We start from the raw sequence: 229,369 nt of genomic DNA, 5'->3' as shown, positions 1-229,369 counted from the left end.
CAATTAACTGCAAAATAGCACGGTGGCGCAGTGGTTAGCGCGTGTGCGGCACAGTTCTGAGGTCATGAGATCGAACCTCCTGTGTAGAGTTTGCATGTTCTCCCCGTGCTTGTGAGGGTTTCCCCCAGGCACTCCGGTTTCCTCCCACATTCCAAACACATGCATGTCAGGTTAATTGGCCGGTCCAAATTGTCTCTAGGTGTGAATGAGCGAGCGAATTGTCTGTCCGTGTGTGCCCTGCGACTGGCTGGCAACCAGTTCAGGGTGTCCGCTGCCCGAAGATAGCTGGGATGGGCTCCGGCACCCCTGCGACCCTACTGAGGATAAGCAGTGCAGATAATGGATGGATGGATGGATGGATGGAATTAACTGCAAATTACAAAAAGAAGATAATGCGCCAAAATCTCTAAATGTTCATGCCGAATACTTACTCTAAAGCAGCCTCACGAAAGGACAGAGAAACAGAAAAGTGCTTTTGCCTGCAACACATTCTGGCAAACGCCTTGGTCTCTCTCTCTCTCTCTCTCTCTCTCTCTCTCTCTCTCTCTGTCTCTCTCTCTCTCTCTCTCTCTCTCTCTCTCTCTCTCTCTCTCTCTCTCTCGTGTAACTGATTGAAATTATGACACAATTAGTCTATCGGCTTTTTATGTAAACAAAATGAATACAGATTTTAATCCTACAAAGTAATCCCTATTTTAACTAAATGTACTCGTAATTCGATTTCATGGCTTTTTTATGTAACTGTAACAGAATACAATTACGTTTTTTTACATAAAGCCTTCTGTTACTCCCCAAACCTGACGATGAGTTCTCTTTTTTTCTTCTTTGATTCTTTTTCATAGCTGTTTACTCATTTGATGTTTTTTTTTTTTTTGGGTTTATTTTTTTTAAAGATTTTTACTTTTTATGGCTATTTTTTCTCAAGCATTTTACCACCCCTTCCTGCTTTATTCTTCTTTTGTATGTCTTTCATGCCCTTTTTCTTCTTTCATTAATTTTTTTCATGGCGTACTGTTTGGTGCTTTTTTTCCTTTTTCTCCATTTTTTGTATGTTTTCCTTTGGTTTATTTTTTTCCCTAAATTTTTACATTTTTTTCTTGTTTTTTTTGTTCTTTTCTGATCATTTCAATTTTTTCTTTTATATTTTTCTTCTCACTTTTCTTCATAGCTGTTAACTTTTTCTTGCTTTTTTCTTCTTTCTTCTTTTTTCTTTGTTTCTTTTTTCCTAGCTGTTTACCTTTTAATTGTTTTTTTTCTGTTTTTCTCTCCATTTTTTTCTCTCTTTTCTTCTTTTGTTTTCTTTTCCCTAGATCTTTAGTTTTTATTGCTTTACTGTACTTCTTTTCTCTCTTTTTCTTTTTCTCTCCTATTTTTTTTTGTTTTTTTTCACAGCTTTATACTTTTAATGGCTGTTTTCCTCCTTTTTTCTTTTTTTGGTTCTTTTTTCTTCATTTTTACCTTTTTTCCTGATGTGTTGCTTCTTTATTCTGCCCTTTCCTCTAATGTCTTCCCTTATCTTCTTTACTTTTTCATTTTTTCGTTCTTTTTTTTCTTTTTGTCGAGCTTTTTTAAATCTTGCTTTTTGTCTTTTTGTTTTATTAGATTGTTCTTCTATTTGTTTGAGTCTTTTTTGTTGCTTTAAATAACCATTTATAAGTAATTTTCTGCGTAATTGCACACGATAATTGGTAATATACGGATTAAAGTAACAAAAGCATACTGAAGAGATGTGTGTGAGCCAAGGAGCCGACTCTTAAGCCAAGCTGAAAAAGCCGGCTCTCTAAAAAAAGAGCCGGAATTCCCTCCACTATTTGCATGCTCTGCCCACCAGCAAAACTCGAGTGGAGGCACCGTCCTCAAAAAGCAAAAGCCACCAAAACGTAAAACAACCTACGAAACATTATTGTGTGCTTTCTTATTTTCTATCTACCTACAGGTCATCGTTATTAACACTTGTTCCTTATTTTCTACCACGAATGTATTTATTTGTTTGTTTTAAGTGTACATATCCTAAAACACAAAATTTGACTGTAAAAAACACGAGACGCTCTCTGAAATGCCGGTCAATGACTTTTTTGTTTATACTGCCACCTTCCGTTTGCGAAACGAATCAACATACACTGAGAGAAAAAAAGGACCTTTAAAGCAGAAATCTCACACTCAATATACGTGGGGGCAACCACGGAGTTAAGGTGCGGGCAGTGGTGGGTTGTACGGACATGCTCGGCCTTGTCTGCTGGCCTAAAAATATGTGAATCATGTGATGATAATTATATATTGTGCATCGATACCTTATTCCAAAATGACTCTGAGCTTCCTTTCATTGCTTTTCCCCTGTTTGCGTGGGTTCCAAATGTGTGCTTTTAAATTTACGTGTTTAACCAATCACATTCCAGACGTTAGTTGTTGCTAGGCTCAGAAATCTACCTGGAGGCCTTCAGAAAAAATTCTGAAGACCCTGTCCTGTAATATCAGTCTTTGAGGAAGCTGTTAACCAATCGGATTCCGGGATGGCGTCTGAACGACAGCTAGCTGGCGTTGAAAAACGTCACTGGTTTCACAAGCTATGATTGACTGGAGGGAAGTAATCCACCAAAGTGAATGCACCAACAGCCTTTAAACTCGAATACACCTAACAGGACAAGTAAATATATTGTGTTGATTCAAAAGTAAAAGCTTGGACAACTCCCAAGCGAGCAAGCCTTTAATAAGCAGGATAAGGTTTAGTCCGCCACTTTCAGCCTAGAGGTAAGATCTTAAGCCCGATCCGGATGTCGGGATGGGTCGGTATTTTGGGTCGTGCCAAGATTCTCTCTCGACATCTTCCTTAAAGGCATTCCAAAATCCTCACCTCAAGATATTTCTTCACCCCAAGACCCCCTCTTTCTTTTTAGTTTATCTCTCTCACATTGGACATGCACCTACTATAAAAATTTCAGAATGCTCCATTATTTTTAAGTGGGAGAAATAGCAAAATAGCAGGGTGTTCAAATACTTGTTTTCTTGACTGTATCATATTATTGCCACATTACCCACTCTTGTTGTGTACTGTCCGAAAATAGGAAAACTACAACCAGCTTTTGCAAAAATTTAAACAACAATAAATAAAACAACACAACAAACAATTGAAAAGTGGCTTTTTGTTTCAAGTGTTTTTTTTAAACCAAGTACAATTACCGTTCATTCTTTAAGATTGAAATGTACAATTCTAAAATACAAACTCATACATTGCAGGAACAATCATTCTTCTCTGAAGGAAACCATCGAATATTTCCATGGATTTTCCATCTCATTTTCCGAGAGTTTTAGCGACGTCTTTGTAGGCTAACTCGATTTCCAGGTCGGCCGCACACGTGTTGGTGAATTCATCTCTGCTGTAGGCGTTGCCAAGGTAACGCCACACTCCTCTGTACTGGGACGGGATATCGTAACTGCGGTATTTCTTAGTCACCACCTGCAAGTTCGATAGATAAAACAAAACCGACAGTCAGTGGGGCCAAGGCGAAGTCGGATCGGTGAAAATTACCTTGACAACGTGAAGTTTGGGAAGGAGGTTGCAGTCAGCCAAAGTCAGCTCGTCACCGTCTAAATATTTGCGTGTGGATTCTCCATTCACAAGGTTAACCTCATAAGGTAACGGGCTCAATAGATACTCGTCCAGTTTTGCGAGAGTCTTGTTGAGACTCTGCTCCAGTCCTTAAAAAAATCACGAGTGTGATATGTTTAAAAGGTATTCACAGGGAAGAGATGGAAATTATGATGGGCGCGTGGATACAGATATTGATATCCAGCATGTACCATATTTTCACGACTATAAGGCACACCTAAAAGCCTTTATTTTTTCCAAAAGCTGACCATTATAATACAAAGCGCCTTATATATAAGGATCAATATTGACTCACAAGGTCTCGCAACTAAGGCAAGCAGCCGCCGACTAGATTTTCCCCTGTAGGTAGTAGGAAGTAGTCCGCGGTGTATGCTAGGATAAATATACCGGCGTTTCATTTCCCAATAAATTTATCAATTTGAATCACTATTGGCTAAGTTTATTCAGGGGTAAAGGAGGTGGGACCTTTTTAGCATTTACAGGCTCACATAGGCTAAAGCGGGGTAAAACAAAGTCTGCAATTGGCCGAAAAAGATGAATGTGAATCAAACGTTAGGTTGCTCTACGGCCTGGAGAAAACATTTTTTTCTTGTCTGTATTTGTAAACAGGAATTATGGGGCTAAACAGACAGCTAGCAACAAGCAACGTTCGTCGATGCAGATGCTTCTTGGCGGATTTTTTATTTTATTTGTCGGCATTATTGCGTGTTTCGGAGTGTGTAAATATTTTACACAGTTGAATTTACTACACTCACGGATGTAAGTGGACCATGGTTGCGTATTATTATTGAACGTGATGGCTGCAAGACGACTTTGGTGAGCTACGGTATATTTTCCTAGTATCTTGTTTCAGACTGATCTTGATGTTTCTGTGATGGGTCTATTATTACATTCAATTCAATTCAGTGTTTATTGTGATATGCACAGTAAAGAGCCACCTTTCTCTGCACAATGAAATTCGTACTTTGCTGTCCACACAGTTGCCAGCGAAAAATAATATTGAAACTAAGAAATGGTTGGCATTTCTTGAATCCCAAGAGTTTAACCTTCCTAATGATATGTGGAATGACGCATTTGAGCGATTGATGACATCGTACAGACACCGTGTCCGAGACACGTATTTGCTTCGTTGCGAGCCGTCGGAATGTTAAAGGGTTATTAAGTTTGACTGAACCATCTGACTGTTTTGTTGAAGTTCCCACTGTAGCCCCTTATAGTCCGGTGCGCCTTATGTATGGAAAATATATGACAAAGAATACTTTTGGAGGGTGCGCCTTATAACCCAGTGCGCCTTATAGTCGTAAAAATACGGAATGGATTGAGACTTTTGTCTTGAGATCGATATACAGTAGTTCCCCCTTTTAACTACGTATTTTCCGCACTATAAGGCACACCAGGTTATAGGGAGCACCCCCAAAAAAATAGTTTTTGGTCCTATATTTTCCATATATAAGGCGCACCGGATTATAAGGCGCTACAATGAGAAGGTCGAAAAAACAGTCAGTTAGTTCAGTCAAACTTATTACCCCCTTAACATTCCGAAAGCTTGCAAAGAAGCAAATACGTGTCTCAGACATGTATGGAAACAGTGTCTGTACGATGTCATCAATCACTCAAATGCATCGTTCCAAAAATAATTCGGAGGGTTAAAGTTTTGGGATTCAAGAAATGCCAAACATTTCTTAGTTTCCATTTTATTTTTTGCTGGCAACTGTGTGGACAGCAAAGTAAGAATTTTATTGTGCAGGGAAATGGGGTTCTTTACTGTGCATATGACAATAAACACTTTGAATTGAATTTACCGGTAGTTTAAAAATAGACTCATCACAGAAACATCAAGATCGTTCTAAAACAAGATACCGGGAAAATATAAAGCCGCATAGCTCACCTAAGTTCTCTTGCAGCCTTCACGTTCATTAATGATACGTAACCATGGTCTTCTTACAACTGTGAGTGTAGTAAATCCAGGAGAGTAAAATATTTACAAATACAGAATAGTAAAAATTGTTTTCTCTATGCCGTAGTGCAACCCAACCTGTGATTCACATTCATCTTTTTCGGCCAATTGCAGGCTTTGTTTCACCCCTTTACCCAATGCGAGCCTGTAAATCAGGGGTCGGGAACCATTTTGACTCAAAGAGCCATAAATGCAAAAAATATTAATTTTCTTTGGGAAAGAGCCACACCATATATTATGAGACAAATTTACTAAATTGCTAAACCGGCGCCCCAGACAAAAGCTTTGTCTTCAGCACATTTATTTTTGATGATTTGATAAAAATTATGAAAAGAGAATAATGCCAGAGCCTCTGTCCCAAATTCAACAAACAGACCACTTTAAACTTGTCTCTTTCTTGCAATTACTCAAGATCGGTTAAACTCCTTTTGACCTTTTTTTCATACATATTGGTTTTAAAACCAGATGCAAGCATTTATTTTGTAAAAACGTCACAACATTCTGAGAATAGGGAGCCTTATGTGCTTACCTTTGGCGGGATATGGGAGGGAATGCTTGTACTTTTTGCATAGCTCCACCCATCCCTCCCACTCACCCAATCAAATGACTAAGTTCTCTTCCGGTGTTTTGGCGTATTTACAGTTCTGTGGATTCATCATAAAGTATCTGAACACTGAACACAGATTATATAGTGAACTTTTAAATAAAGGATTCTTTAGCGTTGTACAGCCAAAACGAGTTTTTTTTCCCCCTTTTTTTGTGTGACACCTTGACTGTAAATCGTAGTGAAAAACGTGCCCTATATTTACTGCTAAGTGTTACTTCTTCACTTAGCTTTGGTTTGGCTTTACTTGTACCTGAATAAGATAGACAACTCTGGTTTTGAACAATATGGAGAAATTTTGCATGCAATCAAATTGGTCTCTGAGCCACAGATACTCATAGAAAGAGCCATATATGGCTCGCGAGCCATAGGTTCCCGACCCCTGCTGTAAATGATAAAAAGGATCCGCCCCCTTTAGGTCCGACTAACTTTAGCCAACAGTGACTGATTCAAATAATGATTGACACATTGGTTATGAAATGAAACGCTGGTATATAAACCCCAGCATACACCGCGGACGACTTCGCCTTTCGGGGGAAAATCTAGTCGGCTGCTTGCTTTAGTTGCAAGACTTTGCGACTTAATTATGATCCATATATAAGGCGCACTGTATTATAAGGCACATGGTCAGCTTTTGAAAAAAATAAAGGCTTTTAGGTGCGCCTTATAGTGCGGAAAATACGGTATCTCTATAATAATGTTGTTAGGGGTTGTGAGACAATACATCCATCATAAGTTTAAAATTGGATCCAATTGTGTTTAGACTCTATTAGCAATATTGAATTTATTTCCAAAATAATGTGCAATGGTTGGGATTTTAGTTGACTTGTTGATATTGTTATACAATACTCTAATTTTTGTTACATTGTTGATTTTTTGGTCAACTTTTGTTCAAAAACAGTTGTTGTAGTAGAAGTATTGTATGTTATTTATTTTCTAGGTTTTTCGTTCGTTCGTTGGGGTTGTCCATCGATTCGATGATGACCATCTTCTTTTATTTGTGAGTCTGCTGATGTTTGAACAGTCCGATCCTGGATTGTTGTCGGAGACTCAGGTAAAAGAGGATACCTGCGCAATGACGGTTTTTAAAGTGGCGTAAGGGGTGCGCTTTCCCCAACGCCACTATCTTGATTGTAAAGAAGATGGTTCCAGTGGCAAGGGAGACCCTAGACGACCGGCATCTTTCTACAACTGCAGGCGGCTAACGGGATCCAGGTCTGTAGGAAACCGCCTCAAAGCGTGCCGCCACCAGCTTTTGGGATCACTCTTAGTCTGGACTCTACCCTTCGACCTGTTCGGCTTGGGTAACCCTACCAGGAGTACGAGACTCCCGCCGACATAGCTCTAGGGGTCATGGAGACGCGCAAAGTGCCCCACCACGATAAGGTGGTGATCCGTCGGGACACCTAGGTTTTTACATTGTGATGTGTGCCCTACATGCACTTTGACCTTTTTTTCAGAAAAAAATTGCAAGGTAAGGTGTTCTGCCTATCTTGTTGACACTGTTAAAAAGTATTGTTACATTTCTGCTTTGTTTTGTGGTTTGACTCTTTTGACTTTTGTTTTGAAACAGTTGTTGAAGTAAAAGTATTTTATCTTTTATGCTGTTAATTTTTTTTACATTTTATTGTTTACACTATGGTCAGCATGGCGGCGCAGTGGTCAACGCGTGTACAGCACAGTTCTGAGGTCGAAACTCCTGTGTGGAGTTTGCATGTTCTCCCCGTGCTTGCGTGGGTTTCCTCCGGCCACTCTGGTTCCCTCCCACATTCCAAAAACATGCATGTCAGTTTAATTGGCTGGTCAAAATTGTCTCTAGGTGTGAATGAGCGAACGGATTGTCTGTCCCTGTGTGCCCTGCGACTGGCTGGCAACCAGTTCAGGGTGTCCCCTGCCCACTGCCAGAAGAGGGTTGGGATGGGCTCCGGCACCCCCGCGACCCTACTGAGGATAAGCGATGCAGATAATGGATGGATGGATGGATGGATGGGAGTTTACACTATTTGCACTTTGACTTCACTTTTTGTGCAATAGAAGATGATTTAGATGTTTTGCTGACATTTATGTTACAGTGCTGCTTTTTTTGGACTCTCTTAACTTTTGTCCTGGAACATTCATATTTTTATCCTGTTAAAGTTTGCATTGTAGTTTTTTTGATTTTAAAAAAGAACATTTTAGTGCCTAAAATCTTTGGGCAGTATTTATCAAAATGTTAAACTAACTCAAAGGGGGGAGGGGAGGGGGGTCTTCAATCATTCAATGATCATGACATTTCCAAGCTGAAAGTATCAAATCGGTATCGATCGATCATTACTGCCATGTATTTAATTGGATAGGATTGATACCAAAAATCCAAGTTTTCAAAGAGGTTGGCTTTGACTTACCTTTATTCTTACCCGGGCTTGTGTTTTTGATGTAAGCTGAGAATTTGGCAAATACATCATTTCCTGCTGTGTTGGACTGTCTGTTCCTTACTGCAAGTTTGGGATACCTGATGAAAAGTCCATATGAATTTAGCTTTTTTTTAAACTCCTTAACATTACTGTAAAATTGTCTTATAATCCCAATCCAAGACATACCCAAAGTAAATTTGATGTTTTTCTTGAACTGTTTGGAAAATATGAACAGTTTTGGTCTATTTTGAAAGATAAAACTCTGAAGTTTTGTCCCAAATTGAAATGATCACTGCAAGTACTACTAACATTGAGTCATCTGAGTTGGAACACACAAAAATAGGTTGTTATTCTCGATAAATAAAATGGCTGCAGAAGAGTTTATCATGGGCCTCTTAGATGGAAAACAGGTGAGACAATAGCTTGCAGCCTTACCTTGTACCTTGTCAAAAACTAAACATTGTATTTTGCACATCTTTCTAAAAGTAGGTTTGGACGATTCCAAAAGTGGACATTCATAGACGACCAGTTTACAACACTAAAACCTTTGTAAATTAGTATTTCACTTTGACCAATTTTTAGACATTGTGAGAGAGTTGTAAATAGTTGACTTCTCTTTTCAGAGGTCAATCAATGATTGTGCACACTTGCTTGTAATAATGGTGTGTACAATTGGATCAAGAATTGCGTTGTGCGTGTTTATTTTTGGCTTTTTTTTTTCCGAATAAAGCCCAGGACAATGGCATAAAATTGTGTTCGGAATTTCAGCCCTTTGGGACTTCTTGTTATTAAGGGCGTCACTAATAAACGTGACTTAACTTAAAATGAGCAAATTAAAAAAGAATTACCAATGTGACAATCATCTTTTCGATTTGGTTACGACAGGAGGTTATCAGACAGGCCCATATACAGTAGGCTAATTGCGGGCTGTAGACCATTTTAAAAAGCCTGTTATTGGCCGAGATTGGTGTCAATCAAAAAAATCAAAGGCTGACGAGCATATTGGTATTTATTTTATGAGTTTGTTTATTTTTAAAGGGGTGTTTTGGAGAGAAACGAAGGGATTACTACGGGGAACGACCAACGAAGCAGATATGAATTTAGACGGATTTCTTTTTAATCCGTCAGCCCTATTGTGTGTTTTGGAGTAGATATTTAAAAGGCCTCATGGTGAATGTGACATATGTTTTGTGATTGGATACTCACTTGAGTTAAGTAAAGCAATGCTATGCAGATCAACCAAGTTAAGTGATAGGTTTTTTTTAAATCAAAAATGCCAAACATTTTAACGGATTCTGACTGACGGAGATTACAACAAAGATTTGGTCGCAGATATACTTGCAAAGCCATTTCCAAGATGGACCTTTCAAGGGAAGCAAGATCCCGTAGGGTGGAACTTTGAATACAATACATTTTGAATGATCTGGTTTTCAAATGTTTTCTTTATTATGTATACTGATACACTCTGGTTTGTTGATATTTAAATGCCCCGGAAAATAGCCTGCGTTGTGAACAATTGAGGCAACTCCCAGTCATGCACACTAGATAGATAGATAGATAGATAGATAGATAGATAGATAGATAGATAGATAGATAGATAGATAGATAGATAGATAGATAGATAGATAGATAGATAGATAGATAGATAGATAGATAGATAGATAGATAGATAGATAGATAGATAGATAGATAGATAGATAGATAGATAGATAGATAGATAGATAGATAGATAGATAGATAGATAGATAGATAGATAGATAGATAGATAGATAGATAGATAGATAGATAGATAGATAGATAGATAGATAGATAGATAGATAGATAGATAGATAGATGGATAGATAGATAGATAGATACTTTATTCATTGTTGTGTTGAATGCACAGCTTGCCACTGGGGTCTGTGTGTGTGAGTGTGTGTGTGGGGGGGGGGACTTACTTGGGTGGGGCCAGCATTTCTTCCAAGTACTCTTCTATTTTATTGACATCGGTCAGCACCTCTCCCTGGAATGTAAGGAAGGGTGGGTGTGTCCCCGGGGCCAAGTTATGAAGGTCTGCTGGTTTCCTAATCAGGAAGAAGAAACTTCCTACAGACTGTGTTCCTAATGATGAGTTTTTTTGCAGTTTTAATAAAGTTATTTTCTGGATTGTGTCGATTAAAAGAAACTTGTATATTATGTAGAGTCTCATAATGGTAAAAAAAAGAAAATGTAATTCATTGAAAAACAATAGTGATTGAAATGATCGCTCGATATTGATGGCGACATGTCGCCTCTGTCAAATTACGCCCTTGCAGATGGCGACATCTTGTGGTGAACTATTGCCAGGTTTGTGAGGGTTACTGAAGAATGTATTCCAATACAATTAATACATGTTGAAAAATGTACCGGTAATCAGGAACCTAATCCAATAACCATAATACAGTGTTGCAGTAATGTGACTTGATTACTTTCAATTACCTTTGGATAAAGCCTACTCAAATACCAAATACAAAATAAAAAAGACAAAATTAACAAAATATCAATAAAATACTTCATGTATTTCTTTATTTTTTTAAGATAAATGAACATTGTAACCTTGAAAATGGATAAAAATGGATACTTTGAAATGTATAAAAAAAACAAAATAGAGTTTTAGCAGCGAATGGGCAATCAGATGCAACTAACAGGCTAGACACAACCACGCTGAATGAACTCATGACAATTTTCTATTTAACATGAAACCAGATCAATCTTATTTTTAATAATCCATACAACCAATGTCATAGAATAAAACCTGTTTTCCCTCGCTATCATTGCAATCCTGCAGTCTACTTGCTGGTGCTGTATCCTGAAACTTGGCATCGTTTTGCCTTTGAAAGTGTATCAATATTAAGTGTCAAATCCCGAGTAGCAGCACATTTGAAAATGTAATTCAAGTGTTTGTTTGTTGACCTTGAGTACTGCTTTGTTCTTGTTATTATTCATCATAGAAAACATCTGTTCCCCATGGTAGGTAGTCCCAAACATGAAAGTTCGTTTGCTGGAAGTCGGGTCTTTTACACATTTACTGCCCTCTAGCGGCGAGAAGATGCATTTGGTTTGCATTTATTAAAAAAAAAATCATAACCTTTGATAGAAATGACCTAAAGACGCTTCTTTTTTTTGATATCTAAGAAAATCATGGCGGGCCGGATTAAACCACCCAACAGGTCGGGTCCAGCCCTTGGGCGGTGTGTTTGACATGCCCGATGTAAAAGTATTCGGCTGTAACATATACTACCTTTTGAGGTCCACTGTGGTGACATTGAAGACCACACCCTTCAGCCACAGGACCATGAAAAGGCGTTGTGAGAATGGACAATTACCAATACTCTCCCCATCACTGCCAGCCTGTGCAGATACAAACACACACACACATTTAAAATTTTTCAAGGCAACTTTGGTTGGCAGGGCAGCACGGCGGCGCAGTGGTTAGCGCTTGTGCGGCACAGTTCATGTCATGGGAACCTGTCGTGGGTTCAAATCCAGCTCCAGACTTTCTGTGCGGAGTTTGTATGTTCTCCCCGTGCTTGCGTGGGTTTTCTCCGGGCACTCCGGTTTCCTCCCACATTCCAAAGACATGCATTTCAGGTGAATTGGCCGGTCCAAATTGTCCCTAGGTGTGAATGAGCGAATGAGTTGTCTGTCCCTGTGTGCCCTGCGATTGGCTGGCAACCAGTTCAGGGTGTACCCTGCCCACTGCCCGATGATTGCTGGGATGGGCTCCAGCCCCCCCGCGACCCTACTGAGGATAAGCGGTACGGCTAATGAGATGAGATGAGATGAGAACTTTGGTTGGAAAGAAAAAAATCAATTATTATCTTTTTTTAATAAAAAATGATTATAACAGATAATTCTTTAGGACATTTTGCAAAAGAATCAGTGCCCTTTTTTGCAGAAGGAAAATTGGACCGTGTTTGTGGTGGAGTGAGTGTAACAAGACACGAAACAGGAGCCTAAACCTAGCATAAATAATCAACATTGCCTCTATTAGTCGACTGGCTGCTTGTAGGTCATGAGTTACCACTTTTTCTTGTCGTTTTCTATTCATGAAAGTTTGCTACTTTTGCTTCAACTTAACCACATCATTTTCTTTATTTTATGTACTGGGTACTTAGAATAATAACTTCAATGTACTCTGTTAAATAAAATAAGAATGATATTTAAAATATTCAAGATAAAAGAGTTAGGCGGGAAAAAAAAATCACAGCATGAGTATCCCTTTTCACAGCAAAATTTTCAACTTCAATGTCCCAGTAATTTAATACTTTTTAAATTAGACGTTTTTTACAGTTACCTAATGTTTCTCAAAGACACTACAGTGTTGAAGATTTAGAATGTGAAATATATGAAAAAGTAAAAAGAAAAAAGTGTTTAAATTAACATTAAAATATGTCAATCAGTACTTGCTGGTGTGGACAGATGCCTACATTCACAGTGTTAAAGTAAAAATGTTCATTTATAAAAAATACATGTTTTAGTTAATGTATCACAGTTTTTTTAAATTGCTAATTTTCTCAATCATTCCTCAACGGATTTTTGAAGATGTATTTATAGGTTCTGTCCGGAATTTGAAAATGTGTTGCTTTCTGCCGCCATCTGCTGGTATAAAGTAATGATTGCGGCTCAAGTTTGTGCATTTCATAGACACACTCGAATAAAATCTTGCTATCTCTTTGGGGTTTTGGGTGGGTTACCTTTTGTCCCCAGCAGGTTTGCCCCAAGCCTTCATGGGGCCCTAAGCAAAATTAGATTTGGGGACAATTTCTCCTTGTCACTCTTCCCTAATATGCCCTATTATGTGATCATTTCTATCCCCTACTAGAACTGATTCCATGTTCTACTCCAGGGGTGGGCAACTATTTGGTGTCCGGGGCCACATGTAAAATGTTATACTTCTTTTTAAATAAATCGTGGAACTGAGCAAGCGTGTTGATAAGAGAGTACTCGATTGGTTTGGACACATCGAGAGGATGGATGAGGAGCGAATGTTGAAGAGGATCTACAGAGCAGAAGTCAATGGAAGTAGACCAAGAGGAAGGCCGCGATTGACGTGGATGGATGGTGTTATGAGTGCACTGCAGGAAAGAGGTCTAAATACAATGGAAGCTAGAGCTCTTGTTGGTGATAGGAAGGAGTGGAGAGGTGTTGTGAAAGGATAGTGGGATTGTGGACGCGTTCTTAAGGATGGGCTCAGCACCCGTATGATGCTGCAGGGGTAAACCAGTGAAAGCTGTCGGGCCCTGCTGTTGAACAAAATAGTGTGTTGTGTCACCCTGACCCAATTGACATGGCCGCTTTCTGGTGTCCCATTTCATCTGGAGGGAGGAAAGCATGACCAACTTAGGTGCCGAGGTGCCAACTTGTTTGGGTGTTTGGGCAATTGGGTTGGCCATGGTCCAAAATATTTTGTGTGAGTTTTTTGCTTATTTATTTTTATTTTATCCCCCCCCCCCCCCCTTTTTATTTTTTTGTGTTTTTCTTGCTGTCGGTCACCCCTCTTAAGGGATATGACCAAGATAGATAGATAGATAGATAGATAGATAGATAGATAGATAGATAGATAGATAGATAGATAGATAGATAGATAGATAGATAGATAGATAGATAGATAGATAGATAGATAGATAGATAGATAGATAGATAGATAGATAGATAGATAGATAGATAGATAGATAGATAGATAGATAGATAGATAGTTTCATCAAATTGGTTTTGAAGAGCAAAATATTATATTAATATTATATTAAGTCCCTGTTTCAAGTACTTAATTTTTTTATTTAGTTTTGAAGTGTTACTTTAGGGTTTTTTTTAAGTTATTTTTTTAGTATGTCTGAAGTCTGATTTTTTTTTGAAGTTCTCTAGTTTTTGTAGTGTTACTGTAGTTTTTTTTTAACTTTTTTTGGACTATTTTGAAGTAATTGTGATGTAGTATTTCCATAGTAGTATTTTTTAGTATTTTTTTAGTACTTTTGTTGTATTTCGAAAGTCGATTTTTTGTTGTATGTCTTTAGTATTTTCGTAGTGTTTTTGTATTATTACAGTAGATTTATGATTGTAGTATTTTTGAGTATTACTGTATTATTTTTTCTAGTATTTTTGTACTATTTTTGTAGTGTTTCCATATTGGAATGTTTATTGTATATCTGTAATAATTTTGTAGTATTTTTGTAGTACAGTGGTACTGTAGTTTTATTTATGCATTGTATTGTTTTAGTATTTCAGTAGAAGTATAATTGATGTATTTTCAAAGCAGTATTTTGGTCATATTTTTTGTAGAACATTTGTAGTATTTTCATAATAGTATTTCGTCAAATGTCTTTAGGATTTTTGTAATATCACTGTAGTTGTCTTGTAGTATTTTTGGAGAAAATAATTCTGCAGTAGTATTTTAGAATACAATAGTATTCCTGTAGTAGTATTTTTGTAGTAATTCTATACCACTTTGTTATTTTCAGAAGAAAAGCAAAATCCATATGAGGCTCCCGTTTAAGCACTATATTTGAGATTTAGTTTTGTAGTTATTGTGTAATATTTTTGTTGTATTTCTGCATAAGTATTTTTGAGTGGACACACAAAGTGACAATGGGGACAATGTTGGCACCAAAAAAATGTAACCACTCTTGGGGGCCCCCTTGTGGTTGCGGGTCTCTAAGCAACTGCTTAGCTCACTTATGCCTTGGGCGTGCTCTGGTCCCCAGCATAGCTAAAAGGGACAGTGTGTATTGTTTTACCATTCCATGTTGCTATATGTTGTAGTGCAGGGGCGCTCACTCTTTTACTGCATACGAGCTACTTATAAATGAGAAAATCAAAACTATCTACCCATCACGAAAAATGCAAAACATCTATATATTTCGGAATGCTCTGAGGATTCTTTTGATAATTTTTGATTCAACTAAAAACTAACCAAAACAATTGAAGATTAACCAGGAGTCTGAAGAATTAATTTCTAATTTGTGTAACTGAATGTTGACAATATTTTTCAACGCAAGCCTAAAAAAAATCAAAAGTCTTTACTCAAAATAAGGCAACGGTCTAACAGGATAAATTATCATTGTATTTCGTACATGCTCCATTTGACCGCTAAATGGCAGCGTGTCTCTACATATACAAAGCACTGAATACAGTTTCCCGTGATCTACCAGTTTCAGGGATCCACAAGTAGATCGCGATCTACATGCATAGTACCCCTGGTGTAGTGCAACCAAAAAACAAGTGCAAAAAAACAAGGAAGCATACAAACTCCGGAGATTCAAAGTGACCAAAATTCACCATTTCACCTCAATTTTTCTTGTCAAGTCCGTTTGAGGTTTTTGGCTTACGTGTACCAGCAATACGGAGGACAATTTTGTTAGCTTTCTTGAGTCCTGCTCATATTTTGTAAAATAAATACTAATTTCTCAACATTCGATGTATGTTTGCTTATTACTTCTCATTATTACTTTTTTTTATGAACTGCATTTTTTACCACTAGGAGGCAGTAAATAACCCACGCTGTCTAATAACGTGTTAAAAGTTTATATTCTATTCCCAAAAGTCTGTTGGGGCTGCTACTGTATTTTGTTACCAGTGTTTAGGGTGCATCTTTTTTGGGGGGCCAAAATAAATAATCCCTGAAATAAATGGGGTTTCTGATGGTCAATCGAGAAACAAACAAACAAATAAATAAATAGATAAAACACAAAAATTGAAAATAAATTAAAGCTGCAGTTCCCTACAAAGAAAGTACTCTGCTTATCGTTTAGTGAGAAGGGTAAGAGAGTGACTGTCCATGCATGTTGGTGTCAGGTTCACACAGGGGAAAGCAGCACAACAACAACATGCCCATTACAGAGTGGACAATTATTTTGTATTTGCAGTGTTGCACACACATTTGTCACCCCACCTTGACGAACAATTCGATGTCTGGGTCCTTATCTTCTTCTGTAGCAATATCTGTCATAGTCAAGGAAGCACACAGAAATGCTGTTTGTACGTCTCCGCTCCACAAATATTTGTTTTGGCAAATTCGATTCGGGGTCCATTCAGTGGAGCTCGTTCGCTTCAAGGTACTTGTGTCACAGTCAGCTGATGACCAACGGGATAGGTGTGTAAAAGATTTAAAAAGAACTGCCGGTGTGTTTGTGTGTTAAAGGGAGAGAGCAGTTCCACTTGTACCCATGTGTGTGACGTATCGGTCCAAAATAACCGACACCATGAGTAGGGGGCAGGGTGGGGCTCAAACAGCACACGGAAAGCAAAGAAACTTTGATTGAATAAATCCTCATCTACTGTATGAAAAACCCATGGTCATGACTTTGCTCCAAAATGCTTTGACTTCAGAAAATTTGCAGGACAATGACATCACTTTGCACTCTTGCAAAATCAAATCTGTTATGACTTTAACACTAGTGTTCAAAGTGTGGGATTCATAAGCTGTTATATTGAAGTGCATTTGGACATGAGTGAGCAAAATGCTGAAACTACTGTGAGAGGAATTAGTTCTTGAGTAAGGCTCTCCTGGCTGCTGTTCAGGAACTTACCTACACTGAGGCAGAACATTTTTGCCAGGTCAAGTAATATATGGACTCGTAGTAACAGCCTATGCCAGGGGTCGTAACCAGCAGCTCGGGAGCTGCATGCGTCTCTTTAGCGCTACCTTCTGGCTCCCTTATGTTTTTTCCAAAATGTTTGAAAATGAAGCATGTTGAGGAAGTGAAATATATCCATCCATTATCTGCACTGTTTATTTTCAGTAGAGTCGCTGGGGTGCTGGAGCCCTTCCTAGCTGTTTTCGGGCAGTGGGCAGGGGACACCCTGAACTGGTTCCCAGCCAATCGCAGGGCACACAAAGACCGACAACTCACTCGCTCATTCACAATTTGAACCGAGCCAATTAACCTGACATGCATGTTTTTGTAATTTGTGAGGAAACCGGAGTTCCCTAGGGAAACCGATGCAATGAAAGTGAGAACATCCAAACTTCGCACATGGTAGCTGGATTTAATCCCATGATTTTAGAACTAGTCACGACCGGAACAAGCAGTGGACCCAAATGCGTAACGTTTCACACAATGCTTTATTGGGGAATCGAGGAAGTCAGGCGAGGGGAAAAAAAACAACAGCGACCCGGTGCTCGCTGGGAAGGAGGAGCAGGAAGCCCTCGCGAACGCAGCGTGGTCAGAGATCGGAAGCAAGTCCGGCAGCTGGGACGGGAGACGGAGCGTGGTCGGAGATCGGAAGATGTCGGGTATTCGGGACGGGAGACGGAGCGTGGTCGGAGATCAGAGGCAGTCGGGTAGCCGGGACGGGAGACGGAGCGTGGTCGGAGATCGGAGGCCAAGGACGGGAGACGGAGCGTGATCGGAGATCAGGATGAGTCAGGTAACCGGAGACGATCGGGAAGCCAGGGACAGACAAGCAGGAGACAGGAACAAGGCGGGATAGAAGGGAGCCAGAGTGAAAAAGTGCATGCCTTCCGTGTGTGGAGGTTCGCTGATGGACTGAAAAGGAGTGAATGAGAATGACGTATTTAAATAGTAGGAGAAATAATTAGGACACGAGTGGCAGCTAGGGCTAAACGAGTGAGTGCAGGTGAGAGCAATTGGCAAGCCGCTCACAGAATCGGAGCGTGTTCCGAATGCGGAAGTGGATCTTCCGGAGCAGGAGATCGTAGCGCAGTTAGACGGATAAACAGGTCGTATCAGGAGACAAACAGGGAAATCAGGAACGGAAGCGTTGAAAATGGTTGACAAAACGGGACAGACAAGAGTCAGAGTCAAAAATGCTTGCCTCGTGGAAAAAGAAGTTCGCTGACGGACTGATAACAGGCGAGTGAAAGGACTGAGCTTAAATAGGACGGGGAACCAATCAGGTAACCAGCAGCAGCTGGCCCCAAACAAGCGGGCACAGGTGAGTGTAATGAATAATCAAAAAAAGAAGAACAAAAAGTTGGATTTGGGCAAAGAAAATTTGGATTAAAAAGGAAATGACTGCGGCATGTTCCAATACGACAGTATTTATCAACCAGTGTGCAATGGCCCACATTTATCTTTGCTAAAAAAAAAAAAAATGGCATTGTATAGTATCAATGCTTTCGTTCAGTGATCAGCTGTGTAACTAACATTCATCTATATTAATAGGTGAGCAGAAAATTACTTTTTTGTTTTCTTTTTATATCCTAATTACATTCTATCAAAATATATGCTCATGTGCTAGTACAGAGAAGTTTATTTAATAACTCATTATGTTTGGTATAACAGTGTTTATGATTGCACTGTAAAAATAATAAAATATTTCAAAGTATTAAGTCTGCACACAATGCTGCTGAATTATTATTCTTTTGTATTATTTTTGAAAAAGAGAGACGTAGTAAAATATTTTTTTCGCCCCATCGGTGGATACTGTTCTGAGTATTTAAAGTGATTTTTGTTATTTATTCCTAGTAAATAAAGATACAAATATCACAACCTGAAACACAAGTTTAAAATAAAGTATAATTTAAATTTACAGCAACATTTTTACCCAAAATCAATAACCTGTTTTACGTCATGATCCACGGTGACCACAATTCAACACGATCATTTAAACTTAAAAATCGTCATGAAATTATTTTTTAAACATATTTGACGGACAGTTTGCCTCGAGATCTGTGTTTTTGTGTGTGTTTTTTTTTGGGAGGGGGGGGGGGTGTTGTGAAAAACGCGTAGTATTATTAGTATAGTGATATGTTTAAAGAATACCAAACATTACTTGATTGTCCTTTAGTTTTAACCTTTACCCATTTTGACTAGCATACCAGTTAATATTATCTCTAATCTTCCTGCTTGGCGGCAATCATCTTTTTCTCCAAATAATACAATTAAAACATGTTTAGAAAAAAAATAAAATCGAAGGAGCGATTTATTTTGAAAGAAGTTACCGGAAGTGGTTGCGCGTTATCTTCGCTTCCTTAAATGTACGGTATCGTTTCAAGAAAAGCTTGGGTCATAGCCGGATGATACACGTCAGACCGCCAAATATTAAGTGCATCGTTTTGGAGGATTACATTTTACTTAAAGGTAAACTTGTGTCTAAAAATTGTATAAAGAAATCGAGTCTAATACTGACGAGCCATTGCCAACAACCTATACCGAGATTGAATTGGCATTAATGTTTTGGTATACAATGTTCGTCACCTTTAAGCTTTTAAATGTGCGCGCAGGCTTGCGTTAATTCGTAATTAAGTGCAGTTTGTTGGAAAATTTTTTTGTGTCAGTCACACACGTTCGACTGCTTTCCGGTCGAGTTCATGCGTCTCTATTTTGCCTAAATTTAATTGACATGAAATTTAATATCCAGGAAGATTTCAACATATCACATTTCTATTTGGAGCTTGCGATTTTATGATTTTCTTAAAGAGACAGTGTGTAATATTTAGTGCCTCCTAGTGGCACAAAAAACTCATTCAGTAAAAAACAACAACAGCATTGATTTGAATACTAGGCAAAAATCATAGGTTTAGAAATTGGTATTTCTTTTACATAGCGGAATCCATACCTAACTTTCTGCTACGCTGTGCTCTGAGACACTGGTTTTCGTTTGCATCAGACAATACAGTGCCATCTAGTGGTCGAATAGTACACAGTGGGTCTTTCAGGGAGAGGTGCATCTTTTCTGGTGTCCTCAAAAAACTTGAAAGTTAAATATTTTCCCATAAGTATGTGTAAATCGAAGAGCCCTAATTCTTTATTTTGCACCTCACATACCTGCTTTTGTCTTACCTTTAGCAAAGCAGTTCAGTGTTGAATTCATTAGGTAGGAGGAATATGGGTTGGTGGTAGTGCTGGAGAGTGATGTCGTGCTCGTCTCTGCGGTTGTTCTTTTGTTTGTATTTGTCAGTGTAGCATAAAATTGGTGAAAAGTAATAGAGTAGTACAGTCTAAACCAGGGATGTCAAACTCTGTTTGACTCTGGGGGGCCTGGTCCAGAATTTCTCTTCTCAGGTTGGCCGGATGAGTGAAAGAATGTCAACCGCAAAGTTTTAGCTTTATTTTTCGGTATTTTGCTTTATCATTCAGGCTACATTAGACACCTACCCTACATCTTGTAATGAAGAATGAAAAAGTATTATTTGTAAACACATTTATCAATGGGGACAAATACATTTTCATTTTTGGCATCAAATGTGTTAACTGGTTCATTTTAACTGTTGATTGAATGCTGTTTAATGCCTGGTCCTACATGCCACGCTACAGAAACTCAACACTGTCCACAAGTGGCCGGAAAAAGTATTTGTTTTGCATTAAAAATAAAACTCATAACTTTTCATTGAAATGACCTAGAGCAGGGGTCTTCAACCTGTTGCCCTTAGGCACCCAGGTGCCCTCTGAGGACAGCTCAGGTGCCCGTGGACCTGTTATGAAAATACCCCAACAGTGTTGGGCTATTGATTTTTTTTTCTCCTGTGATTAGCAGAGTCCAATTAAGCCTATATCTACTTATCTCTTTTCTTTTTTCTATATTCTTTCTTTCTTTCTCTTGCTTTCTTACTTTCTTTTTTTGCTCTCTTTTCCCCTCTCTTTCTTTCTCTCTGTTTATCTTTAATTTTGTTATTTTTCACTCTCTCTCTCTCTTTTTACCTCTCATTTCTTTTTCTCTTTTGTCATCCCTCCTTTTTTCTCTTTCTATCTCTTCACTCTGCTTTTATCTTTCTCTCTGTATTTCTCTTTTACTTTTTCTATTCTTTCACTCTTTCTTTCTGTCTTATTTCCTTCTTTCTTTGTTCTACTTAACCTGGTAATAACATAGTAAAAACATAGAAGTAATTTTAGAAATTCATATCAAACTAGGCCCTTGGCACTAATTAGTAACCAAAATCAGCTCTCAGCTTGAAAAAGGTTCGAGGACCCTGAGCTTGAAACCAGCTGTTGTTTTTTTTTTAAATACTCAGACATTTTTAGTGGGTTAAATTAAATCATCCGACCCGCAGCCTGTATGTTTGACATACTAAGTTCAAACCCAAACCCAAAGATGAAAAAATAAGAGTTTATTCGTACTTGGCCGCGTATCATAAATGAGTGGACAGAGGTTGCGAGTAAAAAGAAGATCCAAATTCCATACAGCTACTTTAATTGTTTATATTTTGTGCTGTAGTAAAAACGGTCGATTCATGTTCAATATTACAGCAGTGTCCAACCACAAATATTTAGAAAGAATAGTAACCTCAACAAAAAAAATAGTTTTAACTCCGTCGTGAATTTTAATCGTCCTAATTGACGTTGGCAAAGTTGGGTCCCTCCCCCCGTTACTAGTTTTAAATAATATAACTACCCTGGCAATTAAACTAATGTCAGCATTGTTTATTTTCTGTTTTCAGCATGTTCCCAAGAATATTTCTTCAGTTGGGCCTCTCGCATCATCTTTGGACTCTGATCTCTGGAAACACAGCCTGCAAGCAGCGACATCCTCCGCTCCTGCTTGTTTCGTTTGATGGCTTCCGAGCTGACTACCTGCAGAAGTACCCGATGCCCAACCTGACCCTCCTCTACAGCCAAGGGGTCCTGGTGGAGCAGCTCACCAACGTCTTCATCACAAAGACATTTCCCAACCATTACAGCCTGGTGAGCCAATCCCAGTGTGAACTAATAGAGTGAAACGTTACCTCTTCAATTGAGCTGAATTCGTTCCAGGAACACGCTTGTAACTCGAATTGCTCGTGATATGAGTGAATTTTTCCGATATGAAATAATTCAAAAATAATTGGTTCTTCCCGACCTCACAACACATTCAAATAGTAATTAACCATAAGAAATACAGTAATAAGATGATATAAACACAATTAAATGCCAGTTTATTATGAGAGTGTCGCTGTAACGCAGGTGTGTTTTGCATGGGATTTGTGGTTGGGGTGACAAGTTCGAGACTCTTGATAATACTTAACCACCAACAATTAGAATTACCACACCTTTAAATGAACGTAAGCACAAAATGTTTTACCACACCTTTTTGTTTCTCTACGTGTTCCTGCACACGTTTGTTGATATCCCCCATATCTAACTCCAACTCCATGGATTTTGTAAAGTGGAAACAATCTTGTCCAACACCACATTGGACTGGAAATGGCAATGGAACCCCTTCAACGTCACACGTACGCCACGCTCATGTTTTTCTATTGTTTATTGCTTCGTTTCATTTATCAGAATCAGCCCTTTCTCAGAGACCTCACCATTTCCTGTCTGAAATTCAAGATTCAAAGTGTCATATGCACAGTAAAGAACCATGGTTCCCTGCACAATGTACTGTAATTCTTACTTTGCTGTCCACGCAGTTGCTAGCGCGATAAAACTAAGAAACTATATACACGGATATATAAAAGAATATGACGACTTGTTAATCTTGTATTAACTCAAAAAGAGTTAAAGCAATAAGATACAAATAAAATAAAACACAGTTAAAAGTGAGTGTAGTGGAAGAATAGTCCAAGAATGGTCCAGTTTAAAGTGTCTTCGGTGTGCTGAACGTGTCTGCTATGTACTGTTCGATCAGCAGGCATTTAAGAGTCTGATAGCAGAGGGGTAAAAAGAGTGCTTTAGACGGGCTATCCTGCATTTCACACTCCTGTGCCTCCCTCCTGAGGGTAGAAGTGCAAACAGTCTGTGTTGTGGGTGGGTGGGGTGCGTTTCCAGTTTCCTCCCACATTCCAAAAACATGCATGTCAGGCTAATTGGCCGGTCCAAATTGTCCCTAGGTGTGAATGAGCGAGCGAATTGTCGGTCCCTGTGTGCCCGGCGACTGGCTGGCAACCAGTTCAGGGTGTCCACTGCCCACTGCCCGAAGATGGCTAGGATGGGCTCCAGCATCCCCGCGACCTACAGTGGTGCAGATAATGGATGGATGGAAAAAGAGTCTCAAAGGGCTGCACAGATCAAAGACTATTGCAAACTATTATTACAGACTATTATGACACCATCCCCTTATCTAAAACCTACATGAGGGCAAATAATACACATATTATCAACATAAAATATAGATTATTCATATGCTATATAGTAGAAGTGTGTTTTAAGCTTAGATTTAAACATTTCCACTGAGGTTGCAGATCGAATCTCAGGGGTAAGAGCATTCCACAGCACTGGGGCCCAGATGGAGAACGCACTCGAACCTGCGGATCTCCTCTTGGCTCTTGGGATCACTAGTAGACCAGCGTTTTCAGAGCGAAGGCTCCAGACTGGAACATAGGGGGACATTCAATTTGAAAGATATGAGGGAGCAAGTCCATGCATGATTTTGTATACCAACAGAACCTTAAAATCACATCTTAAGCTAAAAGGGAGCCAATGCAGGTTAGTTAAAATTGGGGTAATGTGATCAAACTTTCTTGTCTTAGTTAAAAGCCTCGCTGCAGCATTTTGTACCAGCTGAAGGCTCTTGATTTTGGACTTCGGGAGACCGGAGAGTAGTGCATTACAGTAATCGAGACGGGAAGTAACAAACGCGTGAATTATAATCTCCGCATCTGACTGAGACGGCATAGGACGAATTTTAGCAATGTTGCAAAGATGGAAGAAAGCTGTTCTAGTAATATTCTTCACGTGTGTTTGAAAGGACAGATCGGGGTCAAATATGACACCTACATTTTTAACTGAGTCACCCTGGGTGATATTACATTTGTCAATGTTCAGAGCAGTTTTTGAGAACAAGTCACGGCATTTAGATGGACCAATAACTAACATTTCGGTCATTTCAGAGTTAAGGCGCAAGAAGTTGAGTGGCTTCCTTCTTTTCTAGGATATGTTTTGATCCTCAAGATGACTATGTTGCCCAGGTATTTCCAAAGTCTGGCCTGGGGGCCAGTTCTGGCCCATGATCCAATTTTTACTGGTTCGCGGCCTCTGTTATAAAATTGATATTATGTGGCCCGGCAGCAATGTTGACCGCAGCATTAATTACATTATCCCCCCCCCCAAAAAAAGAAAAAAAAAAACATTTAATTAATTGATGGCAATAGTCTTTTGGCCACCATGTCATTGGCTGTCTGTGAGAATTTTAGCCCCATTTCCGATATGGCGACTGTAAAAAATAAAAGGAAATTTGACAGTGAGGGTTGCCGCTTCCAGGACAAGTGGAAATTGGAGAATGTTTTTACAGATATCTGAAACAACTGCATTTACCTAATCTGCCTAGACACTGGCTGTTTTCAAAGAATATTAAATGAAGAGGCACCGTCATACGAAACAGGTTTTTGTAGTCAGCATAACTGGAAAAAAACGCTGTAAAAAGGGGCAAGCAACTGTTTTAACTGCATAGTTGCGCTTTTTTACCACACGCTGCAAGTCAAATGAAAATGCTCCAAAGGTAAGCTACAAGGTTGCGACACTGATCACCAAGCACTGCAAATTTTTCACATGGGGAGAATTTATCAAAGATTGCTCAAATAATGCCAGGTCTTATAGTTGGCCCTCTCACATTTTCAGCTTACCAAATCTGGCCTGCATTCTGAAATTTGGACACCCCAGATTTAGCCGTTTCACAATAAGTTTTATTAAATTTGACTTAAAAGACAGAAACTTTAGAACAAGTCCCTAGAAGTCTACAAACTGGACTTTGGAAGATTGGGAAAGACAATTGTCAATGGGGGAGTGAAAATGCAATACTGAATTCACAATGGTGTTAACGGTTTTACAAAACAACATCAGTAGCTCAGGAGGTAGAGTGCTCGTCTTGGGAAACCCGGCTCGTCCGTGTTACATGTCGAAGTGTCCTTGGGGCAGGATAAAGACTAGGAACCTTCCCGTGGTGTCCTGCGAAGGGCTCTCTCCCGGGGGAGCCTTACGAATCCAACTCAATCCACTCAGACTCGTGCCGTGGGAGGCGCCCTTTTCCATGATCAGAGCTGCATCGCCCGTCCTGCATCTCCGGTCACTTCTTCTTAGGGCGGGTGACATCGAGAGCAACCCTGGCCCCCAGTCCAAATGCCTCGAACCATTCGCTGCGACCACACCCCAATCACCTGTACTACCTGCCCACGGGGCTTCCATAAATCATGCACCGGCCTGTCCGAACATACTAAGGACTTCAGAGGCTTCGTATGCTTGGTTTGCTTGGGTCAGGCCTGGCGGCACAGGACAGTCGCAGCCCCCTCTCCTTTGGAGAACTACGGAGCCTCCCACAAGCGAGTCTAGCGCTACTAAGGATTACCTTAGGCGCCTTGAGTGACTCAAGAACAACATCAGCATGTCGAGTATCTGTCATCAGACTTATATTCATTGTTTTTTCACTTAAAGCTTCTCTGTCTGAGAAATTAAATGATGAAACTCTACTGCAACATCTGGCCAAAACGTAATACTGCAGGGTCCTTCCTCCCTTCACACACGCAGACGCTTAACCACCTGGGTCGTGCAACAGCTCTCTTTAAAGACACTTTTATAACGCATTTCTGTAACACGCTTTTGTTGCGGTGACTTGAGTCTCTATGGTAAGTACTTATAATAAACTCCCCATTTTATTTCGTTAATAGTAATACCATCTTATTTATCTCATTAATGTATTTCTTTGTTTAATTACTGTTTGAATGTGCTTTTAGTGCTCAAGATGCGTTTTATAGATTTTTAAGATTAATTTTGATGCTTTGGAGGTCGGCAACGGGCCAATTCAGTTTTAATTAGTTCATATCTGGGGAATTTGTTCATTACAGGAGCAATTAGAGTTACAAGCACAATCTTGGAACGAAATAACCGCGTTAGTAGATGTACCATGTTGTGGAAAATAGACTTGCATTTGTAGAATAGAGTTGCATACATTTAGAAATGTAGAAAGACTTGCTTACATTGCTTAGAGTAGTGAGGGAATGTTGACATCATTCGAGAAGATCCTTGGCAAGACAAGGACAAGGACTCTCTGAGCAAACTGAGGCGAACAACATGTCCTAATAAGGGTACGACAGCGTCCTCCTTGTTGATTACTGAGGACTAGGGCCGCCTTTTGGGTTGTACTCAAACTGAAGCTATAAAAGCATTGTTATGTCTGGAGTTCTCTGAGTTCTTTTGGGATGACGAAATAAAAGGCTCCCCCTCATGGCTGTTTCCCGATGTACTTAATTCAATCACGAAAGAAGACTTAAAAGATTATCGAACCTACATTTTCTCCTACAACCACAGTATTCAACCAACATGGCACAAAGTGACACATTCCAAGAGTCTTGATATAAAGCTATAACAATTCCCAATGTAGTATTGGATGTACAAGAAGAGTTCTGCCAGTGTCCTCTCCCACAGGTGACGGGACTGTATGCAGAGTCTCATGGTATCCTGGCCGCCTCGATGTACGACCCGGTCAGCCGCAAGCACTTTCACGTGAGCAACAGCAGTGACCCTATGTGGTGGAACCAGGCCACACCAATCTGGCTGACCGCACATCAGGCGGGCTACAAAACAGGCGTGGCTATGTGGCCTGGCTCCGAGGTAGCCATCCACAACCAGACCCCAACGTACTTTCTCCCTTACAACCCGCAAGTCAGCTTCCGTGAGCGTTTGGCAAACGTCACCAACTGGTTGCTGGGAAATGAGAAGGTAACTTGCGGCATGTCAAAGCTGCTTAGGGAATGTCACACAATTGTTTATTGGGAGTTGCAGGGCACATTGAATTAAAACAATTTAGCAGAGGCGCTTGTGTTTTGCCGAAACATCCTACCCTCTCGAGACTTCCTACCATAGGCTATTTTGACAGCAATTTTGTTTTCTTTATAATCAAGTAAAATCAGGAACTCTGAAAACAGAATTTTGGCAAACAGAACATTTACTGATGATATACAACAAGGGTTGGTATGCACACATACTGCTTGATTACCGCAGTCAACAAACACCATGCTGAAATTCTACCACATCAAACACGCCAGGCTTTAAAGCTACGTTAGATAGCGGTATTTGGAAACAGTTAAAGATTCAAATCAAAATAAATAAGAACGAAAAAGCTGCCCTACTTACAAACGAGATGTTCGTAAGTTTCTTCAGTGCTATATTTTATATGGAATGTATGTTTAAGGTTTACGTAAGTATGTTTAAGGCTTGTATAAGTAACCTGTATTGTTTTGGACTAATAATAAACATTTCATAAAACAATATGCTCTATAAAAATAAATGAAGTAAAGTTAATTTACTTTTGGAAGATGAGCTGAAAAAAAGCGATTCAACCATTTTCTCAACAGCATCAAGCTTCCTTATTCCACTTTCATTTCAAATGAATAATAGTAATAGTGTTTTGCGCATGCACAGTGGACATTGGTTAGGCCATATCGCTGGGTAGGAAGGAATTTCAGAACACCGGACAAGGAGGTAAAAACCAGCTGAAGGCTTTTGATTTTGGACTTCGGGAGGCTGGAGAGTAGTGCATTACAGTAAAGGTAAAATATTGATACATATGATTTTGTTTATCTGCAGATCAAGAGTCCCAAATCTTTTCCTTTAGAAATACATGAGAAAAAATATATAATGTAGACCAATACAATTGCTCTCATGTGGGTTAATGTATAAATATATATATGCAGACATTGATATCCAAAAGCCATATTTTATTTTATGTTTTATAAACCATTTTCATAAAATTGGGTTTTGAACCCTCATAATTTAAGCTAGGCTATTTTGTCCCTTTTTTAAGCACTACATTTAAGTATATGTGCTGAAAAACTTAAAATGCAATAGGGCTACCTCAGCCTTTGTTTTGCAGTTTCTTTTTTTTTTGTAACTACAAAACTACAAATATTTTGTTTTATGTTTTCAGTCTCTCTTAGGGATAATGTGTTTTACATAAAAAAAGTGTGTTTTAAAAAAGGTTTGCTGTTACACTGAAAAGCCAATAATTTTAACGTATGTATAGGAATGTATAAGAGGATGTATAGTCCTATTTTGTTTCTCCTAGTTTTGGCACAGTTTTACTGCTAATTCCATTTATTTTTTTGGGGATCTAACAAATTGCCAATCCTAGTATTCTTACTTTTTTATCATATTACTTTTATTAAAGACTTTTATTACATGTTTATCCTGAAGTGCCTATGTATAATCTGGTAAACATTATACACTCCAATCAATGACAATAAATTCAATTCTGTTTTAATTTAGGATGATGGGGTGATGTTTGCAGCGCTCTATTGGGAGGAACCAGACCGATCTGGACACCTCTTTGGACCTGAAAATTCTTCGGAAATTGGCAAAGTGCTCAAGCAAGTAGGAATTTTTACTAATTCGCTCACTCCAAAGGATCCGATATGTTTCGGATTTAGGAATACATATGAAAGTGGCAGATATGTGCCGTTCAGACGGACTTGAACAGATCGGATAAAGGTCGCGTCTGTGCAAACAAACAGATTGCCCTGCTGTGTGAACCCAGCCTAAAATACAATAGTAATTCCAATTCTGGCGTTGTTGAGATGCCGGCTTGGCAGGGGTGGCTTACGAGAGCTGTTTCGTAGCCTAGCCTCACTATTGCGTTATCTCCTCACGCCGCCTCAGCCTCTGCCCGGACCCGATAACAATCCACAAAGCACCCGGTGGTCATCAGCATTTCTTTGCATTCACCTGACTTCCCTCAGGGTTCGATTTAATTGATGATATTCTTTTGAATGTTAACGAGCTAAAATACTAGTGTTGGCATGCTTTGCAGTTTGTTTTGGTGGACACATAGGTTTGTGCGCTCGCCCCGCAGTTTGACTGCCTTTCACACTTGGGTCACGTCCACCCAAAACATACACAAAGCCCTCTCCAGCCTGCCCCGCGATTGCATTTGCTGTATGCTGTCTGCTCTTCAACATGAAGCAAGATACAATGATATCAAGGACTATAAAGACAATTCAATTCAAAATCCACAAAGTATCCAAACCATGAAAAGTAAACCGATACAACGTGGGATTCCTCTAGGTCTCATACTATGTGCCTTATGGTCCAGTGCGCCTTATGTATAAAATAAATATATCATTACTGAATATGTTAAGGGTGCGTCTTACAATTGGTGTTCAGTATTGTCTGGAAAATGCAAAACTCTTTGTACCTTTTTTCTGTAATTATTTTGTAATTTTAATTTTGACATTTGTGGTCCTCGACACTCTGCTTCCCACAGGTGGACGACGACATCGGCTTGCTGAAGTCGGAACTGAACCGAACGGGCCTTTGGGGTCGCGTTAACGTCGTGGTGACCAGTGACCACGGCATGGCTCAATGCTCGGCCGATCGCCTCATCCGATTGGACGACTGCTTGCATCCAGACAACTACACACTTGTGGACCTCACACCCATCGCCGCCCTCATCCCCAACGGCGGTATGAGGCCGATCAGAGGGTCTGGCGATCAGTATTGGCCTGTTACTGAAAAACTGTAACGAGTTAGAGTGTATCATTAAAAAAGTAGTTATTCAGTTTTCCCCCCGTTTGACGACACCCAAAAAAGAGCTCGTTATTTTGAAAGGAACTTTCTAGTTACAAATTACCGACCCCCTAAAACTGCTTTAAATTAGCTACTTAATCAAATAAATTGAAAAAAAACCAAACCCCAAAATGTGTACATCAACCCATGAAAGCAGTGAACCGTTAATTGTTCTTGCACAATCTTGAAAGCTTAACACTTAACAGAGACCCTACGTATCCATTTTTTCCCGGCATCAAACTCAAAAAATCCAGCTCGACCCAACCCAGGACTGCTGGTATTAAAGCCCAACCCAGCCCGATCATGACCAATTAACTTGTTTTGCAGGATAGAGCCCGAAGCACACCTGAAATTTTACATTTTATTTGTGAAAAGTAGAAGGTGATTTATCACAAACTAAAGCCTGAATTTTGTAATGATATCCAAAGTAAGCAAGACTGTATAAACATTTATATTTCTGTGTCTGCAGAGGTTACATGAACCACGAATATTCCATCATTGACAGATTTTTTAAAGAGTTGACGGGAGAATTTTGACTGGCAACAAATTGGTCCACATACAACAGCAGCAGTACGTCCTCAAAAATATAGCACGGCAATTTAAAAGAGAAAGAGAGAGAGGTAAAGAGACAAGAAGAACAAAGAACATAATTTTTTTTTTTTTTTTAGTATCCATACATTGTTTTAGTGATTTATAGTCAAGTAAAGTCAAGTCATGTTTATTTGTATAGCCCTTAATCACAAAGATACTCAATGGGCTGCACAGACCACAAACTATTTCAAACCACAGACTATTATGACACCATCCCCTGATCTAAAACCTACATGAGGGCAAATAATACACAGATATTGTCAACATAAAATATAGGTAATTCATATGCTACAGAATAGAGGTGTGTTTTAAGCTTAGATTTAAACATTTCCACTGAGGTTGCAGATCGAATCTAAACATTTTTATCAACATATTTACTGAAACAAAAGTCAGCAATAGAGGGGTCTGGCTCGACTCTAATGATTTACAATTTAGGCCCAACCTGACCCCAAAATTTTGGGTTGGGCTTGGGTGTACCTTTACTTCAAACCACTCGAAGATCTTCTCGGTTTCTGGGTACCGTCCAAGCTGTTTTATTTTCTGCTCCAGTCATGGAATATTGCGCAAATAATTGCACAGATTAATAAAACAAAATTCAGCACACTTTTTCCGTAAACTCTGTAACTCACGTTTGCGTCATTGATTTACACTATATATATTGTTCCTGAATAAGCCACGCCCCCTTCCATTGTCTACTGGTGACACACAACTAAATAATATAAACTGATCTCCTTATTTCGAAGTTTTATTTTTGTTGTAGATATGTTAGGGGAAACATCTTGTGAAGAAATTCAGCGTACTCATACCCTGTATGCACTGCAACAACTGATCTCAGTTGTTCTTTGTAAGGGGCCGGTCACACAGACATTTGCGGCTGAATCACGGCCAGAAATTTCTGCCTTTGAGGCGGACGCTATTGGACGCATTGAGATCGCCATCAGACGAGATACAGCGGTGCTTAACACGAGGTCGGCAATTCGTGCGCGGGTGGCAGCGCGAACCTGTTTGGCACTGCTCAATTCTTCAGAGCGCGGGTACACAGCCTTTCACGAGCGTATCAAGGCTGAATCACGGCCAGAAATTTCTGGCCGTGAAGCAGATGCTGTTGGGCGCTGTTGGACGTTTTGAGACCGCCATATAGACGAGATAGAGCAGTGCTTTACTCGCGGTCGGAAATTTTCACGTGGTTGGCCGCGCTCAAAACTTTTGAGCTGCTCAAAAGTTTGAGCACGTGTTAAACCGCGTGCCGCACACGTGGTCAACACGAGGAAATGACGCGGAAATGACGCGGAACGACGTGCTCTGGCCGCGGCCAGGGCGTGCTTACACATGGGTAGGACGGGAAATTTCAGCGGGTAATCGTGGGTGGAGCATGGTAATAGCATGTTCTGCGCCTGTATCGCGGTGTTATTACGTGAAATTAGCGTGTTACGCGTGTGACAGTCAAACGCCTTTCTCCGCGTATAAACAGCGCGAATGCCGAGCACACGTCAGTTGTGCTCGTGACGTCAAGGGGGTGAACATGGATTCCCGTCAGCGTAGTTTCTCTTCATTTCGAATAAATCTTTCGGTGCATTCGCAATGGTCGCAGCAAGGCTTTAATGCTAGGACCTTAGCTTGGCCTTTTGGCTGAGAATAAGAATCCCGGCTCCTAAGCTTTGTAGCGTATTATGAACCAATCGATAATGGATAATGAATAAAGAAGATAGACCAATAACACTTAAACCCCCCCCTCGTCAGCGTAGTGACCTCGTCTTAATCAATTTTTATTTCTTGACATTTCTTTTCAAGATAATAAAATAAAAATGATGCCATAGCTTGAAATCTTGATCCTCACGGGACTGTGTCTTGTGCGGTTATGCCTTGTACAGCCCGGTGCCGAGATTTGCATCCCCTCGCTACTACAATCTCTTTTACCTCGTTTCATCTCACTTTTAGGGAATTTAATGTCGAATATATAACCAAAACCACTTTGTCTTGCATTTGTTGGAAATATAATACAACTTAAACCATTCCGTCTTTGTTTTTGTTGTGAACGTAATCGAACGGTAAATCCTCCCCCCCTCGCGTGAACGCGCATTCTGCTGCGCTTCCAACGAAAGCGATCGTATTCTATATTAAACGCTTATTAAAACTATAAAGCGAGCTAATTATAACAATTGGGAGATCCTAGTCTATATAACGCGTTTATTTAAACAATAAAGTGCGATCGTATTCTACAAAATGCGTTTGTTAACGTGGATGAAAAAGTCACGCGAGGGGGTGGGGCGGTGTGGGTGTTGCGTAGGAGTCGGATTTGGGCACAACACGGGCTCGGGAGCTTTTATACCCGTGGTCCACACGAGAAAATGGCGCAGAAATGACGCGATGAGGAAGCGGAACAGTCGCCGGCGTCTGTTTTGCGGGCATACCACCGATGAACAGCGGGTTGGCCAATTTTGCGCATTTTCCATCCCGGGCAACCACGGGCAAAAAAAAAACGCAAAATTTTAGCCGTGATTCAGCCGCAAACGGCTGTGTGACCGGCCCCTAAGTACATATTAACATTCTAAACCTACAGAGAATGTTGCTAGCAAGAGTTGTACATTACAGTGTGTGATGCCGAAGTGTACAGCAAATCATAAACACTGCAATCTATGATCTATAAGTTAGGTAAGTAAAAAAGTGTCTCACTCCACAAACAGACTGACCTAGAGCTATCAAGTCCATCAGTACAAATCTTTTTTAAACATTGTACGTCGGGGTGTCAAATAAAATTTAATTAGCATTTACACCAACGTTCAGAAATTTGGGGTCGCCTGGACATGAAAAAGTCAAATTAATTGTCGAATGTCTGTTTTCTTTTCTCATATTATTCTTTCTATTGTTGGCCAGTCCCGGATGGCTTTTTCTTCGTCACACTGCTTGAAGGACAGCATCTCGGAGTCGCATTCTTCATTGTAGATGTTGACACTAGTGTGTTTTGAGGCTGTTATTTAACCAAATTGCAACCAAGGAATGCCTGTTTGGTTGTTCTCCCAAGTCTCTTTCTACTCTAGTTAGAGCCTTTTTGTGTTGTATGGAGTAGTACATCTTGTTGTATTGCATAAAAAACAAACATTTAAAGCTAAAATAGTTATTTACTGCAATGTATTGGGTGTATTTCTGATTACTCTAATGTTATTTTAATTGAAAAAAAAACAGTGCTTTTCTTTCAAAAATGGGAACATTTCTAAGCGACCCTAAACTTTTGAACGTTAATGACAAATAAACAATCTTTATTAATGCATTAACGCCTCATTAAATGGAAGTAAAAATACAAAATATTATTGATAACCCCTTACAGTACTCGTCACAGAGAAAAGTAATTGTGTTCCTTCGTAACGCCTAAGTCCCAACATTGGTGGTGACGTATAGCCAAGCTGTTTTTGCTGTTCTAGAGCCTGCAGCTGTCTTTGCCCTACTTGAGAAGTGCCATCCCAACATGACGGCCTATCTAAAGGCGGCCATCCCGGACAGTTTGCACTACCGCAACAATGACCGCATCCAGCCCATCTTACTGATTGCTGATGAAGGCTGGACCATTTTACAGCGTGGAAATAAACTTCCTAGATGTACGGACGGCGTGATTCCGAATGGATCGCAACATCTCTTGTGTGGGCCCTGCTGATATTTTTGTTCTTTCCCTCAGTGGGCGACCACGGCTACGACAACTCCCTCCCCAGCATGCACCCCTTCATGGCAGCTTGGGGGCCCAGCTTCCAGAGTGGCTACCGATTAAAGAGCTTGCAGAGCGTAGACATTTACCCGCTCATGTGTCATTTGCTGGCCGTGCATCCAGAGCCTAACAACGGCACCCTCGCCCAGGCCCGATGCTTGTTGCTGGGGGAATGTGGGCGAGACATGCTCGTGATCCTCGGCTTGACCATTGCAATCTTAATCGTGCTGGTGATGTTACCTGGTAAGTGCAGGAGGTGACGTTAGTATGCAGCGTCAGGCACATTCCTGAAGAACAAAGATTAGTTACAGTGACTAGTTACTTCATTTACAATTTAATACAGTTACCCGCCCGGATTACTGACCCCAAAAAGTAGTGCGTTACTCTAAAAGTAAGTATCTTAATACGAAATACCATATACACATAGAAGCCAACCCTCTAAAATGCTTCAAAACAGCCACTTCATAAAACTAGAATGGTTCTTTGATGTTTCTGCATGTTAATTAACCTCTAGCGTGACCTTTTTGATTGCTTGTAAAAGATGGTGATCCTGGCCAAACTTGTTCCGGCCTGAAAAAGTAGAATGTCTTTCTGTGTAAGCTGCTGACTCAGCAAAACAAAACATGCAGAGTCAGCTTTTTTGGTCATTTTTCACATCTAGGGTAACCTACCTGTTTGCCTTTGTAAGATGCTGGCTATATCTAATCTCCTTTCCATATTTCTTGGGTGGCCAGACAAACAAACACAAAAACATACTTAGATCCCAAACAAAACCATTATCACCACCCTCGCTTTGTTCACAGGTGTTGATAAATAGAATACAATGTGTACACATTTGGAGCGGTGAACCTTTCACGTTTCTTGGCTTGTGCAGTCTTGAGAGCTCGCAAGAGAACAATTAGCCGAGGCACTCTATATCCATTTTGTCTCTGGGCATCGAACCCCTTGAAGATCTCCTCCATTTCTGGGTACTGTCTAAGATGTCTTCCTTTTTTTCTCTCAGTATGGTGTATTGGATTAATTATTTCATACAGTAGTTGTAAATTTGGCCTAGATGGAAGTATATGAGGAGAATATCGGGATGAGGAGAAATTCTGAGTCCTTCCGCTTGAGACGGCACCACGATAACTATATTTTGTTGTACTTTGTAGGTATTAAACACCAGCACCCACTATTTTTTACTGTCTGATCAAAAGGTTGTATGTGACGATGTTAGTCATGCAATGCATTATCTGCATTTAATTAGTAACGTAGTAAAAAGTTACTAAATTCTATTAATAACAAGTTGCAGGACTCGTTACAGAGAAAAGTATCACGTTCCAGGACATGTTCCCTTGTTTCACCTTAGTCTCTTACATGATTTGTATACGCACACATATATAGGAAATTAAAATATTCTGCTGTTTTGTGTTTGCCACAGTTCTGTCCAAGCTCTTGGTCCGCTGTTTTCAGCCATCCGTTCCTCAAACCTTTCAGAGACTTCAAGACGATGCCAACAATGACGAAGAGGAATCCCTTATGGGGTAAATTTTCCTCCAAACTGCTTACTTTTGCACTTCACTAAAGTGAACCAAACAAGACTTTAACATCAATAGTTTACTGGAGTTGTCCACTGTTACTTGAAAAACCCAAATGAAGAGACCTGTTGAAGGAGTCAAATGAATTATTTGCCTCGACTGTTTGAAACTAGTTTGAAACCAGTCTGTCTTCATATTTTTAGTTGTGTTTCTCATTTACATATAACTTAATTACCCTGGTCATTACCTACACTTCGGGAACAAAATCTTGCCAAACCAGCTATTGGACTAAATGCATGAACGGTGAAATTAGTAATCAGCCAAAGAAAGATTGTTTATTTGGACATTTTTGATAATGATGGTTAATCAATCACTGTACTTTTTTTCGTACTTGTTATATTGTTAATTTCATACTACTTTTAGTCAGGCAAAGGGGTCTTTAAATTATTTGCTCAAGGCAGGAGAAATTGGATTTATTGCTTTCTTAACATAGGGAAATGACTGTAGGACATGTTGCGCAATTTTGCACAATAGAAAGAGGCAGTAGCACCGAAAGGGAAATTCCACATTTGAAGAACCTTATTTTTCTATGCAATCCTTCAGGCTTGTTTTCAACGTGAAAAAATATTCAGCGATCTGTACAAAATGCTTGTAATGAATGTTTATTTCCGTGTCAATAAAGTTTTTTTTTAATTTGGCCTCGGTTCAAGCAAAAAGGAAACATATCACACACCTTTTAAAAATTCATAATTCTTTATTATATATATATTTTTTTCTCCATTTGAGTCACGACATACAATACAGTGTAACAAAAGGTAAGTACTGTATAGAAAACAATAGTAACATAATTTTCTTAAAATCCAAGTGAACTGTTTCTGTACATTTTACATTATCAACATGTAATAGTTTTCTATATTTTAAATCTTTGAAGATAAATAGACTTTTATTTTCAGGAGGTATTGTTGGAAAAATAACACAACTTCTAACACTGGCCAAAGTTGGGTCATTTGTGAAAAATAGTTAACTCTTTTTCAGAATGAATGACGCTATAGTAGACACTAAGTATACAAAGAAACTAGCGGCACAGAATGCATGCTTTGTGGCTTTCCACTGAGACATTTGGTGTGTTTTCGGGGATTTCTTCCCAAAACCAGGTTGCTTCCTGGATAACTGAAGTACTCTTTATTAGAAGGTGATCACCCACTTAACTTGCTCGGCTTTTTGTCAGAACCTCAACCTTACACATTTTGTTTACATTATATGCTAAGCAGCTTATGGTGATGGAGCTATATTAATAAAAAAAATGAAAATGTTTTTATTTTTTAAAAATTTTCTAACACAGAGTACAATTTACGTGTATGTCTTTTTTTGCTTATAAATGAATAAGCCAATTGCCACTTTGGTAAGGAGGACCGATCCTGCCATAAGTAGAAATTAAAAGTATAAATAAATACCTACAAGTAAATGAGCACATAAATACATCACATAAATACCTGAATATAAGCCAAAAATGCAATGTATTCATTTTCATATGCATTTTGTCATTTAGTCATTTATTTCGCTATTTTGTCATGACTTCTATCTCTGTATATTGTCGTTGGATTTTATCTTTGTTTTTGGTCGTGGTATTTTGCCACAACAAAGATGACTACAAAATGCATTAATAGATGAATAAGTTGTACTTAGGTATAAGTCATTTGTTTATGTGTTAAATTTATTTATATGGCATATATTGGTAGGAAATTTTTTACACATTCATCTGAATTGGTCCTCCATACTTTGGCATAACGTAATCATGTGCACAAACACTTGTATCGAGCTATCATTGAGCTTTTACTTAGGACGACACGTTGCACAAACTCCTACAAATACACCTGCATTTTTACCTTTTCTCACCGTACATTCTGGATACTTATAGAGAACATTGACAAGCCTCAAAATAAGCAATTCATACGTTAACTAAACAGATGAGTTTTCACACACAAAGAAACTATTTACAGTAAAATAGCCACAAGAAACCAAAACTTTAGCACAGTTTCTACAGCTAATTGTCTAAGCTAAAGACCAGAGGGGAGTGAAAAACAGTAAGCATGAGGCACCCCTAACCCCTTAAAAATCACATCATTTTACCTGATATAATAATTTGATTATACTTTCACAACTATGGAACAATCGTTTCATTTTGAAATCATCCATCACCTCGCATCATATGCTTCGCAGACCCTGATAGTGGAATATTTAAAGTATTTCAAAACACAAAGAAAGTTTTATTTTTTTATTATGGTATGCACATTCGGCTGTTCGTAATCCTGTCAATCCCAAGGAACTGTTAGACTATTTCAATTCTTTTCAACTAAATTAGAAACATTCAGAATTCCAAAAAGTGCAAAATAAAAACATCATTCCATCCATTATCTAGTGCTTATTTGAGGTCTGGTCGCGAGGGTAGCAGCCTCAGCAGGAAAACCCTGACCTCCCCATCGCCTTCGTCCAGATTGTCTGAGGTGTTCCCAGGCCAGCCTAGTGTTTCCAGCGTGTCTGAGGTCGTCCCTGGGACCTCCTTCCGGTCAGACATGCCCGGAACAACTCCCAAGGAAGCGTCCAAAAGGCATCCTTATCAGATGCCCGAGCCACCTCTGCTGGCTCCTCTCTTTACGAAGGAAAAGCGGCTCTACACGGAGTCCCTCTTGGATGACCAAACTTCTCATCCTATCTCTAAGAGAGAGCCCAGCCAACCTGCGAGGAAACTCATTATCTGGGATCTTGTTCTTTTAGTCATGACCAACAGTTTGTGACCATTGGGGAGGGTACGAACGTAAACTGACCAGTAAAACAAGACTTTTGCTCTTCGGCTTAGTCCCTTATTCACGAGGACGGACCGGTACGGGGTCTACATGACTGCAGATGCTGCAACGATCTGTCTATCTCCCATTCCATCCTTCGTCACTCGTGAACCAGACGCTAAGATACTTAAACCTCTCCATTTGTGGCAGGATCTCATCCCCGACCCGGAAAGGGCTTGCAATACTTTTCCTGTTCAGAACCATGGTGTTGGACTTGGAGGTGCTGACCTTCTTCCCAGCCTCTTCGCAGTCGGCTGCGAATCGCCTCCGTGAGAGCTGAAGATCTCAGCTTGAGGAAGCCAACAGCACCACATCCACTGCAAAAAGCAGAAATGCAATGCTAAGGCTCCCAAACCTGACAGCTTCTTTGCCACTCCTCCGCCCAGAAATTCTTTCCATAAAACTTATGTACAAAATCGGTGACAAAAGGCAGCCATGGTGGAGTCCAACTCCCACAGGAAACAGATCCGACTTAAGACTGGCAATAGAGACAAAACGCTGGCCTCAGTATTATAGGGACAGAACAGCCCTAAAGAGACAGTCTGAAGCACCCTTCACAGGGCTCCCCGCAGAACAGGGTCAAATATCTTCCCCAAGTCCACATAACACATGTACAGTGGTGTAACTGCACCCTAATGTGTCCCCCTATGCACCATGAGACTGAAATCCCCCCAAAAGGCATACAAATGTGAAGATTATTTTAAGTGATGGTGCCCAAAACCATTTGTGCGTCTTGCATAGCTGAGAATGAGAAGCAATAAAACCGAGAAGAAACGGTGCAAGGAAACAAAAAATGACCGATGCACGTACAGAGAAGCAGTTGCCTGTAGCAAGACCAAAGCAAGAAGGAGATACCTGAGGCTACAATCAAAACTGAACACTACACATGCAAAGAGGGATTGACAATTCTGGCGGTTATTGCCTTTTATAGAATTTTTCCTCACTATTTTTTTTACCCTTTCAGAATTACACGATATTGTTTATGGATTTTAGTGAACGTACAAGGAAGAAATTATGTGCATCAGTAGTTGTAGATTGATCTATTCAATCAAGAGATCCGTTAGTTATTAACGTGAATACCATCCATCCATCTGTGCCGCTTATCCTCTCTAAGGTCATCCCAGCTTTCTTCGGACTGAGGGCACGGGACACCCTGAACCTGTCGCTAGCCAGTCGCTGGTCACATAGACAGACAACTCACTCGCTCATTCACACCAGGATAATTAATCTGACATGCATGTTTTTGAAATGTGGGTGAAAACTGGCATAGCTGGAGGAAACCCACACAGGAAGAACATGTAAACTCCGCACAGGGAGGCCGCAGTAGCTGGAACTGAACCCTGGACCTCCGTACCTTAGGGTTGGGCGCTAAACACCAAGCCGTCGTACCGCTAGTTTGAATACATCTGATCAATATCAGATCTTTTTTCAAACAAATCACCTAAAATTGTATTTTTTGGGCAGATGTTTGCATGTATACCATAGTTGCCATTGAATGTAAGTACTGGTGTTCACTAATCATGTGCAAACGTCTATGCACCATAGACGAAGTGCTTTACACTAGATATAAATTGTTATACTGTGGATGTATTTCAGAGGTTTTAAATTTCTCACAAATGTAATATTTTCTGTTCAAAATAAACGTAGTTTGTTTTTAGTACGATATAAATTTGGGAGTAAAAGATTTAAAGGGACAGTGTGGATTATATAGGGCTTCCTATTGATGAAACAAACTTAATTCATCCCAAAAACATTATATATTTGTAGGTCAAGAAATATGCATTTTTTACGTAACATGAGGCTCTCCAAGGGGGAGCTGACAATTGTCCATGTTTTTGGTTATGGGTACCCCATAACCAAAAACATGGCGAATAAAGATCATAAAATTGGTGTGGATTGGTCACATTGAGTCTCGGTGGTTTGTATTCTTCCCAGGGCTTTTTGTCAAAGTAATTTTCTGTTGCACAACACAATAAGGTGACATCTAATGGTCAAATAATGCACGCTGTCTTTTTGAATCAATTAATGACAGTATGTCTTAGTTGTGTTTGAGCTGATTCGGCTGTGAAACCTGATTGGCTGCATTTTGCAGAGTGCTTTTTAGCACATTGGTCACAAGATTCCCAAAAAATGCTTCCAAATAAGCAATTTTCACACTTTTGAGCAAGTTGCACATATATGTGTGTAGCACCAACATTCCCTGGATTTTTCCTTTGTAAAAGTTGCTACCTAATTGTGGAGCACCAGACACATATTTGGCTTAATTGTACAGTTCTCTGAAATGCCCCTCACCCCTTTTTTTCTACTTGATAGCACCAATATCATCATTCCCGAAATATAAAGGGTGTCAGAGGATTACAGTAGCCATTTGTGCTTTCAAGTAGCGTGGCTGGGATGTCATACGTCATGGTATTTTTTACTTCGTGAGCACAAATTTGCACCGTGGTGTACAGGATAAAACGTTAACTAAGCACATCTCCCTGCAGAGAGAGTTGCATAGCTGTGGTCCATGCAGCTGAACTGAAGGCGTTACTCAAGTTGCAACATGGAATGTAAAACGACAGTCTGCCCTTTTGCACCTTGATGAAGCACGGATGTGTGTGTATGTTTACAATAACTGATGTCCTCCTCTTTTGGCACCTGATACAGTCAAATCAACTCTCTGGTTTGTGTCTGTGGACACTAAATCGTGTGATAACTTCTCCCCTTAAAGGACACAACAATTTTTGGCAACATAATACAAGGCAATGAAAAAAGGTTAAATGAAATAAAGTGCTCTACATGTATAAAGTTAACATCAGAGATATTACAAAAATAAATCACACTTTTGGAGAAATAAACTTAGAAGAGATTATAATTGGCTTTTTACTCACTGTAAACAAAAATAAGCTTTAGGTTTTCTACTACCATCTGATCTCATTTGCATGCATTCAGTCAAAGGTTTTTGTGCGTTCAATGTCTATTGCAAACCCCGTCGACCCTGTTTGATGCAGAAAGTGAAGCGCTCTTCCACCAGGTTTAAGATTCACTGTTTGCGGTCATCCCCATGTGTTCACAGTGACCATAATCGCTCCATTGATGACAAATATTTTCATTTTGTGTGCATGATTTGCTTTCTACCAATGGGACAGCTTGGGTGACAGGGAAAAACAAAATAGAATGCAGATCACAGCTTTGCTATTGGTGGCTTTGCATGAGTGGGTATTCAGATGTGTCAATAGAAAAAAAAATTGCTCATGAAAAAATATTTTTCCCTTTTATCACTGTCTATCATAGGGGTTTTTGAGTTGCGGGCCACATTGGTTTAGCAACATTTTTCAGATGGGCCAGGAAGAAAAAAAAAAAGATTGACACTGTATTGGCAGATGCAAAAAATGCAACCCGATACCTCGGTAATACATGAGGATGCAAATCCATACAAAAAGGATGGTAGCAGGAATTGGACCCGGGACCTCCAACCAATTTGATTATCCACGACTAAGATTTGCTTTCCTCAAATTAAGTATTGGCTCAAGTTAAGAGTCCAATTCAGGGGTCAGGAACCCATGGCTCACGAGCCAATTATGGCTCTTTTTACGAGTACATCTGGCTCTGAGATTAAAGGAGACCCTTGCTATTTTCCTGAATTGATTCAAATGTGACCTAGGTAATGACTACTGTGGACCATGCAACAATGATGTTGCAGATGGTTCGGTCCAGTATGAATAGGGCTCTACTAGAGTCTCAACTACAGTTTATAATTACGGTGTAACACCAACATAATCTGTTTTGGCTACATCACTTAGGAATCTTTTATATAGAAGCTCATTAAGCAATATATGTTCACTGTTAAGACATTTTGAAAACCCACAGAATAAACTGTAAAAACATATTGCCATAAACCCAGCAAAGCACCCAGCACAATTTGAGTGGGTAAAATGTAGAAATGGGCTGAGCTGTTTACACATAGAACAAGCACTCGCTTCTCTCTAAATACGTTGGTAGCCTTCTCATTTGCAGTATTTTGTGACATGTTAAGAAAAGAACTCTGCTCGCACCTGAATTTGAAACCATTTTTTATGACAAAAATACCAGTTAAAATGAGCCCCAACACTCTTAAGTTACCACGCGAGAGAGACAAATTTAACGGTGGTATATTTACATTGATGTGGGACTAATGCATTATTATTTTAGCAGTGTTATCACATCAAATGTATCAGAGTGAAATAAAATGCGCTGAATATTTAGCTTTTGTATGAAGACCGGGTTTTGTAAATAGGTTGAATTTTGTCTTAAAATATATGGTGTGGCTCTCTCAAACAAAAAAATCAAAATATTTTGCTTTTACGGCTCTTTGGGTCAAAAAAGTTCCCGATCCCTGCTCTAATCCATAAAACTTTACTACTTTTCCATTTGATGATTGTATTTACACACCCCGTTTTGTAACCACTATAGCTGCCTGAATCCCTTCATCCACATGACCAGCAATCTGATGATTCTTTTTCAATGTGTCATCAAAGTAGAGGTGCCAGTGAATGTATGTTTGTGTGTGTGTCAGAGATAATATAAACAGTGAGTGAGAAATCAATCTGGTGTAAAATTGCTCAGGGTTCTGAAAGTGACACAGATTAACGGCGGTAGTTGCAAAAAAAGCTGAGCTGCTTTCAATGAACTCCCACTGAGGCAGTTTGTTGAGTCATAGTCAAGAGACTTACAGGTTGAAAGTGCATGCAAGGAATGTATGTTTTTTTGTGAGTGCGTGTGCGTTGAAATGTGCCGGACTGCTTAAGTGTCTCTGTGCTTATACCGAGTCAGATGTGTTTCTTATTCCTCTCTATCTGTCCATCTACATCAGTGGTCCCCAAACTACAACCCGCTGGCCGAATACAGCCCGCCTCCACATTTAGTCCGGTGCTCAATATCAATAATATCGGAGCATTTTGACGCACCATGTTTTTACCTAAAAAAGGACACACAAACATTTTTGATTGGAACTAGATTGCAGCAGTAAGAGTACTGTACTTTAACCACTGGACTACTAGTTAAAAAGGTGATATCTGTAAAGGCATTGGGTTTTATATCATTATTATAATACTTTTGGTCACGCTACCAAAGACAAACGTTGTGCATTTCACATGTTACAATGAATTTGTCACTTTCAATGCTTAAAATATAATACAAGTATTTAATAGGATTTATTTTCATTGTAACATGTGAAATGAACAAAAAAATACAAATTTTCTCTGGTGCTGTGACTAAAAATAGTGTGATGTTTAGATAAAATCGCCTGCCTTCCACAAATCATCTACACAAGTGGTTCCACATTAGAGAAGGGAAAGGTTTTTCAGCCCTTGCAGGAAAAAGTTTGGGGACCTCCGACTTACACGAGCCTCTCGCAATGTGTTCCTATTTGTATGTGAGTGTGTGTGTCAAAGTGAGGACTCGTACTGTAGAAGTTCATACAACAGGGGCCCGTCCCGGTAGCGAATGCCCACCGCAGCCGGCGTGATGTACTGCAAGATGTTTATAGTCCTTCGCAGGCGCCTGTCCACGTAGTGTGCGTCCCACGCCGGGTAGCGCTTCCTGGGCATGTCGATCTTTATCAGCGGGCCCTCGGGCTTGGAAGTGGGGGGCGCTGACCTCACCTGGAAGACGGGAAGACAGCTTTCAGCCACATCCTCTTCGGTCTGGGACTTGGTCATGTGCGCCGGGGTCGGAGGGGCGGTCGGCGGTGCGGAAGGGGGAAGGGGAAGACCCCAAAGCAGCTGTGCGCAGCAGGAGGACGCTGGGCTCGGCTGCAGGTGGGCAGTGGCAGGGTGCAGGAAGCCGTAGTACAAGAGCATCACAAGAACGCCGGCGGCAAACGTCAGGTAGACGCCGCACAATGCTGGCACGGCATACGAGTCAGTCAGCACCGGGTCCCTGTAGGCGTACCTGCATGTGGAACGCAATTTGGTTAGTACCAATGTGATGGGAGTAACCTGTTACAAAGGAACATTCTTAAAACACAATTACAATTTTCTTGGTAACGAGTAATGTAACGCGCAATTGATTAAAGCTAGTGACTTAAACTAGTTCCTCCTTTGGTCATGATGTAATATACAATTCTCAGTCCAACCGTGCAAGGTGGGCAGATTTATATCTACTGTTAGATTATTATAGAAGGTTACTGAGTATGTTGTCACGATAACATGAGTTTTCTAGCTCTATTAAGTTTATTATTAAATCATTACAGCATTACTTTGATGATCACATTATTCAATGTAGTTGTTATAAATAGTTATTTTTATGCGCACATTTTAGTGAAATATTTACTTGCTGTGTCCTTTTGTATCAGTACTTTCCCAGCGATGGTCTTGCACGCTTATCCGATCATACAATCTTTAAAATCCAGCTCTGTGCAGTTTTAACTAAAGTCTCTTATTTATTTTGTATTGTAATGCGAGATCCCAGACGTGACTGTTACAGTTTCATGTTCCATTTTGCAAATCCACGCCCCTTTTTTTTTCTATAAAAACTGTAGTCATCAATTTTCAATGCCCTTTTGACTGTGAGAACAGTCTTCTGATCAGTTTGGCCCAGAGTAATCTGTTTTATCTTTATTTTGAAACGTTGTAATACATCTCCTCAACGGAATTGCTTCTCTCCAGCTCCATTTTTTTTCAATGTCCAAATATTCGGTCTGGTCCAGGAAAAGAACACACAGCGAGACATCGGTAATGTCCTTTCGCCTTCACTGAATACAGTTGCAGTGGCACTGTCTCAAGCAGAGTCTGATGCTGCGTAATTTCTCTTTACTGATATTCTCCTATCATATACCTGTATACTTGCATCCAAGCCATATTTACAACCATAATATGAAATACTGAAATCCGAGGGTCAGTTTATATTTACATATTCGGATCTGTGGCACCAGCAACTGATGGAAGGCAGCAAGTGGGGAGGGGCGTGGCTTGTACAGAAAAGACGAAATCAATTGGGTAAACGTAAGCACAGAATTTTCTGGAGAAGGGTGCTGAATTAGGGTATTTTTATTCATCAAATCATTTTTTACAATAGGCCATGCCTGGAGAAAGAAAAGAAAACGTCTTAGACATTACCCAGAATTCGAGAAAGAAATACTTGAGTGGTTTGAACACAAAATGGATGTTGAGTGTCTCGGCTATTTTACTTTGCAAGCTCTCAAGAATGCGCAAGCCAAGAAATATGAACGCTTTACTGCTTCCACAGGTTGGTGTACACGTTTTCTTCTATTCTTTTTATTTTGTGGCTATTTTAAGGAGTTTTAACGTAACGTCAAAGTTAGCATAGATGGTAATTTGTAGTTAATTTTGGGTGTCAGTGATCTGGGGGATATCCAATTACTTTTTAAATAGAGTAACTATTAACTGTAACTAATAATTTGTTTTCAGTTATGTGCCCAACACTGCTTAGTGCATTTAGGATATGAGAGTTTTTTCAACTCACAGTCTATTTAAATTTCAACTGAACATTTTTTTCGATACCCCTGTAATTGATCAAACTGCACAGAAGACTCACAATTCTTAGACAGCAGCCTGTGCATTTGTGTATAATCGGTAGACCAGGTGAAATGTTTTGGCAGACTCCATTGCACATCTTCTAATTGGTGACCAAAGGTGTATTCCATTTCAAACAAGCTAAAACTAGTTGTGGCACTGGTGTAACAAAATTTGGGTGGATTTGGGATATTGTGCACAATTTGAGTTCAGAATATCTAAAATAGATTATTTTAGGGGGCTACTAGTTTGCTATTTGTAGTCCAATGAAATGTACATCACAGCATCAAACCCCAGCTCTGCTCTATGAAGACAGGTAAACTGATTCTTGCATGATCCGTGAGATAAGTTGATGACATTTTCAGTCGAAAGCGAGTTTGGTGGGCTGGATTAAAAGAAACTGATGGGCAGCAAGTGGCTTGCAGGCTATAGTTTGCCCACACCTGTTTTAGAAGCATCTGTGTGAACTCAGTTAGGGACAGCATTTTCACAATAGGTGCGGCACACCTTGGCCGGATTACTTGCATGTTTAAATTTGTCCGATTAGATTTGAAACTATTTGTCCATCCAAACAGCAATGTAATTTAATCAGGGTCTAAGAACAACAAAATCTTGCCATGAATTACCACAGTCAGTAAATCAGGTCATTTCAGGTATGGGAGCACTAGCCGCCAAGGCACCTCGCTGCGCTCACCCTACCCCTCCACTCCACTGGCCTTCTTCGGGCAATTGCCCAGGCAGATGCTCGGCCCATGCCCCAGCCCTCCATGTATCCTCCCAGCTGCGAGAGCCAAGATACAAGTAGGTGACCCACTGGACGGTTCTAGCCTCTCGGATCCCTAAAAGAAAGGATTCGATGAGCTGGATCCCCGACGGGAACCGCGCCACAAGTCCGTAGAAACGCAGCTAGCGCTCTCGAATCTGGCATGTAACATGTCCCATCAGCGCCCTGTCGAGCACATGTTGGTTTTACACGTAGTCATTCCATCTGTACCCACAGATTCGCAGAAGGCACCTTGTCACAAAGGAGTCCAGTCTACGTCTCAGGCCCTCGGTGAGTGACCAGGTTTCACAAGAGTAAAGCAAGGTCGATAACACCAAGGACCTGAACATGCGGACTTTCGTCCCAGTGCTCAGACAACGGGAGTGCCACACGGTCTTCTTTAGCGAGATCATCGCCCCGTGTGCGGTGCCCAGTCGACCTCTGCCTCGCACGAAGCGGAAAAGCTAAATGCGCTGCCAAGGTAGTTGACTTTTTCCACAATCTCCACAGTCACACCCGCCACAGACAAAGAACTGACCAACAAGTCGCCGAAGAGTAAATGAGTTGACAAATGAAAATGAGCCAATCAAGAGGAATTTTGCACGAACCTCATTGAATTTTCTGTCTGAGAATTTTAGATCCTAACATTCATGAGAAGGATATGTTAGAAGGAAACATAAGACTGATTGTAAGTCCATTTGGGTCACCTTTTTCTTTTCCATTCATCATCCCCAAGACACCTTATTGATAATGTGTCGATTTATTTATTTTTACTCACCAGAGGCCAGTTAGGATGGTATTTTCAGCCAACACCACCGTGTAGTAAGTAATCATTCGGTGTCGTGTCTGGCCCTCCTTCACATTAAACCAGCAGAAGATGTAGACGATGCCCACTACCATGTTGAAGAGCACCTCCTCCCACTTAGACATGCAGAAATCGGTGCCCCCGTGGACCACCCAGAAGGCCATGGCCGACCAGTGGACCAACACAAAGATGCCGAAGTAGATGTGAAAGAGCGAGGCGAAGAGGGCGAGTGAGAGCACGCGGGACGAGATGGTGAAGAGGCGCCAGAAGAGGTGAAGAAGGGCTCCGCGGTAGCTCATGCTGCGCTGATCGTCACGGGAGTCCCGCAACAATTTGTGGTAGGAGGCCAAGACCCAAGCAAGAGACAGCAGGGAGGCCAGGGAGGAGATGCCTGCAGCAGAAATACAACACTCGCACTTCTTTTCCTTTCAATCCAATCCACGCACGAAAAACTTTACAGCAACTAAGTCACAAATAAGGTTAAGCCAGTGGTGCTTGTCTGTAGCTTACATGAAATAAACCTAGTTTATACGTTTATAGTTTAGTAGACGCTGAGATAAGAAATCCCAACCAGTTCTTAAGGCCCACCCATGAGCCCCTCCTTTTCATTAAATCACTTAGATTACAAAAGCAGAATAGCTGTAATGGGTGAGGATGTTAAAGCACATCAACATGTGAGGCTCTGATGTAAGCAGTACGTGACATCTAAACGGTGCACAATATAAGTCAAAATAACCAAATGGTATCCTCTGCAATCTCCTTTGTAGGTGTTTAATATTAAAAACAGAGTAAACTTATCACTAGGGAAAAACATACAAAAAAAACTCAATCTGGACTTTTTGGAGCTCCGTAGAATTCGATTTGATTTAATTTTTGTGTTCAAAGTACTGCATGGAATGATCGATGTGCCTTTTGATCAATTTTTTGAGTTCTGTCGTGTTGATGGTTTACGTGGTCACAGATATAAGTTACGGGTGCCTAGACCTACCAGCAACTTGCATGGAAACTTTATTTCTTTCAGGATACCAAAAATTTGGAATTTTTTGCCTTATTAGTGCAAATACGGTGCAAACCTTTAAGCAAAGGTTGGCAGAAACAGATCTGTCAAATTTCCTTAGGGGAGGGGGCGTAAGGTGACCATGCTCACTCTCAGCATTAGTTTTTTCTTTTTGTCATGTTTTGATTAATGTATCCAACAATACCTTCAATAAACATTTCATTTCATTTCATTTCTATTACAATCACTGCACTGGGGTTGCAAACAAAAGGTATTTAGCGTTGTTTGTCCATGACAATAAACACAATCTTGAATTGTTAATCTTGGAAACAGTTCATTAATTGTCTCCTGATAAGTTTATCAGTTTTTAGGAAATTGTATAAGATGAAAGTTAATTATTTTGACTGTTATTGCGCACTGTTTGCTGTTTTGTCATGTACAGTTTACTTCATTGTTCATATGAGCCAAACCTGTAGCTGGGCTTTGATTTCCTCACTCTTTAAGGCGAATATGCTTTTGAACACTAAGCGATTTGATAAAAAGACAGGGCTGGGGGGAGGGTCTTTAGAAAGGACTGGAATTTCCTATCTGAAGGCACAGTTCCCTGTTTTTTTTGCTAATTTAAAACCCACGTAGTTCTTCTCTCATTCTTTTGATTGTCTACTAAACTTTAAACTTCTCCTTTAAACATCTAACTAGTGGTGGAACGGATCACCACTGACCCATGATCTGTCCGGATCAACAACTACAGTTTGGAATGCATGTGATCAGCGGATTGCTTTAAAAAAAGTTATGTCTAGGACACGTGAACAAAGCTCACGTTGAGTGATTATGGCGAGCAGAGGAACATTAGTTAAACGTTAATTATAAGCAATACAGTTAAAGGGCCGGATTATTACTTTGCTCTGCTAAAGACTGCATTGTGGAAGCTGTTTTAAAGTCACTTAAGGTATGGTTATGTAAGTCCCTCAAAGATTTCTTTTAGCATAATAATTGTATGTGTACTGTAGGTCTGCAGCATTAATGTCAAACAATGTTATATTTATTGTGTGTACTGTATTTTTACAGCCTTGCTTATTACATTAGTCAGCTTCTGTTTTTACGTGCGGTCTGATTGCATCTCTTAAACTCATCCACTTACACTGTAGCGTCTCAGCACGGTTCTCCTGGATCATGATGCACAACTGCAAGACCAGCTGAGGCGCTGACTCCAGGAAGGTCTCCAGAAGCCGGAGCATGTTGACGTCCGCATACTCGAACATCATGGCCCAGTACCAGCGACGCTGGTGCTCTTTTTGGTGTCGCGACATGAGACCGAGGTAGAGTGTCCGAATGTACCTGCAGCAATTCCAGGTAAAAAAAAGTAGTAATAAGTTAATATAAAATTGAGCTCCCAGTCGGTTTCATTTTAACATTTATGGATGGGACAGAAATTTCTATTACAAAGATAATAGCAATTAGATTGACTGCTCAGGCGGATTCATTTTTAAATAATATTTTGGACAACATCAAATTTAAAACACTGTTATGGACAGAAATGGAAATTCCACACTTGGAAGCTATTGTTTTGCCAGCCTCTCTATTGTTCCAGATCCAAGGTTTGAGTGAATTAAAAATCCACAACTTCACAATACAATTAAAATGAAAACAGAAAGAAAAGCTGGTAGATGGGAAAAAGCCAGAGCTCATCTTGGTCCTGTTTCTTCAGCTGTCTTGATACTTTTCACATTACTATATAAAAGAACACACAATTATAATAACCATGTATTAAAAGAATACATGACTGACATTATACCACCATTGTTAAAATAAGAAACTCATATTGGAATCCCCTTAACGCAGTCACAAAGCATATACTTATGAAAAATAAACACATAAATTAGTACAACATCTGATATAAATCTATAAATTGTAATGTCTCATCACACTAACTGATTCAACATAATCACAAAAAGTCCATTTGCATATATAGATATTTTAAAAAGAGTGAACTAGTTTGGTGGTGAACCCAACTGCCTGGAATTCGAACAATTTCTCCAAACAGGAATTCAAAAACTGCTATACTGATGTCCCTCGGATTCTTGGAGTAACAACATTCTTTTATGATCAAAGCCTCGGGATTCATATTGGCCATCCCTAAACACAAGTCCTGGTGATTGGAATCCGAAATGATGCAAGACTTGTGGCCCCTGAAGACTGGGTTTGCCCACTTTTTCCTGCCGTTTTCAACAAACCCTTACAACACACTTGGGTCTCCGAGGTCGGATTGGCATCTTCTAAGCAAACTTACCACCAACTCATAAGTTTGTTGTTTGGTGCATAAGTACAAACAGCCATGACCAGTGAGGCAACCTTCTAAACTACTTCAGTGAACCTCAACATACAAGCGCTGTGCTAGAGGGCGAATAATATACCCATACCGCCTCTCACCACGGACAACTCAAAAGTGGGAGTAATACAAGCCATATAAAAAAATTGCAATACCATTTGTCTTGAGTCACCTAGACAATTTTGTTGTTATCAAATGTGTTGTCCAATACATGTGTTTATTTGCCCATCTAAACCTATGCTTTTTGTTGTCAAGTCTCAGATCGGGCTTTTTCTTTGCCACTATGCTTTGAAGGCCAGCATCTCGGAGTTACCACTTTACTGTAGATGTTGACACTTGTGTTTTGTGGGTAGTAAATTAACCAAGCTGCTAGTTGAGGATCTGTAAGGCATCTTTTTCTCAAACAAGAAACTCTAACTTACTTATCCTCTTATCACTTGTCTTCATACTTTGGTTAGAGCCTGTTCTTGTTGCTCTCTGAAGGGAGCAGTACACACCATTGAAAGAGATCTTCGAATTCTAGGCAATGCCTCACAATGAATAGTCTTCATTTCTTGGAACAAGAATAGAGGGTCAAGTTTAACACAGAAGTTATTTTTTTACTAGCTATTCTGAAAGTTTAATCACACCCACAACTGTGATACCACTAGATCAGGGGTGGCGAACATGCGGCTCTTGGCCAATAAGAATGCGGCTTTTTGCCTCATCATATTTTCTATATACTGTGGCTCTTTGCCTTTTTTCATGTTTGTTTTTTTGTGTGTATTGAGGGTGGACACTTTCCTTGAAATCAACCCAAGAAAAATACTTGTTGTATTGTAAGGAGAGGAGTGTGTTATGGAAAATAATGTTTTTAATTTTGTGTGTGTGTGTTTATGTGTGTCTGTCTGTCATGGCAGGTCAGTGCGTGGTGTGGCTCTTTGACTCTCACAGTTAAAAATTTTGTCTCTTTGTCTCAAACTTGTTCTCCACCCCTGCCCTAGATACTTGACGAGCTCTAAGGAAGGTCAATTGTGTAGCATTTCTAACCAGCTAAACTGTTTTTAGCTGTGTTAAGATAATTGCACAAGGGTTTCATAAGCATCCACTAGCCTTTAAAAGCAATTAGCAAACAGAATGTACAATTAGAAAACTGGAGAGGTGGTTGCTGGAAATGAGCCTTTATAGTCAAGTCAAGTCATGTTTATTTGTATAGTCCTTAATCACAAACAGTCTCAAAGGGCTGCACAGACCACAGATTATTACAAACCACAGGCTTTTATGACGCCATCCCCTGATCTAAAATCTACATGAGGGCAAGGAAAAACTCAAAACCTTAACATGAGGTAAATGAAGAAACCTTGAGAACGGACCGCACATAAGGTTCTTCCCCCTTCCATTTGTATTTATTTGATTAAAAAGCAGAAATTTGCAGCTATAATATTAATATATAGGACAATAACTTATAGGTTATATTAATATTACATTTTAATAATGTTTACAATGTATGGGGTGTATTTCTAATTAGTTTATGTTATCTTTGTTAAAAATGACAATTCATATAAATATAGAATACTAGAATGACAATAAAGTAGATCTGAATCTGAAAAACAGTGCTTTTCTTTCAAAATAAGGACATTTGTAACGAATCCCAAACTTTTATGAACGCAACCTGCCTTTACTCTTTTGAACATGATCAAAGAGTACAATTGTTTAATTTGGCAATTGTGCAAATGTCTGTGAATATGAGCCATTTTTTTCAAATAACTAGCAAACAAAAAGAAAAACAAAAGACAACACACATTTTTTTTGTTCAGATACAGTGACGGTGGGTTGGGAAATTTCGATTAAAATTCCCCTGAGCTCTTTGTCAATTATGTGTGTGTATGGATTCATTTTTTCCATGTGCATAGTCAATATTTTTAGACAAATTTCTCTCCATGTACGAGTTGGGTAAAATGATGGTAATTTCTAGATTACATTTTCAGTTGCAGGAAGTTCTTCCCATTACAATTTACCGCAGGGAAACACTACTTTAAATTTTTGCATGGCCCATAATATCCATCCATCCATTATCTGCACCGCTTATCCTCAGTAGGGTCGTGGGGGGTACTGGAGCCCATCTCAGCTGTCTTCGGGCAGTGGGCAGGGGACACCCTGAACTGATTGCCAGCCAGTCGCAGGGCACACAGGAACAGACAATTTGCTCGCTCATTCACACCTAGGGACAATTTGGACCACCTAATTAAGCTGATATGCATGTTTTTGGAATGTGGGAGGAAACCGGAGTGCCCGGAGGAAACCCACACAAGCACGGGGAGAACATGCCAACTTCACACAGGAGGTTAGATCTCATGACCTCAGAGCTGTGCCGCACACGCAGTAACCACTGCGTCGCCGTGCTGCCCTGGCCCATAATAAGTGTTCATAATTGATTCGTAATCCTTACTATAACACACATTTCATCGTCTCCTGTTTAGGTGTAGCATGCACCTTTCCTGTAGGGGGCAATACCACTTCGTAGGACAATGCCATACAAACTAATACCAGCTGCTGTTAATCACGATGAAAGAAAGGCAATGGCAAAGTGAATCCACCAAAGTGCCATTTTTAAGCAGACTTGTTGTGAAACATGACAACAATTTCAAGCATTTACATGCACTTCATAAAAATTCAAGCACTTGTCATTCCTTGAAAACACAGCATTAAAATGAAATCAATTTCAAAGATTTTAAGCACCCGTATGAACCCTGTGTGATGTGACCTTGAGTCAGGAATCACCGTATTTACTTATTTTTTTCATCGGTATTATGTTTGGTTTGGTTTTATAGGCAACGCGACAAAGAACATTCAAGTTTAAATGTGGAATACCAGGTCACTATGACAGCTGCTTGTCTTTGATAATTACCAAGAGTAAGTGTGGATCTTCTAAGGCAACCCTCCCCCAAGCACGCTCCATTTTCTTCCACCATCTCCCTTTTACTGGTGTTGTGTGCAAGCAGCCTTTTCCCACCTCTCCATCCCCCCATGTTCTTCTTTCCATTCTCCCCCTCCATCTTCCCCTTCTTCTTACTTCCCCCCTTCCTCATCCTGCTCCAGCCTCTCCACAGCCTCTCTTCATCGCATAAAGATCCATCTCAATCAGGCTGAAGGCTTTCCCCGCCCCTCTTCTCTCCATGTTACTCCACTTTACCCAGGTAGGAGATTCTAATTGTACAGTTGAGGGGTGGGTGGGTGAATTGCTGAATTGGTAGGAGGGCATGGAGGGCTGGGGTGCACGTTTGTCAAAGCCAAGGCCAATTGAAATCATGAAACCTGCATTATTTCCCTCTCCAAGCAGGATGTACGGTAAACGAACCAACACGATTGCACCCCCACCATTAAATAAGCACACACAATAACATAATAGTTGCTACTGGAGCTGCTGTCCACCCTTAGACAAGCACACACCACAAAAGAGATGAGCCAAGAAGGGAATGAAAAGTGAGCGATTGTCTTCGCAGTTAGACCGGAGAGACTCAAAAGGCGACTCACACACCCCAAATGGCTCTGGACAGGACTTTGGAATAGGGTTCTGCAACTTCTTCTCATGAACGGCTGACCTGCTATTGCAATTCATCCTTATAATTTTTGCTGAGCAGAATGTGTCATTCTTGTGTAGTTTCTAGTTTAAGAGTAATTTAACTTTTTTTCCCAAGTAATACAAGTACAATTATATACTTAAAAAGCAAATGTGTTTCATTCAGCAGATGGTTTATCTGATTATCGTATTTTTTTCCAGAACTGGTATGAAAGATTTAAACCAGGTATCTTTAATCTGCTCCAATTTTCTTTATTTATAGATAGTTTATCCTATCTTATAAAACACACAGAATACTCTCCCACTCTAAAACATATTTAAAATGAGCCTACTTTTCTGCTAATAATTTCTTTTTAGTGTTGTAACATGCAAATAAAAATCTCCGCTATCGTGATATCAATGAACTAAATTTATTTGTTTTGAATAACACAAGAATATTTTTACTGTGTGCTATATGATCCAAATGCATGTGGCAAGTAGAAGGGTTTATCATTGCTTGCATGCAGAAATGAAAATGTACCGCATTAGCAGAAGATGTCTGCTTATTTCAACTCAATATGTTTTATATTTACCACTTGTGAGGCCCATTCTCAAGGTTCTTATTTTCCTCATGCTGAGGTTTTTGAGTTTTTCCTCGCCTGCATGGTGGTTTAAGATGGCGTAATTGTAACCCGTGCTGTACTTTGAGACATTTTGTGATCAAGGGCTGTACAAATAAATGCGACCTGACTTGACATAACTTCTAATTAAGATAATGTGAACGATAATAGCGTATATTAAATAAGAAATACTATCTTGTCTAACAGAAGCGATGATTTTACAATTGGTAATGAATATGTTAAAACACGAAAATATATACTCAAAAAGAGCTAACCATTTAGGGTAAGACTTAATTTTTGTAGTGTACATACATATTTGATTAAATAGCATGTATGCAATTGTAATGCATAAATGCAATATAGATTTACTGTACACATGTATTAGCTTATTTCATGAAAAGAGAAGCATGATCAGTTGCTTTCTTCATTTCAATATGTTAGACTCATAATAACCTTCAAGGGTTCACACTAACTTTTCCAAGTTTTTAGTTGTAATTTGGGAGAACAAGCAGAGGAGACAGTGACTTTCTGCGATTGCGTTTAAAAGAATTGCAAAGTGAACTTTATACACCAATGTTGTGCAGGTCAAGTTTATTTGTATAGCCTTTAATCACAAGAAGTCTTAAAGGACTGTACAGACTATGACTACCATTACACTATCCCCTGATCTAAGACCTACAATACAGCATGGAAAAACTCAAAAACCTCAGCATGAGAAAAATAGAGGAACTTTAAGAAGGGGCCGTACATGAGGTAAGGATGACCAGGATGACCAGGCTGTAATAGCTCTTGCAAGGGCATCAACAGATGCAGCCACTTTTCCACTAACCCTACCCATGTACAGGTATACTACACTAAATGTCGCTCTCCATGGTGCTTTTGTAATTTGACTTTTGAACTACTATAGACTGTGTTCTAGGATAACTTCACAAATTATGCTCTTTGGACTGTTTTCCCATCAATATGAAATCATTGTCCACTAACTGAAGTGTTAGGGCGCATGCAGAGAGGCCGGCTCATTTAGCTGTCAGAGTGAGGCAAGCTTGTCCTCGACTCAGCTTTATCAACTTGACAACACACTTAAAGAGTGGTCGACCAGTGAGTGGCCCAATTTCTGAGAACGTGTCACCTGGATCATTGTTTTCAATGATCATTTAAGGATTTCATATACAAAGTCACGATACAATGAATATCACAATATAAAGTCAAGGCCCTGTAATATTTACAAAAGGATGTATAGTTTGTTTGTATAAAAAAGCTCACAAAATTCTGTATTCAAAAAATGCGAGGAAAACAATATTGATTTTGAACATAACAGCATTGACAAATAAATAGGCTGGGTTATGTGATGTCACATTCCATAGCCGTGTTGGCTTATTAAAGCTATAGTACATTGTCATGATGTGTTGTTTTGTTTTGACCTGGGCTGGAGGTTTACGGGCGATACCATCGATATTTCCCTCCAACTAATAACAAAGTGCAATGTGCCTCTGTGTGTAGGCGTCAGAACCAGAACAGATGGTAGACCCAAACGCGTAACGTTTCACACAAAGCTTTATTGTAGAATTGAAGAAGTCAGGTGCGGGGAAACAAATGACCGGTGCTCGTTGGGCAGGAGGAACAAGATGCGCACAGGATCGGAGCGTGGTCGGAATGCGGAAACGAGGAGAGTTGCTGTGCGATTGGAGCGGGGTCGATGTGCCAAAACGGGTCAAGTAGCCGGAGCAGGGGATCGGAGCATTGTCGGTGTGCCAAAAGTAGCCGGAGACGATCGGTAAGTCAGGGACAGATGAGCAGGATCAAGTTGAGGACGGGACAGACTTGGGCAAGACACTGAGTCCCTAATGCCCCCAATAAGCAGGTCGGCGCCTTGCATGGCTGCATGGCCGCTATTGGTGTGTGAGTGTGTGTGTGTGAATGGGTGTGAAACACATTCTAAAGCGCTTTGGGAGGTCTTCAATGACTTGAAAAGCGCTATTTAAATGCAGACCATTTACCATTTACCAATTACAGGAGCCAGAGTCAAATAGTGCTTGCCTTGCATATGCGGAGGTTCGCTGACAGACTGACAAGGAGTGAATGGAGCACAGAGTTTAAATGGGAGGGGAACCAATCAGGCAACAAGCAGCAGCTGGCGCCAAACAAGCGGGCACAGGTGAGGCCAAAGAGTAATCATGACAGTAGGCAAGCTCATTTGAGTAAACTTTGAGGATGGGTCACCCAAAAATAAGCCAACAGTGACAAAACCCATTTTTTTCTTCAACAAAACATACTGCTAATAGTGGTGTCAAATATTGTCTGATTGAACCCACTTCTGACCCTTTAAAAATACACTGTTTGATATTTGGCCTCTTGATGTATTGTGTAGTGTGACCCCCAAAAAAAGTGCTAAAAAGCACAAGGAAAATTTCAAACTATGGAGACTCAAAATGACCTTAGCCTCATGTTTTGTCAAAGAAATACTATTTTTTGACCTACAAGTATTTTGAAAAAAAATGCATGATTCTATGGTAGTTTATGTATGTTTTCTTAATATTTAAATACGTATTGTTTTTTAGGGGTCCCCTACGATTTTCGTATTTAAATTTAAGACTTTTTAAGACCTTTTCAAGATCTCCCAATTATATTGGCATACAGTGGGGGACGGGCTCAGAGTCATGATGGACCCCGGCGCCCGACGTCACCTGGTGGCGACGACGGGGACTTTAAAGCCCCGCACTGAAGGAGTGGCGAAGGTATTGCGTATCCAGCAGCTGAGATTTGGTCTGCAAGGGGCAGCAAGAACAGACTGGCACCGAGTGGCGACTGGCCCCCGACCTGGCCACGGCCAAGCTTGGTCCAAGGGTGGGACTGAGGTGGCCTTGAGCAAGACTGCCCGGGGGTCAGGAACGGGTATGGACCAACCTGACCTCCAAGGCGACTCGGGAGTCACCTCCTTTGATAGCACAGGACTAAGAACGAATTGACGCGTTCTCAGTGTTCCCTGGTCTTCTACGGGGGGACGTGGTGATCACGTGCTGGAACCAAACCCTGCCGGCAACGAATTTGAAAGACTTGTAGACAAAAAAAAAAAGACATTTTCAATGCCTTCATTTGCAGTGATCAAGTGTAAGTCTTTTCCAAGTTTGTAAAGCCTTGGAGGAACCCTGTTTTCAATTAATGAAATTATTTTACCTCTAAGAGGTGCTAAAAAACACTCATGCCTCTTAAGAAAAACGATCAAGTGTTGGCCTGCTTGCTGATTAAACTTTAAGTTTTCAGACACTGAATGTAAGTCTGCTTAATAGGAAACATGCTACTTGTCAAACCTTGCTTAATTTATTTTTGTGCACAGGGATATTGGAAAAAGTAAGCTTATCGGCTACAGCCTTTCCCTGCTCACATGCCAATTAACGTCTGTGAATGCCCACGTCTGATTAATGGACTGCATCCACTGACATGGCAACTCCATCCTGTCCTTTGTAATTTGTGTTCTTATTGAAAAACAGAAAGTGAATTACGCTGCACATGCAGACGTACATTCCTGATTGGCAAACTGGTTTTACGTTTTTTCTTGTTGGCATCCCTACTTGGCTTCTCAGGGTTCAGTTTTGAATTTTGTACATTTACAAACATACAATGTCGGCGGGGCTAATCGGGGAGAACAGGAGATTCCCTGAAGGGCCGGCTCATGTCAAGATCGTTGTTGGGCTGGGTAAGTGAGAAAAATAATTTGAACATGTGTGTGTCACTCGCACTTTCTAACCATACTCATGCATTAATTCTCTAGTCAGCTATTTGACCACATTTAGTTCAGCAGAAAAGGTGAGTTTTAGCATCTGGGGGAATTCCCTCCTCCCAAATTTGAAGTCGGTTTGGCCCACTGATACTCTTCCGCAGACCTGTTCAGAGATGGGAAGCTGCGTCGTTGCTGTCATGCACTTTCCGGACAAATTTCAATATGTTACCTAGTGTTCTCTTTTATTGATGTTTACTATGTTTGTGTACTGTTACCCAATCCTATATCTATTCCACCCCGGTCATCCTGGAAGGGGGATTACCACTTGTGACGCCCCTTCTCAAGGTTTCTTTTTTCCTAACACGGTTTTGAGTTTTCCCTTGCCCACATGTTGGTTTAAGATCAGGCGATGGTGTAATTGTTATCCTGTGCAGTCTTTTGAGACATTTTTATGATTAAGGGCTACACAAATAAATGTGACTTGACTTTTTTGTAGCGGTAAAATGAACACAGAACAGTTCGAATGGTATCAGTCAGGTACGATGGAGAGCAGAAATGTGCTTGTTGGAAAAAGCTTTGTAAAGAAAAAGAAACGTGTTGAAAGGACATTATACTGTATGTGTGGCCCCTTCAAAAGGTTTTTTTCATTCTCCTCATGCTGGGTTAGGGTTATATTTTTAAGTTTATCCTTGCCCTCATGTAAGTTTAAGATCAGGCGATGCTGTAATATTAGTCTGTACAGCCATTTGAGACTTCTTGTGATTAAGGGCTATACAGATAACAAGACTTGTTGTCAAATGTTGTTTTTTCACATCTCTACATAAAATAAGGATCAACAAATAAAGATACAAAAATTTTACATGAAATTGAATCAGTCAATCAGTAATAACTTCACCCAAAATCTGTTAGAGCTGCACCTAAAGGAACAGTGTGTATTATTCAATGCCTCGCATTGGTAAAAAAAATGTAAAAAAAGAATATTGATTTATAATTAGCAGGAATGAATGGATTATTATATAAATGTGCATTTTTCTAAATACTCATAGGTTGAGAAAGTTATTTTGCATTATCTCATCTCATCTCATCAGCTGCACCGCTTATCCTCAGTAGGGTTGCGGGGATGCTGGAGCCCATCCCAGCAATCATCGGGCACTGGGCAGGGGACACCCTGGACTGGTTGCCAGCCAATCGCAGGGCACATGGGGACAGACAACTCACTCGCTCAGTCACACCTAGGGACAATTTGGATCGGCCAATTCACCTGAAATGCATGTTTTTGGAATGTGGGAGGAAACCGGAGTGCCCGGAGGAAACCCACGCAAGCACGGGGAGAACATACAAACTCCGTACAGTAAGGCCGGGAGCTGGATTTGAACCCACTTAGGACGTTCCCACGACCTCAGAACTGTGCCGCACACGCGCTAACCACTGCGTCGCCGTGCTGCCTATTTTGCATTATATGAGGGAGATTTCATATTCTTCAAAACCGGGTAAAGGCCAGGTGAAAAAATAGAAGAAAAATGGTACTTGATGTTCACTTTCAGTCTTTGTAGTTTGTATTCTTACCTGGGATTTTTGGCACTTGTTTCTGGTTGCACTACACAATACAGAGACATCAAGTGGTGAAAAAACACATTGCAGATGACTGATACCGTACCAGGGTCGATTTAGGTTGAGAGCTTTGGAGGTGCTGAGCACCCAGGGTGTCTCGCTGGTTAAAAACATTTTTTTTTAATTTTACTTAAAGGGATACCGCATGAAAAATACAATCCTGTTAATATTTGAATTCAAATATTTTGCTAAAGGTTTTCTATTACAAAAGACACTTTTTATTAATTGAATGTTCTTTTTAAGGCCGTTATTATTAACTGAATGTTTTTCTTTTTTAATTGAATTATGTCACACTTGGGCTTCCTTAAAAATACACTCTCCCGCTAATACACCGGAGCTTCCACAGACTACGCTGCTGTGCTGCAAGTGACACTAGCAGAGCGAAAGAGGAGCGAGAGCGGTGCTAGGAATCAATAGAACCCAACCAATTCAAGGCGGTTGAGTACTGTATTTCCGACGATGCACCGTTAACATTTTTTTCCCCATTTTTTTAATTTTAGCTAGCGGTTTCCCATTGTATTTAAGCCTATCCTGTCCTTTATGAAGGAAAAAAGCCCTTTTTTCCGCAGCCCTCGGAAAAAAGGCATCACGGTGCGGCTGTCGACATGCTATGATTTTTAGGGGGTGCTTGGCTTGGTTAATTAAATATGTTTCATTTAAATCAGAGTCTTTGTATAATTTTTATTTGAATTAAAATGGTAAATTGTTTTGTGTGAACTTATCAACATAAACCCGAATTTCTCATCTCATCTCATCTCATTAGCCGTACCGCTTATCCTCAGTAGGGTCGCGGGGGGGGGCTGGAGCCCATCCCAGCAATCATCGGGCAGTGGGCAGGGGACACCCTGAACTGGTTGCCAGCCAATCGCAGGGCACACAGGGACAGACAACTCATTCGCTCATTCACACCTAGGGACAATTTGGACCGGCCAATTCACCTGAAATGCATGTCTTTGGAATGTGGGAGGAAACCGGAGTGCCCGGAGGAAACCCACGAATTTCTTTTCAATTAAAATGCACCATAAGAGCTCGCTGGTGTTCCTTCAAATTCCTTCTCTATGGCTAAGTGGGGTGGCTTTGGATAGAAAACTCCCGGGCTGAAAAAGGGGCCCACTCTGGCCAAACATGCATATATATTGCAGTACTACTAGGGGGCGGCAGTGGTTTAGGAGGTTGAGCGCTCGTCTTGGGATCAAGAGATCGCAGTTCGAATCCCGGCTCCTCCGTGTTACATGTCGAAGTGTCCTTGGGTAAGACACTAAACCCCTAATGCCCCCAATAAGCAGGTTAGCGCCTTACATGGCTGCACGGCTTAAGAGGTAAAATATTGGGAAATGTGAAGCACACTGTAAAGCGCTTTGGGAAGTCTTGACTTGCTATATAAATGCAGATCACTTCATTTCATTACAATATTTTTTGGGCATATTACATCTATATTGAAGTGCCTTGCGTAAAACCAGTGAGTCCTGAGTAGTGTTCTGGCCGTAAAAAGCATTGAATGCTGAATTTTTCTTTGTTTTTCAACAAAAGCTACAGTGGAATTAAAAAGTGCATTTTTAGTGTTATTTTAGAGTTGTTTACTGATGCTTGAAACATAATCAACTGGAAACTAACAAAAGTATCACAGTGAATATCATAAATGACCAGTACATTGTAGACTTTCAGTTTCTCCAAATATACAGTTATAGAAAAACAGAAAAATGTAAAATACTTGTTTTTGTTGTTGTTCCTTTTCCCTGAGGACAGATTTTGGCCTTTCACGCAATTTCAATACAGTATTCACTCGCTATAATGCGGATTGTTTTCCACAGTTTCACTACTTCCTGAATCATGCATTGTGTTCTACATTGTAATTGGTTGAACCAGGACTAGACATCCCAAAGTGTTTGTTGAACAAATGCTTAAGCCTGTAAAAAAGGTTTGTTCTTTGGTTTTAGTGTAAAATAGAGCATAAAATTGCATATACCGTATTTTCAGCACTATAAGGCGCACCGGGTTATAGGGCGCACCCCCAAAAAATAGTTTTTGGTCCTATATCTTCCATACATAAGGCGCACCGGATTATAAGGTGCTACAATGGGAACGTCGACAAAACAGTCAGATAGTTCAGTCAAACTTATTACCCCCTTAACATTCCGAAAGCTTGCAAAGAAGCAAATACGTGTCGAGAACACGTGCGGATGCGGTGTCCGTACGATGTCACTCAAATGCATCGTTCCAAATATCATTCGGAAGGTTAAAGTCTTGGGATTCAAGAAATGCCAACCATTCCTTAGTTTCTATTTTCTTTTTCGCTCGCAACTTTACTGTGCATATGACAATAAACACTTGGAATTGAGTTTAATTTAAAAATAGAAACTCCATTCCATCCATTATCTGCACCGCTTATCACAGAAACATCGAGTTCAGTCTGAAACAAGATACAGGGAAAATATATAGCCGGAGTAGCTCACCGAAGTCGTTGTGTTCGATAATAATGTGCAACCATGGTCCTCTTATATCCGTGAGTGTAGTAAATCCAGGAGAATAAAATATTTACAAATACAGAATAGTAAAAAATGCTTTCTCTATGCCGTCAACCCAACGTGCTATTCACATTCATGTTTTTCGGCCAATTGCAGGCTTTGTTTTGCCGCTTTAGCCTATGCCAGCCTGTAAATGATAAAAAGGATCCGCCCCCTTTACCTCCGAATAACTTTAGCCAATAGTGATCAATTCAAATGATGATTGACACATTGGTTAGCCAATGAAACGCCGGTAAATAAATCCCAGAATACACCGCGGACTCCTTGGCGTTCGGGGGAAAATCTAGTCGCCGGTTGCTGCATTAGTTGCAAGACTTTGCGACTTAATATTGATCCATAAATAAGGCGCACTGTATTATAAGGCGCATGGTCAGCTTTTGAAAAAAATAAAGGCTTTTAGGTGCGCCTTATACTGCGGAAAATACGGTACTTTCATTTTCTGACCCGCTTCGCCTCACTAAGGTTGCAGGGGTGCTTGAGTCGATCCCAGATGTCTTTGGGGAGTGGGCAGGGAACACTCTGAACTGGTTGCCAGCCAATTGCAGGGTACACAGACACAAGACAACCAATCATTCACTCACTCATAACTTGGGACTATTTGAATCTGCCATTTAACCTGACACACATGTTTAGGAATGTGGGGCAGATGTGCTAACCACTCATGCACCATGCTGCCCATATAATTGTACAAATAATTGTAAAAAATAAAGGTTTCTACTTCATGGATTTTGCCTATTACAGGTTCTTTTTGGAAAGTAACCCCCCTAATGAACGAGTGATAGCTTTATAAATATTATTTGGCTAACCACCTTGGTAAAATATATAAACTAGACCAGGAGTCAAAAATGGCAGCATTGGAGTCGCTGGCAGCTCTTTGGTGCTCCTTAGTGCATACCTGTCAACATGTACGGTTTTGCTGTACAGTGTACCTTTATTATGCATTTTAAGACGTGTACGACGCACTAGAAAACCTGTACGGAAAAACGCAAATTTGTCAATTATGGGTACCATCCGGTATACACCGACTATCAAGAAACGGCAAACCAATCAAGTCACATACCTGTCAACCTGTACGTTTTTGCCGTACAAAGTACGTTTATTATGTCACAATCACCCGGATCTCAGTCTCCTTTCGTTCTGTCAGACAGAACTGAGATCACTTGCGCTGAGATCACTTGCGCTCGTTTCTTGGTTTTATTGAAAGGAAGGAAATGACAAGGTGGGATTCTTCGATCCGTTGGTAGGCGGATTGACGGAACTTGACAGGCAGGAGAAGGCTTGGCGGGAATGGTCGCGGACAGGCGTAATCGTAGTGTTGATGGCCGGGGCTGGAGAAGAAGGGCGTCGTAGTATTCGGAAAAGAGTTCAGGAGTCAGACGGGCAGGCCGGATTACAGAAACGGGTCGGCAACGGAGATCAATCGGAAGAAAACAGGGAGCAGGCAAACAGTCAGAGGTACGGGCTTACTGAGCTGAAGGCAACAGGTAGCGTGAGTACAATCAGACAAAGTGTTAACAGAAGCTGGGGATTGGATTTAAATGTACAGGGTGCACCAATTAGCTGTCCTGGCTGTTGGCGCCAAATCCTGAACACAGGTGTTCCCGATCCGGGTGATTGTGACATATTATGCATTTTGAGACGTGCACGACATACAAGAAATTCTTTACGGAAAAACACAAAATTGTCAATTATTGGTACCATCCAGTAAACACCAACTATCGCGAAACGGCAAAACAATCAAGTCTAACGAGTTCGCCGCGGTAACCTCTATCTCTGTGTCTTTTTTTTCGTTGCAAATGAAGGGAGTTGTTTGATGCTACTGTGCGCATGCGTCTGCCGCCTGGGGATTTCCCATCATCCATCATTCCGAAAAAAAAAAAATGGTGTAAGATTATTTTGTAAGAGAAAATACAACAGTTTGTACGGGCACGGAGCCGTGGAGGTTGACAGGTATGAAGTCAAACAAGTTCGCCGCGGAAGCCTCGGTATCGTTTTTTTTTCGTTGCAAACGAGGCGAGCGGTTTGATGTAGTGCAAGGAAGTCCGTCTCTTTTTAGAGAACCGGCTTTTTCGGCTCAACTCATTAAAGAGAGCCGGCTCTCAAACGGCTCACTTGCTTTAATGCACTATATTAGTAATTATTATGTTGTATAAAGAAGTTAAGAAAAAAAGGAAGTATAAAAAGACAGGTTTGTGGTTATCGCTTTAATCAGTATATTACCAACAATAATTTAATGCAGAAAATGAATTCATAATTTCAATAAGAAAATGTATTATTCTAGTTAATTATATTTGCATGTATTTTATCCTTTTACAGTGAACGTCCAAGCTACTTAATTTTTGAACTTTTCTTAATAATAAGCCTCATTCATGTCGAGCAACTCAGGATTTCACAACAAAATGTTAATTAACAATATATATATATGATATAACGAAACACATGTACAATGTAACATGTTAAAATACATAAACACGTTTGAAAAAAAAATATGGTGTAAGGATTATTTTGTATTTTGTAAGGGCATGGAGCCGTGGAGGTTGACAGGTATGTTAGTGGCTCCCTGGCGCTCTTTCAAAAATATTTGATAATGGAGATTGACATGGTTTCTCTGGAACAGGGCTCGCCAACCTGGTGCCCACAAGGTCAACTGAGATGCACGCAGACCTGTTCTGAAATTAGCTCACCAGCTCTAGGTCATTGTGATTTTCTGGTAAAGTGATTTTTAAATTGTTGACTGAATTTGTGGAAGGAATATGTTGTGACAGTGTGGAAATCAAGTCTTGCCACACGCAACCACGCCAAAATGCCTCTTACCTCCACACTTGCCCCAGCTGGAGGATGTGTATGGTGGCCTGCCACAGCCAAATAGAAGCCAGCTGCAAGCGATCCTTGCCGGGATAGTGGCAACCCAAAGCCACCGCACCCCGTTTTGTCAGACCTTCCACCTCCCCGAGCCCCCCACCCGTGTAGTCCTGCACAAACCACCGAAAACTCAAAATCTGGACCAGCACCGAAGGCACCAGCACAAAGAAGAGCGTGAGGCCAAACCACAAGTAGTCCTGTCTCTGGTAGTAGTCCACCGCAAGACACAAGTCCGTGCCGACGTCCCAAAAGAAAACCAGAAGGGCCAGTATGATCCACAGGCAGTCCAGCCACAGCTGCTCCCTGGGCGGGCAGTGAGTCTCCCGGACCCCGGACACCCCGAGGATGGGCTGCCCCCCGCCGAGCATTGAACCGAGGCAGGCTGAGCGGCAGCCCCAGTAGCAAGCCGAAGAACGGCAACACTGGCAGATGTGAATGGCCGCGGAGTCCATGGGCTCGCCACCTTCGACGTCGTAAAGCTGGGCAAAACCAACCCCGACTTTACCGTCCGACTGAGCGGCCATGTTCCCCTTGCCGCTCGTCCCCTCCGGTGAAAAGCACGACAGCCGCACCGTGATGCCTTTTTTCCGAGGGCTGCGGAAACCGCGACCCTTCCCCGATAGCCGTCGCTGCTGTACGCTTCCCTCGGTTTCTCCTTCCGGGCTTGGCCGCAGAGAGCCATCAGAGTTCTATTCCCCGGTCCATTGAAGACCCCTTCATCAGAACAGGAGATGTTGCCCGTGAGTCCTCCTGCATCATCTGGCCAGGGCAGCCTATGACGTCATGTAGCGCGCATTGTATGGATTCAAATATATAATGTGCTCGCGGCACCTTGCTTTTTTTTCCGTTCCGTTATTCCTTGCTTTCGCTAACGGGCAGTAAATGCAGCCCCAAGTTGTGCCCCCGCCGTCCAAGCCCTTTTTGCAATGCCCAGCACCGCTGTCACGCTCTATTTTAACACCGCCCTGTCTCTGAGAACCGAAGAGAGTGGACGTAGGTATAGTTGTCACGCTAGAGTTTCTGCCATGTTGGAGGTGGCACAGGTACCAATTACATGCACAAACCTGTGACCTCACTTGATTGAAATGTACCTGTACCTTGGATGAGAATCCGTGGGTCGAGATTCTTTCCAAATCGGGAGGATTATGTAAGAGAAACTGTCCTGTGCCATCTGCCTATCAGTTTAAGTTGTACATACTGAATTTTGCAGGGACTTGCCCCCCCATCGTATCATTCTGATTTAAATAATTGAGTTCATTCATTCATTTCCCTCAGTATGGTCACAGGGGTGCAAGTACAATAGCTTGCACAACAGTAAAAAAAACCCACACCAAAGCAAGTGAAGTAATTAGTGGCCCATTTTATGACTCCACTCAAATGTACACAGAACCGTCCTCTTGACATCTCTTCAGTTGATTGCTAGACGAATACTTAAAAAGGTCAAATACACAGCCGCAGAAATTGCTGTAGGGTTTACCTTCAAGTTTATTGTGTTTACGTTACACATTTGACTTTTTTTGCTCAATTTTCTTGCTTATATAAATTTATGACATGTTTTACCTTGATATAATTCATGGTTTCACATCTTAACCCGTCAGCAGATTAAATATTGAATGTGGCAGATAACCTCAATATTGAAGGGACATTGTGAATTATTTGGTGCCTCCTAGTGGCAAGATCAACTTTTGTGGATTTGAATAATAAGCAAAAATACATCAATTATCACATAAACTAGTTTTTTTAAACACTCGTAGGTGGAGAAATTTGTATTTATTTGGCATAGCATGAGACTTCTTTAGAGGAAGCTGACACAATTGTCTGCCATCTTGCTGCTACGGTTACACCCAAAAACCTTGTGAAGGGCTGGGTTAAAAAATGAGGAAAAATGGTCACATTATGGCACTTTAAATATCCGTAGTTTTTAATCTTCCTTGTACTTTGTAGCATTTGTTTTTGGTTGCACAACTCAACGCAAGATAATGCTAAGAATGGCTTAAGAGAAATACGAGTTTCAATGACTTGCAGCCTTAAATATATCAACTAGATCTTAACTCTACTACATATTAATCAACCGGAGAACATTGAGAAAAATCTATCCCGCTGTTATTTCATTTGAAATTCAAGGATGCGTTGTTGAAAACATTAAGAAAAATAAAAAATATATACTGTATATCAACTAGATCTTACCTCTACTACATATTAATCAACCAGAGAACATTGAGAAAAATCCATCGCACTGTAATTTCTGTTCAAAGTCACGGACGCGTTGTTGAAAGCATTACGAAAAATAAAAAAAGAATATATATCAACTAGATCTTACCTCTACTACATATTAATCAACCGGAGAACATTGAGAAAAATCCATCCCGCTGTTATTTCATTTGAAAGTCAAGGAGGCGCTGTTGAAAGCCTTACAAAAATACAAAAAATAAATAAATAAAAATAGCACCTAGGTGTCTTTGCAGAAGTTTAAAGAAGATTTAGCTCCTTGCTGTAATATATATCAGATCTAAAAGCGAAGTCCCCATACTCAGGTAAACATGTTTATTTAGAAACAAAACAACAAAACAAAGACTTTGAAAAATCAAATCAATCATTTAGTGGTGATGTGCTATGTTTCCGTCTTTTTACAGTCTGTGTGAGTTTCCCCTGATTTAATAAACTGGAGTAGAAATGAATTTAAGTGTAGTTTTGCCTTTTTTTAATTGTTTGTTGTGGAATGTGGATAATAACTAATGATAAGTACGTAGGCATCTGGTGAAGGTCGTGGGATGACGTTGTTGCAAGAAGTCACAAGCTGATATGCTGATGGAGGCGGACGACCTTCACTAGATATCTTAACTTTATGTGAGAACACTATAAAGGCCAATGTTGAACATCTGGAACTTTGAACGTGTCCCGAATGCAATAAAGCGCGTTTCCCTTTTTGTCACATTTCTCCTGCGCGTATTTTTTGGGGTGACGCCCAACGACGCGTTGTCCAAAATAGGCCGGTTTAGCTCAATCAATAGAGCATGAGACTCTTAATCTCAGGGTCGTGGGTTGGAGCCCCACGTTGGATCAATGATAATATTGACCGGAAAGGAAATTTTGTAAAACTTTAAGCATTAAGTCTGCAGTTATTTGGCTTCAGGCGTCGTTGCTGTCATGCACTTTCTGGACAAATTTAAACAAATTAAATATTGTTTTGTTTTTGTTCACAATTTTTTGAGTACTGTTACCCAATGCAAAATCTATTGCACCCTGGTCATCCTGGAAGGGGGATTACAACTTATTTTCCTCGTGCTGGGGTTTTGAGTTTTTCCTTGCCTGCATGTCGGTTTAAGATCAGGGGATTGTGTAATTGTAATCCTATGCAGTCTTTTGAGACATATTGTGATGAAGGGCTTTACAAAGAAATGTGACTTAACTTGACTTCATTTGTTGTTTTAACTCACCATTCCCCAAATAATCCCCACAATGGTCCCAGTGAAATTTGAGGGAGGGATGTTAAATTGGGATCCACATTGAAGGTAAGTTTAAATTTGAGTTTCTGGTAAGATTTTAAAAAACAACATTTTAAGAATACAAATGTAGTTTCAGTTCAACGTTACAAAAAGTAGAAGGGAAAAAATTGTCACGTCTTGCTTTTTTGAAGATTATCTCAAAGTGATCAATCACACCAAGTACTGAAACATTAGAAGGGATTTATGCTGGACATTTGAAGGAATCATCACAAGTTAGGCTGCCTTCCATGTGCAGTCAAGACCTGTATCTTGAAGAATAGAGATAGGGCCTGGAGCGGTTCGGATCCTGCCAACGTACAGGGTGCCAGGAATCTGGAAAAAGAACCAGAGTCAGCAAAATTCAAAGGTTATTTCAGAGAACAAACTCCAGACAGTGATTGTGGCTCAAATCTTCAACGCAGTATTTTTAAACATTATCTGACTTATGTTAAAAAATATTACGCAGAATAATCATACAGCCATCAACACAGCCCCCAAAATAATTGGCCGCTCTCTGCCCAGTCTGGAGGACATTGCAGGCTTGTGATACTGTTCCTGTCACCCCGGGCACTACCCCTTTACCTGTTGCCCTCTGGTAGGTGCAAGAGGTCCCCGAAAACAAGGACTAACAGGTTTAGAGACAGTTTCTTCCCCATTGCCATCATCTGCCTAAAGAAGTGTGCAAAACTGAAAAATATATCTTTCCAGTTGTATTGAAAAATGGGTATTGTATAGGAAATAATTGTTCATATATTATTTATCGACTTAATTGGTAATTTTGTTTCTGATCAATGTTATTGCACTATTTTCTATTGATCAGTTATTACAACGTAGGTGCAAGCACTTCTTTGTCAATATTTTTGTCTATTTATCTTTCTCTTTTGAGTATTTTTTTATGTGTTTATCCTGGAGTGCAAAGTTAAGTCTAATTATAAACAATGTTCTCTACATTATCAATGACAGTTAAACAACCACCAGAGAAAAACATGAATCCATCAATATCTCTCATAAGCTTAGCAGAGGTTTACCTTCTGCAGAGTGTCGAGTGTCAATTGTTTCAATATTTTTTTTAACCAAAAATCTTCTTGTACCCAAATTCGTTCATGTTTTGTTTTTAGTTCCAACGGGATTTTTTTGGGGTACAGATAGTGGCTTACCTGTGGCAGGTGGAGGTGTCCTGTGGATAAAGGAGGCAGGGTACATTTGCTGCATATGGGGGAACATGCTTTGCTGGACTGCAGGTGACAAAAAAGGACAACCAGAAGAGCTGAGAACCAGCACAGCAACAAGACTGAGTACCAAAAACAGCACATTTACAAAGAAAACTGCCACAATGTCTTCCAAGGGAATTCCTCCTTTGAGTCTTCTCATTAAAATAGTCAATATTATGCACAGTACATGGACAACTGCTACACCAGGAGTCTCCAATCTATAACAACAATTCTAAATAACACAATAGAAAGCTATTAAGCTCTGTTTGAAAACAGAATCAAATCAGAGGCCAAAAACTTGTGTGTGCTAGATATTTTACAATTAAAGAAAGGGGCGATTGAATACTTATATCATTTTATATGTGGCTCTTAGAGCCCTAGTGTGTAATATTTGATCACCAGATGGCACTGTATTGTCTAATGCACACAAAAAACAGAGACAGAGAGCACAGCCTATGCAGCAAGTTGCCAGACAAACATGGCGGCGACCTTAATCAGGGATTCCACTATGTAAAAGAAATTTCTCGACTTGTAATTTTTTATGAAAATTAACATTGGTATGAAAGTTCAGTTACTTTGCCGAGTACAGACGCTCCCCTAATTACGACCATTTGACTTACAAAAAATGGTAGTTACGAACATTTTATTTTAAGATGTTAAAAAATATCCGGATATTGCTGTATGTTAGATTTTTTTATTGTGTGCACTTTTTTCCGAGTAGAGGACATTACTGTAGTGCTTCTTTCCGTCGCTATAGGCGTGTGGCGCTGAAGAAGAAATACGCTTCCTCTTCTTCTTATCTTTATAGAGCATTTTATCTTATGATTTTTTTTTGTAAAAAACAATCAGGTTACTTGTACAAGCCTTAAACATATTTATATAAACCTTAAACATAGATTCCATACAAAATATAGCACTGAAGCAATTTATGAACAAATTCAACTTACGAACGATTGTCCAGGACCTACCTCGTTCGTAAGTAGGGCAGCGTCTGTATTCAAAACATTGTTTTCTTTTTTTTTAACTGGACAAGAGTTTTTTGTTCCAGTAGGAGGCACTAAATATTACACACTGTCCTTTTTATGATAAAGTGTGGACATCTGTCACTGTAATAGAGAATGACACGCTTACCAATGACAGAAGAATGACACGCTTACCAATGACAGAAGCGGCTGCACCAGCTAACAGGGCAAACATGGTGAACTGGATCAAATGGAAATAGCCCCCCTTTGTTTTATGAAGAGGTTTTGCAGCTTCTATAAAAAGAAACAGACTAAAGGTTTTCATCGAGTATACTGTAATCAAGAAAATTCAGGATGTCTTATTATCAATGATTGGCATCCAGGCCAAAACTATATAGACGGACCAAGAACAATAAGAATTAGCATGATATTTTCTTTAAATTGTAGTAACAATACTAGTGACTTAATTCAAACAAAAAGTACCTTAATTTCTGCCCTTTAAAGGTGGGTTGCATAGTTTGACGGGTCTACAAAAAGTATTTTCTCTATTAAGTATGTGTTAACAATGGCCAAATAATTAAAATAACCCTCATGCTTTATTTTCTATTGCGCCTATCTGCTATTATTTTAATTTCATCAGGCCTGCTCAGGTCGGAACAAACGCCCCAAAAGATGAAAAAAGAAAAGTTTACTCGAGCGTGTCTGAGAAATGAAGGCAAAACATCTGTTACAGTGCTGCCATCTCCTGGCTTACAGTCCTGATTGCAGCAGGATTAAGTTTTCAAAATATGCACTTCACCTTTAACTTGCATCCGACTATAAGGCGCACATTTTAAAGGAAAATACATTATGTACATACTGTACATAAACCACACCTGACAACAAGCTAAATGTACCCTTTCTTGTGCTTTTCTTTAATAAAATGATCTGCTTATACTGATTTATTCAAGTACAAAGCATGTTACTGCATGTAAAACTTCTTCTATGGTGTTCTTTGGCAATTTTGTCTTCCTTGACACTACCTGTCTCACTCATACATACTTACTTCTGACTACACTCAAGCCTAGCGAATCACTTCCTGAATCAGTCATGTGGTAGACCGGATCATGAACACAGGCCTCGACTTGTGGTTTACAAACCCATCCATCCATCCATCCATCCATCCATCCATCCATCCATCCATCATTTGCACTGCTTATCCTCAGTAGGGTCGCAGGGGTGCTGGCACCAATACCAGCTATCTTCGAACATTGGGCAGGGACCACCCTGAACTAGTTGCCAGCCAGTCGCAGGGCACACAGAGACAGACAACTCGCTCGCTCATTCACACCTTGGGGCAATTTGGACCAGCCAATTAACCTGGCGTGTTTTTGGAATGTGGGAGGAAACCAGAGAGCCCGGAGTAAACTGACGCAAGCACAGGGAGAACATGCACACTCCACACAGAAAGGTCTTGGTTTACGAACCACTCATCTAAATTACTTGGCACATGCTTCAGGCATTCGACCCGAAAGGCGCATCACTAGCATTGAACCTAAGAGAAGAACTGACCTTCTGTGTTTGCACCAGGTTCGTATATCAGCGTGACAGGGATGATGAGACTTTGACCTGAGGAGGCCCTGTGGACTGTTATGGAAGCAAAGCCAGCTTCTTGAAGGTCCATAGCCCTGATGGTGTATTTTGTTAGACCTTCTACATCGCTCTGTGCCTTACTCTTTTGAATAGTGATGAAGGGAGAACTGGATACCACCTTACACAAAGAAAAATATTTCACTTCATTACCATAAATTACAGATTACAGACCACTACTTTTTTGGTACATTTTAAACAATGCTTCTTAAAATATGATGTGCCTTGTTCTTTTTTTGTTGTGGCGCCAATTAATACGGCAAGCTGCTCTTTTCCACAATGCAAGCGCTTTAAATACAAGACACCATAATAACGCCTGGATACATTTATGACGCCCTTCAAGAGAAAACACTAGTCATTCAATACATAACAGGAACAAAAGTGGAGGTTTAACAGTACTTTAGTCAATATTTACAACGTACGCACAATATTTTAATGTTTTCACCCACAGATCAAGTCTTCAATTTATAGAAATGAATTGAACAGCAGTGGAAGATATCCATCAAAAACGCTACACTTCTCTTTTCCTATCATCGACGTCAATGTCAGGTCGCTCAAGTTTAATTCAATCCCAGAGGATCAGGCAAATGCAATTTGGTCCACTACCACAGCAACCACATATGACAACAACACAAAAAGACACGCATGTGTTGCAATTTGGCACAATTCAGAATGGTTGCCCTGGCACTTTTGTGGAGAAATATAGGCGTCATGTTTTACGCGACGCAGCCCTCATTTGCGTTTTCTTTTAGTGTAGTTATATATATGTAACGGGTGTAATAATAACTTTTGTTTTATTGAAATTCCTGCTGAAATATGTGTATAGTTTTTGGTAAATGTCCTGCAATGCTGAGTCCAACAGTGCCATCTGCTGGTATGGGTTGGGGTTTGGTTTTGGCTTCTAACATGTGACCAGGAGGCGGGGTTGTTGTTAGTCTTACTAGAGAGAACTACAAAGGTAAGACATATCTTTTGGTGCTCCACAAAAGAAGTTAATTTTAAACATTATAACCCCAGCTGACAAATCTCTCACCATGCATAGTAATGTGATTGATATTGTCAAGCTGTTTAGGTTTATTTTTGTTTTGTTTCTGTTTTACTAAATATTAATTCCCCTTGTAGAGATCAAAGAGATCAAACCCAGCAGAAAAAGCTAATGTTGTGACTCATCCATTTGCAGGTAAATTGTACCCATTTTTATACTCATTATTGTTTTCTTCCTATTTTCTCATATACATTAAAAAAGGATGATGTTGGTTAAAATTCAGACTAAAGAAAAACATGTTGAATTCATTGTAAACGTTAAAAATCCACTATACGATCTCTTGTTAAAAGTATCTTGTTAAAATGTAAAGATGTAAAAATGTATTGTGATATTCTAAAATGTATTTTCTGTAAAGTGAAAAGAAAGCTCTTTGATATGCTTTGTTGTTGGTCTTACTAGAGAGAACTACAAAAAGATCAAAGAGATCAAACCCAGCAGAAAAAGCTAATAATAATAATAATAATAATTTCCTTGTATTGTCATTCTGTGTAACAATGTACACAGAACGAAATGTCGATTGCACCTGACCCGTTGTAGCGAGCCGATGCAGCCGCAGCCAACAGAGGGCGCCGCCGACCACTTTTAAAGTCTTAGGAATGACTCGGCCGGGGCGCGAACCCTCAAAGCGGGCGCCTTACCATGTTGTGACTCATCCATTTGCAGAAACTGTAATAATAAAAACCTCATCATCCAGTCCAGCGTGAATGTGGATCTTTGGTGGGACACGTACACCGCGGTTACATTGGTGCCGTGACCCGTGACTTCTATCAAACTCTCCGAACCGAGGAATGTCCTACCTGCCACATCGTTTCATGAAGCCATCAGCTCACAGTATTTAAAATTGACAGTGACGTGTTACGCAGGCTCCTGATTTATTTTGTGATTTTGACTCATTTACATATTTGAAACATGTTTAATCAGAGCACGAGTGACATTTCTGAGGGTGTAGCTGATCAGATGACAAATATTATTCAGGAGATAGGACATAAATTGGCTGATAGCATTTTTTCACGTATACAGTCACACAATACAGAAGCTCCTAGCGCTGCTGCCACACAAGATGTAGCAAACACATTGAGTAAGCCTAGTTATGTGTCAGATGTAACACAGGTTCAGGTGGTTACACAGAGAAAAGTTAAAGAACCACCATCATTTATTGGGGATGGCTCAGACTCAATAAAATTACATGAGTGGGAAGATCTAATGAAGACATTTATTAAGAAGAGTAATGTGAGGCTTGAAGAGCAGGCCGAGGAAATCATTACGCATTTGAGAGGAAAAGCTAAAGATGTAGTTAGGTTTGGCATTAGAAACAGTAATATAGACGTCTATACCCGCCCTGACATGATTTATAGTGTTCTCAGGAAACACTTTAGCTGTACCAAGTACTCTGCTGTCCCTTTAGCTGACTTTTATTCAACTTTGCCCAAAGACCAGGAAGACCCCTATGACTACTGGCTGAGACTAAACAGAGCAGCTGACCTTGCCTCTGACTGCTTGAGTGAGCAGGGCAAAACATTTGACAACCCTGAAATAGAAGTTACTTGCATGTTTATTAGGAACTGCCCTTGCAAAGAACTGGCACTCACTTACAGATCTAAAACCATCGATAAGTGGTCAGCATGTGAAGTACTAGAGGTGCTGAATGAATACCACGCGGAGAAGAGCTACAAAGCAGCTTCCCTGCAACAACCTGCGAATAGAGCGGAAATTGCCGTACACAAAGCTGAGTTTAACCATGGTCCAACCCTCATGCACGAGCCACCTCAGACTTCGAGCACACAGTATGTCCCTCTAACGGACGTTATAAGTATGTTGGAGAAAGTTCTGATACGTGTTACCTCAAACCAGTTACAAGAGAGAAGGCGAGCTCCAACCAGGCGACCTGGAGACAGAATGAATGGTTTCACTGCCAAGCCATGTATCATTTGCAAAGAAGTCGAACACAGTGCTCTCTCTCATTGCCGAGAAAAAAAACTTTGCTTTCACTGCCATGCCCCAGGGCATTCTCGATGTGATTGTCCAGTGACGAAAGTTGTCCCACTGCCTCAGGGAAACTAACTGATCTGCGCTTAGGGGAGAACAGTGCAGATCAACTGAGTATACCTCCCACCACTAATGTGATGCCTGACATGCAAGATAATAAATCAATTTATGAGTTGTATAGCAACACGATACCTCCATCAAAGAAGCTGATCTTTCAGGGGTTTCAGAGAATAGCGGAGACTGACGAACTGTTTTACACACCTGTACTTGTGCAAGATGGCCCCACTTTCAGAGCGCTGTTAGACAGCGGGTCGATGGCTTGTACAGTAATTGAGGCAACTGCCAAGTCCCTGCTGCAGCACTTCCCTGACATGATGAGTTACAAAGCCGATAACTATGTCATTGTAGGCTGCGGTGGACACCAAGTTTCTCCCAGAGACATGTACGACATTCACGTCACAGTTTACGGATGCCAAATGATAATGCCAGTAATGGTTGTGCCAGGCCAGACAGAACAGATGATCCTTGGCAGCAATGCCATCAAATATATTTTGACTCAATTGAAAAGTACTGAAGGCTATTGGAGATTAGTTTCCACTCCTGACAACGGTCTGTCCGATAACCACAGTCAATTCCTGTCAATGCTCTCTAACACAGAGAGATGGAGAGGTGATTGCATTCCAAACAAGGTAGGGACAGTAAAAATCAAGAGTTGTGTGACGCTGAGTCCACGGACCGAGTACGTTATTTGGGGCAAGTTACCTGAGTTGGCCGGGACGTCAGCGGGCAGCACAGTGGTCGTTGAGCCAACCCAATTTAAGGCTGGGCCCAGACAAGTCCTTGTCGGGCGAGTTGTTACTCCACTCTGGGGAGATGGATGGGTGCCTGTTAAAGTCTTTAATCCCACAGACAGAGTTGTGGTGCTGAGAAGAAACAGAAAAATTGCAGATGTGTCTCCTTGTATCGCAGCGGAAGACCTGCCCAGTGCAGAGGAGGTCAAGTGCAACATGCAGAGTGTACAGAGCACAGAGGTCCAACCCAGGTCAGAAGAGGACATGATGCGTACATTGGAAGCTCTGGGTCTGCAAGACATTGACCTGAAGTCATGCGAGGTTTCGCTGCAGTGCAAAGACAAGCTCCTTCATATCATCGAACAATTCGAATCAATCTTTTCTCGCCATAAGATGGACTGTGGAGAGGCCAAAGAGTTTGTACATCGTATCCACCTTGTTGATGATAAGCCGTTCCGTCTACCCTACAGACGTATACCACCAAGTCAGTATGAAAAACTGAGGACGACTCTGAACGAGATGGAAGAGAAAGGAATTATTCAGAAGTCGGCTAGCGACTATGCATCTGCGCTTGTCCTCATATGGAAGCGGAATGGAGAACTAAGGGTATGTACTGATTTCAGAAGGCTTAATGCGAGAATCATAAATAATAATAATAATAATAATTTCCTTTGTATTGTCATTCTTTGTAACAATTTACACAGAACGAAATGTCGATACACCTGACCCGTTGTAGCGAGTCGATGCAGCCGCAGCCAACAGAGGGCGCCGCCATTATACCAATTAGGTATGTCTCGGCCGAGGCGCGAACCAGCGACCTCCCAGTCTCAAAGCGGGCACACTACCATCTAGGCTACTGAGAAGGATGCCTACCCACTTCCGCATCAAGGTGATGCTTTGGCCGCACTTGGGGGAAATGCCTTTTTCTCCACGATGGACCTGACGTCAGGCTACTACAATGTCCCCTTGCACCCTGATGACAAAAAGTACACGGCATTCTCATCACCCTTCGGGCTTCACGAGTACAACCGGCTTCCTCAAGGACTTTGCAACAGCCCAGCAACGTTTATGAGGATGATGATGTCGATATTTGGGGATCAGAATTTCATGAGCCTATTATGTTACCTCGACGATCTGATGGTGTTTGCCCCCACAGAGGAAGTTGCACTCCAACGCCTGCAGATGGTGTTTACTCGCCTCAAGGAACACAACCTCAAACTCGCACCCAAAAAGTGTTTTTTTCTCAGACGGACTGTGAAATTTCTTGGGCATGTCATCAGTGAGGATGGAATTCGGACTGACCCCGAGAAGGTGAGAGCGATAAATGACGTACAAGTCGCTGACCTAATGGAATCTGACGGAAAGACACCGTGCCCTAGTAAAATAAGATATTTTCTAGGCATGGTCATGTATTACCAAAGCTTCATTGAAGCATGTTCTGCGAAGGCAAAACCTCTGTTCAGGCTCACATCTGAATCTGGTGCCCAGCATAAGTGCAAGAAAGGCCGCAAACTAGTGAGGAAAGGTCAAGTGAAGCTGACGCCTGCTGATTGGTCCGATGCATGCCAGAACGCATTTGAAACACTGAAGCACAACCTCGTGACAGGTGTCACTTTGGCCCACCCAGATTTTGATGCGCCATTTATTCTGGCTGTCGACGCATCCTTCGATGGGATTGGAGCAGTCCTGTCACAGCTGCCACCTGATGGAAAAGTAGCCAGACCAGTCGCCTTTGCAAGTAAAACGCTCTCTCGCTCCCAGCTCAACTATCCTGCACACCGGCTCGAATTTCTTGCCTTGAAATGGGCGGTATGTGATAAATTCAGCCATTGGTTGAAAGGAAGACACTTCACCACGTGGACCGACAATAATCCGTTAACATACATTTTGACCAAACCAAGACTTGATGCGTGTGAACAGCGGTGGGTAGCGAAGCTAGCTGCATACAATTTTGACCTGAAGTACATTCCTGGCCCAAAGAACATCGTAGCTGACGCTCTAAGCCGTGAGCCATTTGTACGGTCATGTGTGGGTCATCGCCTTGTTAACGAGCCCTATACCACGCTCTTGGACCAAGTCAACAGGGTGAACAACAGTACTGTGCAAGAGGTGTTCAGAGTATCCAACAATTGTCACGCTGTTGTAGACGAGAGTGCTGGGACATCAGATGAGTCAGTAAAAAGGGCAATTCCATCAGGCTCCAATGGTTCTGTGACATCAGAAGAAGTTGCTGCTGTCCTCAGTGCTCAGTCCACTGGTGGCGTGGGTCAAGTGATGGGAACGGATGCCAACTTCAATCTTCTGCAGAAGGGAGATCAGTCAACGGCACTCCCACAGAGTCAGCTTGTTGGTTTACAAGAACAGGACAACACAATAAGCAGAACCATGTACTTTGTGCATAGACACAAGAGACCTACCAGGCGTGAGAGAGCTGTCGAGTCGCCTAGTGTGATGAAACTACTGAAGCATTGGAGCAGACTCACCATACAGAATGGCATGCTCTACAAAATAAGGAAAGATCCTCACATGGCCAAGAAAATCTTCCAGTTTGTGGTGCCTGATTCATTGAAACAGAAAGTCCTTCACGGTTTACATGACTCAGCAGGTCACCAAGGCCAGAACCGTACTTTGTCTCTGGTGAGGCAACGATTCTTCTGGAATGGCATGGAACGTGATGTTGTGAATTATGTCAAATCCTGTCAGCGTTGTGTAGTAGGGAAAACACCGGAACCACACAACCGTGCACCACTCAAGAACATAGTCACCTCTGAGCCTATGGAGTTGGTCTGTATAGACTTTTGGACTGCTGAGCAAGAGAACAAGTCTGTAGATGTCCTGGTCGTAACTGATCATTTCTCCAAAATGGCGCACGCCTTCCCTTGCAGGAATCAAACCGCCAAACAAGTTGCTCGCCGTCTGTGGCAGGATTTCTTCCTTGTCTATGGTTTCCCTCGGCGTATCCACTCTGATCAGGGAGCCAATTTTGAGAGCAAACTGATCAAAGAGCTTCTAGAGATGGCAGGGGTGCAGAAATCCCATACGACTCCGTACCACCCCATGGGAAATGGTATCGCAGAACGATTTAACCGAACATTGGGAGATATGATCAGAACCCTTCCCCCTCAGCCCAAAGCAAAGTGGCCACAAATGCTGCAGCAGCTCACATTCTGCTATAACTGCACAGAGCATGAGACAACAGGGTTTGCACCGTTTTACCTAGTGTTTGGTAGGATCCCTCGTCTCCTTGTCGATGTCATGTTTCAACATGCTAATACCAATGATGCTGTTGTCAGCTACTCTGACTTTGTAAGGCATCTGAAGAAAGATCTACATGAAGCTGCTCAGATTGTACAGAGGAATACTCTCAGAGAACAGACTCGCCATGCCAAGCTGTACAACCGTAGGGCCAAAGGATCACCCCTCGTCGTGGGAGACCGGGTGTTGATCGCCAACAGAGGTGTCCCGGGGAAACGCAAAGTTGCAGATAAGTGGGAGTCGACCCCGTATGAAGTCATATCAGTCAAGCCTGATCTCAATGTCTATAGAGTCAAGGATTGCCTGACGGGCAAAGAGAAGGTAGTTCACAGGAATTTGCTGCTCTCTGTTAGCTTCTTGCCCTGTGAGGATGATCTGGCCAGCGAATCTGAACACTCAGGGTGTGACGCTGCTATGCATGGAAGTGATGTATGCCCTGATTTACCTGACGCGGTTGAAGACAGTGATGTCCGTACAGTAAACTGGGTGATACAGGCAGGTGAAGAGCAAGTTCATCCAGAGGTGGAGGATAACTCACTAGACAGCAGATCTGATGCCCAGTCTGACTCTCTCACAGTTGATACATCCAGTCGAGGAAGTCAGCACATCCCTGAACAAGATGTTGACCATACTTCAAGTGACAATACGGAAAGCCCATCACAGTGCTCTGAAAACATGATCCCTTTGGGTATGGGCCCACCACACACTGTCCTCCCAGACGAGACCCCATTGAACACTGACCATCCGGACACAGACTCCCCTGATACTGACTGTTTAGACTTGACTGTCCCAGACCCTCAAGCTCAGGTTATTTGTGCTCAACCTAACCGTTATGGTCTTAGGGTCCGCCAGTCCATCAGGCCTCCTAGTCGTCTTATTTGTCAGATGAATGACCAGTTGGTAGGTGACAATTCTCTGTCCGCAATATCTGCTAGTTCCTAGTGTAAGTTCATTAGAGATGCACTTTCAGTTTGAGTAACAAAGCTTGAGTAAGAAACAAGAATTGTGCCTATGTGAGCACTTACAACTATAGGAACAATGTTTGATATTTCAGAGATGTAACAGGCATCTTTGAATCTGTGCTTAGTTAGGAGTTTGATCGCCGCCTTTCTTTTCACACTCCTTTTTGGGAGAGTTTTAGAACTGACATGCACTTCAGTTTGTTCCTTGTAATACTGTACCAGTTTTCGTGTCCTCTTTTTCATCAGTATTTGCCTTTTTGGCATGTGATTTTTTTTTTTTCTGCTTAGTGTAGCACTCCCATATTTAGCAGAATTTCAGGGGGGTGTATGTAACAGGTGTAATAATAACTTTTGTTTTATTGAAATTCCTGCTGAAATATGTGTATAGTTTTTGGTAAATGTCCTGCAATGCTGAGTCCAACAGTGCCATCTGCTGGTATGGGTTGGGGTTTGGTTTTGGCTTCTAACATGTGACCAGGAGGCGGGGTTTGTTGTTAGTCTTACTAGAGAGAACTACAAAGGTAAGACATATCTTTTGGTGCTCCACAAAAGAAGTTAATTTTAAACATTATAACCCCAGCTGACAAATCTCTCACCATGCATAGTAATGTGATTGATATTGTCAAGCTGTTTAGGTTTATTTTTGTTTTGTTTCTGTTTTACTAAATATTAATTCCCCTTGTAGAGATCAAAGAGATCAAACCCAGCAGAAAAAGCTAATGTTGTGACTCATCCATTTGCAGGTAAATTGTACCCATTTTTATACTCATTATTGTTTTTATTCCTATTTTCTCAAATACATTAAAAAAGGATGAAGTTGGTTAAAATTCAGACTAAAGAAAAACATGTTGAATTCATTGTAAACGTTAAAAATCCACTATACGATCTCTTGTTAAAAGTATCTTGTTAAAATGTAAAGATGTAAAAATGTATTGTGATATTCTAAAATGTATTTTCTGTAAAGTGAAAAGAAAGCTCTTTGATATGCTTTGTTGTTGGTCTTACTAGAGAGAACTACAAAGAGATCAAACCCAGCAGAAAAAGCTAATGTTGTGACTCATCCATTTGCAGAAACTGTAATAATAAAAACCTCATCATCCAGTCCAGCGTGAATGTGGATCTTTGGTGGGACACGTACACCGCGGTTACATATATATATATATATATATATTTTTTTTTTAATATATTTATATATATATCTATGCTCGCCATGAGAGGTAACATGATCCGAAAAAATGTGACCTAAACACCTTGCGATTTCTGCCAGATGTACACGGCTTTATATATAATATATAAAAGTTAAATTAGTTCATTTTTATGGCTGTTTTGTACTTAAATTTGATCAAGGAGCTTTTAATCAGGTGCGCTCTGTTGTCCTGAATTTACAGTAGTTTTTCTTCCACCAACCAAGGCAACATTAATAACATGAAAATTGCTCTGACCTCTATGTCTGTGAAGGTAGCAGCTGGGCTGAAGACAGTAAGCTCCACGGTTGCATCCGAATTTGACAGCGTCACCTCAGTCAGGTCGGCGTAGAGACCAACCTCGATTGGAAGGCTGGCGCTGATCTGTTCCCCAGAAAAGGCGCTGCCTTGCAGGCCAGCCTTCACCTGCAAGTTCATCATGGAAATGGCCACACCTTTAGTCAGCTGAATTGCAATTGGCTGCAAGGTCAGGGAGCATGTGTAAAAGCCTATGGTAAGGAGAAAAAGAGACCAAAGTTTAGTATAAAATCCCCCTGATCTTCAACTTGGTCAACACAAACATGTTCCATATATATAAGGGAGTACAAACAGCACGACATTCATTTTCCAACTTTCGAGACACTTCCTTATCAAGTTCTCCAATTTTTTAGACCTACCGCAGAACTGGATCTACACATACCAATGTCAGGGTCGAAGCTAGTGTTTATTTTGAAGATGCTGCTTTCAGGGAAATCAAATGCTGCACCGCTAAAGTTAAGGTGGCAAACAACAGAAGTTTCTGGCTGCAGTTGCACAATGGCTTCAGCCTGAATGGAAGAGCAGGTTCCTGCAGGATACATTACGCTGGCATAAGTTTTGGTCTACAAAGTATAAACACTGTAATTTAATCGATCTGCACAGACACCACATTCATGGGGCATCCTTAAGGGATTGAGTGACAACTGTATACTCAAAAGTGGCATGAAGCTTGTGTGGGAGAAATTGCCAAGTGTGCTTTACTTAAGAAATAAAAACTCTCAAATGAATGTTCAATATTTCTTTATCTAGTGTGTTTGGAGTAATTATTGCATTTTTAAATGGCTTCCTCTTAAGTCCCATACCTATTTCTTCTATGTGATTGTCATGCCATTGTTACATTTTTTTGTCATCTGTTTTATTTACAGAAATCACAAGTTTTACTACAAAATAAATAGTTTATTTTTGGAGTTTGGTCCATAGAGAAATGACAGGAACCCATTTCAATACCAATGAGGTTGGTTCCTTGGCCTCTGGTGCTGAGTAGGACATCTGTCTGCTCGCCGATTCTGACCCTGGATTCGGTCTCTGCCATTACAACTGTCTGAGTGGCAGGTTCAACCACAATCTAACATTTGGAAAAATACATCAATCAGAAATAAGAATCCTGGACGTATAAAATAAGAATACTTAGAACTTCCGTTAACTCAGATGCAAATTTTAAATAACTTTTTAGTTACAACCATTCATGTAAGTTCTAAGAATACTCTAATACTCTAAGCAACTCTTGCTCTGAACTAAATACACTCTAAGTGCATTTAGTTCAGAGCAAGAGTCGCTGTATTGTCTGACTTGAGCACTGGATTCAAAATATAAAATTCTCTTTAATTTATCCATCCATCTATTATCTGCACCGCTTATCCATAGTACGGTCGCGGGGGTGCTGGAGCCCGTCCTAGCTGTTTACGGACAGTGGGCAGGGGACACCCTGAACTGGTTGCCATCCAGTCGCAGGGCACACAGAGACGGACAACTCACCCGCTCATTCACACCTAGGGACAATTCAGACCGGCCGATTAACCTGATATGCATGTTTTTGGAATGAGCGAGGAAACCGGAGTGCCCAGAGGAAACCCACGCAAGCACAGGGAGAACATGCAAACTCCACACAGGAGGTTCGATCTCATGACCTCATAACTGTGCAGCACACGCGCTCACCACTCCACCGCCATGCTGCCCCTCTTCAATTTATGTACAATTAAAAACAGACAGCATTTAGTTTTGTCAGGTTAAGAAAAGCACACTCGACTACTGGATCGTTACCTACTAAATATTTTGCCCATTCATGAGCACTCTCTTGACACTCATAGCATGCATTTTCTTTGGTAACACAATGCATGACAGTGTATATTTTTCGGAAGTGAACTTCAAAAGTGATAACTCAGCCATTAATGAATATTTTTTGACTCCCAGCCCATCAAAATGTTCAGGGACATCAGACCTATCTATTCACTACATCAGTGCCTCCGGGCGCTCCGGTTTCCTCCCACATTTCCAAAACATGCATGTTAGGTTAATAGGCCGGTCCAAATTGTCCCTAGGTGTGAATGAGCGAGCAAAATTTCTGTCCCTATGTGCCTGCGACTGGCAGGCAACCAGTTCAGGGTGTCCCCTGACCGCTGCCCAAGGATAGCTGGGATGGGCTCCAGCACCACCGCGACCCTACTGAGGATAAGCGGTGCAGATAATGGATGGATGGATTTTTCCCTGCTAGAACTCACTTAAACGTAAATAAAGTCCCTTTAAAAATTGCCCTTTTGTTTTAAAAATGTTACTAAATGATACAATACTGCCCCTTGCAACATTCTCACATTCCCCTAGGTTTGAAAACAATACTAAGGCATTAAAGATCATCTGCTATAATAATAATTTGCTCAAGAGGGTAGCCGTTGAAGCATTGAACATCTCTGGGAAAAGAAACAAAATTAACCAAAACCGATAACCATGCAGAAGTTATTTAATGCCTGATCATCAAAACGATGTCATTAGTTAAATTTGCATACGTCAAGTTAATTTACTATTAGATATGCCGCCCTGAGTCAAACCAGCGATGGTCTGTCGGAATAAAATAGTGTACCTCTCTGTATGTTTTGAGGACACCAGGTATATCATAGTACACAGTCACAGTCCCATTGTCCCTTGCTACAGCTGCACCAGTTTTGGAGTCTACCTGGAGCACGGCATTTGCCGAAGAACTCCAAGTACCATGGCCTTCTGCATGGAAAAGCAGATTTCAAAACCAACTCAGTATGCATAAACAAACCTGTTCTCATGATTTGCACACATCCCAAAGCTCTTACTATCTTGACTAGCCAGCTGAGCAGTAAAGCAAACCACGTCTCCCACCACCAGCATCTGGGTCTCTTCAGGCTGGATGGCGTGCTCCACAGGAAGTGGAATGTAATCTGCCATGACAGTGTTATCACTGTCGTGCACAGACAGCAGTGTCAGGCCTGTGTTGACCGCCCTAACTGTGAAAGTATGGTTGTCAGGACCAGGATCAACCTGCACCAGATCATTTCTGACACAAAGGGAATAAAGCAAGCAGTCAAAAATTAAGATATATTAAACAATTAATCAGTGAAAGTTTAACTTTTGATTGTGCTGGCTCATCTTTTATTTCAACCTTAACTCGTACATATGTGTTGGATTCTGAATTAAAAAAAAATAATTCAAGATTAAGTCAGGCTGCATTTATAGGCATGTAAATCTTCCAAAAGAAATATTGAATAAAATAGATGATCTCTTGAATTACATAAATAGACAAGAAAAGTGTTTCAATCATAATATAACTTGTCTTGTCTGCTTTTGTCTAACAAGCGTCTGTTGTGAACATACTACTCCCAGCTGAAAGAGCTGTCAAACGTGGTTGGCTCTCCGGAGATCGTAATCAGAGACTTTACATTAGCTTCAGCCTTGTATTCGGGTAGGACGGATCAATCAAAATATATAAATACATACATTAATATATATATATATATATATATATATATATATATATATATATATATATATATATATATATATATATATATATATATATATATATATATATATTATACACCGGCCCCCTAGTGGGAGGTGCCTTTAATCAAGAACACATTTACATTTTTGACTCTTTCTGGGACATTGATACAGAGAAAGGGATTCCCAGCACCCTCGCTCAACCGAACTGAGGTGTTGCAACATTCCGTTGGGAGTTATTAGGTGACCAACCCATTGTGAGCGCCAAGGAGAGAGACAATGTTGAAAGTCTTACGTATGACCCGGCCGAGGCTCGAACCAGCAACCTCCCAGTCTCATATATGTGTATCAATATTATCTATACTAACCAATTACTTGAATGGATTGATACTATTGTCTTGGGATTGATATTTTGCTCCAACACCAATTCCCTCAAAGTGCTGATTATCTTGACACCGACAGCAAAGCGAGGTAGAAACAAAACAAATAGACCCAATTCAATTGAACGGCGTGGTTTTTTACATTTCAATAGCTGAGGAAATCAGGTTTGGTGAAACATTACAGGAGAAGTTTCTGTCTGCATACTTGCAGCCTTGAGATATCATCATGCAATATTGTTGCAAAGTGCATGGTTTTAGGAATTCCACTACTCTCAGCTTGCATGTTACATTATGTTTGGGTTTACAATTGCATGTAATAAAGATTATAAAATGATTAATAAAAACTATTCAATAATCAAATACATTTTAAAATTACTTGCAAAAATCAACTGCTCAAAAAAATCAAATACAAATACAAGTGATGGAGCGTAATCATGAAGTGACAGCCCTTGCACAAGTCCACAAAATCTCAATTTTACTTACTGATATGTTTAGTTTGTTTCATCTATTGGACACCTGCAAAGGAGATCGCATAGGATGCCAGTTTGTTATTTTGAACTGTTTAAATCTAGGCTTAAAACCCACTTGTATTCTACAGCTTATGAATGATCGATATTTCATGTTGACAATATGTGTATTATTTGTTACTGCAATATCCATTGCAGCCTGGTCATCCTGAATGGGGGATCCTGGAAGGGGGATTACCTCATGTGCGGTCTCTTGTCAAGGTTTCTTTATTTTCCTCATGTTGAGGTTTTTAGTTTTTCCTTGCCCTTATGGAGGTTTTAGATCAGGGGATGGTGTAATCTGTGGTCCGTGCAGCCTTTTCAAACTCCTTGTGATTAAGGGCTATACAAATAAACATGACTTGACTGTTATCCAATGTTTGCTCCATTGTCACTATCCCATGCCCTTGAGAATGGTTAAGCTTTTGATTTAATAAAAAGAGAGGGCTCGGGGGAGGAATTTACAATAGTTTGGAAATTCCTATCAGAGGTTTGGGCTCTTCCCTGTCAAAATCCATTGATATCTTATCTCTTTATTTTAAGTTTTTCCTAAACAATAAACTAATCAGTATACCTTTATTGTTTCCTGTATTTGATGATTGATTAATCCAAGTGTACGCGAACCCAACAACCAAAATAACAAGGCCTTGAGATATATATACTCAAAAAACATAGTAAACAAATGGGCAGTAGAGAGTTCAGGAAATAATGGAGCGGTGAAAAGTGCAGAATATATCAATTACTCCCAATTGCTTGAAGTTAAATGGCACAGTTCACAAGACTCATCAGTTTAACCTGTTCTAGCGACTTTTGGCTATGGCATCACATACCTCAAAAGACTGGCAGAGGGTTAGCGTTGGAATGTACAGTACACTGACCTGTTAGTGGAGAAGGTGAGGTGGCTGTTGGAGCTGTGCAAGACCTCTCCAGTACTTGTGTGAAAATGAACAGTGAAAGTGAGGAGAATGCCCAAAGGGAGGACTTTCAGGTTCTCCTTGCTGTACGTATGTAACACTGGACTGATGCTAAAACGCACGTATGAAACAGGCGCCACCTTCGAGATAAGGATGGGGAATGAAAGGAGTGTTACTCTTAGGGACATTGTCACCTCAAGAATTAGTATAACTGTTAATTGGCATAGTTCAAATAGTAGGAAAAAACTGAGACAAAATAAAAATGCATCCAAATCAAGACACTAATGACTAATGTCATTTGACAATGTTAATTGCCTAAGACAGGGGTGGGCAAACAACGGCCAGGGGGACACATAGGACTAGTCGTTTTTTTTAATCTGGCCAGCCAAACGAAAATGTTAAAAATGATGATATGTATAAAAAAATGTTACACTTTGAATAAAATATTGACAATTCAATTTTAAATAAAAATGTGTCGGTGTGGTGCCTTTTTTGTCCAGTTTCCCTTCAGATGTTTTCCCCCATAAGAGTATTGTTTAATGAAGCACGGATATGCACTGAAGTAAAGGCAAGGTAACCTTTCAAATAGCTGGCTACATTTTAGGTACTTGCTACTTTTTTCCACCATGTATTTATTTTTTTTCAAGATATTTATCCAATGTCACGCAAAGAAACATTCCTGGGTGAGCTCTGTTATATTTTCAATGCATTTTTTCATAATAAGTGCCTAAATAGAGAGATATTACTTTGCTTTAATTTTATGTTTCAAACAAATTTGATAGCGTATTTACCCCCCCCAAAAAAACCCTAATGAATGGAAAATTTAAAGTTGTGAATAAGCAAGTCGTTTTTTTTTCAAAACAAAAGTGGAATAAGAAAGATTGATGCAGTTGAGAAAATGGTCAAAACACTATTTTCCGGCCACTTTTTACCACGGAGAAGGACCTCTTGAAGCGCATCTTCCAAAAGTTAAACTCAACTTTATTTATCTTTATTGTGCATATAATTTTATGATACCTTATTTTTCAGTACAAAACAATACATGTTACTTATACAGGTATTAAACATACTTATATAAATCTTAAACATACAAAATATAGCACTGAAGCAACTTACGAACAGATTCAACTTAAGACGATAGTCCGGAACCTATCTCGTTCGTAAGTAGGGCAGCGTCAGTATTTGTACACATGGTGTTATTTATTCATAGCTATAAATTAGTAATATTGTGCAAATGTTTTGCCAATATCTGTCCAAAACATGACTCACCCCAACTGCAATGATGAGAGTTTGATTGACACCAAATGATTCTTGTGCCGTAACCATCAGTGATGAATTGCCAGCGAGTGATCCGGACCGGAGGAAGCCCTTCTCGTCAACTTGTACGACAGCAAACTTGTCCTTGTTTTTGAGTATCTGGTACGAGAGCTCAACCACGCCATCCCTGATACAAATCAACACAAATAAAGTTATACATATCCCATGTTAGTATTTAAGCGAGGAAGAATAAGAAGCTGTAAGTTGAACTCACCTGTTGGTTTGGAGTTGGAGGACTGAATTTGGAGTCATGAGTATTTCTCCAGTCTCGATTTTTGGATTAATGATTAGTAGTTTGTCAAAAACCTTGATCAAAGCACATCAACTCTGAGGTTTGCCACTTCAAAAGTCTAACAACTTTGTATAATTCAAAGATAAAACATTTTACTGCACAGTTTGATGTTTAACGACTGTGACCATAAACTGAAAACTGTCAAAGACACCCTGTGTTGGAGTTATACCTGGATTTCGATTTCATCTTTGAGCTCTAAAACATTCCCAGCAAGATGACCAACAACTGGGTCAACAACTGTCACGACGACGTTAAGCCTGGCTTGCCCTCTAGTTCGACCCGTCACTCTCATGCCAAAATTGTGTTGGGGGTTGAGCTCCAAATTTGCCTGGAAGTTTAAAAAGAAAAATCATGAGAGAAACAGTCAAGCATGGACAATAGTTATTTTTTAGACAGCATGGTGAAAACCATCCTGATGAAAGTAAAACTAAGTGCAAGAACCAACAAGTATCAGTAAAAACCGAACCATTGAGTGTCTTGACTGAACATCTAAGATGTCCCTTTTGGTAGTGAACCAATGAAACATAAGACTTGGCACCACATTGCCAAATGTGAAGGGTGTTTCTTTATTGGTCAGACCCGTCACATAAACAGGCATCTGAAAAATGAAATGAGTATATTTCGCATTGAAATCATTACTTTTCAGACCAGGTCATTTTCAAGGCAGTACCTGTGTTCCTGTCTTTATTTGTTTGGCGGGCACTTGAATTCGTATGCCAGTCAAGTGCATAACCTCAACCTCTACTTGATCCTACAACACAGAATTTACTTTCAATTTTGCAAACAATGAAAAAATACTCATTTTCCTCACATTGTTTACCTTCCACACAACAACGGTCTTTTTAGTGTCAGCATCAATTAATTGGATAAGTCCTGTCACAGTTACATTACCAATGGTCAAACCCTTCACATGACCCATGCTGGTAACAGAAGCGATATCTTCATTGGGGATTGAAAACAAAATACTTGAATTAGGCTGTAGGCCACAGTCATAGGTGATCTGAAAGCAGACATAAGAAGGCAATTTTAACAACGTGTAACTAGTGCACAAATGTTTCTGAAACGTTATGCGGTTCATTAAATGGGAACTATGGGGACAATGTTACAGGCTTGAGGCGTCGTTGCTGTCATGCCCTTTCTGAAAAAAAAAACCAACATGTTACCTATAGTTCTCTTTTATTGATGTTCACTATGTTTGGCGTGTTGTTACCCAATGCTAAATCTATTGCACCCTGGTCATCCTGGAAGGAGGATTACCACTTGTGAGGCCCCTTCTCAAGGTTTCTTTTTTCCTCATGCTGAGGTTTTTAGTTGTTTCTTGCCCGCATGTTGGTTTAAGATCAGGGGATGGTGTCATTGTAACCTGTCTAGTCCTTTGAGACATCTTGTGATGAAGGGCTATACAAATAAATTTGACTTGACTTTAAAACTAACTAAATTAAGGTGTTAAAATAGCCAGACCAAAATTCAGCAATACTTTTCCAAGTAACTGTTGTCAGGTATTTACATAATTTTCGTTCCCACTATATGGTTCAACACCCTCCATCAATTTGAAAAGTAATGCCTTTTCACAAAACCTACCCAACTCCCCTGACAGTTGCAAAGAGCCGTTTAACAATCAGTAAGTTTTGCCCATATATAAACATCTGGGTCTTGTGAGGCTGTTGTTGACTTGCGAACACTGGTGCACTTAAACCAGCAATTAAATACCATTTAGATTGGGTTCAGTGGAGCAAATGAGGGCCCAAAGAGTGAGATGATGAGGCTTTAACATCCTCATTTTGTACTATTTATTACAGAAATGACAGAATGAGTGTGAGAGTGTAATGTTTGTACTTTGTTTGCGTGCACTGTGAAAACTGAGCATTTGTCAAATGGAACCACCCTGTCACAGCTCCATTCAGTTTCAAGATTAAATAAAATAAAAAGCACAAACTCAAACAAGAGGACGTAAATGAATAAATGCAACAATAAAGGAGTGGTCGACCCGGTTCTCAAGAGCCACATGTTTTTAGAGTTATTCAACTCAATTACAGGTGAGTCCAATCACCTGGGTCATTATCAAGCTCCTGCACAGCTGACTAACAAGCATTTAAATTTGCATCACCTGAGTTGGGGAAGAAAAACCTCTAAAACAGGGGTCGGCAACCTATGACACGCGTGCCAACAGTGGCACGCCAGGGGTTAACCAGTGGGACGCGGGCGCACGGCAAAATCATGTTTTTTTTTTAAAGTGCATTTTTACCTCAAATTTTAACATTTTTAGTTGTGCGCCGTGTTGTATAGAGGCTTTACGGTAGCGCCCCTCCTCCTCTGCTCCAGCAGAAGAGGAGAAATTCGAGTTTTAACCCAGCCACAGAGACACCGGCGCCCTATAATTGAAAAAAATCTCGTTCTTTCCAGCCAGCGTGGACCGATGACTGGGGCTTTGTGCAAAAAATGACCACGCTGTTTGTGCATTGTGCCTCGAGACCGGTGTACCGCGCACATCAAGTGCTAAACGTCATTACGAGATGAAACATTAACATAAATTCAAGGACGAGTCTGACAAGGCGGATACATTAAAACGCGCCGTGTCCAGGTACGGCAAACAAACACATACCCTGAACCTTGTTGTTTTTTTTTTTTGCAAAGTTACAATCTTGTCACTGTCTGATCAATCTAATATCATTAAATCGCCCACGCCTACCTGCATCATTGCTCCAATCAACAGAGTAATTTTCCGGGGCTTGAGTTTGAATGGTGGAAAGACCTGTAAAGAAAAATTTTAAACAGCCTTTGCACAAGACAACAATTGTGACAACAAATTGGGTAACGTCAACAAATGAGATACTTGAATTTGCTGAGGCGCAGATGAAATCTCTATCTCATTTTTATCCAGTATGACTGCTGACAAAGTTGCATCGCCAATTGAAAGTCCTTTTACTCTGTAAACCGCTATATCATCATCTGTGGATTCCGCTAAAGGTCTGTCAAACATTAAAGTCAGTAAACGTTTATTTTTTACTAACAACATGTCAAGTTTCATACAACCTACTTTAAAGAGACTATTGAAGATGATGCTATAACTTTCAATTTCATCAACTGGAAATAGCTAGCTGCAAAAGCCTTCCTTTTGTCATCCAACACTCGGACATAACATTTGACTGATTTTCCGATTTCCACCTGTGAATAAAAACAGTGTTTGGAGATAGCACAATTTCAGTAGTTGACAGAGCAAACTAAGGAAAGGTAAGAACAAAGAAGTCAACACATTTTTGAAGTTGAGGATACATACAGAACAAAAATATTGAGGCACATATGTTACCTGTAAGAATCATCATGCCGAACACACCAAGATGAGGACTGAAAACTGACCTTTCTGGCCACTCTTAAAATCACCTCCAGAATGTCAGAAACATGCACCCTGGCAATAGCCGTCGATGAGAATGCCAAGCAAAGGTCATAGACCATCACGTCAACGAAGCCTGAATGGATGGGGGTAATCTGGGAGTGAATTAAGAATTTCAAATTTTCAAGAGAATCTTTTTTTCATCACTTGTGTATTCAAAATGTGAATTTCATGTTTTCCTATTCAGTCCATTGTAATACAAGGTAGCCTTATATACCTGAACTGATTCATTGTCCTCCTGCAACACAACATCTGCTATGTCTTTAATGGTGGTATTGACAAAAAAGTGTCCTGATCCTTCTCGCAGTACAAGGTTACCCTGCAAAAAGGAACACACAGAAATCTTTCTAGCCCACCTTAAATTTGATATACGATAAAGACAGATAATAAATTGCACAATTCTAAGCCACTAATCACATCCAAGGGAACTATACCACAATTGCCTTGCAAAACTGTTAACTATTCAAATCAGCATTGTAGTATTCCCTTTCATGTGTCTGACATATTTTAGGAAGGCAGGGCACCAATGACAATAATGAGAAGATGCATTAAAAATAAGCAGTGCTGTGCTTGACGCCAAATACAGTGGTACCTCAACACACGAGAATAATATGTTCCCGGGTCATGCTCGTATTTAGAACTTATTGCATCTTGTGTGAATTTTCCCAATACTAATTAATTGAAAACCAATTAATCCATTCCCGACCTCCCAAAAGCACCAAAGTCAATCTTTAATAGCTTTAAAACACAACGCCTCCCAATCATTAAAAACTCATTAAAATAGTAATTGGCCATAAAAATAAAGTAATACCATAATCAAGATAATAAAACATTTTTAAAGCCCCGCCCCACACCAAAGGATGCAGCGGCTGGGTTAAGGTTCAAAGGGGCGGCGTGGCATACACATACGGGGTCGGGGTCTGCAAGGATCTGCCGGCTGGGCTGTCCCCGTCAGTCACACCGAACGGTTTCTTCCCTGCGACCCGCCTGAGGCCAGCCGTAGCTTAAAGAGTTAGAATTCTTGTGCGAGCAAACGGTTGCAATATAAAAAAAACAAAACAACCTAAGCGTGCAGGATCAGGTCTGTATGGCGGGAAATGCAAGTGCTAACTGGGATGTGCTGATGCTAGTAGAGCGGTCTCTAGTGGTATTGTCTGGAAATTCTCAAAAGGTTGATTTTCTCTGGTATATCCGGCAAAATTTTTGCTGGAGAGACTTCTCATATATCGAATTTCTCACATCTTGGGTAGCTTGTATGTAGGGTTGCCACTGTATATGGAGTAAATAGTTATCACACTTTTCTTACCCGCACATCTGGGTGGTTGTATAAGGTCATTGTGTCTGGAAAAATATGTACATCTTCAAACAATTGAAGTTCCAATGTCGCAGAGAGAGGAGAGAACGCATCAACCTATCCAGGAAAACACTATCATCAAAATAAAAATCTTAAACCTTTTGTATAAAATGAAATACATGGAAAGTCATGCTGTGATGGTAAATGCTTTGACTCCAGGGTTAAAGTTTAAAGTTCAAACAAACCTAAGTAGTTTAGTACATGTACTATATTTTGAGGAATATTACATTTGTTGAATATTAGTTAAATTATCAATGAATGGGTGTTAAAAAGCAAATCCTTTTGTCTTTGTCCATCTCCTGATGAAGTCATTTTCGAAATGCCCTCTGTTCACAACCAATCACAATTCACTTGTATTTTAAAGCAGAGCCATGATTGGTTAATAGCTAAATCCTGAACTACTGTAAAGTCACCTTTACTTGAAATTGTTCTAAAAATCCAGAGATGGAAAAAAACAGGCTTCTAAAGTGTTTTTATGAAAACACAAATGCTGTGTTTAAACTAGCAGAGGCACATACAGTACTACATAAAATGGTTAGGCATCTTGTGAGTTGACTCGTTAAACCAGGCGTCTTAAATTCAATTTACTTGGGGGCAGCCGGAGTTAGGGTTCAGGTGAAGTGGGGCTGTGTTGGGTTTTCCAAAAGATATAACAATGGTCCACAATTCTTAAATTTCTTTTTTTCCAACACAAATTAATACCTAAAGACGTTTTGAAAACTGTGTATAAGAATTAAGAAAATAAATAAATCAGTAGAAAGTAAATAGTAGCAATAAGGAACATTAGACTTGAAAAACCAAACACAGAAAAATAGAATGAGTGAGAAGTCTTGTGCTTCTCTCTCTCTTTCTCTCTCTTTCATTCTCTCTCTTTCTCTGTCTCTATTTCTCTCTTCTGTATCTGTTTCTATTTGTGTTTCTCGTTCTTTGCCCGTTTCTGTCTCTCTCTCTCTGTCTGCTTTCGCTCAAGTACACTGTAACTGTGGCTGCATTTGTGAGTCAATTGTTACCAATTTTGGACCCTGCTAACCAATTAGCCCAGAGGTAGCATCCATATCAAACTTGCGCAGGCTGCATTAACATTAAACTTTTATATTAAGTCTGAGGCCTTAGACTATCGTCACTGGGGCTGCAAATAGTTAATGGGCCGTGGGTTTAAGACCTGTGCTTTAAAGATTTGGTTTCATACAGCACTGTAAAAAGAAGCTAACAAAAATACATTTGGCTATACTTCTTCAGAAAAATGTAGCATAATTAGAATCACATATTTTTGGATTACCTTGCAGGACAACATATCAAAGATAATTGAGAATAATAAACCATTCCACAAGGGAAATACAACACTGAAAATTGTCAAAAATATATACTATATAGGAATTATAAATTATCCATCCATCCATTGTCTTCCGCTTATCCAAGGTCGGGTCGCGGAGGCAGCACCGTTAAAAGGGAAGCCCAGACGTCCCTATCCCCAGCCACCTCCTCCAGCTTATCCGACGGGACCCCGAGGCGTTCCCAAGCCAGCCGAGAGACATAGTCTCTCCAACGTGTCCTGGGTCGCCCCCGGGGCCTCCTGCCGGTGGGACATGCCCGGAAAACCTCCCGAGGGAGGCGTCCAGGAGGCATCGTTATTCAGATGCCCGAGCCACCTCTACTGGCTTCTCTCAACGCGGAGGAGCAGTGGCTCTACACCGAGTCCCTCCCGGATGACTGAGCTTCTCACCTTATCTCTAAGGGAGAACCCAGCCACCCTGCGGAGGAAACTCATTTCGGCCACTTGTATCGTGTTCTTTCGGTCATGACCCAAAGTTCATGACCATAGGTGAGGGTAGGAACGTAGACCGACCTGTAGATCGAGAGCTTTGCCTTTAGGCTCAGCTCCCTCTTCACCACGACGGACCGGTACAGGGTCCGAATGACGGCAGACGCTGCACCGACCCGTCTGTTGATCCCCCGTTCCATCCTACCCTCACTCGTGAACAAGACCCCAAGATACTTGAACTCCTCCACTTGGGGCAAGACCCCCGACCCGGAGGGAGCATACCACCCTTTTCCGACTGAGAACCATGGCCTCGGACTTGGAGGTGCTGATCCCCATCCCGGCCGCTTCACACTCGGCTGCGAATCGCTCCAGCGAGAGCTGAAGATCACGGGCTGAGGAAGCCAACAGCACCACGTCATCTGCAAAAAGCAGTGACGCAATGCTGAGGCCCCCAAACCGGACTCCATCTCTGCCAAGGCTGCGCCTAGAAATTCTGTCCATAAAAATTATGAACAGAATCTGTGACAAAGGGCAGCCCTGGCAGAGCCCAACCCTCACCGGGAACGAATCCGACTTACTGCCGGCAATGCGGACCAGACTCTGGCACCGGGCATACAGGGACCGCACAGCCCAGATAAGACTGTACGGTACCCCATACTCCCGAAGCACCCCCGACAGGGCCTCCCGAGGAACACGGTCGAATGCCTTCTCCAAGTCCACAAAACACATGTAGACCGGACAGGCAAACTCCCATGCACCCTCAAAGACCCTGCAGAGTGTATAGAGCTGGTCCAGTGTTCCACGGCCAGGACGAAAACCACACTGTTCCTCCTGAATCCGAGACTCGACTTCCTGGCTGACCCTCCTCTCCAGTACGCCTGAATAGACCTTACCAGGGAGGCTGAGAAGTGTGATTCCCCTGTAGTTGGAACACACTCTCCGGTCCCCCTTCTTAAAGACGGGAACCACCACCCCAGTTTGCCAATCCAGAGGCACTGTCCCCGATGTCCACGCGATGTTGCAGAGGCGTGTCAACCATGACACGCCCACAACATCCAGAGCCTTAATGAAATCCGGGCGGATCTCATCAACCCCCGGGGCCCTGCCACTGAGGAGTTTTTTGACCACCTCGGTGACTTCAACCCCAGTGATACGAGAGCCCAACCCAGAGTCCTCAGGCTCTGCTTCCCCAGAGGAAGACGTGTCGGTGGGATTGAGGAGGTCTTCGAAGTACTCCGCCCACCGATTCACAACGTCCCGGGTCGGGGTCAGCAGTGCCCCATCGGCACCATACACAGTGTCGATGGCACACCGCTTTCCCCCCTAAGACGCCGGATGGTGGACCAGAATTTCCTCGAAGCCGTTCGGAAGTCGGCTTCCATGGCCTTGCCAAACTCCTCCCGTGCCCAAGTTTTTGCCTTGGCAACCGCCGAAGCCGCATTCCGCTTAGCCAGCCGATACCTGCCAGCTGCTTCCAGAGTCCCACAGGCCAGGAAGGCCCGATAAGACTCCTTCTTCAGCTTGACGGCATCCCTCACCGCCGGTGACCACCAACGGGTCTGAGGGTTGCCGCCGCGGCAGGCACCGACGACCTTACGGCCACAGCTCCGATCAGCCGCTTCGACAATGGAGGCGCGGAACGTGGTCCACTCGGACTCAATGTCCCCCGCCTCCCTCGGGACATGGGCAAAGTTCTGCCGGAGGTGTGAATTGAAACTTCTTCTGACAGGAGATTCTGCCAGCCGTTCCCAACAGACCCTCACAACACGCTTGGGTCTGCCGGGTCGGGCCGGGCCGGCATCTTGCCCCACCATCGAAGCCAACTCACCGCCAGGTGGTGATCAGTTGACACCTCCACCCCTCTCTTCACCCGAGTGTCCAGAACTTGCGGCCGCAGGTCCGACGAAACGACGACAAAGTCGATCATCGAACTACGGCCTAGGGTGTCCTGGTGCCAGGTGCACATATGGACACCCTTATGTCTGAACATGGTGTTCATTATGGACAAACCATGACGGGCACAGAAGTCCAATAACGAAACACCACTTGGGTTCAGGTCAGGTGGGCCGTTCTTCCCAATCACGCCCCTCCAGGTCTCACTGTCATTGCCCACGTGAGCGTTGAAGTCTCCCAGCAGTACGAGGGAGTCCCCAGGGGGCGCACTCTCAAGCACACCCTCTAAGGACTCCAAGAAGGGTGGGTACTCCGAACTGCTATTTGGTGCATAAGCACAAACAACAGTCAGGACCCGTCACCCCACCCGAAGGCGGAGGGAGACTACCCTCTCGTCTACTGGGGTGAACCCCAACGTACAGGCGCCGAGCCGTGGAGCAATTAATATGCCCACACCGGCAACTCCACAGTGGAAGAGAGTCCAACCCCTCTCGAGAGGACTAGTACCAGAGCCCAAGCCGTGCGTAGAGGTGAGTCCGACTATATCTAGTCTGAATTTCTCAACCTCACGCACCAACTCGGGCTCCTTCCCTGCCAGAGAGGTAACGTTCCATGTCCCAAAAGCCAGTTTCTGTAGCCGGGGATCGTCGCGCCAAGTACCCCTCCCTTGGCCGCTACCGAGCTCTCTGCGCACCCGAACCCTTTTGCCCCTCCTAAAGGTGGTGAGGCCATGGGAAGAGGGTCCCATGTTGTCCCTTCAGGCTGTGCCCGGCCGGCCCCCGTGGGTAAGGGTCCGCCCACCAGGCGCTCGCCAGCGGACCCAACCTCCAGATTATAAATTATATACCTGAAAAAAAAAAACAGCTCAATGACCATATCAAATAAAATTTGGCACTTACTCGGCTCTGAACTTGAGCTGCTTTGATATGTGAATGCTGGTATTCAAATGAGGACACCAATATGGTGGCAGACCCTGATTGACGATGCACAACAATTGTCTGTCTGCCTGTTGCGGATGACAAATAAAAGGAACTGCGGATTAAAGAGCAGTTAATAATTTTAAACATCAAAGAATTGAAAAAAAATGAAAACCAGGGACGCTAATTCATGTAAACATTCCACCCCTAAAGCTTAATAAGCTTTAGCTACGCTTGGATCAAATAAATATATAACATGAAAGTCGTACCATGTAGTTTCATCTGTTTGTTTTCATCCTCAAAAAGGTGAAGCGTCATGGGCAGCGTAGGCTCAACACTGGCCAGGGACTCCTGTGTTGATTCCCAAGCTATGTTCAGTGAGCTGAAGTTGTCAAAATTGCGTCCATCTAAATCCAAAATGGCAATGTCCAAAACGGAATTGTGGTTATTTGAAACTGGTACCTTGAAAAACAACACAAATCCTGTCATCAGATCTTAAAACATTGCATCATTTGGGATAACTATTGTTGATAAATGATGAAGAGATATTCAAAAAAGAGAGAAGTAAATAATATGCACACCAAAGATTTGTTCTGTTGCAAAAGAGGGCAAACAAATTCCAGATGTGGCATGGTGTACACTGGTACCAGAGTGAGGCGTGAAGGAGAAGTGCAAATAAACTTTACAGATGCTTGCTCGACAGCAGGATATGGGTTGGTCTCACAGGCTTTGTTACTCACGCTCACTTCAAGCATCTGCACAATCATAATTGAATTGAATTGCAATAACGACTTCAAGGAGAAAAAAAGGAGAAAAGACAGGATAGATGGCAAAAAAAGACTGTAGGGCTCGGAGACTGGCTTAAGTTATAATAATAGTGCAATATTTCTGAATAAACAAAAGGAAAGTGTATTGTAACAATAGTGCAATGAGAATAAGTGCAGTCACATTAAGCAGCAACAAAATCCCCAAAATACGTCACAACGTATTTTCACAGTTTCATGCAATGACGTTAGGCAACAACAAAAAAATAAAACACAAGTCGCAAAATTTGCTCTGCCAGGGTGTACCTACAAAGGTTGTATTTTTTATCGTGTTCTAAAATAATATTGCATGATTGCAATGACTATTTTTGGACTAAGATGTGAAGGATAAATTATGTGGTCCATACTAGGAGAAGTCACATCTGCAAATGTTTTACGCTTGGTTACAATGACGACCGGTACAATTACATGCAGGCAATAATCCGGTTTGAAATTGAATATTGGATTTCGGGAGCAATCCTAAAGAATCTTTCACATGCCTAGAGAATAATGAATTACACAATTTCGCAAATTGATGTTTCCGCCTTTAACTCTTGACATCAAACAAAGAATTATTTCATTCATGTCAGCCACCAAATTAACTAAGTACTGTGCTTGTTTCCCTTGAGCTTCATAAGTGAACCCCATTGCTGCATCCCGTCTGTTTACAAGTTGGGGGTTTACCAAAAGCATAGACTTAAACTATATATTGATGCATATAGTTTACAACTGTTGTATCCACTACATATCGATGGATACACCTGCGGCATATTCCCCAAGGGGGCATAAACTAAAATGGGAATGTGCGAGAGAAAACAACAAATACTGATGAGGCTTTTTGCATGTGGGCATAAGTAATCGTAAAGCGAAAATGGTGATTCCAGCACGAACATTAGGAACATTAAAGGACACCCAACCATTGCAATCATAAAACTCACAGTCGAACTAAGACATTATTTGCATTATCGTACACATTTACGTGGCTTTACATAAACGGAAAATTGGCAATATTCTGTTTCCAATCTGTTTATTTTCTGCAAGTAAAAGTATACACGAATGCGTTGAAATTACTTCTCAGATGCAAAGTGCAGTGTAAAAAAATCTGGGTTATAAAATTGACTGATGTATTATTTGGAGATTCAATAATTAAACCCAACTTTCTCAGTTGTTTTGTCTGAAACAACCCAATCTATTGAGTTCTTTAAGACATAATGACTCAGTTTTAGAGTCACTTTTTAGAATATGACATGTTTATTAAGGACCATTTAACACCAATTTACATTATTGAAGAAGGCAGGTTGAAAAGAAAAGTACAGCATATACAAATAATACATACTTTGAAAGCAAATATAAATTACCTGCTCTCCCAAGGCCGTGCAGGTTGCAATGACCACGTGCTGGTCACGATCAAGGGACAGAGGACTTATCACTGTAATGCTCGCAATTTTTTCATTCTCTGCTTTTACATCAGAGAAGAATGTTGAGGGTTCAAGAACCCATGGATGAGGCCCACCCACAAACAGCATCTCTTTGGAGGAGCCAAGTGTCACCACAGCCACAGATGCAGGGTCCATAGACTGCCAAATGACATAAAAACCCATGGATTGGAAATAAAACATGTACTATAGCTGTTAAATCAGGGGTCCCAAACTCAATTTAATTGGAGGCCGCCGGAACTAGGGTTTAAGTGAGCTTTGGCCAAATTAGGTTTTCCATGGGGAAAGCTCTGATAAAAACACACTGTTCTTAAATAGGTATTTTAAAATTGGATACACAAAATTAAATCTAAAAATAAAAATAAGAAACAATAAAAACAAACCAATCAATGAATAAGAAATGAATCCATCATTTGCTTAAGCTGCAATTTATCATACTAAAGGGACAGTGTGTAGTATTCAACCACTAGATGTTGTTATAGTGTGTAGCGCAGACAAAAAAGAAATCTACAAAGCACAAAGAAAAACACAAACTACGGAGACTCAAAGCGAACAAAAAAGTTGGGTCGTTTTATATTTTGCTTTCTGTTGTCTACGTCATGCGCTTTTTTTTAGGCGCATGTGACCATTCATGACGGAGATTACGAAGACGAGCATGTATATACTACTGCGGGGAAAGAAAACCCGATGAGGGCTGTGTCACGTAAAATAAAAGCCTTATATCTCTAGACAACAGCAGCAGGGCACTCATACTGTGGAGAACAATGCCAGATTGCAACATAAACATGTATTTTGTGCTGTTGTCATTGGTGGAAGCCACGGTAATGGACCAAATTGCATTTGCTTGTTAATGTTCCTTGAGGGTATAAGGAAACGTCAGTGACCTGACATTGACCCCAATGATACGGAAAGAATAGTGTCTTTGATGGATAACTTGCACTGCTGTTCAATTCAGAAGTATAAATTGAGGACTTCATTTATAGGTGGAACTTTGAAATATCCTGAGTATTATTGTTAATATTAAATAGAGTACTGTCAAACTTCCCGTGTTGCTCCTGCTATGTATTATATGACAAATGTTGGCAAAAACATCAACTAATTTCTCTTGAAGTGAGTCATACATGTTTCCATATGTCCCGATGTTTTGCTATTTACAGTGCATGCATTGAAGAAAAACGTAGCACACCAATTTCTTTGGTGCCACTACAAAACAAAAAAGAAGCCACACCGTATTTAAAGCTGCACTGTTAACATCTAGCAAAGAGGTAGCGGCTTGTTGTCTTGAATTTACAGTAATTCATACATTTTTGATTTTTCTTTAGATAAAAATATTTCTTCTAATGTATGTTTTTTCTACCACTACGAGGCCCTTAATAATACACACAGTCCATTTATCCATCCATCCATCCATTATCTGCACCGCTTATCCTCAGTAGCGTCGCGGGGCAGTCCATTTATACTCTCATATAAGATGGGGCAGTGTCTGAAACTCATGACAAAGTTACCGCACACCAGCCATACAGTGGCCTGCCCCATTTTTCACAACTGGAAACACAATAAGACGACTAAACGCAAAATAATCCATTGTTGCAAAGTATTAGGGATTGATAATCAGAATATATAACGGAACAACACTTTAAAATTAAGGTTATTATAAATCTACTCATTACATTCATTGCAGGTATATGACATCGCTGTTTTCCATCTGCCATCAGTATGGATGTGTATTTACTCATCTTCATTCATGCAATGTTTGCGTTGCGTCGTCTGCTACAAGCCATGTGAACTCCTCTTTCCACGATGGTCTTAATGTACGTTTACGTTTTGTAGCGTCATAAATTTTGTTAGCTTCTTTTGAATATATCTTTTGGGGCTGAGGTTTTGGTTTGAATTCTAACCACTTATCCATTTTCTTGTATTCTCTGTGCGTCTACTTTGTAAAATGATGTGGAAACGCCCTATAACGCTCGGGACAGTCCGGAAGCACGAAGTTATTCCATGCAGGCTTCTGATTTGCTGCCGCATATGAAAATTGCCAAACAAACCGAAATACCGAAATTTCCAATCGAACGAAGATTTCGAAATTGGAATAAAGCAAACATTTGATTTGAAAAAAAAAATTTCGTTTTTTTTCCCCCTTGAATAAATTGTCGGACACCCGGGTGGAGACGTTTTGTAAGGTGTACGCCCGACGTAAAAGATGCACATTATTTATTTATTTCAGACACTGGGTGGGGGCCTCAAACGGTCATCTAACAGGCCACAATTGGCCCCCGGGCTGTGAGTTTGGGACCCAAGTGTTTAATGAACAAAGGAAAGAAGATTTTCATCTGTAACTTGATTAAAACTAACCCTAAGTTGGGAATAGGCTGCAATAGTGATCTTTGCACTGAGCTGATTGTTGTCTTGGGTGTAGGTAACCATAAGCGTGGTGTAGCCCAGGGCCAACGCTTGGACCGACACCCCACTGCAGTGGTCCTGGCCTGGACCAAGACGATCTGTGAGGAAAACATTACAAAGTTGGGTGAAAAAAAATATACAAACTCATCTCTCCCCAAAACTCAAGAAGCAATAGGACCAAATTTGATACTACATCCCACAGATAAAGTGTGTCGAAAAAAATAACGAGCTTGTCATGATTTTGGACAGGAGTGGGCAAAATATAGTCTGTGAGACACCATAAAAGCCTGTAAAACTTTTTTTTTTATCCAGTCCGCATAACAAAAATGGAAAAATATAACAAGTACCTGTCTAAAATTCTAAAAAAAAGTACTACTCATGAAAATGAGTTGATAGGATGCCGCTCTTGTCCCCAGTTACCTTAACATTTAAATAGCTAGCTTCATTTTTCTTGACGTTAGTGTTTTAAAAAATATACATGATTTATTATTTTGTTTTGGTTCTGAGCCATTCGAAGCAAAATTTGATTACATAATTATTTTATAAACAAATAAAAATAGATATAACATGTACTTCCAAATGTACTGTAAACCTATATACAGTATCCTGTCATTTGTATTAAAAAATTGGTTTGCTATTAAGTGTTATTGCACTACTTTTATTGCATTATTGTTATAACACTCCACTTATTGAAACATAAATATTTTGTTTGTTTGTTGTACATGATTCAATTGTTTGTTTGTTTGTACATGATTCAGATTGAATCGTTTCTTGTACATGATTCAATTGTTTGTTTGTTTGTACATGATTCAAATTGAATCGTTTCTCCGGCGCCGTCACGAATGGCAGCCACTCCAGCAGCTCCCGTGTTATTTTCGATTGTTCTCAGTTATTTTCGATTGTTCTCAGCTTAGGGATGCTGCTGGAAAAGTGAATTTCCCTTCGGGGATGAATAAAGTATCTATCTATCTATCTAATGCACTGTTTTTCATTTAATCATTAAAACAAAAGAAACTTGCACTTAAAACTTGGGTCAGTCTACATTTTTCCCATTTACCAAGAAATTACCTTATTATTTTTAAGTGTTTACATAATTTCCCAAAAGTGCCATGTTAACTTTAATTGCAAAAAATGTTCACTATGTATTCAATGACAATTCAAAATTCAATTAAATATTTTGATATTTATAAAGCATATCTTCCCCGCTATTCTTAAACGACTTATCTCCAATGTTTGTAAATTTTTACTTTTGCCAGCACAGAATGTTCAAAAAATGCCCAAAACAAATGCACAAAAAGTAGTGATACATCTTTTTGATGATACGCAGAAAAGTTGGATAGGCCTACATGATCTAATTACTGTATGCATGTCGAGGTATCATATTGTAGACTCAATCCGACAAAAAAAAAAAACCAACAATATTTTTTTCCCCTTTTGGTCACCTTCCCAAAGTTTTTTTTAACAAAATGTGGCCTCGGTCTTAAAATGTTTGCCACCCTTGATTTTGGGTGAGAGAAGTCTCACAATCAGCAGATACAGTATCTAACAGTTGCTGCCTACCATGGAATATTTGCACAACTAACCTTCAAGCAGCTGAAAGACGCCTTCGATTTCATCTACGACTTGCAGGTAAAAGATAGAGCAGTCAGTCAGCATGATACGCTCCATCTCCTTTTCCTCTACTGAGCCGTATATACCAAGCGGAAGATCCAAAATCATGCCCACTTGGGCCTCCACTTGGCAGGGAACAAAGTTCATCGCCACAAGTTTAACGACATAGATCTAAAATAATACACATAAATTATAAATCATAAAATTGGGGCAAATATTTTTTTAACCTGGTTACAGTTGATGGCAACATGAAACTGTATTAACCTCTTAAAAACCCTCAAACTGGAAAATGATCTTATTTAGGGCCTTTTTTGCTAAAGATATATATTTTTAAATATTTATTATTACATATTGCTGCAGGGCAGCACAGCGACGCAGTGGTGAGCGCGTGTGCGGCACAGTTCTGAGGTCATGAGATCGAACCTTCCTGTGTAGAGTTTGCATGTTCTCCCCGTGCTTTTGTGGGTTTCCTCCGGGCACTCCGGTTTCCTCCCACATTCCAAAAACATGCGTGTCAGGTTAATTGGCCAGAACGAATTGTCCCTAGGTGTGAATGAGCGAGCGAATTGTCTGTCACTGTGTGCCCTGCGACTGGCTGGCAACCAGTTCAGGGTGTCCCCTGCCCACTGCCCGAGGATAGCTGGGATGGGCTCCAGCATCCCCGTGACCCTACTAAGGATAAGCGGTGCAGATAATGGATGGATGGATGGACAAATTGCTGCAATTGTCCTTAAGTCTAATACACAATAATACTGCCAGTGTTGATTTAAGTCGGTTAGATGAGGACCATGTGTTCCCTGAGGTAGTGTTTAAAGTATACTCTTGAAGATGAATTTAAGAGTGTTTATTTTAAGGGGACAGTTAATTTAACACTTAAACAGCAAACATTTAACATTACATATGGTCTTTATCTACGAGTGTTAAATTATCACTGAGTATTCTACTGTGTACCTACAAAATTGTCACTAATCAAGAGATGCCAAATATGATCAATGTTGGAACTTGTATTATAAAAGAGAGCATTTTCGACATTTCAAAATAACCTCGAATCTGCAAAAATCGTACCCACGAGACAGTCATTCATTTCAAATATGAAGTATGTTTGCAATTCAAATTTACAAACTTATTCAAAAGTAGTGCCAGCGCGCACTAAAAACTTGTCTCAAATAATGTTAACTGATGCCAATGATGCTGAAGATATTAACGTTATATTATCATTGCACACGTTTTAAGATATAATCAGTTAGAATTCAAAATGGACAGTGCTTTATTATGCTTGTTGAAAATGCACTTTTTTTTTAGACCACAAATGTCAAAGTCAAGGCCGCAGCCCCTTAGTCGATCTTAGTTCTTTATTGGATTATACCCCTGAAATCGTTGAATATTTCCTTCACTGTTCGTTACTTTTTCAAAAAAGCATTGTTTTTGGGGGGGTAAATAGATTTTTGCACTTTAATGTATTGCAATACAATTATATTTTAAAAATATTTCAGTAAAGTGAATAATAAAATTGTTTTATTTGTTTCTGTCTTTAACGCCAATTTAACCCACATTTCTAAAATTTAAACTGAATAATACTGGCTTATTTCATTTAATGTTTATGTAGTGGGGATTTTTACATGATGGAAATTTGTCCTTTGGGCCTGTTGAAAATTAACGGTACATGCCTATCGCGAATGTTTGAAATTGTTGACTTCATATAACAATTTTAGCATTGTGTTGCTGAGTAGCCTTACCGTTATTTCTCCAAAGCTGTGTGAATTGTGGATATCACGAGCAATAATTATGCTCACACCAATCTGGCTCGCTGTTATCACCACACCTTTCTCAGTCACTGTGGCCACACTTGTGTTGGAAGAAGACCAGCTGAAATCGCCACTGCCGCCTGTTGCCTGTCCAAAATGGGGAAAGTTGACACCTTTTTCACGGCCAAATTCAATTACTTTTTTAGGACTTTCAAAGCCAATTTTCAAATTTCTCTTATACCATTAAAAGAAGCAATCCGCTGTGAATCATTTATTTTTTAGTGCCACATTTACATCTGCGACTTCTAATCTTGTGTGTGTATTTATCAAGACATATGGTTTTCAGGTAGTATATTTAGGTAGTATATTTGTGGATATGAACAATATGTGTGTAACTATTTTTTAGATCAATCTCCTCATGTAACTGTTAGGTACAAACGACAGTAATAAGTAGCTTACCTTATTTTTTTCCATGGCACCTAATAAATGTCCATAATTGATACATAAGCCTTGCACTAATACACATCCATAGTGCCCTGATTAGATGTAGCATGCACCTGTCATCTTGGGCGCAACCAGTAGAGGGCAACGATGAATCATAAGGCAAAGTCATACAAACTAATTCCAGCAGCCGTTAATCACAAAGGAAGAAGAATTGCAATAGCAAAGCAAATCCACTAAGTAGTAATATCAGCAGCATTTTAATGCAGACTTGTTGAGAGACATGGCAACAATTTCAAGCATTTGCAATCACTTCACTCAGAATTCAAGCACTTCTCAAGGATTCCAAGCACCAGTACAAACCCTGATCATTGTAATATGACCATAAGTTGCAAAATATTCCTCATGTACATCACTTATAAAGCATACCTTTATTTCGTACTTATGAGCGCCGTCCTTGGGTTGCCACGGGAATGTTAGAATACTAGGACTAAGAACAATTGAGTTATAGGTTCCCTCATCCTGTACCTAAAATAGGACACAGGAGTGTTGAGAGGAAAAACTGAAATTTCTCATGTTTATAACTATGAAGTTACCACAACTTTGAATTAGAATGTTAAAAAAATAGTAAAACTTACTTTATTCTCAGCAGGTACATCAGTATCGCCAACGACAGCTTGGTCACCCTTTAAAGCTGTGAGCCAATGATAAGATTCATTTAGAGATGAGTGCAAAATGTCTAAGAATTCCAAAGGAAAAACAGTTCCAATTTGAATATTCTGCAGGAGAAAAAACATTATAAATAAATACATAGTGTGTACAATGGCGGTAATACACGCATAGCAAGCAAAACAGTGTGTTGTGCGAAATAATCAATGATAAAATATTGTGGTTTAACGTCAAGTGCGTAGGTGGCGTTTTGGCATACGCGATAGCTCTGTTACGTATTTCTGGTCTGACTCGTGAATCCCAATTTCTTTTTCCTGTTTCATTTTGCTGACCTCGCAAGGGAGACGAAATAAATGAACACAGATGCAATATGTGGGACGAAAGGGCATATAATAGCGAACAAATAGTTACAACAATTATTTCATATTTGAACCTTGCTCACTAAAGAACAGCTGCGTGTGCCAAGAGCGAGTAAGAAAACTTAGCGGTGTCTGTCATATTTTCTTACTCAGGCGAATTTTCCTACCGGAGGCTGATTTGACTATAACAGGAATATAACATTTTCATTATTCGCTTGTATTCGTTATACCATATATAGCCAATGACACATATTCAATAATAATTGATTGGTAGTGTCGATGTGTTCAATAATAATAACAACGTATTTAAGGGGTGCGCAAGCAATTAATGCTTCTAAAGTTAACTTATGTGTGAACTAAGCTACTGTAATTGTGAAGTGGTCGTGTGAGCCACTGTTTTAATCCATTTTACGTTCATAAAAAAAGTACTCATTAGGTATGTACTGGCGTTGTATAAGAGGCAAACGAGTCACACAAAATCGCCATTTTAGTGGCTCGCAAAACTTCCTTCCTTGCAAAGATGCCACCGTTGTTCTAACCTTCTTATGGGCGAGATTTTTTAATCGGTATTATTGAATATAGATTGTATAAAATATAGACGAGCATGACTATTTATGGTAAACAGTTATGGTAAACAGTTAACGACAGACTTTCCATTACTGAAATTGCCGCTATATGCCGTCTGCGCATGCGCGTTGACTTGTTCTTAGTTGAGGAATGGGATCCCAAAGCTTTTTGTTTTTTAACAGTTAAACTTCTAAAATATCAACAAATAAACCCTCACATACCTCCACTTATTATACTGTGGATGTAAAGACTAGATAGCAAATGTGATAACAATTTACGATTATCACATTTCCTGAGAAACACAAAGAAAAATGGAACTTATAAATTTGACGACACTGTGATAGATTCAGAAGAGAACAATGAATTTAAAATTACTTATAGCCGCCAAAGTTTAAGAAACACACTTTAAAATAATCCTGAGTAAATAATATGCCATCCCTACTAGTGTGGATAAGCCTCCCTCTGGTCCCTTCCCTTGCTTGGTTAGTCCGTGCATTGCCATTTTATTATTTTGTTTGTATAGTATTTTAACTATCGTGTGTGTCTGTATTATGTGTTTTAAGGTTGTTGGGATGGGACAAAGGAGGCGATTTTATTGTTTTATTGTCTTATTGTACACTGAAAGTTTTTATACAGCACTTTGAGTGGCAATGTATTGCCTGAAAAGTGCTTTACAAATAAATTTGATTTGAATATTTATTCAACTAAAGAACTATTCAAATTCATCAAGAAGAAGACATCTGCTCATTTTTGCAAGAATGACATTGAAACCACTGACGATGTGTTGTTCTCATGTCCAAAAGTTCTGGTTAGATATTCTGCTCTGGATCATTCCTGTCTTCTCCTCTTTTCCTACTACCTTATCCACAAATCATCTTACGTTTGGACTTATCACACAAAACAAGAATGTTGAAAGATCAATAAATATTATTTTATGTATGGCCACATTTTTATTGATATCAAATACATACAGAATGTGATGTCTTCAACATTTTTTTTTGTTTAATCATTTAATTTTATAAAAAGTCCCAATGTATAACTTAAGGATCCCCTGCTTATTTTGAGTTCTAATTATTATTAATTATTTTATTTATTTATTTTCTACATCCTGGTTGTGATCTGTGAAGCCCTTTAAGACTCGTGATTTAGGGCTAAGAAAATAAACATTACTTGACGTGACAACATGCATCTGCGGCATTCCTTGTTCGCTAGAAACTTGTTTATTTTGTACTTTGGTTGACAGTTTCACGTCAATTTTGTTTGTAATACTGCGATGTTCAATAAAAAAGAAAAAAGACTTGCAGCGCATTCAATAAATGTCAGTGCTATGTTCCATTTGTGCCGAAATTCTGTCTATGTATAAAATGACGTTCCATTACATCATTGTTCACACCCAATTTCCCAACACAGTATTGTGCAGTGAAACCTTGTCTAGTGTGCGACAGTAAATCGTGCAATTTTATTTTTGCAAAAATCGCATACCATATTTTTGTATTTCAGTTTTCTTTCCATTTTCAGTCGAGTAGCTGTAACTTTCATCTATATCCGTAGGTGGCAGCATATTTCAACCCCCCCCCTCCAACTATTTAGTACAGGGACAAAGGAAGACAATGGCTGGATTGAGGAAACGCATTTTATAACTTATTTTGTTTTATTAAGCTGCTCAGATTGTGTGGTAAAATATAAGGTAAAAAATAAGGTAAAACATAAACCCTTTTCTGCAAATTCTAATTATTTTCTTATTTTACTTAAAAAAAAGAATAAAAGCAGAGAACAGATCAAAACTGTGTAAAAACACTTCCACTGACATATCCTTTTTCTCATTTTAGTGTTATCCTTGTTATTACTTTTAGAATACTGTGAAACTTGAGCGGCGGGTTAAAAATAGAGCAAAATAATCAACCAAAATAAATGACCTGTATGACCTTTTGAGCCAGCCAACAAATGATAAGAAAAACGTAATACTGTCGACTCAGGCAATCCAATAAAACATTAAAAAATACTTGTCTGGAAGTTAGATGGCCAAAATGCATTTTATTCAATAAAAATGATGTAATTGAAAATGAATGAATACAATTTAAATTAATAAATACGTATAATTCATTCAGTGCTCTGAGGAGGCTTTGAGGGTCCTATCCGTACACATCTTCTGTATTCAAGCAGCACTTTAATAGAACATCCCCATTGACCACTTCACTTTGGCACATGTATCATGGCAGGAATGTTGACAGAATAGTTAGCATTTAAAGCATTAAGCTCAAAAGGTCTTTGGGAAACTTGAAGATTCCTTTCACCCAATCTTTTCTCTGTGCTTGCTCAAACTAGAGAGAGATGAAATGAGACAGCAATAAAGAAATGTTTTATCATGTGAAATATGATAAATGAAAGACTATTCTCAATGAAGGTCATCACAAAAGTAATGATGCAGTGGAAGTTTCCTTCCAGATATTCTCTGACATCCATTTTCACTCTGTCCTTCAGATACAATCATTTTAGTAATCCTTCTCCTCTTTCAAGCTGTTTATTCCTGTTTTCCTTTTCTCTGCGGACACCGGAATCCTCACTGTTGCCATGGCAACTGTCAGTAGTAGTTAATGATCTTGTGGGTACATCTTGCATCTTGGCGTATGTGCCAAATGATTCGCAGGACAACCTTAGGTTTCATTTTAGAGTGCATTGTTTCCAAAACAACCTGATAAGTTTATAGTTTAATAGACACACAAAATAAGGAGAGAAGACATCCATGATTTTTAAACTTGCAAAGAGAACAGGAAAGGACTGTACAAAAAACCCTTGTAATGCCAATTTCCAATTATTTTCTAAAATACCTCCCTGAGCCCTTTCTTTTTTATTAAATCGCCTAAGTTACAAAAAGCAAGTGTGCCTAAAGAACAGCATATCATTGGCTAAAAGTAATATTGATGTAAACAGTGCATAATTAGCTTGTGTCCACTATTAAAACAGTATAAATGTATCTGTGGTGGGGTGTGGCGGGTTTGGGAGAGAAAGAGAAAGAGAAAGAGAAAGAGAGAGAGAGCGAGAGAGGGGTAATGATCAAGTAGTGGAGCATGACCTGAGGGGAAAACAAACAGACCAACAACAATTTGAACCAGGATCACTTACCTGTAGATCGAGGTGTAGCCCTCTATGTGTTCTTAGTTCTTTTCAAGCTGAGCTAACTGTCTTCCTTGACAAGATAAAGTTTGTTCCACTAGCTTTGTAGATATATAGTTACATGTAGATAGGTAGATAGATAGACTCACATAAGTAGTTGCTATTGATGTAACACACGTGTGACTTATTATGGCTTTCTTACAGATAAGTAATGCAAAATGAACAAATTGTTGTTAGAAACCTAGTTTCTGTCCCCTGGGATTCATAGTTAGATCCACCTGCTTTGTAGTATTTCCAGGCATTATCATGCTATCTGCTAGCCAATATGCTCTATGATTTACCAATTGTCATTCCTTTTTGAAAGCATTCAGTGTTTGCTGGGGAAAGGCATTTAAAAAAGGAAAGTTGCCGTCATGTCTGTTTGTGTGTAGTTGAGGTTCCACAAAGCACGGATTTAACTCACTCACTCACTCACTCACTCACTCACTCACTCACTCACTCACTCACTCACTCACTCACTCACTCACTCACTCACTCACTCAATTCATTTTTCTCCACCTAAGAGCCCCCACAAGATGACCCCCACATGGGCCCTACTCAATCTTCAGAAGGTGACGAAAAAGTGTGTCTTTTGTGTTTCTGCTATGGCTTTTTGTCATTCTTTTTTTCCTCGCCAGGTGTTTAGGGATAAGGGGAGGGTCTTGTTCTTTGGCATTTCCGGTGGGATGTCCGTGAATGTGACGCCAAAGGCATCGCTAAAGAGTCTGATACAGTACCGGTACATTTGGAGCTGTTTGTAATGGATGTTCTTGTAGGCTCCATTTGTGGCAGGTCAGTTCGAGTTCTGCTTGCAATTACAGGTTCACTATTGTTTCGATTTGTTTCCAGCAAATAGGGCACAGTGTGTATTCGTTTGATATACTCATTAATCACAATAAAGCTGTACCTCTTTATACGAGCTTAATTCTTTCTGGGATTATGCTCGTAGCTCTAATTTCTTGTGTAACTAGCAAATTTTCCTGATATGAACAACTAGGTCTGTTCCCGACGTACCAAAAGCATCTAAGTTAACCTTGAATAGCTATGAAACACATCTTTCTGAACTCTAAAAACACACTCAAATAGTAGTCAAACATAAAATACAGTAATAAGAAATATAAGATAATATTACCAAAAAAAACGTGAATTTATCATGAGCACTTGCAGGGACTTACCATAACGGAGGTGTGTGCATGGTGCAGGAGGAGTGACCGAGCACATTTGTGACGCCTAAAATAATACTTTCAAACTTGTGACCATGTGTGACTAATATGTAAGCACTTGCTGTACACTTAAAATCGAAATGACTAGCTTCAAATCAGGGGAGGCCAGCCCGGTCCTCAAAAGCCGCATGTCCTGCGTGTTTTGGAGGTTTCTCTTTTCCAACTAAGGTGGGAATTTGATAATAAACCAGGTTGCTTTTTGCCTGCTTCAGTTTTCATTCAGTACTTTCTTTAGCCTTTTTACCTGGTCTCACAACAATTAAAATTTCTAATGGAAGGAAAACTTATCTAAATAGATTCGTCTTGGAAATGCATAAGGCAAGTGTCATAAAGAGAGCTATAGCACAACCAGTGGCGCGAACTGATGCTGGCAGTGAAGCGGTCATGAGCAGTCTCTAGTGATAACCTCTGTGAATGCTCGGAACTTGAATTTTCCTTCTAACTTGGAGCAAGATTTTTGTTCCAACTAAATCTTCTACATCCAAATTCTCGTGTCTAGAGGTGTTATATAGTGGTAGCATTGTATTAGGTTCACTTGCACAATGATGTTAAGTCGGTGCCATTATCTGCACCGCTTATTCTCAGTAGGGTGCTGGAGCCCATCCTGGTCATTTTCGGGCAGTGTGCAGTTGACACCCTGAACTGGTTGCCAGCCAGTCACAGAGCACACAGAAACAGACAAGTCACTCGCTAATTCACATCTAGGGACAATTTGGACTGGCCGATTAACCTGACATGCATGTTTTTGGAATGTGGGAGGAAACCGGAGTACCTGGAGGAAACTATAAAATAAGTTGTGGTCTGTCAAAGAACTTGACATTTTCCGAGCAGTATCAAAGTCAGCTGAACAGATGGGTAATTGTGTTATAGAACCTGGTCATTATTGCACCTCACCAGCAACAGATTTATCCTAAACTTGAAGTGCAGCAAATACTGTATAAACAGTAAACAATGTAATAAAATAATGATCATCAGTAAGCAACATGAAGTCTCTCTAACTCTCACAAACCAAAACACTGGTCAAGTAGAAATAGGCAACTGCACTATATTTTGTCATCCACAACAAAAGTGAATGGTAAAACAATATAAAATGCCTATACAATCCCTCTCTCTATGGGACGATATGTGCATAACAACGTCAGAACTATATTATATTATTGTATGTTATGGTTAACTTGCAAGTTAATCGTCCAGGGCAAAAAGCCTTGTTTCAATGTATTCTCAGTAACGCACCACTATTACAGGCAGTAACGGAAACGGCGAAAATAATAATTAGCCCAATTACCTGGTTATTGAAAAAAAAAAAAAATGCAGATACCTTACGGTGCTATTTATTCCCAACATTGAACTTTGAACAGCATTTGAAAGTTCGTCAAATAATGAATTTTGAGTGTACCTAAACAAATACATTTTGGATTTTACACTACTGCTTTTTGCAACATATGGATCTGTCGCATTATTACGAGTTACCTTATCTGTTTGTAGCTGACACAGTGCTTGTGGCTGATTCTGAGGAAACATTGAGAAGGTTGGTAATGGAGTTTGAAAGAGTGTGTGATAGGTGTAAGTTATGTGTGAATTTTGGGAAGAGTAAGGTGATGAAGTGTTCACGTGATGGAGTGGGCATGGCGTTAGAAATAAGGTTGCATGGACAGGTGTTGGAAGGAGTTGAAAGCTTAAGGTACTTGGGTTGTTATGTGGCTGCAGTTGGAGGAGCCTGTTAGGAGTGACAAGATTGGATGGATTGAGAAATGAAACTGTGAGAGACAGAACTGGAGTAGTAGTGGAACTGAGCAAGCGTGTGAATAAGAGAGAACTCGCTTGGTTTGGACACATGGAGAGGATGGATAAGGAGCGAATGTTGAGAGGATCTACAGAGCAGAAGTAAATTGAAGGAGACCAAAAGGAAGGCCGCGATTGACGTGGATGGATGGTGTTATGAGTGCACTGCAAGAAAGAGGTCTAAATCTAGTGGAAGTTAGAGCTTCTTTTGGTGATAGGAGTGGAGAGGTATTGTAAAAGGATAGTGGGATGTTTAGATGTGTTCTTAGGGATGGGCAGGGCACCTGTATCATGCGGCAGGGGTAAACCAGTAAAAGCTGTCGGGCCCTGCTGTTGAACAAGAGTGTGTTTTGTCACCCTGACCCGAGTGACATGGTCACTTTCTTGTGTCCCGTTTCATCTGGAGGGACGAAAGCATGACCAACTTGGGTACCGAGGTGCTTCACTTGTTTGGGTGTTTGGGCATTTGGGTTGGCCATGGTACAAAAATTTGAGTGTGTTTTTGGCTACTTTTTCCCTTTTTGATTTTCTTTGTTTTTGTATGTGTTTGTCTTGCTGTCGGTCACCCATCTCGAGGGATATGACCAGGATAGATAGATAGACGGACAGACTTTATCTGTAACCACATTTTACAACGCAAATTTAAACTGCGACGGAATTTAAAACTGGTACACAAATGACTTAAGGATCTGAGACAGGAGCCTCGTTTAAAGTCAAACCTGCTCTATTGTTTTGAGGCCTATTAAAATACAGCACAGCACCATCCTCTAGAGCGAGGTGGCGAACACGTGGCTCTAGAGCCGCATGTGGCTCTTGGCCAATAAGGATGTTGCTCTTTTCCTCATCATATTTTCTATATACTGTGGCTCCTTGCCTTGTTTCATCTTTAGTTTTTTTTTGTGTATTGAGGGTGGACACTTTTGTGGACACAAAACTCACTTCTACTCTATAGCATACGAATAACCTAAACTTCTTTTATGTAATAACTTGTGAAGCCCTTTGAGACTATTTGTGATTAAGGGCTATACAAATAAAAATGACTTGACTTGACTTTCCTTGAAATCAACACAAGAACAATACTTGTATTAAAAGGAGAGGAGTGTGTTATGGGAAATAATGTTTATAGTTCTGTGTGTTTGTGTGTGTCTGTCTGTCATGGCAGGTCAGTGCATGGTGTGGCTCTTTGACTCTCACAGTTAAAAATTTCGTCTCTTTGTGTCAAACTTGTTCGCCACCCCTGCTCTAGAGGACGCCAACAGGCAGACGACTGCAGGACCACATTCCTCGTCCTCTGCAACTGATTCTAATCAGGATCCCAGTACTTACTTAGGCTGTTTTTCAGCTGGACGCGCCGTTTGGTTTGCAGTGACATCACAGCTCCAGGGGATATGAGGTCAAAAAGTCTACTTTGAAGATTAATTTCTTAATATCCATGAAGCATGGAATATTTTGGAATATGTATGCGTGAATGCGGGGAGGGACACTACAAGTTCCGTGCCAAAGTGAAAAAAAGGGTAATTTATAATCCAATTAAGGACTGTGCCGACAGTAAAAGCTGTCTGATTGTTGTTTGTCCTTGGTGTTCCTGATCTCTTGCCTGATTGTACCTGTTGTAGATCTATTCTGGACTTTTTCAAATTTGCCAGCCGCGAGTGTCAACTGGACTATGTTTTATTAAAAAAGAAAAAAGTGTGAAGTGCCTTTTGTTAGGTTTTGCCTCACCAAAACATATCAATGCTGAGTTTCAAAATTGAGCTATTTTCAGTATTTAACTCAGTAAAATATAAATAAAATGTGAACGTAGATTAGCATATTAGTTCAAATGAGAGGAATAAAATTGCATTTTGTGAATTTCTTTAGTTTATGAATACATAATGTTCAGGTGTTTAATCACCCGATGAAAATTTGGGCAAAAGCACGCGTGCACAAGCAGCCCATGTTTCCACCCCCCGTCGCAGACGACCATGTGAAATAGCATGAATCCCATCTACTTGAGCATGATCCTTGTTTCTATGGAACCACACTCATACTGTATCACCATGGATACGGTAAGGCATCGTGATCTCCAACATACGTCACGCTGCTTACGCACTCTCCACCTGAAAGTACAACATGAGCATTTCTCACAGTTGGTTGATCCAATTAGCTTACCTAAAAGGGAGAAGGCTGCTGCTCAGAATCTAGAACACTGGAATCATAATCATTGAAAAACATTTGTTGAGCTGTTTTGAATACTTAATTATAATACATTTAATATGATGTAGTAATCTGGCCCCAAGGTGACACTATTATACATAATTAATGCTTATTGTCTAATACATACAAAGAATGGAGTCATTATATAGAGTCAATCTCATATTCAGTAACTATAATGTGCTTCATTTTCTCTGATCCAATGAAAATAACATGATCACTCTCTTAAGTTGTCAGATATGTTTTATTTTTGTGGCTAATCAGGTATTATTTCCCCTTTCAAAAAACATGGCCATGTAATATTCCAAAGATTGCAAACTCAAAAGTACTACATATCAAAATACATGTAAAATAGCAACTACAAAGTTGGCAGGATGAAAACAAACATTGACTATTAAATTCAAAATTCCACACAAATCCTTAATCACGAACCATTAATCATAGAATTACAATTTCAAAATGTACAAAATATTTGTAATGACAGTAGGCTATACTTAAGTTTCAAGTGCTTCGGTGCTTCCTCTGGTAGTAATAAGACTGTGAATAAAGAATAGCATCATAGACTTTTAACACAAATGTTATTTTCATTTTTTTTAATGCGAGGGTCTCAGTCTTCCAGGGACCCCAACTGGGATTCGACTGAAGTCCGGGTGTTCTGATGCAGCAGAGCTTCATCTGAACTACCGACCATGTCGTCAGTCTCCTTCTTGCTTTCTGACCCTTTTGCGTTGGCGTCACTCGGACCACCAGCATGAGTGATGGAATTTTCACCATTGGCTTCCTCATCCTCGGTTGTACAAATTTCACCGGTTGAACTTTGGTCCTTCAAGTTCAACAAAAATGTGTTGACAAGTTAGATATCAATGCAACATAAACTTTTAATGGCAGTTTTGATAACAATACTTTAGAGAATCGTGCCAGAATGATACACAGATGTGTCTCTTTGTGTTGTTGTCATTGGTGGGTGCTGCTGCACTGGACCACATTTGCTTGTAATCGTTCCTCGAGAAGTAAAGGACACTTCAGAGACCTGACCCCTAATTTACAAAGACAAGTGAAGCATTTTCGATTATAACTTTCACCACTGTTTATTTTGGATGTATAAATTTAAGATTTTATTTGTGGCTGAAAAAGTTGAAATATTGTAAGTACGATGTAAATATTGAATACAATTCTGTCAAACCTTCCGCTTTGCTTCTGTAATTATAGGAATAATGTTGGCAAAAACATGAAATCATTTATCTTGAAGTGTGTCATAAGTTTAGATGTCACTGTGGCATTTTGTACTTTGAGGGCAGGCGTTGTGGAAAAGAGCAGCTTGCCGTTTTTCCTCAGTGTTTATTATGTAGCAAAAAAGTAGCGCCTTGTGGTCCGGAATATATGATACTTGTCCATTTTTGATTTTGGTGATTCCCAACAGGGCATATTCTCTATCCTGAAACATTGTCGGGCACTGAGCGAAAACCAACTTGACACAGAACTTGCACTAGCATGTTGGGTTAAGTTAATTAAAGTAAGTAGAAGGTGCAAGCACACTTACATAAACCGTTGTTCTAACTATACCACCTCTCTTCATCAAAATGTAAAGAAGGATAACTTTCTTTTTACTTTCCTAATTTGTTTTTTTCAGTTCCCCCCACTTTATGGTTACTCAACATTAATATGTAATTTTCAGACCAAGATAACAATGTAGAAAAAGCTGTTTATTTTTTAGATGGTTTTTCGACTTGTCAGACCAAAAACTGCTAGCTGACGCTGTGCGAAAAAGTACTGTGAACAAAATAACTTTTTGGGGCACTTTTAAAGAGACACTGTTTTAGTATTCGGTCACTGGATGTCGCTGTATTGGGTAGTGCTACCAAAAAAGAGTGCTAAAAAGCACAAGGAAGAATACTAACTATGGGGACCCAAAGTGACCAAGCTGCAAACAATTTTCCTATATTTTGCCTGTATATCACTACAACTGGCTGGCAACCAGTTCAGGGTGTCCCTGGCCCATGCGCGAAGACAGCAGGGATGGGCTTCAGCACCCCCACGACCCGACTGAGAATAAGCGGTGCAGATAATGGATAATGGACATTTATATCATAGTTTATGTATGTTTGTATGTATGTATGTATGTTTCTATTTAAATCGATATCTGTTTTTTTTTTCATGAATAATATTTTCTTAACCACTCAGAGGTACTGGATATACACTGTCCTTTAAACAACAACGAAAAGATGGTGTTTACTATAACAGGTAATGATTTGTCTGAGGCTTAATTTTGGCTGTTTTTTTAGTCATTTTAATTAGGCAAGATTGAAGGGTTATAGTTTAGAACAGCAACCAAAAAAAAAAAAAAGACAAGTCATTCTGGTCCTGAACCATTAAAAATAGCAGCTGGATATGACCAGATAATCACCCTCCCTCCCCCGTATTTAACATTAATTATGTTCAATGACAAATGTATGCATAATTGATGAGTCAACAGCATTTTTTCCCACTCGGTCAATTACCTTTCAATGTTTCCCAACTTGATGAACAAAACTACCACCCAAAAGAACTTTCACCTGAAAACAATAGGTTTTACAGTTTCCAACTGAGGTTATCTACAATAATGCAAAGTGGGTGTAAGAAAAGGAAAGGTGCAAAGTCATCCATTTAGCAAAAGAGGCAAGTCATTGCGGTAAAACCAAAACAGATTTCCTGAGTCCGTCTAATTGGATAGGGAGATTAGCCTGCCCTGCTGGTTTAGAATTAGCATTGAGACTGCATTAGGTCACATTCCTATTTGAGGTAGACTTGAATCGACTCCTTGGTCATTGCCACAGACAGGACAGCTTATTTTCATTCTATTGAACCATGGCAACTCATCTGAAAATCAACTCGAACTTCCTGTTCATGTCTTATGGGGCCACAAAATGGCCTCGTTGGATATACTGTCGCTTCATAACTTTTATTCATTTTTATTTAGCAATGACAATCACATGTTACTTATAACAATCTTTAGGGATTGGCAAACATTTGGAGTTGCGGGTTGCATTGGATTTAAAAGAGGGGCCAGTCTAGGATGATTGATTGATTTCAAACAGAGTCTCAGATTTAATACCTTGGCAATACATGATAGTATACTTGCAGCTAATTGAGCCTATCAGAGGTCATTACTGTAACAAAGGGGAAGACGGAAATGGTCAGATCGGGGATATTATAGCCATATTTGTTCGAAAATAGCATTTCATTGAATTGGTCACGAAACATTCAAAATAAAAGCAAGTATCGTTAACCTTATGCTAAAATGGTACTGCTGATTTTTTTTTGGTTTATGCATAGGAGGTGGGAATACCGTCCCAGTTCTTGATATTTTCCTTATTAACTTTTCGATATTGGAATTAATATAAATTATATATCATATTAGGTATTAATATTCTAAATTCCATCATTTACCTGTTGGCATGCGAAAAATGGCCTTAACTACTTACACACCTAGTTTACGATAATGCCGCATACGATATCACTTTACAGTCCAGCATTATTTTAAAGGAACACTGTGTAATATTTAGTGCCTCATCTTTTATTCAGTAAAAAAAACATTGATTTGAATACAGGCAAAAAGACATGAACTGTCATACCAATGTTATTTCTATAAAAAAAAAATCATAGGTCAAGATATTTGTATTTCTTTTACATAATGAAATACCCACTTAGAGGTCACTCTCATGTTTATCTGGCAACTTGCTACTATGCTGTTCTCTCTGGGACTGGTTTTTGTTCGCATTAGACAACAGAGCCATTTAGTGGTCAAATATTACAAATTGGGGTTTTAATGTTTCCTAAAGTCATCAGATGTTTGAAAATTCTGTCCACACTACTAAAGGGACAGTGTGTATTGTTTAGTGCCTCTCAGTCGTAAAAAACATAATTTATTTAAAAGAAAATTATTGATTTGAATCATAAGCAAACATACATCAACTATCATATGAGGCCCATAAGAAATCTGCAAACAGTAAAGCTATTATTGCGCGGAAAAATGCTTTAACCATTTTCTATCGACAAACCTAATATGTGGTATCAATACGATTGGTGATTTAAAGAAATAGGGCTGATTAAATGCAACTATTAAAAACTCAACATAAATGAGGACAAGATTATTATAGGTTATTTTAGTGCAAATCAATTTATATCTTGATAAATAAAATCATTACATGATTAAACAAATAGCAAGTATAAAAAAATAAGATTTATATTTTTTATGATGTGAAGACTGTTGACGTAGACGTCCCGTGTCTCACCACGTGTTCCACTTAAAAGATACCGACAAAATAAAATTAAACTTAACAAAGCTGTAATTTTTCAGGTAAAAAGAGGAAGTTACATATTTTTAAACAGACCTTTGTTAAGACTGGACCCAGCCGAATTCTCAAGGTTATATGATAGAATTAGGGTAGATACATCAGAATAGAACTTAGAAACAATACTGGGAAAGTACTGAATGAATGATACATTTAAAACATCAAGTGGACAGAAGACGTGAACACTTCATTTAATATGAATAAGCATAGGGTGCATTTAGAACAACTAAATGAATAATGTTATCAAAGTGATGTGATGATGTGACTGTAGCTGGAAAACTCGCAATAGTGTCAACATATTCAGTGACACATTTTGATAATCTAAAAAGACCTACATGAATGGAGAATGGGGAGATAAGTGAAAAACAAAAAACAATAAATCAACACATTTTTTTACCTTATAGTCACTCTGAGTTCAATACCCCCGACCTAGACAATTATGATTCAATTTCCTTGGGGGGCACCGGAACTACGGTCTGGGTGAGGTTGGGCCAATCGGGTTTACCACAAAAATGTTTGGATAAAATAATTCTACTGTTCGCAAAAATCATTTTTATTTCTTACAAAAAAATATCTAAATATATATAGAAAAAAATAGAAAATGCAGATACTGCCCTACTTATGAACGAGATAGGTTCCGGACGATCGTTCAAAGTTAATTTTTGTTCGTAAGTTGCTTCAGTGCTATATTTTGTATGTTTAAGGTTTAAATAAGTATGTTTAAGGATTATATAAGTAACCTGTATTGTTTTGTACTACAAAATAAACATTTCATAAAATAATATGCACTATAAAGATAAATAAAGTTAAGTTACTTTTGGAAGATGGGCTTAAAGAATTGGGCGACTTCCTCCTCCGTGGTAGAAAGTGATCAAAAAAAGTGATCCTACCATTTTCTCAACCGTATCAGCTTTTTTATTCCACTTTCATTTCAAAAGAAATGGCTCGCCTCTTCTTTACACTTTACACCAACCATATTGAGTGGATGCACAAGATATTAAACAAAAAAAAAGGTTCTTAGAGTGCTGAACATAAAATGTTTACACACGAACTAGGAGGAAGCGGATTTCTTCTTCGGGGTGGATGCTGGATGACCTCTCACAGCGCTACACGCCGGTAACGGCGGAGAGAAGAACTGTACTATAGTCGGAAAAAGGTGCACACGATACAAAATCTAACTTACAGCAATGTCCGGATATTTTTTCACATCCCGAAAAAAATGTTCGTATCTACCGTTAAGTCGAATGGTCGTAAGAAGGGGAGCGTCTGTAATAAGAAAATCTATCAATCCATCCGTCATCATCCATAATCTGCAAGGGCTGTACTCAAAGGGAAATTGAGTATTATTCAGCGCCTTGTAGTGTATAAAAACCTGTCACGAATTTAAAAAAAGGATTGGATGATTTAAATAATTAGCAAAAATACATAAATTATCAAATACATTTGCATTTATTCTAAATAGTCGTAGGTCGAGAAATGTCCATTTTACATAAGATGAGGCTCATCTAAAGGGAGATGACATAATTATTTGCCATATCACTGCAATGGGTACCCAAAAACACAAAAACCTTTTGAAAGGCTTGGTAAACAAATACAAGAAATACTGTGCTTTATGAGTCTCTTTGTTTTGTATTTTTCCTTGTGATTTTTAGCATTAATTTTCTGGTTGCACAACAGATTACATCAACATCACGGGTCAAATATTCTGGAAAAATGTTTACATATTACCTATGTTTTTTAAATTAATGTTCACTATGTTTTGTGTGTTGTTACCCAATGCTAAATGTATTGCACCGTGGTCATCCTGGAAGGGGGATTACCACTTGTAAGGCTCCTTCTCAAGGTTTCTTATTTTGCTCATGTTGAAGTTTATGAGGTTTTTCCTTGCCCGCATGTTGATTTAAAATCAGGCGATGGTTCAATTGTAACCTGTTCAGTCGTTTGAGACTTGATTTGACTTAAATAATACATTCTATTCCTTAAATTTTCATGTTAAGGCAGGGGCCTCAAACTATTATTCAGAGGGCCACAATTTGATACAGCTGGTTTAGATTGTTTTTCTGACTTTTGGGGTAAAATGGCTATCTTTTTGGAAAAATAGTCTAAATCAAGATTTGGAGGTTAGGCAGAAATGCTGTTTGTTTTTGGTTGACCGACTTATTCAGAAAATACACGTTTCTATGTGAAGCAAGTTATGTACTTCTGTTATATGTCTGATGATATATCATCATTATATTTTAACCATTTTCTTTTGCCTGCATGTTGCCAAAGTCTGGCCACCCCCGTACAGCACCTGCTGTAGACATTTTACGGAGCCTTTTTAATATTCAGTATGTTCTGACCTTTTGTAAAGTCCTTTGTTGATGTGACGATTCGCTTTCATGTTGAGGCGATCCTTCATTCTCCTTCTCTTTATCCTCCACACAAGTTGAAGTTCTGCTGTTGCCCTTCTCTTGCAAAGATGTAGATTCATCCTGATTTGGGAAACCCTCTATGACCTCGCACTTATCCTGCTCGGCATTTGCTTCATCTCCACTTCTTTCAGATGTCTGTTCTAATCCTGATTTGTTTCTATCACAGTTTTCTTTGTCATTTTCTGTTCCAACCAACTCTTCATCTGTCTTGTCCTCATTTGAAGTATCCTCGTTTCCTTTACCTTCTGTTAGTGTTTCCATGCACCGACAGCACAATTTCTCCCTGCTGATCTGTGACTTTGCATCTTCCTTGCTACTTGTTTCTTCCTCATCTTCCCCCTCATTACTTTCACACTTCACCTCTTCACTTGCATCCCCCTCGTCCTCCTCAGGAATTGTTTCCTCAGTTTTGAATTCCGTGCTGGAGTCGTTGTCCTCTTCTTCCTCCTTTACCACCTCCAAACTTCTCATTTCCTCTTCAACAACCACACTCTCAATGCTCCGATCTATAGGCTGTGACACAGATATGGGATAGAGGTAAGACATTAAGCCCACACACGAATCGGACCTGAATATCGGCAGCTTCGGGCATAAACTGACACAGATATCAGGTGGATATAAGATCCTAAACCCATACCCAAGCCTGAGCCAAATTCCGTCCGGGTAAGAGCTAAAATGACAGAGATAGTAGAGGTAAGATCTTATGCCTGAGCCAGACCCAAATTTCATCAGGGTAGAACCTAAAGAGTCAATAAGTAGTTTTGGGTGAAGCTGGGCTCTCTCTCGCTGATGCTGAGGCGTTTCTAGGCCATGAGTAGCTTTGGCCACGAGAGATCCTGGTCCGCATAAAAACATCACCTCATTACAAAATGTACTATACCAAACTGTTGCAATGTCATTTCAAATATCTCCTTCCTGTCAATGTCTATTATCCACCCATCATTCTTCTTCTGTGTCTCTGTACCTCTTTCTCCCTCTATCTTTAAGTGCTGCACTAGCTTCTTAAGGACCTACTGCTACTGTGGTTTAAGGCCCAGTTTCAACCCCTAAAAATTAGGAAGCCATTGAAATTTTTCTGTCAACTCTTAAAAAAAATCCATCAGTATTAGAAAATAGTCGGTTCATGTAACCTCTGCAGTCACAGAAATTTAAAAGATGTAAATGTTTATACAGTCTTGTTAAACTTAGATTTATTTTTTATTATTTTTTTTAACAAAAGACAGGCTTTATTTTGTTACCATTATTAACCTCTCCTCTTCCTGAATCCTCACTAATAGAAAATGGAATTTCGTGTTTGCTTTGGGTACGGACTCAGGCTGGGTCAGGCTTTAATACCCAGAGGCCTGAGTTCAGTCATGCTGGATTTTTTTAGGTCTGATCTTACCTCTAATATGGGGGCCGGTGCCGGGGTCTTCCTGAGTTGCAGAATCTTAAGGAGATCAAATTCCATCATCACTGGAGCTTCGGCTGCCGCTGGATTCGTTTTGAGAGGCCGTGAAGCCATTTTTTTGCGTACACATGCTTCACAGGGGCAGTATTCGTCATCACTTCGTTGGTCGCTGAACTCGGCTGTCATCTCGCCGTCGCTTAAGGAGTCGCCTGTTTTGACCGACTGGTTCTTCATGACCTGACAATTAAATGATACAAATTTGTTTATCTCTGCATCTAAATTCTGCCACATCTAGCATGTCCAAAATAATTTTAACACAAAGCACGTTAGCCAGGGGACTACTAGAACAGTGATTTTTTTTTTGTGATTTACTCCCTTTAAAATGTTTTTTTTTTTTTTACCAAGTAACTCTAGCCAGCGCCACACTATTTGGTTAATGGCATCAAAGGGGCATTGTGTATTATTTAGCACCTCTTAGCAGTAAAAATACTTCATTCATTGACGAAGAACAATATTGGTTTAAATGAAAACCAAACAAATCGTGAACATTGATGTAAACTTCCATTTTAAAAAATATAAATATGTTGTCTGTAATCTTCCTTGTGTATTGGTTTTAGGTTACACTACACCATACAGCACCAACTCGTGGTCAAATATACACACTGTCCCTTTAAAAATAAATAACATTTTAATTTCTTATGATGTGATTTATTCACATTATATTATTAAATATTTGAATTTATATATATATATATATATATATATATATATATATATAATCATTGTTCTAGAATACACAACTACTGAAATCATTGGAATATCTTATATCTTGCATTGTCTTATATGATTTGAATTCAAAGTCCTTAGACATAGCCAGAAAAGTTAAGCAAAATAATGAAAAGAGCCAAAACTCAAATGCACAACTTTAAAAAGTCATGCAGATACATTTTTAAAGGCAGGATTTTGACACTAATATTTAAAAATCTAGGGGACAAGTTTGGTTTAAAAATGAAAGCAATTCTATTAATTTTTATACATCATTTACCTTCAGGATTCGTCGGCGTTTCTCTGTCATGGTGGACTCCCTTGATAAATTGACCCCCTTTGGAGGCCGTGGTGACCTCCCAACACGGCCAGATCGACTCTGGATCTTACCCATTTCCCGCTTGATGCTACACTGGATTCTTTGGCTCACTTCATCTCTCAACTCTGAGATCATCTTATCCAAGATGAGGCTGTCATCAAGATCCCAACGAACCTTAAACTCTTCCATGGCATCAACGTAGTGGTTAATAAATTCCTTTTCCAGCTTCTTCAGAAGGTGCACGACCCACACTGGATCCGGATCTGGTGATAGTTTATTTAAAACTGTTGTTTGCAAAACTGTTGGAGATGTTGTCGAGGTAGAGTTGGTGCAATTGTCAGAGCTTTTTTCGGATGATGACAGGTGCACATCATTTGGATTCTCCAGAATAGGGGGGATTTGAGTTTGGCTGTTTTGACAAGGTTTTTCTTTCAAAGACATTTCAGCATTAATTTCTAGTGGCTGTTGTACTATGTTCTCCTCAGGACACTTCTCGACATTTTCTTCATCATTTGAAGTCTCTTTGCGGAGGGTTTCATCGACTATTTGATTGTCTTGATCTTTCCCTGAGCCACCAGAGCCGCTGCTCATGCCTACGCCTGAAGAGGACCTTGGTGGGGTTCCTTGATCTAATCCAATGTCCTTGGCCTCAATGTCTCTGGGTTCAGTGAGCCATAGGGATTGAAGTATGGCTATAATATCCCCGATCTGACCATTTCTGTCTTCCTCTTTGTTACAGTCATGCCCTCTGATAGGCTCGATGAGTTGAAGCTGGGCTAAACAGTCCAGTAGCCCCTTTGCTGATGTGCTAAGTCTGCGGCCATAAACTGGAGATACCTTTGGAAAACAACACATTATGAGTAATTGTATTAATTCAGAAAAAAATCCAAACAATCCAAAACTCTTTCTAGAAAAACCACAAAGTTTATTAATATTGATTTTACTGTACCTCGGGCAAGCTTCTACATCGTCCAAGAGAGGAGCTGAGAAGAACCTTCATAACCGCAGCTGAAGAGCGCCAATCCTTAGGCAATGGCTTTGTACTAATCACTGGAGAATTGGGATGGCAAGAAACATCTATTGCCCCAATACCAGTAGCCAGATCTTTATTTTTTTGTTTATGTACTGTAGTAGATTCTTCTTCCATCTGGTCACCCTCAACTTTTTCTTCCTTATCTAATATCTCTTCTAGAGGGTATCTGTCCTGTAATATTTTTGCCTCTGCTTCAGCTTTAACCGTCCCTTCATCGCCATGATCATTCTCAGTGAGCTCATCAAATGCAATCATGTTGCTGTCTGTAGGAATATTACGCAGCCAATCACTGACAACATCATTGGGGAGAGTGTTGGGTAAAGATGCAGGTGTGACTTCTGTTCTCTCGTCCTTCCTCTTCATTTGATGCCTGACATTTTTCTCTAAGTGCTGTTTGATGCTGGATTTGCTTGCCTTACTTGACTGGTGACAGTTTTGATGTTGTTTCTCCTTAGTTTCCTGGGGAAGTTGAGTAACGGACATTGTGTTTTTGCCACTGCAAGGTGAATTGTTGCTTTGTTTTGAAGACCTGTTGGATTTCTCTTTCTTAGCACCATTTGATGTTTTGAGTGATTTGTCACTGCCACTGATAGAACTTTTACTTATACTATCTTTTGCTTGACTCTGCTTTGATTCATTGCCCTTTGCATCAACAGCAAAGCTGCTTGTGAGAGAACAGAGTTCAATGGAGTGTGCACTTGGTACCTTATTGATGAGGCTACCCATGTTTTCTTCAGCTGACCTTTGGGAGACATTGTTATCAACATCATTAGGTGTCACATTGCCATCAGATGACAGTGAAGACGTGGTCCTGTTGTCTGCAACTTTTTTAATGCTGGAGTTTGAATCTGGGCTGCCAGCAGTACATTCCCTATGATTGTTGTCAACATCCCCATGTACATTAATAGTTGGAAAACATACAGCTTTGGGACTTTCATTGACTTCATCATTAAACAACACTGAGTGATTTTTGGAGGCTGCTTTCCCTGCAACATTCTGATTGTCAGCATGAAATGAAATACACGATTTGCTACTGTCTGTGTCACACATTTCTCTGTCATCTGGCATCCCAAGAGACACTGAATCCAAAGAGTTTTGACTTAGCTGCTGAATAATTCTCAAATCTTCCTTTTCATTTATTTCAATATTTTCTCCTTCTTTCTTTGCTTCATTTTCTTCCTTGTTTTGTAATTTTTCTAAAGTGGAGGCTAAACCACAGTTGCATTTAACACTTGCAGATTTGGAAGAAGTTACTGAGTGAACAGAGAGAACACTCTGGGTTCTTAGCTCATTTGAACTGTTCGGCGATGCAACCGTACCTTTCCGCAAATGGGATCTGGCTGAGCGTCCTCTCTTGGGGGACAACATTTGACTGTAAGAGTGTTTAGATGTTTTACTTTGGGAATTTCTTTCTCCGACCTCTTCACCTTTTTTTTGTACCATCCCTTTTGAATCATTTAACTCATCAATCCCTTCTGTTGGTTCAATGGTGACTATATTTAGTCTTTGATATGCAGAATTTGGATTCCTTGTAGTAAGCGACTTATGAGAAGCACAGGAGCTTAATGAAGACTTCATGGACATGGCGCTGCCTATTCGCTCTTTATTTTCATTTGCCGTTCTTCCTTCGACATTAATAGAGCGGACATTTTCCTTTTCATCAGGAGATTTTGCAGTCCAGGTAGGGAGACAGGTAATATGACAATCAGACAAACCACTAGTTGCCCTTGCTTCAGCTGTGTCAGAGTCTTGTCCGTTAGTCACAATATCTAAATTAGCCGGACAAATGTCTGTTCGGTTTTCTGGTTCAGTTGAATCCACCTCCATTACATCTGCAGCACACTGACTTTCTTTGGAGTTTTGGCATGACATTTTGGATTTTCCTGATTTATTTGACTTCAAAGACGTCATTGACAACACACTGTTTGGCCTGTCTTCCTTGTCAGTCTTGATAGAAACATTGGAATCTATCGAAGGGCAACTATGACCATTCCTGTCTTTCAAGGTCAAATTACTTCCGTGAGAGTTCACTCTGACACTTGATAGAGGATTCAAGGTTCCACTGCTTGCTTCCTGGTTTATTGTGGCAGTCAAACCTTCAAGTTTACAACTCAAGTTTGACTTGTAAGACATGTTGGATTGATCCGACAAAGCACTAGAGCTTCTGTTTCTAATAATTTCAGTTGTCGTACCAGTAAGAACAGACTTCTTTGTAGTGTTTGGTTTGTAGGTAATAGATGAGGTGATATTTTCTTGGTTTTCTGTTCTATCTGGATTCGAAATCTTAGAAAGGGCACTGGATGTTGGACTTTGCAGATGATTGAGTCGAACGACAGGTTCATGTCCTATGATGTTGGTTTTGTTGGATTGTGGAGACAAAGCATCATTATCCGTGCAAAGATTGACATTGTCTAGATTTTTAAGAGGTGAAGTCGGATCAGAAGGGGCTTGAGGAGTGTGGCATGACTTCTGGGAAGCTGTACTACTGCTTTTAGAATTGACTAAGGATTTGTGGCCACCACAGTTAGAGCATACATTTGAGGTGCCAGATGAAGTTTTAAAAATGCTCTTTAATTTTTTACGCTCTTCTGTTTCGTTCACTTTGGTGGACTTACTGGAGGCCTTACTAACATTAGAGCTGAATTCAAGAGCTTTGTCTATTATCTCAGATTCACAAAGACAAAACGTGGCAGACGATACAGTTTCACCTTCTTTTTTATTCTGGTCACCTGTTTTGTTCAGTTCGGTAAATTGGCAGATTGCATGACTATTGTTTAGGTGAGAATTGGGAGTCATGGTATGGGAGCACTGTGATGCGCTGGGTGGCAGGTCATCATCCAAATCTTGGTCTTCTTTTAATAACTGCAGTACATGTGAAGAGCTGCTTACTCTAGACAGTAGGTGATCAATTTCTTCCTCCCTTGGTTCATCATCCACAGACCTCTCACAAGGAGTTCTTGCATTGCTGTTCTGGGTGATCACTTCACTGAGACTGGAGTGCCTGTTTATCATAGATACTTCTACGTTAGTGCCTCTACTCTGCCCAACGTCTACTAATCTTTGCCCAACCTGCTCCACCACATATGTTTCTTCTTGGAAGAGTTGACTTTGCTCTGAATCCGATGCTCTCCCGCATTTGGAGAGTTTTCCTCTACAACGCACCACCCTCATTGAATTACAAGAAGAGGAAGAGCCAGAGGAATGTGTATGTCTTACTGAAGTGTGAGTGTGGCCTGATAGAAATTGGCGTGGGGCAGGTGGCTGCTGATGACTGTGTATTGGGTTTTCCCAGAGGTTGTACTGCTGTTCATGCATCTGGTAGCAGCAGCCGCACTGGTTTATTTGCGATGCAATTTGGACGGATTGATTGGCACATTCTGTGTATTCTGGGTCAGCAGTAACACAATCAGAACCACTTTCAGATTGAGATTTTTCTAACTGAGAGCATTGTGCATGACTTGGGGGGTAGCAGTCACTTGTAAGAGAGGGAGATTTTCCAATCTGCGTGGACCATTGCAAGGTCTCATCATTGCGAAGGCGAAAACGCACCCTCATCTCCACAGAGAGAGTGCCGTCTTTGTTGACTAAAACACGCTTTTCAATGTCATCATTTCTAATCGCTGGTCTCCATTGTGACTGTGCTCTTACACTATTGCCAAAGGACTTTTCTGAAGACAAAGAAAGTCGAGTGGAGCGGGTAGATGATTCAGACCGGGGGTAGATGATGCTCTTCTTTGTTTCCAAACCAAAGTTTACTGAAAGCATAGAGTTAGAAATCAAATTGTAATCAGCCCTGTGTAGAAGGCAACCTGCGGGTGCGCTGTGGTGTATTTTTACCAACCTGGAAACAGAACTGTTATTTAGGTTATTTTTTTATTCCTTCCGGGTTTATTGACAATTAAATGTGGAATAGACGTGACGAGGTGCCTTGTATTCCTTGTAGAATTTCATGGATTTTATTTTTGCCATTTTATCATGAACATTCAAGCAAGTTGTGAAAAAAGGACACATTTAAAATCACATGAGGACTTTTAAAAGGATGTGGCAGGCGACTGGGATCTTCATTTTATTTTTCTCTAGGACGATGTATGTTTTTAGACAACCAAGATATTGAAGTATTACGAAGTAATACCGGCAACCAAGCCTCAGAAGATAAAAATGCATAAAATCTGCATCCTACTTGAATTGCAGTATTTCGATTCCAGGACTAGGTAAGGCTTCCAGCTATTGTCGCAAACGTTTTCCAGCTAGGATTCCCATGCCCCTCGAAAAATTCAGCCGAGAATAAAAACCTTCTATTTCTGTGTGTTACAACCCAATGTTAGTCGTTAGTCCTGATTATTGCATTTTGGGACAAAACGTCAAACTGTCTTCACAATGTTGCCAGTCACTGAAATACATCATGCCACATATCATTGGAAAGCTTAAACTCCTGGGATTTCAAAATGTACTCATCACAGAAACATCTTGCTCAGTCTGAAATAAGATACCTGAAAACTATAAAGCCAGCACTGCTCCCCTATAACGTCTCCTGGGAGTGTGCTTATGATACAATCGCGTGCAAAATATGATGCGGTAACATTCACAAAAGTTCAGTGAATCCAACCATGTAAAATATTTACTCCAAAACACAAGATAATGCCGACAGATGAAAAAAAAAATCTGCCTAAAAGCATTCGCGCATCGCTTGAGATAGTCGTCCTAATCCGTCTGTTTTGCTTCAGAACTTCCTTCAAAAATAAACATACTCATCAGATGATGTTCGGTAAAGCTGTTAGCTTCTGACATTTTGATTGACACCAACCAATCTTGGCCAATTGCATGTTTTTTTCACGGTCCCTAGCCTGTGATAATCAGGACCAGTATTAAAAAAAACAAAAACAAAAAACCGTGTTGACCAATTCGCTTTGAAAAAAGTGACCACTTTAAATGTGGATTGACACATTGCTTAGCCAATAGAATTCCGAACGTAATTTTACGCAATTTACGGGAAAAAAAAGAGCGCAAATGCAGAACACAATCTATTTTTTCACGTGAATAATCAGTGATTGACTTCTGGAAAGAGAAGTTTAACATTAACAACTCTTTCAAAATGTCTAAAAATTGTCGAAACTAAAAACCCAAATTGTATTTTTTTAGGGTTGTGAACGCTTCCAGATGGCCACTTGTAAAAACGCCTAGACTTACCCTTTGGAAAATGTATAAAATACAATGTTTAGTTTTTCATCTAATTTGAGAAGGTACTAGGTAAAGCTTCAAGCTATTGTCTCACCTGTTTCCAAGCTATACACATCTGCAGACATATGATTGCAAAAAATAAAAAAAACTAATCCAGCGAGAATAAAAAGCTTCTATTTCTCTGTGTTCCAACTCAGATTAGGCAATGTTTGTAGCCTTGCAGGTATTATTAAAGTTTAAGACAAAACATCAAAGTCTTACCTTTCAAAAGAGACTAAAAAAAAAAGAAAATTTAAGGCATCTCTGCCTTCTTAACAGGTTTTAATATGAAGAGTATAAACCTTCAAAATTGTATTAAAAGCGCCTGAAGTTTTACAATAAACTCCAGATTGAATGAAAACACTATTTCTACTCACTGCTAGTATTTGCACCTTAACACACTGCCTTCATCCTTTTATACACTCAACTCTTTCTTCTGGGCACTACATACCACATTAAATACTACAAGTACTACCACTACTACTACTAATACTAATAATAGTTAAACTAATATTGAGAATAATAATGCATTGCATTTATATCTTTCTTGTTTGCATTTAGTCAAATTGTCCTACCGCTTTTTTTGCTCTCCTGTCCTTCACTGCACTCGCTCGTTCTGGACTGAACTCCACGAGGGGATGATCTTGCTTCTTGAATACTAGTGGATTGCGCCCCATTTTTGGGAGTATTTGGACCAAGACCAGGAGACCTGCTGCTCAAACCTGGCAGTTTTTTTTCTGAGCTCTTCTGCAGAATCTTCAACAGCAAGGGACTGATGACCTCTCTTCCGACACACACCAAAACTCCAGTGCAGGTCAGCAGACTTTGAATGTTGTCAACCTATGGATATTTTTACAGTGTTATGTACTCTTCAAAATTTGGATTTAGGAAACAATATTTAAATAGGAATACTACATTTCATATTTTGGTACAGGAGTTTTGTATCCATAGAGCTATTGTATTTATTTGTGTATAACGCACATTTTCTTTACCTAAAAATGAACCAACTAATCAGTCGAAAAATATTACTGATCACAGTACATTAAACGCAACGGAATCAAATCCGGGTCGTGGCAGTGTGAGTGCCAAATCCTTATCACTGCACCACAGGTAATAAAGTTTATATACATGTTGTCACTTACACTGCCTAAAATAGAGGAATCACAGGAGCAGAAAAAATGTAAATTTATTTGTGAATTTCACATGTTAGAATGATAATACATTTGAATAGATTAAAGAAAGAGTATTCTATTTATGCATTGTTACATGTGAAATGCACAACGAAATTAACATTAGTGTGATAATGGGACACCATTTGCTGTCTTTTTGTATGTTATCTATACCACTGCTACAGGGTTTGTACACATTTTTCATGGCCAAATTCAAACACTTTTTTAAGGACTTTCAAATTTCTCCAGTAGTATTAAAAGAAAGGATCTGGTCTGAATCATGTATTTTGCAAAGCCACGAATAGATGCAATTTTTTATCTTGTGTGCGCATTTATCAAGGCATATGATTATTACAATGTGTGTGTAAACATTCTTGAGTCAAAAATCTCTCCCCATATAGGTAAAAATGATAGTAATACGTAGCATACATTTTCAGTTTTTCCCATGACAATTTACCACAGGGAAAGGTTACTTTGCTTAATTATTTGCATGGCCCATGATAAAAGTCTATAATTAATACATATTCCTTGCACTAATATGTTTTATTGTGCCCTGTTTAGGTGTAGCGTGCACCTGTCTTCTTGGACGCGACCTGTAGGGTGCGATGACCCTTCATAGGACCATTCAATACAAATTAATGCCAGCTCCCGTTAATCACAAGGGAAAAAATACAACGAGAAAGCCAAAGACATCAAAGAGCCGTGTCTGTGTATTTTTCCAGTAATTTTTGTGAAAAATGGCAACTATTTCAAGCATTGACACCAGGGTTCGCACGGAAGCTTGGAATCTTTGTAAATGCTTGAATTTTTGGCTAAGTGCTTGTAAATGCTTGACATTGTTGCCATCTCTCTCAACAAGTCAGTTTAAAAATGATGCCTACACTGTTCTCTGGTGGCTTCACTTTGCAATTGCGTAGGGGGATGATTAATTTATGATTAATGCTGTACAAACTAATACCAGCTGCAGTTAATCAGCAGAAATGCAGTGGCAAAATGAAGGCACCTGAGACCAATTTTGGAATCTATTTTAGGAAGACTTATTGAGAAACATGGCATGCTTTCAAGCATTTACAAGCACTTCATCCAAAATTCAAGCACTTTTAATCCTTGAAAACAAAACGTATACATTCAAGCATTCTCAATGATTTCAAGCACCTGCACAGACTATGTGGTAGTAAAGTGGTTAAGATTAAATTCTCTCACAGCTGTGACCTAGGTTGGATTCCTGTTCCATTCAACCGCAAAGTTTGAACTAGTAAAAGGGTAAGAGAAAATGTTAAACTTCTTTTTCAGATATAAAAACTAGGGGTACAGGTTATGCAAGAGTGCATGTTATACACAAATAAATACGATAATGTAAGGGCTATCCTAGTAAACGTTTCCTACCCTGCGCCCTTCATCAGTATATACTTTTCGGACATGGAACTGCATCACTTCGGACACCTCCTCAAGAAAGGCTCTCATGCTTCTGATTGACCTCCTACTCAGTACCACAGTCCTTCGCATCCCTGGCTCAGTGTTTTTAATCAGAAGGATCTTTCGATGCTTGTGAGGTAGATGGCCAGAAGAGTATGTGGGCAAAGTTTCCAGTTGAGTGGGTACGCGGCTGTGATGCTGCCATACGCTTTGACGTTTGTTGGCATGGTCCATCTTGATCGGTTTTGGATGCTGCCGGTCAGAGCAGACGTAACAGCCGCCATCTTTGAGTTCCTCTAAATGTTTGATGATGCGGGTGCCTCTGGGCGTAGTCACAGTTCGCACACCAAACGGAAGGGGCATCTATACAGAGATGAATTAAAATTAATCTGTCAAGGGATAGGTTATAATTTTGTGACACTTTTAAAACACCCAACACGGTTGTATTTTACTTAAAATGGAAGTCACAGACGTGCTGTTTAAGGCATTACAATTGCACTCGCATGTGATGTGTCTTTTTTAACCGTAACATTTGTTAATAAACTATGCTTTTTATTTACAGTGATTCGATATTATCGGTTAGCACCTGGATTAAAATACAAAATTCAAAAAAGGCACCTTAGGTGTCTTTGCTATAGAAGCTTTAGCTCCTTCTGTTATAGATGTGAAATCTAACAGCAAATTTGTCGTGTCCAGCATGGTCGCCGTGGCGACCGGCTGGCCCCGCCCCCTGGGCACGGCTGCAGTAGATCAGCTAATTTGCCTGTGTGCTACTTAAGGGTGGGTTGTGGGTTTTGCATCTGCATCTCCCGTTCTGTTTTGCTCTGTCCTGTTTTGTTTGAGTCGGAAGAAACCTGTGTTTGCACGTTTTTAGTTAAAGCCTGTTTGTTCTGTCTTGTCCCTGAGTTTTGGACGACTTTTATTTGACTAAATAAAAGTTTTGATCGTCAACGCAATTGAGTTCTCCCTTCCTGCCTCCTGCCTTCGTTCTGGTCCGGTCTCCCTCGTGACAAAATTTTCCAAATTCAGGTACAATTCAGGTAAACCTTCTCATCCTTTTTTTTTTTTTTAACAAATGCACAGTTGATAAACACTACAATAGATTAAATATTAATAAAGAACAAAATACAGGATGTACCAAAAGTCTTAGGCACATTTTAACATTGAATAACTGTTAAAGTTATAACAACACATCTGGTAAATTCAGAAAGCTTGTGATCTCGATTTTTACTTAGGATGTTCAAAGATCATTATTGTGAGCACATTTGGTCAAATTCTTGCCAAATGTGTCCCAGCATTGTTGCTACAGTTTCTCCTATTTGTGCTTTCAGGTCATCCACACCAACACACTGTAGCCTCAGGGTTTACCAGTTTCTGAACACAAAACTGCCAGACGGATGGATTGGACGGTTCGGGCAGAATGATCACCATCTCATGTCCTGGCAACCCAGATCTCCAGATCTAACACTATGCTATTTGTTTTTGCGGGGATTTGTGAAAGGCTTGTTCTATGAGCAAACATTTGACAATGAGCTTGATGTGTTCCATGTGACCAACAGTGATCACATTGAACATCTTTGAAAATTCAATGTAAAAAAAACGGGATTACAAGCTTTCTGAATTGACTAGATGTGTTTTTATATCCTAAATAATTTCTGAAATATTTTATGTCAAAATGTGGACAGGACTTTAGGACCACCCTCAATATTGAGAAAAAACCCTCAAAATAATTTTACAAACACATTTTACACCCCTGAATCATCATTATAATTTAATTGTGTGCCTCTAAAACAGGGATGTCAAACTCAATTGAACAAGGGGCCAAAATTCAAAACACACTTAAGGTCGCGGGCCAACCAGGATAAACATTTATTGAACACACTTAAACTTAATGTTTTTGGAACATAAATATGAATAAAAACAGACGAGAATATTAATTTCAATTATATTATGAGACAAATTTACTAAATTGCTAAACCCGCGCCCCAGACAAAAGCTTAGTCTTCAGCACATTTATTTTTGCTGATTTGATAAAAATTATGAAAAGAGAATAATGCCAGAGTCTGTGTCCTAAAATCAACAAACATACCACTTTAAACTTGTCTCTTTCTTGCAATCACTCAAGATCAGTTAAACTCATTTTGACCCTTTTTTTCCTACATATTGGTTTCAAAACCAGATGCAAGCATTTATTTTGTAAAAACGTCACAACATTCTGCAAACAGGGAGCCTGATGTGCTTACTTTTGGCGCAGACGGAGTAGGGCGAGAGATGGGAGGGAGTGCTTGCACTTTTTGCATATATATTCTGAAAAGTACTGCTGTATAATTCAGTATTGGTTTGGCTTTACGTGTATCTGAACAGGATTGATGGTTCAAGTTTTGAACGAGATGGAAAACGGGCCATTAATAACAATAATATAAATTGGTCTTGCGGGCCGGGTATGATCACACGGCGGGCCGGACGTGGCCCGCGGGCCGGGAGTTTGACACATATGCTCTAAAGGAACCCCAGGCCTACAGCTAAGCCCCAGAGAGAGTGGTTTTTCAACTATGTGGCCCCGAGCTAAAATTAGTTTGACACCCCTGCATTAGAGGTATGTACTATTTATGATGAAGTAAATAACAGTGTATACAGTTCTAAATTTCCTACGCCTAAAGCCACACATTCTTGAAAAAAAGTTGATCCTACCATCCCTGTTTCAATTGCTGACACCAGTTTTACTAACCTTTTGCGAAAGGTCGTCCAAAAGGGCGTCAAAGCATTTGAAGCTACGCTTTTGGATGGCCATCCTGACCCCCCCAAACTGGTTGTCCCCGCTCCTGTAGAAAGTGATTCTCTTGGCGGGCGTGGCTGTCTCCACAAAGGCGAGGCGCGAACTGGAAGATGGCCGAGGTCTGCTTCTGCAGGCATGATTAGAAGTGTGTGGAGGACCCCACCTTCCTTCTGCAATATCCTGCATGCTGCACATTTATAAACACCTGGGAGTGAGAAACACTAAGTTTAGTGATCATCCATCCATTATCTCCACCGCTTATCTTCAGTAGGGTCGCAGGATTGCTGGAGCCCTTCCCAGCTATCTTCGGGCAGGCGACACCCTGAACTGGTTGCCAGCCAGTTGCAGGGCACACAGAGACAGACAACTCACTCACTTACTCACACCTAGGGACAATTGGAACCGGCCAATAAACCTGACATGCATGTTTTTGTAAAGTGGGAGAAAACCGGAGTGCCCGGAGGAAACCCAAGCAAGCACGGGGAGAACATGCAAACTACATATTGAATGTAAATAATACTGTACCATGTCTTACATGACTAATATTAATAAATGTGTTATGAAACAAATACTTTTGGGCTAACAATTCAAAATCAGGTGACCACAACGATAGGACAATTTGCAATGCTAATTTCATAGCACAGTGTAAATTATTGTTTCTCAACCCATGTGCCACGACACACTGATGCTCGGTGAGACCCAGAGCTGGCCCAAGGCATAAGTGAGCTAAGCGGCTGCTTAGGGCCCTGCAACCACTAAGGGGCCCCAAGAGTGGCTAACTTATTTGGTGCCAACATTGTCCTCAGTGTCACTTTGTGTGTCCACTCAAAAATACTTCTACAGAAACATACTTATTAAGTTTCAGCATTTTGAAATCGGTAGATTTTTCTCCGAGCTACAAAACCCCCTCCGCGGCGCCACAAATTGATGCATCGTTTAATGAACAACAAGTTCATAAAAGAGGTAATTCTGCGATTGCTAGATAGTTGAGTATGCTGAGAAGTGTTCACATGTTTTTCAAATTGTTTATTCCTTAGAGTTGATTGAACAAAGTGTGCAAAATTTATTTAAATCTGGAGACTCCTGACGGGAGACTTAATAAGTATGCAGAAATACAACAAAAATACTACACAATAACTACAAAACTACAGTAAATATCAAATATAGTGCTTAAAAACAGACCTCATCTATTATTTTGCTTTCATTTTGAAAATAAAAAAATAGTATAGAATCACTACAAATATACTACTACAGTAATACTATATTACAAAATACCACTACAGAATTATTTATTCCAAAAATACTACGAAAGGCAACTTCAGTAATATTACAAAAATACTAAATGAGAATGACAAAAATTCTACTATGGAAAAGCAAAAACAAATCAACAAAAATACTACTAAAATACTGCTTTGGAAATAGATTAATTATACTTCTACTGAAATACTAAAACATATAAATACATAATACTATAATATTAAAAAACTACAACATCAAAAAAATACTGCAAATACACCTATAGCGGCGACACTACAAAGATTCTCCTGTGGAATGATCACAAAAATACTACAAACATAAAACTACAGTAACAATGTACTACAAAAATACTACAGAAATACTACAGATATACAACAAACATTCTGAATGGAAATACTACAAAATACAACAGGGATAGTACAAAATTACTAAAAAAATACTACTACAGTAATACTACAAAATACTATAATCATAAAACAACTGTAATAATACAAAATACTACGAAAATACTACAAATATACAACAAAATAATCTACTTTCTAAATACAACAAAAGTACTACAGAAATACTCAAAAAGTGCTACTTTGGAAATCCATAAAAATAGTACATAAACAAAACTACAAAAAAACTACAGAATTTCAATAAAAATATGACTTCAGAAATAGAAATAAAAAACCTACAGTAATACTTCAGAACTAGATAACAAATGAAGTGCTTAAAACAGGTACCTATTTTTCTCCAATTGTAGTAGTTTCAAAACAGATTTGACAAAACTAATCTATTTTAAAAGAAGTATAACATGTCAAATGCGGCCCCTGACTCCAAATAGATGCCCACCCCTGGAGTAGAACATGGAATGAGTGCTAGTAGGGAATAGAAATTATCACGTAATTGGGGTCCCCAAATCTAATTTTGCTTAAGGCCCCATGAAGGCTTGGGATGGTCCTGGTGAGACGAGTGCTGCAAGAAATTGTCCACTTTTAATTTGTGAAACATTTATATTTTTGAGGACAAATACAAGTAAAAATAATAGTGAAATGATGTGTTTCGATAATCTAATTTTGACTACATGGATACTGAAATCACCAAATTGCAATAGAACTGACAAAATGCATAGATAATTGATATTTAGGCATTGTATCAGTTTTTAACGTGTTCATATATTCACATGAAATGTATTTGTAGGTATTCATCTATAAATTTATTTCTACTATGGCAGGATGGGTCTTCCATGATTTATAACCTGTATGGATGATATAAATGTTAGAAAATGAAACTTTACATTTTCCACTGGTGGGGTGCCCAGTTTTTTTGCTTACAAAATGATGCAAAATTAATATAAAATTTAGCAATACATGTATTACTGTGAGTTTAATTTGCACTGCATTATATCAATAGCCAAATAGTTACTTCATTTAGCAGCATTGTATTAGCATTTACACTTTGCAAAGATTGTCAGTGTTAATGCCAGGACCTTAACTTGGCCTTTTGCAAGGCTTTGATGCTAGATCCTTAGCTTGGCCTTGTGTACTTTCTATGAAGTCACTATCTTTGATTTTTGCATTTCGGAGATGGAATATGAGCTTGCTTTGTCCACTCCACGCATCGGCCCGGTATAGCAGTACCTCCGGGAACGGTGCATTCGCAATGATCGCAGCAAGGCTTTAGGGCTAGGACCTTAGCTTGGCCTTTTGGCTGAGAGTAAGTGTCCCGGCTCCTAGGCTTTGTAGCGTATTATGAACTGACCGATAAAGGATAATGGATAATGAATAACGAAGATAGATCAATAACCCTTAACCCCCCCCCCCCCCCCAGTGTAATGGCCTTCCAGTTTTAATCACTCTGAACGAAAAGCAAATTAATAATGTTGTATAAAATTATTACACCCAAAAACAGGAGTACAATAATCCCTCGTTTTTTGGGCGGGGTTGCGTTCCAAAAAGGTCTAAATCAATGCCCGCAAGGTAAAAATTTGTCTAACAAGTAAAATTACTGGACTTTATAAACATGTTTTGTTTACAAAAACCTATGTACTGTCAAACAATACTTTTTTTTTTAATACTCTGGGGCTGAATTCATTTCAGGACACTATATTTTTACTTTACATGATACATCATTGAGGCTGGCGTCGGCACCCGAAAATGTTGAAAGATCCATATTGTACCAAAAAACAAAAATATTTCTCGGGCCTCACAAAACAAAAAGCTGTCTAAGGAAGGAAACATACTGTATGTATCGATATTTATTGGAAAATGTTAACAAGGTGACCTGTTTTTCCTACAAAAGCCATATATTTTTCCACAATCAAACTTTTTTGAAAAAGCGCCAGGTAGCCACTAGGGAGTGCTAAAGAACCGCATGCGGCTTCTGAGCAAGTCGAACTGGTCGAAAAGTCCAAGTTTGTTGGCGATAGAAAGCATCTACCTCTACCTTTTGGCGCTTTTGTCGGTCAAGAATGTTATGTTGACCTGATGGCTTTAATAGAAACTTGAAATTAAAAAAAGATTTGTGCATATGCAATGTGGGTTCGTCAAGCTCTTTAAAGTACATGTACAACACAGACAGCAACGTCATTAAAAAACATGGAGGCACAGGGCAGAAAAGGGGGCGGGGTCACAGTTGACCCTATCAGAAATCTGAACACAATACACGACAAGTCCGCAAAGTAGCGAAAACCCCAAAAAGTCAACTACAATAGGACAAGATTACTGTTCTCAAGGTTTTCACACAGCTCTGCGAATCACTGTTCTTAACTGCCTTTGGGTGCCATATTAGGGTAAGCACTTGGCTGCAGACAGCCTCAACGTGACACTCAGTATCTTAATCCTCTCTAACAACCTTACACCTATAGAACCTCCCAGCTTTTTTTTTTTTAGGAAAACTATCAAGTTCAAGTTTTGGCTAGCAAGGTATTTTAAATTCATAATACAAACTAAGCATGAAACTGAAGCTCCTTCGAAGATCTTTAAACCTCCATTAATTGTTTATGCAACAGCCCACTGTGTTAAAATAATTCTTCTTCTTGTAGGAGCCATTGTTTGCCAATTTCTAGGTCTCAAAATGGCTGCCTGGGGGGCCAATTGCGGCCTGTGGGATGACAGTTTAAAGTCCCCTCCTAAACTTTGAAAGGGACTGTGAATTATTTAGAGTATCTTAGTGGTAAATAAATAAATAATAATAAATAAATAATAATAATTTTAAAAAAATAATAAATATATATATATATATATATATATATATATATATAAAGACTTATAACATTGGTAAAATGGCGGCGCCCTCTGTTGGCTGCGGCTGCATCGGCTCGCTACAACGGGTCAGGTGTATCGACATTTCGTTCTGTGTACATTGTTACAAAGAATGACAATACAAAGGAAATTATTTTTATTATTATTATTATTATATATAAGCAAACATACATAAACTATTACATAAACATCCATGTTATGAAATTGAATTTGGTCGCAAAATGCACTTTTCTTAAGATAACAAGTTAATTGTCAGGCTTAGAGTACAAAAACAAATGTGATTTTTTTTTTTTTTTTTTGAGCTTTGTTTCTTGTTTTTTTTTGCTCTTTTTTTGTTATTTTTTATTTCTTTTTTGTTTTTTTTCCTTACTTTTTATATTTTCACAATTTATTTTCTTTGTTCCCTTATTTTTCCTTTTTTCCTTTTTTCCCTTTATTTTTTCTTATGTTTTTGGGAAAAGCTTGGCAAAAAATGAGAAGAAAAATTGCTTTGTGGTCACTCTTAGTCTTTGCGGTTTGTGTTATTGCTTGAGCTTTCTAGCACTCATATTCGGTCGCACTACACAATACAGCGACATTTAGTGGTCAAATAATACACACTGTCCCTTTCATTTAAGTGCAGCTCACACAAAATATGGATTCATTTATTCATGATTGATTTTCATATTAATTATCTACAGTTTTTATTTTGATTTTTTGATCTTATTTTATGTAGCAATTTAAAAAAGAAAATGTTTGACAACACTGATTCGGCCCAACATCATCCGGACTCCAGCTCTTGCCGCTCCCAAGTATATTAAGAGTGCTGTATTTTTCTCATTTCCATGCCTGAACTTCTATTATTTAGTCAAAACCATGAGTTATTTCTATACTACCAGCAAGGCGAAAAACACAATAAATATTTACATGCACCACTCGATAACTGCCATGATAACGTGATTTGTTGATTGTCTAAACAAACATGATCTTATTCAACAAGAACTTATTAACGCTCACAATAAAATAACACTCACTTTTTGCTGAAACATGGTCCAAAGCAATTTGGAAAACGCTGTTGAAAAAAAAGCTTGTGACCCTCCAAAACAATAAGTCTCTGAGGTTGAAGCCAGTCTATGGGTCGCTTCTTCAGCTCTACAATAAAATGGCAGCCACTAATAGGGAACATGGAGGCGGGAAGAAAGGAATAGGGAGGGAGCTTTACAAGGGAGGAGGCTAAGGATAGAACGAAAAGCCTTCTTAAGCACCTGTGTGTAGATCCAGAAAAGAGGTTGCTATGGTAAGGCCGAGATGGTGAGAAGACAAGTGACGCTTCCCATGTGACAGGATGTCATGCATGAAAATGCAATTTTTAATAAATATTCAAAACTTTCTTCTTTAATATATACAAGAAAATTATTTCATTTTAACATACCGTGCTTGAAAGAAATGATGTTGTCTCTTTGAGAAGTATCATTTTTAACCTCTAATGAATAAAGACAGAATCCATATCTGAACCTTTCTCGAAGCATATTCAGTTACCGTATTATTCGTGTATAACGTTTTTTTTAACGTTCAAAAGAACTCCTAGTTTAGGTGCGCGTTATACACGAGGTTTTAGGGTAGTATATTTTGTAGAGCAAAAAAGCCCAACTTTGGAATGGATGGAATGACGGCGTCCCCTATTGAACAGTTCCCTAACGTACCCATTTTATAATGTACTATAATGAAATTTGAAAACATGAAGTTTTGAATGTAATTAAAACATCCAAGGCTATGTATTGATAAAATAATGTTCTCACCGTACGTAATTATGTAGATTGGAGGGGCATTCTCAAGTACAGAACATTCTGCAAATTTCTCACTTCTTTGGCTTTCTAACAAGTTTAGCAAATTCAAGACCGTTACCTAATACTACGAGTATCAGATATTTGAGACCACGCCCATGGAGGCATGATCTGGTCAAGTGTCCCTGGTCCATGTAAAAAGAGGAACTGATCGATAGCTTGGCGTCTTTTTTTTACTGCCTCACATGCAGCCGCGTGGTCTTACACTGCGGCCTCGGGTTTGACACGTGGGCTATACTTTGCGCTTACCCGGAGCACGAGTCCAAATCTCTCTGCAACAACAAGTAAGAGGATGGTTTCAAACTTAACATCATGTTCGCTGGTTCTTGGGAATGAGCGTTTTTTTTTTCTGTACTAGGGAATCCCCCCAAATCGACTAGCATTACAGCGGGACACTTTCTTTTTATGCTAGTAACGACCAGACTTTCAACGGTCAAACTCCTATAATCTCCGGCGCCTTCCCCTCCCCTGTTTTTCCCAATCATTAATCCTCTGTGTTAGTAAATTGTGTGTGTGCTATTTCAATCAGCCTGGTTCATAGAATCCATTTTATTGGGATTAGTAATTCATATGAGAACTCAAAAGAACTTAAAATAATAACGTAATTTAATTTTCATCAGTATAGGAAATTCTAGCATCCTTCAGAGAAAAAGATTTACGATGGGACACAAGCACACCTACAGGCCAATTCGTTTACTGATTGCAGTAAAGAATAATTAATTTCCATCTTAACGAATTTCAAAAATAAATCTAGAAACATCCGTACAATTACCATATTTTTATCCAGTGAACGCCAGTTAATTATTGGAAGTAGGGTTAAATACACTATGTCAACCATTAAAAATAATTTTACTATAAAATCACAATGACACAGCACTGGTGAGCTATTTTCAGGACAGGTCTTAGGGCACCTCAGCTGTCCTCAGCGGGCACGGTGGTGCCCGCAGGCACCACGTTAGAGACCCCAGCTCTGTTGACTGTTCAGGTTTCCGCTAATGTTTCTAAAGGAATGCAATCAAGTTTTGTTTTCTTACCTACAGGGGCGCATCAGGAACGCAGAGGTCAGTTTTGGATATTGTATATATTTTAAAACGAATGACGGAGAAAAATGAAGCTTTAGTTAAGAACGTCTCGTTTCTCTCACCTGCCTCTGAAGATCGCAGCTAATACACTCCAAATAGTCAAGCACACGAGTTGCGGTAGTAAACTCGGAAATGATCAATTTAGCCTTTCAAAATAAAAGTATTTATAGTCAGACCGAATTCATAGTTATAAGACAAGCAGCCATGACACAATATTACGGTAGTTTGATAAGAAGAATTCAATGTTTATGATTTTGAGAAGTTGTAATGACACATCAGTTTTATTGTATTGCTGTGGTAGCATCGTTTTTAAACTTGAACCTACCTCATTGTTATGAGTGAGCGAGGGACATGCATGCGGATGAGTGGGAGATAAAAGTGGGGAGGATTGCAAAAAGATTAAACTTGCTAAGCCATCTGTTGAGTCTGTGACCCTCAGACAACAGAGTTCTGCTGGTTCACAAGTAAACATTTGGGATCCTAAAATCAATTTTGTTTTCTTCAATGTTTGTAGTGTTTCATACGCACCACAGTCTTATTTTTTACTGATGAGCTGTTGTGTGTTACTACTGTATTCTCAACTTTGAGCCATACATGAGTAAAAGTAAATAAATAAATAATCAACCAACCAAATAAATAAGAAAATGAATAAATGAATATATAAATAAACATGTAGGGCTGGACTTATTTACTGCCCCCCTAAAAAGGGACTATTCAAATCTATAGAATTATTATCATCTTTATTATAATTTATTATTATTATTATTATTTTATTATTATTTTATCTGTTTTTTTTCATATCATAAACTTGTTGTTGTCGTTAAATAAAAAAAAACTTTATAAACCAGATATTGTGTTACATCATATTAATATTAAAACTATAAGTGACATTTCCACAAGATAGCTTTATTTAAAAAAACAGGAATAAAGTCCGTGTAACACGGCGTTTGGGTGGCTAATACGCAGACCCACATTGCAGAGGTCCAGGGTTCAATCATAGCTATGGCAGCCTCCCTGCGCAGAGTTTGCATGTTCTCCCTCTTGCGTGGGTTTCCTCCGGTTTGCTCCTACAAAAACATGCATATCAGGTTAATTGTTCGGTTTAAATTGTCCCTAGGTGTGAATGAGTAAGTGAGATTCCTGTCTCTGTGTTCCCTTCGACTGGCTAGCAACCAATTCAGGGTGTCCCCTTTCCACTGCCCAAAGATTGCTGGGATGGGCTCCAGCACCCCCGCGACCCTAATGGGGATGAGCGGTGCAGAAAATGAATGGATGGAAATAAAGCCATTGTTAAACTCACAGGCACTGTACTTATGAGCATAGGTTATGTTGTTTATACCAAAAAATACAACATGCATGTGCATGCACGAGTAATTCTATTTTTGAATGTCAAATTGAAATTTATTATCCGTACTGTTAAACTAGTCACAAAGTAAGCAATGTAGTTAGTTTCAAGTTTAGTAGACAATCTCTATAAGGAGATAAGACAATAAAGCTTTTTGAATTTGCAAGGAGAACAGAGAGACTAAACTTCAAATATGATATTCGAACCTGCAAATATCTTGACTCAAAACAGGTATTTTAAATAATAATTTAAATAAGTCTTTGTGCGTGAGTAAACCGCTCCAACGTTGCATTGGAATTCCCATCTGGTATAAGTTTACCACTTGAGAGGAATTCTGTTTTGCGCGTAAAAGTGTCGATAACATCTACCACTTTTTAATGTCAAAATGGTTGGCATATGTACAGTTTTGACAAGTCAAGTCACATTTATTTGTATAGCCCTTAATCACTGAGGCAAGATTCACACTGCAAGGAAATCGGTCTTTTTTTGGGCATGGAGGCAACCTGTATCCGATCTGTTGAAGTCAGTCTGAATGGCACAAATCTAAATTTTTCGCACCAGACACATTCAAATGTGGTCCTAAATCCACATCTGATCTTTTGGAATGCGACTTCTGTGTGAATGGCCGAGGCGCACCCATGCAACCTGCACGTCATGGAGAGGCAGAAGGAGGCGTAGAAATCAACAACCATAGCGGACGAAAACACGGAGACCTTGGGTTGAATTTGAAGGTGCTCCAGCTCCCCCCAAAATGGGCTGGTTACGACCATGGACAACATCAACAATAAACATAGGTAATAACTGAAAATGTTGTCACAAATATAGTTGTCATATTTGCATGTGGGAACCAAGATTGCACTTAAGTTAAATTACATTTTACCATAGTATTTCACACATCATTCCTTTTTGTGTTAGAACCAGAAAAGGAGGAGGACCCAGATGCGTAACGTTTCTCACACAAGCTTTATTTTAAGGGAAATGGGGCACTCATGCACGTTAAAACAAATGCCAGTGATTCGGCGATCGTTGGGCGGAAGAAGCAAGGCAGCAGACTGGCGTTGAACGACAAGAAGCCAGAGGCCGACGAGATCAATACCAGTTACACCAGCAGATACTGGACAGATGGGGTCGATACCGGACAAGATGGGAAAGACAGGATTGATATCAGACACTGGAGACTGGAGTCCGATAACAAGCAGGACGAGTTAGACGGAAACAATACTACAGTATACACTGGAGATCGATCTAAAACAGGAAAAAAAAGGGAACGATACCAGACACTGGAAAACGATATCAAACAGGACAAAATAGATGGGAACGATACGTGACAGGAAACACAAGCAGGATACCGGTCAAAGTCAAAACACACGTCTTGCGGGTGCAGAGGTTCGTTGACGGACTGACAAAGGGTGAGTGAGAGCACTGAGCTTAAATAGGGGGGAATGAGCCGCAGCTGGTGCCAAACGGGCGGGGCCAATTGGAAACCGTGACATTTTGTCCCTTTGACATACAACCGCCACCTACAAAATACGCGTACTAAGGTGTACCAAGGGTTTTTGAGACACTTTTCCCTCTTACCACCCCTGCCGCTGTTCATCTGCACATGTTTTAAAATGCTGCTTTTCCAGAATCACAATTGGCAATTCATTTGAAGCCATTAATTATGCTACACACCCCTCATTGGTAATTTACTTCACTTTATTCCAGATTCATTTAAACAATGCATTGTGTTGGGCGGTTTCCTACATAGCCTCTTCCCTTATGTCAAAATCTATTGGCCCTACTACTACCAAAGTCTAGATTATCACCATAAACACCGGTATCACAATAATTGCAGTATTCATCATATGAAGCAATGATAATTGTAGTTTTTATGTTTAAGGATTTATTGCTTGTTTCCTCTGGTATTGACGTTATTTTAACTCTAGTTTGTGCTGGACTGGTAGCTGCCGTCACATTTGCGACTCGGGCGACAGTATTTTGGTAGCTTTACCATTTGTAGTTGCTGAGTAAATCATTTAAGTCTCTTGAAATGATCTTACTGCTGAAATGTTTGTAGTTCTGCATCTAATCATTGATACAGGCTCCAACACAGCTAAAGGTCCAATATCCGTTGTTAACATATATGGCTGAATCTCAGGTCTCGTCCTGATTTTTTACATATCCATTACTAACAAAAAATGATAGTCAGGTCCTCGCCACTGTGGGTTTAGTCAAACACCCATTTCCGCAGCTGCTGCTTTTTTGTCATCACTATTCTACATTGATCTATTCTCCAATTTAGATAGTGATTTGGACGCCTAATGGCCAGCCCACATATTGATACTGCCAATGAGCGCACCTCTTCATCTTTGCTGGGATTGCTGAACTTGATTATACCATTTCAAAAGTCTGCATACCTCAGGGGCTCCACTTCCACTAAGGCTAGCATTGGTGCTGGTGTCACAGGCATCTAATTTTCCAAGCCATCGGTCACTTTGTTAGACTCAGGAACCCTGCTTTTCTCCTGCGCATAAATAATTTTGTGTACGGCAGTTAGTTGTTTAAAATAATCTATCACTTCATTCTGTAGTTACTCCAAATGCAGTCTTTCATACAGCCCCCTCAAATAGGGCATGTGATATCTTATTAGTGCGAATGGAAGTGCATCCATCCACTTCAGCGTTGCGCTTGCACATATTTTATTGAGAATGGCCTTGAGTTTAAGTTGTCATGTTTATTGGTATAACCCTTAATCACAAGGAGTCTCAAAGGGCTGCACAGAACACAGACAATTGCAAACTGTAAACTATCACTACATCATCTGATCCAACATGAGGGCAAATAATACACAGGTATTGTCAACATAAAATACAGGTTATTCATATGCTATAGAATAGTAGTGTGTTTTAAGCTTGGATTTAAACATTTCCACTGAGGTTGCAGATTGAATCTCAGGGGGAAGAGCATTCTACAGCACCGGGGCCCGAATGGAGAACGCTCTCTAACCTGCGGATCTCTTCTTGGCTCATGGGATCAATAGTGGACCAGCATTTTCAGAGAAAAGACTCAGGACCAGAACATAGGGGGATATTAAATCTGAAAGATATCCCAAGCACCACCATACCCTAGGAGTGAGGATCGAAAACGCACCTTATCATTTTTTGATGTGCAAATGTTGCACGATTCGTTAACCTATTTAATGCAAAAGTGCCGGACCGATGTCCGTACTTACTTAATTGCGGAATTACTTTTTTTTATAGGGATTTGACAACTGTTTTAGAGCTCTTATCTTTTCCCAGTGTTGCTCGAACCCAACGGCTAAAACGGTCGATGGGTTGTACAGTGTACTGTAACATATGTGTATTTTCCCTTGCGCTGATTTGTTCATGTCGACAAACCAAACCAAATGTTTGAATTGTCCTTCTGGAACTATTATGTACCAAATAGGTGTAGTTATTCTTTTTCTTTAATCATATTTCACATTGTCCCAAGACCATATCTACTATTGAAAAAGAAGTTTTGACTTTGATGCACGTCTGCTCTCGAAGCCAATAACTTCCTGTTAGGCAAAGTAGACAATTGGTTGGGACAAATTTTCCAATTGGGTCCCCTATGGCACCAACATTTTTTCTCACAAATCTTATTCTTTCACAACAGGGTTGCCAGAATGCAATGACAACGGAATGTCTTAAACCCTATTTAATTAGGGCTGATGTAGGATCACAAGAGTTGAAATTTGATTGTTTTGAGGTTTTTTTTGAATTCTCACATACTCTGTGTTTTTGTTGCATTACTGTTAAGATTCTGGTACCGCATTCATTTGTTAAGCCATAGGTGAGTGCGACTGTCTTTTTCGTTTGGCACTTTATTGGCTTCTGCGCTTGCCGTACCTTGAGCTCAATAACATTGTGATGAAGATGATTGCAGTCGTGCACAGACGCCCTGACTTTGTTTTGTTTACTGAATGCAGGCAATAAACGAGTGACTGTGAACCCATGTGTCGCGCATGATTGAGGGTCGTTACACCTACAATCCAAAATTACCCCTCCCGTTGCAATGTCACAAAGTAGCAAGCGTCTATCAGTTGGTGGCTCATTTTTTTAAGTGAATACCTTTTTTATTAGCAGGCTTTTCAGATTAAAACATTTTGAAAATTGGAACTTTTGTAATTTGCAGAGTCAATCTATTGAGCTCTTTGTCCCTTAGATCTGTTCACCATGTGTACCAAATTCCCTTCTTACCTGGGGCCTCCGATGACCCTTGCTACACCAATGTTTATTAAATGATGAAATGAAAGATATCTTTAAGAATGCTGTAAATTTGTAAAATTCAAGTAAGCATATTTGCATTCCATTTTTTTATGCAGAACTTTTCTATGCACAAATCAATAATATAATGGAGAATGAGCAGAGCCAATATTATGAGTAGTCTTTCATTCGTGTCAGCTGTGTGGAAATTGATTTAGTCATGTAAGACACAGATTGATTCCTCTAGCGGCCTTACAGACAGAATCCATCACACGGACATAAACTGCAGGGACAAGGTTATAAGTGACACTAAAATTCCATCCTAATTAAAGTCAGTACACATGAACATGCATGAGTTTAGCGAGAACATATTTCCTCCAATTAACAGCGACTTATCTATAACCAGGAATTAATTTCGTTTCAATCACCACACATCAACAAACGCATTGATGTGCTCGCAAGTAACGGAATCAAATCTATCTATCTATCTATCTATCTATCTATCTATCTATCTATCTATCTATCTATCTATCTATCTATCTATCTATCTATCTATCTATCTATCTATCTATCTATCTATCTATCTATCTATCTATCTATCTATCTATCTATCTATCTATCTATCTATCTATCTATCTATCTATCTATCTATCTATCTATCTATCTATCTATCTATCTATCTATCTATCTATCTATCTATCTATCTATCTATCTATCTATCTATCTATCTATCTATCTATCTATCTATCTATCTATCTATCTATCTATCTATCTATCTATCTATCTATCTATCTATCTATCTATCTATCTATCTATCTATCTATCTATCTATCTATCTATCTATCTATCTATCTATCTATCTATCTATCTATCTATCTATCTATCTATCTATCTATCTATCTATCTATCTATCTATCTATCTATCTATCTATCTATCTATCTATCTATCTATCTATCTATCTATCTATCTATCTATCTATCTATCTATCTATCTATCTATCTATCTATCTATCTATCTATCTATCTATCTATCTATCTATCTATCTATCTATCTATCTATCTAGTCAAGTCAAGTCATTTTTATTTGTATAGCCCTAAATCACGAAGAGTCTCAAAGGGCTTCACAGATTGTTACACTATATTACACAAACTATTTTCAACCGACAAGAGGAGTAGGTTATTCGTATGCAATGGAGTAGAAGTGAGTTTTAAGTTTAGATTTAAACATTTCCACTGAGGTTGCAGATCGAATCTCAGGGGGAAGAGCATTCCACAGCACCGGTGCCCGGATGGAGAACGCTCTCGAACCAGCAGAAGACTTCTTTGCTCTCGGGATCATCAGAAGACCAGCACTCTCAGATCGTAGGCTTCGGACCGGGACATAGTGGCAGATCAGATCTGAAAGATAAGAGGGAGCAAGTCCATGTATGATTTTGTACAATACTAAGAGAACTTTGAAGTCACATCTTTGGCTAACTGGGAGCCAATGCAGGTTAGCCAAAATCGGTGTTATGTGATCGTACTTTTTTGTCCTGGTTAAGAGCCTCGCTGCGGCATTTTGTACTAGCTGAAGAGACTTGATTCTGGACTTCGGGAGACCGGAGAGTAGTGCATTGCAGTAATCGAGACGGGAGGTAACAAATGCATGAATTATTGTTTCCGCATCAGACTGAGACAGTATTGAACGGATTTTAGCAATGTTGCGAAGATGGAAGAAGGCAGTTCTAGTAATTTGCTTTACATGCATCTCAAAGGATAGATCAGGGTCAAATATGACACCTAAATTTTTAACTGAGTCACTCTGTGTGATGTGACATTTGTCAATGTTCACAGCAGTTTTTGAGAATAAGTCCCGGCATTTAGAAGGACCAATGACTAACATTTCAGTCTTTTCAGATCTATCTATCTATCTATCTATCTATCTATCTATCTATCTATCTATCTATCTATCTATCTATCTATCTATCTATCTATCTATCTATCTATCTATCTATCTATCTATCTATCTATCTATCTATCTATCTATCTATCTATCTATCTATCTATCTATCTATCTATCCATCCATCCATCCATCCATCCATCCATCCATCCATCCATCTATCTATCTATCTATCTATCTATCTATCTATCTATCTATCTATCTATCTATCTATCTATCTATCTATCTATCTATCTATCTATCTATCTATCTATCTATCTATCTATCTATCTATCTATCTATCTATCTATCTATCTATCTATCTATCTATCTATCTATCTATCTATCTATCTATCTTAATCTTAAAAAGATTGTCTTACAAACTTCCGTTTTCATAAGTGCCTTTTAACAGTGTCTTTGAAAGCGCCGTTTTATATGTGACCACATGGTGACGCTAAATCATCATAGTAACGACGACTTAACCAGCACGGTCAAAAATATAAATATAACCAACAGTAAAGTATTGCATTCATTTGAATTATACCCCAGAGAATTTTCCACCAATGTGTAATGAACTACATGTATTTTGTGAACTTTTCCGGTGCTCTATAAACCAAACAATTTACAATCAAGTTATCAATTTATAAATCAAACTTCATGCATTTATGTATCTCTCCACTAGATGGTGGAAAAAACAAACAAATGGAGGAAAAAAAAAAGTAAAACCTGCCAACTGAAAGTCCAATTCACTTTTCTCAAAATGAGTTGCCTCTTGCCCCCCAAAATACAAATAATTCAACAACTTACAATTTCTAAATATTCTTTTAATGAGAGTAGGCCTATATACATTCAAAGGCGCTCCTTATTTTTATTTTCCTGTAAACGTGCAACTCTAAACAAAATAAAATAAAAAAATATCGTTTGACATTAGCTGTCCACAGCCACCATTGTTACCGTGTTCTCGTTTCCAGCCGCACAAACTTGGACATGAACCAATTTCTGCAGGAGGAATCCAAGTAGAATTGGCTTCAATGGATGATGCATGTCCTATTGTTTTCTGTGTAAATTACCCTCTGTTGTTGTTCTTTCATTTTGGATCAATGCCAGATACCTCAATAATGTGGCGCATTCAAGGCTTGTTTCGCTTTATTGTGTCTGAATTTGCACAGTCAAAGATATGCTAATAAATGGAGCTCGCTTGGTGTTTATACGTGCTATATATTGCAAATGTTAAGATATTTGAAACAGGGGAGAGATTTTTTTTTCCCACACAAAAATTAAATAGGTTTTCAACGCTTTGTTTTGATGCTCAACTATTAAGTGCTGTCTGAAATTGAGCTGTTTTCTCCTCCTTTGCATTTCCTTCAGCAATTCATTCATTTCCCTCAGCAGTTGCTGTCAATGTGACATATTGAAATTGAGAGAAATAAAGCGATGTTTCAGATAACACATCTTTATTATTTTGAAATTATCATTATTTACAGAAGCGGTCTGCAACCACCAGGCCATGGACCGGCTGTAGTTCGTTTGGTACCAGTCCGCTCGGAGAGAATAATAGATTGCCTTATTTTTTTGCCTATACTATATTCATACGTATATGACGCTCACTATTATTCTTTAAAAAAATCAACATGAGCGTTATACACAAGGCTTTACAGTCGTGTTTAATACCGCTGACCACATTTGCACAACATTAGGTTCCAAATTCTAACCACTCGACTGCTATCGATGTAGCTTACATGGGAAAAGGCTTTAGGTTTTATTTCCTTTTCACACTATTTTTAAGCATGTGACCATATTGCTGAATATGTGGGGCCAGACCATTTATTGACAACGCAAACTATGAACAAAATACAATTTACACTATATTAATTAATGTCCTTCAAAGTCCGATTCACAAATAGTTTTTCCCTTCATTGTGCTTTAGTCATGGTATAAATATAATGTGATAATGAGATAAAAGCTAATGCCTGTTTTCTCTTTCATATACTTCCCTAATTGTCTAGAAATTACGCAGTGGATTTAGGCTTACTATTTTTATCAACATTATTATTTTTATTAAAATAAGAATTATTATTATTATTATTATGACTACGTTTGTTATCTAGATCTAAACTATACTTTATAAATCCCTTTTTGTGTGTGTGTGTGTGTGTGTGTGTGTGTGTGTGTGTGTGTGTGTGTGTGTGTATACATAACTGTTAACCTGTACGGTTTTGCCGTACTAAGTACATTTTTTATGCATTTTAAGACAAGTACGACGTACAAAGAAATCTGTATGGAAAAAAACAAATTTGTCAATCGCATGCGCCTGCCGCCTGGGGATATCCCATCATGCATCATTCCGAAAGAAAAAAAATATGGTGTACGATTATTTTGTATTTTGTTCGGGAAAATACAACAGTTTGTACGGGCATGGAGCCATGGAAGTTGACAGGTATGGTGTGTGTGTGTGTGTGTGTGTGTGTGTGTGTGTGTGTGTATGTGTGTGTGTGTGTGTGTGTGTGTGTGTGATTCACAGGCTTCGAATCGGCTGAGCCAATTTCCGTTAAAATGTACACAGTTGTACTTTAGGCCTCCAGGAGAGTCTTTAGCCACGTTTTGTGTCAACGCAGAAACTCGATAAACATCTGCTCTCGTGTGGTCTGCTTTTGTGGAGTCTCCAATGCCCCCTGGCGACCAATTTGGGCACTGCAGCAACCGAACACCGACAACTCCAAACAGCCGAATACAATTTTCTATTGGACCTGCAACACCGACCCATTTTGCTTGTAATGGTAAATGGTTAGTGGTCTGCAATTATATATCGCTTTTCAAGTCAATAAGGACCTCCAAAAGCACTTTACAATGTGCAGCAGACTTACCCATTCACACACACGCACTCACACACCAATAGGGAGTCAGCCACGCAAGGCTCTTGTAATCACTAATGTTATTAATTGATTTATATTGTTGTGTCCGGCCGCAAGAATGCTGTCCGACATTAGACTGGTCCGTGGCACAGAAAAGGATGTGGATTTACAGGATTATCCACTTTATTGTGTGAGGATGTACGGCTGTCGCAAGATGTCGAAGGACCAAAAGACACACCCTTGCATAAGCCACCGCCACATTTCATTGCTGTCCCTCAGATTCACCATCACGACTTTCTGTCATTTATCACCATTAGGGTATTGGGGCTAAATGTAGTGTGTGAGGGGTTAATTAGACACAACAGAGGAGGTCAGAGGTGTATGTGTCGCCCACAAGCGATCATGAGCAGCCCGGACCTTTTGAAAATGGGGGGCGGAATTAAATAAGGACCCTCCAGAGATGATTTATCCGTTGGCTGTGATACACAGACAAATAGTGGTGATAGGTGAAGGCCATTGGTGTGGAGACCGGTCAGAGAGATGAATCGTTTGTGTGTACGTGTGTAGACGGAAGCACAGGCCTAAATAGGATGCTGGCCCGTATTCACTTATCACCGGCTGAGTCTGCCGCTCCTTGAAATCTGCTCCTGACAACCAGCAGGCAGCCTGGCTTGCATTCCTTGTTTAGTCCACGTTTCTTGTCTTTCGCCTTATCTCGCTCCCTTCTTTTACACATTCTCCCCCAACCACCCTAAACCTTCCTCCTCCTCCTTCTTTAGCGCCCTCAGCAATATCTCTCCAGCCTCTCAGCTTCCCATATTACGGTGCTCGTGATAAGAGCGCAGAAGTGCCCAAGTGACAGGAACCCCAAATTAATTTACAAGAAATGTTGCCATTCCCAAGCTGATAGAACAGTCTTTTGACGATATCACGGGATGGCTTCTTGGCTGCTCCGGGTGGACCGTGCTATCTTTGTAATTATAGGGAGGAACCTAGGCTTGCTGTCTCATTCGGTCCTCCCTTTGTTTCCTTCTTCCCCTCGCAATAACTGAAGAAGAAACTCCAGAGATCTACTCGAGTAACACATGTAGGTTATAAAGAAATCAGCCATATACTTTTCGTATGGTAGTTCAGATTTTGATCTTTTTATGAACTGGAATGTCTTCAATCAGTAAATAAATTGTCCTTAAAAGAGTAATGCAGCAGGAGTTCACTTTAGTGCACCAACTACTAACATTAAACTTCTTATCATTGATTAAAAAATATACTTTTAAAGGGAAAGTGTTTAATACTCAGTGCCTTCTACATCATTCTTTAGAGACTGACACACAAAAAAACTATACTACAAAAAAACACATGTTAATAAAATTGTATTTAAAAAAAAATACCGAATGTCATTTTTTAAAACATTAACTAAAAAAAAAAGAAGGTGAGAGAGCAGAAATAATTGTCCATCATCTTGCTGCTACGGGAACCCAAAAAAAACCAAAAGCATAGCAAAATTCTGGGCAAAAGAATTAAAGAAAAGTTTTGTGGTTTGGTCATTTTGAGTCTCCATAGATTGTGTTCTTACTTGTGCTTTTGGTTTTTGGCCACACTACACAATGCAATGAGACCTAGTGCTCAAATAATACGCACTGTCCCTGGAATGTTCAGAACCTTGCACAGAAAAATTGCAAAATACGATTTTGATATTGGAAATTCAATTTGGCTCACTTCATGTGGGGAGAGAGAGAGAGAGAGAGAGAGAGAGAGAGAGAGAGAGAGAGAGAGAGAGAGAGAGAGAGAGCACATGACTTCTGACTATATATTCCTGTATTTGGTCTTTCAAGTCTAATGTTCCTTATTCCTTTTTTCTCTACTACGGATTTATTTATTTTCTAAATTATAGTATTTAAAACATCCTATTTTATTGGAGAGAAATAAAAGGTATTTTAAAACAGTCAATTTTTTGTTCTGGAAAGAGTGTATTGTTGTTTTTATTTGACCATATTTTCTTCATTTTAACTGTACCTCTGAGGAAACAATTTTAAATTTTACAGACAAAGTGACTAAAAGAGATATTTATGTAAACAAAACACTGCTAAATAGATGCATGTATTCTATTTCTTTATTAACTAAAAAAGTGAAAAAGTACAAAAATATTTTTCCTTATTTTAGTACTCTTTATTTTACCCATGGGTAATTAATGAGGTGGCAAACATCTGCACGTTAAAGTGGTGCTCTTTTCTTTTTTATGCTGAGACTTTAAAAATTTGCAAAATATATAATGATTGCAAAGGGAAAATCATACGTATATTCGTGTGTGTGTGTGTGTGTCTGCGTCTTCACTGGTTTTACAGAGACACTTTTAAGTGCTCAGAGGGAATAAAAACTTAGCTTTTCTTTATTTCCAAATTGAATTCAAAATTTTATAGTCACAAGTTTATAGTTTTGTAGACACTCAAAATAAGGAGAGAAGACTTCAATGACTGTTTAGCTTGCAATGAGAGCAGGAGAGGACTGTACAAAAAAAACCCCTCAAGACACAAAAGGTCCAAACTGTTCCAAAGGTCCCCCCCTGAGACTTTTCTTTTTATTAAATTTCCTAGGTTACAAAAAGCAGATCAGCCTGAAAGGGTGTGAAAATCAAAGAACGGCATCACGATCACGCAATAGTGACAATGATATAAAATTCAAGTCAAGTCAAATTTATTTATATAGCCCTTAATCACAAAAATGTCTCAAAGGACTGCACAGGATTACAATGACACAATTACCTGATCTTAAACCAACAAATGCCCATAATAGTCAACATGACAAACAAGTGAGCCAAAATGCTGAACAGCAATAACAGTCGAAATATTGATCAATAATTTAACGATTTTTTTAACATATAAGTTGAGAACAATTGGAATTTTGTTTTCCATTTCCTAAACAAACCTTACATCATTTTAAAAATCATGGTTTACAAAGGTTCAAAATGATTTATTACAATGAGAGTACGTATTACAAAATGGTTCAGTTTTCTAATTCTTATCTCTCCCCAAAACCTTTTTTTAAGTAACCAACTGTATTGTCCCATTTTGAATATGGATACTTTTTATGTATTTCTGGGTGATTTTAGTTTAATTTGATGTTTTTCCCCCCTTCTTTTTATTTTTTTTTGCTGTAAACAAATATACACCACAATTTTCAGGAGGTTCAACATTTGAAGATGAGAGTCAGGAGCTCTGGCAGCACCTAGTGTGTACCTATTCACACCACAATGCACATGTGTTGGTTTTTCTTTGAATAAATAGTAAAGTCTTGAATGTCTCATGGTTTCAGTTGTTACATTGATTATGGATAGGGAATATCTTCATCCTATCCTCTGAACTTCTTGCTTTATTAAAAAAAGAAGTTTAGGTCAGGTTTTTTTCACAGGCTAAATTTAACAGTTTGAAGATCATAATTGATATATTAGGCAGTGAATCATTCAATAAATTGATCGATCAACCCTTAATGAATCATTGAATGACCAAGTAAGGAAGAACTCATTTAAATTTATTCTTTTCATTCAACTAATCAGGATGTACTGTACATCAACAGACCAAACTGATAAATCAGTTCAGAAATAATTACTGGTAAATATTTTTTTAATTTTGAATTGTTGAAGATAATTTACTGTCTCAGAAAAAAACCTATTTGGACCTAACTCTATCTGTGACACAACAACAGAAAAAAAATGTGATCAACTTTAAGTCGTCGATCAAAGGCGTTGATTGTGGGGCCCTTCGTGTGCAAACTAGGTTGCTGCAAATCAGCCTCCCGCTGCTTGCATTTCAACACTCAGTGCATGAATTGCCACGGCTTCTTGGTCTAATAGGCTTAGTGTGCCATCAAATTCAAATGGATTAAGGGAATCAGTTTTCCAGGCTGCATTCACAAGCTGCGTGTCCTGCCAACATTTGATGATGAACAGACTTTCTGGCCAGGGCAAATGCTACGCAGTTCTTTGACAGCGCAGGCAAAATGAAGAAGTAATGCAGGAGGTCTGGATCCAAACTGGCACTCGCCTTACTCCCACAAAGTCTGGAGCGTCACTCTTCTTGGCAAAACTCAACGGAGCAAACTTGTACCAAAAAATGTTGTTCTCACATAGCATTATGTGATTGGATTGCAGTGGCAGAGGAACATTCCGCCGTTTGGGAGAATGTTACATCACATACGTAGAGGGCGTACAATGCTCCAATTCAGCAGTTGCCAGTCAAATGAAAGACAAAAAATTAAGAGTTACCCAGCAATGTTTGTGCTGGAAGAACTGATAGAAATATTCCAACAACATGTGAGCAGGTCTACTTCCAAAAGCAGAAAGGATCGGGTCCCATAGCTCAGAGAGGCAATGATTTGTGAGCTGTGAAATGGCTCGTTTGTCGGAGCCAGTGTTCGGGGGCAGCTGTGCACGGTCCCACAGTTGTGATGGTGCTCCAGCGATCCGACACGCACCAAAACCGGTTAAGTCCTCGTTCCTAAGTTGCCTTGGAGTTCCCAGCTGGTTCATGCATGAGGCATTGTTGCTGGGTTGACACATTCTCATATCCACTTGACAAGCTTGCTTTGTGCGGGTTCTTTCATAATGAACATTTTATATTCTTTCTGTAAGAATGACGACAAAGGTAAGACTTTGCCTTGTGATGTTTTGCATAAAACCTCGATGACACTGTGAGAATTACAACATGGAGAACAATGGCTCGAGATTTGGCCACCAAGCAAACACTACTTAGCAACGGTTGCAGGAGGAGATAAACGAACTGACATGGTTTCGAGAGCCAGACTGAAATCATTTATGTAGGCTGCTCTCTGCCGAGCAGCACAAGTGTACAGTAAATTCAAAACTGAAAACTCCATTAGGAAAAATCAGTCATGCAATCATCTACATAAATCACCCTTTTCGCTGTCTAGAGCTTTACTGAAAAAAAAAACCAAAATGGGTTGCGTCCTGGCTTTAGATTTGTTAGAATGAGTCCAAATCCTTGGTGAAGAAGTGGGTTTTGTGGGCCAACAGTATTTTGATGCATGTTGTTTTTTTCTTCTTCCTGATAAGATCTAGATCATGCTTTATCATGATGAACAAATGCCCATTTTGAAGGAAGTGTTAATTAAAGGAGACACATCCGCCTGAATCGAGTTTTTAGAGCTTTAGGCGGTTTTAAAATGCCAATAACTCACGAAAAACACAGTCAACATGGTGTTTTGCTTCAATCGCCTGTCTGCAAGAATTCAAGCACATTCTTGTGCTCCAATAAGCACCCTGTCTCATTTTGTGGAAATAACTGGGAGCATACTTTTGTATGTCAAACAGGGCACCCTTTACTGCAAGTTAAGAAATGCTCACAATATAATAATAGAATAAGCATTCATGAAGTGAATTTACTGTTGTGGTCCGTCAAAGTGAATAAAGAGCCGGAAGAAAAAGCTCTCCATATACCAGTTGATCGACCATCTTAGCCTATGATCACAAACTGTGGCTCGCGACTGAAATATAGAATAGAATAGAATAGAATATGCCTTTATTGTCATTGTTACAACATGGGATATGCTGTGACAACGAAATATCCTGGATATAAGTGACTGAAAGGAGTGGCTGGGCCCCCTTAGAGATAGAGTAAAAAGCTCGTTCATCTGGGAGAGACTCAATGTGTAGCCGCTGCTCCTCCACTTTGGGGTTGCTCGAGCATCTGGTAAGGACACCTCGTTGACACTTTCATCTAAAGGGGTTCCGGGCATGTCCTATCTGCAGGGGTCTTCAGGGTTCACCCAGGACACGCTGAAGGGAATATGTCTACAAGCTGACCTGGGAACACTTTGGGATATCATTGTACGAGATGGTTGAAGTTACAGGGAATCGGGAGGTCTGGACTTCATACCTGAACTTGTTGCCCCTTCGACCCGACACCAGATAAGTGGAACATAATTGACAGATCGATGTAAAATTAATAAAAAAAATATTACACATTGAACATTCAAAATGTAGCTGAAAAAAGAAGAAACTTCTTCTTTAAATATATTTGAGAGTTCTGACTGCTTGTATATTCTTTAAATGCATATTAAGTCTGATATAGAATACAATTGGTTGCTTTCCCTACTTGGTTTTCATAAAACAGTCACCCTACTTTCTAGTGAGACTTAGGTCTACAAAATAGCTTTTATTTTATATATTAAAAAAATGCATTGCCATTGCTTTTATATAAGATATCCACATTAATGTCTATATTTGATTTTAAAGAACTTAAAGTTTATTATTTACCGCCTCCTAGAAGTAAAAAAACAAACATTGTTCATTAAACAATATTGACTTGAATAATAGGCAAAAATGCTATCATATAAACGTACATCTTTTTTAATACTCGTTGGTTAAGATTTTTTTATTTCTTCTACCTATTGTCAGACCTCCCAAGGGGAGATGACCTGACTGTCGTCCACCTAAGGGTACTGCTAAAAACCGAAAACCTTTCGAATGACTGGGCAAAATAACAAGCAGAAAAATGATCACTTTGAGTGTCCATCGTCTGTATTCTTCCCTTGTGCTATGTAGCACATATTTATGGTTCCATGCAGACAAACATAAAACTTGTTTTAACCACTTAGGTGATGTTTTGGGGGGCCATTGGAGATGAATATGAAATGTATACAGAAAAAACCCAAATGTTTTGTAAGAAAGTTATCATACTTACCTTTATATATAAATCCGGTTCAAGGTAACTAAGTGTTGTTGCTCACCCAAAGATTTGCAGATTGTAAAAGTTTGGCACCTGCGGGCCAGGCTTTTACATACATTTCCCACCCAGATGAAGTGTTAGTCTGAACAATAGATCCCAATGACTATGTTAATGTGAAGAAAGTCAACGACAAAAATTATTTCGACCACTATTGGGGAAAAGTAAAATGGTTCTAATTTTGCAACGCTGGGTCTTACAGGGTTAAATATGTCCAAATCTATCTATTGTGCAAACATACATGCTAACGATAACAAAGTGTTTGCTATTGTACCTAAGAATGACGGGATGGGCTGACCATAAAGTCAAAGTGTTTGTTGGCCAGTAAAGGCTGACTGAGGCAAAGCAGGTGTGAGACACTTGTCTGAGGAATGTGAAGGGCCAGACCTCAGACCTCCCAACAAGCCGGAGCTTCCTTCATGCTGCAATTCTGCATGTGTGTGTGTGTGTCTGTCTGTATATTACATATGGGAGATGCGTGGATGGTGGTCAGCACCTGCTCTCAGACTTATTCAGTGTTGCTCCAGACCCAAACGTTAAATTGAACCATATAGGATATTCATCTCTTTGTCTCTGGGTCAAATTGTTATAATTTTTAAAAATGATAATGTGTTGCATGGCCATAATGAGCCCGTTTTTGCTTAAGCAGCCCAAAATTCAACTGAGGCACTCTCAAAAATCTATAATTTTAAGACTATTGTTAAAGGACAGGATAGTCCTTAATATGATGGAAGATGCTAGATTAAAGTAAATAAAAAGTAAAACAACTGACCAGTGTTGAATGATCCTAAATCACTTTAAAGCCGCAGTATGTAATAGTTGAACACAAAATGGCACTCTATTGTGTAATGTGACTGAGGCAAAGCAGGTGTGAGACACTTGTCTTCTCTCTCTCAGCAAGCGACCGTTTGCAATATTTCTTGATATATTTACAAAATAACTTGTTTCGAAACCAACCTTTCTGACAAAAATGCTGGTCAAAGCGAACCCCATCAATGTGAGCAAAATCCAGTGCCACAGAGCACAAAGTAGCACTAAGTTGCCAGACAAACGTGACAGTGACCTTTAGGTAGGGATTCCATATGTAAAACAAATACAAATTTCTCAACTTTTGATAAAAATATACATCTGTATGATAGTTTCCGTAGTTTTCCTAGTATTCAAATAAATTTATTTCAGTTTCGTGGTTGTTAAAGGTTACTAAAGGCAGCTGATGCTGGTATTATTCCCAACACCTTAGATAAGACTGGGATGGGCACCAACACTAACACCTGGTGTTGGTCCTCACCCATCCCTAATAGTAGTTGCATTTTAGTGTGTCTAAAGCTCATTAAAAATTGTTTGCTCACCTTTGAGACACTTTGATGAAACCCTACAGAACAAACTGTAAACACCAGAAAATGCAAGCCAAGCACCTGAAACAATTTAATTGGGTGAGCGGTAGGGGTGAGCGAACCCCTGCACACAGTGCACTCCCTTCTCTCTCTCGGCCAGGGACCGTTTGCAATATTTCTTGATATATTTACAAAATAACAATGTTTTGAAACCAACCTTCCTGACAAAAATGCTGGTCATAATGAGCCCCATCAATCTTAAGTAACGCGAGAGAGGGAGAGAGAGAGAGAGAGAGAGAGAGAGAGAGAGGGAGAGAGAGAGAGAGGGAGTGGCATCTGAGGTGGTATAATTGTTCATATGGGACCATAATTATTTCATACATTTTAACAAATCATCAAAGTCACATAGTGAAATGAAATGCGCTGAAAAATTAGTATTTGTCTGGGGAGCAGGTTTGGTTGTTTTGTTTGTTGGATTTGGTCTTAAAATATATGGACTGGCTCACCCCAAAAAATAACAAATCAAACCTATTTTGCTTTCATGAATCTTTGAGTCAAAAATGTTCCCGACCCCTGATTTATTTCATGCCATATCCCATACACGACCATTATGAGTACAGTACTATATCCACTGGTCCAGGTCCAGTGTTCTAACTAGTTGAAGACACCAGCCTTTATCTGTGTCTTCTTGGGAGACCACTTCTGTAGCAATTAGCACAGAAATCCGCCAGACATAAAGGTGCCGCACCCAATGGACACAACCTGATCCCACCAATGTCTAGCTGTTTAAATCTACATAAGGAACGATAACCAAAAAGAACATTAAAAAAAGGCTCTTTTATACTTATCCTCACTTTTTTTACAGCTTTTGTCACTGTTTACGAAAAATCTATCTTGTTAGACAAAACTGAGGCACACGTCCTCGGAATTGTTAGGCATATTAGATGTTAAAAGGATTCATGTTGATTTCACTCATTTGTTGACTTATCATTTATCATCAATTAAGTTTCATCCTCACAAAATCACAATGGAAATAATCCTAATGCCTGACTCTGTATGTGTACATTTTTTTTTTACTTTAACATGTTGTAATTGTTGTGCCGTTTTGTCATTTTCTACGACCTCCCCCACAGAGAGTAATGAACACAACCCAGATCATTGGTGTCACAACCAGAACAGAATTAGGACCCAGATGCGTAACGTTAATCACACGTTTATTGAGATAAAGAGGAAAGGCAGCGCCCGCGATGCGGTGCTCGCTGGACGCGGGATGCAAGCCGTTCACAGAATCGGAACGTGTTCCGACGGGGAAGTGGATCTTCCGGAGCGGGAGATTGTAGTGTAGTAGACGGAAAACAGGTTGATAGCCGGGACGGGAGAGCAGAACGTGGTCGGGTTAAAAAAACAGGTGGTAGCCAGAGACAAACGGGGAAATCAGGAACGGACGGGTGGAAAACGGGTGAAAAAATTGGACGGATGGGAGTCAGAGTCAATAATGCCTGCCTTGTGGAAACAGAGGTTTGCTGACGGACTGACAACAGGCGAGAGAAGAGACGGAGCTTAAGTAGGACGGGGAACCAATCATGAAGCCAGCAGCGGCTGGCTCCAAACGAGTGGGCACAGGTGAAATTAATCAGTCAACATGACAATTGGCTGTTCTATAACCAGTCAAGGGAACAATGCTGACTTGCGATACAGCAGCAGAGCCATCAACATTATAAAGGACTCTTTCCACCACTTTTTTAACTTGTTGCCCTTCGGCAGGCATTATAGTGTCCTTAAATTAAGGATAAAGTGGCACAGGGAACGCCTTTTCCCCAGGGCCATCACCCCCCTAAACAAGCACACAAAACTATGAAAATATATCTTGCAACTTTATTTTTTGCTCCTACATGTCATTGCACACAACTGTGAAAATATACATCTTGCGATCTATTGGGGGATTTTAGTTGCTGCTAAATGTTATTGCACTTCTTTTCATTGCACTATTGTTATGATACACTATTATTTTTAATTACACTGATGTTAGGCTAGTCTCTATGCACTAAATTGTGAATATTTTTCACATTTATCTTGACAGTTTTTTTTACCTTTTTTCTCTTTAAAGTTAATGTTTACCATAGAGTTCCATGTTTAATCTTGTTGCATACTCTTACTCAATTTGTAGAATTGGTGGGATCGCTACATATTCCATTTTTGGATTGAATTCGTGAACTCTGCATTTTTGCAGACCTGCATTTCAAAAATTAATTTTCTATTGTTTTGATTCTTTGGTTAGTTGTTTGTCCACAGCATTTTTGAGTGAATTCACAGTCAAGCTGTGGGCCGCAAGATAAAACCAGCAAGGGGCTTGATCCGAGACAGTTAATCTTTACTCACTGAAATGGAAATGTGTATTTAGACCACATAGGGTGTCATTTGCATTCCATCTCTTGTCCGAGCATTTAAACAGTAAACTATGCTAATTCATCTGATTTCCAGGCTGATTTGGGTGCCTTGTAATTAGACAAAGCAGTAATGTGGAACCACTTAAAGGGAAGATGACTCCTCCATATTTTACTTGTATCGGACTGCTAATTTAGCTATCAAATGTCTGCATCTTTTAATGTATCCTGTGCATTTCTGCATATTATCTCATGGGCCTGAGTCAGGAGCAGACCACTGAGAATAAACAGCAGTTTGTTGCCAAACTTCAAAATTAAAAGTGCGAGGAATTCCAACTCATCAGAGCAACTACTGGTTTTAAATTGCTATGGCTCAGCAGACACAATTCAAGATCCTTAATTTAGATGAATGTTACCTCTGTGTGTTTATTTATCACATTTACGTGGCCTAATCTTCACCAATACGGCTGGAGTAAAATATCAATATCACATGGAAAAAACGTGATCTTTTGGGTAACAATGAAGATTCGTTATTTCTTGGGTACAGTACTAGTACGGCAGAAGATTTTATATATAATAGATATTATGTATATAATATATAAGATATATATAATATACAATAAATTACGTTATATATATATATATATATATATATGTATATATATATATATATATATATATATATATATATATATATATATATATCTCATCTCATCTCATCAGCCGTACCGCTTATCCTCATCAGGGTCGCGGGGGGGCTGGAGCCCATCCCAGCCATATATATAGATAGAGAGAGGTAGAGAGAAGTTTGTCAAAATTTAGCGCAATTAATCAAAGAACAAAACTTTTAATTGTTTCACGCTACTTAAAAGAAAAATGAAAATACATTTTAAAAATTAAACCATCTACTTTAAGGTTCAGCTTAAGAGAAAAGTATGTAAAGATTCATGCTAAAAAAACAATGCGTGACGTTATGGCCATGCTATCAGTTAGAATTAAAATACAGACGCTCCACTACTTACGACCATTCGACTTAAGCAAAACGGTAGATCCGAAATTTTTTTTCGAGATGTCGAAAAATGTCCGGACATTTCTGCAAGGAAGATTTTGTATTGTGTGCTCCTTTTTCCAAGTACAGGACATTACTGGAACTTTGACATTCATATTGTTTAATATCTCGTGCATCCATTCATTATGGTTCGTGTAAAGTGCATACCTGTCAATCTGTACGGTTTTGCCGTACAAAGTACGTTTTAAATGCATTTTAAGACGAGTACGACGTACAAGGAAAGCTGTACGGAAAAACGCAAATTTGTCAATCGCATGCGTCTGCCGCCTGGGGATTTAACATCATGCATCATTCAAAAAAATAATAATAATAATAAATAAATATATATATATGGTGTACGATTATTTTGTATTTGTACGGGAAAATACGACAGTTTGTACGGGCATGGAGCCATGGAGGTTGACAGGTATCGAAGTGTAAAGAAAAGGTGAGGTGTTTCTTTTGAAATGAAAGTGGAATAAGAAAGCTTGATGCGGTTGAGAGAATGGTTGGATTGCTTTTTTCGGCCACTTTCTACCACGGAGGAGGAGCTCTTGAAGCTCATCTCCCAAAGTAAGTTAAACGTAACTTTATTTATCTTCATAGTCAAGTCGAGACATGTTTATTTGTATATCCCTTAACCAGAAGGAGTCTCAAAGGTTTACTTATAAAAGCCTTAAACATACTTAGATGAACCTTAAACATACAAAATATAGCACTAAAGCAATTTACGAAAAAATTCAACTTACGAACGATCATCCGAAACCTGTCTCGTTCGTATGTTGGGCAGCGTCTGTACATATTTGAGCAACAGACTTACGAAACATAGCAATATCCTTTGTAAAATGATATGTACTTTACAATATAATACTAAATCCAACAAAAAAATGTGAAACTGTTGTTTGTTTACAGCCGCAACATTATGGACAATTTTAAAATCGCCATCTTGCAAAAGTCCTAATTATTGATCAATCCAAATTTTATCTCATTATGATATAAATATCTGGTTTAAAACAACCCCTTTGAGACCATATTTTCCTCAACCATATGTCTGTCTGTTACCCCTAATGCAATAATGTTTCAATTATTTATACAGGGAAGAGGTGGCGTCTTTGGCAAGGTGGTGTTTGCAAAATAAGCACATACTTAACACAACGGTTTCCTGGGAAGTCATATTAAACTTCAAGATGATAAGCACAGACCCAGCTGCTCTCATCCACTCCTTCAAACTCCTGGGCTGCACATCACCGACAACCTCTCCAGAGCGGTGGTTGTGAAGGCTCAGCGGTGATTCCCCTTCCAGAAAATGCGGGGCAAAAACAACCTGAAACAGAAGATGCTGGTGTGCTTCTGCAAAGTCACAGTGAAAAGCATCTTGGCATACGGCATCACCGTGTGGTATGCTTGCTGATTGGCAGCCGACAGAAAAAGCTTACAGAGATGCATCAACACAACCTGGAAATTCATCGGGAGCTCTCTACCCAGTCTGGAGGACGTTTCCGGCTTGTGATAGTGCAGCATGGCCAACAACATTTTAAAGTACTCCTCTAAACTCAGCCACCACCTCATTGATATGCTGCCCCCTGGTAGATGCTACAAGTCCTTAAAACAAAGACTAAATGGCAGATACAGTTTCTTCCCCAGGGACATCACTTAGGAGAAAACTACCCGGCCCGAGACCGGGTGTAAACATATGTCGGCTCGGAGAGGGATAGGTGCACCACAGACATACAACTGGAGTTGGTCTCCCTTAAACCCCAGTGATTAAGGGATACGTGGTGTGATGTTTAAGGACATACTGCTGCTGTGCTTTATGGCTAAATTTTCAATCGGTCAAAAAACAGAAGGCCTGAAAATGTCCATGGCAACTCTTAAATATATCCATAAATGATGGAAATTTTTCGGTAAATGTAAGCTCTGAAGCATATCCATAAATGACGGAAAATTTTCGGTAAATGTAACCTCTGAAGCAGGGTTGGGTAGGGTTACTTTAATTTGATTACTTTTAATTACTTTTGGATTACTCCAATACCAAATATGCTAATAAAAGACAAAAGAAACCAAATATGAATAAAATTATGACTCACAACATGTGGTAAGCTTTCTCTCCTGGCTTTGATCTCTTTGATCTCCGGCAAAACTAACATAAAATGCGACAGAAACAAAATGAAAATAAATCCTAAAAGCTTGCCAACATCATTTTTGCCGTTCCATGTATTCCGTTACTCCCCAAGCCTGCACAAAATTTACTAATCTTATTCATATTGAGTTTATTTTGTATTTTATTAGCATATTTGGTATTGGAGTAATCCAAAAGTAAATGAAAGTAATCAAGTTAAAGTAACCCCTTCCCAACCCTCTGAAGACACAGAAAGATGTTCGTACAGTCTTATTTAAAGGGACAGCGTGTAATATTTAGGGCCCCTTAGTAGTACAAAAACTTTCATTCAGTAAAAAACATTTATTTGAATTTAAAGCAAAAATACGTGAAATTTAATACTATTGTTAATTTTTACAGAAATAAATTTGTATTTCTTTTACACAGTGGAATCCACACTTATGTCAACACCATGTTTGTCTGGCATCCAGATTTACTCTTTGATACTGGGCCTCGCTCGTACCATACAACACAGAGTCAAATATTGGTCAAATATTACACACTGAGGCTTTCACTTATTTTGTTACAAAAGACAGGCTTTGATTAGTTTTAATGAAGGATTTCTTCTCCTCCCGAGTCCTCACACATAAAATGTGATATTTCAGGTTTGGGCTTGGTCCTGTAAATCGAGTTAATTGGTCGGGCTGGGTCAGGCTTTAATACCTGCAAGCCTGGGTCAAATTAGGCAGAATTTTTTGGGCCTGATTTTACCTGTAGTTTTAGTGCATGCAAAATTATTGTAATGTCTTGCCCTAAGTTTTGGACCTAAGTGAAGGGAACCAGTAACTGAGGCATGGATGGTCAAAATAAGAAGGGCATTTAGTAAAAAAACCAAGAACAAGGTAACAAACAAACAAGTGGTCACAAAACAAACAACATGTCTAAACAAAATCAAACGTGACAATATCCAAACCACAAACAAAGACCAAAACCGTAACTGAAAATGAAAGGAACAAAGTAACAAATAGTTGCCACCCTCTGAGGGAAGGAGGCGTTCCCGACCCAAAGGTAACCCACGTTAAATAGTGAGTTAAACATATATAAATAAAATCATGACTTAACACTTAAATAAAATATATAAAATTTGATAGGAAACACATTGCAGTAAATATTTGATCAGATAACTAAATTACCAAATGATTTAAAAAATTTTAATTAGTGAAGAATGGGTTTCTTGATTCACTGTTGCAACAATGTTTTGTAAGAAAAGACATCAAAGACATCATAGACATTATATCAAGAACCAAAAGCATGTCTTTTATCATGGCGGGCACATCAGGGTAAATGACAGTCCGGACCTGAGACTATCAATAGCAATTGTTAACAAGTAGCACCTATGCTGCTTGGCAGAGGGAAATCAAGCTACTGGACTAGCTTGCCACTCGGATCACTGAGATGTCCAATCGTCTAAGGAATCGAGGACGTTTTTCCGTAGGGAAAACTCGTCTAGATCTGGTTTATCCATCCTGACTCAAAGAAAGGAGGGATCTGGGTTTCCAATTCCAAGAAACGTTGTGATAAATTATTGCTAAAAGGTTCTGTCTGCCCATGAAAGACTGGCTATCGGCACCTGCTATGATTTCTTCGATGTCTATGATGTCTTTTATTTATTTCAAAATGGCTTTTTAAAGGGGGTTACACTCGCATTTCGCGGTTTCCACTGATGCAAGATGGTGACTGCTCTATGTCGTTTCAGGCGATCACATTATCACAAGCACAGGAATTCTGCCGCAAACTTAATATTCAATTCCGGTTGCTCTGCTGCCATTGAACGAAGGCGAAGGATTTGTCCCTGCACATTTATTCATTCACCTCTATTTTCAATTCTTCCTTTCGCTTTTGCTACTCGTTCTTTCCTGCCTCATTTTTCCAGGTGTCAGGATGACTGATGGTGACCAGCCCAAGCGAGTGTCCACCATTATCACTCCAACAAATAGCCGCGGCCCGTTCGGGCCGGGCCTTGGACCAGACACAAATCAATATTTCACCATTTAAAATCTATCAAAAGGGGATTTCTGAGCACGTATTCCTTTCCACTCACCCGCACCTCCTCCCCCACTCCTCCCACACTCTTGCACCTCTCCCGCCTGGCCACAAACACTGAATCAGACACTTTGTAGTTACAACTAGTAATCAATAAGCCAGCACCTTCACAGATCTTAACCACGGTCGCCTCGGAGCGCTGATGGATGTCGAGGAAGGCCACGATTCATTTTGTCAGGCCATTACGCCGGCAAATTCTGTCCACTTCATCCTGTGAGCGATCATTTTTCACACTTCATAAGAGGCAAAAATGGCTTGCCATGGTGGAGAGGTAAGACGGCGGGGGGGTTAGGAGGGGAGTGGGAGCTGAGAGAGGGTGGCCAGAAAAAGAGAAAGGAGGGTCGAATCAAGGAGGAACGATGGTAAAGAAATAGAGAAACAGAAGGAAGTCTTCGCTGCAAGTCTATACAAGAGATAACAAAATAAGCAGCCAAATAAGGAAACACTGTTTTGCATTCTCACCTGAATCAAAATGTGCTTAAAGGGACAGTATGTCATTTTTAGCACCTCCTATTGCGGGGATGTCGAACTCTGTTTCGGTGAGAAGTCAGTAAAAAGTGTCAAAGCCAAAAATTGTGCTTTTCATTTGTAAGCGACCTTATTAAAATGATAACAGATGAAAAGGTAGATTTTCTAAGCACAATACATTTATTCAAAAACAACGGCAAAGAAAATAATTTTCATGAATACCATTGAAAATGTCAACAAATTGTCTATTTTAAGATGAATAAATGTTACAGACGCTCCCCTACTTACGACCATTCGACTTACGTAAAACGGTACATACGGGATGTCGAAATATATCCGGATACTGCTGTAAGTTAGATTTTGTATTGTGTGCACAGGACATTAATGTAGTGCTTCTTTCCGCCACATCCTGCATGTGGTGGCGCTGAGAGAGCTCACCCAGCATCCACCCCGAAGAAGAAATGCGCTTCCTCTTCCTAGTTCTTGTGTAAACATTCTATACTGTCTATACTATGTCCATACTATCTCCAGCGCGCTGAAAACTTTGACATTTTTATTGTTTAACATCTCGTGCCTCCATTCAATATGGTTGGTGTAAAGTGTGACGAAGAGGTGAGCCGTTTCTTTTGAAACAGAAGTGGAATAAAAAAGCTTGATGCGGTTGAGAAAATGGTTGGATCCCTTTTTTTCATCCACTCACAAACATAGAGGAGGACCTCTTGAAGCGCATCTTCCAAAAGTAAGCTAAACTCAACTTTATTTATCTTTATAGAACATATTATTTTATGAAATGTTTATTTTTTTAGTAAAAAACAATACAGGTTACTTATACAAGCCTTAAACATACAAAATATAGCACTGAAGCAACTTACGAACAAATTCAACTTACAAACGATCGTCCGGAGCCTGTCTCGTTCGTAAGTAGGGTAGGGTTTTTCTTTTTTCAACTAAAATAATTTGTGATCAGAAAAATAATATTAATAAAAGTATAAAATATATACATTATTATTAAATATTTAATTGTACAATAAAAATAAGAAATACAAGAATTATGACAAAATATTTTACCGAAGTTACCAAATAAATTCTGAAAAAAATATTTAAAAATGTTGATCTAAAATACTCAGAAAAATGGTTAAAACCAAATTGTATTTTTTTTTGTATTTTAGTCCTCCAGATCTAATAATTAATGAAACTTTCACAAATATTAAAATCATTAAAAATAAGTTGTAAAAATATTGTTTAAAATTATTACATAATGGGTTGACTAAGAGGGAGCACGGCGTCGCAGTGGTTAGCGCGTGTGTGGCACAGTTCTGAGGTCATGGGATCTAACCTCCTGTGTGGAGTTTGCATGTTCTCCCCGTGCTTGCGTGGGTTTCCTCCAGGCACTCCTCCCACATTCCCAAAAAAACATGCACGTTAGAATAAATCGACAGCTTAAATTGTCCCTTGGTGTGAATGAGCAAGTGAGTTGTCTGTCTCTGTGTGCGCTGCGACTGGCTGGGAACCAGCTCATGGTGTCCCTTGCCCACAGCCCGAAGATTGCTGGGATGGGCTCCAGCACCCCTGGGACCCTACTGAGGATAAGTGGTGCAGATAATGGATGGATGGATAAACAGAGTCAATGCTTTACCAAAATTGAGCTTTTAATTTTTTTAACTTCTTTTTTAACCCAATTTTTCAGTAGTGGTTGAGGGATACTAAATATAGACGTACAGAAAATACCGTAATGATGTGACGAAAAATGCCAAATACGCATGATATAAACGGGACTAAGTAATTTCGTAATCACAGTGTCAATACTATTAGTCGTAAGTGTAGATATATGATATATGTGATGTACAGCATAGGATCTCTTTTGTTTTATACAACTTGTGTTTTTGATTGACAGGTCGTATTTAATCATCCTTTTTTCATTCGACCATTTTTCCTATTTTTTTTTCCTTTTTACTTCTTTCCCCTTTCTTTTTAACATTTTTTTCTTTTTTTCTTTTGTCTTCTTTTTTTTTCTTTCCCTCTTTGTTATTACCTTTCCCCCCTTTTCTGCCTCTTCCCCTTTTCCTTCTTCTTTTCCACTTTTTTTTTTTACTCCATTTGCCCCATTTTCTTTCCATCCCCTCGTTTTCCTTCTTTTTTTCATTCAATTCATTTTCCCCCTTATTTCTTCTGTTGTCTTACTTTTTCCTTTTTACCTTTCTTTCTTTTCCCCCTTATGCTCTTTTCCCCCTTTTAGGCTGGACAAAAAAACTAAAAGAAAAATGGTGCAGTTAGGTCAATTTGTGCTCCGTAGTTTGCATTCTTCCTTGTGCCTTGTAGCACTCGCTTTCAGTTGCACTACAATGCGACATCTAGTGCTTAAATATTACACACTGTGCCTTTTAATCTCCGAGCACAACACAAATCCCCTTCATTTATTCAAAAACAAAGTCAAAAGGCAATTTGTGAGTGCGTGTCAATCCATGTATGTGTGCAACCGAGGCAGTCAGGGGGGAAATTGATTTTTTTTCCCCGACTTCTTGGCGAGAGCGCCATAAAACATGGACGAGCAAAGTAAGCGCGGACAGGTCCAACGTATTGTGTTCACAACAACAAACTGGGTAATTAGTTGAGCTACAGCGATTCCCGCGCACTGAAATATGCTTCATTTAGAATTCTTTGTGTCTAATAGGGCAAGTGTGGAAAATTGTCCGTAGCCTCTTCTCGGCTTCTTCGAGCTTTCTTTCTACTTCTTGCCAACGGCGCTTTCAGCGAGTCCGTCTTGTCTGGAAAACAAAACGACAGCTGCTGTGTGTGTGTCCCCTGGTTGTGGTCTTGGTTGGCCCATATGTTGGCCCTCACCTGCTGATTGGCGAGGATTAGGAACTACACGCTCTTATTAAAACCGGATTTGTTTACCCTCCCGCTTGCATGGCGCGACAAATAAAACCCCTCTGACCTGGCGGTAGAAGTAAGATAGGTCCCAAAAAATTCTGCCCTACTACATAGATCCGAGTTGCTGGTACAGAGGCTGCCCTACGTACGAAGCAGGTTCCAGACGATCGTTAGTAAGTAGAATTTGTTCGTAAGTTGCTTCAGTGCTATATTTTGTATGTTTAAGGTTTATATAAGTATGTTTAAGGGTTGTACAAGTAAACTGTATTGTTTTGTACAAAACAATAAACTTTTCATAAAATTATATGCTCTATTAAGATAAATAAAGTTAAGTTTAACTTACTTCTTCTTCGGGGTGGATGCCGGGTGAGACCTCACAGCGCCACACGCCGGTAGCAGAGGAAAGAAGCACTACAGTAATGTCCTGTACTCGGAAAAGGTGCACACAATACAAAATCTAACTTACAGCAATGTCCGGATATTTTTCGACATCCCGAAATTTTTTTTCGTATCTACCGTTTTGCGTAAGTCAAATGGTCGTAAGTAGGGGAGCGTCTGTATATAAACCCGACCCCACCCGAACCCAACAGATGAACTCGATTTGATAAACGAGCCCGAAATAAACCTGAAGCTTTAATTTGCCGCCAAAGTCAACACAAAGTTTTACTCCGGCCGTGTGTACTTCAGCACCAAACTGTGTGATTTGGCTGAATTATGCGGCTTGGGGTTACTTGAGACGTGTGTAACTCGGCGACATGCAGCGAACGAAAGTGAAATTAGACAAAATGGCAAAGACAATCAATTTCTGCAGAGTAAAAGCTGTAAATAATAAAATATTTGGCCAAAAAGCAGAAAGAAAGTTCGTAAAGCTTGTTAGCTATTGGCAAGAAGCGGACATGACGTCTGGCGTGATGGAGGTGGAAGGAGGAAGCCGCGAGTCTTTTACACCGAGGAGGAAAATGTCTTTGGATTTAGTGATTTGGAGTTAAACTGATAGTTTGGTAAGAATTTTCTTTATCTAAATAATTACCTGAGTAAAAGTAAGTGCATGCTGTGTAGATCCTCCACGAAGGGAAAAAAATGAAAATACTAACGGGCGAGAGAGAAGCCCGACCTGCCCGAAATCCCAAACCCGGCCTGAATTTTGAGCTGGGCCACACATCAGTGAACACATTTTCTGAATTCCAGTAACCAGATCGGCTAAAATACAGCAACAACTCACTTTATTGTGGTCTACTTTCCGCCCCTTTTCTGCCTGCGTCTGCCTAGATATCTATAACCTTGCGGTCTGACTTGTACACACACGTCTAACAGCTAGACGAACCTTCATTAAAAGCCATCATGTCAAAAACTGAGCCGCGGACTGTTTTATTGACATGAACACAAGCCGGGTTAAAAAATCTGAGAAAGATGCTTCCTATCACCAACAAAGTTGGACCTCTCGACCCGCCAAACTTGCTCCAGAGCCGCATGCCCTTTGGCGCCCCCTAGTGGGACCCTGGTTCTTTTAAAAAAATGTTTGGTGATATGAAAAAATATGGTTTCTGTAAAAGGCAAACAGGACATATTCTTAATGTCTTCTAATGAATATCGACAGATACAATTGATGTTTCTTTCTTCATAAGGCCTATACAAGGTTATCTTCGGGCAGTGGGCAGGGGACACCCTGAGCTGGTTGCCAGCCAGTTGCAGGGTACACAACCCATTTTGGGTTGTTGTTCATTCACACCTAAGGACATTTTGGACAGGCCGATTAACCTGAAATGCATGTTTTTGGAATGCGGGATGAAACCAAAGTGCCCGGAGGAAACCCACGTAAGCACGGGGAGAACATGCAAACTCCACACAGGGAGGTTCTCATGACCTCAGAACTGAGCCGCGGACGTGCTAACCACTCAGCCGCCGTGCTGCCCATGGAAAATACAATACATATTAAAACCCATATATTTAGTTAATAACATTCAGCCCTTACTATTGCATATTAAAAATTGTATGCTATTGTTTGCTATTACAACAAAGAACAAAGACTGACTTTCTCTTTAAAACCATATCTGTTAGAGATGTCCAACATTAGTAAGAGGGCCATCTGCATGACTATATTATTACGGACGCTGCCCTACTTACGAACAGGATTGTTTGTAAGTTGAATTTGTTGCTTCAGTGCTATATTTTGTATGGAATGCATGTTTAAGGTTTATATTAGAATGTTTGAGGCCTCGTATAAGTCACCTGAATTGTTTTTTACTGAAACATAAACATTTAAAAAGATAATATGCTCTAAAATATAGATAAAGTTGTGTTTAACTTACTTTTGGAGATGCGGTTCAGGAAGTCTTCCTTCATGGTAAAAAGTGGCCGGAAAGTGTTCCGACCATTTTCTCAACCGCATCAAGCTTTCTTATTCCACTTTTGTTTCAGAAGAAGCGGTTTGCCTCTTCTTTACACTTTACACCAACCATATTGAATAGATGCACGAAATAATAAACAATGAAAACATCAAAGTTCTTAGCGTGCTAGAGATACAGTGCAGTGTGTATACACACCAACCAGGAAGTAGAAGGCAAATTTCTTCTTCGGGGTGGATGCTTGGTGACCTCTCACAGCGCCACTTGCTGGTAGTGGAAAAAAGCACTACAGTACTGTCATTTACTGCGAACAAGGTGCACAGAATACAAAATCTTACTTAGAGCAATGTCCGGATATTTTTCAACATCCCGAAAAAAATGTTCGTATCTACCTTTTTACGGAAGTCGAATCGTCGTAAGTAGGGGACCGTCTGTATTACCGAAAAGGTGTTATTGTTCATCACATGGATTTTTTGGTTTGACACTCTTGACTTTTGCTCTGTAACATTTGTTCTGGTAGAAGTATTTATTTATTTTATATTGTTAAAGATTTTTAGATTGCATTGCTTACACCGGGGGTGTCAAACTCATTTTAACTCGGTGGCTACACGATAGAACAAACATTTTCTCTTGGGCCGGACTAGTAGATAAGAGAGAAAGAAAAACAGAGAGAAATAAATAAGCAAAAAAGAGGAGGAGAAAAGTGGAGAGGGTGTGACAAAGAAAGACAGAAAGAGAGAAAGAGAGAGAGAGAGAAAAGAGAGAGAGAAAACGTGAGAAGCAAACAAAATAAAAAGAGAAAAAGTGAGAGAGGGGGAAAGAAAATGAAGAATGAAATCTAAACAGAAATAGAAAGAGAGAAAGAGAGGAGGAAAGAAAAGAATGGGAGAACAAGAGAAGGGGAAAGCATGAGAGAGTGAGAAAAGAGAGAGAAAAAGAAAACAGAAAGAAAGAGAAGAAGAAGAAGAAGAAGGTAAAAAGACACAGAAAGAAAGAGACCAAGAGGAAGAAAGAGAAAAAGAGAGACAAAGTGAAAGCAAAAGATAGAGAGTGAGAGAAAAAAGGAGGAAGAGAGAGAGTGAGAGGGAGAGAGAGAGAGAAACAAATACAAGTACAGCATTTGTGAGAGACACATGACTTTGGCAACACCAAGTGGAAATATTTCAACCTGCAGCTCGTTTTTCTCTTGTGCTTCGTTGAGCGTTGCATCACGGGCCGAATTTAATCCCATAGTGGGCCTGATCCGGCCCACGGGCCGCCTCTTTGACACCCCTGGTTTACACTATTTGCACCTTCTAAATTTATTTCTAAAATATTGCGCAATGGAAGGTATAGTTGAAATGTTGACATTGTTATATATGTATTTTTGTTACATTGCAGCTTTTATTCGACTCTTTTGTTTTTTTTTGTCCAGAAACAAGTGTAAAATAAATATTTATATTTATTGTTTTATACTGTTCAAGTTTAAATTGTATTTTTTGAATAATAAATGATATATTTTTAGTACCTAAAATGTTTGTGCCGGGTTTATCGTAAATATAAGGCAACTCAAGGTAGAGGGTTCAACGATCCAACGATCAGGGCATTTCCAAGCAAAAAGTATCGGATTGGTATCAATTGATACCACCATGTTTTTACTTGGATCGGATCAATACTGAAATTCTTAGTATCACCCACCTCTATTCGGGGCTGCTAAAAAGCATAACTGTTGATCCACTTTACTTAAAAAAAAGGCACTTGAGTACTTGACAGTGGCATTGAAACCAAACCATTATCATAAATACTACAAAATGTATTTTGATTTTGTGTATCTTGAAATGTTCTCTCGTCTTTACCTCCCAATCACCTTCCTTCCTCCCTGCAGTCCAACAATAAACACGCTGATGTCTTCTCTGTCTTGAGTCAAGGTTCCTTGGTAATGTGTAGTGTCACGTCTCACTGCCCGCACGTATTTTGTCCCCCCCCACCACACGAGGACAATTGCCTTTTTCTTCTCCACCTTTCGACCTTACATTTTTCATTGGACGCAGCTTGAGTATAGATTTTGCTTTATTTCCATTCTTTCAATATACTGCGTACGATTTGGGGGGGAATGTGTGAAAATCGGCTCGCTACAACGGGTCAGGTGTATCGACATTTCGTTCTGTGTACATTGTTACAAAGAATGACAATACAAAGGAAATTATTATTAATTATTATTAAAATAAGGTTCGCCTATCATATGTCACAAATCATTTCATCAACTAGAGTAGAAAATTGAAACAGTACTGAAAGACGATGGTGGCCGATGCTCTGAATTTTACTCCCGATTTCATACAAGTAAATAAAGGGTAGTATCGATCGATACCGACGCGATAGTGATACTTTTTTGGTCATGATCACTGAATAATGGAACCCTTCCCCCCTTAAGATAGTTTATGATAACATTAAACGCAGAACCAATATTTTAGTCATTAAAATGATTTATTTTTAATTTCTTTATTAAAGGGACACTGTGTATTTTACCACTAAGTGTTGTTGTGTGGTGTAGGGCAACCGGAAATGAATTGACTAAAACACGTTGTTTTACCCAGCAATTTTAGGTTTTTGGGTACCCATAGCAGCAAGATGACACACAATTATGGAAGCGCCAGCTAGATCAAGCTCATGTTAAATAAATGTTTTTTTTCTCGACCTAAAAGTATTTTGAAAAATGCATGTTTATCATATGGTTAATGTATTTTTGCCTGTCTTTTAATTTAATATTGTTTTTATTAATGCACAAAGTTTTTTATTACCAATAGGAGACCCTAAATAACACACACTGCCCCTTTAAGTTAAAGAAAAGTGTTGACAACGTTTTAAAAAGTGGGGTTACATTTTTGATTTTTTCTTTCCAAATTCTCGAATTTGTCCATTCATAAAAAAAGGCAGACACTCTGACACAGTTTTTTTTTTTTTTGTATTTTGCAAACATTTTCTTCTTTACTTCAATTGTTGCATCATGTTTTCCTTTTTGCCTTCCCCTTCTCCATAACTTTCTAGGGACACATTATTAAGGAAAGAAAATAATAAAAGAAAAAGAAAACGAACCAACAAATTCAAAATCAAATGAGATGTGGTCCCTCCCAACCACAACAGCTCGAGCAGTGTATTATCGCCATCTACTGTTTGGGAGTGTTACTGAAATTCTGTTTTTCTTCTTTGTAGCATTATTATTTCAACGCAAAGGCTTAGGACCCACTGAAAACAGGTCTGCGACCCACTTTTGGGTCCCGATCCACCAGTTGAGAAACAATGGAGTAAACAACACTAAAAATACAAGAAAAGTGGCGTTTTGAGGAAATTGGTGGAGGAGCTAAGTATCGACCCCAGGACAATAGAATCGATCCTATCTAAGTACTTGTTTAGTATTGATAATATTGATATTTGGATCGTGTGTACTTTTTTTTTCTTAAAGTGTCGCTTATCATGTGTGCCGCTTTCCCATATTATTTAATCGCTACAGTAGATATTGCACTGTATGAGAGTGTGATTGTGCCGACTATGTTGTATGGTGCAGAGACTTGTAGCCTGAACGCAGATTTAAGAAGGAAATTAAAAGTTTTTGAGATGAAGTGTTTGAGGAGTGTGTTAGGAGTGACAAGATTGGATGGATTGAGAAATGAAATTGTGAGAGACAGAACTGGAGTAGTCGTGGAACTGAGCAAGCGTGTTGATAAGAGAGTACTCGGTTGGTTTGGACACATGGAGAGGATGGATGAAGAGCGAAAGTTGAAGAGGATCTACAGAGCAGAAGTCAGTGGAAGGAGACCAAGAGGAAGGCCGCGATTGACGTGGATCGATGGTGTTATGAGTGCGCTGGAGGAAAACGGTCTAAATATAATGGAAGCTAGAGCTCTTATTAGAGATAGAAAGGAGTGGAGAGGTGTTGTGAAAGGATAGTGGGATTGTGGACGCGTTCTTAAGGATGGACTGGGCACCCGTATGATGCGGCAGGGGTAAACCAGTGAAAGCTGTCGGGCCCTTCTGTTGAACAAAAGAGTGTGTTGTGTCACCCTGACCGAGTGACATGGCCGCTTTCTGGTGTCCCATTTCATCTGGAGGGACGAAAGCATGACCAACTTAGGTGCCAAGGTGCCTAACTTGTTTGGGTGTTTGGGCAATTGGGTTCGCCAAGGTCCCCAAAAAATTCTGTGTGTTTTTTTTCCTTTTTTTTCTTTTTATCCCTTTCATTTTCTTTGTTATTGTACGTGTTTGTCTTGCTGTCGGTCACCCCTCTTGAGGGATATGACCAAGGTTGATAGATAGATAGAATAGATATTGTAAGCTAAGTTACCACATAATTATTAATCATTTCAAACAACAACAAAAAAGAATGACAAATGTGTTATTGTGTTTTCTAATAAATTATAATTATCCCAAAGAGCAATTCTGGATACATAGAATATTTTTACAAAGTGCACACCCTCGCATGTCTTGCAATTATTCGTACACGCTGCAGGCTCTTGGCCATGTCACAAATGCAGACACAAAGCTTCAAGCCTTGCAAATTGCATTTCACTTTTTTTAGTACAACTGCACCAATTTATAAATTTAGCCAATAGGGGGCGCAAAACTACTGTTACATTCTCTTTCACAGGCGGATCCAACAGCAGCGCACGGCCTCAAACTCCCGCTGGCAGCCGTTTATTTTGATATAGTTCGGGTCACTTATTAGTTTAGAACAGGGATAAAGGTAATTTTTTGATTTCCAGGTTGCATTGGGTTAATATATTCAGCAATACTTGGCATACGTTTTTTTCCCCATTTATGAATAAATATATATGCAGATATATACATGTTTGATTTCTTTGTATTTGTTTTTAAGTGAATGTGTTTTGAAACTCTCATATTTTAAGCAGAATAATGTATAAGAGTCCCTGTTTTATGCCTTAAATTTGAGATTTAGCAGTGAAGTATTACGGTAGTTGTATTTCTGTAGTATTTCTCTAGTATTTCCAGAGTAGTATTTTTGTAGTACTTCTGTAGTATCGCTGTAATATTTTTGTGGTTTTTCCATCGTAGAAATTTTGTAGTATATCTGTCGTATTTTTGTGTTATTAATGTATTTTCATTTTATTAGTATTCCTTGCATAGTATCTATGCAGTAGTGTTTTTACATTATAGCATTACTGTAGTAGTACTTTTGCAGTATTTCTGTAGAAGAATTGTTTAAGTATTTCCATAAGAGTATTTTTGTAGTATTTCTGTGGTATCGCTGTAATATTTTTGTAGTATTTCCATAGTAGAAATTTTGTAGTATATCTGGCATATTTTTGTATTATTAAAGTAGTTGATTGTTTTATTGTATTTTTTTCATAGTATCCATGCAGTAGTGTTTTATATTATAGCATTACTGCAGTAGTACTTTTGTAGTATTTCTGTAGAATAATTGTTGAAGTATTTCCATAGTAGAGTTTTGTATTGTTGTTGTAGTATTTTCATAGTAGTATTTTTGTAGTGTTCTCCATAGTAGATTTATTGTAGTATAACTGGTTTATTTTTGTAGTCTTACTGTAGTTGTATTTTTGAAATATTTATGTGGAAATAATTTTTTAACAACGTTTTATAATGTATTATAGTATTACTATAGTGGTATTTTTGTAGTTTTATTTAGAAGTATTTTTGAAGTATTTCCATTATAGTATTTTGTCGTATTTCTATATTATTTTTATGATTATTTGCATAGTACTATTTTTCTAGTAATTCTGTAGTATTTTTGTAATATGTGTCACATATTCTTTAGTATCACTGTGATTTTTTTTTTTTTTTTTGTATCTCTGTAGAAATATTTCCGTAGTTATGTTTGGTAGTATTTGTGTAGTCTTGTAATCTTGTAATATTTTTGTATTCTTTTTATAATCTATTTTTTGCAGTATTTCTGGCAATTATTTTAGTATAACAGTAGCTATATATCTCTGTGTTTCTATAGAAAGATTTTTCACATTTTTCCAAAGTAGTATTTCTGTTGTATTTTTGTAGTATTTCTCTAGTTGTATGTATTTTTTTGTATTTCTATTGTAATATGTCTGTAGTAGTGTTTTCATATTATAGTATTACGTAAGTGGTATTTTTGTACTATTTTCATGGAAAGATTTTCAAAATATCTGCATAGTAGTATTTTCATAGTATTTAAGGAGTATTTTTGTAGAGTTTCCATTGTATATTTTTTGTAGCATACAGTGCCGTGAAAAAATATTTTCCCGCCTTCTGATTTCTGTGTTTTTTTTGCATATTTATCACTCACAAAGGTTTCAGATCATCAAACCAATTTTAATATTACACAGACAAAACCCCCAAAAATACCCAACGCAGTTTTGAAATGTTTACTCCATTTATTAAGGCACAAAACAAAACAAAACAACTCATCTGGCTTCATTTAAAAGAGTTTTTGCCCCCTGAACCCAAAAGCAAGTTGGACCACCTATGGTAGCGATAACAGAAATCAAACATTTATGATAATTGTAATGAGTCACAATGATGAGGAGGATTTTGGGCCCACTCTTCTTTGTAAAATTGTTTCAAATCAGCCATATTGAATGGTTTTCTAGTATAAACTGCCTATTTAAGCTCACACCACTGCATTTCAATTGGATTTAAATCTGGACTTTGACTTTGCTACCCTAGAACCAACATTATTATTTTTCTTGAGTTATTCAGAGGTGGACTTGCGGGTGTGTGTTTGATTGTTGTCCTGCTGCATGATGCAAGAGCGCTTGAGTTTGGGGGCTGAAATAATGGTCAGACAGACTCTTTCAGGATCTTTTGGCAAACACTGGAATTGATTATTCCGTCAACAAAAGGCCTCAAAAAACATGCAAGGAACTGCAGGCGTCGCTGGCCTTAGTTAATACCAAAGTTCTTGATTCCACTATAAAAGGACACTGGCAAAAATAGCATCCATGGGAGAGTTCCATGGTGAAAACCACTCCTCTCATAGAATAATACAACGAGTCATCTCACGTTTGCCAAAAGGCCTCTTGATTATCCTCAATACTTTTGGTGATGTTTTGAGTTTTTCCTTTCCCACATGTGGGTTTAAGATCAGGCGATGGTGTACTTGTAATCCTGTGCAGTCCTTAGAGACATTTTTATGATTAAGGGTTATACAAATAAATGTGACTTGAATTGACTTGACTCGTGAAAATTATTTGGACTGATGTGTCAAAAATTAAATTTTTTGAAAAGTGTGCACTCTGTTTTATTTGGCAAAAAAACATGGCACAGCGTTTGACAAAATGTATAAAGTCAAGTCACATTTATTTATATAGCCCTTAATCATAAAAATGTCTCAAAAACTGCACAGGATTACAATTACACCATTACCTGATTTTAAACCATATATATATATATATACATATATATATATATATATATATATATATATATATATATATATATATATATATATATATATATATATATATATATATATATATATATATGTATTTTGTTGGGTTGTGTCTGTGTGATATTAAAATTGGTTTGAATATCTGAAAACTTTGTGAGTGATGAATGTTCAAAAAACACAGAAAACAGGGAGAGGAGAAAGTACTTCTTCACAGCATTGTACCTGGCTTTTTTTGTAGAACTACTCTAGTTGTATCTTTTTATTTCTGGTGGCATATTTTCTCTAGTGTTTTTGTTTCATGATGCTACTGTCAGTGGTTGTGGCATGGCAGCTAAGTGATTAGAACGTCCGCGGCACAGTTCTGAGGTCCAGGGTTCAAATCCAACTGCCGCGGCCTCCCTGTGTGGAGTTTGCATGTTCTCCCTGAGCCTGCGTGGGTTTTCATTGCACTAGTTGTAATGAATATGTATTGATAAATACAATCGGTAAATTAAGAAAATAATGACAAAAACATTGAAATGCCAAAAGGGTATGTGGCCCCTGGGCTGTAGTTTACCTATCCTTGGTATAGACAGAAGAAATCTGCATTGAACTTTTTATTGGTTTCCAAATCACTACTGAAAATATAATTAATTCCAAATTGTGTTGTAAAAAATGAGTCAGAAATTAAATATATGTTTTGCGATATTATTGAAAAAGAAAAAACAACAACAATTTTTTATCATATATTTTATAATATAAATGATAATAATAAAAATAAAACATAAAGAAATGAAACCAAAATCACATTCATTGTTCTCCTTAATGAGTTGGTGGTACTAATTAAATCAGTGTAGTTGGTGTGCGAGGTCTGTTTTAATAAATGTGAAATGGGAGCAGGTTAAGTAGCTCCTAGGCGGGGACAAAAGGCAATTTCCTATCAGCTTGTTGCCTTTTGTGCCAAAGCACATTGGAGGATTGAACCTGTCAATCAAGAGTGAAACCAGCATGCTGCCACAGAGGCAGAACAATAAAGAAGAGGCTCAGGTTTTGGTGTGGCGATCAAAGCACCTGGAATACAGGGATAATTGTTTGCTAGTATGGACGACATCTTTATAAAAGATATAACGGTATGCGTGAATTTGCTTCCTCATAGGATTTTTTTATAGTTTTTAAAATATAAAGTTAAGGGTGTTGAGTTATGGGTTCAAATCCAGCTACCAACGTTCCTGTTCGGAGTTTGCATGTTCACCCCGTGCTTGTGTGGGTTTCCGCCGGGCACTCCAGTTTCTTCCCACATTCCAACATTCAAACATGCATGTAAGGTTATCCTGGGTGTGAATGACCGAGCGAATTGTCTGTCCCTGTATGCCCTTCGACTGGCTGGAAACCGTTTCAGGGTGTCCCCTGCCCACTGCGCGGAGATGGCTGGGATGGGCTCCAGCACCCCCGCAACCCTACTGAGGATAAGCGGTGCAGATAATGGATATTTCCACAAGCGAAGGCCTGAATATGGTGTGAAAGCATAAGTCAACTCCTCTTGTTAAGTCTCAAATGAGTCTGACATATTTAAGAGGTGCTCCAAGGCCAATTCTTCCCGGTAATGTAAAAAATCAGAGCTATGCCTTTACAATGATTGTTCTTTAAACTGTATTTTGCCGTAAGGTGAGAGATTTTCATGGCTGGAAAATAGAGGCTGGAAACAGATGAGCCGTTCCTTGGAAGGCTTTATTTAAAGAATATTTGATGCCAAATAAGCTTATAGACAATGGCTGTATCAAGCCAAAGATTGTCGTGTTTTACCATCATTCGAATAGAAAAATTCTATTCAAAACGGCAGTCCATAATCTGTTTGAAAGTTAAGCATACAATTGAATGAAACCTTATCCTACTGATGGCCGCCTCTTCATCCTTGGGGATCTTTATTTAAGACGCTCAAACATTGATGATAAAATAGATTGTATTTTTCTTTCAAACTGGAGAAAACTGGACTGTGATCTTCTAAAGAATATTCTTTAAACAGATCCTCATAAACCGAAAGTGATGCTTCCTGTTTTTCATTGGTTTTTCCACTCAAAGAAGTAAGGTGATTTTATGAAATAAAACAAGTTAAGTTACATAACTATGACTAGATAAACAAAGGTATAAATGTGTACATCTCGGCTAAATATGGGCAGGTATGTAAGTCTTTTTCAATGGTTTATTTCAGATTCTCTAAAGACACATCGGGAAAGAGGGTAAAAGGCAAGTGGGAATTGGGTGCACAGACTGCAGGAACCTCCCCTCGACCGGCCAAGCAGCACAGGCATCAAAGTGAAGACATTGTTCGGAAGGAACAATGGTTGCAGTCACAGTCGAGGAGTTTGTGTGTAGTTGCATGTTTGCGCTCCCAGAATCCCCCCATGAAAGTGAAATCACTGGATTATCAAAGCAGCAGATGCACATCACGGGGAACAATATCATCGGCAGCTCTCAGAGGACACTTTTCACAGACTACGCTTCTGGAGATGCACAGATAACTTCGAGCAAGGAAAAAACAAACTCTGAAAACTTACCGCTAGCAACTTTGAATAATATCCGTTCATCCGCCGTACAAAATGCATCTCAAGAAAATATTTTGGGGGTTTAGTTATTTTGTAACGAGAACTTTGTGGCAAATAAGATAAATACTGTCTTTAAAATAAGTATTTTGTCATTTTTTGGCCCTTTGAGTGTTTTCCTGCTTGGAGCTGCAAAAAGATAAGGAAGCATGCGTGAATATTATCAGAATTACATTATACACCTTTCGGGATGCATTTGTCGAGAATGTTCGGTTGGTGACAGACAATAATAGGTGAAAAATAGAAAAAAATACTCGAAAAGTATAGCCTACCGTTGTTGACTAGTGCACATCTTATAGTGATGACACTGTGGTGCAATTTATAACCAAGGGTTGACTAATTCACTTAGATTCTCATTCACTTTTTACTATTTGAGTATGGAACTTTTTCTGAAACATTCAACCTTGTGTGGAGATGTAGTTCTTAATGCCCCCGCCGGCCTCCATCTTTGATTTAGTGTACATGTTTCTGCTTTAGCCGCAAGTCGTGACTGAAGAAGTGCTGGAGTGTGTGCCCACAAGTAAGAAAAATGAAGTGTGTAATAGTTTTCCATCTCTGACTGATGTTTGTTTACCCCCGGTGAAGCAAGTGCAGAATTAGTTGGGAGGCGTTTGCTGATGACCTGCTCATCATTTCATCATGTAAACATTTCTTATTTACTGTATTTTCATCTTGAGTGAGACGATTGTTATACTTTTAAGCATAAACAAGCAGTAAATTTTCAAGATAACATGAATTTTAAATATGTCTTTTTGGCTTCTTTACGTCATTGTGCCCTCTATTCAGCATCAACAACAAATTATCTCGCGTGCCAGAAAACATATATGAAATACAAACTATACGGCATTCAATTAAAATTAAATTTGATGACCTCGCCCTACGATTCATTTTATGGTGCATTTTTTGTCACATCATTATGGTATTTTTCGTACGTCTATATTTAGTATCCCTCAACCACTACTGAAAAAAATGGGTAAGAAATAAATTAAAAAAAATTAAAAACACGATTTGGGTCTAGCATTTACTTGGTTTGTCCATCCATCCTTTACGTGCACTGCTTATCATCAGTAGGTTCTCAGGGGTGCTGGAGCCCATCACAGATGTTTGAGCAGTGGGCAGGGGACACCGTGAACTGGTTGCCAGCCAGTTGCAGGGCAGCCCTAGCTGATTATGGATTCATATGCTACTGCATGATTGATTTATTATCATACGTTTTTTGTGTAGGGATTTAAAAAATATAAATATTTGAAAACAGTGGAATGTTTTTATCTGATCTTTATTGTAGAAAACCTGATTTGGCCTAACCTCACACAGACCCTACCTCCAGAGGCCCCAAGTAAATTGACTTTGAGACACCTGCTTTATACAATATTCAATCCATCCAATATCTAGTAGAACAACATTTCAAAGGCTTAAAAATGTTTCTTTTTTGTTCATTTTAATTGCTTTTTAGTGGTTTCACAACAAGCTTTTCTTTTTGCTGCTATACTTAAGGTCAGTGACGGTTTAAATAATCAAAATGAGAGCTCCCTAAACTGCACCTCCCATCCCAAAATGGAATCCATTTCAATTTTGTGTGACTTCTAACCGTTGCACACACAAGAGCACATACCATGTGAAGCAGTCCTTCCGTGGCTGTCAAGGATCAATCGGCAACCTGCTGGGAGAAAAAGGGCACAGTAAGAAATACTCAATCAATTTCAATTAATACCCTCGCTTCCCTCTGGAGTTCATAAAACCCAAACGCCCTCCAGGGTGTATAATCACACACAGATATGGATTTATTAGCCTACTCCAAACAATATTTATGACTGTGTCAGGGTGGAATTGTCTTTGAGTAAAGGAAGTGAATCTTCAAATAGCAGGTGGCTTAATTCCATTGCTACCGTTTTAGGATTCGGCTTCTGTTATCCTTCCCAACGAACTGTTGTCATTTCAGGACAGTGCTTATCCCATGCTCATAGCTAAGCTAATGAGAATAGAAAAAAACGTGTAGCGCTTGGTGAGGGATCCGCAGTCGCCCTGCTTGAAATGATTAGAAGCTTGGAGCCATTATGAGCTCCTCTCTACCTTTTGTATCGGCCGTAATGAATATTGAGGGGGGTATTTGGAGCACTTTGAGGAACTAACAGTCTTTTTAATCCTTTAATCCTGAGGAAAACCAATTTCAGACCAACACACTCGCGCACACACACTCACACAAACTGTTTGAAAGCGGTGTCAGTGAATGTACTGAGTGTGTGTTTAACCTGCTCTCATTAATTTCCCGGCCCATAGAACTGGTGATTCTGGAGATTAGGTTCATTAACATCACATATTGTGAGTGTGAGATGTGTGTGAGTGCGTGTGTGAGCTGTGATCACGGTGCAGATAGGGAGAGGTATAAGGTTTTGGGGTTATCGCGGTGAGGTCCTCCCACACATGCATTTACAGGCACACACACACACAAACACACACACACACACACACACACACACACACACACACACACACACACACACACACACACACACACACACCCGTGCTTGACCCTTTGTAAGCAACCTGCTGTGGCAAGTGTTACCGTGACCTCCAGCATTTTGTTTCCCATAAATAATAGTTTTGTGTTAGAAAGGTATTAGGACAAGCTTTTATATACATTTACTTATTCATATTTCTTGGCCATTGTCCTGCATGTTCCGGAAACAAAGTCCTTGGAAATCGTTTTTGCTATTTTGACTCTGTTTATGAATGCATTTTGATCACTAGGGGTTAGCATTGCTAAATGGAAACATGTAAAATTTTAGAAATAAGTATTTTTAAAGTAAGCAGATAATTTTAGTTTGGATGTGTCTTGGGCCTTTTGACAAATACATTATTTTTTCAGTCCTGAGAAATTTTGGGAGCTTGCAGCAGCCTTTATCTTTTTTAATCAGAAAAAAATACATGGCAGTTTAATGTTTAATTTGAATTTAAAATTTGGTAAAAAGTATTTACTATTAGAGGCTATAAAATGTGTGTTTACCTGTATTAGGTTTTCATTTATCATTTTAGGGGTTTTCTAATGGACTATTTTTTATTGCACTATTGTTTTTTTTTTTATTGCTTTGGTACAGTTGTCAACTCAAACTTCAAACTTTCAAGACAGTGAACACAGAGGCCAAAATAGCGACAACAATGGTCAAAATGACACAATCAGTTTGAAAAGGCATCTACCTGTGCCAATACATTTACCATTTACAATAAAGCAAACTGTGCCTTCAAACACTAGAAATTGCAAGTGTATGAGCTCTTTCAGTCAACCATTACATATTGTATAACAAAATACAGCACTCAAGATGAATCAAGTCAAGTCAAGTCATGTTTATTTATATAGCCCTTAATCACAAAGAGTTTCAAAGGGCTGCACAGACCGCAGATTATTGGAAACCACGGACTAATTATGACACCATTCCCTGATCTAAAACCTACATGAGGCCAAGGAAAAATTCAAAAACCTCAACATGAGGAAAATGAAGAAACCTTGAAACGGGACCGCACATGAGGTAATCCCCCTTCTAGGATGACCAGGCTGCAATGGATGTTGCAATAACAAATAATACACAGATATTGTAAAAAAATATATAGGTTATTCATATGCTATAGAATAGAAGTGTGTTTTGAGCCTATATTTAAACAGTTCCACAAACTTTGCAGATAGAATCTCAGGGGGAAGAGCACTCCACAGCACTGGGGCCCGAATGGAGAACGCTCTCAAACATGCGGATCTCTTCTTGACTCTTGAGATCACTAGTAGACCAGCATTTTCAGAGCGAAGACTCCGAACCGGACCATAGGGCGAAATTGAATCTGAAAGATATGAGGGAGCAGGTCCATGCATGATTTTGCATACTACCAACAGAACCTTGAAAACACATCTTAAGCTAATAGGGAGCCAATGCAGATTAGCTAAAATCGGGGTAATGTGATCAAACTTTCTTGTCCTAGTTAAAAGCATCGCTGCACCATTGCTTGACTCTGTAGCCCTATTACTGAATGTTGCTCCCATGCTGGCGCTATTTGTTGTAAAAAGTGCCCTCTTGCAAATAAATTGACCCAAACTCAAAATTATTTGGTGAAAAATTTATTGATTCCATTGTTTCTCATTTTACAAACTACGGCTTGAAACTGAAATACTGAATATTATACAAATTACATGCAAAATCAGTATATTTTTTCTCAAAGTATAAAAATCCATTACTGTAGAGAATTAGAGACACTACTGATACTCAGTTTCTTCAAACCTCTGTCAGGGACTCCCTCGAGGTAGCACGGAAGAAGAATGCAGAAGCAAGGATGCAAGTAACAATGTGTCGTTTATTCAGTCCAGGTTAGGTACACAAATGAGACAAAAGAATCCAGGCAACAGTATCTTAATTACCAGAGGCAATTGTCGAGGTCATAGGGTAGGCAAGATGTCTGTGATCCGGTAAACTCACATTGGCTATAGCGACATTACAAATGTCTGGCAGACATAATTCGTAGTCGGGAAAGGAGGGAATGTTTCAGTACACTGTAAGCAAAACAAGGCTAAGACAACACTGGAACGAGACAGGAGTGTCAACCAAATGGCAAACTTGCCCCAAAACAGCAGTGCTTAAATAGTGGGCAGAAGAGGTAATAAGGGTGGGTTCAGGGCAAGTGACACCAGGTGTGAGTGGAAGTCAGAGTCAAGGCGGAAGTGACCGAAAAGGCAAGGGAAAGCGAGGGGGGTAGAGACAGAGAGAAAACCAAACTTGACCAAACAGACTGTGATGGGCTCAGCCACATAACATTCAATATCCTCTCTACCATTGCATGATGAAAAAATCTTCTTACATGCCTTTTCCCACATTGACATTCCTCTGCAGTTATTTCTTGGACGGCAGTAGTCATTGCATTCAGCAAAGGCATCTGCTAATAGGAACGGCAATCATAAAACCAGGAAACAATTACATGAATTACATCACTGAAACTACTTCAGTATTGACAATTTGTGTCTCACTGCGTGTTCAACTGTCCGAGTATTTGGATAAAGAAAAAGCCTTAAGAGAGCAGTTTAGTTGATGACTTTTATCACAAAGTTACAAAATGACGAATAGAGTATACTCTGGGCCCGTTTATTAGGATGCGATCGGGAAAAATGCATCGAAAAAAGACTCGCCCCTGTATTGTTGAAAAAGAATGTGGACTGGCTAAATGGAAAATGAAACTTAACTTGGCGGTAATCGTTGTTAAGACTCAATCTCACTGTCTTTTGCAGGTGTTCTAATGATGCACAGAAGCTTCCTGACTTACGACTATTCGACTTACGTAAAACGGTAGATACTAACCTTTTTTTCGGGATGTCGAAAAATATCCGGACATTGCTGTAAGTAAGATTTAGTATTGTACGCAACTTTTTCCGAGTACAGGACATTACTGTAGTGCTTCTTTCCACCCCTACTGGCGTGTGGCGCTGTATGAGATAACCCAGGATCCACCCGGAAGTAAAAAAATACGCTTCCTCTTTCTAGTTCTATGTAAACATAAAGTGCTATGCGTACAAAATCTCCAGCGCACTCAGAACTTTGACGTTTTTATCTTTTAATATCTTATGCATCCATTCAATATGGTTGGTGTAAAGTGTAAAGAAGAGGCGAGTCGTTTCTTTTGAAAGGAAAGTGGAATGAAAAAGCTTGATGCGGTTAAGAAAAAAGTTGGATCACTTTTTTAGACCACTTTTTACCTCGGAGGAGGATCTTATGAAGCCCAATTTCCAAAAGTAGGTTACACTTAACACTACACTTTATTTATGTTTATAGAGCATATTCAACAATTTATCAAATGTTTCTTTTTTAGTACAAAACAATACAGTTTACTTATACAACCCTTAAGCATACTTATATAAACCTTAATCATAAAAAATATAACACTGAAGCAACTTACAGACAAATTCAACTTACAAACGATCGTCTGGAACCGATCTTTTTTGCAAGTCGGACAGCGTCAGTATGGTAGATTCAAGGGCACTTGAAAACTTGGAAAGTACCGAATAAATGGACATATTAAAACATCGAATTAACACAGAAGTAAATATTCAAATATGTGGATAAGCCTAAGGTGAATTTACAACGAATGTCTTGCTGTCGGTCACCCCTCTTGAGGGATATGACCAAGATAGATAGATAGATAGATAGATAGATAGATAGATAGATAGATAGATAGATAGATAGATAGATAGATAGATAGATAGATAGATAGATAGATAGATAGATAGATAGATAGATAGATAGATAGATAGATAGATAGATAGATAGATAGATAGATAGATAGATAGATAGATAGATAGATAGATAAAAATGAATCATGTGATTATCAAGGTAATTGTGTGATGATTAAATAGAAAAACTAATATAGCTGGAAAACTCATGCAATAGTGACAACATATCCAATGACACATTTTGGTGATCTAATGGTAAATACTGTCCAGCAACAAATTCTGTCAATGTATACAACAGTGTTTTTATTTTAAAACAGGTTGGCCATGATTCATAATGTGATTAATAATACATGCCAAATTTCTTCTGAAACCTGAGCACACACATTCTTTACCTCTAATCTACACCTGGTACTTGGACTTCTCTTCTTCTTAAACTCACACTGATCTGCTCTTGAACTCTGCCTTTGACCACCATGTTGAGAAAGAACAATACACATGCTGCAGTTTTGATGCATGCAGACTGACTGGTAATTTGAGTTTTGTGTGAGGGTGTCAAACAGGTTCTTTAGTGATTTCATGCTCAACACAGTAGGTTGTTTCTAATAGCAACAAATGGTTTTTGTTTGGTTACCAAAACTAAAACAATGGAGTTTGGACTACTTGAATAACACCCGTGTTTAGTGTTCTGCAAAAAGGCGGGGAAAGTTAGTCAATCCAATGCAATAGGGTGGGCACACTTTCAGGGGGTGCCTTGTGCTCTGCTGAGACAATGATGATAAAAACCAAGTGGTTCTCAGATTGTTTGAGCGTGTCAAAGCAATTAAAAAATACTGTATTACAACCTGAGCGAGACTCCAAACACTGCCTTGTCAATATTTTTGCGTATTTATCCTGACATTCTTTTCATCTTATTTTCCTTTTGCAAGTCTTTATATTGTGTTTGTCCTGGAGAGCCATTTCTAATCTCGATGTAAACAATGTTCACTATGTTGATGTCAATGACGATGAAGACAATTCAAATTTTAATGACACTTCTCTCATTTAAAAAAAACCTGAAGGAATTTAATTATTCTACGCCAGTGTTAACATTATATTTCTTGTACATTGCATTATTTAGCGTTATTATCAGCTCTAAATACTATTTAATTTTTTCAAGGCTACTATAATTATGTTGATATTGTCCCTAACAAATGCTTTTTGACCAATAAGTACAGATTATTTCGGTTTTATTAGTTTATTCTGTTACAAAGAATATTCCACACAGATGATAAAAAGTAACCACTTGAATTGCTTAAAATGACTGATAAAAGCAGCTTATATTCTCACCAAGGTTTCTATTTTGTTGCTTTGGGCAGTTTGAATGTAGAAACATTATTTTTCTCCATGATCGCAACCTTGTTTCATTTTATTGCAGAACATGGGTCTCGTCATATCGGTTCTTGTCATAACTGGTTCGGACCAAGACTCCTTCTTTTGGGGAATTTTCTACTTCAGCTTGCTTACTTAGTTTCGTTTTTCTTAGGTTTCGGTCTTTACGGACGTCCCTCGCAGTATAAAAGAAATTGTCTGCCCTTTTAAAAGTGCACTTCATACAGCCTTGTTTTTTTTAACCTCTCTTGTGTCTGTAATACAATTCTTAAAGAAAAATTGTGTATTACTTGGCACCTTTTAGTGGTAAAAAATACACACAAACTGTCACAAAAACGTGCATTTTTTCAAATAATCATAGGGCTAGAAATTTGTATTCATTTTACATAACATGAGGCTCGGCAAGAGGGAGGTGATATGATTGTCCGCCATCTTACCGCTAAGGGCACCCCCAGAAATCTTATGAAAGACTTGCCAAAAAAATAAGAAGTGAAATGGTGCAGTTCCGTTACTTTGAGTCTTTAAATCTTCTTAGTGCTTTGCAACACTCGTTTTCTGTTGCACTTCACAATGCAGCAACATCTAATGTCAAATATCACACAGTGTCCGTTTAGTCAATTGTCTTTAAGTGCAGTTAAAGCAATCAAAATGGTGTTGCCTAACCCACTTAAAATTGTTCTCCTCAGGCTTGATATTGTTTATTTGTGTGAATAAAATTAAGTTGTTTTAAATTTGTTTTGAAGTAGCGTGTGTTATAGTGAACACCAACTGTTTGAAATTGAATATGTGATTGTATATTCTTTTTCTACTTTATGGCTATGTACACATGTACGGCATATGTTGCAATGAGCCACTGCAATGAAACTATTGAAAGATTTCTGAGTTGCAATGCAACAAAGGCTGTGTTGATGCTGCCCAATGTGAAACGTTTGGGAGGAAAATGTTGTAATACTGTAACAGTGTTTAGAAGTAATATGTAAATAAAACACACTCAGTGTGTTAAATACATCAAAAATGCTGCGAATGGCGTCAGTAGAAATGAAGCAAACAGGCAATGGGGGGAATTGAGATGAGGACTCATGCTGCGAGCTGATAAGTCAGCCTGGGAAGCATGGCTGCAAATTATTCTATGTTGCAGCTTCCTTCATATTCCCATTTTCTGTATTTGTATGAATTGGCTAGCATGGAAGCATCTGGAGAATTTTATCACTGAGTCGGGCTGTCCCGGGGCCAGGGGAATTGGGCTCAAAGAGCCCCGGTGACGTTGAATAGGTGTCAGTGTCAATAGGGCAGGACGCGAGAGGACCAGAGAAATAATGCTCTCCTTTCCGGCGTGGCACGGGGGCCTCTCTCAGTTCCTCTGTTTCGGTGAGCAGCAGCATAATTAATAAGGTGGAAAGAGAAAAAGGGAATGTGGAATCAACGATAAGGTCTATTGGAGGAAGAGATAAGACAGAAAGGGGGAAGGATAAAGATGAAGCATACCTGGAATAGGGAAAAACATGACATTGGTTTAGGTATTAGAAGAGGAGGAGGTTGAAGGACTTCAAAGGTCGCAGCGTTGGTGGCAAAGCTTTTGTTTGAATTGCAAAAAGAAATAATTTTCTTTTTTTGGGGGTATTTTAAATTATATTCAAGGCACGTAACTTTCCACGCTATAAAGGTGTGAATCCTTTGTGAGATATATATATATATATATATATATATATATATATATATATATATATATATATATATATATATATATATATATATATATATATATATATATATATATATATATATATATATATATATATATATAAATAATATATGGCACATAGGACTATAAGCCGCAAATAATTAAAAATATGGTAAAGGCAAGGGGTCAGTGGTGAGCTGTGCTGGCCTAAAACATCTGAATCATGTGATGCTAATTATATTTTGTCTAATAATACTTATTAAAAGATTCCAAATTGTTTTTCAGCTTCATTTCATTGAATCTACTTAGTTGTGCTGATTCCAGATGTGTGCTTTCACATTTAAGCATTTAACCAATCACATTACATCCATGAGTTGTTGCCATCGAACCAGGGGCCTCCACAAAAAATACTTGAACACGTGTCCCATAATATTAGTCCGTGGGAATGCTCTTGGCTTAGACAATCAGAATCAGAATCCTTCAAAGGGATCTGAATTTCGAGGCGGCCGGGCCTAAATTTTCAATCATTACGTTCGAGACGGGCCGAGCTTCTCTCTCGCTGACTCTTTTATTTTTGTTATCTACCCGTCGTTGTTCTTTTGTTTATTTAGTCTTGCTTAACTTAGATATGTTTTGCACGTTCATACCGTGTTCTTACCATGTGGGGCTCTTTATTTGTATCTGGTAACATGACTAAAAGAGTGATGATGATATAAGAACTAATGCCTTTACATACGCCATTTATGTCCATATAGCCTGATGGTTGGGATTTGGTTCTCTTAACATTGCTAACCGGGTTAAATCCTCATTGCCATGCACTGTTATGCAACTGTCGTCAGCAAAAAATATCGGCTTATCAATTATTCATGCATTTCCATTTTTTTTCTGTTCATAGGAAGCACTGAAATATAAGTGCATGTCAAATTTCTGGTAAACGGTGGGCGAAACCAAATTCCTCATTCCACTTGGTTTTTAGGTTCGTTAGTGGGCCAGTTTGAGATCCAGAAGATGTAATGGTATCGATTAAGAGCCTCAAGCTGGATGAATAGCCGGCAATAAGATGATCAATCATATCGTCGGCATTCCCGGGGCCACATATTTGCGCCTTCACATTAATTCAATTCCCATTATATGAGGTAAGAAGAGCTCAGTAATGGATTTGTGCACTCTAACAGAAAATGGCTTTTTTTGCAACCAACGCACAATTAGCGCAAAGTGTTTTGGCAAGCATTGCTGCTATTGTCAACTTAATGAGAAATAAAACCTGCCGTTTTTCAAACGAGTTAGAAAACACGGGGTTAATAATGTGTGTAAAAAGTTTTCACAGTTAATTTATTATTATTTGAGGGACCATTGATGAAAGCAAGCTTTTCTTATCGATTTTAATATGTAATCAATTTTGCTAATTTCCTTTGTTGTTAATCTGCATTTGGTCATTTAGTGAGAATGATAAAACATGTATTGAATTCTTCAGCAACACTGAACAAGTTTTTGTCTTAAAAAACAGTGTGAATGACGATTGGGGGACACATAATAACCAGCTATCCGACTTGAAGGGAGTTTGACTTGAAAGTAATATTGCGTTACTTCTAAATGATCTGCATCTATATAGCGCTTTTCAAGTCAATGAAGACTTCCCAAAGCGGTTTACAATGTGCTTCACATTTTTACGCATTCACCTACACTCACACACCAATAGCAGCCGTGCAGCCATGCAAGGCGCCAACCTGCTTAATGGGGGCATTAGGGGTTCAGTGTCTTACCCAAGGACACTTTGTCATGTAACAGAGCCGGGATTTGAACCGCGATCTCTTGATCCCAAGACGAGCGCTCTACCTCCTGAGCTATACAACCTCTATTCCCCTTATATTTCCTGGGATTGCCCCAGAATAATTAATTTATGGAAGAGCATTTAGACAAAAATGAAATTAAGTATTGGTTGGGAGTTGCGGTTGAACCCAGTGACCTATATATTAGGAATTTTGCCAGAAGGGTTATTGACTGGTCAGTGTTCTGATTGAAACCACAACCTCCGTACATAAAACGATGGAGAGACAAATTAAAGAAAATGTACATTATGGAAAAAAAACTGCAAGACTTTAATTGAAAGTAGATCAATTTGATAAAAGATGGAATCCTATTACACAACTTATACTTGGTGTCTAAACATCTCACTGTCATGAGTCTGAGTCTGCTTCGTTGGCGCCAACAGCCGTGGACGCTGATTGGCTGGTTCCTCCTTTTTAAACCCCCTGACAACACTCGTCGGATTGTTTTGTGAACCTACGCTACACGCTAGGCAAACTTTTGTGACTCCTCACTCTATCCTGCCCAGTTTCCTGCCTGATACCTGTTGCCGACCTATTTTCTTGACCCGTTTATGTTTTTGCTCGTCCGCCCCAGCCATCGATCTGTTTGTTCTCGCTGTCAATGACTACCTTGACATGGAAGTGCCACTTCCGCGTTCCCCCTATCTGCCACCCGTGACCAACAATCATCGGATCGTGGATGCAAGTCCTGTTCTCCTTAATAAAAATTGAGTAAAACAAACGCAATTGGGTCCCGTCTCCGTTCCTGGTTTGTGACACTCACCTTTTAATCTTATTTCTTTTTTTTAATCTTTTTGTTGTTGTTGTTGTTGTTATGGGAATGTCAATTGTATATATATATATATATATATATATATATATATATATATATATATATATATATATATATATATATATATATATATATATATATATATATATATATATATATATATATATATATATATATAAAATGTGTTGTTATATGGTGGGTGACTCAACTCTCTGTTGAATTGTGTGTGACAAATAAAGTTATATATATAAAAGGAAAAAGAACAGTGTGAACTATTTAGTCCCCTATTGCTTAAAATACTCTAAGTTAGTTACTATGCATTGTTATAAAACCGCATTCGTGTGTTAGCCGCAAAAACAGTGAGGAATATGACCATGTTTCTTCAATCAAATAATAAAATAACAACTGCCATGTGCAGTCTTTAACAAGACACAGAATACTTTTAGAGACTGTGGATTATTAAACACAATTAGTGGTAGGAAACAACTTCATTCAAAAATGTTGATTTAAAAAATAACTTAAAAATACATGGATTATCATACAAACTTGCATTCATTAAAATACTCGCAAGACGAGAAATTAGCTTTTATTTTCCATAACATGAGCCTCACTTCAAGGGAGCTGACATTAGTGGCCGCCATCCTGATGCTACAAATGTCAAAAAACCTCAAAAAGGCCGGGCAAAGAAAAAAAACTAAACTAAAATGGTGTGTTTTGGGCATTTTGACACTCCGTAGTTTGTAATCTGTTTTTGGTTGCACGACACGATGGAGCGACATCTAGTGGTCATGTCATACACGCTGTTTCTTTGAGTGTGATACTCTATTCAAATATATCAACAAACTTCAAAGGACTAAAGCAGTACTGTAATTTCCTGACTATAAACCGCAATTTTGTTTCACGTAACGATAGAAAATATGTGGAGAAGCGGCTAATGAATGCATTTTTTTCTTTTTCTTTTTTGCACTGTGTTACTTGTGTTTCTTCTGTTCTATGCGTTGTTGTGGTACATTTCTTGCTGTGTCTTATTGACTTTTACCAGTGTATGTTTTTTAACCAGCCTCCTGTGTGGTAATACTATGTATTTTTTTTGCTGTTTTACTTGTGATACTGTGTCTCTGTGTCTTTTCCCCATGCTTGTTTGTAATTAAAACTTGGACAACTATTTCTGTGTACCGTCTTTCTTTGTAATTATCTCATGTTTCAATATGGAAACATAAGGCTTATAGTCAGATGTGCGTTCTATGTAAACTACTATTCAAAAGTTTACAGTTGCTTGGAATGGTCTTCATTTTTTAAGGAAAAACACTTTTTTTCAATGACGATAAAAAAGAAACTATATAGAAATACACCCCATACATTGTTAATGTCGTAAATGACTATTTAGCTGCAAATGTCTGTTTGCTGTAGCACATAGATGTATTTCCAGCAACTAGCACTCCACTGTTCTAATAGTACATTGACTTTGTTATATGCATTAGAGCGGATGGTTAGAAATCCTTTGTGCAATGATGTTAGCAAAACTGAAAACAGTTTAGCTGGTCAGAGAAACTATAGAACTGACTCTCCATTGAGCTTGTCGAGTATCTAAAACATCATATTTATGGTTGTGATTAAACTTTTAGAATTATTGGAAAAAAGAACTTTCCTTTGGAACCTAACAGTTTATTTTTGTTCAAAAAAATGAAGGCTATTCAATTCGAGAAATTGCCAAGAAACTGAGGAACTCCTATAACGATGTGTACTACTCCCTTCAGAGAACAGCACAGACAGGCAGAGTCAAAAGAGAAGTGTCAAGATGTCTGGTACTTTTGAGTCTCTAATTCGAGAAATAGTCATCATACGGGTCCTAGTACCTACAAAACATCAGGGTCAAGAACTACAGTAAAACTCCAAAATGCTGGCCTTCAAGGCAGAGTGGCAAAAAAAATTTGATAGTTGAGACTGGCCATCAAAAGGAAGAGATAAGAATGGGCAAAAGAACACAGACATTGGACAACTCATTTGATAAATGAAGGTGTGACTTTTTTATGGAAAACACAAAAATGTCTGGGTGACTAAAAAATTTTGAACCGTAGTGTATGAACAAAATCATTTTACCGTTAAAAATTGCACTGGGTGCGGCTTATAGTCAGGTATGGCTTGTAGTCCAGAAATCTATTAATCCATTATCTGCACCGCTTATCCTCAGTAGGGTTGAACTGGTTGCTAGCCAGTCGCAGGACACACGGAGACAGACAACTCACTCACTCATACACACCAAGGGACACTTTGGACCGGCCAATTAACCTGACATGCATGTTTATGGAATGTGGGAGGAAACCGGAGTGCCCGAAAGATACCCACGCAAGCACGGGGAGAACAAGCAAACTCCACACAGGAAGGTTTGCTCTCACGACCTCAGAACTGCACCGCACACGCGCTAATGCTATGCCGTGCTGCTAGTCCAGAAATTATTGTCATTGTTATTATTATTAATATTATTATTATTTTTAGGTTATGTAAGAACACAATTGTTTGGTGCTCACTATGTTTCTATTAGACTGCTTTATTGATTCAAAGTGCATTTTTTTCCTCCAGCAAACTTTATGTCTTATCTTATCATGAGGAACCTTATTATTCCATCTCACTTTCCTGCCAAGGTGTTATTCAAAGACGTTAATGGAGCTTCAATAGCACTCAAGCAAACCAAGGTTAAAGCCGATTTACACAAGTGACGAGAAGCAGAAAAGAGAGAAAATAGAGTTTTTTTTCATTCTAAGAAACGATGACTTTCCTTTTAGGTAAACAAAGCTTCTTCGCATGGTAACCTAATACTCTGAAAAAGTGCCAAATCAGCCAGCAAGGATTCAACGCGCACGGGGATTAACGCTCAACCTGCAAGGCCATGACACCCCAGTATGCAAACACAGTTGGCGACGTTAACCCAGTCTGCTATCACAAAGCATAATCTGCTTTTCGCTGCCTTTTTTAACACATGCACACACCATTATAATCTCTTCTTCCGGCAACTATTGGGGTGTGACCTCCACAGCTAGATAGCAACTGAGCGACAGGGAGCTCATCTATGCACCTGAACAACACACACATATTTGCACATGCACATGTGACGTCTATTTCTTTTTGCGATAGTGTGTTCGGTCAGTGTGCATCGTATGCACAAATTGTACGTTTTAGCTGTAAAACATGACCTTGCCTGTCAGATTAAAGCCTAACTGACAGTTATCAGTCCTGAGCTGTTGTGACACCTGCTTAACACCACACAAATATTTTGTCAGTGCGCTGTAATGACTTGTACCTCTTCTATTCGCCACAAAAAAATGATGAAAGTAAAGATATACAGGAAGGAGCAAAATTTGTGAAAAAATGGAATCTTGTTGGTTCAAGATGAGGCTGCTCAGCACACAAAAACTCCTTGGACCTCACTATGGCACACCAAAGGATTAACTCTTATCATTTTTATCTTTCTTTTTGTGCTGTTGTTTATAGCTTTCTTTAACACTTAGTACGGAAAGTGTCTTTGTGTACTGCCACAATTCATTCCAAACAAGACGGAAGAGTCAAGCTTAGTAAATGTCAGTCCGGCAAGCGCCAAAGGATTACCGTTTTGTTAAGCCTTTATAACAACACATTTTCTGAATATTGTCAACTCCTAAACAAAGAATAATAAGAGATTGTGGTTAAAAGGCAATACTATCCGGTAAAAAACATGCGGTGGGGCACATAAGTATTTAGTCAACCACTAAGTGTGCAAATTCTCATTCTTGATCATATTAGAGAGGCAACATGGGTAACCCTCAAGCACGAGAGACGGAATGTTGAAAAAACCCTCAGAAAATCACATTGTTTGATTATTTTAATACATTTTATTTGCAAATCCTAGTGGACAAAAGTGTTTGGTCAATATCAAAGGTTAATCTCTACTTATGTTATCTACACTTTGTTGTCAATAACGGAGGCCAAACGTTTTCTGTAACTTTTCACAAGCTTTTCACACACTGTTGCTATTTTTTTGCCCATTCTTCTCTGCAGATCTCCTCTACAGCAGTGATGTTTTGGGGCTTCCGTTAGGCAATTAACTGTCTCCTGGATATTCTATAGGGTTCAGATCTGGAGACGAGCAAGGCCACTTCAGGACCTTGAAATGCTTCTTACAAAGCCACACCTTTGTTGCCCTGGCGGTGTGCTTGGAATCATTGTCGTGCTGAAAGATCAAGCTACTTCTCATTTTCAATGCCCTAGCTGATGGAAGGAGATTCTCACTCAAAAGCTTCCGGTCCATGCCCTCATTCATTATTTCCTTTAAAGAGATCAGTCGTCCTGGTCCCTTTGCAGGAAAAAACCCCAAAAGCATGATGTTTCTACCCTCATGCTTCACTGTGGGTATGGTGTTGCAATTCAGTATTATTTCTCCTCTAAACACAAGGACCTGTGCTTCTACCAAAAAGTTCCATTTTGGTTTCATCTGACCATAACACATTATCCCAGTCTCCTCCTGGATCATTCAAATGCTCTCTGCAAAACCACTGAAGGGCCTAGACGTGTACGGGATTCAGCAGGGGACACGTCTGGCAGTGCAGAATTTGAGTCCCTGGCGGCGCATTGTGTTACTGATAGTAGCCTTTACTGCTACTGTGGTCCCAGCTTTCTGAAAGGTCACTCACTAGTTCCTCTGTGTGGTTCTTGGATTTTTGTTGAGATTTCTTGTTATAACTTTGACGTCACGGGGTGAGATCTTGGATGTATCCCGATTGTCAGTGGTCTTGTAAGTCTTCCATTTCTAATAATTGCTCCTACATTTTATTTTCCTTATTCTTCCTAGCTTGTTGCATGCCAACAATGTTGTTCCCAGTGTCCTTCGACAGCTCCTTGGTCTTGGCCATAGTGGGGTTTGGAGTGTGACGGACTGATGTTGTGGACAGGAGTTTTTTATACCGATAATAAAAACAAAACAGGTGTCATTAATACAGGTAACAAGTACAGCCTCGTTAGAATTTGTTAGAAGAAGTCAGACCTCTTTGACAGTCAGAAATCTTGCTTGTTGGTAGGTGACCAAATACTTTCCCCTCTAATTTGGAAATACATTCTTTGAAGTTCAAAGAATTAGATTTTCTGTTTTTTTTTCCACATACTGTCTTTCATGGTTGAGGTTTACTCATGTTGACAATTACATGCCTGTCCTGTCTTTTCAAATTGGAAAACTTGCACAATTGTTGGTTGAATGAATACTTGTTTGGCCCACTGTATATTGACTTACATTTCAATTTTTGTTTATAACTCTCATAAAAAATACACATATTTCTAAATACACAAAAACTGAAAAATGTTTATTTTAAATGATGAGGCTAATAACTATAACTTCTGTTCTGTTTCTAATATTGGACACCTGCAGAGGAGCTTGCATAGGATGCCAGTTTGTTTTTTTGACTACCATCCCTACTGTTATTTGTTGTTTTGACTATTATACATTGTTTACATCATTGTCACGATTGACCAATAATCTTGCTGCTCCTTGATGATCTGCTTTGTTTTTCCCAGGTAATTTAATAAAAACAAAACAGCTCGGGGATGAGTTGGAGTTTCGTATTTAAGGGTTGGGTGCTCTCCTCTTTCCTTGCTTGTTCAAAATAAATTGATGTCTTCGCTCCCTATTTTGAATGTCTGTTAAATGATAAACTTATCAACAACCTAACGTTGTTTACCATGTATTTGTATAAATCTAAATTAGCTGATGGCCGCAAAATAAGTCAGGAATACGACCATGATTCACGAATCAAATTATAAAACAAACAACTCCCCTATGCAGTCTTTAAAAGGAAAAAAATATGACTTTTAATGAAAATTACATTACAGTAGCTTTCACTGCTAATTTTTTTGTAAAGCACTTTTCGGGCAACAAATTGCCACTCAAAGTATAAAATCATTAATCCCCTCTCTCCTCCCCACCCAACAATCCAAAACAAACACAGACACACACACAATAAAAACAAAATGAATAGTAATAGAAAAAAAATATGACTATGGCAAGGCAAAGGCAAACCAGTTGAGGAAAGGGACCCCAGGAAGGCTTATCCACACTGATAGGGGTGGCAGCAGATAGCCTCACCCTACCAGTGTGGCCCCCCCAAATGAGGAAACACGGAAATATAAAAATAGAAATAAAACAACTGCAGTACAAAACATAACAATCTTCAACTTCATTGAATGTCGGTGAAAACAGCTTTGTTACATCAAGGACAATCCATAGAATCCAATCGTGTAAAATATTTACTCCAAAACACACGATAATGCCAACAGATGAATAGGAATCCGCCTAAAACATTTCTGCTTCGTTGGACGTTGTTTTTTATAATCCGTTCGCTTCTCCACATTATTTCTGTTTGCAAATAAACAGACTCCTAAAATTCTTCCCAATATGGTAGTTAGAGTTCATGATGAGGGTCAGTTTGTGCTAGGTTTATTCATGCCAAAAGCGTGAAGTTACATTAAACTTGCGTCTTCCTCCCCAAATATTTTCTACCTTTCTCACCCCTACTTTTACTGATCGAGCGCCCATTTGGGGACACTAGAAAAAAAAGCATGAATTAGCCGCATCATTGAATAAGCCGCAGGGTTGAAAGCTTAGGAAAAAAGTCACGGCTTATAGTCTAGATTTTACAGTACAGACGCTGCCCTTGTTAATATGTTCCTATATCTAATACATAATATGCAAGGTTTACATTGGATAATTACAAAGGGGTTAATTGATTCTATCTTCTAGAGCAAGAACCTTGTGGAAACCAATTAAAAGTGCACAATTGGTTGTCCGCATCTTCCAGCGAACTGACAAAGGACGCAAATCTCCCCATTCACAGCATGTGTTCTGCTCTTGGCCTGTTCAGGTTCAGGCTGACCTTCTATCCTAAATTGCACAACTTTCCAACGCTTCACCAACCCTGCGCTTTCTATCTGCGCTGGGCACACACCGGAGCTGTGGACTCAAAGCAAATACCCAATGGTTGATATTTACGGAGCATTTACAAAGCCACTTTTTCGAGCCATTATAGGTGCGGTGCAGATTTGTATCATCGCGGGCATTGATCCGTGTCCCCCCGTGCAAAGGTTGAACTCTTTTAAAGGTTAATTGGAACACACAAAATGAACGCAAGACTGAGTCGGGCTTAAGTACTAAGTTTGTAAATTTCATGAGTAGCGAGATACGACGCGTTGTTGTCACTTGTGTTTATACGTACAATTATGGCTGGTGAGCTTGTTACTAATATGTGCTTTTGGGACTCCAGGACTCTCAAACAATCTTTAAGATTGTTGGAAAACACTTCTGTTTACAGGTTTGTGCTTGAAATCACTTTGACTGTCGCTTGCTTTGGAGTTTTGAAATCTCAATCATTACCAACATTTCTTTGCAATTTTGAGTAAAATATGCTCTTACTAGAAGTTGTTCCCTCCATGGTGTTCCCTTGCTAAGTTGCATTTCCATTTGTCATTAGTTATGTAAACAAAGTTTATGTTAAATCGAAGTTTCAAGTATTAAATTAAAGCTTCAGCACCTTAGAAAAGTATTGACCCCCTAAGAACTTTTTGACACATGGCTTAAAATGTATGGATAAAAAAAAAACTCAAAATATTTTCTAAGAATCAACATGTGAGACACGGTTGTGAAAATAAACCACATTTATGTTTTTCTAACAAATTAAACATTAAAAAGAAGGCGTTACAAAAATATTCGCCCCCTTACATTGTACAACATCCTTTTGCTACAATCACAGCTACAAGTATTTTTGGTATTTCTTCAAAGGTTTTGCACATCTTAAAACAGAAATTTTTGCCCATTTTTCCATACAAAACAGCTCAAGTTCCTCAAGGTTTGCTGGTGATCATTTGCACACTGCATTTTTTAGATTTTTCCACACATGCTCTATAGGATTGAGGTCTGAACTTAGGCTTTGTCATTCTAAGGTCTTCATTGCGCAGTGCCCCGGGAGAGTAAATGTTACAACATCTTTTTGTATCGTGTTTCTGCTTTGCACATTTTCACAACTTTATCCCAAACCTGCCTTGTGTGTTCTTTACACTTTTGTCTGTTCTCCTCTAAGACCCCTGGGCCCATCACAGAGCAGGTGAATTTAAACTGAGACTCAATGACTCACAGCTGCACTCGGTTTGTCATTAACAGCCATTTAGGTCGACATTGGATCATTTAGATGTCATCTGGAAACTTCTTGAGTCTGTTGCCAGGGAGAACAGGAGGCCAATATACTTACGCTAGACACTATAACAGTCTGGCTTTAGTACTACGTTTGTATATTTCATGAGAAGTGAGATACGACAACGTCATGCATTGTTGTAACTTGTGTTTATGTGCAAATTTAAGGCTGGTTAAGCCTGGTACTAATATGTGCTTTTCAGACTTCATGACTCTCACAGAATCCTGAAGATTGTTGAAAAACACTTATTTTAACAGGTTTGTGCTTGAAATCACTTTGTCAGTTGCTAGCCTTGGAGGCCAAATAGTGAGCCGAATAGCCCCTTGACTGAAGATGACCCACTTTAACAAGCAATACATCACCTCGACTTGTTGTATGAAAAGCCCTCTTCCATTTTTTAGGTCTCTGTCTAATCCTAGGAGTTTGTGTTATGCCGTACAGATATCGGACCACAACATCACCATTAATCCGGCTTAGTGGACTTAATGATGCCACTTGTGGCGCGGCGGACGCCACCTCGAAGTCTATAAAAGCCTTCTATTAAAATGCAAATGCGACCCGATGGAGAAAAGCTAAGCGACAGAAATGCGGGGGAATTTGACCCCTATTTTCACCACACATCGCTTCTCTTTCAACTAATAACTGATTTGGTGATTAGGACCCGGGCTGCAGGCTGTCCAATGCTTGCCTTTTGCAGAACAAAAACCAGTTGGCGAAAACTGGGCATAATTCCATTTCGGCGAAGCCTTTTGCACTTTTCTCCCTGTTGTTGTCAGGAAATGAACAAAATGTTATCAATGTTAGCAGGGGAAACATCCCATCATTGAGCCAGGTTTTCTCAGCTGATACAATTTTTTTTCTTTTTTTGCGTACAGGGCAGGAAATGAAATTTCTCTGTGCTATATCTTCTCTCATCCTACATTCTCCTCCCCCCATCCGCTCCATCTTTTATCAGGATATCCTACAGTGTGAATTTATGGTGCCGCCTCTCCAAACAGTGAAGTTCTTTGCACCAATAAGACGCATACAGCAGTAGTGCGGTTTCAATTTTCGCTGTTATTTGGTACAGCTAGGTGTTTTCTTTTTTTACATTTTCTGGAACGGGATTACATTGTATCGTGTCAGTCACACTCTACTGGTTTGATACACAAGATGAGGCCATTACAACATATTACAGTCTTGCCTCCAGAAAATACTTTGACTTTCAGAAGTGTTTAAGAGTGTACACAAAGGAGCTGAATCAAGTTGAGGTGCTAGAGACTTGCAGAGAAAGTCCTAACAATAATCGTTGCCAAGTTAATAGAGCTCCAAAATGGTAATTAAACAATCCCTTGATGATTTAAATATATATATATATATATATATATATATATATATATATATATATATATATATATATATATATATATATATATATATATATATATATATATATATATATATATATATATATATATATATATATATATATATATATATATATATATCTCATCTCTGATCTCATTAGCTGCACCGCTTATCCTCAGTAGGGTCACGGGGGTGCTGGAGCCCATCCCAGCAATCATCAGGCAGTGGGTGGGGACACCCTGAACTGGTTGCCAGACAATCACAGGGCACACAGGGACAGACAACTCACTCGCTCAGTCACACCTAAGGACAATTTGGACTGGTCAATTCACCTGAAATGCATGTCTTTGGAATGTGGGAGAAAACCGGAGTGCCCGGAGGAAACCCACCCAAGCACGGGGAGAACATACAAACCCCACACAGTTAGTCCGGTAGCTGGATTTTAACCCACACAGGAGGTTCCCAAGGCCTTAGAACTGTGCCGCACACGCGCTAACTACTGCGCCGCCGTGCTGCCAGCGATAACTGAGGGATTACTGTATTCTTATATCTAATACATAATCTGCCAGTACAGCATATATATATATATATATATATTTATATATGTTGACCTTTTTGAAAAACTCAATGAGAGTGATATTGCAAATCAGTTGCGGGCAGAAAATCATTGGCTGCTCCTTACCCAGTCCGGAAAACAATGCCGTTTTGCGATATTGCATCAGAGCCAACAACATCGTAGAGGCCCCTTTCATCCTGACCAGCCCCTTATCATCCTGTAGCCTTCTGGTAAGGGCTTCAGGACTCTTAAAACAAGAACTGACAGACTCAGACACAGGTTTTTTCCCCAAGGGCCATCACCACTCAAAACAAGAACACAACACTGTGAAAAAAATACATATATTAACCTATGTATAGAAACATTTGTATTCATAAGTTATTTAGAAACGTTCACTTTGGGAAAATGTTGTTAGCAATATAAGTGCACTATTTTTGCCAATTTTTGTTGCTGCTAATTAATCAATACTAATTAATTGGTGATTTAAAAATACAGATTCAATGCAACTAGTGTTTTCAAAATGTAACAGTTTTAGCCTTTTTTCTCAAAAAAAAACAATTATTGCCTATACTGTAATACTATTTTTGCATATGGTTGACAAAATAATATTGTTTTTTAAAAACAAAACTAACATTAAATGAAGACAAGTACCCAAGATTTATCTACATCAAAATGTTCCAAAGATCAGATTATCACAGAGATAATGTAAACATCATTTGCCAAAAGTGAATTTGAAGAAATGAACTAAATGCATCATCTCATAAATGTTCCAACTTAAATCAAGCAAGATGCAAATGCAAATCTTCACAACTCCGCCGCACCTTGATGTATATATACAACACAAAATATGTGTCCGTAGAATTTTCCTTTTTGTATATACAGTAAATGTTTGATTATACTTTATCATATCCCGTTTTGAACTTCCATTGTAAATGCTATACAGGGGTTGCAGATAAAATTCAATTGGCATTCTATGTTAATGACAATAGATACAATCTTAAAACTTACAAATATCGAACGCTAAACTGATAGCACTTTTACCTTTTAAAACTTTTACCTCAAATCCTCTGCTATCAAAACCATATAAAACGATTTACACGCTAAAAATGAAGGAAATCCTCCAAATAACATCTTGATGTCTTTTTGGAGCAGGAGTAACTTAGGCGAGAGAAATGAAGGGTGTAAAGTGGGAAGGGCGTGATGAGAGAGGAGAGATGTGGGCAGCATCTGCCTGCGGTCATGGCTCACTCACTTTGCCGATGGCTTCTGAGCTCTTTGAGAACACACAAAGGAAAGAAGAGTTGATATAACAAGCCTTCTCCTTATTTTGATTTCCCACATACTCAAGAGAATGGGTGCTTTGAATTTTTTAAGTCACTATCAATTTCTCGGCTGCTCAGTGAGCTCAGTTAGGGAAGTCAATAAAAAGACGGAAGCAACGCCGCAGTTTGGAATGATGAGTGTCATCTTTGAGGGAAAGGCGGGCTCACTCTTCACTGTTCTTGTTGCTGGCTTCCTGGGAATTTATATGATGTAAAAATGAAAAAGGTCCCAAACCACTTGTAGGGATTTCTGTTGTCTAGACAGGCGGAAAAAAAATAATTCCACATTCACATGCACAAGTCCTTGTTGAAGTTGCCAAGGAAATTACTTCATCGCCAAAAATTATCTGCCTGTGAGCAGAAGTGAATAGAATGGAATAGAAAAAAAAAGAGAATAGAAAATAATAGTTTAGAACCTATGCTCTCAGGGACTCCTTTTGGAGTCTAGGTTTAATGAGTGGTAAAATTGATAGCGGAAAGACCAGTCAAAATTAATTCGAACAAAAGACAGCAATCTTATAAACAATGACCAAGATAATAAACAACATTTAACATTAAACCGAACAATCTTATCTGGTTTAATGTGTTAGATTTTAGTTTACTAACCCTGTCATCTATAGTAACTTACCGGTCACAGGACCCGCCGATGGTGACCGTGCCCTCATCCTATTTTTTAAAGCAGAAGCGTGAACAGCTTTCTTCTGCTTTTCCTGCAAGATGCATTCCGCAGCTCCTCTGCGCAGGAGACCCCAATAAAGGGGACCTGGGGTTCAGGTCTTTGTTCTCCTTGAGACTCAATGCGGCCACAAACCAGAACAGGCTAGTGCGGATGAGACTGGATAAAGATGGCTGGCCGGGGCTTCTGGGCTTGGAACCTGTTCACACCAGAATCTCGAGGCTGCAAGATTCTGTGGTTTTTGCTGTTTCTGTTGCTTGGATGAGGACGACCCGCCGTGAAGTCCAGATTAACTGAAAAAAAAAGAAAAAGGAATTGGCCTTTTTCAGACCCGGTGGGGCCATATGTCTCTAACTCAAAAATATAAGCAAAGTAATTTTTTTCTATCCATCCATCCATCCATCCATTATCTGCACCGCTTATCCTCAGTAGGGTCGCGGGGGTGCTGGAGCCCATCCCAGCTATCTTCGGGCAGTGGCCAGGAGCCACCCTGAACTGGTTGCCAGCCAGTCGCAGGGCACGCAGGGACAGACAATTCGCTCGCTCATTAACACCTAGGGACAATTTGGACCGGCCAATTAACCTGATAATGCATGTTTTTGGAATGTGGGAGGAAACCGGAGTGCCCGGAGGAAACCCACGCAAGCACGGGGAGGACATGAAAACTCCACACAGGAAGGCTGGTAGCTGGATTTGAAGCCATGACCTTTTTTTTTCTACAGTAAGATAACATGTATTAAAGAATAATGCAGAATCTTCATCAGAAGGACTGAAAAGACATTAGAATAATATTTGTAGAGCAATGCTACTTTTGAAAATAATTGTGATTAATTGTTGTGCTACAAGATAAGGCAGGTGAGCCTGGTTTATTTATATCGCAGTCAAAAAAGGCTCCATCACAAGCTGTCGAACGATTTCATCCTGAAAGTTGGAAAGCCAGCGCCATTTGGGATAAAAAAGATAACAAAGGACGAGTGTTTGTAAGATAAAGTATATTTCTTCAGCTAACCGGAGCGTCAAGGTCACATTTGCAGTGTTCCGGCTGGCCTCGAGCCTGGACACGATAAGGCCAACCTAGCCAGGATGTTCGACAGCAGAAGATGAATCTACTTGTGATGTGGTGCCACGCCTCTTCCAGACGCGCATCCTGACTGATCCCAAGCAAATTTTCATTTGAGAGGCCCACAAAACAAATTCGTCTACTTTTCAGTAGTCAGCCTTATCAAAAGTGCAGCATTATTGGTATTGTTGGGTGCCTAACTGAAAGAAAAAATGATTTAGTTACTCTTACTAGTTACTTCATTTAAAAAGTACCGTATTTTCCGCACTATAAGGCGCACCTAAAAGCCTTTATTTTTTTCAAAAGCTGACCATGCGCCTTTTAATACAGTGCGCCTTATATATGGATCAATATTAAGTCGCAAAGTCTTGCAACTAAAGCAAGCAGCCGCCGACTAGATTTTCCCCCGAAGGCGAAGTCATCCGCGGTGTATGCTGGGATTTATATACCGGCGTTTCATTTCCTAACCAATGTGTCAATCATCATTTGAATCAGTCACTATTGGCTAAAGTTATTCGGAGGTAAAGGGGGTGGATCCTTTTTATCATTTACAGGCTCGCATGGGCTAAAGGGGCGAAACAAAGCCTGCAATTGGCCGAAAAAGATGAATGTGAATCACACGTTGGGTTGCACTACGGCATAGAGAAAACACGTTTTACTATTCTGTATTTGTAAATATTTTACTCTCCTGGATTTACTACACTCACGGTTATAAGAAGACCATGGTTACGTATCATTAATGAACGTGAAGGCTGCAAGAGAACTTAGGTGAGCTATGCGGATTTATATTTTCTCGGTATCTTGTTTTACAACGATCTTGATGTTTCTGTGATGAGTATATTTTTAAAATAAATTCAATTCAAAGTGTTTATTGTCATATGCACAGTAAAGAACCCTGTTTCCCTGCACAATAAAATTCTTACTTTGCTGTCCACACAGTTGCCAGCAAAAAATAAAATGGAAACTAAGAAATGTTTGTCTGGTGACATCGTACGGACACCGCATCCGCACGTGTCTACGACACGTATTTGCTTCTTTGCAAGCTTTCGCAATGTTAAGGTGGTAATAAGTTTGACTGAACTATCTGACTGTTTTGTCGACGTTCCCATTGTAGCGCCTTATAGTCCGGTGCGCCTTATGTATGGTAAATATAGGACCAAAAAGTATTTTTTGGGGGTGCGCCTTATAGTGCGGAAAATACAGTAATTCCATTACTCCTCAGATTACTGACACCCAAATGTAGTGTGGTACTCTGACAGTAACTCTCTGGTTGCAAATATTGCATGTACTCGCTTTGATGCCGACCACTCAAAATAGCTACAAAAAATAGCTATGAAAGAAATCGAAGAAAACATGTATATCAACCACTGGAAGTGGTGAAGCCTTCTTATGTCTTGTATAATCTTGAGAACTTGCAAACTAATGCTGAGCCGAGATACATATCAACGTTGTCGATGGGCTTCAAACCATTCAAAGATTTGTATTTGCTAAGTACTGTGCGAGACATTTTCTTTTTTCCAGGCGAGGTGTATTGCAAAACTAATTTTGCAAATAGAAAAACCAAAATTCAGCACACTTTAACCATAGTCTCAGTTCTCATGTTTGCCCTATTGATTGAGTTGTTCCTGTATGAGCCATGCCAACTGCCCACGTGCGGTCACAAAACAGAGCAGGCCGGCGCGCATGGGCCTGGATCAAGTTAGCAGACCAAGGTTTCCAGGGTTGGAGTCTGTTCATTCACTTCTGGTGACCAAACTTGTGCATTTCAGCTGAACCCCTGATTTCAGTATTTTATTTTATAGCTGTAAATACAGCTGAGACGCAAGTATATATGGTAGGGAGAATATCAGTAGGAGAAATTCCTGAACTCTGAGCTTGAAATTTTGCCACCGTAACTGTATCGAGTTGTACATCTAACATGCGACTCCACTTAGACGACTTGACGAGCTGTGTGATAATTATAGTTCCTTCAATCTTGTAGTTGTGATTTGCGTTTGATTTAATAAACAGTTGTTGCATTTGCAAGTATGTTTTAATCAGTGTGTAAATATGTGAGGAAATTTAAAAGCAAATAACTTAACACTTCGACCCACCAAACAACTTCAATATTGTGTTCTGTCATTCAAACCTGATGTAATGTGGGCTTCTTGAAACTCAAGAACTTTAAATGAATCTGGTTCCATGTACCAGTATCACGATTATATGAGGCCTTATTTCAAAGTATCAGTACTATTGTGCAAAAAATGTACCATCATTAGTTACCCTTTTGTGGCTGTTTTAAAATCTTCATCATGCTCAAATTTTTTTTTTGTATGCAACTTTTGGGACAATCTGCTATACTCGTTGGTAAATTAACTTGTGTTTTTAATATTGGACACCTGGAATCGCATAGGATAGCAGTTTATTACTTGGACTATTACACCTCACGGTTGTTCGTTGTTTTTGACTATTATGCACTGTCAACATAATTTTCACTAGTGGCTAATCAATCATGTTGTTATTCTTTGATTTCTACACACTTCACGGCAGATCTGCTTTTGTAACCCAAGAGATTTAATTTAAGGAAGAAAATCGGAGGGCTTTTCAAACAGGTTGGGATTTTTTATGTCAGGGTTATGTCGTTTCATGTTCTCCTTGCAAGTTCAGAATCCATTCATGTCTTGTCTCCTTATTTTGAGTGTCTACTAAACTATGAACTTATCACTATTATACAATGTCCCTTTGCTACTTTGCATGATAGTTATTGTAGAGTAGTAGTATATCAAACTTTCATTTGTCTTTGGTTATTCATACAACATTTCAGCTAATTAAGCTAACAGCTTAATTAGCTGAAAAAAAAAATCATACTCCATTGAAAGTCCTTTATTCTTGCAGTTCAGGAATTTCAAGATTTTTTCATTTTTGTTTTATTATAAAGAATCATGTGTATTTTAGCACTGTATGTGATTCATTAATCTAATTGTCATTCATTGATTGAAATTCCCAATTGCCATCAAGGGTCACATGGCTGCTGGCACCCATCCTGACTTCGGACAGTAGGTAGGGGAAACCATGGACGGATATACCAGCCAACTGCAGGGCACAAACAAACAACCATCTACACATGTCCACTCATATCTAAGGAAATTTTGGACTGATCAATCAACTTACCCTGCATGTCTTTGGATTGTAAGAGAAAATCAGATAAACTGGTAAAAAAAGCCACTTTGGCTCAAGGATTACAAACAACCTCCACACTGGAAGGCTGTTAAGAGCAATTAACCCTCTCCAGTTACCATATTAATATAATGAGTGATGGTTTTATGTCCAAATAGAATACACACTAGATCTGAAAAACTACGCTCAAAAAACTGTTGGAATAATATTCGAAGTGGAAAAATTCACCCTTGGGTTTATTAGCAAACAAAAACTGTGTTGTTTAATTACAACATACCCCAAGTCAAAATTGGTTCATTTTGTTAAAAATAAGAAATAAATCAGGTCATTTTGGGTCAAACCCCATAAAATGTCAGTTTCTTGATATCAAACTAAAAAAAGGTAATTTCATTTGTAACAACCTAATATACCATTTCGTTCAAAACAAAAAGTTACATCAATTTGATCCGAACAGAGATTTAATTAATTTTTGACCCAATTTGGGGTATGTAGGTGCTTTGAGAGCAAGGGTGGGCAGACTTTTTGAGTCGTAGGCCGTGTTGGGTTAAAAAAACGAAGCGAGGCTGGGCCAGGAGAAGAAAAAATGATTGATTTTTTTTGCCCCGACACTCATGCACTTTTGTACACTATTTGTCCATTTTTTCAAAATTGTTTCTAAATTCTTCTGACGGCACTTCTTTTATTTTGCGATAACACAACGTGGTAATCCTTTGTCCATTTGCTTTTTAAATGATCCAACGACGCAGCTATGTCGAGGCATTCCAATTGCTCGCTGTCCCTGAGCCAGAGCTAATGCAAAGCGGGACAGATGGTTGTTATGGAGGTTGCCAGGGCCGATTATTACACCCATGCGTGTAATCTCGAAGCTGCAGTTCATCTTTGGACAATGGCCCCTGTGGTCCACGTCATGATAGGGTCATAGCGGCAATCTGCCGCACAATAACGGTGGCTTCTCTGAGGGTTGCGACCTGGAAACAAGGGCCACAGCAGATAGCAGCTTGGCCTCACAGCAGGGATGACACCTCGCCAGTTTTACCACGTCGTATTGCGTGAATGTCACCGTCCGTCCGGTTCATGGTCTTCAGGAAATAACATGAAATGCAGAAATGAGAAGAGAATAACAGGATTGATGTATAATTTACCGCACCACCCCACTTTCATGATTCTTTGTGATGCTGCTCGTTTTGTTTTATGATCTGTCAGTTTTGCGTGTCGCCTTCGAGAATGGGTTGTTCTGACAGAGGCTATAATACTAGACACTATTCTAAGATTTGAGGTCTGTATTTAGTCACTTGTGGTCTTCTACCTACTCCCCACTGAGTCAGAACAGCAGGGATCGTCCTCACGGAGGGGTGACTTGTAATTTATTTTGGAGGGACCATACTTATTTGTGTATAATGCGCACTTGTGTATAATGTTCCCCCCCTAATTTTTGATTACAAGTCAAAATACTAGTTTGTTTCACTTTTCAGCTCAAACTAAGCATTGTAAGTGATGGTTGAATACGTGCATCATTGATTCAAACAAATTATTGACAATGTTTAGTATGAACACAATACCAACTTTGAATTTACAATGTAATTTTTCAATGTCCTTTAAAGTCTGATTCATCATCAGAAACACCAAAGAGTTGTTTCCTTATCGTGCTTTTTGTGTTTATTTTTCTACCATTCGTTTGCCCGGGGGTGCGACTTATACTCTGGTGAGACCTATATGTGTAATTATTAACACATTATAATGTCATTAGTTTTGATTTTTTTTTACCGGTACTGTAATCATCATTTAACATGTTTTCTTTTCACATTAACTGCAAGAGGGTACGCTAGAGCTGTGTTGATAATTTCAACCTTGCCCTTAAGGACATTTTTTGCAGCGGACAGAGGAAGCGACTTACCGTTCTGAGTTGAAGGAGTTATTTACAGGTGAAAGTGACACAGCGGATAATTATTTCATTGGATTTGTTGATATGGAGTGAAGCTGATTCTTTGGTAAGCATGTTTTTTAAGCTAGAGTTTTTGAAAAAGTCTTAATGTTACATGGTTACTGAGGTATTCCAGTGTGTCTCAGATATGCACGTACGTGTAACTTAAGGATACTGTACTCTTATTCAGCCCGTTTTCCATTTTATTTACATTTTAAATTGACTTTCAAGATGACATTTGTGTTTTTGTTGTTGGATTTTATCAAATACATTTCCCCAAAAAAGCCACTAATACTCCGGGTGCGACTTTTATATGTTTTTTCCTTCTTAAGTATGCAGTTTTTGGCTAGTGCGACGTATACTCCGGGGTGACCTAAAATACGGTTGGGCTGGACTGCAAGGATAGTCTGACATTAAACCAGGCTAGGGTACAGAAAATGTTCCCAACCAATGATCCACATCAGTGCTGGTCTAGTGATTAGGATTTGGCGCTCACACCGCCGTGACCCAGGTTCAATTACCGTTGCATTCGATGTTTTGCGATTGTTGTCAGCAAAGTCATGAATTCCGTAAAACCTCCGAGTATAACACGCACCCTTTGAGTTCTTTTTAGGTAAGTAAAAATGTGATTTATACCTGAATAAATATGGTCTTTTATACTTTTTGGGAAATTTAATTTATTTAGTTGGTTTTACTTGTTGAAGTGCGGTGCCCATTATATTGAAGAAAATCAGAGTCCTTTGTGTGTGCACGTAAATTCAACCTGGCTTAATTTGAACAGGACAGATTATGCGACCAGCAGGTAAATCTGTGGGTAATAGTGACAGGTTGTGAGCATTGGCGCGACAACCTGACAGCAATAATTCTAATAGAGCACTTTCAAGGCTCCTGGGAGGGGAATCAAATGCTGTCAGGCATGTCATCATTCAGTCCTATCCTTGCGAAAGGCACTCAAATGTACCAGACAGCTATAGTGGGGACTGGTCAGGGGGCTGAAATGCAGGAACTAAGAAGCGTGCAGTCTCTTGAGCAGAATTGGGTAAATGACTGGAAACCTGACAGTCTACATGCACTAGTCTTTTGTTTCTATTTTAACAAAACTTGGTTATATTTACCTAAAAAGAAAAATTATAATAACAATATTTTTTATCATTCACCCATATAATCTTTTTTAATAGTTATATTGAAATAAAACAAAGAGGAAAATCTATTAACTTAAAACAACACTTTATTTAGGGTGAAATTTACAGTAAAGAAAATGGACAAGATTTTTGATGCACTGTATATTACAACAGTAAAACAAAATAATCTCAGGGCCATCAAAAACCCGCTCGCTGACAGATTTGGCCCTCGGGCCTTGACTTTGACATATATGCCTCAGGCACTTAAATAGCATCTTGATACGGTTTGCATAGTGTTTTTAAATTATACTTTGTATTTAACTGTATTTGGAGTTTTCAGTGAATATGAAATGTGAAAAAAATGGCCTATTGGCCATTTTTGCTGTATGTTCTGAATTATTTGTTACATATTGTCCATAATATAAGTAAAGTTGGATTTGGTGACGATAATTGCATGTAGAAAATGATGATCGTAATAACCATTGTAAAAATGATGCTCGTTTTCATAATTGAAGAAAGAAAAACTGCCAGAGTGTTTAAAGTGCGATGTAGCATAACAAATGTCAATACAAGGTATTATCTTATAATTATTAGGATTTTAATACGCTAATCATGCAAAATACAAGATGATGTAGCTTCAATGTTGAAATCCACTGAGTTCCTGCATAAAAGTGTGAATACATGTAAATAAATCAAAAGTGGGAATATGTGAAAACTATTTTATGTTAGTTTAAAGTATATACATATACAGTATTCATCATATATACACCGTATTTTCTGCACTTTGTGGCATAATGGATTATAAGGCGCAACCCCCAAATAATAGTCTTCTGTGACATTTTTTCTTATATAAGGTGCACAGCACTATTTGGCGTACGGGTGGCACAAAAAGTGAAAAAGTCCTGTTTTTGTGCATTGATTGAACAGTCGAAATATAATCTAAATATAAATCTCAAGCACAGAGTCAGGAATTACTCCCACTGATATTCTCCCAACCAAATGTATGCAAGAGGAATCAAACCCAGATTGCAGTGAAGAGCTTGCCGGATCCTGTATATTAGGCTAGTAGAGGGATACGGACGACATATGAAAAGGCATTGAGTTTTAATCTCATCATTGCACCTTATCTCATCATCACACGGAACCAAATCGTTGATGTTATCATTGAACCGGGAGCATATTGTCAAAAATCAAACCGGTGCTCTGGAAGAAGAAAATCTAGCAAAGCTAAGACAAAGCTTCAAGCTAGGTTTATTTTGATAAAAGCTTTTAGCAATAAGATAGCCTGTTTTACAAGACAGGTCAAGTTAGGTCAGTAAGTTGAAGACAAATATTTTTTTATTATTTTGCAGTACATTAACATGCGGATCCTTTATTGTGTTGTTTAAGACGGTGATGACAATGAGATGCGGTTTATCACGTTTACATTGTACATCATTGCCTGAACCTGAAGCTTTTCATCGACTTTCTCAACAATGCAATCATTAATAAAACCATTGCATAGTCCAGGCCCTTTTGGTGACTTCTGTAAAATGTCTCCTACTATAACGATTGCCACAGCGCTCTTCACTGAATGTTGACAGTTTGTCCGAGTTAGTAAAGGGGGCATCGCTTAGCAATAGGTCTATTGTCTTCAGCAATAAGATGTATTTAATGAAAAACAAAAACTCCATAGTTTCCTTTGAGATTAAAATAGCGTCATGTAATATATTTTACACTCAGATCGCAGACGATACTGGATCGGTGTAAGCAGCTACAATACCACACCAAGTGGCATGATTGACTACATAATACGTGGTGGCAAAATGTGCTGCTCAAAATAGTGAGTAGTGTCTTCCAGATCACGCAGGGCACCGGCAGTGTTGTGACCGTGATGGATGGTGCTTGTTGGTGGTCTGTTGTTGTGGATGCAAACAGCCGGCCCATTTGGTCCTATTGTTAGCCTTTGTTAGGGAGGGCTATTCAAGACTAGCCCTGGCTCTTTGCCTGAGGTCAATGAGGTTTGATGACGTTGTAATGGCTACAAAATGACTCTTTGAAGAGCCTGCTGTGCTTTTTTTATCTAACAAACACATTGACTCTTTGGCTAAATATGAACACTGTCAGTTTTTTCGAAAGGTGATCATTCAATACTCAGAATATACGCTTATTTTAAAATCAACTTCTTCACATTAATCGTCAAAACAGGGATGCTATTTGTGAAGCGGCTAAGCAGTGTGTCCTGCCAGTAAGAGAAAGACAGTTCTTAAAGGCAGACATTTTGTGTCTGCACATGTGTTCATGTTTTGCTTGGTTGGTGCTTAGGGTGCTCGCTCCTGTGGAACACCACAAGAATGTCCCACTTGGGATGAACTTGGATTTTACGACTACCAAATGCATTCATGCAGCACCATGTAAATTAAAAAAAAAAAACAAAACAGTAATGATGTTAAACATAAATATATTCAGACTGTTATTGAAACAAATAGTCAGTAATACGATATCAGATACGAATACTATTACAACATGAAATTCTCCTCCTCTGTAATAGATGGCTTATATTGTTTAAGAACTACCCTGAAATCGTCAAAATACTATTTCACCAATAATTAACTTGTTTGATGGCCAAGGGATACTGTGTAATATTTGACCACTAGATGTAGTGTTCTGTAGTGCAACTGAAAACAAGTGCAACCGAGCATAAGTAGGATCACAAACTACAGAGACTCAATTGACTAATATTCCTTCTTAATTATTTGACTAGCCTTCCACAAAATGTTGGTCTTGACTGGCACTTATTAAAAAAAAATGCACGTTTATATTGTATTTTTGCGTGATATTCATATCAATCTGGTTTCTTTTAATGAATTAAGTTTTTTTAAAGACACGAAAAATACACATTTTTTTTTCAAACTGTGTAATTTTTAATTAAGAGATCTTGCTGTATTGTAAAATACAACCAGTAATGAGTGATACAAAGAACAAGGAATGTTACAAGCTGCGGAGACTCGGAAACCAAAACTCGCCGTTTTTCTTCTTTTTCTTTCTTATCTTTTTTTTAGCCATACTTCTCCAAGGTAATTCTTTTACAATTCTCATAGCTGTCAGCCTCAGCCAATTTCTCTCTTTATTAATTATAGCAAATTGCCTTATTAAGCAATAACAAACCTTACAAACACAAAGCTGCACCCATTTACTCACAGCAAAACAGACTATGTAGAAAACTGACCATATAAGCATTCTACGATGATGTGGTTGTCTGCTACCAGTGACTGAGACAAAGAATATGATAGCCCGAAATGGGCAAAACAGGATTGGTCTCACAAAACAAAATCATTTTTTTTGAATTCTCATATGAAAACTAAAATACAGGGGACATCATTTGAAATGATCAAGAAAGTAAAATAAAAAAAAATCATATAAGTTGACAATATAAGTTCATCAGCTGATTGCCATCTCATTTTAAGTTAAATCATGGTCAGGCAGGATTCAAATTAGAATAAATGTCTGGGAATTCCTCAATCACTCATGTGACCTATGTGAAAGCCTTTTGTGCTTTTGAATTTATCAGTATCAAATATAAAGAAAGACAATTATATTGAAATCCAGTGACCTGCAACCGTTCCTTTAGCAACAAATAAACGTTTATTGATGGCACTAATAACTGAGAGTCCTATGAATGTTGATTTCATTGGGTGCTAAACCTGTAACAATAGAGCCACTCCCAGCAGACCCCTCAGTCCCAGGGGAGTTTCCGAAAGTCTCGAGTGTGTCCTCCATCACTCTTAAGACAGTAATTATTTTCACGTTTTCAATTTGTGTCTGTCATTGTGTGTTCAGACAAGATGTGGCTAGTGCCTGAAATAAGAACAGTATAGCTCTCATAAATATTATTTTGGATCAAACATTTTGGGTTGTTTGGGCACACACAGCTATCCTGACTAATCCGTTGATGGGGTAATGTATTTTTTGTAAAATGACAATTCGTTATTTGCAAGAAATGATTTGGAGTTTTGTTTCGCAGCCACATGACAATAAAACATGAAACTGCTTCGGGTAGTTTTCTCAACATCAACAAGTCCAAATAGTTTGTATGTAAAAACTTGTGTAATTTAAAATACTATATAAAGCAAAATTGAGTATATTCTGTGTGTGACTTTGAACAGACAAACTGAATTAAAATAACTATCGCCCTTCATGTCAATCTGTTTCTTTTTAGCTCTGTCTTGTAGCTGCCAGATTTAGATGTTGTTTTTCAACTCACTTTGCATAAATAGAAACAAAGACTTGGGAGTTGGCAAGCTTCGTGCATGCAAAACGGCACCTCAAGTTACCCGATAATTACGAGCCAAAAAACGCAGATAATACAAAACCGAAATTCCGAAGTGAAGAAATATAATCTGTGGGACTGTAATGTTTTCATATCTTCTTTTACTCTGAACAAGACATTTTATCAAGAGGCTATTTTGCGCCCCAAACCTCTCATCTTGATCATCTATCTGTCAAGCATGCATGAATTATGGCCTAATGTAGTCGATCAAAAACAGGACCAAATGTCAGACTGCATTTGCTGGAAGCAAAGTGATTTGATTGAGGTCCCATATGCGGCATCTGTGTGTGAAACGTCAGCAGGAAGCTTCTTGCACATCAAACAAGGTCTCCAAAAGGATAATAAGTTGAACAGTCCATGTGCTGCATGCAAAACCTTATAACTCCACATGAGTAATTCTAAGACAACACAGTTTATGAAGACCTGGGGATGTCAGTCCTCTGTGAATACGCATGCGCTCTTACGGGGATTGTTGCCAGCTTCATGTTTAATTAGCTTTTTCGGCGAGTGCCAATGAAGAAAACAATTGCTCTTAATTAAAATTTCCTCATGCCGTGGTGTGGTTTCATAGCAATAAACCCATATTGCACTACATGCATAATGAACATACATTACACAAATATACTATCGTTTACCACGGTAGGGAATACGTTCTACCGGTTACTCAAACTGCAATACATTATGTGTGGCTTATTACCAAACTTAATTGTCGCTTTGTATTAACTAAATGTAATGTATTTCATCTACAATTACTCAAAATAATTTAAAGTAAGAACATAGCTACTAATAGAGGCATCATAAGTCCAGCACACCTGATACCAAAATGATCCTGGCTTGTCTAAATCTGCCCTAGCATACCACAAGCACCGTACAGTAATTCCCAGCTACAACGCAGTTTATCTTTCACAGTGTCGCTGCTTCACGGTGTCATGATTACTGATACGCGGTACCTGCGGTTGCCCCGGTGGCGCCAACAGCCCTGGTCGCTGATTGGCTCCTTGCCACTTTTTATGCCCCCGGCTCCCTGCTACCCGCGTCCGATCGTTGCGAACTGTTGCCTTCTGCTCAGTAAGCCTTTTCGTCCGACTAAGTTTTTTCCCTGCTTTTTCCTGCTTGATGTCTTCTCTTGGTCTACGTGGTTCTGTTGGTTTACTGAACTTTAAACTTATCACCTATCACAAGGTCTTTTTGGAATTCATCCCTTGTGAAAAACAAGGGATAATTGTATTCCAAGAAAAAATACTTACCCACAGTCAAATTTCTTGACTTTTTCATCATGCTGTGTAACTGAGTAGCCAGGGCAGGTACTGGCAATCTGGTTTAAGTTGAAGGCCGCATGGATTACAATCAGTATCAACAAATACTTACGAACAATGTTCAAGAATCAGTGACAAAGTTGCACTGGATACTTTAAGAAGATAAGAACCCTAAATACTGCTCAAATTCAACTAAGGCATTCATGCAGCTGAATAGATAAGATGTAAAATTCTGGAATAGCTTTCTCACTCCCCAGACCTGAAAATATGACTGAATTAGACATGTTTTATAAAGAAGAATTGTCCAAAATACATGTAAACAGAAACAAGACACTCAATGGAAGCTATAGGAAGCGTTTAGAGGCTGTTTTTTCAGCAAAAGAAATATTTACTTAACATTGATGTAATTTATCTGTTGGGGCGCCAGGTTTAATGTACCTGCCTACTTTTATTCAAGTACTGTAGCTGGTAGTGTGCCCGCTTTGAGACTGGGAGGTCGCTGGTTCGCGCCTCGGCCGAGACATACCTAATTGGTATAATGGCGGCGCCCTCTGTTGGCTGCGGCTGCATCGACTCGCTACAACGGGTCAGGTGTATCGACATTTCGTTCTGTGTACATTGTTACAAAGAATGACAATACAAAGGAAATTATTATTATTATTATTATTATTATTATTATTATTGCACTTTCTGCAGATCCTGGACATTGCTGTTTCAAAAAAAACCAATAATATATGAAGAGAAAACATGAAAATGACCCAAACCTTTTCATATGACAGCATAGGTTGCCGAAAACAGGCCTCGACCCAATGGAACGCCACAAATTAACCAGAGGTTGTATCCACACAAACAAATGTCAACTTGGCCTTTCCAATACGCCCCTTTTAGTACTTGCTTAGTGCCGTAATTGATACTGTGTGTCTGTCATTTCAAAGGAAATCTTTTTGAAAAAAAAAAAAAAAAGAAATATGGTACTAAAACTTTGAAAGCTTTTTCTATGTAGTACTGTATCTTCCCTTATTCTTCTATATGGCTTATAGTGGGGATGCAGTTTATTTATGTACAGAATGTTTTTCACTTTTCAAAAGTAATGAGTGTGGCTTATAATCAGGTGCGCCATAGAACAGTTTTAGGTGAGGTAATTCCCCGAGGTGTGTCCGCACCGCCGATGCGTAAGTGAGCAAACTGGGTTTTTCTTGTGATGGCTAAAAAACATGCCTTCCTCATGCTGTTCTGTGTGTGCGCAGAACACTTTTCTTAGCACTGCTCACTTTAAATCAGGTAATATGCTTTAGAATCTACCTTGTTAATTTAGACTTCTGGTTTGTGGATGGCCATTTCATTTGGAACCGGGTTTAACTGTGTTTACAGGTGCTTTGCCACAGCTTTGGGTACCTATTTGGTTATTCTGCTTTCAATGTCGGACACCAGCAAAGGATATTGCACAAAATGTCAGTTTATTATTTTTACTAGTATGCACTATTTAAATCTAGGTCACTTTTGGCCAATATTGATTCTTTTGTATAATTTTCACACACTCACATCTTTTTGTGAAGTAGGAGATATTATAAAAATACATTTTGCACATTTCAGGTTCTTCTTAGAAGTTCAGCATTTATTGATGTCTTCTCTCCTTATTTTGAGCGTCAAAAAAAAACTATAAACTTCTTCTATCGCATGAGTTCATCATTTCTTTAAAATTGTAACTGGTCTATAATCCAGGTTTTATAGTAGTCTATTGCATTGATTTGATTGAAAAAAATGCTGTTAATCTAAAACAACACAAAATGTGTGGAGATGTAAACAAACTAAATGGTGATTAAAAGAGACAGCTAAAATCCCACTAGACAGTAATTGTAAATGGGGACAGTTCAAAGTAGAATGGTGGTTACTTTTCCCAGCATGGCAGACAGAGGGTGCGTAACAGCGAGCACAATAACCGCAAAAATGTGTGACAAAAGGGATGGGTAAGTACTGCGTGTATTGGAGAGGGGATTCGGAGGGGCAGTAGCCTAAAGATGTGCTTCTTAGGATGCATGACACACAAATTCCATTTAATATGTAGCTTTTCCAAGTGGGAAGTGAAGCAGAAACCTAGCTGCTCTCCCGACAGAAGGCGTGTGTGTTCCTGCAGATGTGAGTTTGTGTGCAAGTTTGTGTGTGTGTTTGTGTCCGTGACCGCAGTTGACTCCATTATTCAGCCTTTTCATATTCATATTATTGCTTCCGAATTAAAAAAACATAAACACCCTGGAAAAACTATGGTGTTCATTACTATTATTATTGTTGTTGTTATTGAGCATTAGAAGCAACTTGGGAAATAACTTCAGCTGAGGAGATCATTATTCCCATTGCCACCCTTTATGGATTGTTTATGAATGTTATCATTTGACATAACTAATTAGAGCTTTATGGTGGGTAATAGGTTAAAACGTGTACTTCACAGTTATAAGTCACTAGGTTTAAAGCTGTCAACTACCTTTCTTGAGTGGATCTTGCATGTTCTTCAGATGCTAGGGTGTCTTTATCTGGGTAATCCAGTTTCCTCCCTCATCCCAAAGCATAATTGTGAGTGTGAAAAACTGTCTTCCTCTGTGTGCTTTACAAATAGCGAGCAATTGGTAAAGGGTCGAGCCAAAGCTGGATTCAGCTGGGATTGGTTCCATCACCCTCGTCATCCAGGTGATTAATCATGGTTGAAAAATGAATACATTGATGAAATATCTATCTATCTGTGAGAGAGAGAGATACTTTTTCCTCCTTATTAAGGCATGATACCACCACATTGTAATTAACGTATATATCTCATCTCATTAGCTGTACCGCTTATCCTTATTAGGGTCGCGGGGGGGCTGGAGTCCATCCCAGCCATCTCCGGGCTATATATATATATATCGCGGCAGCGCAGTGGTTAGCGCATGAGCGGCACAGTTCCGAGGTCATGAGATCGAACCTTCTTGTGTAGAGTTTGCGTGTTCTCCCCGTGCTTGCGTGGGTTTCCTCCGGGCACTCCGGTTTCCTCCCACATTCCAAAAACATGCATGTCAGGTTAATTGGCCAGTCCAAATTGTCCCTAGGTGTGAATGAGAGAGTGAGTTGTCTGTCTCTGTGTGCCCTGCGATTAGCTGGCAACCAGTGCCCACTGCCCAAAGACAGCTGGGATGGGCTCCAGCACCCCCGTGACCCTACTGAGGATAAGCGGTGCTGATAATGGATGGATGGATATATATATATATATATATATATATATATATATATATATATATATATATATATATATATATATATATATAAATATATATGTATTCTTTTTTTTCAAATAGAAAAGACAAACATGATGTTAGTGTTGCATCTTAGTACAATACTGACCATAGACTTTAGAGACAAATGTGTACATTTATTATATCTATTGTGTGTAGTGTACAGTGTTTTGGGAGATAGAAACCCATGCAACTGACCTTTATTAGACCTTTATTGTCAGAACCAGAACAGAACGTAGACCCAAACGCGTGACGTTTCAAGACAAACTTTATTGCGGAAGCGGAGCAGTCCGGCACGGGGAAACAAACGGCAGCGATTCGGCGATCGCTGGGCAGGAGAAGCAGGAAGCCCATGAAGTTAGCGCGTGTTTGGCATGCAGAAACGAGTTGAGCAGCCGGGACAGGAGATCGGAGCTTGGTCGGAGATTGGAACGTGGGCAGAGATTGGAACAAGTCAGTTAATTGGAGATGATTGGGAAACCAGGGACAGGTGATCAACACAGGATACAGGATAACGGATACAGGATAACGGATACAGGATAACGGATACAGGATAACGGATACAGGATAACGGATACAGGATAACGGATACAGGATAACGGATACAGGATAACGGGGCTTGGATCAGGGATAGATACAGGATACTGGATACAGGATACCGGATAAAGGATAACATGGCTCGGATCAGGGATTGATACAGGATACAGGATACCGGAGCTTGGATCAGGGATCGATTCAGGATACAGGATGCAGGACGAGTCGGGAACAGAACAGGAGCCAGAGTCAAAAATGCTTGCCTTGCAAGTGCGGAGGTTCGTTAACGGACTGACCAGGAGTGAACGAGAGCACTGAGTTTAAATAGGAGGGGAACCAATTAGGAAACGAGCTTTAGCTGGAGCCAAACAAGCAGGCAAAGGTGAGGGCAATGGGCAAATCATGACAACAGCTTCAATATGATGAACAATGTTTGTTGATGATTGTATACGGAATAAAAAAGCAAATGTTAATGTGGAAGTAAATTGGGGGAAAAGACAGTCACATTTATTTTTAATCTATCCAGCCCATGAATCACTTTTACAACTGTGTGAATGCAAAACACATAGACCAAACAATTGTTTGCTGATCGGACCAGGACCAGTGTGAGGGTGGGGCAAAGCCGTAGAGATGTCAAAACCCACTTGGTGAAAAAAAAGGGATAAAAAAAAGTGATTTATATATATATATATATATATATATATATATATATATATATATATATATATATATATATATATATATATATATATATATATATATATATATATATATATATATATATATATATATATATATATATATATATATATATATATATATATATATATATATATATATATATATATATATATATATATATATATATATATATATATATATATATATATAGTATATTTATACATATTTGACTTATATTTTCGCTGCTAGTTATACATTTTTATGCATTTTTTCAAATAATCGGAAAATATGCACTCTTAATGAGAATAGTTGGTTTGTGGCTTTTTTTTGGTTCCTCAAAAAACTAGGTTGTCGTTCATTTACATGATCACACCTTAATGTCCCTCAAGCAGCTCCATCATCTTTCTCTGGATGATTTTGGGTGCGATGTGATGCCAAACGACAGCCTTTTAAAGCAGTATCTGGCCAGTGGGGTGATGAATGTGATTAACAGGGCCTCTTCTAGTTCGATTTTCCAGGAGCTACTAGCGGCGTCCAACCTGGAAAAGAACGTGCTCCCTAATCGCTTGGGGGAGAAGGGGATCCATCGTGGGCAGTAGGAACTTTTCACATTCAACACTTCCGCTCAGCCTCTTCAAGTCGACACTTATTCTGAGGTCGTTAATTTCCTTGATAACTGCCGCCATGGGTGCACACCATTGTGTTTGCCGTGTCACATTTTCAATGACGCCCAGTGATTCTATTTGCCCAAAATCTTCTTCTACTTTAGGCAGCAATGAGACAGGAACTTGTCATGATGTTGTTACAATTTAGGGCTTTGTCCTTCTTTCAGCACAATTTTAACATATTCCCCCTTTAACATTCCCTTTTCCCTGAAGACAGTTAGTTCGTTCAGGCGTTTGATCAGGCCTAATTTGGTGGCTATTGCTC

General features: G+C 39.2%; 5 protein-coding genes and 1 pseudogene across 9 annotated transcripts; 2 read left to right on the top strand and 4 right to left on the bottom strand.

Annotated features, from left to right (window-relative positions):
- Positions 1 to 3,285: 3,285 nt before the first annotated feature.
- Positions 3,286 to 16,653, bottom strand: clic5a (CLIC family member 5a). Its single transcript, XM_088329936.1, has 6 exons — positions 16,468 to 16,653; positions 11,821 to 11,930; positions 10,499 to 10,624; positions 8,553 to 8,659; positions 3,527 to 3,696; positions 3,286 to 3,454 (listed from the first exon to the last, which is right to left on the bottom strand). The coding sequence occupies exons 1-6, from the start codon at positions 16,522 to 16,524 to the stop codon at positions 3,290 to 3,292; spliced, it is 735 nt and encodes a 244-aa protein (XP_088186062.1). The 5' UTR covers positions 16,525 to 16,653; the 3' UTR covers positions 3,286 to 3,289.
- Positions 16,654 to 18,557: 1,904 nt separating this feature from the next.
- On the top strand, positions 18,558 to 36,446 carry enpp4 (ectonucleotide pyrophosphatase/phosphodiesterase 4). Of its 2 annotated transcripts, none has more exons than XM_088331354.1 (8): positions 18,558 to 18,703; positions 21,919 to 22,162; positions 26,816 to 27,109; positions 28,655 to 28,759; positions 29,649 to 29,847; positions 33,961 to 34,134; positions 34,212 to 34,481; positions 35,659 to 36,446. In XM_088331354.1, exons 2-8 carry the CDS (start codon positions 21,920 to 21,922, stop codon positions 35,763 to 35,765), a joined length of 1,392 nt encoding a protein of 463 aa, XP_088187480.1. In that variant the 5' UTR covers positions 18,558 to 18,703; position 21,919; the 3' UTR covers positions 35,766 to 36,446. The 2 variants fall into 2 exon arrangements, with proteins under 2 accessions (XP_088187480.1, XP_088187479.1); XM_088331353.1 differs by lacking the exon at positions 18,558 to 18,703 and adding an exon at positions 19,481 to 19,621.
- Positions 36,447 to 36,530: 84 nt separating this feature from the next.
- LOC148369373 (XK-related protein 6-like) lies at positions 36,531 to 66,977 on the bottom strand. The gene is made up of 5 exons (XM_088331352.1): positions 66,960 to 66,977; positions 65,815 to 66,576; positions 49,801 to 49,997; positions 47,636 to 48,053; positions 36,531 to 44,511 (listed from the first exon to the last, which is right to left on the bottom strand). Exons 2-5 carry the CDS (start codon positions 66,384 to 66,386, stop codon positions 44,007 to 44,009), a joined length of 1,692 nt encoding a protein of 563 aa, XP_088187478.1. The 5' UTR covers positions 66,387 to 66,576; positions 66,960 to 66,977; the 3' UTR covers positions 36,531 to 44,006.
- Positions 66,978 to 68,392: 1,415 nt separating this feature from the next.
- Positions 68,393 to 108,164, bottom strand: LOC148369372 (nuclear pore membrane glycoprotein 210-like). Of its 2 annotated transcripts, XM_088331350.1 has the most exons (31): positions 107,953 to 108,164; positions 107,744 to 107,842; positions 106,865 to 107,020; positions 105,101 to 105,299; positions 103,470 to 103,615; positions 101,040 to 101,258; positions 99,460 to 99,633; positions 99,148 to 99,340; positions 98,861 to 98,967; positions 94,259 to 94,363; positions 93,170 to 93,271; positions 92,919 to 93,047; positions 92,599 to 92,726; positions 92,395 to 92,530; positions 92,251 to 92,313; positions 90,382 to 90,561; positions 90,232 to 90,312; positions 90,028 to 90,159; positions 89,731 to 89,889; positions 89,484 to 89,575; positions 89,222 to 89,396; positions 87,917 to 88,092; positions 85,489 to 85,709; positions 85,266 to 85,402; positions 83,639 to 83,756; positions 83,073 to 83,219; positions 82,631 to 82,881; positions 73,072 to 73,270; positions 71,716 to 71,814; positions 70,505 to 70,582; positions 68,393 to 69,680 (listed from the first exon to the last, which is right to left on the bottom strand). In XM_088331350.1, the coding sequence occupies exons 1-31, from the start codon at positions 108,124 to 108,126 to the stop codon at positions 69,604 to 69,606; spliced, it is 4,452 nt and encodes a 1,483-aa protein (XP_088187476.1). In that variant the 5' UTR covers positions 108,127 to 108,164; the 3' UTR covers positions 68,393 to 69,603. The 2 variants fall into 2 exon arrangements, with proteins under 2 accessions (XP_088187476.1, XP_088187477.1); XM_088331351.1 differs by lacking the exons at positions 107,744 to 107,842; positions 107,953 to 108,164 and having other exon boundaries at positions 105,101 to 105,253; positions 106,865 to 106,994.
- A 9,321-nt stretch (positions 108,165 to 117,485) lies between these two features.
- Positions 117,486 to 145,591, bottom strand: rp1l1a (rp1 like 1a). 3 transcript variants are annotated; one of them, XM_088331348.1, is made up of 9 exons: positions 145,563 to 145,591; positions 138,043 to 138,295; positions 135,285 to 135,677; positions 133,305 to 133,569; positions 127,429 to 131,267; positions 126,441 to 127,316; positions 125,390 to 125,632; positions 123,934 to 124,518; positions 117,486 to 118,083 (listed from the first exon to the last, which is right to left on the bottom strand). In XM_088331348.1, the coding sequence occupies exons 2-9, from the start codon at positions 138,283 to 138,285 to the stop codon at positions 117,868 to 117,870; spliced, it is 6,660 nt and encodes a 2,219-aa protein (XP_088187474.1). In that variant the 5' UTR covers positions 138,286 to 138,295; positions 145,563 to 145,591; the 3' UTR covers positions 117,486 to 117,867. The 3 variants fall into 3 exon arrangements, with proteins under 3 accessions (XP_088187474.1, XP_088187473.1, XP_088187472.1); XM_088331347.1 differs by having other exon boundaries at positions 145,453 to 145,577; XM_088331346.1 differs by lacking the exon at positions 145,563 to 145,591 and adding an exon at positions 143,609 to 143,726.
- Positions 140,823 to 140,994, top strand: LOC148369371 (U2 spliceosomal RNA; annotated as a pseudogene).
- Positions 145,592 to 229,369: the final 83,778 nt, after the last annotated feature.

This window comes from Urocampus carinirostris, chromosome 3, assembly GCF_059441175.1.
Source record: "Urocampus carinirostris isolate Australia breed hairy pipefish chromosome 3, RoL_Ucar_1.0, whole genome shotgun sequence".
NCBI lineage: Eukaryota > Metazoa > Chordata > Actinopteri > Syngnathiformes > Syngnathidae > Urocampus > Urocampus carinirostris.
Note: the sequence above shows the minus strand (reverse complement) of the source record. Positions and strands in the feature narration are given on the sequence as shown.

What these genes read in the sequence shown, in the direction of transcription:
- clic5a (XM_088329936.1), bottom strand. Translation starts at nt 16,524, where the DNA reads ATGACAGATATTGCTACAGAAGAAGATAAGGACCCAGACATCGAATTG. An exon ending in ACATCGAATTGTTCGTCAAG is followed by an intron (nt 11,931 to 16,467) that starts GTGGGGTGACAA and finishes GTATCTGCACAG; the next exon opens with GCTGGCAGTGATGGGGAGAG. An exon ending in AAGCCCGGGTAAGAATAAAG is followed by an intron (nt 3,697 to 8,552) that starts GTAAGTCAAAGC and finishes GATTTTTTTAAG; the next exon opens with GACTGGAGCAGAGTCTCAAC.
- enpp4 (XM_088331354.1), top strand. Translation starts at nt 21,920, where the DNA reads ATGTTCCCAAGAATATTTCTTCAGTTGGGCCTCTCGCATCATCTTTGG. An exon ending in TTGGCAAAGTGCTCAAGCAA is followed by an intron (nt 28,760 to 29,648) that starts GTAGGAATTTTT and finishes TGCTTCCCACAG; the next exon opens with GTGGACGACGACATCGGCTT. An exon ending in CGCCCTCATCCCCAACGGCG is followed by an intron (nt 29,848 to 33,960) that starts GTATGAGGCCGA and finishes TTGCTGTTCTAG; the next exon opens with AGCCTGCAGCTGTCTTTGCC.
- LOC148369373 (XM_088331352.1), bottom strand. Translation starts at nt 66,386, where the DNA reads ATGGCCGCTCAGTCGGACGGTAAAGTCGGGGTTGGTTTTGCCCAGCTT. An exon ending in CAGCTGGGGCAAGTGTGGAG is followed by an intron (nt 49,998 to 65,814) that starts GTAAGAGGCATT and finishes GAATTGCTGCAG; the next exon opens with GTACATTCGGACACTCTACC. An exon ending in CCGTGCTGAGACGCTACAGT is followed by an intron (nt 48,054 to 49,800) that starts GTAAGTGGATGA and finishes TTTCTGCTGCAG; the next exon opens with GCATCTCCTCCCTGGCCTCC.
- LOC148369372 (XM_088331350.1), bottom strand. Translation starts at nt 108,126, where the DNA reads ATGTATTTATTTATAATGTTTTTTCTCCTGCAGAATATTCAAATTGGA. An exon ending in TTTTAAGAGTGGCCAGAAAG is followed by an intron (nt 92,727 to 92,918) that starts GTCAGTTTTCAG and finishes TTTTATTCACAG; the next exon opens with GTGGAAATCGGAAAATCAGT. An exon ending in TCTTCAATAGTCTCTTTAAA is followed by an intron (nt 92,531 to 92,598) that starts GTAGGTTGTATG and finishes AATGTTTGACAG; the next exon opens with ACCTTTAGCGGAATCCACAG.
- rp1l1a (XM_088331348.1), bottom strand. Translation starts at nt 138,285, where the DNA reads ATGTGCAGCATGCAGGATATTGCAGAAGGAAGGTGGGGTCCTCCACAC. An exon ending in CACCGGCCCCCATATTAGAG is followed by an intron (nt 124,519 to 125,389) that starts GTAAGATCAGAC and finishes TCTGTGTCACAG; the next exon opens with CCTATAGATCGGAGCATTGA. An exon ending in AACAAAGGACTTTACAAAAG is followed by an intron (nt 118,084 to 123,933) that starts GTCAGAACATAC and finishes TTGAACTTGAAG; the next exon opens with GACCAAAGTTCAACCGGTGA.